Consider the following 288,358-nt stretch of genomic DNA (forward strand, 5'->3'; position numbering starts at 1 on the left):
ACATTTTTTATTTTGGCTGAGTTTGTTTCTTTTCAATCAACATTTATTCAGAAATATCTATCTTGTTTTGTTACAGAAATCTATTTGGACATTTTTTGACTAGTGAAGACCTGTCACCATATGGTGTAACCTAGAGAATTTACTGCTTTTTATTTTGTCATGTGGCTGGGGGGCGGAGGGGGGGTGTCTAAGCTCTTTTTGTTTACTTTGTTTGCAGTTTTATCTAGGTAATTGTTTAAAAAAAACCTGACCCTATAAGAAGAGCATCTGCTGTTAGATTGGGAAAGAAAATAATACAAGATCAGTCATTTCTCATGCATCAAGGCACATGATGAATTAGAAAGAACAGAGGTCAGGAAGAACTCTCCTCCCATAGTTTAGCTTTGAACAATTTGGTTCATTATTAGGCTTTTCACCTCACTGTGAAACATCTGGCAAAGGCTGAGAGGCAGGATACCAGATGAGATTGATAATAATTGTTCTGCTCCAGCATGCTATTCCTTGTGTAGTCAGCTTCACTCTTGACTCCCCTCCCCCACCATCTACCTTATTGGGGAAAATCTTCTCTAAAGATCACATTGTATATCAGTTTGGGATAAGAAACTTTCTAGGAATCAAGAATGAAACACCCTCTCCTTTAGCTCTTGTAGCCATCCATCTTTGCTTTCCTAATGCTAATTGTGGAAAGATAATTTCAGAATGCCACACTGAAGAGTTATACCCTCTAAACTAGATCCTAGTATGACTCAATCTGAAGTTTTAATGTTATTGAGTTAATTTTGAAAGGCGCCTAAGTCACTTGGGAGCTGTTGTGTTTTTTGCTCTTTACACAACTGTAATAGTATGAAAAAAACACATGGACATGATGGGTTCAAATAACTGTGTTTAATATACACAACATACAATTTAATATAGCTGTTCTGGCTAGTTACTAAAACATAGAACATAAGTGCTACTGGAGGACACTCAAACTAGTTACATGGATACTGCCCACTGCCCATGGACTATAGGAGTTAAAGTCCCATTTTCAAAAGTGACTTAGGAACCTGAATCTCACTGAAAGTCTATGAAGTTACTCTGGACTCACATCCATGTGCATGAGAGTAGAATCTGATCCGGTAAGCCTAAGTAACTCACTCATTGGGAATACAACAAATACGTAGTTCTGATGTGGCTGAGATCCTCTACAAAATATTTAAAACATCATGTTTTGACTTAGAAGATTTTGATTTACTTGTTTTAATGAAATTGACAGTGCTATCTTGGTTATTTTTGGTTTTGATGTATAACTATTAAAGAACTTAATAATGGTGTCCTCTTATGATATCATCACACAATCTCCTATTATAGCGACTTTTGCTCCACTGTCTACAGATACTGTTTTTTCATGCTGACTGTGATCTTATTAGGTTTAAAAATGATTACTCAAAGCTAATTATAAAAAATGGCTCTGTGTGCGTGTGTATATATTTTTTATTTCAAATGAGCTCTCTTAATTATTGTCAGAGCCCCATAATCCAATTTTCCTGTTTTATATTATCACCTTTTGAGGCCTTAAACTGTTAATTTTTATGTAGCATCTTATGTTTTCATGGGACTAGAGAAATAAACACACAGGGTGAAAGTCTGACCCTACTGATAGAGCTCTGCGTGGATACAAATTTATATCCGCGGATATAAATTGGTATGCGTGGACCGCAGGGCTCTCCCGGGAACCACAGGGGTGAAAGGAGCAGAATGTGGGGCCACCACTCCCAGGAGCCAGCGCCCCGCACTGGCAACTCCTCTGGCGCTGCTGTACCGTCCCCAGCCCTGGCCCGGTCCCTTGCACACAGCTATCTGCGTCTCCTATCTGGGTGTGTGTGTGCTGCTTGAATACAAGAGTGTGACCAAGGACAGTTGCTGGTGAGACTGGTGCCCGTCCCAGTGGGTGGGGCTGCGGGTAGTACAGCCACGCTGGAGGAGCTGCCGGGCTGGGGCACTGACTCCTGGGAGCAGGGCCACACGTTCTGCTCCTTTCACCGCTGCGGTTCCCCCGAGCCCCCTGCAGTTCCATGGATACCAATTGATATCCGCAGATATAAATTTGTATCTGCGCAGGGCTCTATCTACTGAAGTCAACAGGAGTTTTACTATTGACTTTTATGGGGCCAGGATTTCACCCACAGTCCCTGCCCCAATTCAATCTATATTAGTCTTACGTGGAAAATGTTGAAAGACAGGCAAGAAAGGTGAGAGATGTAACAAAGAGGATGACATGAAACATATGTGAAAGAAGCTTGAAAGTTTGAAAGAAAAGATTATTATAATGTAAAGTAGATACTACCAAAACAGCCATCATCTGTGGGAAATTTGCCAAAAAATATCAGAATGCAAGAAGTGCTTGATCGCATCAGTGATCCATCTAGTCCAGTATACTGTCTCCAACAGCAGCCAAATGAAGATGCAAGAAACCCTGAAGTGAGTAATTATGAAATAAAATGCCCATAAGGAATGCTTCTTCCTAACCTCCCAGGTTGTTTCCTTTTGAAACTATTCTGAGCTATCCAAATACACAAGGGCATACACACGGTATTGAGAAATGTGGTCTAGGCACAGGCCATGAGAACCAAGAACTCAAGTTCCCTTCCCTGTCCTGACACAGATTCGCTGTGTCCTTGGGTAACTCCCTTAACCTCTCTCTCTGTTTTCCCATCTGTCTAATGAAGAGAAAAACACTCACCTACTTCATACGGATGTAGCAGGTGAGTTATTAATTATATAATATTATAAAGTTATTTGAAAAGTTCTTTAATAAAGGCTACATCTACAACAGCAATCTTCAAAGCCATAATTCTCCAATTCTACCAGCAGTGAATTACAAGTGAAAAGTTTGGTAGTGTAACCTAAAGAGAAGGGTGTAAAACATTATTATTTTGTCTCTCTGTTATGTGACATTCAAACAAGTCCCTATGAGCCTTATTATTTTAAAAGGATGTTTAAATTAAGCAACAAGTCATGCGGGGTATTTGCTGATACAGATTTCCACAAGAGAAGGATTAGGCCCAGCATTTCATTGTTCCAGATGTTCACTGTATGTAGCCCTTCCTTTTTTTAATTGTTGTTTTAGCAAGCATATTTGCTAGCTAAGTGCGTGTAAGTACAGCAAAGAAAGAAAGTTTGATATTTTCCAGGTACTTTGTTAGTTTCAAGTGTGCCACATGACAGTGCTGTGAGACTAAAACCAGGGCATTCTTCTTTGACTATAAATTAATTTTTATTTGGTTTCAATTACAACAGTCCATTGTTGTAAAACTTCTGAAAATCTCTGGTGCTCTTCCTTCTGAGACAGTTATAGGCAACAGCAGATTGTTAGCCCATTTCCTTTAGCAATAGTGCTTAGCATCAGAAACCAAGAGTGACCAGAAATCAAAAAGTGGCAGAAATAGCATTAGCAACCACTGCGAATTACTCAAAATCTGAATCGTGTTAAGGGGGATTGGTGAAATTAAGTTTATGTCATGTTAATTCTATCAATTCATAAATATAACATTATTATTTCTTTCGAGAACTTTACTGGGATAGTGTTGCCTGAATTACTGGATGGATCAATGGCTTTTTGGAAGAAGTTTTTCTTGGGATTGAATCATAGAACTTAAAAGTAGAAAAGACTTTTCAGACAATTCTTTCCATCCCTTTACTGATGCAGGATTGTTCTCTAAAGTATTTTGTCCAGTTGAGTTTTAAAATCCCAAGCAATGGAACTTCCAACCCTAATATATTTCACTGTCAGGAAGTTATCTGTATTCATGGAATAACAAACTGCAACAATGTGCAATTATTTGTATTCCAGTAGCTCCGAGAGGCCAACGTGAGAGGAGGGTCCCATTTTGCTAAGCAAAAACACATAGTTTGAGACAGTCCCTGCCCTGAAGAGCTTACACGCTAACTAGACAAGACAAAGGAGGGACAGATGTACAGAAAGATTAAATGATCTGTCCAAGGTCACAGGACTGGTCAGTGGCTGAGCCAGGAAATACAAGGTCTTATCCACTAGAAGACATTACTTCTTATGTAGCATTTCACTAATATGGCAATACTGGTGTTGATGTTAGCATTTTTTTGCAATATGTGATTCACATATTTCAACTACCCCACCTTCACTGACATGACAAGAATGGTGAGATACTCACCATGAGTAAGATACTGAGCCCTGAGGGAGGATATAAAATAAATCATTGAATTTTTTTAATACACAATTATACAGCACTACATATTCAATACACACATTAAATCCTGACAACACCTCTGTAAGCTAGGTATAGTATTCTCAGTTTTACAGATTGAGAGACAGAGAGGCTGAAGCCTATATTTGCAAAAATGGCCACAAATTTTGAATTCCTCAGTTTTGGATACTCTTGATTTTCAGAGGTGCTGCTCCCCTGTAACTCCAAGTGAAGTCAACAGTAGTTGGGTATTAGGAAATTTTGTCTTGGGTTTCAGGAGTTTGGCATCCCAAATTAGGGCTTGATCCTACGCTCATTGAAGTAAATGGCAAAGCTCCCATTGACTGACGATGCAGGATCAGGACTCTAGAGGCCACTTTTGATAAAAAACAATTTTTAGGTTTAAGTTTCTTGCTTAGGCCAACTCAGCAAGACCATATCAGAGCTAGAACTAGACTTCAGAAGTTCTGGCTTCCAAGGAGGTACTCCACTTCATCATGCTCCCATTTAAAATACAGTTATTTCTTCTTAGCAAAAATGGCATCCCTAATACATTTCAGGAAAAAAAAAGCTTTGCTTAAAAATCAGTTACAGTTGCTAAGTGACAATAACATACTTATCACTTCATTTTCAAAACCCAAGCACTTAAAAGCAAGGAAATCAATAGTTGCAAACAAATGGTTCTAATCAAGAATAAAATAATGCATATTCATCACAACATAACCTTAACACTGACCCAAAATGAGAGTTCATTCACTAATAATCTCAAAATGTAAACACAACACAACCTCCTTCTGAAAAGAAACAAACAGTATATATGGTCAAAGTAAAGTCATGTTCAAAGCCCACCTGACAGGACACACACTGCTACTGGCTTTCCAAAGTAATGCCCTCATTTAACAATACATTTCCTTATGGAGAGCTAATGCAGAAACCAGGGACTTCTATGGAGTCTTAATGTTTTCAGAAAAACCAGGGGAAATTATATTTGAATATAAAGCAAGCTATGTACGTGAACAGTAGGCTAGCAACAGCTAAAATCTAGAAAACTGAATCATAAGAACAGCGATGGACTGCTGATTGAATGGTCTGCCTCAAAAATATTTAACAGAAAAGCTCTGGCCGCTCTCAGGTCTCCATATCCAGAAAATTAGAAACAGCTCACTTGGAAAACCGTGTATTATAACTAGCTACTGCAAAGCGTCCTTTGCATATGCAGGACTTAAAATGAGCAATACACTTTCCAATGCTGATAGAACAATTTCTCACTTTGCCTATTTTTCTATAATGGTTATAAAACTTCAAAAAAATGATACTATCCTTGGCTAAACTGGTAAACCTGACATTTTATGTTCTGCTTAAACCTATTAAAATATTGTATGTGTTGTATGTATTCCTGTTTGTGTAGCCTAATCATGTTTGGTAGTACCCTATTGTAGAAAAATGTTAACACTCTATTTTTAAAATAATTTCTCTAGTATTCTAATTCAAAGGCCTCTGAGCACCAAACAAAAAACCCATAACTTCTAAATACAATTGCAAAACAGCATAGCCAAACAACAAAACAGATACCTGAAACAGCATAAAATATACCCTCTAGTAAGTAACCCATGGTCCTGAAGATATCGTTATGCTGGGGGTTAAATTAAATCTCATTGAAGCGGGGGTTGGGGGGCAGGGAAGGATAACCACTGCCATTCATTCAAGTTAAATATAAGAAACAGTCAAACTCCTTTATGGAATATACAGCTGAAACAATAGGAGCCACCACCCAAAACAGATGCCATACAGGGCCAGTTAGAAATTGTGCTATGTGGGGTGGGCTGAGGGGTTTCACTGGGTATTGTTCATTGGAGCTGTGTGTGCAATGATGCAGACAGAAACATGACAGAAGCACACAGAGGAGCAAAGCAGCACTAGGCACTGCCACAAAAGCACTAGTAGTGTGACTTGGAGAAAAAGCTAAGAGAGCTTTGGGCTAAAAGGTATCTGGAAAGGGGCATGGGACTGCGACTCCTTTGACTCGTACAGTGTTTAGGCAAACAGGACTCTATGTGCATTCTTTGACAGTAAACAATAGTGCATCAAAGAAATACCTAATTCCAACATTAATTTCTCCCACCAACAGAAATAATCCACAAGATTCTGAATTTTGGTCACCAGTGGGGCCTAGAGGTGTAGTAGTAGTAAAACTGTGGGCCAGATCCAATGCCCACTGAAGTCAGTGGAGACTCCAATTGACCTGAATGGGTTTTAGGAGAGGCCCTGTTGAGCCACAAACTGAAAGAAAACAAAAAGTGTTAATCCTTGCCCAGAAAGGTACATGACTAATATACTTTGGCTTAGGTTGTGAAAATATTAATAAATGATTAAAATTATTTTTCCAAAAAACCAATAGTTTATGCTTAGAAATATTAAGTGATAACACTCAGGTGATCTCTTCTACCCTTACTCCATGTATTTCCCCCCTTGTTTTCAGTACAGGAAGTCTCTCTGACAAACACACACTCACTCTCTGGGGTCATGAGGTAGGAAAGGTAAGTCTATATAAATCATTATAAATATTCAAATAAAACTAGGATCACTGGGCTGCTGCAGTGAACCCAATCTGAACTAAAATTCTCTAGTTTTGCTATCTGTCTTTTAGTAGCATTCATTAAAGTGGGGGGTGGGGGAAGAGGGCAAGCCTATAGGTGGCTAAACTGCTCTACCCAGCCCCATATATCTAAATGCCACAAATATGAAGGACTGGATAGATAAGCAAAAAGAAAAGGAGTACTTGTGGCACCTTAGAGACTAACCAATTTATTTGAGCATAAGCTTTCGTGAGCTACAGCTCACTTCATCGGATGCATACTGTGGAAAGTGTAGAAGATCTTTTTATATACACACAAAGCATGAAAAAAATATCTCCTCCCCCCACCACTCTCCTGCTGGTAATAGCTTATCTAAAGTGACCACTCTCCTTACAATGTGTATGATAATCAAGGTGGGCCATTTCCAGCACAAATCCAGGATTTAACAAGAACGTGGGGAGGGGCGTAGGAAAAAACAAGGGGAAATAGGTTACCTTGCATAATGACTTAGCCACTCCCAGTCTCTATTCAAGCCTAAGTTAATTGTATCCAATTTACAAATGAATTCCAATTCAACAGTTTCTCGCCGGAGTCTGGATTTGAAGTTTTTTTGTTGTAATATCACAACTTTCATGTCTGTAATCGCGTGACCAGAGAGATTGAAGTGTTCTCCGACTGGTTTATGAATGTTATAATTCTTGACATCTGATTTGTGTCCATTTATTCTTTTACGTAGAGACTGTCCAGTTTGACCAATGTACATTGCAGAGGGGCATTGCTGGCACAGGATGGCATATATCACATTGGTGGATGTGCAGGTGAACGAGCCTCTGATAGTGTGGCTGATGTTATTAGGCCCTGTGATGGTGTCCTCTACAGCAAACAGGGAAAGATTAAGAATGAGCTCTCAAAAATGGATACTCTCATAAAAAACCAACCTTCCACACAAACTTCCTCGTGGCTGGACTTTACTAAAACTAGACAAGCCATTTACAACACACACTTTGCTTCTCTACAAAAGAAAAAGGACACTAAATTTTCTAAACTACTACATGCCACAAGGGGCCACAGCAATGGTTCCCTCAACCCACCCAGCAATATTGTTAACCTATCCAACTATACTCTCAGCCCAGCAGAAACAGCTGTCCTATCTCAGGGCCTCTCCTTCTGCCCCTGCACACCCACGAACATGATACAGTTCTGTGGTGACCTAGAATCCTATTTTCGACGTCTCCGACTCAAGGAATATTTCCAACATACCTCTGAACAACATACTAATCCACAGAGACCCCCCTACCAACACTACAAAAAGAAGGATTCTAGGTGGACTCCTCCTGAAGGTCGAAACAGCAGACTGGACTTCTACATAGAGTGCTTCTGCCGACGTGCACGGGCTGAAATTGTGGAAAAGCAGCATCACTTGCCCCACAACCTCAGCCGTGCGGAACACAATGCCATCCACAGCCTCAGAAACAATTCTGACATCATAATCAAAAAGGCTGACAAAGGAGGTGCTGTTGTCATCATGAATAGGTCGGAATATGAACAAGAGGCTGCTCGGCAGCTCTCCTACATCACTTTCTACAAGCCATTACCCTCTGATCCCACTGAGAGTTACCAAAAGAAACTACAGCATTTGCTCAAGAAACTCCCTGAAAAAGCACAAGATCAAATCCGCACAGACACACCCCTGGAGCCCCGACCTGGGATATTCTATCTACTACCCAAGATCCATAAACCTGGAAATACTGGGCGCCCCATCATCTCAGGCATTGGCACCCTGACAGCAGGATTGTCTGGCTATGTAGACTCCTTCCTCAGGCCCTACGCTACCAGCACTCCCAGCTACCTTCGAGACACCACTGACTTCCTGAGGAAACTACAATCCATCGGTGATCTTCCTGATAACACCATCTTGGCCACTATGGATGTAGAAGCCCTCTACGCCAACATTCCACACAAAGATGGACTACAAGCCGTCAAGAACACTATCCCCGATAATGTCACGGCTAACCTGGTGGCTGAACTTTGTGACTTTGTCCTTACCCATAACTATTTTACATTTGGGGACAATGTATACCTTCAGATCAGCGGCACTGCTATGGGTACCCGCATGGCCCCACAGTATGCCAACATTTTTATGGCTGACTTAGAACAGCGCTTCCTCAGCTCTCGTCCCCTAACGCCCCTACTCTACTTGCGCTATATTGATGACATCTTCATCATCTGGACTCATGGAAAAGAAGCCCTTGAGGAATTCCACCATGATTTCAACAACTTCCATCCCACCATCAACCTCAGCCTGGTCCAGTCCACACAAGAGATCCACTTCTTGGACACTACAGTGCTAATAAAAGATGGTCACATAAAGACCACCCTATACCGGAAACCTACTGACCGCTATTCCTACCTACATGCCTCCAGCTTTCACCCTGACCACACCACACGATCCATCGTCTACAGCCAAGCTCTGCGATACAACCGCATTTGCTCCAACCCCTCAGACAGAGACAAACACCTACAAGATCTCTATCAAGCATTCTTACAACTACAACTACAATACCCACCTGCAGAAGTGAAGAAACAGATTGATAGAGTCAGAAGAGTTCCCAGAAGTCACCTACTACAGGACAGGCCTAATAAAGAAAATAACAGAACGCCACTAGCCGTCACCTTCAGCCCCCAACTAAAACCCCTCCAACGCATTATTAAGGATCTACAACCTATCCTGAAGGATGACCCAACACTCTCACAAATCTTGGGAGACAGGCCAGTCCTTGCCTACAGACAGCCCCCCAACCTGAAGCAAATACTCACCAGCAACCACATACAACACAACAGAACCACTAACCCAGGAACCTATCCTTGCAACAAAGCCCATTGCCAATTGTGCCCACTTATCTATTCGGGGGACACCATCACAGGGCCTAATAACATCAGCCACACTATCAGAGGCTCGTTCACCTGCACATCCACCAATGTGATATATGCCATCATGTGCCAGCAATGCCCCTCTGCCATGTACATTGGTCAAACTGGACAGTCTCTATGTAAAAGAATAAATGGACACAAATCAGATGTCAAGAATTATAACATTCATAAACCAGTCGGAGAACACTTCAATCTCTCTGGTCACGCGATTACAGACATGAAAGTTGTGATATTACAACAAAAAAACGTCAAATCCAGACTCTGGCGAGAAACTGTTGAATTGGAATTCATTTGCAAATTTGATAGAATTAACTTAGGCTTGAATAGATACTGGAAGTGGCTAAGTCATTATGCAAGGTAACCTATTTCCCCTTGTTTTTTCCTACCCCCCAGCCCCCAGACGTTCTTGTTAAACCCTGGATTTGTGCTGGAAATGGCCCACCTTGATTATCATACACATTGTAAGGAGAGTGGTCACTTTAGATAAGCTATTACCAGCAGGAGAGTGGGTTTGTGTGTGTGTTTGCGGGGGGGTGGGGGTGGGGGGGGGTGTGAGAAAACCTGGATTTGTGCTGGAAATGGCCCAACTTGATTATCATACACATTGTAAGGAGAGTGATCACTTTAGATAGGCTATTACCAGCAGGAGAGTGGGGGGGGGAGGTATTTTTTCATGCTTTGTGTGTATATAAAAAGATCTTCTACACTTTCCATAGTATGCATCCGATGAAGTGAGCTGTAGCTCACGAAAGCTTATGCTCAAATAAATTGGTTAGTCTCTAAGGTGCCACAAGTACTCCTTTTCTTTTTGTGAATACAGACTAACACGGCTGTTACTCTGAAACCTGGATAGATAAGCTAAGTGGTAATAGAATACAGAACATCTGGCCTACAGTAGACTCACTACTTCCAGTTTACGCCAGCCTGGTGGTAACTTGAATGTTATAATCGAATGTGGGGAAACTTCCTTTATTCAGAGAATCGTTCTGGGAGCTGATTCAGCTTCAAGGGCTGCATGACACTTTTTTTTTAAAAAAAAAGGACTAAACTCCTTATAAAGAAAAATAATTGCAAAGGCTCACAGATTCTGTGTGCTGCTCACAGGGGGCTGGGCGCGAGTCACAGGCCAGAGCTCTTTGAACTTGCCGGCTGCTGCTAGGACTCCATTGAGCCTCCCAAGCGTTCTGAAGTGCGCGATCAGAGCTTGGGCCTTGTGGGCACAGCGACTGAGGGGAAGCAGGAATAGCGGGGCCACGTTTCCTCGCTAAGCAGAACTTGCTCGCCGCCCCGGTGCTAAGCCTACGCCGGGGCCGCTGTTCGGACGCTGCGAACAGGGACGCGCGTTCTGCGCTCACCCGCTGTTAGCGCCTCTCGCGCTACTAGGTGAGCCGTGCAGGGGGGCCAGTCGGCGTGTTCGCGGATTGCGCTACACGCTGGGGGTGAGCGGCGGGCCCCAGGCCACCTGGAGCGGGAAAGTGGTTGGGGCGGGACTCGCCTGACCTTGTGCCAGGCCGCCCCGCAGCTCGGCGCGTCCTGCCGCTAGGGAAAGGCGAGTTGGGCACGGCAGCTTCTCCCTCTTGGGGTCAGCCACAGGGCGGGCCCAGGGCTGCCGAGGCGAGGGCCCGAGCGGTTGCTCCCTCAGCTCGTGTCTAACGCTGCCCCCCGGCACGAGGGGGTGCTAGTGCCGGAGGGGGCAGGGCTCGCCCCATTCGGCAGCCCCTGGGCCCTGCCAAGGCCTGGCTAGGGGACGCCGGGGCGCAGCCCAAGGGGCCCCTCTGCCGGCCGCCTCCTGATCGCCGGGCTCCTCCTAGCGGTCAGGGGCTGCGCCCCGCCCAAACCTGCGGGCGCGGAGAAGCTGCCAGGGGACATTCACGCACGGTGCCTTGCTGCTCATAACGGCCGCGGGGCGCGGGCGCATGCGCAGCAGGCTGCGTTGGGGTCCCTGGCCTTGCCTCTGTAACCCGTGCCTGAGCCGGGCCGTTCCCATGCGGAGCGGGGGGGGAGGAACCTGCTGAATGTCCCCACCGGAGCCTGGCAGTAGGCGGCGGAGGGGCGCAGCGCTGTCAGCGGTATGTGGCTGTGCGGGTAGTGCTCTGGGAGTGTGCTGCCTCCCCGGTGTCCCGAGAGATCCCTCGCGGAACCCCCTCCCCATGCTGGATTCCGATGCCCTTCACCCAGGATTCCTCCAACCCCCCGGGGCATTTCCTCCACCCCAGGTTTATAAATTGCACCCTGTATACTCCCCATCCTGTGTCTAGATGGAGTCCCGAGAATATTGAGACCCGTTCTTCTGTCTGTGCATTTCCCTTGGTGCCTGCCTGTTTTTGTACCTTGTTGTGTGCAGGGTAATTCCTTTCCTGTGCTTCGAAAGGCTCATCTCCCTTTCCTTCTCCCTTGTATTCTTCTCCCCATCCTAACCACAGTATTTCTCTCCCCTTCCGTTTCTTCCTCTGCCCTAGGTGTTCCTTACCCTATCCTAGGTGTTTACTAAAGCACATAGTTCTATTTAAAATGTTCGTTAGAACTTCAGGATCTTTACATGGCTTTGTACTTATTGCTGTTTTGCATCTTTGATCAAATAGAATGAGAAATTTAGGAATCACTGACATGTTAATCATATATATTTTTCCTTTGCTCTCCTCTTCCCACGTCTATGAAACATATAGTTAAAGGTTTGGTCCATTCACACTGAAAATAATGTGGTTTAAATTATATAAATACATTTGTTATGTGGGGAAAGGGGGAGTTTAGTGATTTAGGGCTAGATCTTGCTAGCTGATGAGCACCTCCTATGAGAAGGTATGGCCATCAGCCCACATTTACTGCCCAGACACAAGGTACATATTTATTTATTTATTTTGTCATTAAATATTTGTATATAGCACCATAGGGGCCCATGATGTCTTACAGAAAGCGTAAAAACACAGAGCCAGATTTTGTGCTACAAGGGGTTGTAAACTGGCCATGTCTCCCCATCTGGCATCTGCACCATCTCCTTAAAACCTCTCCTATAGGTGGGTGGGTAGAGGGTGTGGTTGAATCATGTTGTGTTCTGGCAATCTGCAAGTGGTAGATGGCACTTGTGTGCTATAACCAGCCAGTGTTAATTAAAGTGCATTGAGGAATGCTTTAATCTCTGCTGGGGCAGACACAAAATCTGCTCCCTTGCAGTATCCCTCCTCTGTTACATCCAGCAGAGAATCTATCCCACAGTCTGGTCCCAAGGAATTTATATCAATTTGAAGATTGACTTTATTTCCTAATTTGAGTTACTGTTGTAATATTTAACTTCTTTATAACTTTGTTCAAGCAATGTTGCTCTAGGGCAAAATCCTGGTCCTAGATTTATAGGTTTCAAGGTCAAAAGGGACCATTGTGATAATCCATTCTAAGCTCTAGTATAACTCAGGCCATAGAACTTTCCAAATATAATTCCTAGAGCAGATCTTTTAGAAAAACACCCAACCTTGATTTTAAAATTGTTGGTGATGGAAAATTCACCATGACCCTTGGTAAATTGTTCCAGTGCTGAATTATCCTCACTGTCAAAAACGTATGCCTTATTTCCAGTCTGAATTTGTCTAGCTTCAACGTTCAGCCATTGGATTGTGGTATACCTTTCTCTGCTTAACGGAAGATCCCATTATAAAATATTTGTAACAGATTTATAGACTGTGGTCAAGTCACCTTTTAACCGTCTCTTTGTTAAACTAACTAGGTTGAGCTCTTTGAGTCTATCACTATAAGACAGGTTTTCTAATCCTTTAATTGGTCTCATGGCTCTTTTCTGAATTCTCTCCAATTTATCAACATCTTTCTTGAACTATGAGCACCAGAACTGGACACAGTATTCCAGCAGCGGTCACACTAGTGCCAAATTTAGAGGTAAAGGAACGTTCTAGTCCTATTCAAGATTCCCCAGTTTATGCATGCCAGGATCACATTAGCTTTTGTGGCCATAGTGGCACACTAGGTGCTCATGTCATGTTGAAACCTACAGCAGTTTTACCTTTGACTTCTTTGGGACCAGGATTTGTCCCTTGGGGCCTAGTCCTGCAATGTGTTGTCCTGAGAAGTGCTAAGAATGCTCAACCACTCTTGGTGTTAATGAGAGTTCAGAGCACTCGCATCTCACAGGAGATACTTAGCATTTTGTAGAACTGGGTCCTTTCTTTGGGAAAACCCCCTTATTAAATGTTGAGGGCCTGCCTCTAGAATTTATATGATAGTTTGGTCTCACTAGAACTACTCATATTTGTAAAGTTGCTCATGGGTGGAAGTATGTGCAGGATTCGGATCATATAAGAAGACACAGTCCCTTCCGTAAAGGCTTTACAATCAAAGAAATAAATCTTTATTTTAGTTTAAGAAACAAAAATATTTCTTTAAAATTGTTGATGTACTGGTTATTTTACTGTTGAATTGCTTGTATACCTTATATATTTAAAACCAGTACAAATTATTTTTAGTTTTCGTTACAGCTGCCAATCCTAACGTTCCATTTTCTGTGCAGATGTCACTTAACTTGGATTCTGAAGATGACTTCTGTTTGGAAGAAAATAGATTCAAGCAGTATTGTGCAGAGTTCATTAAACATTCACAGCAAATAGGAGATGATTGGGAGTGGAAAAGTATAAAGGTATGGGTAGTAATTTGATATTTAATAAAAACGTATTGTTGTAAGGTTTTCCCTCATCCTACAGCCTGGTAAACCAACCAAGCCCCAAACGCATGCCCCATTATGCGAGGCATTGTGAAAACACATAATGAGAGACTGTTCTCACCTTGAAGAGTTTGACCTAAATAAACAAGGCAAACGCAAGGTGGGAGGATAAAGAGAGGCACTGAGAGGTGAAGTGACTTCTCCAAAATCACACAGCAGGTTACTGGGATTAGAATCGAGGTCTCCTGAATCCCAGTCTCATACAACCATGTTACCGCTCCAATCCAGTTTTCTTTTTCTGACCTCACACATTTTCCTTGTCTGAAAACTTGCACCTACTTTTAACTTAGTTGTAGACAATATCAAAATGAGACGTTCAGATGTAATTTGCCTTTTTCATTTATAAATCTTTTCCATTAATTACTGAACACACTGGCCCAGATTCTCCTCTCTGGTGTGAACATTTTGTGTCACACTGCTGGACATAGAACCTAAACCTGGGGTAGTTAGGCATGAGTGGATCACTCAAGGGTAACAAGATACATCTGGTGAGGTACAGCATGCATAGCAACTTCTAATCCACCCTCTTCCCAGCTTCTCTGTGCTGGGGCTGCATTATTGACCTTTTGTTGTGTTTGCAGTGAGCATGAGTTAGAGCAGAGGTTCTTAACCTTTTTCTTTCTGAGCCACCTCTTCCCCTTCATCAGAATGCTATAAAAACTCCATGGCACACCTGTGCCTATAAAAGTCAGGACCAGCGTTAGGGGGCCCCATGAAGCTAAGTTGCTCAGGCTTCAGCTTCAGCCCTGGGTGGCTTCGGCTTTCTGCCCTGGGCCCCAGTTAGTTTAATGCCAGCCTTGCTTGGAGGATCTCCTGAAACCTACTCGCAGCACCCCGGAGGGCACCGAACTGCTGGTTGAGAACTGTTGAGTTAGAGCATCTCTCAGGTTGCTCTCGCACACACATCAGAGAGCTTGGCCCTTTACGCAGAACTAGAAAATGCAAAGATGACTGTAGCTGAGAAACTAGACCAGTAATTCTATTTAATGACTTAGTCCCTCGCCATCCTTTTCTAAAACTTTGGGGAAAACCATGTGCAATGTTTAAAGTTATCTTTATAATATTTTAAAATACATTGAAGGCTTGTAGATCTGTGACAATACTTTCCCTATAAACTAGAATTTAAGACTCTCACTGCAAAAAAGGCAGGACTCTGGTAAAAAGGAAGAACCTGGCTTCAGCCACAAAATTGCAACTTCTCTTTAAATCACAGTTTTTTAAAAGAGTGAAAATATTAGCAAAAGAGTTACAATGCACCCTTTCATATAGGCAGCCATTTGAAACCTTAGATTTCAGTCCAAGGCTATGTGTCTGAGGAGTTTATTCAGAACAGAAAGATGCTCTGAGCCTCTATCAGGAATTCAATACTTGGGTCAAAGTTTGAACTTTCTGTGAAATAGAAGCTTGGCTGAAAATAGTGAAATGAGACAGATTTTTTTGTTCTCACATATAAAAAATGGTGAGATTTTTTTTTTTAATGGGCCAAGTTGGCGACTCTGTGATTCCAGATTGTGATAAAAACTTGGCCATGGAGAACATCCATTTATTCAGTGATAATCAGGGGAGGAAATTTCCCTTGAAAGAGATGAGTGTCTCAAAGCAGAATGGGTTATAGACAGGTTTTTTGTTGCCTTTCCCTCTCTCCCCCCCACAGTGTATATATATATATATATGTGTGTGTCATGAACATTTTGGTGTACTCTTAATGTTGCTGATGTCATTTACTTGGAGCCCATTCCTGCATTCCATACTCACATGAATAGCCTCGTTGATGTCAGTGAGGCTACTCATGTAAGTTAGGGTTGTAGAACTGTTAATAGATTTAGTAGAAATTAAGTTAATGATAAAACATCCAACTTTATGTGAATTAGGCTATCATGTCAAACTCACCTGGTCTAAGCAAAACCCTTTATTTATAGATGTGGAGGGTGAGGTCTATATTATGTTATAACCCTCTCTTGTCAAGGGAGAACTACCATGTGCAGTGTAGGAGTGCATCACTTATAGACCTGATGAGGCTGAATTTGGTTAGTAATACTGAACATTGCACAAATTAGGCAATTATATCTACTCTGCTAAAGCCATATATGCATTTGCTTTCATTATAATTTTTTTTCATAGGCAAATAGGTTAATCTCATTCCCGTGTAGCCATGAGTAACCATGTCAAAGGCTATTATGACCCAAATATATTATGATCTACACTTATTTTTAAGCCAATTTAAGTACAGGTGAACTGTCTTCCCTTATTTTAAGGAGAAAAGTCCCTACAAATGTATTGATTCATTTATACATAAATATATGTTGTACTAGAGAAGCTCTGTAACATGGGAGATGCTTATCTTTCTTGGGTGCCCTATGCCCAGTGGTGTCAAGGAGTGCCTTCCCATCACCTTGCTGGTATAAAATAGAGATTACTAACCCCACAGATTCCTGGCTTTCATAGATATATCTTCCAGGGAAAATATAGGCTGTAGAGTTTGGAAGTATGCAGAGACCCCCTCAGGAGAAGCTGGTTCAGGGAAGTGTATATTACATGCCCACCCCTGCTCCAGAGCTCATTGTACACCCCCCCACCCCAGGGCAATTCAACCCTGTGGAGGGCAGGTGGTGTTTCTTCCATTCTTCTTCTCCAAAGATTTTCTACCCGTGTAGGCAGGTTTAATTGCCTAGTGCAGCTCTCTAGGAGGTCCACAAATCGAAAATTATTCAGAAAGCCACTTAAGTGGACTCTCTGGCTATCCAGGTCAGGCCTATGTTTTCAGTCATTTCTGTCCACTTTTTGGATTGCTCTTATGGCACTTCATAACTGAGGCTGCAGCTCTTTCTGCCATCAGGGACATCCCATGTATAAGCACACTCTCGATGAATTTGGCCCACTGAGATTTAGTGGGAAGACAAATATAGCATGGCAGCAAGAGAAGCTAAGAGCAAGGCAATGTCTCAAAACATTATCCGTGTTAAAAAAGTTTACTAACAAAAATATATATATAACCAGCATTATCATATTGTTTCAGGTATGAAACTTGAAAAGAACAAAGTACACAAATAGCCCATAACAGATGCTGCAGTTAAATATATTTTGTAATATAGAAAAGACGAGACAGAATGAGTGTGTCAGAATGGAACACATGTTGATTTAAAGATCAGAATAAACTAACTAAACTGTGTCAGAAATGGTAGATTAACCAAAGAGTTAAATGATAGTTAAATTTGCAGACTTGTCAAGCAATTTAATGCTACGTTAATGAGTTTTGTTCAGAGACTTTTTTGAATGGAATCCTTTTACATCACATGTTGCACATATGCTTTCTGTGTTTGTTTGTCTAAAATAAAATGTAATGAAACAGCTAATAAAACCCCAATTTATTTGTTTCCTTTCAGAAATAAGTCCATAGCATGCAGATACTATTTATTGTTCTCCATGCATTTTTGCTGCCTTTCAGGATATGCTTTTTCCAGCAATCCATTATTAACATGTTCTCCCGTCTCTTATTTCTAATTGACATACTCATTTAAAGGATGTAAATCAGGGTGTGAGGAAACCCACCAAAAGTCTTTCTCCAACCTTGTGCAGTTTTGCAAGGACCCTTCACAATACCTGTGGTAAAAAGGGAATGAAGTCTAGGAAGGGTCATCATGGCCATGTCCATCTTCCCCGAGTCTGAGGCCCAGGCTGTTCTCTCTTAAAGGATGGAGCAGATTGCCTCAGACAAGCACTGTTTCTGCAATTGCACACACTTCTGGTGTGCAGAACAGCAAACTCTCCTCTTGAGTGCCCCTTATGGAGAAGTGCAGCTCTGCAGTAGTCCCTGTACAAGGCAGTGGTGTAAATGCCCATATATTGTAAAGTATATCGTATCATGCTTGTATGTTGTTTAAATGAAAAAAGCTGATCTATAAAAAAAAAAAAAAAAGATGAAAATTGTTAATCATCTGAATGATCAAAATGAGAGCATGTTTAGGGTTAATTTGGTCCCCTCACCCCAGTTCTGACTTTCTGTGTGAGACGTTATGCAATCCAAGAGGGAAAAATCCAAATTAACCCTGGGGGGGTTTGCTGAGATTAGGGAAATTTGTTTTGGTGTGACTACATGGTTGTAGGTATGCAGGTACAAGCCCTTACTACAGATATACTGCACCAGTGCAAAATAGGGCATGAATTGCTGTGACATAACCTGGGAATTCATCCAGGTAGGTGGTACTGGTGTGAGCCCTCTCTTACACCGGTACACCTTATCTAGCCTATGGGTTTGCACGGACTACATCATGTAGCTACACTTGGCAGAAACCTTCAGTAGAGAGAGATGCTAAGTGTCTTGTTTAATTTAACCAGCAACCCCTGTTCTGTTGTCACTGTTTTTATAGATGTTATCTTAATATTGTGAAACTGTCCTTTAACTGCCTTTTTATATGCAAAAGGTTTTAGATTAAAATCTAGATTTTAATGAGCATTCAAGGGCTTTACTGATAGTGGGCTTCAGGCATTCCTCTCTGATGCAGTTTTAAGAACATTAATAGTTAGTGTTTTTTAATGTCATCAACACTCTTAATTCTGAGAAGATTCTATTTTCATCCAATACACATTAGGCCCACCTTGTGCAAATGGGACAATTTCCCTACCTGGAGTTGATTTGTACATAGTTCATGCCATTTTGTTGGAATAGTCTTCTTATGATTCTGTTCCTGGGGGAAAAAAAAGCTTGGTGTCAGATACTAAAAATGACTGAGACTACGTTGCTCTGTCTGTCTCCTACGCACTATTTCCCATCTCCTGAGACCTTCCACCTAGGCCCTCAGCTGCTCAACTCTCTTCCAGACCTCAATACAATGTTTTCCAATAGCTCCCTTGTGCCACCCCTTCTGGTACACAGATATCTAGCACTGATGCATTATCTTAGCAGCTGTATCATATTTTATTTTAATTAGTAGGGCAGTTGGCCTCCTCTAAAGCTGTTAGAATTACTCTGAACTGGCCATGAGGGGATACTGAAGATTAGTGCAGTTAGGACCCTCTACCAGCAGGTTCAGAACTTCATTATGCCAAGCATTGGTGCCAGAATTCTGTGTTTTATTTATTCTGTAGAATGGTGGTAGCAGTTAGAACTTTGCATATTTAAAGGATTACTGAAAATGTTTTTGGTTTGTATTTTCTGAGCACAGGACTTTCCTGATGGTTATATGAGTAAAACACACTTCCAAATGAAAAATGGAAATACCTCATTAATTTTCAAGGACAGCACTAAGGAGAGTGATGAGCAAATACTGACACACGTTGAGGTAAATACACCTTTCTGTATTGATTTGCCTTTAAAACTTTTGTATAAAAAATAAATTATGAGCAGAATGTTTTCTGTTGCTTAGAAAAAACAAAACCCACTTTGGTACCTGGTATACTAGCATGTCGTGAGACTATTCAGGTCTTGAATGATTAGTGAGTTTGAACAGTCTTCATGTAAAATCTTATCCTCTTACTTCCAGTTTATACATGAATTGGGGAGGAAACGGAGTGGCCTCAAGGCTTAATACACACTCACAGCCTCATCATGGAAGGACAGTACTTATTTGTACCATGATATACCAATATTAAGGAAATATTGACTTAAAAAAAATCAAGATTTACTTACCTAAGAGATAAATATTAATCAAGGCAAAATATGAGGTCAGTTACCTTGAGGGACAGTAAATTGATATTTACTGAAATATATGAATTGTGAATATTTTTGAAAATCTTAGAGAGAGAGAGAGAGAAATCACTTCATTGTGGCATCAATTTCTTATGCAGTAAAAACTGTGTTATCTGGCACTTTACCAGCCACACCCAAACTCCCTCCCTCCATATAACTCTTAGTCAAAAATTCCAGTTAACTGGCACCCTCCATTCCCCCCCCAACATGCCGGATAACAAAGCTTTTACTGTGTATAGTGCTTTTTTTTCCTCCTAAATTAACTTTTAAAAAGAAAAAGTAAAGTTGAGACTCATTTCTCACTGAGCTCAGAATGAATTTATTTAAATACGTGATCTGATTTTTGACATTTCTCCAGACTTTAGTATTATTTACCAATCGGGAGATACACAATAGAAACTTATAGTCTTGTTTCATGATTATTTTCAGCCAATCATAAGCCAGGGTTCTTTTTTGAGGCATGCCCCTGTGGGTGCTCCGCTTTAGGTAAATCTGCGCCCCTGAACTTGTACTCCTATTTTTAGTAGTAGTGCCTAGTTGGGTCGCACATGTGCTGTCCCCGTCTCATGCTGCTTCAAGCTGTGCGACCAACCCTCTTAGTTCCTTCTCTACTGCCCCTTGCTTGAGATGGAGCAATTGGCAGCGCTTGTGATCTTTATATTTAGTCTAGCTTTAACTTTAAAGTACTAGTTAATTAATTAGCTAATTGCTCTGTCTCTTCCCCATATATTTATTTCTTTAAAATTTTTTTCTTATCTTAGGAATTTAAGTTTCAGTTATTAGGATACCCGCTACTGTAGTGTAGTTATTTCTCCCATGAGGAAGGGCCCTATTCAAAGGGGCATACCTGGCTCCCTGGATTTTAAATGTTACCTCACTTGCCAGTCGTCAATCCCAGTTTCTGATGGGCATTCAGAGTGTGTCTGCTGCCTTGGTGAGACACGCATTCCACATAAATGCTCCCACTGCCACAATCTGAAGGCCTGTGCCAGGAAAACAAGGGACCTACAGCTAAAATTCCTCATGATGGAAGTTTGTGCCTAGCATCCGATCTGGGATCACAGACCCCCTCCAGGGCACTGGTCTCCAATGGCGGTGTCTGACAGAGGTTCCCCACCATTCTCTTAGAGGAAGGAGCACTCCGACAAAGAAACTGGTTCTGACCTCCTCTTCTTGGGAACCTTTCAAAAAGGGACATTCCCTGATCCATCAGCCCCCATCGGTACTGACCGCACTGAGACAGTCCACCTCTGAGGTAGCGGGACTGTCCAGTACTATGTGAGCCAAAGACCTTATATGAGCTAGCTCAGAAAAAGGCACAAAAGGGAAACCTACCAGCCTTGCCTCCGTACTGCTGGAGCCGCTCAAACATGCGGCCCTGAGCAGTGCAGCAGTGCTATAGTCTGTGGCGCCAACTTCTGCCTCCACAGTGTATAGTGCACGATCATTGGCACCGGCAACCATGGTAAAGGCACTGGTACTACCGACAACACCCTCCTCAGTACCGATGCTCTCGGTACCACAGCAATTTCTCTGACATGAAGACCTTTTAGTCTCCTCAGCACCAGAATCTCCACTCCTCAGTACTGACCTTACTCCAGCATGCTCGATACCATGCCAAATTACCACACTACCCAGATCAGCTCCTCCTTTATCAAGCGACAAGGATGATTAAGGAAGAGGAAATCTACTCCTCCCATCACTCCTTGCCTATCTACACAAGTACCGGACCAGGTCCACTAGAGAAACATGAATACCACCTCAGATCTGAAACTCAATGATGATACATACACCTATGGATGCTGGCACTAATGCCATTCCCACCACAGTGGCCTTACTGAGACCTATGGGCAGTGTATTGCCAACACTATCCTAAGCCTCCCAGTCCACACAAGGAGAGGTCAAGGCATTCTCCATCACCCTCTGAACCTCCGGAAGAGACAGTGGAGGAACTGGAGGAGATTTCAGATCAGGAAGTCACCTCAGCTGCCAATTTTTCAATCTCCTCTCTGGATGAAGCTATCATGCTCCCTTCACCACGATGGGGGATGACTTTAAACAGTTCCAAGAACTATTTAAAAGGATCGCAGATTCACTGAAGATATCACTGGAAAAAGTTGCGGAGTCGCAACATAAGTTGTTGGACATCCTCTAGACTTCAATCTCTTCCAAGATTGCCCTCCCAGTAAACAAAGTGCTTATGGACCCAGCCAAGACCATCTGGCAGACCCCATCAGCAATTTCACCCATCTCTAAAACAGCGTATAAAAAAAAAAGAAAAACTACTGTGTCCCTTCCAAGAGGATGGAATTTCTATTTTTACATCCTATGCCAAACTCTCTGGTGGTAGAGGCTGTGAATGAGCAGAGGAAAAACCACCATTCCAGATCCACCCGATATGACAGGGACTTGAAGAGATTGGATCTTTTTGGTCATAAAGTTTACTCTTCAACGACTGTATAGTTCAGGATTGCAAACTATAAGCATTAGTGGCCAAATACAATCACTCCAGTTACTCAAACATCTGACTTTATTGAGGACATACCTGAGGACAAAGAGGAACAATTTAAAGCTTTCATATACAAGGGTCAACTCCTAGCTTGCACAGCTTTACAAGCTTCACTGGACTCTGCAGACATGGCAGCACACTCCATTGTCATAGCCATAGTAATGCAACAATCTTCCTAGCACTGCCTCTCAGGTTTTCCCCAAAGAGGAAAATGAACTGTTGATGATCTCCCGTTCAAAGGCCCCAAGCTGTTCGCAGCCAAAACAGATGAGTTCCTTCACACATTGAAGGACTCCAGGGCAACTCTGAGATCCTTGGGCATATACACACCTACACAAAAGAAAGAACAGTGGAAGTATTACTTGACACAAAGATCTAGATCCGTGCCCTACACCCAACCTCAGAGGCAATATGGCCTGCAAAGGTGAAGGGAGAGACCTGCAAGGCAGAACCCACTCCCTTCTCAGCCCTCAGTGTCTCAGCAGTCTCCCTCTAAACAGTTTTGAGGGTTTGGTCAAGAAACACAGACACCTTCCACTTTTTCTGTTGCTGGACAATGGGTATTAGAAATCGAGACTGGCTATTCCATCCAATTTACCTCCATTCCCCCCTCCCCACCCTCTATCCCCATTCCTCTTTAGGGGCCCTTCTACTGTGATAGGAGGTAAACCCGTCTCATATGCCTAGGCGTAGTAGAACCAGTACCAACACAACACAGAGGAAGGGTTTCTACTCCCATATTTTCTAACCCACAAAAAAAACCCCAGAGGATGGAATCCCATTCCTGACTTAAGACTCAACAAATTCAGAAAGACATAGCGATTCAGGATGGTCATGCTAGCAACAATAATTCCAGCATTAGAACGAGGGGATTGGTTCTTGGCCCTCGACCTCCAGGATGCATATTTCCACATAAAGATACATCCCTCACATAGGTGGTTTCTCATATTTGCTCTGGGAACAGATCGTTTCCAAAGTACTCCCTGTCAGTTTATCTATGGCTCCAAGGTGATTCTCAAAAGTTCTTGCGGTGGTGGCAGCTCACCACTGCAGACAAGGGGTCATAATATTCCCTGATCTGGATGAGGAGTGCTTACTCAAAGCCTCAATTCAAGAAGGGGCCCTAGCAGCTACTGAAAAGACACAGCTACATCTACAAATAAACGAACACAAAACAAAAAAAACTAAAACACCCCAACGTTCATACCTGTGCAGAGACTGGAGTTCATTGGGGCCTACCTTGACTCTCTGGTAAATCTGGGCGGAGAGGTTGTAGCTTCCACTCTAGTCAACCTAATTGCTATAACGTAAGCCCGCCCACAGACATCGGCCAGGACTTACTCCCAACTGTTAGGCCATATGTCAGAAACAACATTTGTCATCATCACACCAGACTGCATATGTGATGCCTTCAAGGCTGGCTCAGGACAGTATATTCCACACAGACAGTATAAACAAGTGTCTTACGATGCCAACCAAAGTAAAAAATTCTCTACGTTGGTGGACTCAACCACATAACGTTTGCACAGGAGTTTCCTTCACACAGACTACTCCATCGATATTCACAACAATACTTTGTTAGGTTCAGGGGGCACCTGCACAACGACACGATCCAAGGCCTCTGGTCCCCATTGGAATCAACATTACACGTAAATCTGCTGGAGCTGCGGGCAGTTCATAAAGCATGCTCACACTTCCTACCCATGATCAGGGACAAGGCCATAAAGGTGCTGACGGACAAGATCACTGGTATGTTTTATATAAACCACCAAGGAGGGGCATGGTCATACTCCCTGTGCACAGAAGCCATGCTACTATGGAACTGGTGCATCTACCACAACATCATCATCTCAGTCTCCTGCCTACCAGGATGCCAAAACACCACTGCAGATGCACTGAGCAGAAAGCTGTCCCAGCACCATGAGTGGGAAATGAACACCAGGGAACGACAGAACATATTTAGACACTAAAAGAAAAGGAGTACTTGTGGCACCTTAGAGACTAACCAATTTATTTGAGCATAAGCTTTCGTGAGCTACAGCTCACTTCATCGGATGCATACTGTGGAAAGTATAGAAGATTTTTTTATACACACAAAGCATGAAAAAATGGGTGTTTACCACTACAAAAGGTTTTCTCTTCCCCCAGCCCCACTCTCCTGCTGGTAATAGCTTATCTAAAGTGATCACTCTCCTTACAATGTGTATGATAAACACCCATTTTTTCATGCTTTGTGTGTATAAAAAGACCTTCTGTACTTTCCACAGTATGCATCCGATGAAGTGAGCTGTAGCTCACGAAAGCTTATGCTCAAATAAATTGGTTAGTCTCTAAGGTGCCACAAGTACTCCTTTTCTTTTTGCGAATACAGACTAACACGGCTGTTACTCTGAAACCTATTTAGACACTGGGGGTTTCCAAGAATAGACCTCTTTGCGACAGCCCAGAATGCAAAGTGCCCATGTTTCTGCTCCAGAGCAGGACTGGGACCCCATTCTCTAGGTGATACTTTTCTCCTCAAATGGGATGCACATCTACTGTATGCTTTTCTCCCACCCCCTCTCCTAGCCAGGGTTGTACAAGATAAGAACTGACAACTACAGAGTCATCTTGATAGCCCCCATATGGCCCAGAAAAATGTTGGTTTCCTTACCTCTTGAAGATGGCTATGTGCCCACTACCCACTCCTCCACTTCTACCTCATCTCCTGTCTCAGGATGCAGGCCAGGTCTACCTCCTGAACCTGGCAAGACTGCACCTGAAGGCATGGCAACTCCATGGTTCCGAGACGATTAAGTGATCTGTTCAGAGGAAGTAAAGGACATTCTTTTAAACAGCAGAAGGTCTACTACATGATATCTACCTGGGCAAATGGAAGAGGTTCCATACATGGTGCCAGAATAGACAAATAGCAGCAACTACCTCTCCTTTATCAATGTATTGGATTACATGTTGGAACTCAAGAAATCTGGTCTCTCAATGAGCTCAAACAGGGCACACCTCACAGCAATCATGGCGTTCCACCACGAAGTGGACAAGTTTTTGATCTTTGCCCATCCTACCACTAAAAGGGTCTTCGTAACCTTTATCCTGCAATATGAGCCCATACTCTATCATGGGATCTGGTGCTGCAGTGCCTTACGGGGTGGGGGGGGGGAGGGAGGAAGTGGGCTCTTTTGAGCCACAAGCAACATGTTCACTTCTCCATCTTTCAATGAAGGTGGACTTTCTGGTCGCTATCACATCTACCCGATGAATAGAAGAACTGGAGGCCCTCATGGCACATGCCTCATACACATTTTTCAAAATGAAAGTTACGCTACAACCACATCCCAAATTCCTACCTAAAATTGTTTAATCATTCCATTTGAATCAATCCATCCATCTCCCATCATTCTTCCCAAAACCTAATGGGAACAAATGAGAAGCAATGCTTCATACCCTGGATCTCCAAAGGGCTCTAGCTTTTTACATTGAAAGGACAAAGTCTTTCAGAAAGTTACCAAAGTTATTTCTTTCCATCACAGAAAGATCTAAGAAAGACGCCATATTCAAACAAAGGCTGTTAAAATGGGTCTCCAGCTGCATTAACTTTCGTTATCCCCATCAACAGCTACAACCTCCACTGGGCATCTGAGCACTCTGTACATAAATAGCCTTCCTCAACAATGTGCCTATTATGGACATCTGCAAAGCAGCAACCTGGGTGTCAGCCCATACGTTCACACAGCACTATTCCGTAGAGTGGCACTTGTCATCAGATGCTCTTCTGGGACTTGAAGTTTTATTGTTCGCCACGACTGCAACTCTGAAGCCCTTCCCCTTCACCAAGGGCCACTGTTCTACAATCACCTAGAGTGGAGCACCCACAGGGGCACGCCCCTCAAAGAAGTAGTTACTGCACAGGGTGAGTAACTGAGGTTCTTAGAGATGGTTGTCCCTGATGGTGCTCCACTACCCTCCCTCCACCCTTCTACTTCAGAGTTTTTTCGCACCAGAGACTGTGCGGTAGAGAAGGAACCAAGGGAAGGTTGGCCACACAGTGCTATGTAACCGCCTGAGATGGTGCGTGATGGGGACATCGCATGCGTGACCCAATCAGGCACTGCTACTAAAAATCTCTGATTACAAGTGCAGGGGCGCAAATTCACCAAAAGTTGAGCACCCACAGGGACAACCATCTCAAAGAACCTCAGTTACTGCACAGGGTGAGTAACCTTTTCTTTTTCTCATATACAAAGTCATTTATGTATGTTCATTATATTGTATACTGCGTTGGACTGACTGACATACCTTAATATAGTCTGATCTTTTACCTGTATCATAGCTTCAGCTAAGGTGACCAGATGAAACGGACAAAATATTGGGACACATGGGGGTGGGGGGAAGTGGCCGGAGCCGAGTTGCCGAAACAAAAACCAAACAAAAAAAACCCCAAAACCAAACCAAAGCCACAATATCGGGACAAATAGCGTGCATTGGTCAGGAATCGGGACAGTCATCTGGTCACCCTACCTTCAGCCTTTTCACTAGCACATTCGTCTTTTCTCCAGATACTCTGATACAGATACCCAGTCTGAGATGAGGATTTTTTATATTCTGTTATTTTTTCAGTCTATTTAGTGACTGGTATGTGCCCATTGTCATGACATCTAGATTTGGCATAAATTAGTCTCCAACACAGTCAACATTATTGCATTATATACTGCTTGATAGGTCATACCCACAAGCAAATGACATATGATATCTGAATGACAACTGAAGCATTTTAAATTTACTTTTTAGATAAATTTTTGAAAATGAGTGCTAACAGCATTTGCTACCGACTGATATTCTTTAGTTATCTCTCACAATCCTGACCTAAATTAACCCATCACTGTTTATGTACTGAGTTAATTTTTAACAGAAACTGACTATTGTGCCAAATTCTTAGTACTTTTTTATTGCAATAAATTAACTCCCTTTGAGTGAGTGTTTTGAATCAGCACCACTTAAAACTATGGAGTCTAACTCTCAAGAGAAACACCAGTTCTACAGGTATTGACAAGGCGCAAAAAAAAAAAGAGGGGAGGGAGGTTTATAGAGCTAAATTTTTAATGTCCTAAAACATGGACCTAGATATCAAGCAACATATTATTTCAGGATCTTAATATGTAATATTTAAAATGCCTTAAGATTCTGTCTTATTATTACCTGTGTTTAAAAACACTTAATTTGTAACAGTGCTGCTTATATTTAAAAAAATAGTAAACTAAAACATTCCTCAAAATATACCTCATTTACTTTGATTGATGTGAGGGTGAAGTGCCTAAAATCTGTGATGTGAGGTGATTGCTGACTTGGGATCTAGTAAACAGGCTGTGGAGGGATGCTAACATCAGGAATATAAATATCTGGGTTGATTATTGTGAGAGCCATCAGGTCATTTGCTAAAATGCATGTAGGTAATATTTTAATAAGTGTTGGGATGGAGTCTTTGATCATGGTTCATGTTAGTAGCAATGATACAGAAATTCAGAAGAGAGGTTCTCAAAAATGAAATTAAGATTATCAGAAAGAAGGCATAAATTTAGAACCTCTGTAATTCCAGAGGTCTGTACAGGGGAATAGAGACTCCCAATGCATGGAAGAGAAGGGGGTGTAGAGAAGAAAGATTTAAGTTTAGTAGGTTTGGATAACATTTTAGGACAAGAGACCCTTCACAGAATGGGTACTCTCCATCTAAACCAAAAGAAACCAGGTTGCTAACAACCAAATTATATCAAGTAGAAAATGGGGAGAGCAATCAGGTGTTAAACAATGAAATCTGCCATGGACCATTGAAACTATATATATCTAACAGTAAGTGGGAAGGCAGAAATGATGGTTGCAAAGGGAAAAAGGCAGGAGGACAAATCTGCTCTAGTAAACTAATCCACACCCTGGTGCAGTGTTCTATCGTTTCATACCTGAGATGTTGAAGTCACTCACTACTGTTATAGAAGATTTTGTTGCTGCCTTAACTACTCTCAACATTCTTATCACTAAGGCTAGTTGTCACCCTTTTGGTAAAAATGAAAAAGTCAGTCTTAAATGGAAAAATAAGTCATGACTTTTTCAAATGAGGTTTTTTATTTAAAAATTGTGCTAAAATATTAGTCAAATAGGAAAATTCCATAAAATATATAGAATGTTTTCAGTAAATAAGTTATATGGTTTTATAGATCTGTCATCTCTAAACATCTCTTTATAAAGAAATAATTTTTTGCAGAAAAACTATCTGTTGGCAAGACTTAAGGCAGCACTACATTGGTTACATGTTTATGTTTGAAACTTTTTTTTATCATTATAAGGGCTAAAACCTTTTTTATTTGAAAGATAACGGTGCTCCACAGAACTATTCAGCAGTTAGTTTACTTTAAAAATATAAAATAAAAAAATGCAGAATCCATGACAAATTGTGACAGTCTGATAAATGTTTCAGAGGAGCAGCCGTGTTAGTCTGTATTCGCAAAAAGAAAAGGAGTACTTGTGGCACCTTAGAGACTAACAAATTTATTTGAGCATAAGCTTTCATGAGCTACAGCTCACTTCATCGGATGCATTCAGTGGAAAATACAGTGGGGAGATTTATATACATAGAAAACATGAAACAATGGGTGTTCCATACGCACTGTAACCAGAGTGATCACTTAAGGTGAGCTATTACCAGCGGGGTGGGGGGGGACCTTTTGTGGTGATGATCAAGGTGGGCCATTTCCAGCAGTTGACAAGAACGTCTGAGGAACAGATGGGCTGGGGAATAAACATGGGGAAATAGTTTTATTTTGTGTAATGACCCATCCACTCCCAGTCTTTATTCAAGCCTAGGTTAATTGTATCCAGTTTGCAAAGTAATTCCAATTCAGCAGTCTCTTGTTGGAGTCTGTTTTTGAAGTTTTTTTTGTTGAAGAATTGCCACTTTTAGGTCTGTAATCGAGTGACCAAAGAGATTGAAGTGTTCTCCGACTGGTTTTTGAATGTTATTTTTGACGTCTGATTTGTGTCCATTTATTCTTTTACATGTCTTAGCCATTGCTATTCAGATCTAGATTCCTGTACTGGATGTCCACTGTCGTATCTGTACTTTCATGTTGAGGTTTATGTTCATGCAGTTTCTAGTTCCTGATCCTCTCCATCTATTTCTCTTATAGCAACTCTGTACCTGGTCTATTGTCACTTTTCTGTGTAGGTGAATGGACCGGTCCTAGTTGATACATTTAGAGTGTTGAGAAAGATCATAGAGGCAACACAGCTTTCTAGACATTGTTAATAGTAACTTCAAAATCTCAAATATAAACTCATTGAACAATGCCTCAGGAATTAGTTTGTAGAAACAATGTTTTGATAACAGAGTTGCTTCTCGGAGTGGCTCTGTCTGGCTTCTCTGGAGTTAGTCCTGAATAACACACAGGGATTTGTTCAGGAAGTGTGTGTGGTTCAGCCACTAACTACAGTAACCGTGTCCATAATATAATTTAGATGGTCTCATAGGGATTAACTGTAATGCTAAACTTCAACAACATCAACAGCCTGAAAGGAAAAGTCCATAGAATCAACAAGAAGGCTAGCAAATATCTTAGTAGAGGAACAGAAATTATTCATAGCCCAGAACAACAACAACAACAAAAGCAAAAAGGCAACTAACCACTACGGTTACATGGCAGGGTACAAGAGTATATTCAGTCCATAAAGGCATCCTCTAACTAATGGGAATCCAGTGCAAGGGATGCTAATAAAATAGAACTTCACTTTTGGTAGGCAAAATGGAAATTAAGAGGAAATTTGAAGAGCAAATTGCTGATGATAGAAGGAAATGTAATAAAACGTGACCGTTACATGAGTGTAACTTGCATTTAAGTAATTGAATTAAAAAAATTAAAGCACATCAGAAGTAAAAGATGTTGCATGAGTCAATTGGTGTTCTATGATAGGGGAAAATGGTATAAATGAGGCACTCAAAGACAATATTGAAATTGCAGAGAAACTAAACTATTTATTTTCTGCTTGTTTTAATTTGCCCAAACATACTGTACTATAACTGTTTTTACATAAATATAAAATGTATTAATACAAACCACTTTACAAGAATATGCAGTGTATCTGTATTGAATCAGTTATCAGGATGGATACAATTGCCAACATTAACAAAATGTTAAAAAAAAAAGAAAAAGAGAAAGGTGCTAATCTCATTACTCCTATACTAGGAAATAGATCAAATAATTTGATCAACTATTTTAGCTTACTATACAAATAGAAAGTTAACTTTTCAAGTTTGCCAGATTTTTCTGACTGTTATATACGATACCAGTCTAAATGCTTTTGGACAGATCTTGCAGTTGGAGTGGTAAACAATGAAAGGGTCAACTCTACAGAGCAGCCTGGATCATGTGGTAAATTGGTCCCACTTAACAAAATGTGTTTTAATAAAGTAAATGCAAGGAATATATCTAGGAACCAAGGTGAAATTTTGCCCCCATTAAAGTCAATAGTAGTTTTGGTGCTGACTTGACTGGGGTCAGGATTTCACCCCAAGATTATAGGTCACACTTGGAGGATTGAAAACTGTATTTTGGAAAGCAGTGACTCAGAAAACGACTTAGAGGTTGTGGTAGATAACCAGGTGAACATGAGCTCCCAATGTGTTGCAGTGGCTAAGAGAGCAAATGCAATCCTTAGATGTATAAGTGGGGGGATATAAAGTAGAAGTAGGGAGGTGTTTTACCACTGTGTGATGCTCTGTACCTCGGGGGGACACCCAGCACCCCCGTGTTCATCCTTGTAAAATGATTGTGTGGTATCCAGTGCAAAGTTTGTCATGTCCAGTGTTTTCGGAAGGCTGATGATGTACTGAGCATGATTGTTATAGTAATTGTTACAGGTTATAATTTCATGTATATAGTTAGAGGCTAAAAATGTATCCTCATGGCTTAAAGCAAGCCCAGGAAAAACACTCTCCAAGAACAGAGAGGCAAGAACAAAATAGTTCACACCTCATCAGGGCAGGTATGGGACAAATCCAGCCCAGCCTTACAGGAATTAAGGACACTGGTGTAGGCAGCAACAAAAGAATCTTTTCGACTCTCGAGGGAGTCACCCCCTTTCTTTTGGTCAGTTTGGAACTGTGATGAGGTAATGCTCACCTAAAGTGGGGGGCAAAGCCAAGAGGGAAGAAAGGACATGATAAAGGGAAGAAACATTTGCCATGCTCTCTCTTTCTTCCATCTACATCTGCAGACACCACACCAAGCAACTGAAGCGCCGATCAAAGGGGAGAGCCTGGCTAAAGAGCATTCAGCCAGCCTGTGGTGAGAAGCATCGAAGTTTGTAAGGACATTGAAAGCATTAAGATCAGCTTAGAATGTGTTTTGCTTTTATTTCATTTGACCAAATCTGTCCTGTGATCTTTATAGTTAATACATTTTTTTATAATCTATCTTTATAGTTAATACATTTGTTTGTTTATTCTACCTGAAGAGGTGCATTTGGTTTAAAGCATTTCAGAGATTCCCCTTGGGATAACAAGCCTGGTGCATGTCAATTTGTTTGTTAAATTGATGAACTCATATAAGCTTGCAGTATCCAGCGGACATAACTGGACACTGCAAGGTGGAGGTTCCTAGGGTTGTCTGGGACTGGAGATATTGGCTAGTGTTATTCTGTTGCACAATCCAAGGAGCAGCTTACATGCCAGAGGCTGTGCATGAACAGCCCAGGAGTGGAGGCTCTCACAGCAAAGCAGGGTAAGGCTGGCTCCCAGAGTCAAGGATTGGAGTGACCTAGCAGATCACCGGTCCGGATCACACGTTGTATATGGTATTAATTCATGAGACCACTACTGGAATAATAGGTCCAGTTTTGGTGTCCACACAAACTGGAAAGGGTTCAGAAAAGAGCTACAACAAGAGATCTGGAAAACCTGCCTTATGAGAGACTGAAGAAGCTTAACATTCTTTTGGATAAACAAAATAGATTAAGAGTTTACTTGTATAAGTACCTACATAGAGAGATTTCTGATAATTGAGGTCTCTAATCTAGAAGGCAAAGACATAGCAAAATTCAGGAAACAGAAGCTGAAGCTAGATAAATTCAGACTAGAATTAAGGCGGACTTTTTTTTTTTTTTTTTAAACGGTGGGGATAATTAACTGTTGGAACAACTTATCTAGTAATGTGGTGGATTTCCCATCACTTGAAGTCTTTACGATTGGGTGTCTTTCTTAAAGATATGCTCTTTTTTAAAGTTTGACCTTGATATAGGCTTGATGCAGGATTCCCAGGGTGAAGTGCTATGGCCTCTTTTATGTAGGAGGTTAGACTGGATGATTTTAGTAGTCCATTCTAATGTTAAAATTTATTCCCCAGTCTAGCTCCTTTGCACTAGTTGTGATCAGGAAGAAATCCCACATTAAAAAGCACCCACAATCTGCAGTCCTATCAATGTGATCTGTGGTTTCCTCTGAAGCAACCTAGATGGGTCCTGCTGTAGAATACATGGTTTACTGCTCTGTTCTAGTATAGGAATTCCTGTGTTCCCAACGTAATATTAAAGCAACCCAAATGATCATTGGAGAGGCAGTATATAACTGTAGAAAAATATCTCTGTTTAGATTATTCAGGGCATGTTGTCTGTGGGCCACTGTCTTGATCCCATTGAAGTCAATAGGAGTTATGCCCTAGAACTAGGATTTAACTCTTACATGTGTTAGAAGTTCCTGTGCTAGTGTAATCAGTTGCTCTTCTGGTTCTGTAAATATGTTTTTCAGTTTGAAAATGACACAAACTACTAAGATAAGGACTCCCCAGGATTTAGATGCATAATTGTAGTGGTTTAGCTGCAGGGGTTCCTCCCTCTCCAGGTCCATGGGAGGCCACTCCGCCTCACTACGTCTCAGTGCATCACGTACCATGGGGAATTAGCAGGACGACAAGAGTCTATAGTCCGGGTTCATGTTCAAGGGTCGAGTAACAAATGCAATTAGGTAGCCCAGGCTCTTAGTTAGCGCTGGGCAATGAGTCTATCGCTCAGGCCTGTATTCAGGGTCAAGCAGCAAGGGGTTCGGGCATCCTGGCTCCGGCAGATGGCCAACAAGCACTGGCTTCTTGGCCTAGAGAGGGGGAAGGGAACTCCAAGGTTGGGAGGGCAGGGGGAATGCACAGGCCCACACATTCCACTGCACTCCATCCTAGGGTGCAAACAGTGGCAGTGGCATTTGCCACTGGGTCAGTGGGGATCCGGACCGCAACACACTGACTGGGTCGACAGCACTAACGCAGCCAGACTAAGGTCGGCTGTCCCTGGGCTGCTTCCTAACTCCCCCTTGGGGTGCACGTGGGTCTATAGAGGGTTGTCCAGATCATTTGGGTAGAAGGCCTTTGGTAATCCTGGCAATTCTTCTGTGATCTGGCCAGCATATTGGCTCTGGCTGCTCTGGCGAGTCCTCAGCTCCCAAGGAGCCTGCTGCAGCCTTCCAGCTCAGGAACAAGCAGGAGGCATCTGGCTCCTCTGACAGCTGCAGCCCAGCTGAGCGCCCAGATCCCCCTTTTATACTTCCTGTCCCGCACACTGACTTTCAGTGGGAGGGGTGAACATGGCCTAGGGCTTAGTGAGTGGTTCCTCCCCCTCTGGGTCCATGGGAGACCATTCCACCTCACTACAGTGATCTGCTCTTTTTTAATCTAAGTAATTGACAATGGGTAGAATGAGTTTTCTGTCATGAGTAAAACTATTCAGATTATTAATTGTATTACTGTAGCATCTAGGAGCCCCAGTCATGGACCAGGGCCCGCATTGTACTAGGGGCTGTATAAACATAGAACAAAACACAGAACTTGTGTCATTGATCCATAGGATCCGTGCTATACTCCTGCTCTTAAACAGTCCCTTGGAGGTACCTCTTCACTGTGCCTGACCCCAGAGGCATCCGACTCTTCTGCAAATGCAGGCCACACAGCTTCATTGCCTCATAAGAGTGAGCCTCTGTACTCACGCACTTATGTTTCACACCATGAGCTCTGGCTGCCAAGTCCAACTGCAACATACTCTTCGTCAGAGACTTTCTTTCCTGTTCAAAGATCAGTGCACCTTAGCAAGAACTTACAGTGACACCAGGCAGCTTTTTAAAAACCTAGTAGGGTTTAGTAGTCAACTGGAATATAGCATCAGGAAATCCTCAGGTTAGCATAGAGAAGCAAAAGTTAAGATAGAGTTCAGACTGGCCAACATCAGGACTCCACCCAATCAAGCTGCTGTAGAATCCATTTTGACGCTGTCTCTTTGCCTGTCAATCCCAGATGAGAGCCCTGTGTCTCTCCAAAGCGTTTAACACAGCCACCTGACACCCTCCCCTTTGTTCTTCAGATCAGGGCCTTTGCTCTGCTTCATTGCTGAGAGATGGGAGGAAATCTTCTTCTTGGTTGTTGGTTGGTAGGTGTGAATGCCCCAGCCATTGGGATTCCCATCGTCTTTCTGGATCCTCTGTTGATATGGATCGCTTTCAGCCAGCCCTTAACAACCCATTGTAACAGGGCACACTCTCCTCTTGCAAGCGCTCCCTTGGCCAAGTGTGTGTACCTGCATGCTCTCTCTGTGGGGTGTCTTTGGTGATTGAGCCCTCTGGCCTAGTCACACACAGTCTGTCTGTATGATAAAAGCAAAACAGGTTTCAGAGTAACAGCCGTGTTAGTCTGTATTCGCAAAAAGAAAAGGAGTACTTGTGGCACCTTAGAGACTAACCAATTTATTTGAGCATGAGCTTTCGTGAGCTACAGCTCACTTCATCGGATGCATACCGTGGAAACTGTAGCAGACTTTATATATACACAGAGAATATGAAACAATACCTCCTCCCACCCCACTGTCCTGCTGGTAATAGCTTATCTAAAGTGATCATCAGGTTAGGCCATTTCCAGCACAAATCCAGGTTTTCTCACCCTCCACCCCCCCACACAAATTCACTCTCCTGCTGGTGATAGCCCATCCAAAGTGACAACTCTTTACACAATGTGCATAATAATCAAGTTGGGCCATTTCCTGCACAAATCCAGGTTCTCTCACTCCCTCACCCCCCTCCAAAAACCCACCCCCATATACACACAAACTCACTCTCCTGCTGGTAATAGCTCATCCAAACTGACCACTCTCCAAGTTTAAATCCAAGTTAAACCAGAACATCTGGGGGGGGGGTAGGAAAAAACAAGAGGAAATAGATGTTCTGGTTTAACTTGGATTTAAACTTGGAGAGTGGTCAGTTTGGATGAGCTATTACCAGCAGGAGAGTGAGTTTGTGTGTGTATGGGGGTGGGTTTTTGGAGGGGGGTGAGGGAGTGAGAGAACCTGGATTTGTGCAGGAAATGGCCCAACTTGATTATTATGCACATTGTGTAAAGAGTTGTCACTTTGGATGGGCTATCACCAGCAGGAGAGTGAATTTGTGTGGGGGGGTGGAGGGTGAGAAAACCTGGATTTGTGCTGGAAATGGCCTAACCTGATAATCACTTTAGATAAGCTATTACCAGCAGGACAGTGGGGTGGGAGGAGGTATTGTTTCATATTCTCTGTGTATATATAAAGTCTGCTACAGTTTCCACGGTATGCATCCGATGAAGTGAGCTGTAGCTCACGAAAGCTCATGCTCAAATAAATTGGTTAGTCTCTAAGGTGCCACAAGTACTCCTTTTCTTTTTGCAAAAGCAAAACAAAATCCCTTTCGGGGTACAAGTCCAACAGGGGTCTCTCTCAGTGCCTGCTGTAATGTCTCCCTCAAGTTGTCCCTGCTCCAGGGTAGATCAGTGCCCCAGGGCTTCCTTCCTGGCAACAAAGTCTTCACCTGCCTAGGGCCTTTGAGGCCAGAGCTCTCCCGCTGGGCCACTGCAGTTCAGTTCCCCCCCCTGCGGTGCCTCAATGTCCAGGCCACTTCCCCCAGGAGCTAATAGGGGGTGGAGGACCCAGGCCCACCCACTACTCCAGGTCCTAGCCCAGAGACCCTGTAGAGAGCAGCCATCCGCTATGTATGTCTACACTACGAAATTAAGGTCAATTTCATAGAAGTCGATCTTTAGAAAGTGATTTTATACAGTCGATTGTGTATGTCCCCACTAAGCTCAGTAGGTCAGTGGAGTGCGTCCTTAATACTGTGGCTAGCATTGACTCACAGAGTGGTGCAGCGTGGGTAGCTATCCCACAGTCCCCGCTGCCCATTGGAATTCTGGGTTAAGCTCCCAATGCCTGATGGGGCAAAAACATTGTCGTGGATGGTTTTGGGTACGTGTGGTCAGTCTCCCATCCCTCCCTCCCTCCGTGAAAGCAATGGCAAACAATCATTTCTTGCCTTTTTTCCTGGGTTACCCATGCAGACACCATAGCATGGCAAGCATGGAGCCCACTCAGCTCACCGCTGCTGTTGTGAGCATTGTAAACACCTCATGCATTGTCCTACGGTATGTGCAGAACCTGGCTAGGAGATGCCAGCACGAGGATGATTGTGAGGAGGACATGGACACAGACGTTTCTGAAAGCACGGTATGTGGCAGTTGGGACATCATGGCAGCAGTGGGGCAGGTTGATGCAGTGGAAAACTGATTCTGGGCCCGGCAAACAAGCACAGGCTGGTGGGACCACATAGTGTTGCAGGTATGGGATGATTCCCAGTGGCTGCAAAACTTTCGCATGCATAAGGCGACTTCCATGGAACTTTTGAGTTGCTTTCCCCCGTCCTGAAGCACAGGAATACCAAGATGAGAACTGCTCTGACAGTTGAGAAGCGAGTGGCGATAGCCCTGTGGAAGCTTGCAATGCCTGACTGCTACCAGTCTGTTGGGAATCAATTCGGAGTGGGCAAATCTACTGTGGGGGCTGCTGTGATCCAAGTAGCCAGTGCAATCAGTGACCTTCTGCTAACAAGGGTAGTGACCCTGGGAAATGTGTAGGTTATACTGGATGGCTTTGCTGCAATGGGTTTCCCTAACTGTGGTGAGGCGATAGACGGAACGCATATCCCTATCTTGGCACTGGACCACCTTGCCAACCAGTATATAAACCACAAGGGGTACTTCTCAATGGTGCTGCAAGCACTGGTGAATCACAAGGGATGTTTCGCCGACATCAGAGTGGGATGGCCAGGAAAGGTGCATGAGGCTCGCATCTTTAGGAATTCAGGGCTGTTTGAACAGCTGCAAGAAGGGACTTACTTCCCAGACCAGAAAATTACTGTTGGGGATGTTGAATAGTTGCCAATAGTTATCCTTGGGGACCCAGCCTACCCCTTGCTCCTAGGCAGCCTGGACAGTAGTAAGGAGCAGTTCACCTATAGGCTGAGCAAGTGCAGAATGGTGGTAGAATGTGCCTTTGGATGTTTAAAAGCTTGCTGATGTTGTTTGCTGACTAGGTTAGACCTGAGCGCAACCAGTATGCCATTGTTATTGCTGCTTGCTGTGTGCTCCATAATATCTCAGAGAGTAAGGGGGAGACGTTTATGGCGGGGTAGGAGGTTAAGGCAAATCGCCTGGCGACCAATTTTGAGCAGCTAGACACCAGGGCGATTAGAAGAGCAGAGCTAGGCATGCTGCGCATCCGAGGGGCTTTGAAAAACAGTTTCATGACTGGCCAGGCTACAGTGTGACAGTTGTGTGTGTTTCTCCTTGATGCAAAACTACCCGCGTTGTTGAATTTACTTCCCTGTAAGTAATCCCCCTCTCACCTTTGACCACAGGTGGCGAAGGAACTAAAGTCCCTATCGTTTTGAATCCATGCATTATTTATTTATTAAAAAAAAAAAGGGAGATCACTAACAAGGTAGCCCGGATGGGGTGTGGAGGAGGGAAGGACAAGGCCATATTGCTTATTGTAGCCACACTACAAATCAAAGCTGTTTGAATGACAGCCTTCTATTGCTTTGGGCCATCCTCTGGAGTTTGTGGCTGGGTCCCCGGAGCCTTCCCACCCCGAGTTCTTGGGTGTCTGGGTGAGGAGGACATGGAAATTGGCAAGGAGGGCAGGCAGTCATAAAATGGATGCAGTGGCGGTCGTGCTCTTGTTGCCTTTCTTGCAGCTCCACCAGATGCCTGATCATGTCTGTTTGCTCCACCATTAGCCTCAGCATCGCCTCCTGCATGTTCTGATCATGCTCACTGTATGCTTTCCTGGCCTCTGCCACCGAATACCTCCATGCATTCAGCTGTGCCCTATCAGTGCGGGAGGACTGCATGAACTCGGAAAACATGTCATCGCATGTGCATTTTTTTCATCTTCTAATCTGCGATAACCTCAGGGACGGAGATGATACAGGGCGTAGAAACATTTGCACCTGACCGAATGTTGCATGAATGCTTGCCCGAGCTCCTTAACTTTCACACGGCACTGCTGTGTGTCTCTGGTGTAGCCTCTCTTCACCATGCCCTGTGCCATTTTGGCATATATATTAGCATTTCTTCTTTTTGATCGGAGCTCTGCCTGCACAGATTCTTCTCCCAATACAGCAATCAGATCCAGTGTCTCCCGTTAGGTCCATTCTGGAGCTCGTTTGCGATTCTGGAACTGCATGCTCACCTGTGCTGCTGAACTTGCCATGCTGACCAAACAGGAAATGAAATTCAAAAGTTCCCGGGGCTTTTCCTGTGTACCTGGCCAGTGCATCGGAGTCGAAAGCGCTGTCTAGAGCGGTCACATTGGAGCACTCTGGGGTAGCTCCTGGAGGCCAATACCGTCAAATTGCACAATGCTGCGTCTGCACTTTGCAAAATTCGATCCAGGAAGGTCTATTTTAGCACTACTCCCCTCGCCGGGGAGAGTACAGCAGTTGATTTTAAGAGCCCTTTAGGTTGACAGAATGGGGTTAGTTGTGTAGCCGCATTGCTTATAAAATCGACCTAACCTCGTAGTGTAGACCAGGGCTGGATCACACTGCTGCCCTAATTCCCTAGGCCACTTTCCTCTAGCTCCGGAACATCTTTACCCTTACCTCAGGGTCTTGTCCTGATGGAGTCCCAGCAACCAGCTCAGGGCTCCTTCTCGCTCTCTCCGGCTTCTGGAAGCACTACCTTATCCGAGGTCCTGCAGCTCCCTCAGCCAGACACACACCATCCACACTCCTCCAGCTCTAGCAAAGAACTGGCCTTACTCTGGCCCTGCAGCTCTTCTTATACTTAACTCCTGGTCCCTGATTGACTATGTCCCACACAGCCATTCTAGACAGCATGGAGAACACTCTCCACTGCCCTTTTCTGTGGTGGGGTGTGGCAGTACCACGAGGGCTGCCATGCACATCATTTATAAAAATATTACAGAAAATACCCACTTCATCACACCCTGCCCCAGAGAGAATGCCACAAAATCATATTTCACTTATTTTGTTGTGAGGCTGGGTAGCCCAATGAACTTAAATAGTGCCCCTCATTGTAGGCTTCAGTATTTACCATCAACTTAATCCATCCCCAACTTTCATTAAATGCTATGTTAACACCTTTCTTTAGGCGTGAGGGCAGAACTATTATGATTGTCTTATTAAGTACTGACAATGCGATAAGCACTGTACAGGACTCAAAATGAAGACAGTCCTGACCTGAGGAGCTTGCATTCTAAAGGGCAAAAATAGGAAAACCTGGATTTATTTTATAAATTCTTTTTCCTTATTAGTCAAATGGCCCAGCAGAAGCAGTTACTCGGAGTAATAATTCTGTGTGTGGTTTGCCTCAGTTCTTTCAGAAGAAGCGAGTCATTGTGAAACCATTTCTGAACCTTCATTCATTTCTACTTTATAAATCAGCAGACAGGTTGAGAATGCTCAGGGACAGTCCTCTCCTTTAGAAAACGGAGCATTCACTTTACAATTGAACTAGTTAAAGTTATATACTTATTCCAACATGGGGCCCATCCCATATGCCTGTGCAGGCAGAACTCCCATTATAACTAAGGGGAGTTCCGCATGTATGAGAAAATGTGGGCCTGACTCAGACATCTCTCTCGTATTCCAGAATCTGAGTTAATCTAACTGTTCAGCTATGCTGTTTTGTATATAACAACATAAATGTGAAAATCCCAATTCTCTGTAATTATTAATCATTTTTCTCCAAACAAAACCAGTATTTTTAGAATAAAAACAACTCTCTTTTTTGTGCAAAAGTAAATAAGATGAACAAAAATGTAAACATTTGCACAACCACAGTATTTGTTAGATGGTAAAAAATGTGAAGTAAAAGCCTAACAAACAGTACTTAAGGAAAAAAATGTAAATACATGTAATGGAACCCAGCATTGCGTAGGAATAGAAAAAGGGATCTTTATAAAAAGAAAAAAATTCAAGTGTTCTGTACCGATTAAGGACATAATGGAGGTTTTGTCAGGACCCTAGAGTAAGGGGCAACCTGACTTCCCCAGAAGCTGCTCAGAGACTCACAAATCCCACTCTGTTTCCCTGATGACCTGGGGAGGCAGTAAACTGTGATGCATCTGTTAATGGCACAGCATATGTTCCCCAGAACTGCTATGCTGGCTGCCATGTCATGGGATGGGGAAGGAGAGTCAAGACTCTGTTCAGTCTCCTCCTGCCCACCCACATGAGGAATCTAGAATTTGTAGAGCCTGCTTCCCCTTCTGCATTGCTACCTGTGATAAAGTTAGCCAGCATTAGAGGGTAAATTGTCTTGCATCCCTTGATGCCCCTGCACTGCCAAACCAGCTGGGCCCCTAGTTGCCTCCAAATTAGAGTTGATTCTGCATTTTCTTTTCTAGCACATTCCAGGAGTGTCCATTTTCTGTGTGTATGACTCTTTGGAAGTGCCAGGGCCCAGAAATGAACATCAAATTGGGGCAGGAGGATGGAACCCCACACAAAACAAAACAAAATCAAATATAATTTCTGTTTCCTGAGAAGATCCATATACTGAGACTTAAATCTTCTCTGTTATCTTGTGCCCTGCTTACAACACTCAGATACTTGTGATTTTGTTAATGCATTAATCTGAGAATTGATGTAGTCCTTAGCAGTCCACAGAAAAATACATCCTGTGTGAATTTAATTAACTGGTGTATTACTGTGAAAAATGACAAAAGAATAATATTGTTTAAGAAACATCAAACAATATTATTTCCAATATTGTTTCCAGCACAGACTCTTTGTCCTGTACTGGCCTGAAATAATTAGCACTTTGGCCTTGCATTTGTTACAGAATGAAATTCAACAGCATGGAACTGATGTTTATACCTTTTTTGTCTATCTTTATTTCTACTACTACGTAATTCTATCATACTTATATAACTTGGAGGGCAACCCAACAACTTCACTATACCAGGACACAGTCACTTTGTTATCCCTGGCAAGTCTGGTTAACAGCACTCACATGTAGCCCTTGGCAGGTAGATGACATGCTACTGGCTTGATTATCGTTGTGGGTGGTAGGGCTCTGATCTTGTTTCTCCTCTATCTTTAAATATTCTTTGATTTTTCTTCTGTTTTACCCAGTAGAATATGCTTAATAAGTTTCCCACAAACCTTAGGAAGAATATCAAAGAAAATATATAAATTAATTATGAAGCGTTTGGGAGAACTGAAGCACATTGTATGACCTCCAAAAATGATCTCCCTCTAGTTAGCATGTTAGCGTGGAGTGACTTCAACTTTTTATCTGCTATCATAACATTCAAAGCTGTCACTTAATATTAACAAATAAACTCCACATCAAACAATTTTTTTAAAAGTTCTAATTCAAATTTTGTAACTGAATGTGACAGTTCAGTTAGTGTAGTAGAGGTTTGAAGACAGGCATAATCTCAACAGGATACCTGCCTCAACTCCCTTGGTAAATAAACCTCATCCTGTTTATGAAACAAGCATCATTCAGATTGTGCTAAGTGAAGGTAGTTTTCCTAATACTTGAACTTTGAAAGCCGAATACCGTAATGCCCTGATATAACAAAGGTATTTATAATCTGCCTAATCTGGTTTGGTGATCAAGACATTAAAAAAGAAATACAGAGGGTGTAATTTAGTGTCTGTTTAATGTAGATTCTTGTGCTATTTAGAATGTTTACTATATAAAATTAATACTCTAAGATTTTCAAAAATGGGTGCCTAAAGTTAAATATGAACTTAGGTGCCTATTTAGGGGGGACAAATACCACTGTGATGAGTAACCATATCAAACTTAGAGAGACAAACATTTTTGAAAGTCTGGACTGAGATTTTTAAATTGTTGTCTATGTTTAATTCTGCAAGCCATTTAATCTAAGTATTTATCTTTCAAAAAAACCACCCTATGATTTGATTATATCAGTGTATAAAAAGTTGTCTTTTTAAATGAATTCTGTCATTATTCTGAAGTGGTAATTTTTTTTTAAAATCTAGACTAGACTCCATTGCCGGTCTGGTATTCAGCCTATGAAATATTCAGGCAGATTTACCCTAAAATTACATATCATGCCATACAAAAGTTGCAGTGATATGTAGGTCACGTCTTAGATCTCACATGTAAATGATCTGTTTTTCTTTTCCCCTCAATTTTTTTTGGGGGGGAAGTGTCCTTTTATGCAAGACTGGAACGTACTCAGACTCAGATTTTAAATGGGCATACACATGACTTAAGCACGTATAACCTCTGATGTGTGGGCAAAAATTGGAGATTCCAATCCAGGCAGTTATGCCAGTGGAAAAACTTGTGAGAGATCAGAAACTTCCAATTTAAAAATATATACTTATGTAGTGATTTTTGTTGTTATTGTTGTTTTTTAAGGCTGGTCTAAAAACAGATATTTCTTGTCTTTGGCTTTTGATACTTCTTTGTCTGTTGTCAACATTCACCATTAATTAAAAAAACCAACACACATACTCACAACTCACTGATTAGTGGCTCTAGTATAGTTTAACTTTTTTAATGAAAAGAAAAAGTAAAAGTGAGATGCTGCATCTGGGAAAGGTACTGAAAGTGACAGTCATGTTGACACTTCTTTATTTTAAGTCCTGTGGCATCAGAGGCCTATTGTGTATTATTTAAAATGTCACAACTATAATGCATTTGTAACAAATTACTGGTATGCTATTTCATGTGCACTGATATACTGTGGGAAAATATGGAGCCATTCAATAGATTCAGTGCAATTTGAGCTTTGGAATTTACACTATGATCTTTGTATTTTAGTAAAGCTATAAAATATACACTATAATAAAATTATTTTTCATCTTGTGTTGGGAAGGTAGCTGTTGCTACATAGCTTGAAAGATCTGTGTTTGATAGAAACACTGACTAGCCACTGCACCACACAGTAACCCAGTGAAGCTCCAGAACTGGATTGTTCAGGATTTGAAAGAGGCTTCAGACTGTGGAAGCCTAGCAGTGTTTTTATTGAATACAACTCTTAAATGGGGGTAGGCACATGGCTAAAAGCTCAATAAAATACATAAAAGAGCAATGTTACTCTGAATTTTACTCTGACAGTTTGCTTTATCTCCCAGTTGTACAGGCTTGCATAATAAGCCTGAAATGTTTGTTTCTTTTGAATTCTGATCACTGTGTGCTCTCTTTATTCTCTATACTTGCATCATTGCTTTAGGTTATTATTAATAGCTTTGGTTTTAGTAGCATACTTCAATAACATACTTTAGAATTCAGCAGTACATGTGAAAATTATGTTGGTGACAATCTCTCAGAATTGATTAATGTTAATTTCATTGAGATTTACAAAATACAAAAGGAGCGCCCTATAAATACATAAATTAAAACCGACAGAGTGATGTCAAATATGATAAGAATGGGATTAATGTTAAAATATCATCTGCATTCCTAAAAACAATTAGATGTGCTTAGAATTATCTACTCCTGTAAAGTAATGGGTTGTAAAGATCACGGATTTTCTATATTTAATTGAGCAATAAAATATTTGGGAAGAAATTATGTAGGACTAAATTGTGCCCTGACCAGCACAGGGCACAGAGGTGTAAATGAGATACTCGCATCCTGGGTAGCAGCACAGGAGTAGAAGCAGACTTTGCAGAGTGTTACATTTCTCTCTCTCTCTTTCACAAACAGTCTTTTGAGTCAGGGTTGGGGGGCAGTTGGCGGGAAAGAGCTCCACCTCCAAAACATGGAGTGGCATAGCTGCACCAGCATGTCATGCAGTGTACGCTGTGCCAGGTATACACTGCACAGTTATCTCCCCTCTTGGAGCAGCAGGGAAGCCAGGAGGAAGATTGTGACACTCTAATCACAGTCTTACTCCTGGACTGCTGCACAGACACTGCAACAATGCACTGCCCCTTACTCAGGGCAGATTATTATCTCACAATCCAGCCCTTATTGTCGGATGTTTATAGCATGAACTCAGAACCACGAAGTATGTAGTGTTTGCTAATACTGTTTTACCAAAAGTATAATCTAATTAAAGTTAACTGTTTCCTGTTTATAGTGAGACTCAGAATGCCAGGTTTTTTCCAGTCTTACATATACCTTTCTTTGACTCTTCTAAAATAAGTTGTAGTAGTGCAGTAATGTGCTGTAAATATCATATAGGGCAGTGCCTACTGCCAAACACCAATAATGGCATTTTGCTACGTGCCTCTGTTCTGCACACACAGCACTCTGAGATCCATCTGTCAAGTCAACATATTTGTTTTGTGCACCTTTGACTGGCAGGTAATATTGTAGGTTAACGAAGAATATGCAAACATTTTAGTGAACAAGATAAATAGATAGGATGGCCAGACCGCCACACTCTTTGTTCCAGACTTGCAAAGCCAACATCTAATTGTTAATTTGTAAAAACAGTAACATTATTGTCCTATTTATAACTTATAGAATCACAGGACTGGAAGATACCTCAAGAGGTCTTCTAGTCCATTCCCCTGCACTCAAGGTAGGACTAAGTATTATCTAGACCAGGGGTTCTCAAACTTCATTACACAGGGACCCCCTTCTGACAATAAAAATTATTTCATGACCTCAGGAGGGGGGGACCAAAGCCTGAGCCCACCCAAGCCCCAGAATTCTAGGTGTGGGGAGCCAAAGCCCGAGCCCCACAGCTCCGGGAAGGGGAGCCAAAGCTGAGGCTCAGGGACTTCAGCCCCAGGCCAGAGGCCTGCAACCTGAGTCCTGCCACCCAGGCTGAAACCCTCGGGCTTTGGCTTTGTCCCTAGGTAGTGGGGCTCTGGCTTCAGTCTTGGGCCCCAGCAAGTCTAAGCCAGCTCTGGTAACCCCATTCAAAGGGGGCCATGACCCACTTTGGGATCCCAACCCACTGTTTGAGAACCGCTGATCTAGACCATCCCTGACAGGTGTTTGTCTCACCTTCTCTTAAAAACCTCCAGTGACAGAGATTCCACAATCTCTCTCGGCAGTGTATTCCAGTGCTTAACTACCCTGACGGTTAGGAAGTTTCTTAATGTCCAATGTAAACCTCCCTTACTGCAATTTAAGCCCATTACTTCTTGTCCTATCCTCAGAGGTTAAGGAGAATACTTTTTTCTCCCTCCCCTTTGTAACAATCTTTTATCTACTTGAAAATGTATCATGTTCCGACTCAATCTTCTCTTTTCCAGACTAAACAAACCCAATTTTTTCAATCTTCTCTCATAACTCATGCTTTCTAGACCTATAATCATTTTGTCGCTCACCTCTGGACTTTCTCCAATTTGTCCACATCTTTCCTGAAATGTAGCGCCCAGAACTCAACACAAAACTCCAGTTGAGGCCATATCACCAAGGAGAAGAGTGGAAGAATTACTTCTCATGTCTTGCTTACAACACTCCTGCTAATACATCCCAGAATGATGTTTGCTTTTTTTGTAACAGTGTTAACTGTTGACTCATATTTAGCTTGAGATCCACCCCCAGATCCCTTTCTGCAGTACTCCTTCCAAGGCAGTCATTTCCCATTTGTATGTGTGCAATTGGTTGTTCCTTCCTAAGTGAATACTTTGCATTTGTCCTTATTGAATTTCATCGTGTTTACTTCAGACCATTTCTCCAGTTTGTCCAGATCATTTTGAACTTTAATCCTGTCCTCCAAAGCATTTGCAATGCCTCCCAGCTTGGTATTGTCCACAGACTTTATAAGTGTACTCTCTATTCTATTATCTAAATCATTGATGAAAATACTGAACAGAACTGCACCTAGGACCAATCCCTGTGGGAGCCTACTTGATATGTTTTTCCAGTTTGACTGTGAACTACTGATAACTACTCTCTGGGAATGGTTTTCCAACCAGTTATGCACCCACCTTATAGTAGCTCCATCTAGTTTGTGTTTCCCTAGTTTGTTTATGATATAAAACACAACTGATACTGTCTTGTGGCACTCTTCCTCAACAGCATGGGAGTAGAAGTAGACTTTGCAGAGTGTTACATTTCTCACGCGCACACACAGAGCATGATTCGTTACCTTTCTGCCTCAGCAAGAGAAAGCTTTCCTGGGACTTAAACTTTGTGTCTGCTCCATATCACATCAGTCTATCGACCTGACCAGCAAGCTCTTTAAGACACTGTCAGTTTTAACCTTGCCTTGCAAGTAATAATCAGTGAATCCCCCCCTTTCCTGAGTTCCCCAGAGTCATCTCTCTGCAATGTCTAGTCCCTCTCATTGGAAATTCACAGAAATTAACTGTGTTGCTTCCAAAGAGACTGTGTACGCATCAGCCTATTAGGTTAGCTGAGGAATCACTCTTTACTTCAATATACAGAATGGAGATGGTTTTCAGTAAAACTAATGACAGGTTTCAGAGTAACAGCCGTGTTAGTCTGTATTCGCAAAAAGAAAAGGAGTACTTGTGGCACCTTAGAGACTAATCAATTTATTTGAGCATAAGCTTTCATGAGCTGCATCCGATGAAGTGAGCTGTAGCTCACGAAAGCTTATGCTCAAATAAATTGGTTAGTCTCTAAGGTGCCACAAGTACTCCTTTTCTTTTTAGTAAAACTAATAACTTTGTGAATAAAGAACAGAGATTTAAGTGATACTAAGCAAGAATAAAAGAGACAGGTCTGGTTACAAACAAAACAAAACACAGTTTCTAGTGACTAAAACTTAATTTTAGCAAGTTACAGTCTTTGCCTAAGCAGTTTTCTCATTATTTCAAGTTACCAGCATCTCTAGCCCTCCAGGCCAAAAGATCCAATGTTCACAGAATCAGAAGGTGCTGTCCCCTTTGTTCCCTAAGTGATGGATAGCTAGAATGTCTTTTTGCTCCCCTTTTATTTCCCAAAGTCCATTGTCTTTGCCTCAAATTCTGATCTCTGGCATGCTTAATAAGGTGTTTCCTCTGCCAATTATTAGCTTTATTGCTGTGTTTACCTTACATGTAAATGTTCTTTCATTGTCCTCTGCTTGTGATCAAGCCAGTAAGAAAGGTAAATCCACATTCCTTTGTCTAGGGCAGACTTGGCTTATGCACTGCCTCCAAAATACATTTTAAGAACATATTTCCAGCACACACATATAACTCTTTATACACAACCTATACACACATCAGTCAGTGATATTCCTGACCAGCACATCACCAGTTTACATCTGATACCTTACATGATATGTCCTGGATACACATTATGACAACAATGTTTTGGGGGTAGTCAGGATGTCAGGCCTAATACTAGTTACAGTATAATGGGCCCTGTATCATTGGCATTGAAGGGCTCTTAAGGTCACATGTTAGCTTTTGAAAAAGATTTTTTTATTTTAATACATTGTAGCTTTTGGTTTTGCTGCATTATTTGCAGCAATCAAACTTTAAATCTGCTATAGAGAATTGTAAGCAGAGAATGAAGTTCAATTGAAAAGTTTAAAAGAATATGCTTGAAATGTAGACTTTCTTTTTGTCCTTCAGGGTTAAGGCCAGACTCTTGCGATCCCAATTTTTTCTTTAAAAGAAAGATCCCCAAATCATTGTTACTGTCCTTTTAGCTGAGGAAAGCTGTCTGTGGCTCTCTTTGGAGCTCATCATTGTTGCTCTTGAACTGTTGAGAGGTTCACTGCAAAGGTATATGAAGCAATTCCTTGTCCCATCTGGTACAGAGCTTGCTTTTCTACTCAGTATTCCTATTCTGGAAGTGAAGGAGTGAACGCCTGGTAGTGGAAGAGTGAGGTGAGGTCTTGAATTCCCTTTCCTTATAGTGACATCTTGGTCTATCATTAGATCACTCAGCTGGACTCACTGGGTTTTTTTTTTTTTTTTTTGTTTTAAATTCATACCCTCCTGGGCTTGTTTTAATGTTTGGTTCTGTGGCTCTTTTACTTCGGTCAAGAGGTCAGAACATGGAGCCTCTCTCAAGTTTAGTGTCAAATTCACTCCATAGTTTGTATGTGATTTTTGAGGTCTAGTCTCTCTTAGATATATTTAATTTACCTTAGTGTTGATGGAGAGTTAGAAACGTGCATTGATCGGAAAATATGTTCATAAATATAAAAAATGTTGGTCAGTAATACCTGTAATTTACCCTGCTTCATTTGGATGTTCAAATTCATTGTTATCACCATTATGGCAAATCCCAAAGATATGTAGGCTTCTTGTAGATCGACCTTGTAACTATTCTACACTACTTGTCAGGGGTAAGCCAGCTCCCTGGTGCCCCATAATGGCTGTCACGCCCAGCTGCTCTGTCATGCCTTCACACATTCCTTTACTCAGCCAGTCCAAATAGGGTTTTCTTTATTGGGGTACTCCAGGTCTCTCAGGCCCCAAAACACAGGCCAACAGAAAGGCTTTAAAACAAAACAGGAAAACAGTTTCATGTGCTGTGAAGTCCTGGCAATCTTTCTCTCAGGTGCCATACTTTCTGACCTTCTCTCATCCACAGGCACATTCCCCAAAGTCCTCTCCAGTTTGAGCCATTTTACCAGACTGCTCTGATTCCCTTGCAACCTGTTTCCATTTCTTCCGGCCTGGAACCCTTTTGAGACAGGCCTACCTCACGCAGTCCCATTTGGATTGTCACTGCCTAGGTCTCCCTACTCAGGCAGCCTTCCTTTCTCAGCCACAGAGCCTGCAAGTCTCCTGTCTGTATTCACCCCTTTTTCTTTTAACCACCATGCCTAGTTGACCCCAGCGGGGACTAGTAATGACCTAACCAGCTACAGGTGTCTCTCATTGGACTCCGTTAACCCTGTGTTTTGAGAACGCTGTTGGTCACAAGGAACTTGGCCCTGATCCCTCTAAAAGGGACACAGCACAACCTGGATCCGTCTGTAGCTGGGTTGTTAAGACGGTCTGGCTGGAGATTCAGCCTACAGCCATAATTGGCAATTTTATCACCACTGAAGCTTTTGGTGACCACATGATCACCATTTGTGTAGCATGCTTTTTGTAATTTGTTGGTCTTCTATCTTAATGATATATCCATACCTAGGAACCCACTGAAATTGAACCAGTACTGATGGAGGTTGTTGCTAGGTTCGGCTATGAATATGCTCATTGCTGATCTTGCCCTGCCAGTTACCGTGGAAAAGCTGATGAAGGTGAAGGGAGAACTGAAAATGTCAGTCCAATGCTTTTCAGCCTTCCTCAGCCCCACATTTCACTGCCATACAATAGAGTTGGTATAACTGTGGTTCTGAAGATCCCAGGCTTTGTAGCAAGCTTGATGTCACAGTGACTCTACAGGGGCTGTTGAAAGGTCCAAAACATGGTGTCAGCTGCTGCTATACAAGTTTTCACATCTTTTCGATATCCTCCAGCACTGTGTGATGCTTCCCAAGGTGTGGATGTTTATTGTGAGGAGAAAATTTTTGGTTTCTATATAGGGAGCCAGGTCTTGTAATATGTACTCTCTGTAAATGGTGTAGCTATGGTAATCTACAAGTTTGTACTCTTGTACTGCTTTTGAGTTTGATGCACAGCAAAGTGTTTAAAATCCAGAACTAGTGTAAGTGGGTGCAACACCACTAACTCAAGGTTGTTACTACAGTATACAACAAGGATGAATTTGGCTGATGGCATGTGACAGATAGCTGTGCCTGTACATATGAGAAAATATGATTTTAAAATATACCAGCTATCTTTTACTAGACTTCATCTTGTTACTGTTGTGTAATCATCCAGTTCCAGCTAGCCAGGGATTTGCTCAGACGTGTCTTAGACATGTTTATTAACAAGTTAAAATTAAATGTTCACAGTTTAAGTGGACTGTGCATGAGATAGTGGAAGTGGATTCAAAGTAAAGGGAAAATTGCTTGCATGTGTGTTTGAGGCCAGGGAACTACATTGTTTAGCATTAGCTGACATCTATAACTGAAGGTTTTTCGTCTTCCTGAAAGAGCAGATTTCCCGTGCTGATCTCTGGTGGTAGCAAAAGAGCCCAGGTCATTTGAACTGAATTCAAACAGCATTTACTATTGGCCTGAATTTTGGGGAATGACTTCACGTCATATGTTAGATAAGATTTAAGCGTTGTGAGCCAAAAAGGAAGACAATAAAACATAAAGACTGTGCTTGGGACAGAGGAGCTGCGTGTTTCCTTGGGACAGGTGATAAAATGGGATACAGAAAGACAGCCAGCTTTTACGATGGGGGAGAGACACAACTGAAGACTTTCCCAAAGAATAATGGGCAACCTCTGATGAACGAACAAGTGAACAGTTTGCTTAGAGTAATGAATGCCTCTGAAAACAGCAAGTTTGCAGGCACCAGATGGAAGAAGAACATTTACTGCAATTTCTGCATCCCATTGTGCAACAGCCAACAGAGCTGTTAAAGCTTTCGGGTGATTTCTAAGCTTTTTAATGTGCTTTTCTTTGAAGGTGTTTTGCATTTCCCTGTCAGTTTGTGTGCTAGGCTCAGCTGTCATAGAAACAAATTTTACTGGCAAATTATCAGAATAGAGAAAAACATGAAGTATAAACTGAAATAAATACATTTAATCATATATTACATAAGTCACTAGGTGGACAGGAAGCTTAAGTTAAATAATATGGAAATATTTACAGAATGGGAGAAAGGTAGTTTACTGGCTCGTTTTTTGGGGCAAAATTGTGTCCCATGATCAATGTCAAACATGTGAATTAATATTTGAAGAAAAAAAGTCAGTCTGAATCCAAACATCATCAACTTTGAAAGGAACTGTGTGTGTTGTATTTTTTTGCATTGCAGTGTTCAGGTCTAGTTCCAGGAGTGGAGATCTCCAATAACAATACTCAAAGGAATATCTTTCAATATCTATGCCCAACAGGTCTCGCTAGGGCAGAAATTTCAAATTTCATTCTAAATTTCCTGGCTTGTGTTAGCTAATGTCACAGCCTTAACATTACTTTAACTCTGAGAATTACTGGACCTAATTTCAGAGTAGCAGCCGTGTTAGTCTGTATCCGCAAAAAGAAAAGGAGGACTTGTGGCACCTTAGAGACTAACAAATTTATTTGAGCATAAGCTTTCAGCTCACGAAAGTTTATGCTCAGATAAATTTGTTAGTCTCTAAGGTGCCACAAATCCTCCTTTTCTTTTTGTGGACCTAATTTGTAAGTGAGTGACATCTGGACACTGTTAATTTTCTGTGAAGAAAGGAAGGGTTTAATGTAACTAAAAGATGGGGACAGGATTGGATTGTTAGGAAGAGCAGGTCTGTCTATCTGGTCTTTCCCCCCTCCTCCCACCAGTTCCCTCATTTCCTGCCTTGCTTTTCTGATGTACTTTACTCTCCTGTCGCCAATTTCCTCACCTCTCTTCAGGATGAGAACCAGCAGGGGAAAGGCTAGATAGAATTGAAGTGGAGGTTGTGGGTGTGAAAGAGACCAGAGCAGATCAGTGAAAGGACACAGCAATGGTTGTGCTGTGAGGTAGGCAGGGAGCATGATACTCTCTGCTTGCATGATGGGGATTGTATCTTTTGTCGTTATGGGAGGATTAGGGAGTTCTGTTCAGAGAAGGAGAATCAGCTAGGTCTGGGGGAGGGAGGCCGAATTCCTGCGGGGCCGAAAAGGAGAGATAAATTGAGGAACTGCAAAAGTTTGTATTAATCTCTCTGAACAGAACACAGCTAAAAATCTACCATGGATGGTGGATATACCATATTGAAAAGTCTAAAGGATTTCAAATGCATCTATTTTCAACAAGTAGTTGCTAAGGCACAACATATAGATTTCCTCTAATTTACTGTGCCCATAGCTAAGGTTGCCCAACATTTCCCATTATAAGATCCTGTTTTCAGTTATTTATAACTTTGCTAAACTTCAGTTCTTCAGGCTGAAGTTTTCCATGCCAGGTGTCTGCCTCGGGTTAGTTTTTTTGGAAAGTTTCAGCAAAAAAACACTCTGCTGTTTCCAAGAACAAGATTAGGGAAAAATAACTTGTCCAAATTTGGACAAGTTATAAGCCTCTGAAAAATCACAGTTCGCACATGGTCAGCAGAGACTTGTTGGAGTTTGGTAGGTCTCCAAAGATTCTGTTTTCACTGGGCATGCTCCGTCTCAGGGCTGCATGTGCTGAGCAGGGCTTTTGCTGCAATAACTCTTCCTGGCCGCCAGGGACAATTGTGGTGTCAGGCACCAGGACTGAAAACTGAAACAACCTCACCTGTGCTCTCAATGTTTATGCTGCGAAGCCCAGGAGAAGAAGGAAGCCACCTGACTGTAATGAAGAGGTGGTGGGGGATAGAGACCAGCATGAAAGGATAGGGGGAAACAAGGTGTGTGGGTAGGAGGAGTGGTTATAGAATTCCTAGTCTTCCACAGTAGGGAGCTGAATAAATGTAGAAACTTCCTAGTTGCTGCTTAAAGCAGGACTATTTTTGTTTATGTCCTCATGCTACATGACGTCAGAAGTGAGTGGATCTCTCTGAAGGCGTGCCGGAACCTGTGTAGAAGTGGGGGGGCCTTGGGTACCAGAACTGTGGCCAAGCTCCTCCTCTTCCCTTTGGCGCCTCGTCTCCTGGTGAAGCCAGAGCCAGGCAGTGGTAAGAGTTGCCCAGGGAACCTGGGCCACAGTGGGGAGGCCCGCATTCTCCACCTGCCCTGGGTGGGGGGTCGGGGTGCCTGAGAGCAGTCCCTGGCCTATGTCCCCACCTCCTGGGGCATACTGCCGAGGGCAGGTGGAGTGTCCGGGGCTCTCTACAGTGGCCTGGGCACCCTGGGCAGCTCTTACCATGGCTCAGCTCAGGTTTCCAGCCAGCCCATGGGTGGGGGCAGGGCCTCGTGGCAAGGGGGTTAAGGCCCACCTCAGCCCCCCACCAGGAAGAGGCTGGCGCTGCTGGCAGGGTCTGAGCTTTGCGGCAGGGGAGTGGATCTCCTTATTAGCTCCCCTGCTACAAAATGTAGCCTGTACCACCACTGTCTGCCTGCCCGAGTCTATTAAGCCCATGTTAAAAAGTGGGCGGGCATGGCCCCCCCGGCCACCTCCGGTTCTGTCGTCCCTGTCCTTCTCTCTAAAGAAGGAGTAAAGAAAAGAGACCTCCGGAGTGGTAAGTGTTAGGATATAGATATTCAGGCCTGTCTGTAAAGGCCTGTACTCTAAGATTTTAGGTGTATTCTTATCACTTAGCTAGTTATAGAGGTATAAAAGAAAGAATCAAAATCACTGTCTGCCGGTGTAAGGGCCTTCTCTTACTGTGACAGTCTGAGGCCCTGTTCTTAACCTAAGGCTTTTGGCTAAGCAGCAGAGGCAGCCATAAGCTGGGAAGCGAGCGGTCACACCCTTACATTCCAAACTAGTCACATTGAAAGAAGGTGCTTGTGGGCTGTTAGGAATACACTCCTGTCCTGATAATGCTGATCACCTCCAGAGAAAGGGAAGAGCCTAGAAAATGTAAAAGGAAAGTTAGTTTGATAGCATCCTGTCTGGCAAGAACTCACTTATCAATAGCTGGGATGTGAAATCCTCACTTCTGTATTGTTTTGTCATTATAGTTCCCACTTTGCTATTGTTTGTCTGTATAATCTCTGTCTGGTTCTGTGATTGTTTCAATCTGCTGTATAGTTAATTTTGCTGGGTGTAAACTAATTAAGGTGGTGGGATATAATTGGTTACATAATCATGTTACAATATGTTAGGATTGATTAGTTAAATTTCAGGAAAATGATAGGTTAAGGTATAGCTAAGCAGAAGCCAAGTTTTACTATACAGTCTGCAGTCAATCAGGAAGTAAGGGGGCGGGGAATGGGAACAGGGAATGGGGGTGGGGAAATTGGAATCATGTTTTTCTAAGGGCAGGAAGGGGAACAGGGACACAGGTAAGGCTCTGTGGTGTCAGAGCTGGGAAGGGGGACAGTAAGGAAGGAAACTGGAATCATGCTTGCTGGAAGTTCACCCCAATAAATATTGAATTGTTTGCACCTTTGGACTTTGGGTATTTTTGCTCTCTGTTCATGCGAGAAGGACCAGGGAAGTAAGTGGGTGAAGGAATAAGCCCCCTAACAGTAAGTAAGCAGGGAAAGTGGATAATCAGAAAGGAGTCCTGTGAAAGCTGCTACAGGAAGGAGGCAGAGCCCTATCTTAATGCAGCAATGGAGCCCTTAGGACAAAAGGCTCCATTAGAGAAGTTTAATTTTAGCAACTGAAGCAGCTGGCCGTGCTGAATTTATAGATTTTTAGTAATTCTGGGTGGCTTCTGGTCTAACAGGGAAAGCACAAAAATGCCAGGTAAATTCCTGATATTTGCCATGTATGATGCTGATGATTGTATCCTATGTGTCCCACCCCTCACTGATGAGGAAAAGAAAGAATACCCCAAAGTGAAAGAGGCTTTTGATGCCCGTTTAATAGGCAGACAGAATATTATATATGCAAGGGCCAAATTTCATAGGAAGTGTCAGGAACAAAGGGAAACAGCTGAGACTTTTATTACTGAAGTTCATAGTCTTGCTGAACGTTGCAAATATGGAATATTAAAAGAAGAATTAATAAGAGACAGGATAGTTGTTGGAATAACAACCAATTTACCAGCTCAGTTTCAGTTGGACTCAATGATCAGCAAGTTGGATTCAATATGAAGGGCAGCGCCGATCACTATTACTGGTATAACTTGAACTACTCCAGTTTCCAACCTTCTGTTCCTCGCTTCCCAGCTATTAGGTGCAAAGGCAGGGTCCTGGATGCATTACTGTGCACAGCCAACTATCAGGACGGCTTACTTCACAATTTAATCTGAAAACCACATCAAAAATACTGTCAAAAAGTCAAGAAGCTCCTTTTCTGAAATAGTTGAGCCTCTCAGACAGTACATCAGACATGACCTAAAGAACTGTGGCAGCAGGAGATGTCGGATTACATTTTGGATCAGTGGTGCATTTCTTGGAAGATAAACCAATCAGATCTGCATCCTGTAAGACTCTCTGGATCAGCTCTCGCATGCTCCTCCGAACTAAAAGATCCTTCTTCATTACAACAGGATATGTTGTGGTGACAGGTGATTTAACTTACATCTTTACCGTTGGGGCTTCTTAAGCTCCCCAAGCTACCCCTGGGGAGTTCAAGAACAACATGCCATCTGGTTACGGACTGCTCTCTATCATCTTGATGGTGGATGGATGCACTTGACCTCTCTGGATGGTGCTGCCATGCTAGAGTGGCTATGTCATTTACCCGGTGTCTCATTGTTTGTGCCATCAGAAGCGATGCGCCAGAAGAAGTTAGACCCAGATCTCACACTAGCAAAAGCTACAGCAAACTGAGAATTCAAGAAACTATAAAGAATAGCAATGTGATTTATGTACTAGCAGCATAGGGGAGAGTGCATCAAATAATATTGAAACAAAGAGAAATGTTTGTTTGGAGAGCAGATAAAATTTGTAGGATACATCATTAGCAATCATCAGGGAGTTCAGCCAAATTCAAACAAATTGAAGACATTACTCATCTTACCTGAACCTAAAGATGTTTCTGGGCATGACAAATCATTTTGAGAAACTCTTACCAAATTTAGCTCATCTAACAAAACAGTGAAGAGAGCTCCATAATGGTCACAATACTTGGATCTGGGATAGTCTACAACAAAAAGTATTTAATACAATAGTTCAGGGGTCAGCAACCTTTTAGAAGTGGTGTGCCGAGTCTTCATTTATTCACTCTAATTTAAGGTTTCGCGTGCCAGTAATACATGTTAATGTTGTTAGAAGGTCTCTTTCTATAAGTCTATAATATATAACTAAACTATTTATTGTATGTAAAGTAAATAAGGTTTTAAAAATGTTTAAGGAGATTCATTTAAAATTAAATTAAAATGCAGAGCCCCCTGGATCGGTGGCCAGGACCCAGGCAGCGTGAGTGCCACTGAAAATCAGTTCGCGTGCCGTAGGTTGCCTACCCCTGCAATAAGAAAAGGAGGACTTGTGGCACCTTAGAGACTAACCAATTTATTTGAACATAAGCTTTCGTGAGCTACAGCTCACTTCATCGGATGCATACTGTGAAAAATACAGAAGATGTCTTTATACACACAAACTATGAAAAAATGGGTGTTCATCACTACAAAAGGTTTTCTCTCCCCCCACCCCACTCACCTGCTGGTAATAGCTTATGTAAAATGATCACTCTCCTTACAATGTGTATGATAATCAAGGTGGGCCATTTTCAGCACAAATCCAGGTTTTCTCCCACCCCCAAACAAACCCACTCTCCTGGGGTAATAGTTTTTTCTCTACCAGCAGGAGAGTGGGGTGGGGGGAGAGAAAACCTTTTGTAGTGGTAAACACCCATTTTTTCATGATTTGTGTGTATAAAAACATCTTCTGTATTTTCCACAGTATGCATCCGATGAAGTGAGCTGTAGCTCATAAAAGCTTATGCTCAAATAAATTGGTTAGTCTCTAAGGTGCCACAAGTCCTCCTTTTCTTTTTGCGAATACAAACTAACACAGCTGTTACTCTGAAACCTACCCCTGCAATAGTTTATTGAATATTGTGTTTTGGTACAATATTTAGTAAACTATTCAACAACAGTCACAGTGGACACACCTCCATATGGTTTAGGATCAGTGCTTACACAAATGCACCCAGGAGACCAGAGACCTGTTACATTGATATCAAAAAGCCTCACAGAAACCAAGCAGCAATGTGCTCAAGTGGAAAAGGAAGCTCTAGCAGTCACTTGGTTCTGTGAACAGCTCATTGCATATCTGTTTAGCTTGAATTTTAATATAGAAACAGACGACAAGCTCTTAGTGGGATTATTGGGTTCAAAACCACATGGTGACTTTCCACTTAGTATTGAAAGATTTTGGCTATGGCTGATGCTATTTTCTTTTAACATTGAAAACACACCAGGGAAAGCACTCATAGTAGAAGGCACTCTATCTAGAGTCCCACTTTAGTAGCCACCTATGGAAGAAGAAAAGGCTTTTAGAGAAATATGTCAAAGTACACTTTGACCTAGTTCTGGCAGCAATTCCAGCATCTGCCAGCTGACTTCAGCAAATTAAAGATGAACAACTAAAAGATGACTCAACTCTGCCAAAGAGGGTGACGTTGAAGAAGGCAGCTTCTAACAGACCTATACCATATTGGGAGGACCGAAATGACCTTCACGTGACTGATGGCCTTCTTCTGAAAGGACAGCACATTCTTATCCCTGTAGTACTTTAGAAAGCGGTGCTCTTCAAAATCCATGAAGGGCACCAAAGTATAAACCAAGGTATAAGTACCAAAGTATAAGTGCAGTGCCGTAACTAGGGCACTCTAGCGCCTGGGGCGAGCAAGCATATTTGCACCGCACACTTTTTTTCCTCTTCATTTCTCCACGTCATTTCTCCGCCCCTCAGTTTTGCGCCCTGGACAGCTGCCCCACTCACCCTGCCCTGGTTATGGCCCTGGGCAGAAGCACAACTATCTGTATAGTGACCCAGTCCAAGTAGGTAATTTCAGGTCTTAGTAGAGGGCTGCAAGATATGTAACGGAGGGGTGGGGGAAGACATTTGCCAGAACCATTACTCTCTGCAAAGCTTCCTGACAGACCTTGGCATTGGGTAGCCACATATTTGTTTTTCTGGAAAGCGTACACATACATTACTATAGTTGATAACTTCTCCAGATATATTGACTTACACAGACCACATTGGCTCAAGTCATCCAGAAACTAATTGATGTTTACAGGACATGGAATTCGTGAAGTTCTCATATCTGATAATGGGACTCTATTTACCTCTGAATTATTCTTAGCATTTGCATGGGACTTTGATTTTGAACATCAGACTAGTAGTCCACATTATCCCTAAAGCAACTGGGGGGTTGGTGGGAGGGAGGGGCCTCTAAAAGACTTCTGCAAAAATCATTGGACACATATAAAGCACTCCTGACATAGTGATCAACACCACTTGCATCTGGACTATCTCTAGCAGATCTTCTGATGAGAAGACGGTGAAGGATGGCTTTGCCTGTGGCATGGATACAACTTAAACGTAAGTGCCCGATGACAGAATTTTGAAAATGGAATGCTGAAATAAAAATCCAGCAGCAACAAAACTTCAATGTCGAGCAAAGAAGAAAAGCACCACCTGAACTGAAACCAGGGAACAATATTTGGCTTAGTAGCCTCCAGACATTTGGAACAATTCAGAACTTGGCTGAAACTCTAGATCCTATTTAGTGGAGATTCTAAAAATACTTCTCTGGAGGAATTGTGTTCATCTTCAGTATTTCCCAACACAACAAAGAGAGGATCTGGGATCTGCAAGCACTATATCAGGAAGTGAGTCCTCTCCACAGGGAACTCCACACATAAACTCAACAGAGATGAGAACATGGTCTGGAAGACCTCACAGATTTGATCTTTAGAATACTGCTGAGGATTATTTTTAAATGCAAGTGATAAGGGGATATAGTAATGTAAAGAGTTTTAAGGAATTTTGAGTTTATTTTGAATTGTTGTGCATGTATACATTGTCTTATTATTTGTTTTAATCTTTTATTATAAAGAAAAGGAGATGTGGAGTGGTTATAGAGGTTCTGGTTCTCCACAGTTACGAGCAAGGTCCAGGATGTGTTGCAGCAGGGAACTTAATAAACATAGCAACTTCCTGTTTAGGAAGTTCTCTAGTTGCTGCTTAAAGCATGGCTCTTCAGTTTATGTTCTCACACTACAGTGATCAGGTCAGGGGGAGAGGTTGAGGGAGTTGAGATGTAGGGAGAGAATAGGGGCAGGCTCAGAAGGATGAAAGGGGCAAGCTGTGTGGGTGGGGTGGCAGGAGAGAAGTAGGCAGTGACAGGCTGCAGAGGAGGTATGCGCAGTGACAGGGTGTGAGGGGCAGAATGGGGCAGAGAAGGTTTGCAGTTGGGGATGGTGGGAGTGACAAAGACAGGCTTTGGGGGCTGATGCTAGGGACACAAAAGGTAGGTGGTGATGGTGGTAGGGGTGATAAGGAAAGATTGTAACCACTAGATTACAGTTCCTTCCAGAACCTAGAATAGAACCAAGGATTCTTTGAGTCTCAGGTTCCTCTGCTGTCTAACTAATATCTTTAAAATCAACTGTCAAGTATGTTTCTCATCCCCTCTAGAGCTGATCCACAAAAAGGGTAACAGTCTGCTATTACTATCCGTTACTCCCTTAGCTCAAGTGATAGAACTCTGTGCTGATGAAGCACGTGGGGAGTTCAGTGTGGTTCTACAGTATGGAATTTCTGTTTTTGTTTGCTTTTAAAAAAAACCTAGGTAATTACATGCAACCCACCTCCCCCCCCCACACACTCATGTTAGAAAATTAAGGCTCCCAAAGTCAGAAAATACCAGAGTTAAGGTGTCTCAGGTGACCTTAATTTGGCCCCCTTATACATGTATATTATGATTAGGGCTCCATGTCTGTCACAGATGTCATGGAAGTCACAGATTCTGTGACTTTCTATGACCTCTGTGACTTCTGCAGCGGCCAGTGTGGTTGACCCCAGGGCCACATATGAAGTGGAATAAAAATGCTAAGTACTGTGAACAGTCAGATCCCAGGTGTCTCAAAATGGGTACCTAAAATTAGTGGACAATTTTGGCCTTAGACTCTCTCAGCCCCAGTTCCTAAGCTATAAAATGGGGCTAATTATACCTCCCTTCCTCACATACGTGTTGTGAAGATTAGTTCATGAATGTTTGTGAAGCACTCAAATATTATGGTGATAAATACCACCAAAAAGCCCAGGAGGAAATAAATCAATTGTAGTCAGTGCATGGTTTGGGCAGTGTGCAATAATATGGCATGGGCCACACACTGAATGATGTGTATAGAAATCAATATTTAATATCTACCCATTCAGTGAGTACTGGCCATCCTGTGCACTAAATGAGGCAGGAAAAAATAGTATGGGATCATGTAATTAAAGATCAGGTAACAGTATGTGATCATGTAAGTAATATGGTCATGTAATTATAATGCATATACATATGAGGGCCAAATTTAGGTTGCATAGACAACCTTCATTCTGGCATTTCCAAACTTTTGAGTACTTGACTTTGCAACCTTTACTTTCTTTTACCATAATTTTTGGGGGATAAAATTGTAAATAAATTCATGTTGATTCCTTATGATAGTACATACATACCAGTTTTTTTACAGTAAATCACATAGTACATTGTGTGGGCTTTTTAATAAACTATATCCTGCTGTCGAAATGGTCTAATAATAAGATGTATATGACTGAAATCTTGAAGGGTAGGATCTCCAATTTGGGATACTTGTCATGTGAGGCCAGTTTTGAGGTCTTACACCCTGATGGTATCCCTTTAAATATTGCTTCATTTATTTGTGGAGTTCTTGTCCTTTTTCAAATAAAATAAAATAAAATGAATATTTCAAAGAAAGCAAGAGAGACTGAGTTAGCTGAAACACATCATGTCTTATCGATAATTAGGGAGGTTTTAAAAAACTAGCTATGTACCTTGTGGACTGGAAATGCTGCAGAGGAGCTTTGGAATTATACAACCAGCATACAGTACAGTGCTTTATGCAGTAAATGCCCTATAAAAACTTATTTTAAAACGTATTGCGTGCTTGCAGTACAGTTTTAAAACTATAACATCTTGGCCACTTATGATTCAGTATTATAATAGGCTAATCACTTGCACACTTTCAATTTTAAACCTCTAGCTATTGCATTATAAGATTTCAAAATAATTATCAAACTTGTAAATGTCTGTACAATATATGGATTGTTTTGTTGAAAAAGCAGCAAAGTTCATGCTAAGATCTTGTATGGAAAGTTTCAGCAGCCAGAAAATGTGGTTTATAATGGAAGTGTGGATCCATATGGGCAATAATATCAGAGAATTACCCTCTGATCCCACTGAGGGTTACCAAAAGGAACTACACCATTTGCTGAAGAAACTCCCTGAAAAAGCACAAGAACAAATCCGCACAGACACACCCCTGGAACCTCGACCTGGGGTATTCTATCTGCTACCCAAGATCCATAAACCTGGAAATCCTGGACGCTCCATCATCTCAGGCATTGGCACCCTGACAGCAGGATTGTCTGGCTATGTAGACTCCCTCCTCAGGCCCTACGCTACCAGCACTCCCAGCTACTTCAAGACACCACTGACTTCCTGAGGAAACTACAATCCATCGGTGATCTTCCTGAAAACACCATCCTGGCCACTATGGATGTAGAAGCCCTCTACACCAACATTCCACACAAAGATGGACGACAAGCCGTTAGGAACAGTATCCCTGATAATGTCATGACAAACCTTGGTGGCTGAACTTTGTGACTTTGTCCTTACCCATAACTATTTCACATTTGGGGACAGTGTACACCTTCAAATCAGCGGCACTGCTATGGGTACCCGCATGGCCCCACAGTATGCCAACATGCCGGCCCCATGGACTTGTGCTCGTCCAGCTTTTCTGAATAGTCCTGAACTACTACTTTCTCCACAGAGGGCTGGTCTCCTCCTCCCATTGCTGTGCTGCCCAGTGCAGTAGTCTGGGAGTTGACCTTGTTCATGAAGACAGAGGCAAAAAAAGCACTGAGTACATTAGCTTTTTCTACATCCTCTGTCCCTCTTGGGACAATAGCAAACAGTAGTGATCCTCCAGGAGATAGGGTGATCTGAAAAGTATTGGGTAAGTGACTGAATGCAAGATTATCATCCCAGTCTAGGCCATGATTTTCAAAAATAGATGCCTACTATGCTTACTTATTCCTAAGTAAGTGGTCTGATTTCCAAAATTACTGAGCATTCAGGAGATCCCATTGATATCAGTGGAAACTTCTGAGTGCCCAGCACTTTTGAAAATCAGGCCACTTTGCCACTTTAATTTAGGGTACTAAATCCATATTTAAGTGCTCATTATTGAAAATCTTGGCCGAGATTTAGAAGCCAAGTTGAGGAAACTAATGCTGCATTTCTGTGTGTCAAATAAGAGTAAAACGTAGCAGAAGATCAAGCACAGATGTCCTAAATGGTGCAGTAAGCATGGAATAAGTTTAAATGTCCCTCACCCAGAGTCTTTCTGCTCCACTTGTGTAGCAGCATCACACTTCACCTGTGTTGGAGATATTTTTGAGCTGTTATGTGATTTAAGCCATTATTTAAGCCAGTGGTTAAGCAGTTAAAGAACTATTGACAAGTTTAGAAGGCATTAGTTAAAAATATTTTTGGTCATATGAACCTGTCTTAGCTTAGCTGGATTGTTTGGAGTTCCAAAGGTCATGGCATTGACAGCTCAAGTGTTAAAAAATAATGAGATTTAAAAAATAATGCATGTTTAGTTCTTTTTATTTGTCTTCTGGTGTTGGAATCTTTAGGATTCATATTTTCCACTTTTTCCTTCACAACCCTGAGGGCTAGAGATTTACTTTTCATTTACATGAAAATCTCATGTTTTATTTTTAATCAGGACCTGAAGCTTTAAGAAAAATGCCAAATAATTGGTACCATTGAGGGGTATAATATACCAAATGTAAGCAAGGTAGCTATCACTGTACTAAAAGAAATTTCCTTATTCTCTTGTGACTGTGCTAAAAAATTGTTTTTAAATGTTATAGGCAGAGTCTCATTAAATTATGTTGACATTCTTTTGTCTTGTGAATTTATGTGCATAAAATAGCAGCTAGAGTCCATGTGAATACGGAACTATGACAATTTTACATGTTTGGGGTTGACTAATGACTTAATAATTCGTAAGGCAAGTTCAGTAAAGCTCTGTGGCTCAGCCACATGCAAATCTTCCATTCACATGGGTAGGGAAATGGCTTTTAAAGGTTTGCTGATTGTTCTGAAGAGTGCAAAGTCTAAGTGACAATATGCATACCATATGTGGAGAGAGTCACAGAGCTGACTGTTCGGACATACGTTTTTTTGCTCATAAATGGGTAATTAAATCTGTTCTGTCAGCTAATGTAAAGGTAATTGGGGGAAGAAAAAACCTGTATAGTAGGGTAGAGCAGTGGTTCCTCCCTTCTAGCGTCAGAGGGAGGCCACTCCGCCTCGCAGCGCCACCTAGTGGCTGAGAGCCGATCAACAGGGGATTAGCACAGTAAGGCAGTAAAGAGTCTAGGGCCCAGATGCCTGGCTGCGCAGACAGCAGTCAGGCTCAAACGCTCTGGCTGGGGCACAGCAAAAGCAGTCTGTGGCCCAGATCCCTGGCTGGGCGGACAGCAAGCAAACATAGGCTTTCCAGCCGAAGCTGGGTAGGCTGCCACTGCAGGGGTGGTGTTGGCAGTAGGGGGTCCAGGCCCACCCTACTCCACCGGCTCCCAGCCCAGGGCCCTAAGAGCGGCAGGGAATCCTGCCACTGAATCAGCAGGGATCCTGCCGAAACACGATGCCCATGGTTTCAGCAACACAATTGGATTAACGTCTGGTGTCCCTGGGCTACTATCTACCCCTACCTGTTTGTAGGGCTTCATCGTTCACAGACCTTCAGGCTCTTCAGGGTTCTTGATAGCTGGTAGTTCCAGCAGCTCCTCCAGGTATTTCTCCAGAGGCAGGAGTTGGTACAGCTTGGTACAGGGGCCAGCAGCATCTGACTCCTTCCCTAGCTCTCCCTCAACTGAGCTGGAGGCCCCGCATCTTATACTTCCTGTTCTGCCCCTCTGCTTCTGGCCCAGTGGGTGGAGAGTGGTTCCTCCCTTTCAGCATCAGAGGGAGGCCACTCCGCCTTGCTACAAGTAGTAGGGCTACAGTTAATCTGGGTTTAGCTTTTAAAGCATTTTATTTGTTCCCTTTTCATATCACAGCAAGTCCGCACCTTCAAGGCACTTCCCCTCCCTACTGACCTGCTTTTGCTTCCTATCACATCACCCCTTGCCCCATCTGCTCCATCATCAATGCAAGCCTTTACTGCCTGCTTGCCACTCTTCCCACTAAAATTCCAATGCTGCCCCTTATGCATGGAATGCCCTTCCCTGAACTGATCCTTTAGAAGGCCTTCAAATCCTTCCTCCAGATCCTCATTTGCTGTGATGCCTGTAAGAAATCAGCCAATCAAGAAGGTTAAGGTGGAGAGCATTCATATATTTAAAAAAAAATCAAATGTATATATTGACTGTATCCTTCTCTCTCTTCTTTTATATGTAGCTTGTCTTCTTAGATTATACACATTTGAAGGTTTGGACTGCCTCTCTTCATGTGTTTGTATATTGGCTAGTACACTAGGACCACATCCTGTTTAGGGTGTCTGCACACTACTGGAATATAAATATTAAATAATAATGAAGAAAGCCATGCTAACCTATCAAAGTAGAAAATTTTAAAAGCTGCTGCTTTGATAAGATTATAGGCTTAACTCTGCTATTAAACTATCAAGGCAGGACTCATAGCCATTCATCACTGCTAGTGCTGGATTGGAAATTATGAGTTTCTGAAGAGGAGAGGTATGAATAACTCTGAGGGGTATCTTCTAAAGCAGAACACACTGGAATAATACTCCTCCTGTGTTTAAATACAAGGAAAAAATCTTAAAATGAAAGGATTTGTTGCTTCTTTTGGACAGGCCTTTTTATGTTTCAAAGTGTTTTTTTCCTTGTTTTCATAATTATGCAGCTGTAGTACTACATGAAGCACTGCTAACCATTGGAAGGTTTCAAAAAAAGTGAATATGAAGTATCTGATCAATAGAAAGACTCATTTTGATTTCATTGGGAACTAAATCTGGCCCTAACTGGGCTCTGATCTGATAGTAGCATGTTTGGTTCTTAGGCCTAGGCTCAGTGGTAATCGTCTTTCTTAAAATGAAACTGGAAAATGTCTGTGTGATGATGTAAAAATACTTCTGCTCCTTGCTTTTGTATATAGAGTTTCCTGGGTTTGTAGAATATCCTTGGTATCCATTGCCACTAAGATTCTAATCTTTGCCATCAGTAATCAAATTTTTTATGTTTGGACTTTATAGTTTATTCGTTGATCCATTTAGACCTCCCAGATTTTCATCTGGAATAGTAATTTCATTTATTATTCCCATTGCCATGGATCAAGAGAAGAGGCTGAAGGTCAGAAGACACTCTGCTGCCACAGTAGACTCAATACTTAATTACTAAATGTTGGTTCATGCCTATCTCTATAAGCAGGTCTCCTTGTTTTATCTGAAAAATCTGCTATCTTAATGGACACCCTATAAAAACAGAGTAGAATAGGAAATCATCTAGGAGATGGGGGTTGTGATTGGTTTCTTTCAATTAACGTACTTGATTATCCTCTTGTCTTATGGGTAGCTTTATTTGAAAACCCTGTTGAGATCCTTAATGCTTAATTTTCTGGAAGCTCTCTTCAGTATCTTACTTAGCTAGGGTCCCTTGAGAGTATTTGAACTTCTACCTGTTGGCTTTCAAAAACAGCAAATTATTATAGATTTCTTGACTTTCTGTAAATACAGTAGTATTATAAGAGACAGCAGCCTGTACTATTGGTAACAGCTGGTTATGTTGTGGATCTCCAGATGAAGGTATTTTTTATTTTTCACATATAAGGAACTGAAAATATTGTAATTAGGGCTGTCAAGCCATTAAAAAACTTAATCGCAATTAATTGCACTGTTAAACAATAATAGAATACCATTTATTTAAATACTTCTTGATGTTTTGTACATTTTCAAATATATTGATTTCAATTGCAACACAAAATACAAACTGTACAGTGTTCACTTTATATTTATCTTTATTACAAGTATTTACACTGTAAAAAACCAAAAAAAATAGTATTTTTCAATTCACCTAATACAAGTACTGTAATGCAATCTCTTTATCATGAAAGTTGAACTTACAAATGTAGAATTATGTTAAAAGAAAACTGCATTCAAAAATTAAACAATGTAAAATTTTAGAGCCTGCAAGTCCACTCAGTCCTACTTCTTGTTCAGCCAATCACTCAGACAAACAAGTTTATTTATATTTGCAGGAGATAATGCTGCCCGCTTCTTGTTTATGTCACCTGAAAGTGAGACCAGGTGTTCTCATGGCACTGTTGTAGCCGGCGTCGCAAGATCTTTATGTGCCAGATGTGCTAAAGATTCATATGTCCCTTCATGCTTAATCCACCATTCCAGAGGACATGCATCCATGTTGATGATGGGTTCTGCTTGATAACAGTCCAAACCAGTGTGGACCGATGCATGTTCATTTACATTATCTGAGTCAGATGCCACCAGCAGAAGGTTCTTTTTTTTTTTTTTTTTGTGGTTCGGGTTCTGTAGTTTCCGCATCGGAGTGTTGCTCTTTTAAGACTTCTGAAAGCATGCTCCACACCTCATCCCTCTCAGATTTTGGACAGCACTTCAGATTCTTAAACCTGGGGTCAAGTGCTGTAGCTATCTTTAGAAATCTCACATTGGTACCTTCTTTGCATTTTTTCAGATCTGCCGTGAAAGTGTTCTTAAAATGAACAACATGTGCTGGGTCCTCATCTGAGATTGCTATAGCATAAAATATATGGCAGAATGTGGGTAAAACAGAGCAGGGGACATACAATTCTCCCTCAAGGAGTTCAGTCAGAAATTTTAATTAACACATTATTTTTTAATGAGCGTCATCAGCATGGAAGCATGTCCTCTGGAATGGTGGCCAAAGCATGAAGAGGCATACAAATGTTTAGCATATCTGGCACGTAAATACCTTGCAATGCCAGCTACAAAAGTGCTATGCAAATGCCTGTTCTCACTTTCTGGTGACATTCTAAATGAGAAGAGGGTAGCATTATCTCCCTTAAATGTAAACAAACGTGTTTGTCTTAGAGATTGTCTGAACAAGAAGTAGGACTGAGTGGACTTGTAGGGGCTGAAGTTTTACATTGTTTTGTTTTTGAGTGCAGTTATGTAACAAAAAATATCTACATTTGTAAGTTGCACTTTCATGACAAACAGATAGTACTTGTATTAGGTGAGTCGAAAAATACTATTTCTTTTGCTTATCATTTTTACAGTGCAAATATTTGTAAGCAAAAATAATATACACTTTGATCTGAATTATAACACGGAATACAATATATATGAAAATGTAGAAAAACATCCGACATATTTAATACATCTCAATTGGTATTCTATTATTTAATAGTGTCATTAAAACTGCGATTAATTGCAATTAATTTTTTTAATTGTGATAAGTTTTTTTTTTTAGTTAATCGCATGAGTTAACTGTGATTAATTGACAGCCCTAATGGATAGTTATTCGGTAGAATAAGTGCAAGGTCCTTCAGAAACGATAACATTCTTTAACAGCATAAATAATATGCAATTAAAAAAAATAAAACATAGTCTTTTGCTGACCAAAGCACATTTAATAGCTGTACATGGAAGAAATTAATGCCACATGAGTAATGCAGCTAATTGCTCAAGGAAATCAAATCAAAATTGTGGGTCCAGCAAACTCTTGATGTTTAATAATAATAATGATGATAGAATATAAAAAATTGAGTTTTACACCTGGAATTGAACTAGGTAATAGTATGTTGAGGTATTTACAAAAAAAAAGGATGGGCAAGGAGGAACGAGTGCAATGAGGTGAATGGGGGGTGGAGCTGCCGCATAATGCAATCCAGTGATTTTTTTGCAAAGAAGCAAGAAGGAACCACTCTCTAGCTAGTTGGAGACTAATTTTAGAGCAGCTGTAGGGGTGCTGTAAATTGCTCTGAAGGCCATTTCAGCTTCAGGATCAAGAGAGTGGAAAGGTGGCTTAAAGCCCTATGCCATCCCCTTTCTGGTCCTGCTCTGATCACAGATCGAGCCCTTGAAAATACCTTTTCTATCTATCATCCTATGGTAAATTAATTTTATAGTTGTAAATAGGTTCTGAATTAAATAATACTTAAAAATATTTAAATAAAACTATGACTCCCGAACAGTAAAGTGCAACCCTCCAGTAATCTGGAAGTCTTAATCAGAAACAGTGTTGAATTCAATAACATGTCAGTTTGATAACAGGAAAAAGCCTTCTTTACCTTCCCTGCTGCACTGGTATGTTTGATACAGGTTTTACAAAATCCAAGTATTGTACAATAGAAGAGAAGAAAAAAGAAACACTTCCAGACATTTCAAACAATGTTTTATTTTAGTTAAAAACAGGAAATAATCACATGCCTTTGAATGACAGTCAGTAAATCAATTAATAATAATGTAATAAAATGAGAGCCAGATTCTGCCACCCTTGCTCATATTGAGTAGTACCTTACTCTGGGCCATACTGTAGGACTCTTATTCATATTTAGTAGTATGTTACTCCACGAATAGTCCGACTGAAATCAATAGAAATACTCATGGAGTAAGGTACCACTCTACATAAGGGTGGCAGAAGCTGACCTTTAGTTAATAAGAAATGAAAAGTTTTCAGTAAAGTTAGTGAAATAGCAAATAACATTATAGTAGAAAATATAGATAAGTAAACCCCAAAAGAAAAAGGAACAAAGATAATTATCTCCCTCATGGTACTGGGCTTCAGAACAAATGCTAATGCCCCCACCCCATTTCCCTTCTCTCCTTGTGTGTACTATTTATATGCAACATTTCTCTTGAGTATTTTTAGTCATGATAGATAAATAGTAATCCTATCCCTGGGTATTTGGAAGAATGCAGAAAGCCTCCACAGCCCATCCCTTCAAAAATAGGTTAGGAAATAGTATTCATTAAAGGAACTAGAAATCAGTTCTGGAGGATTTGCAGCTTTTTAGGTTACAATAACATTTGAAATAAGAAATGTCTACTATATCCATAGTCGCAACCTCTGAAAAACTGTTTTGTAAAATTCTAGTCACCCACTTGTCCACAGCAAGTAACTTTTCGGATGGATGAGTAAAATATCATTAGTTTTCATCATCAGTAGCCATAGTAAAGGTTTGGTGACTAAATTTTTTGCCTAAGTTGGTACATTAAGTTTTGCAAAGCTGCTTTAAGGGTCAGATCAGTAAATGAGACAAGAAGTTCCATACACATTTTTTTTATTTAATGCTGTAATGCTTATATGGCCCTCATCTCTGTAATACCTGAAGGTGAGAGTCTCACCCCTGCTCTGGGAAAAGGGGCTACAAAATCCATGGATCTGGCTGGGAGAGAATTCCCCGAGGAGTCATCTAAGTTATGCCATGGGACACTACAGCCCCCAGAACAGCCCCAAATCAGAAGCACACAAAGGTGGTTTATAGCCATTTTAGCCTGCCCTCTCCCCAAGTCTGTGAGTTCTGCATTGTGTTTCAGCAGCACAGAATATGAATCTGACTGCCTGCATATGCTGCAATTACTGTAATTTTGGGTGAAATAGCCATGTATGTGTGCTAATACCCTACATTAATGTGCAATTATGGTAACTGTGTATGCAAATGTAAACTAAAATATACTTTTTGCATGGGCTTCGGGCCTCACTGTCTGAAAATCTGACTCCCAAGTTTCTCATACTTTCAGAATGAATGAATGAGATCTCCCATTGATGTTTACAGTGTTGTTGTGGCTGTGTTGGTCCCAGGACATTAGAAAAACAGGGTGGGTGAGGTAGTATCTTTTATTCAGAGCTGCAGAAGAGCTCTGCGTAGCTTCATAGCTTATCTCTTTCACTAACAGAAGTTCCTCCAATAAAAGATATTACCTCACCCACCTTGTCTCTCTGAAGTAGATTTAGGAATTCCTTTTCTCTTTTTATATCACCAGATATCCTAAAAACAGATGTAACGGAATAGAGAGCCATTTATCTTTGCAGTTAGAGAAGAGGGAGCTATAATAAAAACTGTGGATCATGTAAGTAGACAAGGAAGACCTAGCAAGACTTAGCAAACCCACAACTCACGGTTATGCTTCTGTATTCCAATTTTTTCTCCTCAGTGCTTGGGAGCTCTGAGCAATCATATGCCAGCTTTTCTTTGTCCGAAGACAAAGCAATGGAACCCCTTTTGTTGCGAAGACAGTCACTATGAAGTAGATTTATCCCACCCAGGGAAGGTTCTATAGCCTTTGTTTGTTTATTCTGGACTTCATTAGCTATCTTTCTGCCTTTTGGGCTGTAGAAGCCAGAATCACTTCAGAACAATTAAAACTCAACTTTATTTTAACCAGCATATTTCCTGCAATGGGTATCCCATGACATTTTACACAACTAAACATTTGCAGAGATAAATAGTAGCAGAGGTTAAGAAACTAAGATATATGCAAGGGAGACTAATTTAGTTATTTTTTGGCTGAGATTAAAAATTCAGTGAAGATTCAGTGAAGCCAAGAGTTACAGAAATGTTCTACGGAACTTAAGAAGACTCTTTTCCCTCACATCAGCAGTGGTTGTATAATGTGAATCTATATGTATATGTATAATGTGAATATAATCTAGATGATCAGTTAGACATCTGCTTGTACCGAGCACTGTACAGATATTTAGTAGCTAGTAGCTGAAGGCAATACTAGGTGTAATTCAGAGTTGTGTGTGTAAAAAAAAAAAAAAAAGAAAAATGCAAAAATGGATGATAACAGACTGTGAATCCCAGTGATGATTGAAACTGGTGATATTCTGAACAAAAAAGAGCTCTCAAGCACGCTTATAAATATTTCCATTGTTTCACACCAACTCAGCAGACCTTCTAGGATTCGGAGTGATGTTTGTGGTTATTGTGTGTGCTGATTGTATTGTTGTGTGGTGTTGTGTTGCATTGATTTACTTGTGGGTCATGTTGTTCTGGGAGGGTTGTGTGGATGGTGAATGAGGGGTGTGTGCTGTGATCAGTGTGTGCTATGATCAGTGTATGTTTGGGAATATTGTGTATGCTGGTCTGTTATGATGTGAGTGGTTGTTAAGTACTCTGGCAGTTGGACTAAGCAATCCATGATCTAAGGTCCAGAAGGAGCTGAGAGGCAGACCAGTTGCTAATCTCTGGGCAAAGATAAAAGGGGGGAAAAAAACGGATGATGTCTACCAACTCAGGAGGAGGTGGTGGATGAGATATTTCCAGAACAAATAACAGAAGTACCGAAAACACAAGATTTGGTAGTAATGGGAGACTTTAATTACCCAGACATCTGTTGAAAAAATAAAATGGCAAAACACAAAATGTCCAATACATCCAATACATTTTTGGAATGCCTACGGGACAACGTCTTGCTTAAGAATATGGAGTGGGGGGGACGACAGCCATTTTAGACTTGATTCTGACCAACAAGGAGGAATTAGTTGTGAATCTGAAGGGAATTTGAGAGCAACAGAATAAGAACAGACTTCAAAAAAGCAGCCTTAAAAAAAAAAACCTTCAGAAATGGTAGATAAGGTCCCATGGGAAGAAAATCTAAGGAATAAAGGAGTTCAGGAAAGCTGGACAATATTAAAGGCACAACAGCAAACTATCCCAATGAGAATGAAACATAGGAAAAATAGTGAGGGGCCAACATGGCTCCATCAGGAGCTCTTTAATGACATGAAAATCAAAAAGGAATCCTGCAAAAAGTGGAAACATGGACTGACTGCTGAGGAGGAGTACAAAAGAATAGCACAAGCATGTAATAATAAAATTGCCTTTTATGTTCCTTGCTAGGTATAACAAAATTAGTTACACCTAGCAAGGAACATAAAAGGCAATAAGGGGTTTTATAAATGTATTTGGAAGAAGAGAAAGACCAAGAAAAGGGTAGGTCCTCTACTTAGTGAGAAAGGAGAACTTATAACATCAAGAAGGCTGTGGTGGTTAATGCCTATTTTTGCCTCACTCTTCATTAAAAAGGGAAATTGTGACAAGATTCTTAACACAATTAATATTAACAGCAAGGGAGAGGGAATGCCAAAATAGAGAAAGAACAGATTAAAAAATATTTAAATAAGTTGGATGTATTGAAGTTGGCAGGATCTGATGAAATTCATCCTAGGATACGTAAGGAACTAGCTCAGGCAATCTCGTAACTGCTAACGATTATCTTTGAGAAGACATGGAGGATGAGTGAGGTCTGAGAGGACTGGAGAAGGGAAACCATAGTGCCTATCTTTAAAAAGGGACAGAGAGGACTTGGGGAATTGTAGACCATTCAGCTTAGTGTCAGTACCTCAAAATATAATGGAACAAATTATCAATCAATCAATTTGTATGCACCTAGAGGACAATATGGTTATAAGTAATAGCCAATCTGGGTTTGTCAAAAATAAATCATGACAGACGAACCTAAAAGCCTTCTTTGACAGGCTACTGGCCTAGTGGATGGGAGGAAGCTGTCAACATGATATATGTTGATTTTGGCACAGTTCCACATGACAGTCTCATAAGGAAACTAGGGAAATGTGATCAAGATGAAATTTCTACAAGATGGGTGCACAAGTGCTTGAAAGACATACCCAAAGAATAGTTATCAATGGTTTTCTGTCAAAGTCTGAGGGCATATTTAATGGAGTTGCACAGGGTCAATCCTGGATCAAGTACTGTTCAATATTTTAATTTGTGACTTGGATAATGGAGTGAAGAGCATGCTTATAAAATTTGCAGATGACACCAGGCAGGGAGGGTTTACAAACACTTTCAAGGACAAGATTAGAATTCAAAATGACCTTGACAGATTGGAGAATTGGACTCAAGTCAACAGTTGAAATTAAATAAAGACAAGTGTAAAGTACTTTACTGAGGAAGGAAAAATAAATTCACATACACAAAATGGGGAATAGCTGGCTAAGGTGATAGTACTGCTGAAAAGGCTGTGGGGATTATAGTGGAACACAAATTGAATATGAGTCAGCAATGTAATACAGGTGCAAAAAAGGCTAATATCATTCTGGAGTATATTAATAGGGGTGTCATATATAAGACCTAGGAGCTAATTGTCCCACTGTATCGGCAATGGTCGGGCCTCAGCTCGAGAATGGTGTCCATTTCTGGGCTCCACACTTTAGGAAAGATGACAAATTGGAGGGAGTCCAGAGGAGAGCAACAAAAATGGTAAAAGGTTTAGAAAATCTGACCTCTGAGGAAAGGTTAAAAAACCTGACATGTTTAGTCTTGAAAAAAGACAACTGAGCAGGGACCTGATAAGTCTTCAAATATTATTACAAAGAGGACAGTTCTCCATGTCCACTGAATGTAGGACAAGAAGTAGTGGGCATAATCTGCATCAAGGGAGATTTAGGTTAGATATTAATAAAAACTTTCTAACTATAAGGATAGTTAAGCACTGGTATAGGCTGTCAGGAGGTTGTGGGGTTCTTGTCATTGGAGGATTTTAAGAACATGTTGGACAAAGACCTAGGAGGGATGGTCTAGGTATGTTTGGCTCTGCTTCAGTGCAAAGAGATGGACTAAAGGACCTCTTGAGGTCCCTTCCAGCCCTATGTTTCTGATTGTCTGTGCAGTCTCCCTCATACAACCAATTAAATTATCGCATGCAAATTAGCTGTAGAGTGAGGATGGTGATTGAGTTTCTCATAGGTGTAACTAGTAAAGTCAAAGTGGCTGATAAGTTAAAAATTGGATGATAACAAACGGAATCCGAGAGGTGACTGAACCTGGTAATATTCTGAACCAAAAAAAGCTCTGAACCATGCTTATTGCTGTTTTCATCACTTCACACTGATGCAACAGACATTCTAGGCTTCATAGTGACCCAGAATGACAATCCTGGAATCTTCTTATATAGATGGACAGTCCCTTCCCCCAAATGCTTACCGAATAATTAAATTCACTAGCCTTTTTGTTCTCTCTAATATAGCATAACATATCCTAGGTTCTAGCTTCACAAACGGCACTTCTTAATAACACTAAAATTAACTGGTAGTTAAGAATAGCTTTACAAGGTAAAGAACATATGCTATTAAAATGTCTGTATTACCCGCCTTCTACTGGCTGAAGGTTCAGTCATTTGGAAAACGAACAAATGTTTTTAAACATGCCATTTTATACATCAGTGCTGAAAGCCAGACAGACTGAAATAAATGAATCTGAATATTAACATGGCTCTTAACATCCCTTGCCCTTGCCACCACCCCACACATCTGCATGTCATTTATTCAAGCTTATTATTTTACTTTTATGTTGTAAAAATGAGCGGGTAGATTGTAAAGGATTTGAGGGGAATACGTTTTTGATAAAGATAAAATGAAGATTGAATAAAAGCTTTCTGCAAATATATTTAATTTTCGTTTCCCTTCTTTAAATGAGAGGAGCACCTTCAATATTTTTTCAGAAATACTACACTGAGTTCTATTTCCTTTCCAAAAACCAGCTTCTCCTCATCCCCTGCACCACATGTCAGGCATTTGGTCAGTGGATTTGGATCTGCACAGTCGTTGATCCACTGGCCCACACCAATCCTCCACGCCTATGTATACCCCCATTCCCAGGGAGCCCTTGGGCAACATAGCTGTGGGGCAAACAGCGGGTGTGGGCATCCTGCAGGAGCTCTTAGGAGCCTGTTGTCTGTCTGCGTTGGTGCTCTGGTTCTGCTGTATTAAAGATCATCCACAGTCACAAGTGGAGGGAGAGGTTGTTCAAGATACACCCATATATTAATTGTTTTAGTGGAAATTTGTGTTGCAAAATAATTCATTATCTTGATTATAGAATTATGGTTAACGTTTCTTAAGTTAGTTTTGTCTGATACAGATTGCTAATTACAATGGGAACTATCAATAGCAATAATATGAACACAGTCCTATTTCTTCATCAAAATGACAAGCTTTAATGCAGATGATACAATTGTTTGTTTTTCTGCACAGATAGACGATTTCCTCAAGACTGAGTTCAAGAGGGTTTTACAAATTAAAGTATAAAGCACCTGAGAGGCAAAAGTCTTGTATAAAAAGGTGAATGTTAAATATGAAACCAAGTTACATTACAGAAAGTCAGACTGAACATTCACAGCTAATGGCAGACATTTTTTAAATTCATGTCAAATTTGAAACAGCATAGAGCAATTCAATATGTTGCTTCTCTGGAAGGCTTGTTACATGGAACTAAAACACCGTTATGCATTTATTATTTTTGCATCAAACATGTTCTGTACATATGTATATTCTCTTTTAAGGAGATGAAGCAGGGATTTTAGAGATATACAAGGAGAATAATTTACATAATTGGTAGTTCTCAAAAAAATCTATATCAGGGATGAACTTGTCTCTAAAACTTAAAACCAAAATAAAAATCTCTAAAATTCCAAGCAGGGGATTGGATATACATTTTCTTGAGTCTTACACTGAATCCTCCCTTATGCAGATGTTTCCTTTTATTCTCAGTCAGCAATGGTATACCGAAGGATTTCAATCTAGTAATACAGAAGAGCTTACGCTCTTTTTTCTGTTTTAGAATAGTATATAGCAGTTGACTCAAGCATACACATTATTTAAAAGCTTCCATAGTACTAGTAGTTCCTTCAATTTCTATGTGATTAAGAAACTAGCCAGATGAAATTAGTTATTTTGGTGGCACCCATATACTAATGTGATGAGGACTGTAAAACTACATAGGTAGGTTGGTTGATTTTAGGTACTATTAGACTTTATTTTGATCTACTACACATTCATCGCGCAAGACCTGAATGTCAGTAAAGCCCAAAATGTAACCTGCTCCATTTATTATATCCTTTCCTTCCCACTCAAAATTTTTGAAACGATCTCTTGTGAAAGATATCCATGAAATAACATTTGTTTACAGGCAATTTAATAATCAAGGGAAATGGATTTGTGTAATGCTCTTTTGTGCATCAGGTAAGGTTGCTCAAGTACAACCATCAACCCAAACATTAAAAAAAATAGGAAATCCACAGTTAAGTTCTGTAAAGCACATACACAGTAATCAGTCAACAACATTTAGAAAGCATGGTCTTTATCTGGGCCCATTTGACACATACGCATCATCCATCACAATCATAGGCTAACACTCTTTTAGAAACAAACAGCCTTGAAAAGTTAGAAAATTTGGGTTTCTGTCCTTTATTGCTGCTTTTGACGTATAAGGAAGCTTTGAAAGGGTTTTTCTGGGGGAAAAAAAATTAAATTAAAAACTGGTGTTGTCTGCTTCTCTTTTACATTAGAAATTGAGGTTCTTTCTTGTCTGGAAGATTCCATGACTAGAGACCTAATTTGTAAATGACATCACAAGAAACAAAGAGAATTTTTAGTCAATGTTTAAAATCCTTTGGTTTTTTTTTAATGCTTATTAACTAGTGGATACTAATAATTTTGAATAAAATAATCCTTTGCTAAAGTGTCAATGTCCTCACCCTTTCAGTTACAGTGTTAAGAGCTCATAAACATATCTGATACCACCCACAGTCCTCCAGCATCATCAGGGTAGATCAGTCTCTGTAGCCAGGATTTCACTGGTAACCTTTGCTAGTATAATAAATTTGATTAGGGAAATAATTTTATCCAGTTAGTCCTAGTAATATCCTTGTACCAACCTAAACAATTCTCCATCTTTGGGGATTTCACCCTTCAGATATTTTCAGGCTTGTGTTTCCCTCCACTATTGAAGATTACATTTTCTCTTGGCTAACCAAGTGGCAGTTAGCTTTCTAGAGCAGATTGCCTAGTTTATGTAACAATTTGGCAGTCCTTTTTAAATCTTAAAATTAGATATTTGATACAAAGTCATTATTTTTGTTATAGTGATTTGTTTTAATCCCCCCACCCCCAATAAATTCAACTGTGTAAAGTTGTAAAGATTCTAAGATCTATTTTAAGGTCTTCTGAGACTTGTGTAAATATAGTACTGTAATTAAAGATGGTTAAAACCTTCTGATAAACCTTTAAGTATGGTTTGTAAGTCACTTTAATTTTAAATTAAACAATTATGAAAAGGACTTTCTAAACACATTGATATTTTACCACTGAATGATCACAGCTTGACAGTATTTGATTTTGATTCTGGAATGTTTGGTTTTGAGAACCATAATGTATCTCTAAAGCCTATTTTACTAACATCCTTTGGTTTGAAGGTCACTGATGTCCATAAATGCTTTTATCTGTTAAAACTTCAGAACAGGTTTAAAGTTACTTTGTTAAGTATAAATTTTGAAATCAGGTGTTTATAATTGTTTTGTACGTTTGGAGGTGCAATGCAATCAAGTGGGTAAATGTAGAGAGCTGGGAGTCAGAAGAAATAGATTCAAGTGCCAGCTGTTTTCCTGACTTGCTGTGTAAGCTTGGTTAAGTCATTTCACCTTTCTAAGTTCTCACAGACCCAGGTTGTGTTTGCAAAGCTAGAAGTTAAGGGAATAAAGCTATCTTTTTATCTGTAAAGCTACTTAATTATTCTGGATCAAAGTTGAGACACAATAAACATGGCAAGTTTCAGAGTACCAACCATGTTAGTCTGTATCCTCAAAAAGAAAAGGATTACTTGTGGCACCTTAGAGACTAACAAATTTATCTGAGCATAAGCTTTAGTGAGCTACAGCTCACTTCATCGGACGCACCTCACAATGCCATTTGGCATAGAAATCCTTCCCCATACAACCCATAAAGCTGTTAAGAAGCATAATTCTCTGCATTTCAAGTGGCTAAAGTGGGACACAGCACCACTCAGGTTTGGTCTATTTTCCCTTCCAGAGAAGGGGCTGACAGACCAACACTGATTGGTGTTGCAACCTAGCACGTCAAGTTGCAATTCCACTCAAATTTGGCCTTGTCACCACTCCATAGACAGAGAAGTAGTAGTGGCTAGACCAAACCTGAGTGGTGCTGTGACCCCATGTAGCATTGCAACCTGGCACTCAGTTTGGGTGCCCTCAGAAATGGGGGGGCCTGGGGCAAACTGCCCTTCAACTGGGACTGAGGGGTTTAAAGTTCAAAGCAGAACAGTCCCACAAAACCTGGGACTGTTGGAAGGTATGAAGACGGGAACTCTACACTGCACAAACACGTAGTTGTTGTAGGTCCAGTTTACTGTTGACACATTCCTGGTTAAAGCATTTGGTTATCACATTTAGGAGTCTCTCTCTCTTTATTTTTTTTTTTAAGATTTGCACATTTACCTTCTATCTAGAGTTAGGCTATAGAATGAATGATCATTGCAAAAGTAACAAGCCCTTACTCTCAAAGTCAATATGACTTCCCAAGTAAGGACTACTTGTGCACATAAGATTTTCGGGATCAAGATCTGTATGATAATTATGCCATGTTGAATCACACTAAGCTTTAACTCAAGATAAAATATAGATACACAATATTCTATAGTAAAATGGGATGTAAGCCAAACGTTTACATTAATCCTTCATTGAAGCCGGTGGAGTTACATCAGGGATAAATTTCTCCCCTTGTTTCATTCCAACTTTAAAATCTTATCTGAACAATAGAAAGGAAACATTAGATTGTCCTAGTGAAGTATGTATGTTTATAAGGAATTCCTGCTGCATGTTTTGTGGTAATGAGATCATGTATATCATTATGGATTCTCCTGCTGCATCTTGAATAGTAACCACATTTTCTGTTTGAGTGGTAACATATTGCATTGTAAGTAGTTGCACATTTCTCTGGTGACCCATACCTCTGAGCATTTGGAGGACACATTCACAGACACACACAAAAACAACACATTAGAATAGGGCTGGAGGGATGGCTTAACCCCCAGTATTCAGGAAATTCAGAATTTAGTTTGAAATATAACTTCCTGTTGTGGCTTGGCAGTGCAGTAGATCTCCAAAGGGTGGATAGTTTTCCTTACCAGATGTGTTGTAATTGGTAAGCCCAATGGGGTAGGTAAGTATGTATTTTTGTACTTGAGAAAAATAGGGATATTTTTAACATTCCATTGAAATGCAGTACACTTTGAGAGCTTTTTGGAGGAAAATACTGGGAAACTGGAGATATCTTGTGACTTGAAAGTTGCTCAAAAATAGGTAGAGTGAGCATGTATACTTCAAACTCTACATCTGAAGTAGAATTTTTTCCCCCACGAAAGCTTATGCCCAAATAAATCTGTTAGTCTTTAAGGTTCCACCCAACTCTTCGTTACTTTAAACTCTAGACTTTCTGGATTTTGGCTATTTAAAGTTACACCTTTGATTTTATTTTAAGGTAGGGGTTTTTTTAAACAAAGAAAAAATGTGACATAAGAGTAGGCCTGTCCCTGATGATTGTAATAAATTGGTTTTGTTCTTACAGTCTATGTAAATGCATGTTGTGCATTTACATGTGGTGGATGTGATATATCTAGACTTTAGCAAAGCTTTTGATATGGTCTCACAGTATTCTTGCCAGTAAGTTATAGAAGTATGGATTGGATGAAGGGACTATAAGGTGGATAGAAAGCTGGCTAGATTGTCGTGCTCAACGGGTAGTGATCAATGACTCCATGTCTAGTTGGCAGCCGGTATCGAGTAGAGTGGCCCAGGGTCAGTTCTGGGGCCGGTTTTGTTCAACATCTTTATTAATGATCTGGATGATGGGATGAATTGCACCCTCAGCAAGTTCGCAGATGACACTAAGCTGGAGGGAGAGGTAGATATGCTGGAGGATAGGGATAGGGTCCAGAGTGACCTAGACAAATCGGAGGATTGGGCCAAAAGAAATCTGATGAGGTTCAACAAGGACAAGTGCAGAGTCCTGCACTTAGGAAGGAAGAATCCCATGCACTGCAACAGGCTGGGGACCAACTGGCTAAGCAGCAGTTCTGCAGAAAAGGACCTGGGGATTACAGTGGATGAGAAGCTGGATATGAGTCAGCAGCGTGCCCTTGTTGCCAAGAAGGCCAATGGCATATTGTGCTGTATTAGTAGGAGCATTGCCAGCAGATGAAGGAAAGTGATTATTCCCGTCTATTCAGCACTGGGGAGGCCTCATCTGGAGTAGTGTGTCCTGTTTTGGTCCCCCCACTGCAGAAGGGATGTGGACAAATTGGAAAGAGTTCAGCGGAGGGCAACAAAAATGATTAGGGGGCTGGGGCACATGACTTACAAGGAGAGGCTGAGGGAACTGAGGTTATTTAGTCAGCAGAAGAGAAGAGTGAGGTGGGATTTGATAGCAGCCTTCAACTACCTGAAGGGGGAGGTTCCACAGAGGATGGAACTAGGCTGTTCTCAGTGGTGGCAGATGACAGAACAAGAAGCAATGGTCTCAAGTTGCAGTGGGGGAGGTCTAGGTTGGATATTAGGAAACACTATTTCACTAGAAGAGTGGAGAAGCACTGGAATGGGTTACCTAGGGAGGTGGTGGAATCTCCATCCTTAGAGGTTTTTTAAGGCCCGGCTTGACAAAGCCCTGGCTGGGATGATTTAGTTGGGGTTGGTCCTGCTATGAGCAGGGGGTTGGACTAGGTGACCTCTTGAGGTATCTTCCAATCCTAATATTCTATGATTCTATGTTTTTGCACATGAGGCATACTTTCAGTATGCTTAGTAACTTCACATAATGAAAATCCTGAAGTTGATTTAAAAAATACTTACTGTCCATATGAAATACACAAGTTTCACTTGGAAATAATGTAGGCTGCCTTATTTTTTAATTTCATCTTTTAATTTCAACCAGTTTTAAAAACATATAGTGTTGCTTCAGTCAGTGCTACCAAACCAGAGCTACAGATGGCTGGGAATTTTCTGTTGGAATAATCATTCAGAGGAAAATGCAGTTTCCACAAAATTGAAATTTTCCATAGGAAAATTTTGACATTGCCAAAACTCTTTTAATTTGTGGGGAAGGGGGGGAGAGCCAATACAAAACATTTTGTTTAGGGTCAGTTTGTCCCAAATCAAAATCTTTTAGTGTCTTGAATTGACCTGAAAAGTTTCATTTAGAGGCAATTCAGCATTAAATAGCATTGACCCATTGTGGCATACTGTCTTGTGGGAAGTGTAGTTCAGAGTGCCTAATGTCCTCATTCTCCTATTAGCTGGATTCTCCTGTGATGGAACACATTCTCTCCTGACTGAGGCATGCGGTATATTATAGGAGTCATATTGCTATGGATGCATCAAGGGAGACATTGTCCAGCCAGCTATCCTGGTCCACAGATCAGACCCATCAGACCCACACTACAGCTCCCCTGAAGGAATGCACCACAATAGGGAAATGCAGCTTAATGTGGATTAACTCTAAATGAGACATTTCAAGTCAGTTCAATAAACCAAAATGAAACATTTTGCTTTGGTAATATTGAAATGTTTTGTTTAGAAAATGCTAACCCAAAACATTTCACCATTTCAGAATGGACATTTTTCTGAATGTTTAGTTCCATGAAATATTTTAATATTTCATTTTTTGTCCTGATTAGGGGAAAAATAAATGTTAAAATATCAGAATTTTCCAGAGGATGGACATTTCAGTTTTTGCTTGAGCCTCTCATAGTTCCTAGTGCTGACCAGACTGCACATGTTCCATCCCCACAGAGCGATTATCTGTGGGCCATCCTCTTGCAGCTCCCACGTGTGGCAGGACTGTTCATGTGCCATCCCCAGAGAGCAACTGAGCACACTCCTTCCTTCCCAGAATTACAGGGGCAAAGCCAGATTTTCCCTGTAATTGCTACGCCCAGATTCTTCAGACTGGGGCCAGATACTGGAAATGAGAGCAGGGAGCTTGTCTCCCCTGTTTTATCAATGCCCCCTGCAGTTTGGATAAGGAAGCTGTCTGATTTGCATGCAGAAGGGACAAAAGCTGAACTAGGGGGAGGGAAAGTAGTAGATTGTGACAAGGAATCTAGCAGGACAGGGACTGGAGTGGGGATAGAAAGACTGCCTGGGAGTAGGTGCGGTTACTGGTTAAGCAGGAAGGCTGGAACTGGGAGCCAGTTAGGGAACACAGAGTGGATCAGGAGCTGGAGGAAAGTGGGGAGATTGGGACCGGTTGGGGAAGGAGCCTGTGGGTGGTGATGAGTAGAAATGTGGGTGGTGGTGGTGGGAATTGAGAAGACAGATTGTCCAGGACCAGAGGTGTGAGGGGAGAACTAGGATAGGCTGGGCAAAGAAACTGTAACAGGGAGCGGATGGGAGAGAAGACTGAGATTGAAAAAGGAGTTTGTGGAGGAAGACATGGAGAGAGATGGGGTAAGAAGCTGAGGGGAAGATGGGGAGAGACTGGATGAGGAGCGGGGCGGAGCGGGGAGGAGGGAAAGACTAGTACTGGCTGGGAAAGGAGACTGGGACTGGCTGTGGGAGGGATTGAGAGTTGAGGGAGACTGGGACTTGGACAGCAATCCTGGAGGAGGAAACTAGGACTAGCTGAGCAAAGGGACTGGGATGAGAGGCCTGAGAAGTAGAGTCTGGGACTGTAGGCAATGAGAATGGAACTGAGTGAAGGAGCCAGATGCAGGGAGGAGTCTGGACTGGGACAAGGACACATTGTAGGTGTCAGGGGAGAAGTCTGTGCCCATTAGAGAACATTGCCTTCTGCAGCCTGTAATGGAACCAAAGGCTCCAGAATCTCACCATTCCTCTCCTCTCAGCAAATATCTGTGAAACCCACTGGCAGAGTATGTTTTTCATCTCCCCCAGTGCTGGTCAACATAGAAGATCACCACCTGCTACTGGTATTGGTTACTCTGTTAGCTCAAGTGGCAGAGATCTGTTCTATGAATCTAGTTTCCAACCCTACTGATGAATCATGTGGGAATCAGTTTGATGCCACATGATGGAATTTGTTTGCTTTTCTAAAAATCTAGGAAATTACACACAAAAAGCTACATTAAAAGAACCTTAAGGTTGCAAAGTCAAGCACTCAAAGATTAGGGGTCCTAGGGAAAAAATAGTACATGATCAGTACATGATAAAGACTGTATCATTATGAGTACTGTGACAAAGCTCTGTCCTTGCCTCCATGGGTCCCACGTTTCCTGGCGGATTTCACTAGCCTCAGAGGCTCACTGTGACCCTCCACGTAACCCTTCTTTCTCTAGAGACAAGGGTCACAGTTTACTGAGCCATTTTCATCATAAGCCAGCTAGGGAGGTGAGGAGAAGTTATCCTTCCTTGCACAGTCTCTGATGTCTCCCAGTCTCAGTGATTAATCAGGGGGCAAAGGGGTGCAGGAAGCCCAGGGACCCTAATAGTATCAGCTATAGTAGCTGACCTTTTAGAAACATGACGTACAATTCCCTGGGCTACTTCCCCCACAGCAGCCCTCACGTCCTCAAGCTCCACTTCACCCTTACCTCAGGGCCTCCTTCCTTGTGCCTGATATGGTGTGTACTACTCAGCCTCTCCAACAGTGCAACTTCCTCCCACAGCTCCTGACATGCACACCCACCTGACTGACTGGGAGGCTTTTAACTAGTTTCAGCCAGCCCCTAATGGGCTTCAGGTGTCCCAATCAACCTAGCATTCTCCCTGCCTTCTGGAAAGTTCTTAATTGGCCCCAGGTGTCTTAATTGACCTGGAGCAGCTTCCATTTCACTTAACTTGGTACCAGGGATTTGTTTAGCCTGGAGCTAATATATCTATCTCCCACTACTTTTCTATAGCCATCTGGCCTTGCCCCGTCACAGTACATACAACAGGGCTGAATTAAAGTTGCATAGGAATCCTTAATTCTGGCATTCCTTAACTTTTGACAGGTTTGAGTGTTTAACTTTGCAACCTTAAAAATACTCCTTTAAAATAGTTTGTGTGTAATATGTGTACACACCAGTGATGACCCATGGCTTTGCCATTCAAGTTTATGGTGAGTGTGAGGTTGTGTGTGTGTTGTGCTGGGAGATTTTTGTGTTTTGTGTGGGTAGCAAATGAGGGATGTGTGCTGTGATGAGGGGCTATCTGTTTGGGATTATTGTGTGTGCTGATTGTGGTGTGCTGAAAGATGTGTATGTGCTGGTTATGTTGATTTGTGTCTGGAGGTTATACTGGGAGATTTGTGTTGAGGTTTGTGCGTTATGATATACTGGAAGTTTCATGTTGACTTTTGCAGGTGACACTGACAGGTGTCAGTCCTGCAGTCTTCTTATATACATACCTATTGTACCTTACATACACATTTATGTACATACAGGCATATGTAAATATGTTTGCACTTCTATAAATTAAATGGCTACACCTGATTTTTGTTTGTATAATAATCATAATATATTACATTTATATTTTGAAAAGTCTGTATAACCATTCACTAAGGCCCAGATCCTGCAGTGTGTAGCTTGGGGAAGATCATTGGGTCCACTTGTGTCTCAGTGAAGCCAATGGGAATCTGACTGGGAGCACCCAACACATTATGGGCGCAGGACCTAAGTAATTCATTTTTAAAATATCATATGTGTGCTAAGCCCTTATTCTAAAATTACACCAGAGAGAATTTTACAACTGCATTATAAACGACTTTTTTGCAGCGTTTTATAATAAAACATCAGATTTGGCCTTTAGTTTCGTAGCAGTAGCAGACAGCCTCAGCGGCAGATTTTTCTGTTTGTGGAGAGTTGTATGTGGGTTTTTTTTTTAAATCGCGTATTAATCTTAAACTATTTTTCTTCCCACTGAATTATTTGTTTGGCAAATGATTACGGTTTAAGAAAATATAGGGAGAGAAGGAATTTTGATACTGGGTACTAGGTTGTTTCCTTTACATAACCAAGAGTAATTTAAATAGTAAATGTGTTGAGATTTCTGCAGGTCCTCATTTTGGGTACGTGTAGTAGCATGCAGTACAAGAAAAGATTCTTTCAGCAAATGTTTAGGAAAATACTTTCCAAAAGATCTGTACAAGATTAGAGTAACTGAGTGTTCTTCTTACTGGCTTCCTGTTTTGAAATTAAATGTCTTCAGGGTACTTAGAATATCTCATTTTAGAAAAACAAGAACAGTTTAACCAATTAAATACTTCATCCTTTTAGATATGATTCCAGTTAGTTGAAAAAAGAAAGGAGTACATAAAGTAGTCCCTGAGAGTCCTTAAGTAACCTAGGAGTGGCTACATTAATTCCCAAAGCCACAAATTAGCTTTTGAAGGAAGTTATAGGAGACAAAGTGTAACCAAACATGTTTAGGTCTAGATTATGGCTTCCTCTGTGTATCATGATCAGTGGAACTGGACTCAAAGGGGCCATGTTTTCTTGAGGGATTGTTAGAAAGGAGATACCAAGGGAACCAGGAATGCAGGGACTTAGGCTGGAAGCAACTCAGCTGTATGGACAGAGTAGTCTACAGGGTTCGGTAAAGTTCCAGTTGTTCAACTTAACCTGCATTCAGCATCTCTCTTTGCAAATCAAATCCTCTGCATATGCCTATCCCATTACTAGCCAAAATTTTGCTGATTTTTCTCTGTGGTTTCAATTTTATGAGGTCCTGAACACATCAACTTCCACTAAAGCCAAAGGAACTTGGGAGCACTTAGTATGTTACAGATTCCACCCTTTGAACATGAGGCTTGTATGGCAAGGTTAGTGTTACCAAGGGGTCATGGCTAGTGGTGAGGGCTGGCAGTGATGGGAGGGTGTAGCAGTTGCTGCTACGACTGCATTCTTTCTCCAGTACCTTTAGAGACATTACATTTTTCACATACGGAACACTTTCAAGAACTTTAATACTCTTTGCATTTCCTCTAATGTTGTAGGGGCCTTAAAAGCCACATAACAAGTCTTAGTGCTCACTGAAGACTATGAGCAATAGTCAGAGATCACTGTTCAGAACACTTATAAATTAAACCCCCCTTATAAATTAAAAACACATTTTATATATATATATAAACACCATTATAAACAATGGAGGCAATGCGGGGTTTGGGGTGGAGGCTGACAGCTCGTGACCCCCTGAGGGACCCCCAGTTTGAGAACCCCTGTCCTAGAATAAGGTTAATTAATTAATTGCTACTACAGAGCGAGGAGAGGAGCAGCTAACGTATTTAACTAGGTTACAGCTGAAGAGTCAATTATACTTTATTTTAGCTTTTTTAATTTTCTCAGATTTCAGATTTTTAATATTCTTTGATTATTGAAAATTCAACTCCATCTAGACCAGTGGTTCTCAAACTTTTGTACTGGTGACCCCTTTCACATAGCAAGCCTCTGAGTGTGACCCCCCCATATAAATTAAAAACACTTTTTTATATATTTAACACCATTGTAAACACTGGAGGCAAAGCAGGGTTTGGAGTGGAGGCTGACAGATTGTGACCCCCCCATGTAATAACCTTGTGACCCCCTGAGGGGTCCTGACCCCCAGTTTGAGAACCCCTGATCTAGACATTTGTGATTTTTTCATTGTGAAGTTTTCAGTTTTCTAACTGTTTTTCAATTATTTCTTGGGTTACAAGACTTAAAGAGAGCTTTTGGATATGTGTATGCTATTAAGATGACTGCACTCATACACCGAATAAACTTTCAAGGCCTACCACTGAGCAATTACTTCAACTTGCAAAAGAGTGTCATGTTACTAAGATGAATTCATGTAGTTAATGATTCACAGACTATTTTGATTTTGCATGTCTGTGTAAAATATCCATGGCAACACTACTCTACATAATAATTTCCCCTAGTTGTACCTTTTTCCTGGTATCCCCACTTCTTGCATATACTTTCTTGTATCCTTCCTCTGTGATGGTACTGATAGGCCATTGTTGTTTCAATGTCATTTAATTTAGGCAGTGCTGTCCACCATTAGAGCACTGTTCAGTCACATACTCTTGTTTGACTACTTAACCTGAAAGGGAATTAGGAAGGTTTTTCTTGTCATATGAAAAAAATTCTCCCCAAGAGGGAGAATTTTAATGATTCGTTGTGACCTGGAATATTGTTCAAAATCTAAATGCAGTGTTTGCTTGACCTTGAGTCAGTGAAAAGCAAATCCTAATCTTTGGAGCACAGCAAGTTTCAGGGTGTAATTGTGTTAGGTTGACATAAAGTAAATATGCATACAGTTTATGTTGTAACTGAACCTTTTCTAGTTATACATTTTGTCTTTACATCCCTATATAGATATTCCAGGGATCTGTATTTTTTTCCTGCAACAGTTGACCTAACACAGGGTAAGGAGAGATGTATTGCATTGGATGTTAGTAATGCAATAACTTGTGCAGGGCCAGCAAAACTTGAACTCTAGTAACAGGACCCAATCTAGTTCCATACAAAATTAATAGGAATATTGCTGTTGACTTCCAAGGGAAATAGCATTCGGGTCTTAGAAAGAAAATAAAGGAGGGAATGTTTTTCAGCTATATTTTTATATATTTAGAAATTTGGTATCTGGAACAGTTGAATTTTTTTTTTTTTTAAGTTTTCCATTCACCTTTAAGGACAAAAATAAATTAAATTCATAGGAGATAGTACCAGCTAGTTCAAGTACTGTATTTCTGGTTTTGCAAAGATAATGTGAAAAATCACAGAATGGAGTTTACTAATAAATTGCAGTCTATCAAGGAAGATGGCTATCATATATTGTCCGCCCAAAATATTTATTTTTATATTGTGCTTTGCTAATTGTGTTTATGGCTTACAAAAGAACACATATATACATGTGTTGGAGACACTTGCTATGACTCCATAGTTAAGATTGAGTTCTGTTTGGACTTAAAGCAGGAATTCAACTGGTTTGTTATGCGTGATGATTGTTCTGAAGTCCAGAAGGTGGCAAGGGCAGACCAGTTGAAAGTCTCTGCGTAAAATGGAAAAAAAAATAGGGGTAACATCTTGGTATGGAAGAGGAGGTGGATGAGACATTTCCTGAACAAATAACAGAAATATGCTGGTAGTAATGGGAGACTTTAACTACCCAGACATCTGTTGAAGAAGTTAAAAAGGAAAAACACAAAATGTCCAGTAAGTTCTTGTAATATATTGAGGACAACTTCTCATTTAAGAATGTGGGGAAATAACCAGAGGGACAGCCATTTTAGACTTGATTCTGTCCAACAAGAAGGAATTAGTTGTGAATCTGAAGGATGAAGGCAATTTGGATTAAAGTGATCCTGAAATGGATTTCCTTATTTCAAGGAAAGGAAGGAATGAGAGTAACAGAATAAGAACAATACACTTCAAAAAAACAGACTTTAACGGACTCAGAGAACTGGTAGGTAAGGTCCCTGGGGCAAAAAATCTAAGGGATAAAGGAGTTCAGGAGAGCTGGCAGTTTCTCAAAGAGACAATACGAAAGGCACAACTGAAAACTATCCCAATATGAAGGAAAGATAGGAAACTCTTTTAATGACCTGAAAAATGAAAAAGGAATCCTACAAAAAGTGGAAACATGGACAGATCGCTAAGGAGGAGTACAAAAGAATACAAACAAAAGTACAAAGATGTAGGGACAAAATCTGAAAGGCTAAGGCACAAAATATGTTACACTTAGCAAGGAACATAAAAGACAAAAAGAAGAGGTTCTTTAAATACATTAGGAACAGGAGAAAGACAAAGGAAAGTCTAGGTCCTCTACTTAGTGGGGAAGGAGAGCTAATAACTGAGGACATCAAGAACGCTGAGGTGTTTAATGCCTGTTTTGCTTCAGTCTTCAGTAAAAGGTTAATGGTGTCCAGATACTCAACACAATTAATAACAACAGCGAGGAGGAAGGAACCAAGCCAAAACAAGGAAAGAACAGATTAAAGAATAGTTTAATAAGTTAGATATATTGAAGTTGGTGGGGCCTGTTGAAAATCACCTTAGAGTATTTAAGGAACTAGCTGAAGCAATCTCAAAACTGTTAACACTTAGCTTTGAGAACTCAGAGGACGAGTGAGATCCAAGAGGACTGAAGAATGGCAAACATAATACCTATCTTTAAAATAGGGTATGAAGAGGAACCAGAGAATTATAGACCGTTCAGCCTAACTTTCATACTTGGAAGAATACTAAAACAAATAATTAAACAATTAAGCACTTAGAGAATAATAGGGTTATAAGGAATAACCACCATGGATTTGCCAAGAATAAATAATGCCAAATCAACTTAATTTTTTTAATAACAGGTTGGACAAATATCTATCAGGGATGATTTAGGTTTACTTTGTCCTGCCTCAGCACAAGGGACTGGACTTGACTGGATTCTTCCAATCCTACATTTCTATGATTCTGTGAAAAGTACAATATATCCCCCCTACACTTAGAGCACTTACCCAAAGAGTACAGAATGAATTTTCTGAGAATTTATAAGTAAATATTTAGTTTATTAGTTAAAATAATTACAATGGAGTCCTTTAAGAAACTGAGCATCTGTTTTGGTCCCTTGTTTGTCCCAAATGATCTAAATAAGGGATTAACACACACATTTCAAACTTTCCATATAGTTAGAATTAATTGAAATCTTATGCATAGGCTGTATTTGAATAAATTAGATTAGCTTAATTACAAAGTGTTAAGGTTTTTTTTCTTCTAATTGCTGTGATTATATAGGCTACCAACAAGCTCAGATCAACAGCACAGCTAACTCATAAATGGGGCCACTGTGACATGAGAAGTAACTCAACCAGTCACCACTCTTCCTCTACAGAGAATTAGCGTGCAACAATTTTGTTGATTGTAATGAGTCAAAGGTATGAAAGACTGTTGGTCTCACTGGTAGTTTGGCCCAACTCTCACTGTTCCTTAAAGATTCCAAGGCTGCGTACTAGGTTGGGCATCAATACTTGAAAGGCATCTCATATCAGTGCTGCCTGTGCTCCACTGCATGTTGTGGGAGCGCTGACAGAAGAGTGCAGAGGGACTCTATAGCTCAAAGATATTAGGACTGGGCTCTACCTGCCTCTCCTCCTCTTAGCATCAATTTCTTTAACTCCGAATTTCCTGGATTTGTAATTTACATCAACCCTGTGATGCTTTTTCCCCTTAAGTTACTGATACATACTCTCAGTCTTAACTCCATCTTAACACAGCTTTTTGCCTGAGAAGTTAAAGAGGATCTGCGTTTTTCTGCATAAAATGAAAGGAGTCTAAGGGCCAATCCTACTCCCTCTGATTTCAGTGTGAATTTTCCCATTGAATTCAGTGGGACCAGAATTGGTTCGCTGCTGAGATTCTCAATGCAAGGATAATAATTCTTGTTCTTCGACTGATGGTCCCTATATGGATTCCAAATATGGGTGTGCATGTGTGCCATGTGCTGGGGCCAGAACAGTTCTGTAGCAGCGTCTGTTGACCCGCAGATGCATTGTGAGTAGCTTTTGTGTGCGCAGCAGAGACTATAAGAGGCCGTGCGGGTCAGTGCTACCCCAGTTCTCTCTTACTGCTACATGCCCTGGGTAGGAACTCCTGTTCCTCCCTGTTCTTAGCCTTGTCCATTCTTTCTTGTGTATATCTCTGTAGATAGTAATTTTTTTCTTGTTTTTTGTAGTTTTAGTGTTCTATGTAAATAGGTTTCCTTTTGGACTTCTTCCTCTGTTAGTGAGATCTCCCAGCCTGAGGATTATGTCCTGACAAGTCAGCTTAAAAAAACCTCACACCTGTGCTTCATGTCCACACTCCTCCTCTGTGAGCGACAAACACCAGTGGTGCCTTTACTGCCCATGTTGTTGCCCCTTGCACAATCTGCCATTCCTTCCTGCCCTCATTCCAGATAGACACTCAGATCCTTGGGCATTTATACTGCAGCACTAGTAATGCAAGCCCTTCAAGTACCAGTCACCTCAGAGACAGAGAATACCATCTTTTTCCCACAGTTGCTGGCCTGAGTATTCACCCAGAAGGCAACTCTGCTATTTGTGGAGGCATCCATTCTCCTCTTCCTCTGTTGTGCACCAACCTCCCTGCCAGAAGCAGTAAGGTTTAACAAGATGGTTGAGAGCCATGCTAAAACCACCACAGAGTTGACCTTTGGAAACCACCTCACTCCCTTCCATTTGGTCTGGGTGGACATTACAGCTGACAAATGGGTCTTGGACATTGCTGCCTCTGGCTGCACCATTTAATTCACTTCACTGCCCTCTTCATGGACCCTTCTCATGAAAACAGAAGTAACCTAAATACTTTGTCTAGGAACCATAGAAGAGTACCACAAGAGTACAGGGTCAGAAGAGGTTTCTAATCCCAATATTTCCTCACTCTGAAGAAAGAGGTCTTTGTCTTTTCCTAGATCTGAGGAGACAAAACAAATACATACATCATCTCAGATTCAGAATGGTAGTGTTTGCCTCTATTATTCCATACCTCCAAGCTCAGGACTGGTTTGTGGCTCTCAACTGACAGGACATGTACTTCTTGTGGGCCAGGACGATGGTGATATGGAAGTATCTGAGATGCACATTGGGCACAAGTCACTGTCAGTACAAAGTGCTGCCTTTTGAATTTTCCAAGGCACTGAGTCTTTTTGAAATGCCTCACTGTGGTGGAGGTGCACGTGAGGAAGAAGGGCATCCACATCTACCTGTATCTTGATGACTGGCTGACAGGAGGCAAATCACATCAGGCCGCTGCTTCACTTTCTGTGTTCTCTTGGTTGGGCTTCCTGGTGAACTACAAGAAACAGTCTCTCAGCCCTTCACAGATGATAAGAGTTTATAACAGGATAGATTCCACCACTGCAAGGGCTTAGTTATCTCAAGACAGATCCCTCACTCTCTAGTCATTACTGAATGCAGTGATTTCATACCCAATGATGAGCCCAGAATCTTTGCCAGATGCCTTCTACAGTAAAATCAGGGCCATCTTTACGCCTTCCTCATGATTCCCAGTATGATTGCCAAAGACAGAGGAGATCAGGGGGACTCAGTCTCACAGCTTCCTACTGGCCAAAAGAGTTCTGGATGGTGGACTTGCTGCAGATGTCCATGCAACCATTGATCAAGTTCCCAGAGCTGTTGAATGATCATGGTCAAGTATTCCATCCAAACCCAAGGTTGCTGCAGTTGATGGCCTGGATGTTGGCTTGCTGTGTGCCATGAAAAGGTTCTGTAAACTGTCCATGAGGAAAACTTGCTCTTCCTAAATTGAACAGGTTCTTGATCTGGGTAGCCCAACATGGTCTAGGCCCAGTGAAGACCCTGATACCAAAGATTCTGGACTGCGTGCTACACTTAATGCATTCTGGGCTCTCATTCAGTTTGATTAAGATCCATCTGCATATTGGATATTATCCACCAATACTCACTTTTGATCTTCTGTTATCCAATGGTATCCAAATTTCCTCAGAGTCTTATGTATATTTACCCACTGTTTAGAGACCCTGAGTCAGCAGAGGACCTCAGTGTCATCTTTCACAGACTTATGGGTCCTGATTGGGTTACTCCATCTACCATCTTACTCTCAAAATGGTATTTTTGGTCACCCTCACTTCAACCAGAAGAGTCAGCAAGGTCCAGGTAATCATGGCAGACCCTCTGTATACCTTGTTTCATAGAGATTAAGTGGTACTGCAATCTCATGGAAAATTCCTTCCCAAGGTGGTTTTGCAATTCCATTTGAATCAATCCACTTACCTGAGTTTTTCCCAAAGCCATATTCTATGCAAGGGAAGAAGAAGCTGTACACTTTGGACATATTCAGAGCTCTTCAATACCATATTGAGAGGACCAAATCTTTCAGATAGTCCTCACATCTATTTGTAACTGGTCTCTACAAACATCAAGCCATTTAATCCTAAATACTTTCAAAATGGATGACACGTTTTATCTCACTGTGCTGCCACTGGCTGATGTTCCTTTCCCACCAGAGCTCCAGTAGCATCCTCAGCGTGGTGCCAAATGTCAGTGTCCAAAATCTGCAAGTTTGCTATGATGAGCAGCCTCTTAATGTTTGTCAAGCATTGTGTACTGGGCTTGGCTGCTAGATCAGATGCAAAGTTTGGGAGAGTTGTACTGCATACTCTGTTGAACTGATGCTGGTGATACACCTCATGACCACCATCCTGAAGAGGATACTACCTGCCAGTCTTCTGCACTGGGATCCATACTGACACATACTTGCAGAAGAAACAACAATTGCTTACCCTACAGTAATTATGGTTCTTTGTGATGTAGTCAGTGTGGATCCACAATTCATCCTCCATCTATTCTTTCAAAATCCTCAGCTAACACAGGCTTTAAATTGTGAGGGAACTGTGGGCGGGTCAGGGTCACTGCCTTTTATATGAATATGAGGACACATACAGAGCCCTGATGCATGCTGTGTTCAAAAAAGATTTTGAGGTTGAACACATGAGGCGCATATGCACCTAGAATACGATCCACACTGACTACAACATCTCAAAGAACCACTGTTCCTGCAGTGTAATTAACTACTCTTTTTTCCTCCCACTTGCTTCCATTTTCAGTAAATTGCTGACATTTCTGAAAAATATTGCATATGTCAGTGTGTATTACCTGGTTTATGTTTGTTTGTTCATGAGAGAAAATCAGTAAGTCAGAATTTAACACATACTCTTGTGCTGTTTTATTTTAATTTTAATTAAATCATCACTGGAACTAACTGCGGTTATAACTACAGTGTATGTTATATATTTGGTATGTTTTTATGAACCTTGAATAACCGTGCTGAATCTTTATCTCTAGATCTGCAACTTGTCCTGATATGTTGTTAAATCTTTGGATGATGCTTTCATATTGCTGATGATTATCGTGTTTTGTATGTACCATTTATAAAAAAAATGAAAAATTGCTAACATTCCAAAATATTAAATACAGTATTCTCATTGTATTCCTAAAATGGTAAAGTTCATATATCTAAGGCACTAAGTGGAATTTTGTATATTTTTTAAAGAAAAGTTTTATTTCAGCTTTTGAAAAAAAAAATCCAACAAATTCTAGACATTTGTAATTCTGCCTCAGTATAACAGTACAAAAAGAATAAAGAGATTTGGAAAGAAATCTCTTCGTTTAGATGTAGAGCAAATTTTCATGGTCTGTTGCTTCTTTCACTTGAATAGATTCTGCTTTTCACTTGTGATAACAGTTTTAGAGCAATCAAAAGACAAATCTAATTTCCAACCATTAGAAATGATTGTTAATACATGAGAAACTATTATAACTTTATGTCTGGCATTCTTTGGGGGTGGAATGCTTGGATTTTGCCTATTGGTGTGCTGTGAATGGGGAAAAAAAAGGTGCATTCTCTATTTTCCCATTTATCTTTTTCTAGGGAAGTGAATCATTTTTATAATGACTAGATTCTTTTACAAGCGTATAGCAAGAGTACTGACAGGCAATAAAAGGATGTTCCTTTGGGAGCTGAACTATGAAGAATCTATATGACCACAGGTATCCACTGGATGTCTACATTAGTTCACATTTGAATTGTGGCAACTTCGTAACTTTCCAAGGAAACTGTTGAGTTCAAAAGGGCTCATCCATTTCTAGCTGTGATCATTCTGAGAACTTAGCAGTTAGTGACAATGCTTAAGAAACTGTTTTTAAGGGGCAATTTTTTGCTCATGTTAAGTAACAGTTAGGGGTATAGTAGCATCTTATAAATGTTTAACCAGGTCTGCAGCAGGCCAACAGATTTTGAAGATATATAAGCTTGGTACAGAAATAGAAGTGGTGATCCATAGCCACCCAAACGCTTTCAGAGAATGGATCTGCTCCATGAATGTAATCCATAAAACCACTATACTTTCCTCCTTCAGATCTCTTCACATCACCAACCTCTGCCACAAAGCTTATAAGAAATCATTCAATTAATGATGGCTATGTTGGAAAGCATATGGGGATAGTTGACATTTCCTTTATCTATTTCCAATAAAGAACATTTGCAATGTGTATATGTATGTAAAAATGGATGTATGTGGTAATCACATTTGTACATCAGTCATCTTAGATTGTAAGTTCTTCGGGGTAGTGACAACATTTGTGTGTGTGTTTGCGTGGCACCTGGCATAAAGGGAGCCCCAAGTCTGATTAGGGCCACTGGGTATTATAATAGACATATTTAATAGAGGTTGGGGACAGTGACCTCATGCAGATGTGCAGTCCTCTGAAGAACCTGGGCCTATCTTCTTGTGTGTGGCTGTCATGGAATTTCTAAAGCTGAAGTCCTGTTACTGTGTTAAAATAAAAATAACTTACCCTGGGTGTGTGCTGGAGGCCCTGGGAAGTCTTGGTCTTTTTCTCACTATTCATTATTGTGGTGAACGATCTTCAGTTTGATGGTCCCCTTGTCACTTCTTAAACAACAACTGAAATTCAGATTTGTGCTCTGCAAACTGCACAGATCATTCAGTTTGTCTAGCTTTCATGGTATCATCCAGCCTGGGAAGAACTCCTGATCAGATGTCAGGAGTCACACTCTCTCCTGATGTCATCTGGTGTATCTTTCAGGCCATAAATGTTTGTTGGGGTTTTGGGGAGGCTGCTATCACGTGGTTGGATTCTGATCTCACTACTGTTGTGCACAGTGTTACTCCATTGATTTCCCCCCCACCCCAGTTTTACTCTTGATTTACACCACAATAAGTGAGGGGAGAATCAGGCCCAGAAATTTGGTGTCTGTGATGGGTTAGCCTTGAGATTCTGCATAGAGCAGTAAACATACAGAGGGGCAAAACCAAACTGCAAAGTGAGCTGGGGAGATTAGAACAGATGGGATTACAGTCAACAAGGGGAGACTCAGTACTAGTAAATGTAAAAAACATGCAGGGGGAAGAAATCAAGATCCCTGATACAATCTATCTAAGCAACTGCACCTTTCATGTTAAAGTTTATTTAATCTTATCCGATTAATACTGTCTGAATGTTAGTTGTACATGTTTGTGAGACCAAGCACTGTACTTATCAAAGGGAAAGCATGGAGTTGGGAGGCTGGGTGGGGAGTTGCTCCATGAGAGCATTTCTGTTTCACTATAGTAAACTTGAAAAAACGAGAACCACGGAGTTGGAGAACCATTAAGAAGCACAAACATTATTCATTTGTTTTCAGAGTTAGAGCATAAAACAGTAAGATATCAAGAGCAAACATATTACGAGCAACTGAAAAAAACCTATGTTACTGGTACTGGAAGCATCTCATCTTTCGTTTCATGACTAAACTAACAATACCAGTAACTCTGTATGTGTCACATTTTCCCCTGCTTCCTCCCAAGTGGCTAACCTACAGCAGGAGGGCATGGGGGTCATGGCACTAGTGGGAGATGATAAACCTGGGAATTAGGAGGATAGGCAACCGTAATTTCATCACAAGGAGAAATGTGCCTGCTCTTGGTGGAATCACTGCACTTTCTCCCCTTTCTCCTCCCAAAAATGTCCTGATCCTGCATTTCAGAGGGAATATTGGTGGGACAAGGATTGCAGGCTCACACTCTTTTTGTGTTTGTGTGTGGGAGAGAGGAAGACAGATCCCTTTTGATCGTGTAACTCTTGTCTCCCTCCCAGTTCATGCTGTCAACTTCTGTACCCTACCCATCCCATTGAGGCCTATCCTCCCAACATGACCTGCCTTTCCTCTCATGGATACAGTTCTTATTAAATACTGTCAAAAACAAGTTAATTCTTCACCCCCCAGGATCTTTAACTTGTCTTCTGCCTCACAAAGGGATAAAATAGTATCTTTTGTTAGAGTAGAAATGTGTTATTTTGCCTTTGGAATGATGTGCAACATCAATTCTTATCTATTGATATAAATATTTTATAATTTAAAAGGAACTGAACATATATATTGGGTAGAAGAGGGAACTAAATGTCAAAGACAACTTTTGATCAATTAAAATTACTAAGAATGCATTTATAAAGGAACCAATATCATTAATTAGGCTGTAGCTGCTTATCTTTTTTATTATACATACATTGCTGTGGGTATAGTGCTTTAAAGCATCTGCTCAATAGTCCGTTATGATAGTACAAGAATGCTTTTTCGTGAGAGTAATAAAGTAACAGATGCTTCCTGATGACAACTTCCCAATTTGTTTAGGAAACAGTCAGTCAGTCCTGGATTCAGTTTTCCTTTGCAGTGCAGCAGCCATGCAAGCAAATTCTTGTGGAGAAAAAAGAACTGAGAAATCAAGTGGCTGTGTAATTTTTCTAGGAATTACAATTTAGCCAGAAATCCCTATTTAATAACACTTTAATAAAATTCTCATTCTATCCACTGTGCAGATAAATCTTTTTGCCATAGTGAGTATCTAAACAAAATCCATCAATTCAACAACAGAGCTAACTCACCCTCTTTATATTTATATTTCCAGGAATATTTTTGGAGCAATGGTACTGTACACGTTATGACCTATCAATGCTCAAGAGTAAATTATTTATGTTGCGTCGTAGCGGTCATAATACCGTAGTACATAAAGTACTGTTAACAGCTCAAAGGGTGCAGGACAGCAGTATATATAGCGAGGAAAGAAACAAATTAAAAATTAAAAAAAACAACCTATAAATAAGCTATCACATGGCTTATGTGAAAATAACTGGATTTTATTTTTATGTATTAGTTATACCTTCTATTATTTATGGCTCTGTTAGCGATTATGCAAAAAGCTATGGCCATTTGTTTAAAAACCCCTCAGACTTACCTTCTGTTGGGAGACAGGAATTTTCTCTTAGTCTTTGTGAGTTTTATTCAGTCACAAAAAGGGTCTTAAATGCTCCAAAGATCATCTTAAAGAGACCCAGTTCATTTTATTCTAGAACATGACTTTAACAAAAGCTCAACTCACCAGCTAAAGAGACACTCTCAGTGGTTGTAGGCGCCAAAATTTACTTTACCATGTTAAATTCTATGCATCATCCTTACAGAGACTATAAAGTACAGGATTACATGTTGGTACTGTATCTTTTTATGTAACAAGTCCTGCCACTGCTGTTTACCAAAATTAAAAGGGATTAGAAATAGCTCTAAGAAGGAGTCAAGTGTCCGTGCATCTATACAGACTACAACAGTGCTTCCACTTGTCACAATATATACAGCATGCAAAGAGATCTGAACGATCAAAAATCATATTTTGAATAACAGAAGCTTCGTATACTAGACCAAATTCCAGCTTGTTACATGAGAGAGGAGGGAGAATTTTTGTCTTCCAAAGCTTCCTTAAGCTTTGCATTCTTTTGAATTCCCTGTTTCAGACACAGCCTAAACTATCATTTAAAAGCAAAAAACAGGTTAATACAAAATGAAAATGGTGAATCTCCAGCTCCCTAAAACATGAATGGAAATGGTCAACCTCCAGCTCCCTAAAACACCAGGCTTTTCGGGAGAAGACTGCTTGCACAATGTGCTCTTCCCTATTCTTAACCTTCTCCAGAGGTGTACCGACTCTTCTGGGGATGCCACTGATGGATGAAATAGCTCTTGTCTCTTGAGAAGTAGGATCTTTAGAGAGGCATATTGTAATCTAATTTCCCTCCAGTAACACCAGAAGTCCTCAAGGGAGATTTTTTATAGTCCATCTCCTCCCTCTTGAGGAACAGGGTCATCAGAGCTTCTGACTCCTTCACTGTTCTATTCCCTAATCCAGTTCATCTCCAGAAAATTAAGGTTTTTCTGCAGAGGTTGCTCAAACCCTGAACTCCCTGTAATCCCAAAAAGCAGAATTTTTTAGCAACAGACTGCTCATATCTTAACCCACCACTTCCAAGATAGCAGGACGTTCATGAGGCCTGTTCTGCTGAATTCACATTGAGGAAGGTAGCTCTTTGGTAAAGATGTTACTTATTTCTCCATTTGCTTTTGGGTGAAAGAGAGGGTGACTTTTTTTTTATTCTAGTTTAAAAATAATTCCAAATTAGAAATCAATATAATGTTAATGACTAAAATGTTGTTAGTTGTTTTTCCATATACACACGCATGAGAGTGTACATGCATGTACTGCACTGTTTTGGTGGAAGAATAATATTTAAAAACTTGTATCAGCACTGGACCTATCATTGGTACAGTACTGCACAGACAACAAAAGAAAGTGACTCAGCAAGTACTTCACTATATGTCAAATTATCCAGTCCTGTTTCAGAGCAAGATCATCTAATGGCCAAAATAGTACATAAACCCATAATATAAAAACCTACTCAACATTAATATCTTCACAAAGAATCATTTTAAGTTTTTCTTCAAGAAGAGATTGTCTTAAGTCATATAGTTTGGGTCTGGGTTCAGATTTGAATCCAAAGGTCCTCAAAATTTGAGGGGATTTGGGCTGATCCCTAGTTGCTGTTTTTAATTTCTGACACTACCCTCCCTTCTCTTCTTCACTTTTTCCATTTATGCTCTTCACCAAAGCACTGTCCCAAAAGATATATCCAGTTTAAAGAATTATCAGTTTACTAGGCAAAAGATCTTTTACATAGTATTGACTCCCAATATCATATCTGATCAGTGGGATTGCTATTGTATGTGAACTGGGTAAAGCATACAGATCTGTATCTGGTTGGTGACGTCAAAAACAGTAATCAGTGTTGTCCCTTCTGGCATATGGTCTTTAATATCTCATTGCCTAAGATTTTAAAAGCTGGGTCCACAGAGAGAGTTCCCTTTAACGTTCAGTCTCAGTGCTTTCGGTATCTGTTTTTTGGTAAACTAAGATCAAGCTTTCTGCAATTGGCCATTATAATTCAGTTGTTCTTTGAGCTGGTGTGATTGTCTAAATACCTTAATTTAATGTTTAAAATTGTGTTATCATTATTTCCAACTACAGTGGTATGTGGCTATCCAGAATCTGGGACCTCTAGTCACAGTCTTGTACACTTGTTTATCAGCAACACCTGATTGTCTAAAATACTATTTGGATGAAATCAACTTACATAGGCTTTCCAAAAAGTCATAGTATGTTCTCTATGGTTACCCTTATAGTTTGTCAGTTCTTGCATCTCCCTCATGGATTGAGTCATGGCAGAGGAAGCATTAAGGTGAGTTAAGGATCTAAGAAAAAATACAAAATAGCATTAACTGTCTTATATGTTGTAACAACTTGAGGGTTAAAGAATGCTGTTTCTTCATTGTTCCCTTTCAGTCTTTGGCATTATGCTTGGGCAGAGAACTAAATATTCACAGTTAGTTGGTACTAGTGCACCCACAAAGCCCATATTTGTGCATCTATACTTACCCTTTGGGGCATACAGTTGGTTTGTGTATGCAAATTCAGGGTTTTGAAGGCTCAGCAAGTGCATGTGCATTCTTGGAAAATTTGTTCCAGTATATCTACTTAGCTTATTTAGTAGGGTTAAAAAGTTAATGGCCTAAATTTCAGAGTGATAAGCTTTCGCAATTGGTTGTAAAGTCAATAGGAACTATGGGTGCTCAGCACCTTTTGAAAATTATGTCTTATGTTCATACGTTGGTAAAAGAAGATACAAAAAGTAAGCTGGTAATTGGGAGCTCCTGGAAATGTATCGGAATGTTTCTGCTTATAAACAAATAGAAGAGGTGGAGCCCAATCTATAGTTGAAGTTGAATTTAGCACCATATAGTAAGAGGAGGGGAAGAAAATTGTCTCAACTTCAGAAATGTTATTAACCAACACAACCTCTTGCAAAATAGCTCTTATTAAAAATGTAACTTAGAATTTATAGCATACAATGAATTATCCTTTGGAAAAGAAGAACATAAGAACAGCCATACTGGATCAGACCAAAGGTCCTTCTAGCCCAGTATCCTGTTTTCCGACAGGTTTCAGAGTGGTAGCCATGTTAGTCTGTATCAGCAAAAACAATAAGGAGTTCTTGTGGCACCTTATAGACTAACAAATTTATTTGGGCATAAGCTTTCGTGGGCTAGAACCCACTTCATGCATGGAGTGGAAAATACAGGAGCCGGTATAAATACATGAAAAGATGTGAATTGCCTTACCAAGTGTGAGGTTAGTCTAACGAGACAATTCAATTGACAGCAGCATACCAAGGGAGGAAAAATAACTTTTGAAGTGGTAATGAGATTGGCCCATTTCATACAGTTGACAAGAGTAACAATAGGGGGGAATTAGTACTGGGGAAATTAGATTTAGGTTTTATAATGACCCAGCCACTCCCAGTCTTTATTCAGGCCTAATCTGATGGTGTCCAGTTTGCAAATTAATTCCAGTTTTGCAGTTTCACATTGGAGTCTGTTTTTGAAGTTTTTTTGTTGAAGAATTGCCACTTTTATTTATTGAGTGACCAGGGAGAGGTTGAAGTGTTCTCCTACTGGTTTTTGAATGTTATGATTCCTGATGTCAGATTTGTGTCCATTTATTCTTTTGCGTAGAGACTCTCCGGTTTGGCCAATGTACATGGCAGAGGGGCATTGCTGGCACATGATGGCATATATCACATTGGTTAGATAGGTAGTGGTTAGGTCCTATGATGGTGTCCCTTGAATAGATATGTGGACAGAGTTGGCACCGGGGTTTGTTGCAGGGTTTGGTTCCTGGGTTGGTGTTTTTGTTGTGTAGTTGCTGGTGAGTATTTGCTTCAGGTTGGGGGGCTGTCTGTAAGCGAGGACTGGCCTGTCCCCCAAGGTCTGTGAGAGTGAGGGATCATCCTTCAGGGTAGGTTGTAGATCCTTGATGATGCACTGGAGAGGTTTTAGTTGGGGGCTGTAGGTGACGGCTAGTGGCGTTCTGTTACTTTCTTTGTTGAGCCTGTCTTGTTGTAGGTGACTTCTGGGTACCCTTCTGGCTCTGTCAATCTGTTTTTTTACTTCAGCAGGTGGGTATTGTCATTGTAAGAACGCTTGATAGAGATCCTGTAGGTGTTTGTCTCTGTCTGAGGGATCGGAGCAAATGCGGTTGTAGCTTAGAGCTTGGCTGTAGACAATGGATCGTTACCACTTCAGAAGTTATTTTTCCTCCCTTGGTATCTTGTTGTCAATTGAATTGTCTTGTTAAACTAACCTCACCCTTGGTAAGGCAATTCACATCTTTTCATGTATTTATACCTGCTCCTGTATTTTCCACTCCATGCGTCTGATGAAGTGGGTTCTAGCCCACGAAAGCTTATGCCCAAATAAATTTGTTAGTCTCTAAGGTGCCACAAGGACTCCTCATTGTTTTTGTTTTCCGACAGTTGCCAATGTCAGGTGCCCCAGAGGGAACGAACAAAACAGGTAATCATCAAGTGTTCCATCCCCGTCACCCATTCCCAGCTTCTGGCAAACAAACAGAGGCTAGGGCAGGGATCTCAAACTCAAATCACCACAAGGGCCACATGAGGACTAGTACATTAGCCCGAGGGCCGCATCACTTGAACCTTTTCATACAACGATGCAAAAGTATAGTCAAAAATGAAAAAAATGAAGAGTAATAGTATGCTATTAAAAGTCAATGTATTAACTTTTTAAAAACTGTCATGTGAAGAGGGGTTTAATAAAATATAAACACCTGTAACTATTCCTTGTGGTCAGAGGGGAGCTTGGCTCCTATGGCGAGCCGCAGGAAATAACTCGGCCCGCAGGCCGCGTGTTTGAGACCCCTGGACTAGGGACACCATCCCTGTCCATCCTCGCTAATAGCCATTGATAGACCTACCCTCCATGAATTTATCTATGAATTTTTGAACCCTGTTATAGTCTTGGCCTTCACAACATCCTCTGGCAAAAAGTTCCATAGGTTGACTGTGTGTTGTGTGAAGAAATACTTCCTTTTGTTTGTTTTAAACCTCCACATTCTTTAGGGATCTATTATAACCTCACCTTCAGTGGGTAGGACGATCTTCAACAGCAACAGGTAACGAAGGGAGTAGCTGCTGTAGCCAACATATTGCTAAAAGTATTGTGATAAAGATTTTCCACAGTTGCTTTTTTGTCTGATTCTCTGTCTCACAAAAGCAATCTGGATTAATTAAGGCCACAATCCTGCAAAGACTAACACATGGGTTTAACTATATACATATTCCTCATGATGTGTGAAGTGAAGCATGTAGGTAAATCTTTGCAGAATTGGGGCTTTCGTGTTTTCCTTTCTGGTCTTACTATTTCCTCAGGACTCAACTGATGAGTGTTCAGTAAGGGACAGTCCCTCTCATGTCTGCTCCTTATATTTATGAAATTAACTATTATAATGGTAATCCTTATTTTCTCCTCATGGGTAAGCCTACAATTTACTGAAGTACTGTGTTAATGTTTGTTGTTTTAGGAAGCCCTGGATGATTCTCAAGTAGCTGGAATCTGTGCAACATCAGAAGTGATTCGTTATGAGTATCATGTCTTGTATTCCAGCAGCTACCAAGTACCAGTGCTTTACTTTAGGGCATGCTTTTTAGGTAAGACTTGTTATATATTAAACACATAGTAAAAGAAAAAAAATGCAGGGATGAAGTGGAATCTTTGAAACAGATTTTGTACTCTTTGTCAGTATAATAATCATGTTTAACATAAAAAATATGATGTGGGGTGTTCACTAGTAAATTTTCTGATATTCCAGACACTGTCAGCCCTAGGACCTTGGAGTAGATGATATCATCTCAGCCTGGAGGAGTCTGATCTTTAGACTCCTGGCATCATGCCCATGGTTGACGAAACCTGCTGGCCATTTTTCTTTTTTGATTTCTTTAAATGAATACAAAGAACTTAAAGCTACAGCATCAAATTCAGCCATGGAATAAGTAGGCTCTACTGCAGTGACTTCAGCTGAGTTGCGCCTCCTTATTTCAGAGGTGAATTTGATCCACAATGATTAGGTCAAAATTTACATTTAAAACAGTCAGTATGTTGTCTTTCTTTCTAATTTAAACAGTTTTTAAAAGATATCAAATCTTTTCAACATAAAACCAACATAAAATCAGTTTGCACTGGAAGTAACAGTTTTAAAACATTGCGTAAAATGACTGAAATCAATAAAATAGTTTATTTTCTCCCTAATCTATACATCTTGTCACCCATTGCCCAGTGACTACTGCCACTGTGATTTCAGTCTCTCTCCTGTCAGGAAAGTGGAACACACTGTCTCCCTTCAAAGCCACTGTTAGTCATGCTTATTTAATCAAGAAGCATAGAGTGATCATACTGCAGCACTGTCTGTGCTCCTCTCCTCTTCCCAAAGACAATGCACTTGGGGCTGAGGAGTTGGAATCTTGAGGTCATTTCTAAACTTGGTCTCCTGCATGGCAGCATGGGCAGATTTTGTGTTTTGGATGATCTCCTAATTTTATCCTGATGAAGACATCTGAATGTTGCCTGTGATATTTTTCTTTTTAGTTAAATAGTCGCTTAAGCTGCTTTGACTCTGTTTGATAGATTTAATCACTCGTGGCCTTATATTGTTTAATTGCTTCTAATTTTGCAATGTTAGCATTTTAACAAGCACTTTAGATTTAAAATTGAAAACAAATTCTCAGACTCACTGGTGAAAAGATTTTAGTCTGAGGTGCAATTTCTAAGAACTGATAATTTGGGGTAAATGTTCAAATTGGGGAATTGGGGATACAGCTCAGTCTCCATAACCACCAACAGATCACAAATTCTCACACGCTTCATGTTGCAAATTTATTCCTAGGACTGTTACAAGCATTTACAAATGTGCAATAATCTGTCATTAAACTTGTTTTGCAGGCAGAAGGATAAAGAAACTCTTGCTAGTCAGTAACTTTTGCTGTCTCGAAATAACATAGTAAGAGGCTGATTAATTTATTTGTGGTGCTGAAAAATGTCATCTTGTTGGTTTTAGTTGAATTAACAGTATACCTTCTCTGTGCAAGAGAATGGTGATGCTGCAGGTAGAGGAAACAGTATTTCTATAGTACTGTACTTTCATATAATTAGTATTCACTATAAGCAGTTAATCACCAGAGAAGAGCTCCCAGAGACAAAACAAGTTGTTTAGCTTGTCAGCATCAGGGAATCGGAGGTGTTGAAACATGACTCCTTATAGCTGGAAGTGGATGTTACAGAAGCTGGTGGATGAGCTAATGCACAATCCTAGTATTATGTACCAACAGCTCCCCTTGCAGTACAGAACTGTAATTGTTCCTACAAGTATAATTAGGTTTTTAACACACTTCTTGGGAATCTTTCACAGTGGAAACTTATGGGTTTTTTTGAGAATTTCTGGAGTCATCTGGAGTCTCTTTAGATCCTTATTAACATTTTTCTTTTGGTGTCTGGCTTGAAGAGAGGAGGATACAAATACTGGCATCCAACTCTTTTTTTCCAGAAGCGTATTCAATTAGTACTACATCTCTTATTTTCATTCTGTATAGCATAGTTTTTTTAATATTGGAAATCCTTCCTTTGATACAGATTATCTACTTACTGCCTGGTTAGTGCTATCCAAAACCCCCAATGTGACGTTTTTCAGAATATACAGATCACTATTTATGACAGACATCTGAGCAAGCTTTCTGCTTTGCCTTGTCTGGTCCCCACCTGAAAACAAGCCCAGACAATGTACTGAGATTTTTGCCTTTTCATTATGATGCTACTATTCTTCCCTTGATAACCCTTTGCCCCTTTTTCTTCTGAGAGCCACTATTGTTCAGCTCTTCTGTTTGCTGAGTGGGTGGGAGAACACCCCACACTCAGACCTACATCAGCGTCACTCTGTAAATTATTATTGCGTCTAGATTAGGTGGTGGGAGCAGTTCTTTCCCACTCTCTCTCTCCCCTGTGTGGTCCAAAGTTCTCCATACCCAGGGCTACAGGGACCCTAAATCTGGAAACAGGATCATGTTATTAGGCCAGTTCACTTTTTTTTAATTTAATTTTTAACTTGCAAAAATTTAAATGTAAATTTTTTCTTAACAAACCTAAAATCTTGGAGTTTGAAATATTTTGGAACTTCCCTTGTGTTAGAATCATTGTTAGAAAATTATTTTCTCTCCTCTGGGGTTCCCCGGGAGACTTCATTTCTCCCCTTTTTGGTATAGTACATCCCAAATATCCTGCATTGCTAGGATTCTCTGGAGTAGGTGGGCTGTGCATGGTTTCCATTGAAGCCTGCCTGTATCTCCCTTTACATTAATGAGGGTGGGTTGCAAGAGATAAATGTGAGCTGAATCCCTTCTAGGGGCTTTGATCATTATGCTCCCACAGCAAAAGGCTAAACTAAAATCCCAAACTCGGATTCCACACTGCAATGTGTAAAGCGGCCATTAGACCTGTAGGCCAGCCTAGGAAATAATAATTCCTCTGTTCAACCAGACTAAATAGCTTTGTATATTTTACAATATTCATGAGCACTTCCTTACATTGTCTGTTATAAAAATGATTGGTGCCAACACACCCAAGTCTGCACCCTTCCAGGCACACTATTTAAAAAAACTGTTCTAGAACAATTAAATCCTTCATTTCTCCTGTTGTATAAGAGTCCAGCTTGAGTGGAGTTACTCAGTCAGTCTTTGGCTGCACACTTAAGGGAAAAAAAGGCTCCCCAAGAGATTGCTCCTGGTACTTTTCCACTAAGATGCTCAGTTGTTCTTGGATGGCAACTTTGAGAGCCCCATGGTCAGTGGCAACATCTTTGTCAGGCTTTAATTCGCATGTACAAGAAGAGCGAATGAGCAGCAGACATTAATGGCTGATTCTCCCTTCAGTGTATTCCACAGGGTCATAGTTGTTCTGAATCCTCTTCCAAACTTTATAACTACCAGAAACTGACTGTCTCTTGGAATTCTTCCTGAAACCTCCTCCTTACCCAGGGAAAATTAAACTACATTACCCTACATGTCAGAAGGACTTTGAACTTGAATTTTCATAGAATGAAAACATTTAGGGAAGATATGTATACTTTTTGTAGACTTTGAGGGTCAATTTACAGGAAAGACCTCTATGCCTTAGTGAGGGCAAAGACTTCATCTGCGAATAATGACTAAATGTGATGCCTGATGCCCTTGTTCTAACAGATATGTTAGAAGCATCGTATAGCACAAGGAGAAAGTTCTTAGGCATCACATTTAGTCATTAGTCCCTCTGAAACAGTCCTTCAGTGACTCCTGTTGCTCCTCAGGCAAAAGGTCCAGCAGTGAAAGCGTCCGTTCCCAAGTATGAAACTGTTATAGAACCATTTCAGCTTCTTAGCAGGAGACATCCCTGGAGTCCCAGAGGAATATACTATCCTCCCTCCAAATTCAACCTTCTTCATGCCTTTTTCCAAAGTCCTTCATCTTTTCCCTAGCAGCTGAGACTACCAAAGATCCAAGAATAGGATAGCTGAAGAAATACAGGAATCCTTGTTGAAGTATTTGATGTAGCCTATTAGATTTCATTGAGACAGCTGGTGTAAGCAATCAGCCTTCTTCGATGCTGGCATGAACCAGAAGTCCTGGGCTGGGTCTAGTAACCCTGCATTAATCAGAAGAGTAACTTTCCATTACCTTTAGCCTTCAAGATGCCAAAGAGGTGATGTATTTTTATGGACTGTAATGGTCTCTGTCTCCAAGGAATCTTCTATACATTTCAACAGCTCCTGAAGCTGTTCATAATCTTGTGGTAATACAGATGTAGTGTGTGGACATGGTTATCACTCCTGATCTTCAGGAAAAGAATGATGCAAGTCACCCACCACCTCTTCCTCCTCACAACCAGAGGAGGAGTCAAAAATGCTGGCTAGAGGTGAAAAAGGAGAACTGATGGAGATGTGATAGATATGGCTGTGTTCTGCCACATTCTTGGGAGACCTTATTGAATTAAGTTTAAGTATCTTTTGGGTCCATTGTACTAAATGAATAGCTTATGTATTATTGTGGGCTGGGACTGTATGTAATCTCTCCTGGCGGAAGATGTGATGTGAGGCATGGTAGTTCAAAGGCCTATATTGAAAATGTGCCAGACAAGAATGGACATTTTGGACAATAAGTGTGAAGTGGATTTCCTGGGGAACACCAGGGAGAGGTTAATGCAAATTCCTCACCTCTAGTTATGCAAAAATCCAGCCTTCCGAAACTATGCCCTGCGGAGAGTGTTTTTGTCTGCTGATTACCTGATCCTGGAGATTGGAAATCAAAGGCCCAAGCCATATAGAGAAATGGCTGAACTGCCCACCCTGAGTTCTAGTTCTGAATCTAAGGCAGTTATGAACTTCTAATCGTGAGGAGAACCCAGTTGTAGGTTTTGAAAGACTGACCCCTACCAGAACCCTGGGTTGGAGTCAAGGTGACCTCTGATAAGCTTTTTAGAATTCATGTAGGTTCTTTTATTGTTTTTAATATGTTTTCTTGGTAATGCTTTCACCTTTAGAATAAATATGCTTACTTATAAAGAGCTGCATGGTAACTTATAATTGCTGGCATTTATGTTGTTCATAGCCTTTGAAGAGAAAGCAAAGCGCAAATGCTGGCCTCTTCAAGCAGCCTGGCTTGCTAAGAATATCACATTATAAGGCAGGGAGCTGCGCAGCCTTTAAAACTTCAGTCAGGAGGGAGATTTACGCAAGTCTCCGCCCAAGAGAGGGGACAGCTGGGAGCCAGAAGCCTTTAAGTAGGTGCCCTGAAGGGACCATGAAGGGGGATTACAGGTGCATCTATCCTGAAACTCTGACAGTAATGTAGTGGAAATTGCACTCTAACTCTCTTAGGAACTTCTGGTTTGTAAGGCCACTATCATAAGGCAAGCTTAGAACTGTAGAACTAGAAGGGACATCGAGAGGTCTTTGAGTCCAGTCCCCAGCACACAAGGCAGGATTAAGTATTATCTAGACCATCCCTGAAAGGTGTTTGTCTAACCTGCTCTTAAAAATTTCCAGTGATGGAGATTCCACAACCTCCCTAGGCAATTTATTCCAGTGCTTAACCACCCTGACAGGAAGTTTTTCCTAATGTCCAACCTGGTGCTGACTGTGGGCCTGAGGTGTAAAATACTTGGGGCACTGAACACCAGTCAGGTAGTGAGCCTTCCTGAGACAACACACATCAGTTCTGAGAACAGGGCCTTGTTCTCTGGTTCTTTAAGAGACAACTTAGCCATGATGCTCCTGGTGCCAAGCGTGCGGTCAAACTAAGCCAAACGAGAAAACAAAACTTTAACTAGAAGTCTAATAAATTAAAACCCTCAATTAACTAAACTACAAGAAAAAAACATATGATAGAAACTTGGGAGAACCCCAGTACAGCTCTCTGGGAATGGAGCCAAGATTTTTATATCTGCAGCAACCTTTCTAACTGTAGAAAGGAAGAAACTAAAGCAGTTGGAACTGTACAGCCCTTACATAATCTTGGCTCCAAACATTTGGTGCCAAGGAAGGGTGCTCTCTACTGCTTTCTGGATGTTCCTGAATCTTTCTGGCATCGGGGTGCATAACCTACTTTGGAATATGGAAAAACATTTCTCAGAGAAATTTGATCATACCCATTTCACAGAGAGGTAAAACGTGAAGGTCTGAGGCTCTGATTAATAAGGCCTCCATCCTAAGAAAAGTTTGGTGCCAATTGCTGCTGCTTGTGTCTATCTAGATTCGTATACCTGGTCTGGTGAATTGACTTGTCCAAGGCCATATACTGTCATAAGTTAGTGGCAGTGACAGGAGTAGTATTCAGGAGTTCCTGACTCCCACCTCTTTGCTCATTCCTCTTTTAGACCGCTAAAAAAAAAATCAAACATTTCCTGGTTGGGCATTTCCCTAGACAACTTTCCCATTTTCCTCTGGGTAGGTGTCAGAGTCTACATTCAGTCTCCATTGTTGCGCATGTATTGGTTCGTGCTTCTTTAGCAGTAACTCTCATGTGCTCCAGGTTCTGAACCAAAATCTTGGAGTTTTTTAAAACTCTAAATTCATGATATATCATGTGCTGGCTTTTTGACTTTAATGGCACCTATGTTTTGTCAAGGCACAGTAAATCTTGTATGACGCACAGGAGAAGTAATGATGTATGAAACACTTTTCATTTCACTATGTGACATTGTATGCAGATTATTTAATGAACTAATTCACAAATAATTTATATATAAACTACAAATTTCTACTTGTGGTCAATGCACCCTGCTCAAACCAAAGGTGGGGATAGGACATGGAGCTGCACAAAACTTGGCAGCAGTGGCAGGGCTGGATAGGTGGGTGCATGCTGGAGGACCCTAAGGCCAACTCTGGGCCCTTCACCTTCTCTCCCTTCCACTTCCCTGTGTTTGCTGCTCTGGCTGCCATCACCTCCTCTTTATGGCTACACCTCCCCTGCTCCGATCCAGCAGTAGGAATAGGGACACAAGAGGCAAAGGTGCCACACTGTCCCTTGTGGTTAGCAGCAACAATTACAGACTACTTCCGCTGCCCAGTTGGCTGTGTGAGAGCTAGCTAGGCAGCAGGAATGTGTGATAAGGCTGCTAAATGTATGAACGTCAGCAGCCATAGGGCCTGGGGGACTTGGAGCGTCCACATAATATAGATGTGTGTTTTGTACAAAATTGTGTGCATTTGCTTTAGGTAAAAGGCATGTAAAGCTAGTATAGCAAAAACAAGCAAATAAAAATAACTCGAAACAATTGACCAAGTGCACGCAAACTAGTGAACTTCCCAACACAAAACACTCCTCTAGCCAAATGTATTGCTAGGAGTTGATTTCTGCTATTTACCACTCTTACCACCGTCACTGAAAAAATAAGCCTTGGTCTACACTAGGAGTTGAGGTCGAATTTAGCAGCATTAAATCGATTTAACCCTGCACCCGTCCACACGACGAAGCCCTTTTTTTCGACTTAAAGGGCTCTTAAAATCGATTTCCTTACTCCACCCCGACAAGGGGATTAGCACTGAAATCGGCCTTGCCGGGTCGAATTTGGGGTACTGTGGACACAATTCGACGGTATTGGCCTCCGGGAGCTATCCCAGAGTGCTCATTGTGACTGCTCTGGACAGCAATCTCAACTCAGATGCACTGGCCAGGTAGACAGGAAAAGGCCCACGAACTTTTGAATTTCAATTTCCTATTTGGCCAGCATGGCAAGCTGCAGGTGAGTGGAGAGCTCATCAGCAGAGGTGACCATGCAGAGCTCATCAGCAGAGGTGACCATGATGGAGTCCCAGAATCGCAAAAGAGCTCCAGCATGGACTGTACGGGATCTGATCGCTGTATGGGGAGAGAAATCCGTGCTATCAGAACTACGTTCCAGTTTTCGAAATGCCAAAACATTGTCAAAATCTCCCAGGGCATGAAGGACAGAGGCCATAACAGGGACCCGAAGCAGTGCCGTGTGAAACTTAAGGATCTGAGGCAAGCCTACCAGAAAACCAGAGAGGCAAACGGCCGCTCCGGGTCAGAGCCCCAAACATGCCGCTTCTATGATGAGCTGCATGCCATTTTAGGGGGTTCAGCCACCACTACCCCAGCCGTGTTGTTTGACTCCTTCAATGGAGATGGAGGCAACACAGAAGCAGGTTTTGGGGACGAGGAAGATGATGATGATGGTGAAGTTGTAGATAGCTCACAGCAAGCAAGCGGAGAAACTGGTTTTCCCGACAGCCAGGAACTGTTTCTCACCCTGGACCTGGAGCCACTACTCCCTGAACCCACCCAAGGCTGCCTCCCAGATCTGCCAGGCAGAGAAGGGACGTCTGGTGAGTGTACCTTTTAAAATACTATACAAAAAAAAACCAAGCATGTTTAATGATTAATTTGCCCTGGCATTCGTGGCTCTCCTGGATGTACTCACAAAGCCTTTGCAAAAGGTTTCTGGGGAGGGCAGCCTTATTCCATCCACCATGGTAGGACACTTTACCACTCCAGGCCAGTAGCACGTACTCGGGAATCACTGTAGAACAAAGCATGGCAGTGTGTGTTTGCTGGCATTCAAACAACATCCGTTCTTTATCTCTCTGTGTTATCCTCAGGAGAGTGATATCATTCATGGTCACCTGGTTGAAATAGGGTGCTTTTCTTCAGGGGACATTCAGAGGTGCACGTTCCTGCTGGGCTGTTTTCCTGTAGCTGAACAGAAATGTTCCCCGCTGTTAGCCACGGGGAGAGGGGAGGGATGAGGGGCTAGCCACACAGCGTGGGGAGGCAAAATGCGACCTTGTAACGAAAGCACATGTGCTATGTATGTAATGTTAACAGCAAGGTTTACCGTGAAAGAGTGTAGCCATTGTTCTATAAAATGTGTCTTTTTAAAATACCACTGTCCCTTTTTTTTTCTCCACCAGCTGCATGTGTTTCAAGGATCACAGGATCTTCTCCTTCCCAGAGGCTAGCGAAGATTAGAAGGCGAAAAAAACGCACTCGCGATTAAATGTTCTCTGAGCTCATGCTGTCCTCCCACACTGACAGAGCACAGACGAATGCATCGAGGCAGACAATGTCAGAGTGCAGGAAAGCACAAAATGACCGGGAGGAGAGATGGTGGGATGAAGAGAGGGCTGAAACTGAAAGGTGGTGGCAGCGTGATGAGAGGAGGCAGGATTCAATACTGAGGCTGCTGGAGGATCAAACTAATATGCTCCAGCATATGGTTGAGCTGCAGGAAAGGCAGCTGGAGCACAGACCGCTGCTACAGCCCCTGTGTAACCAACCGTCCTCCTCCCCAAGTTCCATAGCCTCTTCACCCAGACGCCCAAGAACGCGGTGGGGGGCCTCCAGCCACCCAGCCACTCCATCCCAGAGGATTGCCCAAGCAACAGAAGGCTGGCATTCAATAAGTTTTAAAGTTTTAAACTTTTAAAGTGCTGTGTGGCCTTGTCCTTCCCTCCTCCACCACCCCTCCTGGGCTACCTTCGTAGTTATCCTCCTATTTATGTGATGAATTAATAAAGAATGCATGAATGTGAAGCAACAATGACTTAATTGCCTCTGCAAGCGGTGATCGAAGGGAGGAGAGGAGGGTGGTTAGCTTACAGGGAAGTAGAGTGAACCAAGGGGCGGGGGGTTTCATCAAGGAGAAACAAACAGAACTTTCACACCGTAGCCTGTCCAGTCATGATTTTCAAAGCTTCTCTGATGTACACTGCGCCCTCCTGTGCTCTTCTGACTGCCCTGGTGTCTGGCCAGGTGATTTGCCTCAACCTCCCACCCTGCCATAAACGTCTCCCCCTTACTCTCACAGATATTGTGGAGCGCACAGCAAGCAGTAATAACAGTGGGAATATTGGTTTCGGTGAGGTCTACCCGAGTCAGTAAATTGCACCAGCGCGCTTTTAAACATCCAAATGCACATTCTACCACCATTCTGCACTTGCTCAGCCTGTAGTTGAACAGCTCCTGACTACTGTCCAGGCTGCCTGTGTACGGCTTCATGAGCCATGGCATTAAGGGGTAGGCTGGGTCCCCAAGGATAACTATAGGCATTTCAACATCCCCAATGGTTATTTTCTGGCCTGGGAATAAAGTCCCTTCCTGCAGCTTTTGAAACAGACCGGAGTTCCTGAAAATGTGAGCGTCATGTACCTTTCCCGGCCATCCCAGGTAAATGTTGGTGAAACATCCCTTGTGATCCACCAGTGCTTGCAGCGCTATTGAAAAGTACCCCTTGCGGTTTATGTACTTGCCGGCTTGGTGCTCCGGTGCCAAGACAGGGATATGGGTTCCGTCTATGGCCCCACCACAGTTAGGGAATCCCATTGCAGCAAAGCCATCCACTATGACCTGCACATTTCCCAGGGTCACTACCCTTGATATTAGCAGATCTTTGATTGCATTGGCTACTTGCATCACAGCAGCCCCCACAGTAGATTTGCCCACTCCAAATTGATTCCCGATTGACCGGTAGCTGTCTGGCGTTGCAAGCTTCCACAGGGCTATTGCCACTCGCTTCTGAACTGTGAGGGCTGCTCTCATCTTGGTATTCTTGCGCCTCAGGGCAGGGGAAAGCAAGTGTCAAAGTTCCATGAAAGTGCCCTTATGCATGCAAAAGTTTCGCAGCCACTGGGAATTGTCCCAGACCTGCAACACTATGCGGTCCCACCAATCTGTGCTTGTTTCCCAAGCCCAGAATCAGTATTCCACTGCATGAACCTGCCCCATTAGCACCATGATGCCCACATTGCCAGGGCCCGTGCTTTGAGAGAAGTCTGTGTCCATGTCCTCATCACTCTCGTCACCGCGCTGACATCGCCTAACTTGCCCAGTTTCGCTTTGCCAGGTTCTGGTGCTGCATATACCGCTGGATAATGCGTGATGTTTAATGTGCTCCTAATTGCCAAAGTGATCTGAGCGGGCTCCATGCTTGCCATGGTATGGCGTCTGCACAGAAAAAAGGCGCGGAACGATTGTCTGCCATTGCTCTGACGGAGGGAGGGGCGACTGACGACATGGCTCACAGGGTTGGCTTACAGGGAATTAAAATCAACAAAAGGGATGGCTTTGCAAGAAACAGAATGGCCTCCTCAAGGATAGAACTCCAAACCTCAAGGATAGAACTCAAAACTGGGTTTAGCAGGCCGTTGATTTCACGGAGGGAGGGAGGAGAAAATTAATAGAAAACAGATCTGGTCTATTTCTTGTTTTGATCCACTTCATCTATCTTTATACATCTTGCTGGCAGCAGACTGTGCAGTACAACCGCTAGCCATTGTCATCTCCTGGGTGCTCGGCAGAAGACGGTGCAGTATGACTGCTGGCCATCGTCTTCTGCTGGCTGCAGATTAAAAGACTGAATCGCCATGAAACAAAACTTAAAAGGGAAATGACTTGGCTGAATCACTTCCATGTTTGCCCAGGCGCCCCTGACCTCATCGAGGTCGTTTAAAAGAGCACCGTGGACTACATCGATGACGGCTACCAGTCATACTGCAGTGTCTGCTGCCAAAAGGCAATAAACTGTTGCTGTGTAGCAATGCAGTACCGCGTCTGCCAGCACCCAGGAGACATACAGTGACGGTTAGCTGAGCGGGCTCCATGCTTGCCGTGGTGTGGCGTCTGCACAGGTAACTCAAGAAAAAAGGCGCAAAACGATTGTCTGCCCTTGCTTTCATGGAGGGAGGGAGGGAAGGGGGACATAACGATATGTACCCAGAACCACCCGCGACAAAGTTTTAGCCCCATCAGGCACTGGGATTTCTACCCAGAATTCAAATGGGTGGCGGAGACTGCGGGAATTGTGGGATAGCTACCCACAGTGCAATGCTCTGGAAGTCGATGGTTGCCTCGGTACTGTGGACACACTCCCCCGACTACATGCACTTAGAGCATTTGTGTGGGGACACACACAATCAACTGTATAAAAACGCTTTCTACAAAACTGACTTCTATAAATTCGACCTAATTTCGTAGTGTAGATATACCCTGATACTATAAACACCTTCCTCTGTCCCAAATTACGTTCTACCAGAACAATTCTCTGGTCAGTCATGCTGCATCCTCCCATAGTTTAGATATTTATGAGAGAAGATTGCCAGACTTTCAGGCACTAATTCTTCCCACTGACACAGCTGGTCCTCATATCCATTAAATGCTTGATAACCTGTTCCTTCTGACTGCCAGATCAAACAAGGGGAATCACCTGGCTGATTTAGGGCACCATTGAGAAGATGCCCTATCATTCAGCAGACCTTGACTGGTAAATTAAGGTAGGAGCTTATGGGGAAAACAATGGCTAGCTGCAGCTATGCCATCTTTATCAATTCCCAGACGAACTATATTAAAATGGAGTTAACGTTAAGAGTAATTTAGTGTAAAATACGTTACGGGGATGGTGTAATTGTTACAAAACAATGCAGGAAATTCAGACAAGGTTAAATGTAAATCAAAATATGTTAAGGTACAGAAATGCACAGTTTGGGCATTCAAATAGCCTTCACTCTGCCCAGTAGTGGTACCATGAAACAACCATATATGTTTATGATTGAAGTATTTTAGTGTTTGTTGTCCCAGAATAAACTTGGTGCTATGGGTAGTTTTTGAAAACAAATATTTAGAATTAATGGTAATTTTTACCATTAGTCTTCATTACTGAAAGTTTCTCCTTCCACATGTCCACTGTCTCTCTTATTATCAGTGGGACTGAGGCCACAGGCTTCCCTCAGTTAAGATGTCCTCTTTCAAAATAGCTACTGCCTCCAATTGTTCCTAGTGGTAATTCAGACAAAGTGGGGAAGACAATGGCCCCCTGCACTGTCAGCAGGCAGAGAGGAATATGGTAAGTGGAGGAAAATGGAGGAAGTGGCCATCTGTGCCCAAGGACAGCCTCTGGCTTCAGTCCCAGCAATAGGAGATGGCAGCTGTTTGAAAGAGAACAATTCTTGGCGGAATTATCTGAAGTAGAATGAAAAGGAGTACTTGTGGCATCTTAGAGACATGCCCCTCTGCCATGTACATTGGCCAAACTGGACAGTCTCTACGTAAAAGAATAAATGGACACAAATCAGACGTCAAGAACTATAATATTCAAAAAACAGTCCGAGTACACTTCAATCTCTCTGGTCACTCAATTACAGACCTAAAAGTCGCAATATTACAACAAAAAAACTTCAAAAACAGACTCCAGTGAGAGACTGCTGAATTGGAATTAATTTGCAAACTGGACACCATTGAATTAGGCTTGAATAAAGACTGGGAGTGGATGTGTCATTACACAAAGTAAAACTATTTCCGCAGGTTTATTTTTCCCCCTACTGTTCCTCACACGTTCTTGTCAACTTCTGGAAATGGCCCACCTTGATTATCACTACAAAAGGTTTTTTTTCTCTCCTGCTGGTAAAGCTTACCTTACCTGATCACTCTCATTACAGTGTATATGGTAACACCCATTGTTTCATGTTCTCTGTGTATATAAAATCCCCCTACTGTATTTTCCACTGCATGCATCCAATGAAGTGAGCTGTAGCTCACGAAAGCTTAAGCTCAGATAAATGTATTAGTCTCTAAGGTGCCACAAGTACTCCTTTTCTTTTTGTGGATACAGACTAACACAGCTGCTACTCTGAAACCTGAAGTAGAATGTTATTCTTTAGTCTCTGCTGAAGGAAAAACTTTCAGTTATGTAGAATAATGGCAAAGTATGACCATTAATCCTAAAAAATATTTTTCAAATGTGGTCTATACACAAGACTTCAGTGAGTTAATTATATGGGAAGCTTGAAGAGTCTGTTTTTTCATTACTGAGTTCTTTCAGGCTAAACCATGACTGACATCAGCTGCTAAATTTTTAAAAGGACACATTTTAAAATTAATTTTAATTCAGTTTAATTAATGGATTTGTAATTTGTCAAAAATGTATTCTGTAACTCAAAGATTAAGTGCTATAATTTTGGGAGGATATGCTGCATTTTTTTTATACATAAAGTGTTTGGCATCTTGCTTTAAGTGCAAAATTCAGCTAATTCTTAACTATGGATATTCGACTAGTGTTTCCATAATACTAAAGCAGAGTAAATCCATTTAGAATCAGAGTAATCTATTCAGTGATTTTGGGATCTCAAGGTGCTCAAGTATCACATTGAAGATTCACAGATACCAGGGTGGGAGTATAATATAGAAACCTAGATGTGCATTAAAGTCCTACACTAGTGTGTCACAAATCTAGGATATCCTAGATTTTGCATTTGTACCTTCAATTTGGCTGAAAGATGTGGAAAATAAGTTGCTATGGAGCCTTGTAATAGCTGCATAGAGGATGCGATTTAAGAGCATACATTAATCCTTCCAAAGTTAGAACAAATTTAAGAAGCATATATTAACAAACTTCTCTTTAATGTCAACTGTTGACCAACCTCACTGTAGTCTAATGCTCTGTCATCACAAGACAGAGGGTATGTTGGTCTGACAAGCCACATGTTCTTGAGGATGGCAAAGTATACTTACTGGATATGGTTAGCTCCTCAAATGATTAATTTGCCACATGTTTTGATGCTACTGGTGTATAGTGCGTATGTCAGAGTAGAATTTAGTACTGTTTTCTAAATATGTGCAGAAAATAAGATAAAAGAGAGGCTGTAAGTAGCTGGATTTTTACTTGTATCTAAACATGGCATTCAAATGTTAATTGGATGAATAAATCTTGTTCATTTTACAGACACGAAAATGTCAGTGGATTAGCACTATTTATCACAGGATAATGGTCTTCTGACTCCTGATAAATGCCAAGATGAAGCTACTTATTGGAAATAGATCAAAATATTCTATTGCTATTTGTCAAAAACAAATATTGAGATAAAATTGACATGCTTATTTTCAAAGTGGTTGACACTAATCTTATATCATAATTCTATTTTAACTCCACAAGTAACATACAGGACATAACAGTAAATACTGTATGAATACAGTAGGGAAAAAAGTCTGCAGAACACTAAGAAGTATTAACCTTTTGTTTATGTAATTTTGTTTCTCATTCATGATTTATTTGTATTTGTGAAATATTTGATAATAAAAATATTTTGCTCTTATATATCATTGGTTCAAGGAGCTCAGCTTTACAAAACATAATTTAGCCTCACAACTATCTTATAGTGTGTTAGCTAAATTATTCTCTCCATTTTACATGTAGGGAAACTGAGCAGCAGATAGTTTAAGGCATAATTTTAAGTGCACATACAGATCAGGATTTGAGCTGTGCTACTTGGGAATTACTGGCACAGAATTTGACCAGTTGTTTTTGCTGTTGTCATGTCTGTTTTGATCTTCAGATAATCAGTATTTTTCAGGTTTATATGAAGCATTCTATATATTTAATACAAGATCACCGTGAGAGTATTGTGTGTCTTTTTACAGATGGAAGACCTTTAACTCTAGATGAAATTTGGGAAGGTGTTCATGAATGCTACCGGGCTCGTCTACTGGAGGGGCCCTGGGACACCATTACACAACAGGTTAGATGCTACTGTTCTTTTACAGTATGGAATTCATTTACCAAGAGACTAGATAGCATTAGATTCACCGATTAAAATAGAAGAGGCTTTGTGTGTATTGTGCAGTGATTCACAGGTTGGCTACTAATTATGTTATCAAGAAGACTGAAGTGTAACTTTCTATTCAAAATAAACTAATAATTTGTAAAATTGAAGGACAAAGTTAGTTTGTTAGTCAAATAATCTGTTATTGCTGACTAATGTGTTTAAAAGTCAGTACTTAATTGAAGTCAGTGTTTTAAAAGAAAAAGTAGCTCAATACTATACGTGTTACTTGTTTTACTATCCTCTGTTAAAGGTGATCAAACCGCCTATATTTTAAATGGCATTAAAAGTCATTAGAATTAGTATTGTTCCAATACAGTTATGGTCTTTTCTCGAGAATCCAATAATTGCCCTCTAGAAAATGGTCTAGATTGTGCATGACAAGGATGGGCCTTGTGGTAAGGCTCTAAGCAGGACTCAGGAGATCTGGATTCAGTTTCTGGCTTTGCCACAGGCCTCCTATATAACCTTCAACATGTTATTTAGTGTCTGTATTATTGTAGAATCTCCATGTCTCAGTTCGCCACTGTAGAATTAGGAGAATACTACTTGCTACCTCATCCCCACCTCCGCCCCATCCTTTTGTCTATCTTGTCTATTTAAGTATAAACTCTTGAGGGCAAGGACTCTCTCTTACTCTGTGTTTGTACAGTGCCTAGCTCAGTGAAGCCCTGATCTCAGCTGGGGCCTCTAGATGCTATCATAATACAAGTAAAAAACAATAATGAATCACATTCATAAAAGATGCACAGGCATGGGAATTTGAACTATGTTCATGTTTGCACAGTCCCAAACTATTCTGATTCTTTGTATCACAGCAGTGCTTGGGAGACCCCAACTGAGATTGTATGTATGCTGTTTGTTGTGCACTTCTAGGTATTGCCTGTGAGTTTGCAAAATACAGCTGTTAATAAGTACCTGTAGTCAATGCATTAGTTAGTGGGACCTGTCCACTGCAGACTAAGGATGAGCAAATCAGAATTTAATAAAATCTGGTAGCAGATAACCTGGTCTTCTCCTGTGGATATCACAGTTCAAGCTGTAAATTCTCCTCATTTAAAGCTGGATAGTGACTAGTTCTGCATTGGGTGAGAACAGTGCAATTTGCCTTCCCTTACGCTTATTTGACAGAGCTAGGATCACCCTCAGTCCTTGCATTCCCAGTGCACAAGGACCTGAGGCTCTAATGCCAGCAACAGTGCTAGGAACCCCTTAGGGCTAGGCGTGGAACAGGCCCTTTCCTGTACTTTCCAACAGAGCTGTCCTGGCGTGTAGAATGAGTGCATGCTATAACCTGTATAAATGCGTAGCAGAAGCCTCTGCTGTGTGCACTCCATAAGCAATGTGCCTTCCTAGGTGCTGCACCTCTACACTTCCCCTACCCGTGGGCTGTTGCTTAAAGCCACAATCAAATCTTTTGTGAAAAGAACAGTGTATGCCACACCTACGGCTATATAGGAGGAGTAAATTGTAATAGAAATGTTTCTGAGAATAAAGGAAGTTTCAGTGATAGAATATGTATGTACTGTGTAAAATTAGAATAATGGAAGCCGTGACGGAGTAGGGAGTGGGGAGTATTGACCTGGGAATGTTGCGTGGGAGTTTTACTGGTACTGTCTGCATTGGTGCTGGATGGTGGTGGGATATCTGGTTGTGACTTCACCTGAGGGATGATATGTGAGCACGTAATCTGAGCCCAGGAGGGGGTCGGGGTCGGGGCCAGGGCCAGGTGACACCTTCTGCCCGGGAAACTGGACAAAGGCTGGAGGAGGAACCAGGGTGTGTGGCTGGGTGAGACTGCTGGAGGGGGTTGCAGTTTGGAGCTGGCTGGGGAAACGGAGGTAGGTCCAGCACCGGGGTCTGAGCTCCCTACCCCACAAGATGGATCAGACTGAGGGGTCCCGTTTTCTATATCTACAAGTTCTGTTTTGGACTGTGTTCCTGTCTAATAAACCTTCTGTTTTATTGGCTGGCTGAGAGTCAGGATGAATTGCAGGAAGTGGGAGGTGCAGGGCCCTGATTCCCTCACACTCTGTGACAGAAGCCAAAAGCAAAGATGATTTTTACCTGTAAAGGAGCAATGAAATAAAACTGCCTGGAGATATAGAACACCAAATGTTGTGCATGAAACATGCACATACACACAGGCTTGTGGTAACAGGCTTTTTGGCTGGTAAAATATGCTATGCATTGAAGCTAATGTCTTTGTGGCATCTTTCCAGGAATAATACACTACATCTTAGTCCAATGTCAAGAGCCAACTTAAATATCAGGGGAAACCATTTTGCAAAACAGAGACAGTTATAGCAGCAAGATATTAATTGAATATAATACTAAGGTGATTTCCTATGAAATAGGGAAATTGCAGAATGAGTTTAACTCTCTTTTCAGGAATAATACAGACTATGGGCCTCAAGGTGATGGCTCAAGGGAATTCAGACATCAGTGTGATACCGGGATTGCTGGCAATTAGGGGCTAAGCCCCACCAATAAGACTATTAATTGTTTTGGATATATATTTTAATAGTTTTATACTTCCATTAATTTTCTGTGCAATATGTTCTCCCTAAGGCTGAGTTTGCCACTGGTTTAAGACTGGAATTCCATTGAATTCAGCATGGTTGCACCACTTCACAGAAGTAATGAACTTGGTTCAAAGTCTCCAGCTGCACCCTGGTTGTGAAATGGGGTACTGATCCTGCTGAGTCCCTCCTTTCTGTGTATGGCTATGAGTGAGAGCCTGCAGGAAGAGCAGATTTCTATGTGTGGTGGTGTTAATTTTAGATTAATCCAGAGAGAAGCTGAGTGTTGAGGGCTCATTAACACATTATTCAACCTCCTTTGGTCTGATTGAAAAACAATGGGAGTCAAGTGGGAGGGAAGGAACCAGGGCAGTTAGTGGTGTTGCCAACACTATCACATCTTTTTAGTGCCAGCTACCTCCGCTGTAACAAACATTTCCCCTTGTAAAACTGGGAGATAGGTATGCCAGACCAAATATAAAAAACTACCATACAAATAAGACTATTCACAAAGGAATTGCAGAAGGTAATAAACATACTAAGCAATTGCCTGCTAGTCTTAACACCAAAACAAGAGCTAGGACTACAAGAAAGTCTTTTCTGGATCTGAGAGTTGAACCGACATGCACCCTTCCCTGTCTCCTGTCTGCTTATCTGGGCTGACACACTTGGTCACATGAGATAGATTTAACTAGTTAGGGACACAGTTCACTTGGTGGATGTCATATGCTATCTCACCAAATCAAACTCAAAACTCTCAATATGCCATGAACAGCAATCAGAGAAAGTTCATGGTACTTAGATAAATCAGAACAAGTTCTATGAACCATTCACCATTCCAACATGAACAAAATTTGAGCAAATCACAGCTGGTTCACAATGCTATTTGAATTCAAACTAGGGCTAATTTTGATATTTTGGATTCAGTAGTTGATATACTACTAGTAGTAGGAAGTCATATCAAGCTTCATTTGTTTTACATATTTAGGATTCAGCTCCATTTTAAGAAACTGGGGCTTGTATTCTAGGAGTCTTAAAAAATCTTGCTGCTATACTTTGCACATATGTGATGCAATGTCAGTGATTTACAAGCTGTGTGATTAAATGCAGGCATATATCTGAAACCAGCACCCGAGATATGAATCAGGCCTGTAAGAGTATAGCTGTAATGACTAGGATGTTGGAGCATATGGTTAAGGTAACCTTTAAACTAATTTCAGTTACTTTAGATTCATTATGGGAAGTCATGTTCACTTGCTGAGGAATTATCTTGAAATATTTTTATTGACTAGCCTGTTTTTTATTGCATATTCATAAATAAATTAGCTCGATAAGTTGCATCGTGGTTTATAATGATAGTTGATAAACTGTGATGATTTAATTGCACTTCCTCTCGTAATAATCTTTAAATCTGCCATCTGAAGTTCCAGTGATTGGCTTTCTTCCGTACTAAATCTCCCTGGAATTTTCAGTCATCCCTTTTCTACATCACCCGATAAGTTGCTTTAACTGCTCCCGTTTTAAATAATACAAATCAATTATACAAACACACAGCTGTTTAACGAAACTTCTAAATGTTGCTACAGGTCTCTGTGGGTATTTCCTGATGGCTCATAATGACATCAATTTAGCACACCTGGTAAGATCTGTGTGAATTGGAAGTGACTTAATGTGGCAATGACAAGAAAATTAAGTAGTATTTATGGATTACTGATGCTTTTTCAGAATTGTTGCCAACTCTAATTTTGGCTTCTGTTAAAGTCAGTAATGGAGGTGCAGACATCACATGATTACGTCCTAAAAAGTTTAGTGTTAATTTGTTGAGTGTTTTCACGGGTATCTTATACCAGTATTTCCCACCAGTTCTTATATTTCAGGAAATAGTCCCTTCTCATCTTTATTAGAATTAGTGGATTCTTGAAATCCATTCCTTCCTGGAAGCTCAGCGTCTCCAAACATAATTCCATTGTACTTATCTTGAGCTGTAAGCAAACAAAGCTTTCCTCAGCTCTATCGCAACTGAATTCTCTTTCTGAGTTTAAACCAGAACAGAATCCCAGACCTGCTTTCTGATGTGTAACCATTCTTGACAATGTTACAGCGTCATCCTTCGGAATCCCAAATCTGCAGATTTTCATTCCATCACAGAGGAATGTTCCTTTGTCCTACATTTTGTTTCTTCTAGCATTATTGTTGTTTAAAATGAATTGTTAAATCCGTTAGTTATATTCCCAGTTTGAGAGGTACCATGGGGATTAATACTAAATCAGTCTTACTTAACATCTTTATTGATAAAGTGGAAGAGAATAAACAGTATGTCTGTGACACTGACGGATATGCTAACTTGGGAGGAGCTGTAAATATAGCAAGAACAGAGAAATAATACAAAGGGTCCTGGAGAGATTAGAAATATTAGCAGAAGGTAACAAAATGAGACTCAACCTGAAAAAATGCAAGCTAATACAACTGGGGGGAAAATAATCTAAAAAACATTTTCAATGGAGCTTAAAAACAGTGATAAAGAAAAAAGACCATAATGGTGATAGATGGCTGGAAAAGACACACCCATTTGACATTGCGATATTCAATAAAAAAAGCCAGTGCAGTTTTGGGTAGATACACAGAGACTAGGGCTGTCAAACAATTAAGAAAATTAATCCCAATTAATCATGAGATTAAAAAAATAATTGTGATTAATCACAGTTTTAATCACACTGTTAAACAATAATTAGAATACCTTGTATTTAAATATTTGTGGATGTTTTCAAGTACAACACGCAATACAAAATGTACAGTGCACCCTTTATTTTTATTACAAATATTTGCACTGTAAAAAAAGACAAGAAAATAGTATTCAATTCACCCCATACAAGTACTGCAGTGCAGTCTCTTTATTGTGAAAGTGCAACTTACAAATGTAGAATTTTTTTTCATAACTGCACTCAAAAATAAAACAATATAAAACTACAAGTCCAGTCAGTCCTACTTCTTGTTCAGCCAATCGCTAAGACAAACAAGTTTATTTACATGTATGGGAAATAATGCTGCCCGCTTCATAGAATCATAGAGTCTCAGGGTTGGAAGGGACCTCAGGAAGTCATCTAGTCCAACCCCCTGCTCAAAGCAGGACCAATCCCCAACTAAATCATCCCAGCCAGGGCTTTGTCAAGCCTGACCTTGAAAACTTCTAAGGAAGGAGATTCCACCACCTCCCTAGTTAACCCATTCCAGTGCTTCACTACACTCCTAGTGAAAAAGTTTTTCCTAACAGCCAACCTAAACCTCCCCCACTGCAGCTTGAGACCATTACTCCTTGTTCTGTCATCTGCTACCACTGAGAACAGTCTAGATACATCCCCCTTCAGGTAGTCGAAAGCAGCTATCAAATCCCCCCTCATTCTTCTCTTCTGCAGACTAAACAATCCAGTTCTTATTTACAGTGTCACCTGAAAGTTCAGAGTGGTAGCCATGTTAGTCTGTATCAGCAAAAAACAATGAGGAGTCCTTGTGGCACCTTAGAGACTAACAAATGTATTTGGGCATAACCTTTCGTGGGCTAAAACCCACTTCATCAGATGCATGGAGTGAAAAATACAGTAAGCAGTATAAATATTACAGCACATGAAAAGATGGGAGTTGCCTTACCAAGTGGGGGAGGGGGGTCACTCAAATTAATTAATTGACCTCGTGTCATAAATGTGAAGGGAAGGGTAAACCCCTTTAAAATCCCTCCTGGCCAGAGGAAAAATCCTCTCACCTGTAAAGGGTTAAGAAGCTAAAGGTAACCTCGCTGGCACCTGACCAAAATGACCAATGAGGAGACAAGATACTTTCAAAAGCTGGGAGGAGGGAGAAAAACAAAGGGTCTGTGTCTGTTGGTATGCTGCTTTGCCAGGGATAGAACAGGAATAGAGTCTTAGAACTTTTAGTAAGTAATCTAGCTAGGTATGCGTTAGATTATGATTTCTTTAAATGGCTGAGAAAAGAATTGTGAATAGAATGACTATTTCTGTCTGTGTGTCTTTTTTGTAACTTAAGGTTTTGCCTAGGGGGATTCTCTATGTTTTGAATCTAATTACCCTGTAAGGTACCTACCATCCTGATTTTACAGGGGTGATTCCTTTACTTCTATTTCTATTAAAAGTCTTCTTGTAAGAAAACTGAATGCTTTTTCATTGTTCTCAGATCCAAGGGTTTGGGTCTGTGGTCACCTATGCAAATTGGTGAGGATTTTTACCAAACCTTTCCCAGGAAGTTGGGTGCAAGGGTTGGGAGGATTTTTGGGGGAAAGACTGTGTCCAAACTGCGTTTCCCAGTAAATCCAGTTAGAGTTTGGTGGTGGCAGTGGTTATTCCAAGGACAAAAGATAAAATTAATTTTTACCTTGGGGAAGTTGTAACCTAAGCTGGTAAAAGTAAGCTTAGGAGTTTTCATGCAGGTCCCCACATCTGTACCCTAGAGTTCAGAGTGGGGGAGGAACCATGACACCTCGTTAGCAGTGACCCCCCCCCTTGGTAAGGCAACTCCCATCTTTTCATGTGCTGTAATATTTATACTGCTTACTGTATTTTTCACTCTGTGCATCTGATGAATTGGGTTTTAGCCCACAAAAGGTTATGCCCAAATACATTTGTTAGTCTCTAAGGTGCAACAAGGACTCCTTGTTGTTCATTCTGTAGAGAGGACCAAATCACATTTTAGTTTGAAGTCTGTGTGTCTGGTTGTAAATTTGACTACATATTACCTGTTATGGTTCAGGGCAACTGCACCTGTATTTCTCTGCAGTGATTCTGCAAGGTCACCATTTCGCAGGCTTTCAAGCTTCCACACCATTGCTTTTCTTGTTTTATTTCTTTCTGACCGGGGTATTTCCAGGCCACAAAATGCCCTGTTTTTACTGTGTTATTCTGGTATAGACAGGCTGTTGAAGTACACCGGCTTGCTTTTTCTTTAGAAACTTAACAGTGTGAATCCCCACAGTTATAGATACCACACATCGTTCTTTCTGCAAGCCAACTTTATTTTTAAAGTAAAAAGCATTACAGAGAAGATATAATACAAACAATAAAAGAATCTACATGCCTGCTGTCAAGGTTCCTCCCCCACTCTGAACTCTAGGGTACAGATGTGGGGACCTGCATGAAAAACCTCCTAAGCTTATCTTTACCAGCTTAGGTCAAAACTTCCCCAAGGTACAAAATATTCCACCCGTTGTCCTTGGACTGGCCGCTACCACCACCAAACTAATACTGGTTACCGGGGAAGAGCTGTTTGGACGCGTCTTTCCCCCCAAAATACTTCCCAAAACCTTGCACCCCACTTCCTGGACAAGGTTTGGTAAAAAGCCTCACCAATTTGCCTAGGTGACTACAGACCCAGACCCTTGGATCTTAAGAACAATGAACAATCCTCCCAACACTTGCACCCCCCCTTTCCTGGGAAATGTTGGATAAAAAGCCTCACCAATTTGCATAGGTGACCACAAACCCAAACCCTTGGATCTGAGAACAATGAAAAAGCATTCAGTTTTTTACAAGAAGACTTTTAATAAAAAATAGAAGTAAATAGAAATAAAGAAATCCCCCCTGTAAAATCAGGATGGTAGATATCTTACAGGGTAATTAGATTCAAAAACAGAGAACCCCTCTAGGCAAAACCTTAAGTTACAAAAAAGATACACAGACAGAAATAGTTATTCTATTCAGCACAATTCTTTTCTCAGCCATTTAAAGAAATCATAATCTAACACGTACCTAGGTAGATTACTTACTAGAAGTTCTAAGACTCCATTCCTGGTCTATCTCTGGCAAAGACCAGCATACAGACAGACACAGACCCTTTGTTTCTCTCCCTCCTCCCAGCTTTTGAAAGTATCTTGTCTCCTCATTGGTCATTTTGGTCAGGTGCCAGCGAGGTTACCTTTAGCTTCTTAACCCTTTACAGGTGAGAGGAGCTTTCCCCTGGCCAGGAGGAATTTCAAAGGGGTTTACCCTTCCCTTTATATTTATGACACCTGCTATAAGCTTACCAGAGATCACCCCAACTCTCACATGGGCTCTGGCAGAAGCAGTTCTTTAACACCTCACACAAGGTATTACCATTCAGATGATACAGAAATATTTAGAAATTGCTTAGTCTTTAAAACTGGAAATAAATTTTCCGAACTCTAGAAATATATTTTTTGTTGAAGGGACAATATGGGTGATTTTGTTTGCCGTGTGGTCTGGTTTAAAATCCACCCCTCATTCCCATTTTAAAACAAACAAGAAACAAATTCTGATGAAGAAGCATGCTGATAGCAATCAGTAGCAAATGTGTCACCAGTAACCAAGTGGTTTTTGTTTTAAGAGTATGACATTGTAATAAACCCTGACCTTCCCTTGAAAAACATAAAGTCATAAGCACAAGAAAGTTTATGCATTAAGACTTAATCAATGTTTAGTGATGATGGAATGTAAAATCAAACATCCAAGGATAGAAATAAATTTGCCTTGTTGTCAAAGGGGGCTCAAACAGTTGAAAAACTGCCCTATAAAACTGGAACAACACTGGATGATTTGAAGGTCCTACAGAAATTGTCTAAAAATCTTAGAACTGACTCATGAATATGAAGGTGTGGGGGGGGGGTTGTGGAATTTATTGATTTTTTTTATGATTAATAAAGCTGTTCAGACCCCTCTGCTCCTACCCTCTCTATGCCCCATCAGAAAATACACTAAAGCAGCATTGTGCTAGGCACTCCTTCCCACCAACAGGACAAGCAACAAAAGAACATGTGGGTATATGACAAATTCCCCTGATTGCAGCCTTTTGCTTAGCATCCCAGAATCTAATTAGGTGCACCAGCTGCTGTCACCACAGTGCTGACATTCAGGGCATTGTGGTGTCCACAGTCATTACAATAGTTTACCAAAACAGAGCAAATCTAAACCATGTAACTCCATGGTGGCTCCTCTGCTCTGAGTTTAGATTTTCTTCCATCAATGTTTCCCTTCCAGAAGTTTTTAAAACACTTCGAGATCCTTAAAACTGAAATGTGTCCAACAATTGTATTTTCCCCCCCTTTATTCTGCCGCTCTCACAAAGCTGCTTTTTCCTGGGCCCCTCTTTCAAAGCCATGCAGAAAAGATAAACTCATTACTTCCATAATGCCCAAGTAATTAATTATCTCTCCCATGCCTGGTTTTCCCCAAAATGTATTCTCCCTTTCATCTGAATCAATAGATTTTCTTTACTAATCTCTTCTAAGAAAGTCCATTGGAGCTCTAGGGGCCTTGTAATTTTGTTTACATGGAACTAAGAACTTGTGATCTTGTTCATCTTATTTGAAAGTTCAAGAGAAAGCACCCTGTGTCCATGGAACAAGTCATGTCCACCAGGCTGAGGGCATCCCTTGCACATTAATCATGGAAGCTCACTGTGGCTATAGGAACTACAAGTGGACAACACCTCTCAAGATTTAGCCCATTTTGTTCCACTTTTGACTTATTTTGGGGAAAGTGCCTCACTGGCTTAACTTTTTATTTCTGGTGCAGTAGGAGGAAAGTGGAACTTTCATCTGAAAGAACTGGCAGCACCAAAATTAAATTATTATTTGTATTATGATTGCACCCTGGAGCCCCAGTCATTAATTAGAGCCCCATTGTGCTTGGCACTGTACAAACCAAACAAAAAGATGAACCGTGCCTGAAAAGTTTACAATCCAAGAAACAATAGTTGTTAGTAGTAAAAAAGTATGTCCTAATAAGTCCTGGTCTATTTTATAACAGCGCATTGAGCAGAAACCCTAGTTCCGAATAGATAAATTTAACTAATGGAAACCCAATATATGAGTAAAGACTAAAGGCTTGATCCAAAGCTCACTGAAGCCAATTGAGAGTCTCCCTTTGACTTCAGTAGGCTTTGTATCAGGCCCTAAATATCTTCACTGTGTATTTTAAATTGAGATTTCTTATTGGTATTTGATTTTAATTAATCAAAATAATAATATAAAAATGCATGTGAGATTAGGGGAAAAGAAGTCTAAACTATGTGAGATAAAAATAGAAAGTGGGATTTTCAAAGAGCTCAGTGTTAATCTGACAGCTCCTACTGACTTCAGTGGGAACATAGATGGACCAATGCTGAATGTTTAAGAAAATCCTCCTCAGAATCACCATTTCCCTGCTTACGTCTTTTACACAGTTGTGGTAGTACAAGGAAGACAAAAGTTACATTTATTTTGATTGTAAGCTCTTTGGGGCAGGGACTATCTTCTTCTTGTTGTTGCAGCATCAAATGCTATTGAGGCCCGATCTTCTTTGAGACACCTGGATGCTGCTGTTATTCAAATAATAATAAGAATAATTAATAATAATAATTAGGGAACTTAATTTGTTTTGTAGTATTTCTTTGCACTGATATTAGAAGGGTTGTGATGTCCTGATATGTAAGGGTTGTAACTTGGTACCTAGCATGTGGCTGTGGTAACCACCCAGTTATATGCTTTATTCTGTCATATATAAAAGTCTCTATCCACACTCATCTCCGAAATAGCAGCACAGAACTTGCCTATTTTTACATTAATCCACAATCTGCACTTTTTCAATATGTAGTTAAGAATCTGAAAGACAGGTTCTTTATAGTACAATAATTCTGTCCATTACATCACTTAGTTTATGGCAGTGTTAACACAAAAATCAATAAACATTATTTCTAAAGTGTCAGGGATGTTAATGGTGTGATTTTTTTAAAAAGATTCTAAACTTTTTTTAACAGAACACTCGTAGTGTTATAGAAGCACATCTAGCTGAAACTGTAGTTGGGAAGATTTAAAACATTATGGCTCAGGCATCTTGAAAAATGTGTGTAGGTAGCTATTTTTAGACATACAAATCTTTCTTGCCATATTGTGGGATTCTGCTAAGTGGGGGAGGCTTCATACAATGTATCTTAACAGAAGGCTGCTAAGATTGCCTTTTAAATCGTTTTGAGTCATATCAACAGTTGCTATGGGTCCCCTGCTAATATTTTTGGGAAATTATTTGAATTACTACTTCCTGAGAGAAGGGAGATATCAGTCATACCAGCAGAGATTGGAAAGTAGTTACAGAAAATAAAGCCTAAGAAAGGGCAGTTTAGCTGAATATTTATTTCAAGCTAAAATGTTCTGTGATAAATTGAAGTTGATGGGAAAAGTCCCTTTGACATCAGCGGTAGCATGTACCCATTCTTCAGAAAACTGCATAAATATTACAAAATGCAATGTACACATACGTGATCGAGTAATGTTTTATACATAAGGAAAGGGGTGGAGGGTTCCTTGCATATTTCTGTAGCTCAGTTTCAGAATGGAGGTTCAAGTCATAGCTGTATGGTCTGGAAACAACATATCTACAGATGACACCTTCCAGCTATATATATTTGGGCCACATTCCCACCTGCCAATGCCTGGGGTGTTTGTCCCATCTATTCACCCCTGGGGATATAGCTGCACTGGAGATGGTGTTTGTCCTATGGAAGGCAATTCTAACTACTGGTTAGGGCTCCACAGGAACGACACCTCTGATGCTAAATCAACACATCCCTTTCCCAGTCTTGGCCTGCTCATTTTATGGGCAAAACTGGGTGGCTCCACCACCCTCCTGTCATCTCTCCAGCACTATACAGGTTGCAGATCGCTTGCATTGCTGTGCCCGTTCCCTCAGGGGACCTGCAATCCAGGAAATGAATGGAGACCATTCATCCTCACTTACAGCATGTATGTATTCCCATGAAAAAGTTGAGAGAACTTGCTAGCACAATCTGAGGGAAGTGAGAATGGTTGAGAAACGCTGAGCTACAGGCAACGGGTCACAATCCCCCAGATGGAAGGGGCACAAAAAGCAATGAGGAAGGGGGTTTTGTGGTGTTGAAAATTGTATTGCAATCTAATGCTAAGGAAATCTCTTTCCTCCACTCGCTGCACACCCTTACTTTTCAAGGTCAAGTATTCTCTGTCAACCTCTCAAAGCACACACAAGTTACATAGACTTATTTTTACCACTGATACTTTTGTTGTAAATGGAAGGGGTGGTCAAAAAAAATTTTTTTTTTTTTTACTTCAAACAAGGGGGTCACTAGGCTGAAAATGTTGAGATGCACTGCCACAGCTGATGAAAGGTCGCCTCTTAACCTTCATTCTGGCAATGGTGTTTTCATTACTGGCCATTTAGGTATCAGTGCTCACTGTAGATCTCTTTCCACAGAGATCCAGTTTCTGTAATACCTGCAAAGGACTGTTCTCTCCTAAATGTCTCCTCTCCAGAAAAAGATTTCAGTTGACAGACTACAGCCATCCAGATGATGGATTGTTCTCTGAAATTTTCTAGAACTTTTCATCACCTATCTTACTTGATTTTGGAAAGTTTACTATAAGAGGTAGCTTTGACGGAGATTCTAATAAAAGAAAGAACATCATCTCTTAATTTTATTCTATCAAACAAAAACAAAAAAAAGAGCTACCATGAGTAATATCAACATCCTCTTTCTCTACATAGGAACATAAGATTTGCCAAACCACCTCTGACCATTGGTCCAGCAAGTGCTATTTCCGCTAGTAGCCAATTCATGGTGCTTTAGAAGGAGAAAGAGAATGCAGCTCTGTAATGCACATAGCCAGTCAGATAGTGCTAGACATGATGAAAGGATGGGGGAATTTTTTTCTAGGTAAACTCAGCATAGACCAGCCTCTGTTGATGAGAGAGTCGAGCTTTCAAGCTTAGAGAACATGTTTTCAGGTCTGGAAAATGTCAGTGGGTATGTCTACACTGATATTAGACAGCCATAGCTGTGCCAGCTGACTTGGGCTAAAAGGCTCATGCTGAGGGATTGTTTAATTGCAGTGCAGATATTTGGGTTCAGGCTGGAGCCCAGGCACTAGGATCCTGTGAGGTGGGAGAGTCCCAGAGCTCTGGCTACAGCCAGAGCTCAAACATCTACATCACAATTAAACAGCCCCTGAGTCTGAGTGAGCTGGCATGGGCCAGCTATGGATGCCTAACTGCAGTGTAGACATAACCAGAGTGTCATAGCTAAATACAACGTGGAATAGATTGTTTAGCATAAATAGTTAACACATATTTCAAGGGGCCGTTCAAGGTGAAGTTGCCTGTTAACACCTCGTCAGTCATAGGGGGAGAAAAGGAAGGGAGGAAGAAAAAAAGGTAGCTGAGGGGGGGGCGGTTAGTGCCAGTGTCTAACTTCAGTGTCAGTGTCTGTCTTCAGTCCATGATTTTTAATGCCTAGCCATGGTATGAATTTAAGCTCCCAGGCTCGTTGTCTGAAGGTGTTGTGCAGGTTTCCTTTGAGGACAAGGACTGGAAGGGTAGATAGAGAGCGATATGGTGTTTTTCGTCTGTTATTTTGCTGTGTTCATTTGAGAGCGGCTACAACACAGCATACATGAAGGTTCAGTGATACCTTTATTCATACTTCAGTGCTATATGTATTTGACAGAGATAAATGGGTCATCCTGTTATTGATCACTGCAGCAAAGATTTTGCTTCACCAGGTTATGATACTCATTTGTGCTTCTACTCTGTTATATTAAATGGTCTCTTTGCCTTCTTTGTAAACGGCAAAACTTAGATAGAAATGCACACCATTCTTCTTTTGTTGGTTGTAATACTTCTAGTTAATAAATCTTGTGAGACGTGTGCTTGTCATCTCCTTTCCTGAGATCCCTTTGTTCAACCTTAGTTTTATCAGATTCCAAGATTTCATAGGATTATAAAATGAACTTTTTTAAGACATATTTGTCAGATGCTGGTGGGAGAGATTTTAAAATCATTTCCCCCCCTAACTCCTCATTACTTAATCAGGGTAGTAAATCTGGCTCATATCTCATCTCATCCATACTTCCACAGCTTGTTGAATCTTCAAATTGTACACATTAGAAGAATCTCTTAACTTCAGAACAGATTTTAAATAGTAATTAATTAAGACTTCATGCAAGATTACTAAAATGTTGACAACTAAATCTTATTTTGGCAAGTATGCAACGAGTCATCTGTTTATTTTCTTGAAAGAATGACTGAGGTGCCAATTGTGACAATATAATTGAATACCAGTTTTCCCACTGTAAAGCCCTCTTTTGAAAACTTTTACAACTGAGTTACAAACTTATGAGATGTGTTTATTTCTATAAGGAAAAAATGCTTTAGCCTTTTAAGCCTAATTTTGCAGTCACACCACTTATTGCTGTGAGCTCATCAGATCAAGCTTCACAAGGCTGGGCTGGTTTGATTTTCTCTGGATCTTCTAGGGAAATACTAATGTGCTACAGAAATGGGGTTGGCAATTAAATAGGTACCATTCTTCCCTCTCGGTCAATGTTGTTATTAGTGTTGCAATAGCTCCTAGAAGACCCAATCAGGAATTGTGATGCATTGTCTTAGGCACTGTGAAGAACAAAACAATTGTCCTGTCCTAAAGAGCAGAGTTTACAAACATTCCATCATGTACTATGGGGAAAATTGTCATTTGGATAAAAAAACTAAACAGGTCTTGACCATCTGTGTCCTTTAAAGTCTGTCTGTCTATCCACTCATCACAGTTTGTGGAATATCTATATTTAATTCCGCACCACCACCACCACATGATTCCAGCTGAGCTGGGAGTGTCCTAAAGATGGTGAAACTCCAGATTAGACTAATCTCCTTCAGATGTGTCATCCACACCTATATCCTCTCAACTAAAAACACTTTATTTTCTGTCTGACATGCTTAGTCCTTGACTTTGTAAAAACTATATTAAGCATTGTACCAGAAGAGCACAACTGTTTTCAGATGTCATGGATGGAGGTATGGTTGGCTGGTGTAGCTGGGTCCTGATATTTTAATGGCTTTGAAATACAAACCCAAGATTGACCAGGGAAGTGAATTAGCAGCTAGTTAAGGGTGTGGAAAATCGGGGTCATGTACTCATGACATGCCATTACACTGAGAAGATGAGCTCCCTCACTCTGCACAGGCTGAAGCTTTTATATTGTTTCCACCTTCATCAGCAAGTACAATAAATTACTGTAACCTAGGCTGGAGATGAAGAGTGTATCGAACACTGATCTTTGTCCAGGCAGAAGGGGAACTCGGAGCTCGGGCCCCAGCCAAGCACAAGCATCTATATTACAATTTTGTAGCCTGAAGCCTGAGCCCCACAAACCAAAGTCAGCTGATTCAGGCCAGCTACAGGTGTTTTATTGCAGTGTAGACATACCCTAAGATGTTACACCTGCCATAGGCGCTGACTCCATGGGTGCTCCAGGGCTGGAGCACCCGAGGAGAAAAATTAGCAGGTGCTCAGAACCCACCGGCAGCCAAGCTCCCCACTCTCCCCCCACACACGCTCAGCGCCTCTCCCCTGCTAGCAGCCCCGCTGATCACTCCTCCCCCTCCCTCCCAGTGCCTCCTGCCCACTGTGAAACAGCTGTTTTGCAGCGTTCAGGTCAGCTCCGGGAGGGAGGAGGAGGAGTGGGGACATGGCATGCTCAGGGGAGGGGGTGGAAAGAGGTGGGGAAGAGGTGGGTGGAGGCAGAGCAGGAGCGAGGGCTTGGGGGCGGAGGCGGGGCATGGGCAGAGCGGCATGGAGTTGAGCACCCCTTGGCTAGAGGGGAAGTCAGCACCTATGACACCCGTTTTGATTAATGGGGGGCAGACTCCCATGGAAGAGGATGGTGTGTCAGCTTGTGCTTTGAAATATTTACTCCTTCAGACAATCATCACCCTGTTCTTACCCAGGGTTTATTTGATCCATATGTTTTTTGTGCCGGCACTGAGCTCTTTTAGAAATGGTACCCTTTTTGTGGTGCGTTTCTTTTCATAATCATTCACTAACATTTTTAGTTTAAAGTGCAGCTCTTCTCTGGAAAAAGTGGCAGGAAAAATGTCATTCGGGGGTTCAATATTCATCATCTTAATAATTTCCAAATCAAGTGTGCTCACTTCAGAAGTAAGATGTTTATAATTGCCAGTCCTGCAAACTCACCCTGGGATCTGAAAGTCAAACTAAAAATATCTTTCCTTCTCATGCATCACTGGTAATGAAGATTCCATAGACCAAACTGTATCTACTGTTACAAGTGTGTTGTACAACCCTATTGACTTCTTAATTTGTCTTAGTCACACGTATGCAACCCTACTCTCTTCAGTGGAATTGGTGGTGTGTAATTGTTCCTGCAATTGGAATTTAATTTACAATTCTATTGAATCTATGGTCTGACTGTGAATACACATGGAGAATATATGCAGGAGAGAGGGAGGGATAGCTCAGTGGTTTGAGCATTGACCTGCTAAACACAGGGTTGTGAGTTCAATCCTCAAGGGTGACATTTAGGGATCTGGACCCAAAATTGGGGATTGGTCCTGCTTTGAGCAGGGGGTTGGACTAGATGACCTCCTGAGGTCCCTTCCAACCGTGATATTCTATGATTCTAATATATCTATTGAGTAGTAAGGGGCCACTGTAACAGTTTCTTTTCAAAGTACAATCTGACTTTAAATCAAAACATCTCTGCCTTTTGCTGTACACCTGCACAGGTGTTCAGCAGTGGGAAAAGATTGCGTCCCTCTGTAATTTTCCCATTATTTCTCATCTGATTTCCCCCTCCAAAATCCCACCTTTGCTGAGCATCAATGCAATATTATTTTGATTATTTAAGAAAATGGAGTGCGGCGTCTCTTCCAAGACAGCAGCAGTTGTGCTTCAGTGGCTATTGAAGAATGACTACTACAGACAGATACATGTAACTCCTCCACTCTATTGTTTGATTTGTCAGAGCTTTTAGGTAGTGGGCGTGGCTTTTGAAAACAATGTTCCAGTGCTCACTACATCACTAAATTGGCTGGGCTTCTCTTTGTAAATAGAAAACAGGACAACTAGAATCCATGGCCTAAGACAGCCTGTTATGAACCACAGCTCATAAGATAGGTGGAGCTTTTTTAGTCTTTGTTGGAGTATGTAGCCTTTACATCAAACCTCTTCCATTAGTCATTTTGCCATCTGAAGCATTTTCTTCTTCTTATCACGTCTGCATAGCCAGTACCAAACCTATTACTAAAACATTTTTATGAAATTGCTGCTTTAATAGACATGTTACAATCTCCATCAGTACGCAAAACAGAGTACTGTACAATTAGTATTATAATGGATCTGTAGCTTCTATCAGAATGATAAAAGTTCCTTACATAATTGCAATTCTATAAAAATGCTGCTTCTGCAACATAGCAATTCCATAGTAATGGACAAGTTTCAGAGTAGCAGCCGTGTTAGTCTGTGTCCGCAAAAAGAAAAGGAGGACTTGTGGCACCTTAGAGACTAACCAATTTATTTGAGGATAAGCTTTCGTGAGCTACAGCTCACTTCATCGGATGCATTCCTTTTCTTTCATAGTAATAGAGTTTCTGTTGTAGCAACTCCATTACTAGGGCAACATTTTCTGCAGAAGTGCTGAGTGAGCAAGAGAATTTGGAATATTTTTTATGGGACTGCTGTTGCTGTCCTGTTGCCTTCTCAGGGAATGTGACTGATCATTATAAACCCACTGTGAATATGCTGACTTCACTTCAGTATTTCAAGCTGCATTGTAATGTTTGAAATCCCACCCCCTAGTTCATAAAAAAAAAAATCACTTCCCTTTTAGGGCATGACCAAAACAGCGCCTAAACTGGTGTGTAACTTTAAGCATGCAAATAATCCCAGTTATTTCAAGTTCAACATGCCTAAAATTGCACACTGGCTTATGCAGCATGCTGAATCAAGGAAATGTCTGATTTTGTTTTTAAATGAGAAGTGTTCCATTTTCCTCACAGAAGGAAAGAGTTTATCAGCTCTGAGTAGCAGCCGTGTTAGTCTGTATTCGCAAAAAGAAAAGGAGTACTTGTGGCACCTTAGAGACTAACCAATTTATTTGAGCATGAGCTTCCGTGAGCTACAGCTCACTTCATCGGATGCATACCGTGGAAACTGCAGAAGACATTATATACACAGAGACCATGAAACAATACCTCCTCCCACCCCACTCTCCTGCTGGTAATAGCTTATCTAAAGTGATCATCAAGTTGGGCCATTTCCAGCACAAATCCAGGTTTTCTCACCCTCCCCCACACACAAACTCACTCTCCTGCTGGTAATAGCTCATCCAAACTGACCACTCTCCTTACAATGTGCATGATAATCAAGGTGGGCCATTTCCAGCATAAATCCAAGTTTAACCAGAATGTCGGGGGCGGGGGAGTAGGGTAGAAAAAAACAAGGGGAAATAGGCTACCTTGCATAATGACTTAGCCACTCCCAGTCTCTATTTAAGCCTAAATTAATAGTATCCAATTTGCAAATGAATTCCAATTCAGCAGTTTCTCGCTGGAGTCTGGATTTGAAGTTTTTTTGTTGTAAGATAGCGACCTTCATGTCTGTGATTGCGTGACCAGAGAGATTGAAGTGTTCTCTGACTGGTTTATGAATGTTATAATTCTTGACATCTGATTTGTGTCCATTTATTCTTTTATGTAGAGACTGTCCAGTTTGACCAATGTACATGGCAGAGGGGCATTGCGGGCACATGATGGCATATATCACATTGGTGGATGTGCAGGTGAACGAGCCTCTGATAGTGTGGCTGATGTTATTAGGCCCTTTGATGGTGTCCCCTGAATAGATATGTGGGCACAGTTGGCAATGGGCTTTGTTGCAAGGATAAGTTCCTGGGTTAGTGGTTCTGTTGTGTGGTATGTGGTTGTTGGTGAGTATTTGCTTCAGGTTGGGGGGCTGTCTGTAGGCAAGGACTGGCCTGTCTCCCAAGATTTGTGAGAGTGTTGGGTCATCCTTCAGGATAGGTTGTAGATCCTTAATAATGCGTTGGAGGGGTTTTAGGTGGGGGCTCAAGGTGACGGCTAGTGGCGTTCTGTTATTTTCTTTGTTAGGCCTGTCCTGTAGTAGGTGACTTCTGGGAACTCTTCTGGCTCTATCAATCTGTTTCTTCACTTCCACAGGTGGGTATTGTAGTTGTAAGCATGCTTGATAGAGATCTTGTAGGTGTTTGTCTCTGTCTGAGGGGTTGGAGCAAATGCGGTTGTATCGCAGAGCTTGGCTGTAGACGATGGATCGTGTGGTGTGGTTAGGGTGAAAGCTGGAGGCATGTAGGTAGGAATAGCGGTCAGTAGGTTTCCGGTATAGGGTGGTGTTTATGTGACCATTGTTTATTAGCACTGTAGTGTCCAGGAAGTGGATCTCTTGTGTGGACTGGACCAGGCTGAGGTTGATGGTGGGATGGAAATTGTTGAAATCATGGTGGAATTCCTCAAGGCTTCTTTTCCATGGGTCCAGATGATGAAGATGTCATCAATATAGCGCAAGTAGAGTAGGGGCGTTAGGGGACGAGAGCTGAGGAAGCGTTGTTCTAAGTCAGCCATAAAAATGTTGGCATACTGTGGGGCCATGCGGGTACCCATAGCAGTGCCGCTGATCTGAAGGTATACATTGTCCCCAAATGTAAAATAGTTATGGGTAAGGACAAAGTCACAAAGTTCAGCCACCAGGTTAGCCGTGACATTATCGGGGATAGTGTTCTTGACGGCTTGTAGTCCATCTTTGTGTGGAATGTTGGTGTAGGGGGCTTCTACATCCATAGTGGCCAAGATGGTGTTATCAGGAAGATCACCGATGGATTGTAGTTTCCTCAGGAAGTCAGTGGTGTCTCGAAGGTAGCTGGGAGTGCTGGTAGCGTAGGGCCTGAGGAGGGAGTCTACATAGACAGACAATCCTGCTGTCAGGGTGCCAATGCCTGAGATGATGGGGCGCCCAGGATTTCCAGGTTTATGGATCTTGGGTAGTAGATAGAATATCCCAGGTCGGGGTTCCAGGGGTGTGTCTTTGCGGATTTGATCTTGTGCTTTTTCAGGAAGTTTCTTGAGCAAATGCTGTAGTTGCTTTTGGTAACTCTCAGTGGGATCATAGGGTAATGGCTTGTAGAAAGTGGTGTTGGAGAGCTGCCAAGCAGCCTCTTGTTCATATTCTGACCTATTCATGATGACAACAGCACCTCCTTTGTCAGCCTTTTTGATTATGATGTCAGAGTTGTTTCTGAGGCTGTGGATGGCATTGTGTTCCGCACGGCTGAGGTTATGAGGCAAGTGATGCTGCTTTTCCACAATTTCAGCCCGTGCACATCGGCGGAAGCAGTCTATGTAGAAGTCCAGTCTGCTGTTTCGACCTTCAGGAGGAGTCCACCTAGAATCCTTCTTTTTGTAATGTTGGTAGGAGGCCTCTGTGGATTAGTATGTTGTTCAGAGGTATTTTGGAAATATTCCTTGAGTTGGAGACATCGAAAATAGGATTCTAGGTCACCACAGAACTGTATCATGTTCGTGGGGGTGGAGGGGCAGAAGGAGAGGCCCCGAGATAGCCCAGCAGAAGCAGCTGTCCTGAGAGTATAGTTGGATAGGTTAACAATATTGCTGGGTGGGTTGAGGGAACCATTGCTGTGGCCCCTTGTAGCATGTAGTAGTTTAGAAAATTTAGTGTCCTTTTTCTTTTGTAGAGAAGCAAAGTGTGCGTTGTAAATGGCTTGTCTAGTTTTAGTAAAATCCAGCCAAGAGGAAGTTTGTGTGGAAGGTTGTTTTTTTATGAGAGTATCCATTTTTGAGAGCTCATTCTTAATCTTTCCCTGTAAGAAAACCTGGATTTGTGCTGGAAATGGCCCATCTTGATTATCATACACATTGTGAGGAGAGTGGTCACTTTGGATGGGCTATTACCAGCAGGAGAGTGAGTTTGTGTGTGTGGGGGGGGGGGCGGGGGGCGGAGGGTGAGAAAACCTGGATTTGTGCTGGAAATGGCCCAACTTGATGATCATATAATGTCTTCTGCAGTTTCCACGGTATGCATCTGATGAAGTGAGCTGTAGCTCACGAAAGCTCATGCTCAAATAAATTGGTTAGTCTCTAAGGTGCGACAAGTACTCCTTTTCTTTTTATCAGCTCTGTAATATTGGTAAGGCTGACCAGTACAGCAGAGAGGGAGAGAGATTGGATCATTCCATAAACTTAAATTATAAAAAAATAAAATAAAGATTCTAGTGACAATAAACTTAGTAACATAAAATACTTGTGTAAGCATAAGCTTCGGATGTAGGAGTTAAAGATGGGCATTGATTTAATTGGCAAATACCGTTTAAAACTGATGGCACGATATGACCATAACTCTCTACAGATGTTAAGTGAGGAAGCTGCGTATCTTAATTTAATGCAACAATGTTTCTATTGCCCCAAATGGAAAAGATTATGTGGAAAAAAAGTTTTATTATTTCTACCTTCTTCTGCTGGACAGAAGACTGACTTGAGTTTGCAGGTAGTGTTGGAAAAATGTTCCAGCACAAACAGTGCCTGCTACAGCACTCAGTAGTAGCGCCCTTTATAAAAGGCTTGACATCCCTCCGTGAATGATTTTTATCAAAGCAACATCATGGAAACTGGATGTGGCAGAAGCTGTTTTGGACATGAATCCCTTGCACTGTGATATAAATAGAGAGGCCATAAATGTTATGATGGATGTTCCAAGGCAGTTTAATGTAGCACTGGAGAAAATAGAAGCCATTACTATTGGAGGTGCTCCAGTTATGACAGAGAAAATAAATGGTGCTGTTACAGGAGATGTCCAGACAACAAAATACCTGCTGGCTGCAGGAGCAAGACTAGCTGCCTACAGCTAATTAGCCATTGCCTGGAGTGATGTTTATTGTTAATTCCCTAAATTACTTTGGGCTGCACAGAGGCAGGGCTAGCCCATTGGGGCCCTAAGCAGGAATATTTTGGGGACTGCCCCCACACACAGACTGAAAAAGTGAACAGGGGGCCCCCTTGAGCTGCTTGGGACCCTAAGCAATTGCTTAGTCTGCTTATTTCTAGGGCCAGCTCTGAGGTTGCATCTCTATATGTGCAGCCAGAGAAAATGACATAACCCGACTGGATGGAAGTTTTGCGTTTAATTATACTCGTGCTTTGGAAATACTCAAGTTTTTGTCACTGTTCAGATTGATCCCTGGCATTTCAGTACATAGCAGGCTGTTAAGCTGCGGATGATAGAAAAGGAGCAAAGTTTTATATTTATATTTTAACTCTTTGCAACCTTGTGATGGATGTTACAGTTTAATTAGTAACTGTTGACAGGGGAGTGATAAAAGAGAGCAAATAAAGCCCTGACACATTGATGAAAAATGGTGGTCATTAATTATAATGTTTGAGCCCCTTAAGTAAAGGGTAGGATTTAGGGGCAGGGGACCACCTGGGGTGCCTGGCTTGTGGGGGGAGGGTGCAGGGTGCTGTTTTTGTTTTTAGTGACAAAAAAGAAAATAGAATGTTTGAAGTAAAATGTTTTGGTATTCCATATGTGGATTCATTTTTCATTAACCTGCATGGAAGAAAGGTTTGGACAAAAGACCTGGGTTTTTTTTGTATGGCCTTAGTAAGCTGCTGCCAGACAGCAAAACTCTTGAACAATTGCATGGACCTTCGCCAGACGCTGACACATTGGGAATGTTCAAATGTTAGTGATAAAGACATTTATGTCCAATTGGACAACATCTGTCATATTTTGCCACATGGGAAGTACTCTCCATTTCAAGTTCTCCAATTAATTCACAATGCAGAGCTGAAGGACACTTTTCCTAATGTGTGGGTAGCTTTGAGGATTCTGCTTACACTCCTGGTCACAGTCACGAGTGGTAAACGCAGCTCATTAAAACATATCTTCGATTCACGATGGTTGCCGAGAGATTTACATAGCTTGCTATTTTATCATTTGAAAATGCCATTGACCAGTCTTTGGATCTATCGTGCATGCAAATCATGCATAAAAGTCATGAAATGTGCTACTAATGAAATAAAAAATAAGGTATTAAAAAGTTTAACAAACTTTGGGGGGGCGGCACATGCCAAAGATGCTCCTCGCATGGGCGCCATTTGATCTAGGGCCGGCCCTACTCAAGTAGCTTATGGTTTGCATTTCTTTTTGCTGTAACTAAGAAAAACTGAGTTTAGTTTCAAATACCATACCAAAAAAACCCTCTTCTCCTGTGTCACATCTTTTGCCCATCAGCCTTCTCTGCATGTTCCATGCCAGAAGCTGAGGTAACAGCTGCATAAATGGATTCGGACCATCCTTAAAAATCTTTCTTGATGTCACCTAATAAAGAGCTCTTTCCAAAGAACGTAAATTAAACAACAGTTTGAGCTGAAAAATTCACAGGAGCTGCTGCTTGCAAAAATTCAATTTCCCATGAAAGTTGGGGAAGACTCAGAGAAGAGATATGCAGATATGATGGATTCCAACTTATGCTACTGAACAGATTGTATTATGAGTCTGTGTGGGGTTATATAGAGGAAAATAATGCAGCAGATTTCAAATAAACTGACTCACTGTCTGGCATTCCATTACTGTCCAGAAGAGTTGTGTGCAACCCATAAATGTAAGATTCCATTCTGTACAACTGCAGATAGCAATTGTGGGAATCGATTTGTACCTCCTGCACATTACTCTGCAAATTTACCACTACATGAGTTACATTGCAACAAGATTAATTTCTAGCTAAAAATAAGTAGATTTTCCCCTTCCCATTTAAATTAGGTTTGCGCTTGAAAATCCCAATGTGACTCATGTTTTTCGTCTGTCTGATACACAGCTCTGACCAGCTAAAGCAGTGGTCCTTAACCTTACCAAACTACTGTATCCCTTTCAGGAGGCTAGATTGTCTTCCGTACTCCAAGTTGCACCTCACTTAAAAACTACTGGTTTACAAAATCAAACATAAAACTACAAGTGTCACAGCACACTATTACTGAAAAAGTGCTTTCTTGTTTTTACCATATAATTATAAAATAAATGGTGACCGCTTCCGCCCCCCCTGCCCCCTGGTTGAAAAACACTGATATAGGATATAGGGCAGTATAAACAAATCATTGTCTGTATGAAATTTTAGTTTGTGTTGACTTCACTAGTGCTTTTCATGTAGCCTGTTGTAAAACTAGGCAAATATCTAGAAGACATCTGTGTATCCCCAAGGATACATGTACCCCGGTTGAGAACTACTGAGTTAATGTATAGTATTGCTTCCTTAGGATATAGTTCACCATCCACTTCACTGCATATGGCATATCACCATTCTATCACATAGGTGCAGCAGATAATAAATATATGTATGAAATGCACTCTCAGGCGGCTCTTGTTCACTCTCGCTCAGAACATTTTTGTAGTGCTTCTGAAGGATTCTGGATTGACTGTGCTAGAGACTAAAGCCCATTTTTAATCCACAGAATGAGTTATTCCTGGTGGAATTCTGCAACAAAAGTAAAAATTCTGCGCACAATATTTTAAAATTCTGCGAAAGTTTGCATATTTTATTTGTCAAAATAACGCAATATAATCACACCAGTTTCAATTATTTTTGGTTATTTTTTTTCAAAATACCTGTCAGCAAGTATGTCTGTAACAATACAACAAAAAAGATTCAGGCAATGTTTTTTGACAAATAGATTCCTTACTAAGCATATTAATACAGAACTCCAAGTAATAATTCATTTAAACTACAACACAGAACCGTATTTCCCACACCCCTCAGAAGCAGTGCAAAGGCTTGGGGGAGTCAGGGGTAATGGAGGAGCTGAGGGAGAGGGAAGTAAATTGCTGGGAAGGAGCCTGGGTATGAACTGGGAGGGCTGTTGGGTGTGGGTGGGAAGAGTAAGGAACAGATTTTTTGGGGGGGAGGCAGGGAGGGATTGTTAGGGAGCTTCCCCCATACAGACTCTGCCTCTCCCATTCAGTCAGGCACATCTGCCCCTGTCCCCATGTGTCTCTGTGCCCTCGCCCAGCCACTCCCCTGTCCCCAGGTGTCTCTGTGCCTCCACTCCCATTCAGCCCCTGCCCCAGTCTGTCCCCCCGCACTAGCCCTTATGAGTCCTTGTCTGACCCCCTACCCCCCTACACCCAACAGCCCGTCTCCTGACCTGGTCTGACAAGCACTGCAAAGGCAGCTCTCTCCCTCACTGCGGGGAGCTGCAACTTTGTTCTATTGCCACAGCACTCTCTGGTGGGCAAGAGGTGGAACTGCAGCAACATTTTGGCAGAAGCTTTTCCTTCACAAAGAATTAGAAATCTGCGGGGCTTATTAAATATGCGCACACGCAGTAGCGCAGAATTCCCCAGAAGTAATCGGTGCACCACAGACAGCAGTAGTGCAAGAGTCCCATGCTGCCCTGCCAATGTGCTTCAACACTGACCTGGAGGGACCACCTCTAGGGTCAAGAAGTTAATTCATTCTCCATGGCTGATTCAGTCGTTGGCTCCTCTGCTATAACTATCAACAAAGGCACTAATTAATGCCAGTTTTGATTATATAAAACCTGGCAGTTAATTTCATAAAGGCCATCATACAATGATCTTTTTCAGCTCCTACCAACCTGGGGCGGATTTGAACTGGTGACTTGGCAATAAAAGGTTCTATCTCCCATTATCAATTTCCTGTGCCATAAGAATGGCCATACTGGATCAGACCAAAGGTCCATCTAGCCCAGTATCCAGTCTTCTGACAGTGGCCAATGCCAGGTGCCCCAGAGGAATGAACAGAACAAGTAATCAAGTGAGCCATCCTGTCGCCCATTCCCCATGTTGACACCATCCCCGTCCATCCTGGCTAATAACCACTGATGGACCTATCCTCCATAAACTTATCTAGTTCTTTTTTGAACCCTGTTATAATCTTGGCCTTCACAATATCCTCTGGCAAGGCATTCCACAGGTGCTATTCATTCCTATGATAATGCTTACATATGTATTGGCAACTGTCCATCACTTCTTTCTCAGAGGTGCAGATTCAGTGATTTAACCTTGAATTTACATTAAGCATGATAACAACTGGCTAACACAAGAATGGGGACATGATTGTGTACAGAACTTGGAATTCAGGATTTAGACAGACGTCCCAGCTTCAACAGGCCGCTTCACTTTCTCTCACTGATCCCTCAGCAGCCTTTTTCTTTGCCTCAGCCTGACCTTTCTGGAGGCTTTTGTGGTATGGTGCTTGGTGGACCTTGGCTAATGATGTGTTGTGATTTCCTGTGCTTCTGTGGCTTTTACACGAAAACATGCAGTACATTCAGTATGACACATATCCTTGACCTTCAGGTTTTGAACATTTCCAAGCAGCACAGCATTCATGTTATCTGATGTTTCTTATTTAGGACTGAGTACATCCTTGCACAATAGTGAATACATTTAAATTTCCGACTTTAGACACAGCTATTTGCTTGATGGGATTCCCTCCTACTCTCGCTGGTAAAGAAGGTCTTTAAAGTAAATATCTGTAATGTACTCCAATTTCCTGGATTAGAGCTGAACAAATAATTCACAGAGATTAGCTTGTGACGACACCCTTCTAAATATGGACCAAAGTGACACTGTCTTTTTCAGTGTGTCTTTCCTCATTCCCAGCAATGATGGCCTTTGCAGTAATGGAGTGGCAAGCTGTTTGCATGCCAGAAAGAGAATATTAAAAATAATACATGATTAAACCCACCTATGGAGAAATTCAGAGATATTCAATTAAAAGCTCAATGATCAACATGAGGGAAGAGCAGCTACAAACTATTGTAACAACCCACTTGCTTTTGTGTTGGCACTCTTGTTTCCCAGCAGCCAGGACAGGAAGAAGAGGTAAAGTGCTCCATTCCATTCCAGCAGATAAAAGGATGGCAGTTATCAGACACCCACGATGTAGATGTAGAGCCGTATATGAAAGTTGGAGGGACTAAGGAAGGACAGTAGTAGGCTTGTAAAAATCCCTGCTGCAATCTTATCAGCCGGGTGGGACAGGAATGTTCCTCCTGCTGGGTGCAGATGCACCCAGCTCTTTCATATGTACATCTGGCTCAGAGGTATCTGGGAAATGTTTCAGGCTCCAGGCATCATTAAGTTACAAAGCAAGGAGGTACTTGAAGAGAAAAGATGTAGAACAATGAATTAATACGATGTTACATAAAACAATAGGTCTGCATTCCTGACTCAGCTTAAGGATGTTTTGCCCAGCTCAGTGCAGTATCAAGCCAAATATGGACTGCAAGACACTGAGGAGAAAATGTGAATATTCAGCTAGTGAAATTATTTTTGTGCCCTGTATAAGCAAGCAAAATCAAGAACTAAATGAATCACCTTTGTTAATTTGGGAGGTGAACATATCTCTTTGCACTATTCGTTATATTTAAGGGTGCTGGGACTAATTGCTTATTTGCTGTGCAATTATTTTTTTTTGTGCGAGAGGGGTGTAATAGTATGTAAACAGCATTAAATATCTTTTTAATACCTCCAAGGAATACCACTTTCCTGAACTCTGTCTTTTAGAGACAGACTGATTCAGACTAGCAGCTGAATGGCAGAGATACTTAATTCACACAGGCACTTGTTTCTCAGTGCAGAATGGCATCAGTTCACTATTACTGACAGCAGATGGTAGCAGTCTTGCATGAATTAACTTTTTGCACTGAAGAGGTAAAACAAAGAGGTCTGAAAATATTTTCAGCCTCTGAATGTTACGTTAAAGAAAATGCTGGCTACCCCAATCTGCATGTTTTTAGCACTAGAACAAAGTGTCCTGCCACTGTCAGAGGGCCCTCAGTTATTATATGAATATTTAAAATGCTGTGGGGCAAATCCTGATCTCAATAAAGGCAATGGAAGAACATCCCCTGATTTCAGTAGGACCAGGATTTGTCCCTGATATAGGCTGGGGAATGGAGGAAATAGGAGTTTTTCCATTACACTGCAGGGAGACTAAGTCTATGAGCATTTTGCTGGTGAGTGTAGGCAAAGACGTAGATCTTTCAATAAAATACAGCCAAACCACTGCTGAAATCTGGCCCCAGAGCTGGTGTATCTAGCCGCATGGAGTAAGGGCCTCCCCAAGTAGTGTAAAACCAGTATTGTGGCTTCTGTACTGCCACTTTTCCCTGTTGCCGGTACAGAGTGCATTTAAGGGCCTACAGCCAGGATGCCTCCATCACGCCAATCCCCAGCTACAGTTTCAAGCCCTGCACAGAGACAAGCTTGGACTGGGAGAGTACAAAGATGAACTTTTTGCTCACTTTATATACATGCTCACATCCCCTGTTCTTCGCCCCACTGAGTTGCAGTACGAGGTTCTTGGCCCTAAAGATCTGGCTCAGTAGCATCTAAACTAAGTACAGGTATTGTGTAAAAACAACAGGGTACCTGTTCCTGTTTTGGGTGTTCCTATTTCGATATTTTACTTTTCTGGAATCACTTTCAGATTGCTCCTGTCTGTGACATACTAGATGCTTACGTCCCTTGCTGAGTGCGGAGATGAAGTAGGATTCTGTTTGTTTTGGTGCAGTGGTACCTTAGCAGTGTTAAAGCAAATTAATTTCCCCAGTGTGAGAGTCAGACGTGCTAATCTGTTGATACAATTACAGATGAGGTCATTGTTAAAGTTTTGCATTAGAGTGCCAGTTTGAGTGAGTCGGGGCGTGTATTGCTTGTGTGATGACTGTGAAAGCCTTATGAAACATTGCACTGTTATCAACAGTGTTGTAAGTGATATCAAGGTGGAATGGAACACACAGAACCTTCCCCTTCACTTCTTAATTCATGAGGCGGGATTTGATAGCAGCCTTCAACTACATGAACAGGAGTTCCAAAGAATCATAGAATCATAGAATATCAGGGTTGGAAGGGACCCCAGAAGGTCATCTAGTCCAACCCCCTGCTCGAAGCAGGACCAATTCCCAGTTAAATCATCCCAGCCAGGGCTTTGTCAAGCCTGACCTTAAAAACCTCTAAGGAAGGAGATTCTACCACCTCCCTAGGTAACGCATTCCAGTGTTTCACCACCCTCTTAGTGAAAAAGTTTTTCCTAATATCCAATCTAAACCTCCCCCACTGCAACTTGAGACCATTACTCCTCATTCTCCCATCTGTTATCACTGAGAACAGTCTAGATCCATCCTCTTTGGAACCCCCTTTCAGGTAGTTGAAAGCAGCTATCAAATCCCCCCTCATTCTTCTCTTCTGCAGGCTAAACAATCCCAGCTCCCTCAGCCTCTCCTCATAAGATGGATGGAACAAAGCTGTTTCCAGTGGTGGCAGATGACAGAACAAGAAGCGATGGTCTCAAGTTGCAGTGGGGGAGGTCTAGTTTGGATATTTGGAAAAAACTATTTCACTAGCAGGGTGGTGAAGCACTGGAATGGGTTACCTAAGAAGGTGGTGGAATCTCCATCCTTAGAAGTTTTTAAGACCCAGCTTGACAAAGCCCTGGCTGGGATGATTTAGTTGGGGTTGGTCCTGCTTTGAGCAGGGGGTTGGACTAGACGACCTCCTGAGGTCTCTTCCAACCCTAATTTTCTATGATTCCATGCTTTTAATACTTGTGGTGGATGAGGTATGTCCTGCCACATAGTTAACTGTCACTAAACATGTTTTTGGTTTGTTAATATGCTGTGTTTTTTGTGAAGAAAACTGCAGTTCTCTGTTTGTATGGACTGGAAAATAACCTCTGTTCATATGGACTAGAGCTCAGGGCCGTTACCAGTTGGAGGAAGTTAGCCCTGAGACCCCCCCACTCCCAGTCTGATCCCCAGATAAAACCATCTTTGCCCTTCAACTTGGCAAGACCCAAGGATCAGGATTAGAGGGCTTGTCTACACATACAGCAGCGCAGCTGCGCTGTTGTAGCACTTTAGTAAAGATGCTACTATGCCAACAGGAAAGAGCCTCCTGTCGGGATAATCAATCCACCCTCATGAGAGGCGGTAGCTATGCTGACAGAGAAGTGCTCCCGTCGACATAGCACTGTCTACACCGGGCATTAGGTTTGTATTACTAGGTTGCTCAGGGGTGTGGATTTTTCAGACCCCTGAGCGATGTAGTTATGTCAACATACGTTTGTAGTATAGAGCTGGCCTAAGATTGTCAAGGAACTATTCAGTGGAGGCTCCTCTGCCGGGGTAGGCATTACATTGTGTCAGAACACACTTTTAAATGGCAACTTTGCCCACTTGCTTTCAGCTGTTAACTTTTTCGCTGCTGTTACAAGTAACCTGAGCTGCTTTTGAAAATCTTTGCATCATAATTAAAATGATAGCATAACCTACACGGTACACTTATTTCTATTTCAGAATTAGAAACTGTACACTTGAATATTGATTGCTTAAATGCCTTTAGTGTTATTAAAAACAGGAGTCAAATTACATTTTGTGTAACTTCACTGAAGTGAGCTGTTGAATTACGCTATGAAGGAATTGGCCCTTTTTTTTTTTTTTTTTTTTGGTTCAAATAGCATGTTGTATCTTTTCCTAAAGCCATTTTGATAATAAAGCCAACTGATGGATTCTTTCAGGAGCACCCATTACTTGGTCAACCATTCTTTGTCCTTCATCCCTGCCGGACTAATGAATTCATGGCTCCTGTATTGGCTAATTCACGAAGAGAGAACAGGTGAGGAATACCAGTGCAGTTTGTGAGGCGATAATAAGATGTTTAATATATGTAAATCAATTGTCTACACTTGCAAGGTCAGAACAGTCAAGAAATTGTCATCCCCAATCTGTGTGTAGTAAAACTCTGTGTTTTCACTTAAATCCCGTAAGTTAAAATAGACTCAAAGTGTGTAAAGCATTAGTAACTTCATATTAAAGAAAGTTGTCTGGTATAAGGTGACTTTCAGGCACAAATCTGAACATCAGTAAAGATTTTTGTAATACATGCATGTTTTCTTTGTTTTTTAGGAATATAAACTACATTACATCATGGCTGAGTATTGTAGGCCCAGTTGTGGGGCTAAATCTACCTCTGAGTTATGCAAAACTAGTGTCTGAACAGAATACAAAAGCAGATTAAATCTAACGGTAAGAGGGGAATGGCATTTTTTTAGTCTCATATAAAATCAGATTCTAGTTTGTAAGCATTTCAGCTTTTACTTCTGACCTTTCAACTCAGGAGTACCTAGGATTTTCCATCTGACAATTTACACACAGTCACTCCCTGTGTCATTGCCATTTTGCTTTGCACAGGAGAGCTGAGCTGAGGTCCCTCTGGCACTCTGCCAACACCCTTCTTAATAGCCAGGAAGGATCTCCATTGAAAGTCACAGTGTTGATGCTCTGTGTACTGGGACTGCTGTTTCAGCAATATCAGAGCTTCTTGGCTTAACTCCTCCAGTGCGCATTTAATGGTGTGATCTAATGTACTTGCCCTGCAGTGATTTTTATTTTGCCTCCTCCACTGCTTCTAATTCCTTGTTCAATGTCTCCACTTCAGGGCCCCAAGTTGAAGCACAGGTATTTGAGAATTGTAAAGCGATTGCAGCCTTGTCTGCGACAGACCTGACACAAACTACCCAGTTCCCTGACAGTCAGCAGAGCTCAGTAAGGCTTGCCATTCGGGGCTCTTCCCCCCTGGCAGCAACATGCTTGATGACCGCGGAACACCTAAGAGCTGGCTGCAAAAGTGACACCTCACATTCCACCCGGACACAAGCTCCATTCCATGTGGCAACGCTGACTCTTTAGGATTCACTTGCTCATTTCCTACCTCAGATTCTCCCTCCTTTTTTCTCTGGGTTTGGTCTTTACTGAGACTGTATCAGAACACCTATAAAAGGCTGAGTTTTCTGGCATGGGATTGAAACAGTGGATTTAATTCTACTCTGAAAGGTATCAGACAGCACCACTGTGTATCTAGAGAAGTATGCTATCAGTCTGCAGACGTTCCACAGTGATGCAGTTATATATGTGAACGTGGGCTTGATTCCATTTTAGGGTTAGTATGTTACCTGGAGAGGATAGGGACACTTAATTGCCAAAACTCTGATCATCAGATACCTCAGGGTGTATTGGAGAATGTATTGTATACGTATTGCTTAATTGAATGAATGGGTCAGAACTGTAGATGAATAGTACTAATAGTCTATGTATTGGTTAAAATTATACAATTCTACAATTCAGGGTGCCTCAGTACAATCATGTGAGCATGCCACTTCTTCCTTCTTCACTACTTCTAAAGGGTTTTGTCTCCAAGGGAAGGTACTGTTGTAGTAAATTAGCATTTCTGGTTGAGCTAGTCATTATTCAGGAGTAAAGGCCTGATCCTGCAATCCTTACTTAAGCTAAACTCCCACTCATATCAATGGAGTTTTGAGAAAGTAGAGATTGCATAATAGGGCGCCAAGATCAGCAAAAAAACAGGTTAGAAATAACTTTAGTGTGACAGTCAGTTTTGATTCCTTCTGAATCATGTTTTGTTCCAAGTGTTCTGCATTTATTTTGTACAGTTTCTCAGTAGATAAGAATTACAGATTTTGCCTTTACATGTTCAATGAAGATGACACTTACATGGGGAGTCAAATATTAGAATATGTTGGATCAAAACTGCAAATGTAAAATTTATGGGATTTAAAAATCTGTGGTCTGAGAAGTTTTATCATCATGTTTTTAATTTAGTTCCATCATGTGTGTGATGTAAAACATAATACAATCCTTAAAATGCTATTGACAAAGTAAAATTGTTTTGCCAGGCCATTTGGAATTTATAGTAAATGATACTAAAACACATTATTTATCCTATACTGGATTCTAATAATCTGTGATACCTTTGTTCCCTCCATGACTTGTAAAATGTAGTTCTTTGTTGACTTCTCATGACAGCAGTCAGATTGCCTTCTTTTCAAAACATTTGGTTATGTATGTTTTATTGTAAACAATATCTGTATCCTATTTCACACATTGAAAGAAGAATTATTTCTCTTTATACACGAGGAGAAACAAATTACAGGAAAATAATATGATTTTAAATCTGTGTTTAGAAGCCCAGATGCTCAGCCCTGCTTCATGCCCTTTGTGCTGCTTCAGTGAAGCAAAGGGGCTCAAACAACCAGCTGAAGATTCCCAGCTGGTCAGTCTAGCCAACTTTGCACCAACTGCTTCTTCCTCCATCCCAGCATAGGATGAGGCATGGCCAGAGCAAATTTTGCTTTGGCAATCCTGGGACACTGGAATGGCTGCTAGTCCCAATGCAAATTATAGAAGACTGCTCTCCTTGCCCCGAGGGTTGAATTATCTTCCACTGTCCTCGGAATCAGGCAGGGGAGGAACACAAAAAATACACAGTTCCATATACTTGCATGCACAGGTATGCACACATATGCACTAGGTGCACTGACTGCTGCATGGCCCTATTGGAGGATCTAGCTCATGGTTATCTTTCTGTAGCATCACAGATGTTACCCAGCATTGACCTATGGGTCAAATGTACAGAATAAACAAGTCCTTGCCCCCAAGAAATCCAATTTTTAAGATACAGGGCCAGTAAAATATGACACAGAATGCAGAGTAGGATTTAATGTATATAGCTGGAGTGCTTGTTTTAAAATATTCTTCCTAGGCTTAGTGTGGAGGATTCCTTGATAAAGAACCAACAGATACTCTTTTTCACTTTCAAGTCTTATTTATTGGACTAGTTTTTGGCCACCTGTCAGAAAATAGAAGTAACAAAATGGTTTGGAGTAAAATGTATTTGCATAGTTTCCTAGATATTTCTAGGAGACTAACACTTTCTGTTTTCCAGGCATAGCAGACTTGTTGATAATACCCCTTCCAGTCATGACTATTCTATACTATTGACCTGAGATAATCATTGTTCATAAGATTACAAGTTCCACAAAACACTGCCCTGGAGCGTTACTGTGAGTACGGTCTTTCTGTCCATGTGACAGCATTAGATAAATTAACTCATGGAATATAATTATAGACAAAGGAAGTTCAATTTGTATAATTTATTAATGCAGTTACTCATATGAGGCCACACCTCACCAGTCTCAAGTTATGCTAGCTAAGTATGAAGTTAGTCCAACAGAATGGACCCCCACCACCCTTCTGTTCAGTCAACGTTCCTTTACAGACCTGATTTTTTCTGTTTCATCCAAGCGTTACAAAGAAATGGGGTTGTCATGTGGACTGAGAAATCGACATTCAGTTTCTTTTATACGCAACAGTCCCCATTGTACAACATGGTTTTTCCTCTTTCATTTATCATTGTAAAGAAGACCCAGGATGATTTGGAAAAAGCATGGCACATTGTCTTTGATTTCAGATCTGTCCTTGAAGGGGTAAGCCCAGGCACATGCCACATGGGTAGCTGCACTGGTGACTTTTTTTTTTCAGTACATTCTTCCCACTATACCTCCAGGAGCACCCTTTGCCAATAACACCCTATGCCTGCTTTGAAAGGCAAACTGTTTCCAGTTTCTGAAGCCCATTCATCTCCAGCTGATAAACCCCTTCTAAATCCCAGCAGAGTAATAATGAGCACCTTGGTGCTGCCCTCACAGTTGTTTAGATACTATGATAATAGATACAAAATGTTAAGATAAATAGGTGGGTTACAGCAACTGGGAGAGTTGGACACATAGATGAGTGATCTGGCAAAACGCATCATACATCTCTTAACTTTGTTTATTTAGCACTAATAAACAACTAAAAATTCAGATCATTAAGATGGTTAGTTCAAAAATCCTCTGTATTTTGGCTAAGATGTCATCAGTAATAAAAAACATTTCGTATACGTAATCTAGTGACCTTCTAAAACATTTAACACGTTTACTCACAAAAATCGTATCTAATTTCAAAATTAGATCAATCACCAGTGCTATATTTTATTTTATTTGGCAAGTCCAAAACACCTAAATTTTTGGCAGCATAGGTTATTCTTTAAGTTTTGCAAAACTGCTACAGAAGAATTTTCAATTATAAAGCAGTTTTAAATCTCCTTAAGTTTCTTGTCTGAAATCTGGAAAGAAATATTGAGAAGCCTACTACTGGAGACTCTTTCTTAAAGGAAGCCACCAATACTTGCCTTTGATTACAAGAATCAGAGAATGTAACCAGCCACATGTGCTCAATTGCAGTTTGCCTTTGGTTTCCTGTAGGAGGCAGGAACACTGTTCTATATATGTATGCTTCTTTTTTGCATTCAGGCATAATCTGCTCCAGTAGAAAGTTTGGTTTTGCTTTGGTTATGGAAGAAATATTCTTTGAGTCAAATTATGTTCTCATTTTCATCAGTAGTGACTGCACTGATTTCAGTTTACACTGGACAACATTAGAGCAAGTCAAGTAACCTAAATTAATCCCTGTTCTGACTCCGTTGATTTCATTGACATTTTTCCAGGAACGAATTTGGGGCAATAGTTCTTTCCCAGTTAGCACAGCTGTGATTCAAAGAGTTATTGTAGACTCTTACATTTCAATGTATATTACACAGAATTTCAGTCCCAACCAAAAATATTGAGTAACTTCTATTCCATTATAACACAATCTGAAATGTGAAGTTCCTACTGGCTCCTATCATAGAATATCAGGGTTGTAAGGGACCTCAGGAGGTCATCTAGTCCAACCCCTTGCACCAAGCAGGACCAATCCCAATTTTTGCCCCAAATCCCTAAATGGGCCCCTCAAGGATTGAACTCACAACCCTGGGTTTAGCAGGCCAATGCTCAAACCACTGAGCTATCCCTACCCCCATTCAGTCATCTAAAAAGTCTAGCTTTTATGGTAATGTGTTATGTATCTTGTAAAAGACAGTTTTTAAAAATGTTTTTGTGATTCACCCCCTTAGCAATAAGAAAGGGAAGTCATAACAAGTGCTTACCAGCTGGAAGAGAAAGATACAGCTAGAAGTTCCTACTGCCCACTTTAGGGCTGCAGCTGCTTGACTGCTAAATTTAAAAGACCAGCTTGAGAACAGCATTCTGGGAAAGTACTGCTGGGGAGTGTTAGTGGGAATAGGAAAGTGCTGTGCTTACCACTGTTAGGCCCTATTTTTCATTAGGCTGTTACCAAGTTTTGTTTTTTTAAACTCCAATGAAACTTTCACTTAAGCATTCAAGGGACTGATAAAACTGTGACTTACTAGGGAGAATTTTTAACTGAAGGTTAGAGAGCCATTCACTTGTTTGATAAGAGGATGATGTTTATAGAAGATCTTATTGAACACCTTTCCCTATTCTCAAGCCTGTCAGAACACAACCTCCCTTTCTGCAGCACCAGTGGATTTTTAACTTGTGGTAACTTTGCTAGAGCAACATCCTGCGCTTAATTCACCCTGGAGGGTCATGTCTGGAGGAGAGCAGGCAGTTCGCTCCTCTGTGGTTGCTCTCCCTAAACCACACCAGCAGGCACTAGATAGGCACTAGATTCAGTGCCTCATTTGCCCATGTCTCCTTTTCCTAGTCGTTGCTGGCCAGCTTCAGGCTCATTGGCAGAGCAGAGTCTGTGCCAGTGGTGTAGCTAGGAGTGGAAATTTGGGTAGGTCCCAATTTATGGTGGATGGGCAATGACCAAAGTTCTGAGATCACAGCAAATCATTTATTTTGCATATTACTATACTAGATATATATTATTATTGTATATTATATTTATTTTAATTCTGGGGGGCCAAGATTGTAGGATGCAGAGAAGGATTTTGAGTGCATGGAGCCCAGGGACTGAGCTTGCCAGTGGAGACAGGCAATCCCCACAGCCTTTGGGTTGTCAGGGCTGGGGGTGCTGGTTAGCGCCTGTGCAGAGCCAGGCTCACTGACGGGCTGCAGGGCTCCTTGGTGTGCATGGGGTGGTACCGTCGGCGGCGAAGGCAGGCAGGCAGGCATGTGGATGCCCTGGCTATGCTGGAAGAGTGCCCATTAACAGTTCTGCCCTTGGGCCCAGAATTGCTGTCGGCAGGCCTGGACTCGGCTGACACCAAAGTTGTTTGGAATCCGGAGAAGTTTGCAGCCCTGGGTGGAGGCAGGGATGGGGCCAGCTATGGTGTTCTGCAGATGGACCAAGAGCCAACTTCTCTTAGCCAAGTCTCCCTGAACCTCAACCACATGGACATTGGCTTCTGCATTCACACTGGCTCAGATTTGGGTGGGCTTGGGTGCTAATTGGGTAGGCCGTGTGGTCCACCCATGCCCACCCCTTGTGAGAAAATTTTCACCACCAGTGATCTGCATCGCTGGGTTACACCGCTGGAAGCTGGCTGAATCAACCTCCCATCTCCTCAACTTCAACATGACACCTTTAGTGTACAGCACCTTGAAATGCAGAGGGAAAAGCTCATGTTGCTGGCTATGCTCCATATTTGATGCTTCCTCCACCTCCAGAGCCAACAAGAGCCCACACTGGCTGAGCATGTGTGGTAAAAGATTTGGCAAACTGTAGAAATGAGCTAATCCTTTTTCTCTTTGCACCTGATCCAAAATAAAATCCTGAACTGTTACTAGTAGATCATAGCCAAGCTTTACTTGGCCCGGATAAGACTGAGCCAGATGCTGGAGATACTGTTCTCCAAGCATCATAAGGTTTATTCTCTCACATCCTAAAGTTAGCTGTCACTTGCCTACTGTGGTCAACCATCTGCTTTAATATTTATATATGCCCTGCTTTATGAAGCAGGAACATTGACTAGTGTTGATGAAAGAATCACACAGCAAAGCGGAACTAGTTCTTTCTTCTCCAGGCTCCTCTCTGCTGTATTTCTATTGATTTCTGTTTTGGGGGATTTGGCTTTTATAGCGGGTGGTTGTCAAGATTTATAAAGTGTAAAGCCATTTGTATAGGAAGGTCAAATATCTGAGTTACTCTTTAATTTATTTGGGCTTTGACTTCCTTTCCGGAGCATCTTTTATTCCAAATAACACAAGTCAGAGCTCCTCCAAGCTGGTAGAATACACAAATGTGTTCTCTGGACAAATCCTGACGCCATTTGCTAACTCACCCGTTTGACGTGTCGGTTTAGTCTGTATAACCTAATAGCATGGGTTCATTAAACAAATTAAAATTCAACTTGAAACAAAGTACTAGCCTTGATGCTTCTTTGTGCCATTCTCCCATTTCCATGGCCGCCTTCCGCACCACCCGTGCCAAACCCTCACTGAAATCCTTCCTCCCAATTCACTCCTGCTGAATTGCCTGCAAGGAGTTGAAAAGATATCTGACGTAAGGAAAAAAAACAAAAAAAGGTAGATGTGCATATGCCTGAGTCTCCACCTGATTTTATTGTTGGCACCCGTGTTCTTCCTCTCTGTGCCCCCCCCCCCTTTTTTTTCTTTGTTTGTGTATGGCCTTTTACATGTTGAATTGAGATGGTGAGTTCTTCAGGACAGGGAGAATGTCTGTTTCTCTGTAGCACCAGATGCTTTCAGGTCCCCAAAGGCTGTAAGGGGAATGGAATACTTAGCCCTTCAAAACTTTGATCCTATTAAAAGTTAGATTCAACACTCTGAACAGCTTTCTAGTTTTCAGCCTCCCCTCCCTTTTTTAAAAACTTTCTCCCTCATCATACCAATAGCAGCCCCTAGTGGCAGAAGTAGCTCATGACAACTCTGCATTAGGAAACTGCATTTAACCAGCTTGAACACTTACCAGCCTGAACACTTCTACCACTTCATTTTAATACTTCCCTTTGACATCTTTCTTGCTTGATGATGTTGAAATAGTTTTCCTCAATATTTCTGGAAGCTGCTCTAATTCCTAGTGGCTTTTTCTGAACCAGAGTAGTGAGTTTAAAAAACCCAACTGATATTCCATGAATGAATAGTAGGGACTGAGCTTCAGGTTCCTGATGAGCTAACTACAGCCTCACACTAGCCCGAATCCCACCACCAGCAATTGTTTACAATAGTGTTTGTAAGTGAAGGCCAACATTTTCAGACATGCTCCCTAACTGTGCAATCAACAATGATATAGGCCCATTACCAAAGACAGATGGTAAAATTAATAATGGTGCAAAAAAGGAATAAGTGTTAAACAAATACTTCTGTTCTGTATTTGGAAAGATACAGGATGATGCACTAATATCACATGACAACAAAGTCCTTTCCAATCTCTCAGCAACTAAAGAGAATGTGATAAACAAATTGGCATGCCTGGATAACTTGTATCCAAAAGTCCTAAAAGAGTTGGCTGAGATAATCTCTGGCCTGATTGTTATTTTTTAATAAATATTGGCAATCTAGAAGACTTGAAGAATGTTAATGTCAAGCCAATAGTCTAAAAAGATGACACAGGTAATTATAGGCTGGTTAGCCTGACAACAGTTCTGGACAAATAATGGGAAAAGCTGATATAGATTCAACCAATAAAGAATTAAAAAGCTAGAAATATGAATGGTGCCAGTCAATATGGGTTCTACAGAAAATAGGTTTTGTCTCATAGTTTCTTAAAGACAGAAAGGATCATCATGATCATAGGTTGACCTCCTGCACATCACAGGCTACAGAATCTCACCCATCCACTCCTGTAATAGACCCTAACCTCTGGCTGAGTTACTGAAGTCCTCAAATCTTGATCTAGAGACTTCAAGTTACAGAGAGTCCACCGTTTACTCTAATGCAAAGCACCAAGTGGCCTGTGTTCCATGCTGGAGAGGAAGGTGAAAAATCCCAGGGATTCTGCCACTATGACCAAGGGCAAATTCTTTTCCAACCCCAAATAAGGCGATCAGTTAGACCTTGAGCACGTGGGCAACTCACAAGCCAGACACCTGGGAAAGGGTTTTATTAACTCACCATCCCCTCCATAAAGTTATCAAGCTCAGTCTTAAGTTTTTTTGCCTCCACTACTCCCCTTAGAAGGCTGTTCCAGAACTTCACACCTCTGATCGTTAGAAACCTTTGTCTAATTTCAAGTCTAAACTTGTTGATGGCCATTTAACATCCATTTGTTCTTGTGTGAACATTGCCACTTAAATAACTCCTCTCCTTTCCTGGTGTTTATTCCTCTGATGTATTTAGAGAACAACCATATCTCCCCTCAGCCTTTGTTGTTAAGCTGAACAAGCCTCACTCTTTATGTCTCCTCTCATAAGAGAGGTTCCTCTGATCATCCTAATAGCCCTTCTCTGCACCTGTTCCAGTTTGAATTCATCATTCTTAAACAGAATTGCACATAGTATTCTAGATGAGGGCTCACCAGTGCCTTGTAGAATGGTACTGACACTTCCCAGTCTACTTGAACGACCTCACTTGATGCACCCTAGGATTGTATTAGCCTCTTGCACAGCCACATCACATTGGTGGCTCATCATCATCCTGTGATCAACAACTAATCCAGGCCTTTCTCCTCCTCTGGCATTTCCCATTGATAAGTCCCCAGCTTATAGCAAAGATTATTATTAGTCCGTTAAGTGCATGACCTGCACCGTTGACTATTAAATTTCCTCCTATTTCTATTACTCCAATTTTCAACGTCATCCATATTTTCTTGTATGATATTCTAGTCTGCCTCTGTATATGTGTCATCCACAAATTTTATTAACACACGCCCATTTTTTGTGGCAAGGTCACTAATGAAAATGTTACATAAGATTGGGCCCAAGACTGATCCTTGAGGAACTCCACTAGTAACCTCCCTCCAGCCTGATAGTTCACCTTTCAGTATGACCCCTTGTAGTCTCCCCTTTAATCAGATCCTTACCCACCTTTTACTCTTGTATTAATCGCCATCTTCTCCTGCTAACTTATAACTTCCCATGTGGAACAGTATCAAATGCTTTATTGAAATCCATGTTGATTAGATCTACTGCATTTCCTCTATCTAAAAAAAATCAAGTTATCTTCTCAAAGAAAGAGATCAGGTTGGTCTGGCATGATCTACCTTTAGTAAAAGCATGTTGTACTTTATCCCAATTACTGTTTACCTCTGTGTTTTTAGTTATTCTCCCTCAAAATTTGTTCTAGGGCCTTGCATACAATTGAGGTCAAGCTAAGGGGTCTGTAGTTTTCCAGATCACTTCTCCCCTCCCCATTTTAAATATAAGTACTATATTTGCAATTGTCCAGTCATATGGTATGCCCCTTGAGTTTATGGATTCATTAAAAATCCTTGCTAATGGATTGCAATGTCATGTGCCTGTTCCTTTAATACTCTCCATCCAAGAATATCTCCCCTCCCTCCTTCCCCTGTTTTGGTCCCATTAAGGTGTTTAAGTTTAGCTTCCACCTCACAGTGTAATTTTACTTCCATATCCTTGTTAGCCACCCTGCTACTGCCCTAAAGCTCATTATTTTTATTAAAAACTGAGGCAAAGTATTCCTTTAGGTGTGGGGCCAAGCCTAGATTATCTAATCTCCACCCCATCCTCAGTGCTTAGCAGTCCCACTTCTTTCCTTGTTTTCTTTATTTATATGGCTAAATAACATTTTAATATTGGTTTTAATTTCCTTTGCAAGGTCCAACTCTGGTTGGATTGTGGCAGTTCTTCTTCCCTATACTTTCTGACCTCCGAGAGGTAGATTTCCTTGCTGATCCATCCCTTGCAGACTTTGTGCTTTCTTTTAATCACCTGTTTGAGATGCTTGTTCATTCAGTTTCACCTGCAACCTTTCCTTATAATTTTTCTCCTTGCTTAGGATCCAGGCTCCAGCTACTTGAAGTCAAAGCTGATTAAACTAATTCCAAGCCTCCTCCACATTCAGTGCCTTGAGTTCTTCAGTCCAGTCCACTTTCCTAACTCCCTTTTTATTTACCTTTCAAAATCAAGGTCCCTAGTTACAGACCTTTTTTTTTTATTTATTCTTTCATTTAGTTTAAACTGAATTAACTTGTGATCACTTGAACCCTTATCCTCTACAACCAGTTACTCTATTTTTTTCACCAAATAGTCTCTGAACCAACAAGAGGTGATGCCATTTTAGATTTAGCATTGGTAAGTAGCAATCACATCCAGGAAAATCTGGGCCCACCTTTATCAGGTAGCATTTGTCCTCCAATCTATATCTGGGAAATTAAAGCCTTCCACAATTTGTCAAGCATATGTGATTTCATTTTTTGATTTGATTACAAGTTTGATTGATAAAGATAATGGCATGTAACTTTTGTAAGGTGTTTGACTTGTGGTACTAAGACATTTTGATTAAAAAAATTATACAGTTAAATAAAACACATTATATGGGTTAAGAACAGGCTAACAGATCTCAGAAAGTAGTTGTCAATGATACTGTGGCAAAAAGGACTAATGAGATCTGTTCAACAGGAGTAGGGTGGTGATTTTACCTATGTATACACAACTGAGACAAACACTAGAATGTCTAGTTCTGGTGTCCATATTTTAAAAATACTGAAAAACTGGAGTTGGTGCAGAAAGAATGCCACAAGTGATTCAAGGGCTGAAGAAAATGCATAACACAGTGAGAGACTTAAAGAGCTCAACCTGTTCACTTATCAGAAAGACAGAGAGATGACTTGATTATGGTGTAAAAGTAGATTCCTGAAGAAAAAAATACGAGGTATTAAAGGGTTCTTCAACCTAGCAAAAAAGGGTATAAAAAAGAAGCATAAAGCTAGAGAGATTTTAAATCAGAAATAAGGCACAGTTTTTTTTAAAAAAAGTGATGGTGATAAACCACTGAAACAAACTACAAAGGGATGTGGTAGACTCCCCTTCCTTTGGTGTTTTCAAACACTGGATGCCTTTTTGAAAGATATGCTTTAGTCAGAGTATTGGGCTCAATATACGAGCAGTTGAGTGAAATTTGATGGTCTGTCTGATATGTAGAAAACTAGATGATCTAATGGTCCCTCTGGCCTTAAAATCTCCAAGTTACGGGCCTCAGTTTTTGCATACTTAGACACCATGTATTTGGTTGTCAGGGGCAGTTCTGCCAAGCACTCCCAAGTTTACCTCAGCAAGCACTTACTAGTTAGAAGGAAATCTTACATTTCAATAACGTATTCTTAGCTGCACTTTAACTGGGTCTGGTTGAATATTTATCAAAACTGCTTAATGGATGTTTTGTTCTTCCCTGACAAAAACATTTCTTGGGAATTGAGAGTTTTTGGGCTAATTTTCCAAGGAAAGCAAAAACATTGCTTCTGAAGTACTGCTATAGTGCCTCTTGTTTCCTGTTCTATGGAACAGGCTCCCCATTGGACTTCACAATGTACCTCCTCCCCACATCAAAGGGGAAAACTATGATTCATCATGGGAGAAATAGTCCAACCAGGGAATGGGAGCATGAAGCACCCATACTATAGACTCCGTGAGGCATCATTTTAGAATTGAAAAAGTCTGGATTTAGTTTTGCCAAAACCTTGAAATTTTCCACAAGAAAAAAGAGCTAGTTTTCCAACCAGCTCCACTCTTAACTTAAACTCAAAGAGATCCAATACTATTTGTATGCTAAAATCTGGTTTTAGAGTATCTTTACAAATATCTTGTAAGCCTCCAGCTAAGTAAAACCGATATAACAAATGCTACAGTAGTGCACAGCAGTACTGATGGAATTAAGAAACTTGAACACCTTTATCCTGATCACTTGTAAGGCATTTCTTATTACAAGAAAAAGAAGTTAGTGGCAAACAAGGCACTACAGATGTTGGAACACAGTTACACACGTTATTTACAAACAATTCATTTAGAAAATCAACACTATTCTCATAAAAAAATTTTTAAAAATACAAGAGGTTTCTTTAAATGAAAATTTTTATTGACATCCTTAACAGAGTAACAAAAGTTTATGATCTTGGTCTCTCCTTCTTGCCTTTGTACAAGGCTAAGAGGGAAACATTGGCTACTTTGACAACCTTGAAGCGAACTCCAGGAATATCACCAACAGCGTGACCTTTCCGACCAAAGCCAGCAACCAGAACTTCATCGTTTTCCTAGAATTAGAACAGGAAACACTGCAGTTGCACAGCAATCAACATCAGATTTATGCATGTGTCTGAAACACAATGTATCTTTTGGCTACTCTGAGAAATCAGAGCATTCCAAATTTGACCCAAGAGCTTTAAGCATATCACAACCCCTCCCAGGAAAGGCCAGCCAAAACAAAAAGAAGTGTTGTGGTCAGATATAAAAAGACTTGGAACTTTAGTCCCTTCAACGTTTTGGTAGGAACAAATATTAGCTAAGACACTCCTTTGCTTTGTAACAGCACAGCTGAGGCATGATGTGGCAGATGGAAGGTGAAAGAGCACTTCTAATGTCTGTCTTCTGCCCATCATCTTGTCTAAGTGCAGCAAGCATGGCCCCTGCTTGTGCCATCCCCCAGTTCAGCCAAATACATTTGGGAGAAGTTTTTGCTTTTAACATACAACTAGTTTTCTGTAGTTCATTTTCTGATAAATTATTCACCTCAATGAAATTCAAGCAACCATCATTAGGAACAAAGGCTGTTATTTTCTTGCCATTCTTGATCAGCTGGACTCGGACACATTTCCTGATGGCTGAATTGGGCTGTTTAGCCTCTACACCACTGAAACGGAAATACATGAAAAAGCATCACTGACATTCTGCTTGACTATTTTAGCACGTCTATTAGAACATCAAGAACTGCTACATTAAACATGCTGGATCACTTTGTACACCTCCATTCTATGGAGAAAGTACTATAAAACCCAACATTTAATGGACAATTACTGAAACACAGCTTGTCTAGTACCTTGGTACAAGAAAGAATAATACCCCAAATGGTCCCTTCGCTTCCTAAATATTTGAGCCAATACTTTGGGGTTGGGGGTGGAGAGGGAAAAGTTCCATGGGGACAAATGCTAACTTAATGAAACTGCAAATTAGAAACACTACAATGGCACCCTGGAGGCTTGAGCAGCTACTAGGATAGTCTAGCCTCCTAAATAAGATGCTTAAAAATGCTGACAGGAACGCAGGCATAAAGTCTTTATGTTCTGATTTTTATTTGGGAAGAGAGAAGGGGACTTTAGAGGCGGGTGGTAATTGCAGACAAATACAGATTGAAACAAAAAATCAAGTCCAGGTATTAGTGGCTGAATAAAATATGGTAAGCATTTAAATTTAAACCAGAATTGTAGACATCAAATGGCATGATGGCAAACATCTTTCAGTCCTGATAACAAACAAGAAATAGCTCCAGTGCTGTTAATTTAATGCATAATAGCCATTTGTCCAAAAAACACCATGTAAATCTGTAGATTGATGGGCTTTATTCAAAAAATGCCCAGCACTAAATTAGTACAAACATCGTAGTGAATTTTTCCACTGGACCTGATTTTCAAAAATTCAGAATTTCTATAGCTCCAACAGTTTTCAATGGGATCTGAGAGGACTCAGGACTTCTGAAAGCCACGCCCACTCCCTTTTTCAGCAGTATATCTCTTTAACCTTCAAATTTAAGAAGCCTTCCACTCTGAAGATAAATAGTTTTATTTTGAAAGTCATTTAATAAGGTTAACAGTATGTTGCACAAATCAAGCACAAAGACCTCTGAACTTCAACAGAACCTAACTAAAAATGTATGTAGTAATCGTACATACTGCAGAAAGCAACATAGCCCTCCAGATTCAAGTGCTGATGCAGAAACAATGCCTGTTAACCACATATAATGTGTGATAAACGACTTATAGAGCTGGACACAGTTACAATGAAGTTAAACAGCATTTACTTTAGCACTCAGTAGAGTTGCTGCAAACTACTCACAGTAGCTGGAGTGTATTTCTCCAGCTACCCGCCACAAGCAGTTCAGTTGTACTTACACTTTTTCCAGGACAATTCCCTTCGCATGGGAAGCTCCTCCAAAGGGGTTAGCTTTCAGGGCAGTACCCAAGTGGGCCTTCTTGTATTGCTTGTCATGCCATTTCTGATCCCGTCGGTGGCTGCGCAGCTTTCTAGCGGTGCGAAGCCCACGGCACTTACCTAAACAACAAAATTTTGCGGGATACAGAAAAACAATCCATCAATGCCGCACGCTACAAACACGAGGCAGCAGCGCCCAGCTAAACCGGATGCAGAATCTAAGCGACCGGGTCAACCTGGGACCCAGAGGCAGATTGTTCAAGTCTCAGGAACGCCCGGAGCTGCTACCCGCCTAACGCCCCTGAGCACCCCCGATGCCCGCCCGCCCCGCAGCGCTGCGATCCCGGGGGTGGGGTGGGGGAGGCGGACGGGGAGAGGGGACCGCCGGGCTCGGACCGCCGCGCGTTAAGGGGGATTCGTTTCCTTTAGCAGTTCGGAAAACCGAGCCACCCACTGAGCGCGGCGGCGGCGGCTCCGTTCTCGGAGGCCCGACCTCACTCCCGGCCCCGGGCGCTCACCCATTGCGCTGCCGCTGGCCCAAGCCGCAGAGAGAGAGACCCGGCATGCACCGCGGCTTCTACACGCCGCTGCGAGGACCCCGCGCGAGGTGGCGTGGCCGCGCCTGATGGAAAACAGAGAGGAAAAGTAAGCGGCACACCCGGAAATGGGAGTTGTAGAGAAAACTACAATTCCCAGAATGCATCACGCTTCCAGGCGTCAAGCCTGTCCAGCTCTTCCCCTCCCTGGGACATGCCGTGGCCCTTGGCTGCGTGCCCCAGCCTCACCACCCCCTGGGCGGCTGCCCCCATCTGAGCTGGGTAGGCACGATATGGGCAAGGGACCTGCTCCATTTCTGCAGGCAAATGTGTGTCCTCGCAGCCTCCCTCCCAGGGCCTGGTGCCTGCCCCTGGCACAGTTCTGCACCCATTGGCATCAGTGTGCATGGTTTGGTCTCACATTGCAGCATTGCCAACCCTGAGATTCTCCTGAATTCAGGAGCTGAGTGTACCAGAAAAACACCAATATTATAAGACTTACGATAACATCACAAAAGTTACAATACTGATCCCATGAAGGACAGTTAAAGAAAAAACCCCTAAGCCATCTCCCTCTGTTATAGCTGAGGGAATTAATTTTGCCCTTGCATATTTTATTCATTCAGCTTCTCCTCTCTTTGCTTCTTTAAATTGGTCAATTGAGTTCATATTTGTTCTGCAACTATATACATTCTAGGCCGTGTTCAGATCAAGGTGAGTTGCAGTGAGCCACGCCCTTGTTGCCTGCGGCCAGCACCCTCCTGTTGCTGTAATGTGGGTGAAAGGCCTCCACGAGCCACATGCTCAGAGCAGACAACAAAGGTGCAGATGCCCTCAACGGGCTGTTACAGTTAGAGACTGAGGCATTCAGGGTTGCAGCAACCACGAACCCTCTGCATCGTACCTCAGGACCCCACTTTAGTCCTGTAGCTTTACCTTAGAGGACAATGGGCATCCTCACCCTGCGCATACAGTGATCACAATCCTACAAACATCCATGCTGTTAGACTAGGTGGATGGAGGAAGGACACTGGTGCAGCTGTTACATCCCAGATACCGCCAAGGAAGTTCAAGCAGAAATAATTAAATCATATCATCTTAAAGAAGCTAGCGACCCTATAAAGATATCCTGATCTGTTATTCGTTTGCCATCTCTAGATTCTTCGGCTTCTTTTTTGTGAGTGTAAAATTCATGGGGAGGGAAAGCAGGTGAATGTATTAATTTAACAGAATTTGTGGAAGTGTCTCAACCTAAATCTGGCTCCTGCCACTGTAAGTGCCTCTCTCCTCTGATTTAGTAACAGCAAGTGGAGTAGTCATGGTAGATGTAATTCGATCGACATAGTGTCAGTGGAAATACTACACTGCTTATGTTGACTGTTACTGGCTTTCAAGAGCTTTCCCACAATGCCCCACACTGATAATACAATTGATGCAAGTGCACCACCTGTGCACACACTAGCAATTTTATAACTGTGGTGGCTGTATACAGACGTAAGTTAGGTCAACATAATTTTGTAGTGTAGACATGGCTTTAGAAAAGATACTAGATCTAACTGCACGTTAAATTAGGAACATCCACTTTTCTGCATTTATACAGGGAATTTTTAATTTAGTTTAGAGTAAATAAAACCAAATTTCATTTAAAAAATAGTTTCATGTTTTCAGGTACTAGCACAATATTTTAAGTGTCTCAAAAAGCAACAGTACACTCAAAAAATGTTCATCAGAACATGTGCCCCAATATTTCATTGCATGAAGGACTTGAAAAACCACACCATTTATCAAACTGAAGTTTATTAGTAGCCTAGATGGCTCGACAGGAATTTATGATCGTGGTCTCTCTTTCTTGCCTTTGTACAAGGCTAAGAGAGAAACATTGGCTACTTTGACAACCTTGAAGCGGACACCAGGAATGTCACCAACAGCATGACCCTTCCGACCAAAGCCAGCAACCAGAACTTCATCATTTTCCTACAGTGAAAGAAAGGAAGATTAATTGACTGAAAATTGTTTGTTACTAAGTACAAACGAGAACCCAAATATAAAGTTTAAGAATATTTAGAAAAGCAAATTGCACTGGTTGAACAAACCCTTTACATGTAAATGTACTGTAACTGCTCATGTTTTGATTAAGATACTTGAAATTTAAAAATAATATTACTAAGCAGACAGTAATAATTTCCTTCAGATGACCAAGTGCCACTGGACAGATAGGGCCAATAAGGTAACTTTGAGCTGTATTACATGGAGCCAATTCACAACAAAAAGTTTTAGGGATTCATTGTTCACCTCAATGAAGTTCAAGCAACCATCATTAGGAACAAAGGCTGTTATTTTCTTGCCGTTCTTGATCAGCTGGACTCGGACACATTTCCTGATGGCTGAATTGGGCTGCTTAGCCTCTACACCACTGAAATGAAAAAAAGTAATTGCTGTAACTGAAAGTAGCCATCGGCTGGCATCAATTGTATAATGTACATAGTAATCACTAAACTAAAAAATAAATCTCTCAACGTCCTTGCAGCATTTGAAATTGGAGCAGAATGGTATAAAAGAAGCAGTTTCTTTAATAAATGCAACAGAGCTGTAATAAAGAGTCGGCTCTTCAAATTAATACCCGCAGCTCTTTAGAGTGTATCAGCTCTTCTCTTCAGGATCAGCTTCAGAATCCTTCTACCTCTTTCCCTCTATGTCCATACTATACACCCAACTCTAATTCAGTTTCCACATTCAGGAATAATCATAAAGGAAACTGCCACGTATAATTTTTAAAGGGTTTTGTTTGGTAAAATAATTTAACATTTTTTTAACCAAAATTGTTAATTTCTGTTTTAATACATCTCATGAAGCCAAATGTCCCTCATCAAAGTAAAAAAACAAAAAAAAAACCAAACCACTGCATCATTAACTGACAGCATGGCCGAAGAGTCTAAGAAGCTGCATTAAGCCTCCCAATTCTTGGACAATGCAGAGGAGAGCAACAAAAATGATAAAAGATTTAGAAAACTTGACCTATGAGGAAAAGTGAAAAAACTGGGAATCTTTAGTATTGAGAAAAGAGATGCAGGAGGAACCTGGTAACAATCTTTATATCTGAAGAGTGATCAATTGCTCTCCATGTCCACTGAAAGTGACACTAGAAATAGCGGGCTTAATCTACAACAAGAGAGATTTAGGTTAGCAATTAGGAAAAAACTAACCATAAGGATAATTAAGCACAGGAATAGACTTCTAAGATGGGTTGTAGCATCTGCATCACTGGAATTGTTAAGAACGGATTAGACAAACACCAGTCAGCAATGGTGTTGGTATACTTGGTCTTGCCTCAGCACAGGGGACTGGACTAGATGATCTCTCCAGGTCCCTTCCCCGCCTTATATGTCTATGTTCCTATTAAAATGGCAGTCACAACCAAAATATACAACTTTTGAATGGACTCAAACTGATGTTACTAACAGCTCCTTTGAAATTCACTCATCACTAAAGATTTTCTTTAACAGCATTTTCTTCTCCTACTAACCTAAGAAGTTCATATTTTCTTTCTGGAGAGCAGCTACTCATGTTGGAGAAATGATACCCCCTTTTTGAAGGGTCAGATACAAAGCATAGCTACTTCCCAGACCAAGCAGATATATTGATTCATATTCTTGGGGAGAAGGAAGTTAGGGAAAAAAGGTAGCAACAACTGCAAACATAGTTCATATTTGTTAAGCACAAGGGAAAACTATGTTAAAACACAGGATTCACAAACAATCCTCTAAATCCCAAATATGGCTATCTAAGAACCACTGGTCTTTCAGGTGTTATGTACAATAATGTTGCGAGGGTACAGTGTGTAAAGTAGACAGACATTTGATGACCCGGACCTAACTGTTAAGTTCAACTATAAAAATGAAGAGAAACCCTGAAACTCTGCCTTTTGTAAAATCATTCAGGGCAAGGGATAGTGAAGAAATTAGGGTTACTTTTTTGCAATCAGTAGAGATGCAGCTAAAATTAACAAAGTCTGCAAATATATTATGATCATATGTTACTAGGTGGAGCAAAACAACCCTACCAGACGATATGCAAATAAACAGTACAAGTTCGCAGCTTGTCTCATCAATATACACTTGGATTTCACGTACACTTTTTCCAGGACAATTCCCTTCGCATGGGAAGCTCCTCCAAAGGGGTTAGCTTTTAGGGCAGTACCCAAGTGGGCCTTCTTGTACTGCTTGTCATGCCATTTCTGATCCCGTCGGTGGCTGCGCAGCTTTCTAGCGGTGCGAAGCCCACGGCACTTACCTAAACAACAAAATGTTGCGGGATACAGAAAAACAATCCATCAATGCCGCACGCTACAAACACGAGGCAGCAGCGCCCAGCTAAACCGGATGCAGAATCTAAGCGACCGGGTCAACCTGGGACCCAGAGGCAGATTGTTCAAGTCTCAGGAACGCCCGGAGCTGCTACCCGCCTAACGCCCCTGAGCACCCCCGATGCCCGCCCGCCCCGCAGCGCTGCGATCCCGGGGGTGGGGTGGGGGAGGCGGACGGGGAGAGGGGACCGCCGAGCTCGGACCGCCGCGCGTTAAGGGGGATTCGTTTCCTTTAGCAGTTCAGAAAACCGAGCCACCCACTGAGCGCGGCGGCGGCGGCTCCGTTCTCGGAGGCCCGACCTCACTCCCGGCCCCGGGCGCTCACCCATTGCGCTACCGCTGGCCCAAGCCGCAGAGAGAGAGACCCGGCATGCACCGCGGCTTCTACACGCCGCTGCGAGGACCCCGCGCGAGGCGGCCTGGCCGCGCCTGATGGAAAACGCCGCTCCGGCGCGGAGACAGTCGCAAAATCAATGACGGCGCCGCCGGCAGCAAGAAGGGGCACACCCAGAAGTGGGAGCCGTTGTCAGGGAAACTGCAACTCCCAGAATGCATCGCGCAGCCGCCACCTGCTGTTTTCGGCCTTCCCGTGTGGCATGCCGTTGGCTGTGTGCCCTGCTCCCCATGCTACGGCTGCCCCGGCCTCTCTTCCCTTCCTCTTGGCGGAGCCGCAGTCTCCCCGCACCGAGGTGGCTGACCCCAGCTGAGACCCGCCCTGGTGCTGGAGTTGCCAATTTTGTTTGGACCTATTCCTGGAGGTTTCGTCACATGACATCTTTAATTAATGATGAATCTTTAATTCCTGGAGACTCCAGGCCAATGCTGGAGGTTTGGCAACCATACCTGGTGCTACTGGGCAGGTGCGATACAGGCAAGGGGCCTGCTCCATTTCAGCGGGCGAATGTGTGTCCTTGCACCCTCCCTCCCGAATTCTGGTGCCTACCCCGGGCTCCGTTCTGCGCCCATTGGTGTCAGCGGGAGGCAGCATGTGTGCAGGGTTTCACAGAACCAGGACTGGAAGGGACCTCAAGAGGTCTTCTAGTCCAGTCCCCTGCACTCATGGCAGGACGAAGTATTATCTAGATCCGGGTTCTCAAACTTCATTGCACCATGACCGCTTTCTGACAACAAAAATTACTACACGATTCCAGGAGGGGGGGGGACTGAAGCCTGAGCCCACTCAAGCCCCACCGCCCCAGGCAGGGGGGCTAAAGCAAAGCTCAAGGGCTTCAGCCCTGGGCAGGGAGCCTGTAACCTGAGCCCCGCTTTCACATAGCAAGCCTTTGAGTGTGACCCCCCCTTATTAATTAATTTGTTTTATATATTTAACACCATTATAAATGCTGGAGGCAAAGCAGGGTTTGGGGTGGAGGCTGACAACTCGTGACATCCCAAGTAATAATCTCGTGATCTGTTCAGGGATCCTGACCCCTAGTTTGAGAACCCCTGATCTAAATCATTGATGAAGATATTGAACAGAACTAGACCCAGAACTGATCTCTGCGGGACCCCACTTGTTATGCTCTTCCAGCATGACTGTGAACCACTGATAACTACTCTCTGGAAATGATTTTCCAACCAGTTATGCACCCACCTTATAGTAGCTCCATCTAGGTTGCATTTCGGTAGTTTGTATATGAGAATGTCATGCGAGACAGTATCAAAAGTTTTACTAAAGTCATGATACACCACATCTACTGCTTCCCCCCATCCACAAGGCTTGTTACCTTGTCAAAGCAGCTAACAGGTTGGTTTGACACGATTTGTTCTTGACAAATCCATGCTGACTTACTTATCACCTTATTATCTTCTAGTTTGGTCTCATATTGCAGCATTGCCAACCCCAAGCATTCAGAAAGCATGAGCCAAGGACCCCCAGAATCACGAGGTTGGCTTACAAAGCACACAGTCTCACCAGATAACAACACTCAGATGTCTATTCACCTTCTCATGTTTGTGCCTTTGGGGGGTCACGTTTTCCAGGTTTTCCAGGTTTTCTCCACAACCATAAGGGAAAGAAAGTTACATTTTTTAGGTACAGCTGAGATTCTCACATACCCACTGTCATAATCATACAGCTAAGGGTAGCATAAAATCCCTCCTTTGCCTGTAAAGGGTTAAGAAGCTCAGATAACCTGGTTGTCACCTGACCAAAAGGACCAATAAGGAGGGAAGATACTTTCAAATCTGTGGGGGAAGGTTTTTGTTTTGTGCTTCTTTTTTTTCCTCTCTGGGACAGTGAGGAACCAGGGCAGGGAAAATACATCTCCTAAAGCCATACCTGAACTAAGCATCTAAGATTACTAATTGTAAGTAATAGGAAGGAAATGCGTTAGATTATCTTTTGGTTTAGCTTGTGAATTTTCCCTAGGCTAAGAGGGAAGTTTATTCCTGTTTTTTTTGTAACTTTAAAGTTTTGCCTAGAGGGGAATCCTCTGTGTTTTGAATCTGATCACCCTGTAAAATTATCTTCCATCCTGATTTTACAGAGGTGCTTCTTTTACTTTTTCTTTATAATAAAGTTCTGGTTTTGAGAACCTGATTGGTTTTTAGTGTCCTAAAAACCAAGGGGCTGGTCTGTGCTCACCTTGTTTACTCTCAAGCCTCCCCAGGAAAGGGGGTGAAGGGGCTTGGGGGGATATTTTGAAGAAATAGGAACTCCAAGTGGTCCTTTTCCTAAATCCTTGTCTAACTCACTTGGTGGTGGCAGCGATACTGTTCCAAGAACAAGGAAGAATTTGTGCCTTGGGGAAGTTTTTAACCTAAGCTGGTAGAGATAAGCTTAGGGGGTCTTTCATGTGGGTCCCCACATCTGTACCCTAGAGTTCAGAATGGAGAGGGAACCCTGACACTCACGGGTCCAGGAGTTGAGTCTACCAGAAAAACACCGATATTATAAGACTTACAATAACATCACAAAAGTTAGCGATACTGAGCCCATGAAGGATGGTTAAAGAAAAACAGCCCAAGCCATCTCCATCTGTTATAGCTGAGGGAATTAATTTTGCCCTGCATAATTTATTCATTCAGCTTCTCCTCTCTTTGCTTCTTTAAACTGGTCAATGAGTTCTTATATGCTCTGCATCTAGATACATTCATCAAGTTAATGTCCCATGTTTGTCCATTCTCAGTGGATGACGCTAATTAACATTGCTGGATTGTTTTCTTTTAAACTTCACTCTGGGGATCAGTTTTTTTTCAAAAGGAGGCCAAGGAACCTAACTAGCCATTTATACATGTAATCATTCCACTTAGAGCAATCTTTTCGTCAGCCTCCTCACCATGCTCTTCATAAGACGAGAGGAGTTCTCGTTGGCTTGCCATCTCTGTGGATCCTTGTCTCCCACATTAGATTTTTGTTGAGTTGCCGTTGAAAGGATGGGTTTATATTTCATTTGCTTCTTTTTAGGGATTGGACTTGGGCTGTAGACAAGCCCAAGGTTTCACACTTGGTAATAATGGGCCATTTCTCTTCTCTGGTGCTAGCTCGTGCCCATGATGTGGGATGTTTCTCCTTTTCAAAGTACTGGTGGATGGGAAATAGAACCACAGATCTGGATTACCTCCACTTTTGTGTGTTTTAGGGAGCAGTGGGGTGCAAATTTGGGTGCCTGCCTTTTCAGTTGTGGTTCCAGTGTGAAACATAGGTTGCCTTTGGTTTATTTCTGATTCGGAAATCAGCTCCTTCAATTTCTGCAAGCCTGAGAGTCCCCATCCTGTGGAGGCCTGTTAGCAAGGAACAGGGGCCAGTCTGTGTGGCGAATACTAAGGGTGGGCTGTGCTATATGTGCATGTTAGAGAGGGTGCTGGCAGAGGGAGGTCCATGGGTGACTGAGCCTCTCCAAACAGCCCAAATGGCCCCGTCCATGCTCCACCCCCAGGGACTCTCCTGATTCCCAATGGCACTCTTCCCCTGTGGCCGAGCCGGGGCTAGCGGGAGCCAGCCTATGGCCAGGGACTCCAGGTGGCTCCAGGGCTGGTGGTGCTGGGGGCTGCACTGCCTGCCCAGTGCTCAGGGCCACACTGCCTGCCCTGCACGGGGTGTAAGTGTGTGGGAAACAAGCTGCTGAGGGAATGAAGCTGATTTGTGGAGCAATGAATTGACACAGAATCCCAGTTTATGGTGGGAGCGAGAGTTAGGCAGCATGTGCGTAGAATGGTTGGTCAAAAGGAGCCTTTTCCTAGAATTTGTATTAATTTTTGCTACTGTACATTCGGACCAGGTTCTTACATGCTCTTATGTAGCATTTCTGGAGCCGGTTCATTATGTGTAGCAAAACCAGACCTCCTTGGCCCAATACTTATTAATGGAATATAAATAAATTAAGAGCACGCACCTTTTTACAGTAGTCTGTCATCGACTTTGGTTGTAGCATCCTGTTTTATAAACTGTTTGGCTCCCAGCAACCTATTCCCTGGTGTGCCATCTGAGCTGTGTGTCAGGTAATAAATAATCACTTCTAAAGTCTGCAGCCTTGTCAGTAATAGACTGATATGAATAGGGAGAATATGTTAAGGGCTGTTATAATGAGGAAGGTGATTAATAGTTCTCATGTCCACTGAAGGCAGGACAAGAAATAATGGGCTTAATCTGCAGCAAAGGAGATTTAGGTTAGATATTAGGGAAAATTTTCTAACTATAAGGGTAGTTAAGCTCTGGAACAGACTACCCAAGAGGGTTGTGGAATCCCCATCATTGAAGGTTTTTAAGAACAGGCTGGACAAACATGTGTCAGGGATGGTGTGTTTCCAGTGGAGTTCAGCCCTCTCTGGTATTGTTCATTCAGCCCTTCCGGAAATTACTTATTACTGAAGCTCATAAAAATACTTCTAAGAGCATTTTTTTCTTTGTGTGGATTGTGCAATTTGCATTGAATGCCAGATATTATCAAAAAATTTCCCAGAGGAGGAGGAAATGCCCAGTATTTGCTCTGGAAGGTATTAATCACGACCCGTACTTCAGATTAGTACAGCACAGTGTTAAAGGTAGGTATCATCATCGTATGTCTTAACTGTATAGCCAGTGTAAAAGTCAGTACTGTATACTTTTCAGGAACAAAGTGAAGCTTAATATAAATGAGGTGGAATTGCCTTTCTTCTTGGCTGTGGTTATGCCAAAGCATTTTTATCAAGCAAATGAATACGCAGCCCTCTCTCTACAATCACATGCACCCTTGTAACACAGGGTTCATCATATGCTAAGAAGGCCATTTTCTGTGGCAGTCCAGCTAAAATGTTGGCAGCATATGACTCAGGAAATATAAGGACTAGAAATGTAATTTTTGGCGGGGTGGGGGTGGGGGGAAATCTCACATTTTGGAAACTAAAAGGGCAAGAAGATAAGTTATTGGTTCAGTGAGTACTGACTTAGCCCTGGCTTATCTACTGTTGTTTAGGAATCATTCTCCCACCAAATGCTTCTCCAAAGTCTTGTCTTTATACAAAAGAACAAACTGCTGTAATAGGATACCCAATCTAGTGATTTATATCATACTGGTTTTCAGTTTAGCATTTTTCTTTCACAGCTCCCCCTCCCAAGCCATATGTTGCAGAGCAGTTAGAAAATAGCAGTCCGTGTGTGAAATCTCTGAAAGGTACAAGGGTGAAACCTAGCAGTGTCTTATTTTTTGCTTGAAATAGTTTTGTAAAGAAGGCAGGAGATAGATAGAGATTATGGGTCCTAGAAAGTTTGACAAGTCTATAACTTTAACGGCTGTTCTTATTAATTTTTAATACATATGTGGCCCCTCCTTGTTCCCTCAGTATAATTTAAAACCAAAATCTGGCCCTGCATTTCTTTGCTGCAATGTTTCTTTTATATTTGGGCCCACAAACATCTGTGTGCTTCAAAGAAAACATATATTGTTTTCAGCCAGGCCTTGCATATTAATTTATATCTGCACTTCCTTCTCTCTTTTTTTTTTTTTTTTCCATGCTGGGATTCTCACAAAAGAAGTATCTGGGGTTCCCCTAATTGGTAGTAGTAGCTGTACTGAACACAAGCTGGTGGGAGATTTTAAGATTAGTGTACATTCTTTGTATCACTCTAGGAAAAAATAATTAAAGACGGTAAATCCTTGAGCTTAATGGTTGCAGATGCTAAAGCCCCCGGCATAATCTTATATCTAGAATGCATCAGACTGGAGCCCTTAATCAGTCAAGTAGGACTTACTTCTGTGATCACATCAGCAGATATCCGATATTAGCCGCCAAGTAATATGGGATAGTATATATATTCAGCAGATTGGGCCTCATCTGAGGTGGCTTGTGATTGGCCCCCAGTGTGAGTGTGTAAGTGGGGAAGGCCACAAAGAGTCTCTACCTTTTGCTCTGTGCCCAGGGATGGATTGCAGTTTCTGTCTGGAACATGAAGGATAGAGGAAGGGGGAACCTAACCTCCTCCCAGGGGCATCAGCTCCCTAAGTAGGAGAAGATAGAGGCATGGGGGATTGAGCAAGGGGGAGCCTGGACTTCCCTCAGTCATCAGCAACAGTGGTAGCCTCTTTGGGATGAAAAGGAAGAAACTCTGAGGAGGGAAAGGAGAAGCCCTGTGAGGAGAAGAGAGTGGAGGCACTTTGAGAGGGATTGTGGGTGGGGGGGTCAACTCAAAGCTGGAAAAGAGGGCAAAGATTTCTGGGGGAAAGGAGAGAGTGTCCCAAGGAGGTGGGATGGGGAGAGAAGAACAGAGAAAGGTGGGGGCTCCAGGGTCAGAGATGAAGAAATGGGGGAATGGAGAGAGAATATTGAATAGAGAGGAGAGCAGAGAAGAAGGGGAGCAAGGAGGAAGAAACAACATGGAATGAGAGAGAGCAACAGTTGTGGAGAATAAGAACTGGAAAAAATATGAAAGTGATAAAGAATTGGGATCAGCCTTATGATTTGAGGGGTGCTAGACAAAAGTGGGACTCGTAAATTCCTGTAAAAGAGGTTGAGAGAGGGACTACTGAGTTGCCTCTCTGTCTGGTCCTGCAACTGTAGAGGGAGACAGGGTTATCCCTTGCTTTGCAGACGTTGCATAGGACGCAGAGTGTGTAAAAGAGTGGGTTGCCAATTGACCACTTGCTTTGCTTGCACCAGATCATCCCCCACATCATTCCAAAAGATGGCAAGGTTTGAATCCCCGTGGATAAGGCCGCAGGTCCTGCTATCAACCCTGGCAAATTCCCAAGGATCCAAAGGAACTTAGGCATCTCAAATTGGCAACCTCCAAAATGCATCTAAAAATCAATTGACAATTCTGTAAATTTTAAAATTAATTATGATTATAAAACCTAGTAAAATAGAAAGTAGAGCACCCACAAATTGATGCCATTTCCCCCAAAAAGAGGTCTTTATCCTCTCTTTATCTTACTTTCCACATCCGTAAATTTGGGATATTTAACTGTTTCTCAAGGGTGTTATGAGGCTTAATTAATTAAAATGTGACCTTCTCAGCTGAGTGTGATTACAGACAGTAAAGTCACATTGTTATTTGAAATCACAGTTTTCATGGCATTTTCAAGGGAGAGGTCAACTAGAACAATGAGTAACCTGTGACTGGGTCTGTTGAGCTTTGAGGTTTTTTGTTTTTTTTTTTAAATATTATTTATTTTCTTAAAAGACAGCTCACTTCCTAGCTCATTAGGACCCAAGCACTCAGTTCTTTTCTAATCATTCATTAACATGAATAATAGAGTATGTCAGGGAGAGTAGCTTAGGAAAGGCTTTTTATGTTTACATAGTACATGCCAACTGATGCAGTAGGAAATGTTGCTTCCTATTGGCTGGAGGTGCTATCCATCACATGATATCTGAGAATACAGGCTCTGATCTCTTTGCTAGAACAGATGTGCTTGGTCAGGAGAGGTAGATTCCTTTCTCCATGGAAAAAAACATCACTTTTAGCTTTTTACTCCTCTTTTTATGTGGAGGATTTTCAGTCTCTGTGGACCAAATGTTTGTAAGACTGGATGGAAGGTCAGTAATTTGATACATTTCAACAAACTACTTTGGTGAAGCTGAATGTATGTTTTAAATGTTGTAGTTTTGTAATTTTACTTTGTGTCTTATGCAACTAGATTTGATCACAGTTCAGTATGGTAGCACAGGATTAGAATATTTTTAGTTTTAAAACATCTAGAACTCATGCAGAAATGAACCTTTTCAACTCTAAGATATGAAATGTTACCTCTTTCAAATTATTTTATACATACGTCTAAAAGGGCATATGCCCTAGTGATCTCTCTCTTATACTTGGTTACATTGTAATGCTTTTCTCACTTTTTCATTCCAAACCAGTTGTTAAAACAGAATTATAAATAAAATAGCAGCAGAGGTGCCAAGAATCAAGGGTGCTAAAATATTCCATTATGGGGTAAAGTGAATATTATTGAAATCTAGGTTCAACATTTCAAGAAATATTAAACTGACAAAATTGTTCCTAATCCTAAGTATTTGTATTTGCCATTGTCTTTGAGTGCATTCTATTTTTTTTATATAGTATAAATAGAGGGCACAGAAAATGACAAGAAAGAGAGAGTCCTTTCTAAAGCCAAGCATTATAAAAGTGAAAATAGCCAAATTTAATTATTTGCATAATGTCTCACTGTCACTAATAACATTCAGATCAAATATGCTGATGATCACAGCTGGTAATAAAGTCTGAATATTTTGGGCAACAGAGCATGTGGTGATTTGCTTAAGCTTGTATTAAGAGATCTGTGAGTCAGTTATAAATACTACAATATGTTTTCATTGAAATAGTTTATTTTCTGTTCTCATCTGGCAATTTCCAAATTAGTTAGTGCCTCCCTAACAGTTTCACTTGTCTTTGATCCGTAAGATGTTCTAACAGAATGGAACTAATTGAGTTTTCACACAAATTTTATAAGAAAAATTAATGAATTAAGGCCCAGTCCTGTTCCCACTGAAGTTAATGTAAGTTTTTTCTTTGACTAAAGCAGAATTATACCCTTCGTGTGTTAAGTCACCAAGAGTAATACTGAACTCAGTTTCTTTTTTTTAAAAAAAACAAAGCTCTACATTTTTGTCACTTCCTAGGTTCTGGTCCTAGAGTCCTTATTCAGGCGTAAACCATTAAAGTCAGTGGGAGTTTTGCCTGAGTTGGAACTGCAGAACCAAGTCCTTAATTGTGAAATTTCAATAAAATAGAAAATAATTATTTAAATGTGGGTCTCTGAAAGGTATGTTTCCTCCTGTGAAATTACTACAAAAATAATACAGTATAATTTGAAAGGCATGATTGCTTCCCTCTGTAAAACTAACTATCTTTGTAGGGATTTGTTTGTTAATGATAAATAAAAAAAACCCTCTAATAAAATATTTTTCAGTAGGAGGGTTCCATTAAAGAAACCTACATTTTGGGCCTGATTCTGATCTCACTTACACCGGTGTAAGTTAATTAACTTCAGTCAAGTTACTTGTGGTTGGTGTAACTAAGGTACGTCTACACTGCAAACAAAGGTGTGATTGCGGCATGAGTAGGCCAGGGACCCTTGATACATACTTAGGTTGCTAGCCTGGGTTGAAGTCCATCTTCACTACTATTTTTACCCATGCTAGCTGGATTAAAGTTAGGAAAGGTATGTCTACCACTCTACAATCACATCTTAACTTGTGGTGTATTTGTACCCTAAGATTAGAATCCGGCCCGTGGCTGTATGGTCCACTAGCAAACTTTTTTCTTTTACGCATTACGTTTGATTTACCTGTGGCTGAAATGTTATTTTCTAGTAAAATATTGTGTAAATAATTGAAACTAGTGCACTAGGTCAGCAATAGTGAGACAGTTTGAAGTTGGATAACATTAGTCGGCTGCACTGCTTTTTGATATGTTTTTAAGGAATAATGAAGATACTACAGGAGTGTATTTTATTTTGAACATTGTGTTATCCAATATAATCTGCACTTCCAAGTGATAGTATTTGGTAGTAATACTATATAGATTGTATTTTGTTTTAATAATATAGTTCCCTTAAACTGCCTTATCTGCTGAAATGAAAACTACACATGGCAAACTCTTCCTCACTTGATCATTCCTAATTCTTTTTGCAATCAATAGGCTTACATATGTGAATAAGGGCCACTCACATAAAGGTTTTCAGTAGTAGGCCCGAAACTTTTACATGAGCTTTTTCAGACGGAAAAAAGACTTCATTACCTTATTGACTGATAATGTCGTCTGATAAGTAGGAATTTGCACTTCTTTATTCATATAATCTTATTTAGTTGGGTATTACATAGTGATTAGTCATTCCAATGCTTTGTATTAGGGCTAAGCCAATTTCAGTTGGGTTCCTGACAAACTTAGAATGGTAATTTCAGCATACAATACAGACATATATTGTGGACATGGAGCAGTTATTTCAGATTTGCAATTCTAAAGAAGGGCCAATGTTTTTAACACATGAACTGTATTTTATACTGAAGTTGAAGTATTTAGTTTAAAATAGGTGGAAAAGTGACCATAAATTCAGGGGTTATTTCATTATACTTTTAAAAATTGCTCCAAATGTGTTGCAGGTCTATTCACTCTTTGTGGAGTTTCTTATAGTTTAATTTCTAGCTCGTGATCCTTTCAGCCACTAGTAGAGCTCCAGCAGCAATAGTCTCAGCTAGTTGCTGTCTGTCATATTTACATTCACAATGTTATTACTCAGAATGTTGTTATGCACAAGTCTAGTGTGAGCCCTGAGAATGATTAAAGGCATTTTCATTTGTGTTTGCACACCGTTTTCCCCATGATATTTCTGACCTACAGTTTGGCAGCAAGTTTAAAAAGCAGCAGAAGAGCCATGAAATGTGCTCCAAATGGTCCATCATGGCCAAAATCTTCCACACATTGAGATCTACCCATCAATATTATGAGGATAGCCTTGCTCCAGCAGATCTCCTTTGAGTTCCCCAACTTGTCCTTTGAATTTGAATGCTGCCGATCTGATGGTGGTAGGGTTTTGGAGAGCCACACCTGCCTGACTCAGAGACAGCATTCAGATAGTGCACATTCCAAGCTGTGAGTGCCTTTACAAAATATTTATTTACAATAACCAGTAGAATTGCTTATATCCCCTTACATTTACAGTCAGAGCAAATCCTGCCATAAACTTAATCTTGCTATAAACCATTCAACATCCCCTCCCAACCTGTATCCTCCCTGCTCCCTCCTCAGATGTCTATGGAAAAAGATGAGCTTTGGAAGGATAACAAACTGGGCTCTCGGAAACCACGGGGATGCCCTGCCAGCAGCTCCCTTTCTTTTACACTGAGGTGGCTTCAACTCTGCCTCCTCCATTGATCACAGTAGTGTAGCATGAGGAGAGATCTGAGGTAACTCAGGCCCAAACCATTCAGGACTTAGTTGGGCAAAACCAGCACTTTGAACTCTACCTGAATAATCTCTCCAGCCTATGAACGTCAGCCTTGTCCAGATTGAGTCTCACACCAGCTAGCCTGTATTCAAGTCCCAATCTGCTGCAGACACAGAGTTGTTCTGTTCTAGATGTGGATGTGATATAATGGAGATACCCAGTTGGGTATCATCAACGTATTGCAAACACCACAGACCATGTCTATTTACTAATTCTCCCAGAAGCCTCATCATATACACTAAGCAGAGCAGAATCCTGTGGTGTCCTGTACAAGAGAGTCCTTGGTGTGGAGGAATAATTGCCTATACTTACCCTCTAGGTCCTTCTGTATAAGAAGCAGCAATGCCACATCCAAGTGGTTCCATCCCCTCCTGGCAGGGACCTCACACATGCCAATGATACTTCATGATCAACTGCATCAAAAGCAGCTGACCGATCTAATAAAATCAGCATAAACATGCTGGGAGGAGATCATCAACCAATGTCACCGGTGCACTTTCTGTCCCATACACAGGCCTAAAACCAGACTGACCAGGGTCAAGGGAAACTGAAGAGTGCAGGTATTGCCATAACTACTATCTTCTCAAGTATGTTTCTCAGAAAAAGAGAGAAATTTACATAGCACTTGCCTGCATGTAAGCAGTAATGAGAAGTAATAGATAATGAAGAAATCTCAGACTCCTAGTTGCTATGGTGACTGGCACTCTATAAATGCCTAAGATGCACACACCTTAATATATACTGAAGGTCACTTCACTGACATGCCTGCCATGTTGCTACCTACCTCCCAACTGGAAATGGTCATGTGACTGATGGTATTTGTCATAGTATGGTATTCAGCAGTGTCTCACACATCACTCTTGCCAATGAATTCCTCGCTGGGGTACAACTGTTCCATTAGCTGTGCACATTCATCTATTTTTGAGTGTCTTTCTGCTGAGAGAAGAATCTTGACATGTCTGCATGAGCAGCTTTGGTACATTTTTGCATGAGACATAAGGGCGTTAAATTGTACTTGTCACAAGCTTCCAACCTGAAATCATGGGCCTTGAGGAGTCCAATTTCAGACCGTTCTGTTAGGGACATAACATATGCATGGCTCCACATGTGAGTATGTCCCTTATCCTGCCTGTTTTCTGACATGGGGGTTGGTGTTGCATATTGTTAGTCTTCCTCAGAGACGTATTCATTTTTTACTTGACACAGTCTTCATTTTAGCCCCATTTGGGATGGGAGACTTCCGGGTGGTGGAGAGGCAGATGATATTTTACTAGCCCATAAAAAGCCCGCTCCCACTATGTGAGGGAATTAATTGAATTTTGCAACCTTGCATTAAAGTGTTCTAACATGAACATTTAGTCTGAGTGGAAATACTGGGCCTAGAACTTTAAATTTTATATTCAGTAAAATAACTGTATGGTAAGTCATTTGCCTTTAAGTTTTTGGCATGCCTATTTTGGGGCTTTCTCCTCTCCCCTCGTTTTTATATACATTACCATGAAAAATGTCAATAACTCTTGCATTGCTGTTGCTTGCCACAGGATACAATGTTAGAATACTAGAAAAGAAAAATATGTCAAATCCTCAAGTCCATGTTCTGCTCCTTTATTGACTTGAGTGGCAGTTTTACCTTAGTAACCACTAACTAAAAAGAGAGGAAACAATCTAGGATTTGGCCCACCCCAGTCTCTTCTCATGACAAACCAACAATGTGTGAGATTTAGGGCTATTTTCTTTCATTAAACCGAACTTTTAGAAAAGTTGGAGCCTGGTGTGTGGGACTGATAAATGCAGCAGGGCCAGACCATCACCAGCCTTTGTGTAGGCCAATGTAAGAAATTTCCCCTATCCTTGTGTAGCTCTGCAAGAGTCTCCCACAATAGCAGTCTCTGCACTCTGGAGAGTACAGCAAGATGCTTGTTCCTGCTCCTCTGTGTGGACCAAGATGCCAAAAGAGGGGGCAGAGTGGGGTCATGCTTGGTGCCCATTACTTTCAAGGGATCTGACCAACCTTTGGTTAATTAGGAGACAAGAATAATTTCACTAACTACTGAAATATGCTCACCTCTGGTGTGAAACATGGACATTGTTTAATACTGCTCAACAACATTAACCCAGAGTATAGAATAGCAAGTGAAGAATAGTGGGCCAAATTGTGCTCTTTCTTGAAAGTGTGCAACCCTACTGAAGTCAGTGGGATTGGACATGTGTGACTAAGAGCAGAATTTGGGTCATTGTATCTAATTAAAACTATCTAGGGTGGATTTTAAGTAGGTTCTTCCAGCCCTAATTAGAGTCACAGGCTTGGAGCGGAAGCTTAGCTGGCTTTTGTACTTGGTTTATTACAGTTTCTGAGAAGAATGGCTGCTGTTTTCTTGCTTCCTCCTATTGCAGCAGAGCGCAGTTGGCACAGTGGTTGGAGCAAAGCTGTTCACCAGTCCTTGTAGTTAGGGTCAAAGTGACAAGCTGGAATACAGAATCCACTCTAGTTTGTTCAGTTTTCCCTTCGGGTTTGAGGATTTTGGAGCTGAACACAATGGTTCTATTCCATGTTACACTGAGTATGCCTGAAAATACACACACTTATTGGGGAGGAACAGGTATAAAGACAAAGCCTCCTTAATAAACATTAAGGATGAAATTCTGGCTCCACTGAGGTGAATAGTTAGGCACCCTAGAAGTTTTACCACTGAATGTAGCTGGATTCTCTGATCTGCCTGAGCTGGGCTTGGCACAAGAGCAGGAGGGGAGGTGTTGCAAAGGTGGCTTAAAGACACCTTTATGCTCCTCCAGACCTGGAGGTAGCCCTCAGCGTAAGTTAGAATATATTGTTTGTTTTAGTTTAGGCCTTGCTGCCATTAGCCCCAAGTGATTGTTCTGGCAGCCAGGGAACGCCAGGGCATAGGGATACCCTAGACATGCCTCCTTTTCCTTGGGAACACCCCTGCTCTGAATGGGGGTAAGGCATGATCTACAGTTGCTATGCCCAGAGATCCCCCCCTTACACAGGAGGAATCCTCAGAGGGCTGGATCCACCAAATGGCCAGCCATCATGCAGCTAAGACACTGGCCTGCCATGCTTATTTTAATACATTCAAGAAACTAGCCTTTAGAAATGTCTTATTTGTAACTTGCTTGCATGGTGGATTTAAATCTAATAAACACAAGGAAAAAAAAAAAACAACCCATGGACACATGCTCTCAGATGAAGTGGCTAAGGAGAAACTCCTTTGCTCTGCCCCTCCCCAGTCACATGTGGAGTGAACTGAGGTGGTTTCACGTCACAGGAAACTAGAAGGACAGGCTGTGGAGAGTCAGTGCAAAGGGGATCATCACCCCTTGCATGCAGTGGAACTGTACACCATTTGGTTCCACCCACAAAGGAATATTTTTGCAGTGGGCCTCAGGAGAAATGGGCACATAGCCAGTGGATCAGCATCTAAGCAGATCGACCAATCAATCCACCACAGGGAGGCACAATTGCTGAGGAGGCTACCAGAGGACTGAGAGTGTAGGAGTGTCTACACTTGTGTCCATGGGATTGGGAGGGATGATTCCACTCCATACGCTATGAAGCAAACCTGCACAAAGCCTGTTTGCTTGGACTTTGACCACTATAAAACATTTGATCCTACAGGCCAAATCATCAGCTGGTATAAATTGACACAGATTCACTGACCACAATAAAGCTGTACCAATCAAACGCACTCAGTGTCTGGGCCTAAATGTTTTAGGAGACTAATGACAGGTTGTAAATTTCAGGAGACTGACAATAGTTTTAGGCAGGCATTCACTCAATGTTTTCTTGAGCTTTATTAACAAGAACCTTGCCTATTGACTTCAGTGGGAGGATGTTTGGCACCATGAAGGATTGTTCCTTTGTATAGCCGTATATCTGGGGGATTATGTTTGCTCTTTCCTGAAGTAGGAAAAAGTATTTTAGGGTTTGTATATTTTCCTAAATGTGCTGATGCTGAGGAATGCACAGTGCTGGCTTTGTTCCCCCTTGATCTTGGGCTGGCTGTGAACCAGTCAGTCCCCCACTGTAATTTGGAGGAATCTGAAGATTGGTCTAAATTAAAATAGCTGACAGTGTCCCCAGTGGGCTGATACAGAAAGCTAGGGTCATTGGGGAGGATTGAGGTGGGGGGGAACCCTAACCTTTCCTTGGCCACAGCTTCCGTTCTGTCAGTAGGGATGGGATGGTTTAGGAGCTCACGCTACATCAAAAGAGCCTCCGATATTGGGATGACTGTCTTCCTGGGTATGCTGGCTTTTGGCTGTTTTGCATGTGAGTGCACAACTGTTGAATGAAACATTACAAAGTGGAACTCTCCTCAGGAAACTTGGTTCAAATGTTAAATACAGATATTGTACACTAAAGATTTTTCTCTGTCTCCTCTGTTTCAGTTCACATGCATTTTCAGACCAAGAGCTGCCCCAAAGAAATGGTAAGGCTTTTAATTGAATTGGCATGGACTGATATTGTCTCTGTGAGCTGCAAAGTATGCCCTTGAATCCCACACGCAATTTCCATTGAAGTCATTGAGAGCTCTGGCAAGGAATAAGAGTATTATGCACACTTCACAGTAAAATCCTCCTTAAATATTCCCAGTTAAACAATTAGCCCTGTTAAAATAAAAAATGTATGGATTTCCCCAGAGCAATGGGTGTGAACTTGATAAAAACGAAATAAAATATTACATTTTTGGCATCAATTGAAAACATACAGGCCAAATATTCAAAGGATGCTACAATGAGAGTGTACACACAAACTAACATCATTGTGTTGTCCCCACAAAACCTTGCATTTGTGCAAATCTGTCAAGTAATTGCTCACTCGTCTACAGTTCATGTGTATCTTTATCCAACACAGGCTTGAAAATCCCCATTTGTGCATGCAGGCTCACGCATGTTCCTTGAGTGCACCTTCCTTTGAAAATGTGGTCCAAAGCATGAAGAAACAAGGAACCCCTTTTAAATGGATGTAAGGTGGATGAATTTATAGCACCACGGGTTAAACCCTAAAGTTCTTTTCCATTGGCATTTTACCTGAATAAGGGCTGCCAGATGTCTCTAAGAGGAAAAAAAAAAAAAAAAAAGATGTACAGCAATGGTAAATTTGCTAGAAAATTGATTTGTGATGGGCAAAGATGAGCTCAGTGTATGAGTATTTTTTTGCCCCAAACTGAAATATATTTCATAAATCTATAGAGCCCTCAAAAAGGTGCATTGGCTGAAAGTCCATCTTTGTTTGGAAGAAAACATGGAGCATCGTGCATTCTTAACGTATCACTCGTTTACCATTTATACTCATAACTCTCTTTCTTCTGCAGACCGACGTTATGAGGGTGGTGTGAAGCCAAAACATAACTTAAAACAAGTAGCAATTACACAGGTATGGAGTATCAGGAAACTGATTGTAAGTTCTTTCATGGCATAATTAGTTGAAATTTAATTATTATTTTCATGAGATAACAATCAACCTGGTCTAATTATTGTGGTACAATACTGATTTCCCACACTGTAGTCAGATATTCCTCATAATGACTTGATCCTGCTAGTTGCTGATTAGTTCCTGGCAGGTGCTGAGTCACCTCGACATCCACTGGAAGTTAATGAGAGTTCAGCGTATTGACCCCTATGTAGAGGGACTGAGCATGGGATGCAGGATTTTGCCTGTATGACTTGGTGCTGAATATCAAACGGAGGGAAAAACTGTTGGTTTATTAAATTCAATGGGCCTTTTGCCTGAGTAAGGACCATAGGACTTGTCCCAATACACAACTAAGAAAATAAGGTTTACATTTCAGGAATTCTGCAAATGTTGCAATTTAATCTAAGCAAGCTAATGAGTAAATGTAAATGTTCTGCACTATAACAGGGAAGGTGGACAGGTTTATCTTTTCCTCAAGATACTATCATAATAATATAGTAATCAATGATATTTGTTGGTGATTGTTTTGTAAGTTCTCTCCCCATCTTCTGCAAACATCTTCTTGTTTTAAATCACAACACTCAGGCCGTCTTGTTGTGCCATATGTCAGACCAAGTAGCACAGGAGTCTTTTAGGCTTAAGCTAGGAGAGTTGGTATGCTAAATTTACTAGCCAAGACAAGACTTTCTTGCTTAACTGTAGCTATCCAGTCTGATAAAATGGTATGTGTGATTGGGACACAGAATACTTGTCTCATATGAACAAGACCTAGTGGGTAAATTCCATTCTCAGTTACACAGATGCAGCTCCATGGAAATTACAGCTATATTATCATATTCAGATATGGCAGGTCTGCACACTGGAAAAAATTCTCATTGTCTAAGAGTTAGAGCTAAATACTGAAATCTTTACTCACTGACATTTTTATTTGTTTATAGTCATTTCCATGGGAGCTTTGCTTGACTGTGGAAGTTGACCATGAGGGTTCCGTATCTTTATACTACCTGTAGTCAATGTCCTGACTTTGAGACAAAATGCAACACTCCCTATTTTTAAACATATAAACTAATAATTTTACAAGGGAGTCCTAACTCTGACCAGGGTCCTATGTAGATGCTATCTAAAAATTTGCATTTGTTTAAAAACAATATTGGGCCAGATTCTGCTCCATTACACACATGCAGCCTCATTTGCTTCCCTTGCTAAACTGGCTAATGTCTGTACAGTACTTTCAGCATGTAGAGCCTGATCCTTGGCCCAAGCTAAGTCCCTTTTGCAGTGCTCCAGCAGAACAAAGGGGACTTTAAAACTGCCCTAACTGCCATGGGAAGTCTCCTGTTGTAGAGGAATCCCCTTTCGGTGTACAACTGGCTATGCCAGCTTTGCTACACGCCTTCATGTAGGGGGTGTTCTGTGCTGGGTTGGAGATGGATAGGAGGGGCTGGGGTGGGAACGTCCAGTCTCTAGGAGGCTGTTACAGTCAATGTAAGTTACATCAGCTTTCTTGCTATGCTTGTGTATGTGTGTGGACCTTTGCCATCACCAGGAATGGAGGAGATGGAAATGGTGTGTAGAACCATCTTTGTCTCCCCAGCTGAGTAGCACTGAGCACGAGCTCATTGCAGCTGAGAACTGGACCCATTGGGTGCTATCCCAATGCTATTGTTCATTATGTGATGTGGAGAGTAATTCCTGCAATAACAATCTTTTATGTGGTTTATTAGGTGGTCAGTTACAACTTGAGCAGAAAAGGACAATCCGAAAGAGACTCTTGGAGGACATTGCCGCACAGCCCTGTGAATGTCACCATTAATGGAAGTCCCTGCATTCTTTTCTGGGCCAGGAGAATAATGATTAAATTTAAAAATCACACAAAGCTGGACTTGACAGAGAAGACATTTGGCGTTCATGCAACCGTGGATGTTGGAGATTCCAACTGCAGTGAAGACAGTGCAATGTAAGACTACATCCTACTCCGTGATGGCGTCAGGCACTGGCGGGGTTGCTAGTTAATTCTGGGGGCACAGCCTATTGTAATATGGAATGGAGCTACAATGCTCCAGCGGCACAATGCCTCCTAAGAATTCCCTCTGTTACACTGCAGGAAAAGACAAATTTTCTTTAATCCTTTAACGGGGTGGCTGGCATCCTTTTTCCTGTGTGGCCGGCCAGCTCTGCTTGTGGGGGTTGAGCCCTCACCCCATATGCTCTGTGCTCTCCCCATGCCCTTTTTGGAAAGTGGCTAGCCAGGGTGGAGAGCAGCCTCTGCGCTGCCCTGAGTGCAGGGACTGTGATTCTCAGCAGCCTTTATACTGGCTGTGCAAGGGTGGTAGAGGGTGATTATGTAAGGTCTGGCCATAATTCAACCCTTAACCTGCGACATTTACTCACATGGAGTAGTCCCTTAGTCCACACATGGCCCTATTGAAATCTACGGGATTGCACCATTGCGTAAGATGCTATTCAGCATAAGGGTGGACGAATCACACCTTTAATAAGCAAAGGCAAGTAAAGCTGTATGTGGCTATATAATGCCACACAGCAGTAATATTACTAGTTAGCTGCTATATAGCACTTTCCAGCTGTAGATCTCAAAGCACTTTACAAAGAAGGTAAGAATAATTGTCCCCATTTTACAAATGGAAAACTGAGGCACAGAGAGGTGACATGGAGTCACCCAGCAGGCCAATGGCAGAACAAGGAATCGAACCCACATTTCCTGAGTGCCCTCACCGCTGGGCCATGGTAGCTGAAATAATTAACTTTTCAACAAGTGCCAAATTAACACAGCAAAATCCATCTATGCTACGAGTAGAGGACGGATAACTGTGCTGAAAACCAGTTGCTGTTCTAAATAATCGGAGTCTGACTCATGAATGAGCTGTGTTGTGGAAGGCATAGAGAGAAATGAGGAAGAAATAATGTTAGTTTTCAAAATAAAAAAAGTGATACATTTCAAAACAATAAGCCTGTCTGCCAGTGGAGAGCCAGCAACCTCCTAATGTACATGGACCATTTCAATAAATTCCGTATCCCAGTAGAAAACTGCACAAATGTGAAATGGTTTGAAAGGCAATGCACAGTTTGAAAAAAATCAGTGATTTAAAATAATTCATCTATTCAGCATTTTCAAATGGAATCAAAATAGCTGGTCTCACTTTACAGTAAATAAGGAGATAAATACAAAACAAAATCCTGTAACTTTCTGTCAATCTTAGGTAGTTACATGGATCCTCTTGCCTTAGTGCCTGGGTGCTTCACTGTTGTTAGTGTATGTATTCTCACAACAAACCTGGACTGTAAGGGCAGTTTAAAGTCATTTGTTGTTATAAAATAAAAATATTTGGGAAAATTTACTGGTCAACAAACAAAATAACAATAGGCTACTAGAATATAGAGCCTTCTGCCTCAGCTCCCATGGAAAAACCTGCTGGAAAGGGGCAGGAGATAAATTTTACAAGATGTGTATCCTGTTAGTGTGGGCTATTGTCTAAGTCAAGAAAAAAATATCACTTTATTCTAGTCAGCATTAGGAGATGTATGTCAGAGCATTATGTAAACTTTCTGACCAAATCCTTGGAATCTCTGCTAGAGTCCTGCTATATATTAACAGAAAGCCTTTTTGGTCCGTGTGCTTCTGTCAGCCTTTAAGTATTAACTGAATTCCCTGCGTGTGGAAATCTGTGCTGTGCAGATAGGAAAATAGATAATCAGGCTCCTGAATCCAGGATTAGCCTCACAGGAATTGCCAAATAGAAACCTTGGGCCAGATTCTGAGATGCATTGTTTCCATTTGCTGCTGCTGAGGAGAGCAGTGGGAAGGGTGGAAGCTCCCTTTCTGCTCCTCTGATTTTGGGCCTAAGGGCTGCTCTAAATTTTGCAGGCTGCAGATAAAGCAGAATTCTGTGTATTCCACCTCATCCCCTCCCACTTCTAGCAAGGCTCTTACATCCCTACTTTGTTAAGGGAATCCTCTGCTCTGCCTTTAGATCAGCACAAAGCATCTGGACCTATAACCAAGGATTTGGCCTCTTATGTGTTTGGACTTACTATATGTGTAACACAAACACAGAGGTAGATTATTGTATGCACAGAGTCCTGTCCCAGGCACTGAATTTAATGTGAGGTTCAACTGTGTGGTATAATCAGATTGGCACAATTTATGTCTGATTTTGTTATAATTTAAGCAAGTGAGGGTCTGAAATCCTCCTCCTTGCTCACTGGACCCAATTTTGGGATAGTGAGTTAAGTGACCTTTGAAGAAATTAGTTCTGCACTTGAAACCCATCCAGTCTTGAGCCAGTATTAAATTGTCTGACTAATCATGCTTTTAATTTCCCTCCACCTTAAGTTCTAAAGTGATGTATGTATATGCATGGTAATTCACAGTGTAACAATCAGGGCTGGCTCTACCATTTTTGCCGTCCCAAGCAGCGGAAAAAAACCCAACCTGTCACTGCCGAATTGCCACCGCAGCGGAAACACTGCCGCCCCAGTCACCTGCATGGAACGCTGGTGCCTGGAGCCAGCCCTGGTAACAATATCTAATCTTAGATAAAGAAAAGCACAACGTTATGTCAACAATAAAAGTCAATTACACAAATGGTTTCTAAGATGCAAAATGGCATCGTTAAATAAAAAATCTGTATGCCACAGAGTAATGAAATGTTGTATCTGTTAGCTTGTGAGAAAGTAGAAAGATGGTACTTGGAGCAATATTTACATAATCATACGGCTTTTAAGGTGCTATTTTAAATTTGACCTAACAATGCTTCTTACTGTGGTAAGCCACAGCTGTCCTCACTGACTGGACAATAAGCTGGATAGAGCTCTGCTACAATCAACATCTTTAATCTGATTCAGTGATGTTGTATAAATGCAACACTTTGAACTCAGCCATCATATGGATTTGTAATACTCTAGCAGGGTCTATGAGACAAAGAATGGGTTATATTATTGCATTAATGAAATACTTGTATCTGAGATACCAAGGTGATAAATGCCTTCTAAAATATATAGATCTGGGAAGGAACACATATATCTCATCTGACTATGCTCTAGGTACACTGATGTTGAAGTCAATAGGATTTAACTACACTCTTAAAGTTAAGCATGTGGTTAAGTGCTTTCCTAATGTGAAATCCAGACCCCACTCAAGGCAACAGCAAAATCCCCATTTACTTCACTGGGACCAGGATTTCATTCCTGAAGTTTTTTCATTGACTGCAGTGGGATTTGAATAAACCCTCAAAATACTGTCTGTTGTAACCATGTTTTGATCTTTTGATGAATGTCAGTTTGGTTTTTTCCCTTTAGATTTGCATTTCAACTTGACATTGTTTTCTTTTTGATCTAGGCTTTCACTTAAGTTTGGTGACATGGACAACCTCAAGGGGCTTGTTATTAGGTAGGTTTACAAGATAAGGATAAAGACACTTATTAGAGTATCAAACCTTAATGTCTACTGAATGACTTGTAATGCAAGCTGTCTGGGAAATTAACTGTGAGAAGGATTATGTATCAGCAAGGGTTGTGAGTCAGATTTGCTAATTATATAATGAAGTATAAAGCAGACAATTATATTTTATGGAGTTTGCCTATTTAAATAAATTTTCTTTTTGTTTTATTTTTTCCCCTATTTTTTTTTTTTTTTTAAGATAAGTGGCCTCACTGCTGCACTGCAGGCTCCCCTCATCTAGCTGGGCCTGCTGATGGTCCACTGCTTCTTGTGACTCGGCCCTCCAGCCAGGTCATCTACAGCCTCAACCCTTCCAGAGTATCGGTGTCCCCAAAATAGACAGTGTTCAGCAAATCCTACTCATCCATACAATGTCTTCAGCCCCTCCTGGGCTCCTCTTCAATCCTATTCTTCTTTCAGAATAGCAGTTTTCTCCCCAGTTTACACAGCAGAACTCAAATACCCTCAAACAAAACCAAACACGTTAACTTACTGGTGCCCAACCTGGGCTTGAGCTTTTCATCCAGCTGGCTTCTCCCCAGCTCCCATTTCCTCTTCCAAACCACTAATCCACGGTGCTACCTCCCTGGAGCCTGGCCCCTATTTCAGAGCTCACCTACATGTGATTTGGAAAACTATATTTACACGGGAGCGCAAGCTAGTGGCAATATGATGTTTTCTAATTTACTCATTGCTTGGCTGAGTTAAGTTTTTTAACCAGTGGAATTTCTTCCATCTATTTTTACTTTGTTTTCCTTTGTCAGTTTGCCTCTCATCAGTCAGCTATCTGGGCAGCATATGATCTGTAACAGCAGGGAGGGAAGCAGAATGGATGATATTCCCCTAGTGCTGTTCCATAATTAGGCAGTCAGAAGATGCTCAGGATTTTTGTGACTCCCTTGCTCAGCCTGGGACCAGTCCTGATGACCAATGATTTTCTTCAGCTGCAGCAACAAGGAATCAAAAATTATTTTCCAGACTCAGGTCTCCCATATAGCAGCAGAAAGAGCCAGATCCTTCTCTAGTGTAAATTGGCATAGATCTGTCGACTTCAATGAGTCCTGTAAGGCTTTTCTACATGCTGGATTCAACAATATATGTCCTCACTTTTGCAACTTTACTAATTCTCTCTTTTTTTAAAAAATTATTTTCAGATTTTTATTGACAAGCAGTTATTACAAGCTGTCTGTTCAGAACTGGTTTAGTTTATACAGAATACAGCTGCTTTACAACCATTCTGTGCAAGCGACATTTAATGCAACCAGAATATATGCTCCAGCAAGTTATTCCTATCACTGTGAACATGTGAGCAGCTTGCAGAGGTATGATGCACTCCTGATTCCCAGCTCCGCAAATGATGTGTCCAGGCTCTGGGAAGTCACTTTTATCGATTTCCAGGTAATAAGATGAAGTTAAGCCAAGAAAATGTCACAGGTGTGCTGACTGGCACCTCTAGGCTTTGGTGCCAAGAAAACAATGACATACTCCAGAGATGGATGAAGGAGTAGAAATTGAACAGAAAAGAAGATTTAAAGTCTCATACTTAACTTCATGTTAAGTGAGATGAAGGGCTGCACTGGTTTGGTATCTAATTTCTTCTTAGGGATATACTTCAGCACAACACATAGGAGTGTCACCTTCTGCTCTACATCTCTGTACCTTTGTTGACAAATGGTTCTTTGTGTATTTAGCAATTGGGCTCGTAAGACCAGCTTCAGTAGAGCCTTCATTGAGCACTGTCAGCAAGTCTCCAACTGTCCTTGCATAGGACCTGCTGCTCCAGCTGACTGTCAATCAGCTGGGAAAGAAAGTTAAGTGTTCCATAGTTCAGCATTCTGTGAACAGATCACACCTGGGTCAGTTTCTGAGGTCAGTTCAAGGAGGATTTTTTACAACAGTCATTGACCCCATCTCCTTATCGGAATTAGGGGATAAGCTCACCCAGGAATGGACCCTTCAGCTAGGGAGGAGCAAAATAAATAAATAGAGGATGGGTAAGAAGGGGAAGATGAGGGTAGCTACAAAAGAGGGGAAGGTCTTTAAAACCCCATAGTAATCTGAGACAGGCAGCCAATCCCATCTGTCTTCTCTATGCATGACTGCACAGCAGATTTACTTCACCCTAGAGTTAAAGTAACGCTCACTTGTTTGCAGGTGAAATTTATAGTCTGTGGGCCAAATTCAGATCAGATGTGAATGCAAAACTGCTTATTTCAGTGGAGTTGCATCCACATACACAAGGACTGAATCAGGTCCCACTATCTAATAATTAGATGTAGGCAAGTGTTTTCTTGGTCATTTTTTGGATACCTGTGTCCATGTTTGTATAATCAGACTCCTACCAAACAATGTAAACCAGAGTTATCAAGCTTAAAGTTAAATTTGACTTAGCTCTCAAAAGATTTTGTTTAAAATCAAACTGCAAATCATTTGGGCCCCAAAGCCAAGGGGATTAGAATAACTGGCTGTTTCTAAAACACTGACATGAATAAATTGAATGAATCAAATCCAGCCAGTGCTGCTAGATAAAAATTTTTTATATACAACCATTAGCTTAAAAATTCTTACATAGTAATAGGAACAAAATCATGAAGTGCCCCCTAACCAGGAAAGTGAGGATTTTTAATATAAATCCTTTTACTCTCTTAACAGATTCAAGGCTTTAACATTGAAGGAGGACAGTTTGCTTATGCCAAAGATTGTGCATCCTTTTTCTCACCAGCAATTTTGATGGGCTTGATTATGTCACTGATTCTGCTTCTAGTCCTGGCCTATGCTCTCCATATGTTGATCCACCTGAAGTCTCTTGATAGCCATTGTGAATGCAAAGCCTCTCCTGCCTATTTTGTACAAGTGAAAGACAGTGACATGGCAGATGAAAAAGAACCACTGAGAAGCAATGGAAATGAGTCCTATGAACTTAGAAGTCAACAGTTCTGTAAAGTCTATATTTAGAAGAGTGTTGTTTGTCTCATTCAGGCTATTGGTATTTTCTTTCAGCAATTCTGTCCTGTTTAGTTGTACAGTAGCTAAAAGTATTCACCAAATGATTTATTTGATCAAAGAAAAAATATAATCAGACTGCTTGTTTAGCCATTCTCTGGCTTATTTCTTGAGACCCAGTCAAAAGATGTCTTGGAAATCAGAAAAATAGAAAAATCTCCCATGGGAGTGAGGGAATGAACGTGGTGAGAGTCTGCTCTCATATTACAAAAACAATTCATTACAACCACCTTACAAACACTGAACGAGGAACTGGTAACAGAACCTTAGGGTTAAATAAAGATTAATATCTCCTAGCTCATCCCCTCAAAGGGTGATATTTTTCCTTACACTGTATTTTCTGTTGGTCTATTCAGTCTGTATTAAGTGTCCCTGGCAAAACAGCTCCCATCCGTTCCTTAGAAAGTATGTGCAACAGTATAAATAGATTCCACAATTAGAAGTCTTTGCTGATTCTCATCTTAAATTTTCCTTGTCTTAATTTTATTCAGTTATTCCTAGTTTTATTCCCCTTGTGCCATCATAAAAATCCTTCTCCTCTTTGTTTATACTCTCCACATACATAAAGACCATTTTAATATCATCCCCCACCCCAGTGAAATGGTGATGGATCTTTGGAACTGTGGCATCTCAAATGTTTTTCTATGTTTTGACATGAGACTTACTTTGTTGAGGTGGTGGTGGAGCTGTAGACATCTGGCCATAGGCTTTCCCATACTTCACCTGCTGAGCTTTAAGCTAAAAGAGAGGTTATGGGTTTAATTCTAGGCTAATTTCTTTACAACTAAATCCTGTCCGTCTCCCATACAAGACATGGAAGTCACAGCTACCTGGTGGTTCTATACCTGAAAATACATATAAATTATGTTGGCTGGAAGCCACCCAACAGTGCAAGGGGTATTTAGAAACGAGACATAATTTTCACTTCTCCCTCCTGTAGGAGATTAAGGTTTCATCTTGTCAACAATCCTATCAATTGTCAGTGCCAGGGTTAGAGGACCCAAAATTAGTTTTAATTTTGCTCTTGCTCCCAGCAAGAAGGAAGGTGGTAGTGAGCTACCCATGTTGCTACTGGGCCAAAGTCAATCCTGAAAGAATATTTTGGCAAATCTTTTGCAAACCCAGATTTAGTAATCAACCCTCTTTTTAATTTTAGAGAAAAGAAGCTAATCAATAGAATATGTTCTTTCCAAACTCTAGTTAAAGATGGACCTATTTTAGGGTTACTTGCACTCACAGAGATATGTCCTAAACTCCTGTTGGGAGAGCATTGCCGTCAGACGATACATCAGGCCCAACAACACACAGACATGCTGGTGAAGTCATTCTGGAGCAAGTGGCTCACTGAGTGAGGCACTTCAAAAAGATCCTTGTTGAACAATAAGCAGGAGTAAGCAACAAGCTGCAGGGCACATGATAAAGCTGTCCTCTAGGCTATGACAGCCAAAGCACACTCTCATAGATGAAGATGATCACGTCCTGTAAGACAAAAATGTGGATTTGCACAGTCAGTCTCAGTGTTGCAGTCAGAGCATTTTGAGGGTGTCATACAAACAACATTTTAGAAGAATTAGGACATTCACAGCTCTGGTTCTAAAACAAGAAAACTTGATCAAAATTAATTGGTTGCTTAAAAATGGGCTGAACTGGCACAAAATGCCAGTCTGCCCGTCCAACATTTGCTTAAGATCAGGTTTTAGTACCATGAAGAACCAATTTATATTTGTTACAACTAGGGAGACCAGATGTCCCGATTTTATAGGGACAGTCCCGATATCTGGGGCGTTTCCTTATATGGGCTCCTATTACCCCCCCACCACCTCTCCCGATTTTTCACACTTGCTATCTGGTCAGCCTAGTTACAACAAATACATGTTAATACTACCATTCTTTGTTTTGTTTCAAACATGAACTGCAGAACATATCAGGCGTATTACTTGGTACAGAGCAGTAAACATAAAAACGTGTTACTTTTCTGTAAGTTTATTTCATCCCTTCAGCAGAAGAAAGGGTCAAATGTAGAAACTGACCCAACTCACTTTGAAGTCAATGGAAAGGCTTTCATTGTCTTCAGTGGATGTGGGATAAGGCCCACAGTTAGTACATTCAGTTGTTACTCTCTGAGTCAATGGTTACACTGAATTAAATGGATCAGCAAATCAATATCAGTCATATGTTTTATCTACTCTAGTTTAACCTTTACATAATTGCATCCACAAATCTAGAAGGATTCCCTTATGCAGGAGTCTAAGGGAGTTCAGGTAATGTGTAAGCTATTGTTATTTGTGGAAAATTCATCGTCTACTGTCATCGGAATTTTATATAGATACCTAAAGGAATAATCAAAGAGGAGATAATCAAGGTCAGGGATATATAGATATGGGTCCATTAATTAGACATAGCACCCAAAGGTTGTAGACTGCAAAGTTTTGACCTGTAGCATTCACTTTTTAGATTCCATGCACAATGATCAGATAAGAAGCTTTGTATTCAAGAAAGTAATAGACATCAGTATTTATTGGAATGTATTGGCCCTTCAGATCTGCAACCAACTCTGTTCCGTGCCTGATTTTGTAAAGAGTGGTTTTAGTCATAAACCCAGCATATTTATTTAGATGTATAGAGAATATTTCAGAAGCATCTATCTCAAGCACCTTAGCCCAAATTAAAAAAATAACCAACAAACTACCACCAGATAAACAGTTTCTTCTAACCACACAACCAGACGATACCAGCCAGAGATGAAATCATATCCAGCCAATGCTCCTGGACTCACAAATGCCAATTCTTATCAGGCCTCTCACTACAAAAGTATTGGTAAATAGATGGGCCTCACAGCATGCTTTGAAGGTCAACAGATTAGGATTGTTTTGGAACTAAGGTGGGGAGGAAGTTCCAAAACTGAGGACTCATCAAGGAAAATGCCCTAGCTAGCATTTCCTTCACTCTTAAAACCACTGGGGCTCCAGTGAAACTACATCAGCCACACCTGTGGGAATATTGCCCAGTGAAAAGGCAGTCTCTCAAGTGGACAAAACCCCTAAACGGCTTGGGGTTTACGTTAATAATAGTGTTTTGTGGAGCTGTGTTCAAGTGCACGTTACAGGGAAGGATCCATTTGGTCTCAGTGGGTCACTGGTAAAAAGTGTCCTGATGAGCCACTTTTCATTAACAAAATCAATCTTAGTTCTTCTGTCTTGGGTTCCAGATGACTACTTTGCTTTGTTTAGATTCAGCATCATATTGGTGTGAGGAGTGTAGTCTTATTATGGGGAACTGGTCAGCCTTTAAGATGACTGCTCATATCCTCCACCCCAGGCCCTCAAAGGTTCTGGAACCTATGTTACTTGTTAAAAGAAATAATCAATACAGAAGTCAACTTTCCTTCAAAAACCATTAGCACTCCTATTTGGGCACCAGTTATTGGAAGACTATAGGGCAGTTCTATGGACCACCGTTAGGTGGCTCACAGTGTTCCTTCTTATATTTACCCTGAGAACTTCTTAGGTTCTGAACCCTAATGTCTGGGAAAGAAACATCTAAACACACAGGATTCCAATTCCTCTGCTTTACACTGGCAGTGTTGGTCCTGTGAAGGAGGGTATCATACTTGAATTGCTGACAGCCGCTTCAGATCCTTTCCTTTTCCTTCATGAGCCTGATCAGAGCTGTACAGCAGCTCTTGATTTTTTCTATTGTTTTATCTATAGTGTTTCTCTCAGGATTTAGGTGACCTACCATAATTGCCTGCACTATCGGGTTGCCAGCCAGTCCCTTAAAGAAATCATGTTTAAAAAGCTAATTTTCATGGTAGGTTTGGTTTTTAAAGGTACACATTTCAAGTTTCTAGGGTTGCCAGTTTTGGTTGGACGTATTCCTGGAGGTTTTATCACATGACACGATCTTTAATTAAAGCTTAATTTTAATTCCTGGAGATACCAGGACAATCCAGGAGGGTTGACAACCCCAATTTCAACAGTATTAGTGCAGGTTTGGCATACTCTGCTTAAAGCTCTGTCTAGTCTCACAAAGGAGATTGTGAGATTCGCACAAAGCTGTCCTTTTGTCAGAAACAAGGAGCCACATCTTCAGGAGATGTAAAACGGCAAAGCTCCCAATGACCTTTAAAGTGATTCTACTCGCTTTGCAAAGGTACAAATAGCTCCTTAAAAACACATCACTCTGAATTGCACGGAGCCAGTTATCACTTTCTCTGGATCTTGTGCTTCACTGATTGTGTGTTATCATTGAGTATCCTGCAGGAAAGTGGGGTGCATGGAGTTCTTGGAAAGCACTGATGGAAACCCAATCTTGATTTGGTAATTTGAATTAATCTCTCTTAATTAACACTGGTTATTTTACTAGTTTACCTGAAGAGATATTACAGCAATTCATCATTGCCAGCAACCAGCTGGTATCAGCATTAGAGAAATTACTTTCAGGAGAGAGTGCAGGGCAAGGTAGAAACCATCCATTCACAAATGCCTGGGATAGAATTTTAGGATGGAAATTCATGGCACAGTAGAGAATTAAGTGGAGAAACAGAATGTGTAGGGGCCTTGTATGCTATCGGCATCTAAACCAACATGACCTCCTCCTGAGCTGGTCAGCATTCAAGATCCTCCAAAAGCCTGACACACTGGAAATTCAACCCTTCCAGGTACTGCCTCCTGTGAAGCCCTGAATCCCCTTACCGTGCCACTGACTTAGGTTTGCCACTTGGCCGGTTTTTGTTCAGCCTTGCTGGTTGCCGGTAAAAAGATGTACTGTGCCATTTTTTCCACCACTTGGAACCAGTGTTCAGTGTAAGCTGTGCACACATGTGGCTATGCAGTGATCTTGTTACTACTGTACACATCACACGGCTGAGAGCATGTTTGGTACTTGGGGCCTGCTCTGCATGCCGGGCCCTCACCCTTCTGCAAGCATGGTGGCTTCTTTTGGTGCAGAGGACTGAAAGTGGGATAGACTCTCACTGGCAGGGATAAGAAGCGGGGTCGGAGAGGCAGGGACTCCTGGGAGGGGACAATTGAGGGGGGTCCCTCGAGGGAGGAGACTCCTGGGAGGGTGCTGGGGTGTAGAGGCTCCTGGGGGAAAGTTAGCGATAGTTGGCACTCGGACCCTATTTGCTGGAGAGAGGGACTGGTTTCTGTGCATCTCAGAGATGTCAACTCTAATGATGTCAATGGGAAATAAGGGAGACCAGCACCTTGCAGGAGGCATCCAGCCTCTACAATACTGGATACTAGTTTGCCGTCAGTTCTGATCTCACGAAGCTCATTGCAATAGCAGTGTTACCAGCTCTTGGGATTTAACCCTGACACTCATGATATCAGAGGTTTTTCTTAGATCCTCAACTGCTGAAATCAAGCAAGTGCTTGAAAATCTCAGCCTTCGTTAAAGGAAAAAACTAGTTTACAGTCTCTGTGGTTGCAGAGGAAAGGTTGAAAATGTGACCTGAGAGCACATTAAAGACTCAGAAACCTGAAAATCCTTAAGCCAATCTCATGGTTTTTGGGGGTCTGACATGATTTTCCAACGGCAAGGGTTGGCAATGCTGCGCAGGCCCTCCACAGGGTTTTGTGCTCCTCCTGTTGGATTGTTGCCCTATGAACATTTCCAACAGCCACCCCATCTCCTTTATACATTATTGTAAAATATGTAAAGAAAAATACAGACTCTGTGTTCCTATCCCTGTTACTCTCATCCTCCATCCATTTGTTGCACAGATTGAGAGGCAACTTGATTATAACAGCAGTACTTTCACAGGGAGAAAACTCCAGCTACTAGTGGGCTCTTCAGTCTAGTGAGAAAAGTGTTGGCTGGAAGATGAAACCAGACAAATATTCCACTTAGAAATAAGGCACACCCTTTTAGCAGTGAGGGTGATTAACCACCGGAACAAACTACCACTGGAAGTGATCTATTTATGCGCCATCTCTTGATGTCTTCATGTCAAGACTAGATTTCTTTGTGGAAGATACGCTTTAGCCAAATACAAGTTGTTTGGCTCAATATAGGGGTAACTGGGTGAAATTCTATGGCTTGTGCTACACAAGAGGTCATGCTAGATGGCCTTGTGGCCTTGCAAATCTCTGAATTATTTTTAGATTTTAAATGCCGAGCTCTTTGGAGCAAAGATCACCCTTTACTCTGTGTTTGTTCAGCATCTAGTACAATGCAGACCAATCCTGATGAGACCTTGAGGTGCTACTGTAATACAAATAATGAATAATAATTCAAACAAACACCCACCTCAAATTACTTGCAGTAAATTATTACCTCCTGTCAGCAGTATTATTTTATCACATTACTGTTAGTAATACAGTTGCTCCTAGAGGCCCCAACTTATATGGGGGCCTCTTTGTTCTAGGTGCTGTATAAACAGAGTAGGAGACAGTCCTTGCCCCCAAAATGCTTACAATGTAAACAGATCTGATGGAAGGTGGGAGAGAAAACAGAGACAGATGTGAAGCCCAAGAGCCTATACCAAGTCATTGGCAGAGGTAGGCATAGGACCTAAGTCTCCTGAATCTCAGTCTAATGCCCTATCCACTGATTGAACAGATTAAATATGCATATGTAATTACACAAAAATTAATGCTCTTCAAATGTCACTTGAGATCCAGATTAATAACTCTGGCCTCAGTATGATCTAGGCTTCCTCCTTAAGTTCTACATAAGTCCTTCATAAGTTTTACAGTGGCAATTAAATAGATACATATATCTGTAAGTACAATCTGTCTAAAATCAGAGAGATTAATGGGTCAGCATGCATGGGGAAGCGATCGTGTAAAGCTCATGGAAGGCAGATTTTTCCTGTAATAAAAGGGGAACTCCTGTTCTGCTGGAAGTCTGCTTAGTGAGTTACATAATATTCCTATAGTAATTTATGTGGAAGTAATTGAAGAATTGTATTTGTTTATGTAGTGACTTCATGTTTGTTTGTTCACGTTTGCCTGTCTCTTGTAAGCCCCTAGAAGGATAAACACTGCTTAAAGGTTATGAGAACTGTATACAAAAAAAACAACAACAAATACTGAGTTTGTAGGTATCTTACAGTGAAATTATGTCTGTACTGTAACAGTATTATTTTTGTTCATTCAGAACATGACAGCCCTCTAGTGGTCACTTTTGACAGTTGCATCTAGAAATTAAAAAGGTCTTACATTCAATAATTTTATAGAATGCAGAACTAATTTTCAGCACATATGAAGACTGTCACATATTCCAAGCAACAGTTACTATGCATTTTTACTCCTTAGATAATTAGGCCACATTATACAGAAGTCAAGTTATAATGTACTGTTTGTTTTACTTCTTTATTTATTGTCTAGCAAAACACTGACCTGAAGAAAAACTCTGTTCACTTGAAGAAAAGGAGTACTTGTGGCACCTTAGAGACTAACCAATTTATCCGATGAAGTGAGCTGTAGCTCACGAAAGCTTATGCTCAAATAAATTGGTTAGTCTCTAAGGTGCCACAAGTACTCCTTTTCATTTTGCGAATACAGACTAACACGGCTGTTACTTTGAAATCTGTTCACTTGAAAGCTTGTCTTTTTCACCAACAGAAGATGGTCCAATACTGCCTCACCCACTTGACTCTCTAATAGTGGAAACACTGTGAGATATGGCATACATTTTAATTTTGCTTAAATCCAATTGTGTCCATTCCAAATCACCTGTACATAAACACTGTGCCCGTAATCTGCAGGTACAGTTAACATCTAAGTGTGCTAGGTAGAAAATGTACCACTTCAGAGGACATTCTGCATAGTAATGAGCTGCTAACCCAGGCTCCAACCTTTCAAGCTGCTCCAGGCAGACAGACCCCAGCACTGCTGCAGAGTCCCTCTGAAATCAGAAAGTGGCAGGGCCCTGATATTGAAAACACTTAATGCACGTGCTTAATTTCATGTAGGTGACTGTGGCAAGTATCCCTGGCTTCAGTGATGTCTGACTTCAGTGGGACTATTTACGTGCGTAAAATGTGTGCAGGACTGGGGCTTGAGGGTGTGACTAGCCTAGATTTTCTTCCCTAAAATTTCTTTATTAACTAAATCTCTCTAAATGTGCACCTTGAGAAACAAGTTATTGATCACTGTGAATGCTGGACAGCCTGTTGTCAGTCCCATTGTTTGATTTGCTTTGCTTTCAGATAGCAAAGCTTGCTGTGCAGGGAAGACATACTGCAGAGAGAGAGATTGTGAATTCGCAGATGAAACCCGGAGTATTCCTGGGTTTGGTCATGAGAGTGTGCAAACTATATAACAGTACAGTCTTGTACATGTCACAGCAACATTCACCAGAGATGTTCACAATGACTTACACAGCAAGTCTCACAATACCATGTGGTAATTATTATCACACCCATTTTATTGGCAGATTAAGTACAGCAGTTTGGTGACCTTGCAAATGTCACATGATTCAGTGGCAGAGAATGGAATCCAGTCTCCTTTTCTAACTGCTAGATGTACTATCTTTTAGGCAGTTCTCATGTTTCCTCCTCTTTCCCCTTGGGAGACGAATGTTTTCCTTTTCCTAACTGTATTCAATGAGAGAGATTAGGGTTAATCTGTACAAAGTCTGATTAGTCCTATTTAACCTCCCTAAGATTCTTATGGTTCAACAGCACCCCATTCCTTAAGTTAAACAAAATGGATTTGAAATTTCTTTTTGGATAAAAATTTATTACTCACCCCAAGCATCCCATAACTAAAATAAAAGCACAAGAGACATCACTGTGCATCTGCCTCTACACCCAGCAGAGGTTTTCTTCTATGGTCAACAACAGAGCAATCTGAAATTCATTCTAGCAGACTAATTTCAAATAAAGGAATGATCTTAATATCCATTCTACCCATCTAATAACTTGGAAAGGTGGTCTCCATTTGTTGAACTAAAAGTCTGCAAATAAAACAAGTTTATTAATGCAAGTTAGTGCTATACCTACATACTGGCCAAAAGGATCCAGTAGCGTACAGGAAGGTGGAGGGGAGAAATCAATCCCATGTTCAAGGCCATTAATATTCAGACTACTACTCCAGCACCAATTCATCCAGGCCTCCTTCCCAGATTGCATCTGTCATATGGTGGCTAATCCCCCACAACATACATCACCAGCACAATTTCTAATAAATCCCTAATAACTGAGACTAATATAGACTCTTAAGTAATTTCTCAAGTCTTTATACACTCAGGGCCAAATCAACAAAGCTCCACTGAAGTCAACCCATACCATATACATACACTTTCATAACCCTCTTGACCCATCCAGTACCATCTTTGTGTTCAGTGTGTTTGCACAGTGCCTATTACGATAGGGCCCTGGTCCATCACAGGGGATCCTAGGAATGACTGAAATAAAAATATAAATTCTAATTAATTTATGTATAATACCTGCCTGGCTCAAGGCTCCCTTCAGCAAATTGAAGGACTCTCCCTTGTGGCACCATTGTGGTATGGGTTCCATAACTGTCTAAAAAGCATACCCAGGTGCTATTGGTTATCAGTCAGGAACCTACCTGTCTTTTTAGGAAGTGATCCTATTACAGGCAGTAATATATAGCATCATAACTGAGCCTGAGCAATCAGGCTCCCTTCAAATGGGAGGCGTTTGTATGCTTGTATGCACCAAGTCTTCAGTGTTGCTTGATTCCCTTTCATGGCCAGTCTCTGGACCCCAGAACATCAATGTCCCCTTTAAATGTTGTTGGCAGTGCAGGCAGCAAGGCTCTGATGTTTTCAGGCAGTTCTTGAACCCTTTGAAGATTTCTGTTCCTCCTCATGGCCCCATCTAAATAAATAGAATTCAGTTTTGTATCACTTGACACAATCCAACCAGCCCTTCCCTAAAATCATGACCCCTCTGCGATTAGAAATGCAGAGGAGGATTGCTAAATATTTTCCAAACCGTCAGCATTCCTAAATATTCTGGAACCAGATGATGCCTTAATCTTCCCAACCACGTATCCTGATTATTTATAAATGGCCATTAACCAAATGAACCTTACATCTAACATAACACTACTGTTGTCTGGGTCAGCATACATCCCCATAAGCATCACACAGATAAAGTATATTTAAAAAAAGCAGACTCTCTTTAATGATTTCACCTCCCCCCTAATTCATTTACAACCACGTCCAGCAACCCAAAATGTAGATACTTTGGTTTAAAGGTTCTGTATAAACAAAACAAAATTACCTGGAAAAACTAGCTTTGTGTTCTTGCTTCCCACTCTGTTGCTGGTATATTGGAAGCAGCATTCTGAATAGTCGTATTGAGTGTAGCTTCTGGTTTTGAGAAAAAAGCATGATATTTAAAATTACGTTGAACATTTTATTGATTCTCTCTCTATGTTCAGTCAACTCAAGTTAAGCACCGGTTCATGTGCACCTTTTGGGATAGATCACTTCACAATTACCTGTTCTGTTCATTCCCTCTGGGGCACCTGGTATTGGCCACTGTCAGAAGACAGGATACTGGGCTAGATGGACCTTTGGTCTGACCCAGTACAGCCATTCTTACGTTCCCTGTTCTAAAGCTAGATCACTTCTCTTTTAGTTTACACTGTTGCTGTCCCAAAACTAAGTAAAAAAATCACATATTCTATCTCAGTAATATAACGAAGGCCTCAAACTTTCAACAATAACAGGTGTTTGTTTATTTAACACCCTTTGGCTCTCACTAATGAGTACTTATGCAGATGCCTTCAGGGGAGGGCAGGCAGGATGTTCTGCTGACTCATCATGGCAGTTTCCCTTTACAACCAGTATCATCCTAGTCTTGGCTGGGGTGAGTTCACCTTGAGAAGTGTGGTCCAGTGGTTTGGATGCTAGCCTAGAGATTGGGCTACTTCTGGGTTCAAGTCCCTACTCCACTGCAGACTTCCCATGTGACCTTGAGCGAGTCACTTGACCTTTCTGAGCTTTAGGTCCCCTAGCTGTAAAATGAGGAAAATAGTACTTCCCTACCTCTGAACAGGATAAATACACTGACGATTATGAGGTGCTCGGATACTACAGCAAATGGAGCCATATAAAAGAGCTAAGTTTGAGCCACTTCTTCACCCAGGACCTGGTCCCTTATACCTAGTGGGACAAATTTGTGATAGGGTTGACTACTGTGCCTGTGGAAAGTGAAATAGAATCCAACAAACTTTATTCAGCTAGAGCCCTCACAAAACAGCACCTGCCTTCTCTAGATCTGGTGACAGGCTGCCACATCCACCACAATAAACACTTTTCTTTCAACCCTATTTCCCCAGCTGCTCTCTCAGATTCACCTACAACAAGGTTAATGGAGGAGGGGTAGCCTGTTACAATATCTATTTGCATATAATCAATGTTTGTACAGTGTGTTGAACATGTAAAGAACTTCACAAGTGCCAAGTCGTATTTATTAGTGTATTAGTAATGAGAGATGTACAGTTTGTTTCCACATGTTCAGAGGTCCATATTTGTTACAAAGGAGGAACGGAAGCTGGGGGAGGGGAGAGAGGGAGGAAGGCTACCATACTTTTCCTTGCCAAAATGACTTATAAAGAATAGGATCCCTTATTAAATTGCAGTGGTTGTGTCTCCAGCTTTTGTTCAGCTGTTCTCCTTCCATCCTAGCATATAGGATCTTGTTAGTAAGAAAAAGCTCTTCAAAGGATCCCAAAGTTTGTAGTAATAAGCCTTTAGTGGTCTCCTTAAGACCAGGCAATTTCTCAGCAAAGTCCAGTTTTTTCTTTCCGATAAGGAAATGGATAAATAATTGGTAAGCCACAGTTCTTTATTTTGGTTTATAAGAACAATCATCCAAAACTTGGATTATTTCCATATTTTTTATTCCAGCCAGGCCATGACATGTTTTTTTTTTACCTTATAACAATACATACAATAGTCACTTATTAGCAGAAGTCACCAGTGGGTCCTGAGCCCAGCTTTCCTGTTGCCCACAAGGGACTGCTCTCAAAACAAAGGAAAGAAATTAGTGGAAACCAGGATAGGCATCTGCAGGCATCTGAGCTGGTTCAGTCCTCAAGAAGCCAGTATTTTAACTGAATGTATGGGCTATGTATAAAAACAGAAGGGGCCTCCTGGAATTTGTGCCTATGTAATTCATCATTTCTCTGACCCTCCTCAAGGCCAGAGTTCTCATGCTCCAGTATAACAAGTTGCCCTGTAAAGCGGTTGACATCTCGTGAAAGCTTTTAGAAATATTCTGCAAAGAAACCAAACTGTGATGCTCTTCTTTTATTCTTTGTTACTGCGACACCTCACATTCACCACTTTTTTATATGGCTATGATATATTTTGTACGAAGTATGCCTTGTGAGGTATCATTTGGAAACCCATAATCTACAGAACACCACTGTCCTGTTAAAATGTGTGTATCAACATTGTATATGGAGCTACGAGATCTTGTTATATGATTGTTACTGAAAATATGTTGTAGTTCTGGGTCACGCCCTCAGACCATTTTCTCAAAAACAAAGGCACACTGTATCAGAGGGGTAGCTGTGTTCGTCTGTACCCCAAAAACAACGAGGAGTCCGGTGGCACCTAAAAGACTAACAGATTTATATGGGCATAAACTTTCGTGGGTAAAAAACCCACTTCTTCAGATGCATGGTGTGAAAATTACAGATGCCTGCATAAATATATATTGTCACATGAAGAGAAGGGAGTTACCTTACAAGTGGAGAACCAATGTAGAAGGCCAATTCAGTCAGGGTGGGTGTAGTCCACTCCCAATAATTGATGAGGAGGTGTCAATACCAAGAGAGGAAAAATTGCTTTTGTAGTGAGCCTGCCTCTCCCAGTCCCCATTCAAGCCCAAATTAATGGTGTTAAGTTTGCAAATGAACAGTAGCTCTGCAGTTTCTCTTTGAAGTCTGTTTTTGAAGTTTTTTTGTTGAAGGATGGCTACTTTTAAATCTGTTATTGTGTGCCCAGGGAGATTGACATGTTCTCCTACTAGGTTTTGTATGTTACCATTCCTGATGTCTGATTTGTGTTCATTTATCTTTTACGTAGAGACTGTCTGGTTTGGCCAATGTACATGGCAGAGGGGCATTGCTGGCACATCATGGCATATACCACAGTAGTAGATGTGCAGGTGAATGAGCCTCTGATGGTGTGGCTGGTGTGGTTGGGTCCTATGATAGTGTCGCTAGAGTAGATATGGGGACAGAGAAGGCGACGGGGTTTGTTACAGGGATTGGTTCCTGGGTTAGTGTTTTTGTGGTGTGGTGTGTAGTTGCTGGTGAGTATTTGCTTCAGGTTGGGGGGCTGTCTGTAAGTGAGGATCGGCCTGCCTCCCAAGGCCTGTGGGAGTGGGGGATCATTTTCCAGGATAGGTTGTAGATCACTGATTATGCGCTGGAGAGGTTTTATCTGGGGGCTGTACGTGATGGCCAGTGACATTCTCTTATTTTCCTTGTTGGGCCTGTCCTGTAGTAGGTGACTTCTGGGTACCCGTCTCACTCTGTCAATCTGTTTCCTCACTTCCCCAGGTGGGTACTGTAGTTTTAAGAATTCTTGATAGAGATCTTGTTGGTGTTTGTCTCTGTCTGAGGGATTGGAGCAAATGCGGTTGGATCTTAGGGCTTGGCTGTAGACAATGGATCACGTGATGTGTCCTGGATGGAAGCTGGAGGCATGTAGGTAAGTATAGTGGTCAGTAGGTTTCCAGTATAGGGTGGTGTTTATGTGACCATCACTTATTTGCATTGTAGTGTCCAGGAAGTAGCACACTAGCAAAGTGCTAAAAGGCCATTACCTGCTTAATTGGAAATTCATCAGCAGGGAAGTTGTAAACAAGAAGTTTATAATTTGGGAGGACAGTTGGCAACTCATGTACACCATGGAACTGCCTGACCCCATGACCACGCAAAGACTTTTCCAGTACAAAGGATCAGAATATGAGAAGGGGGAAAAATGCCTCTAGATTCCTCTCCTCCCCCATCTTTGCTCATGGCAGCAAGATTGCTTGAAAAACAATGGTACATCATTGAACTGGGGACAGTGGTCCTGGCTTGGTTATTTTTCCATCCAGTACAGATTGTGGAAAGCTTGTGGGTGAGAGAAACCTTTTTGCTTTTAAACTTATTGGTCTTGGTAAAGTTTAGGAATTAGCTTGTGTGTTTATCTTTTTATTTCTTTTGTAAGCAACTCTGACTTTTCTGCCTTATCACTTGTAAATCACTTAAAATCTATCTTTCTCTAGTTAATAAACTTATTTCACTGTTTTATATAAACCAGTTTATTTGATTACAATGTGTGGGAAATCTCTACTTAGGTCAACTGCGCTGGTGCATATTTATTACCCTCTGCTGGAATGATTGACTAATTATGAACTTGTACTGTTGAGTAGCTCACTAGACAATACAAGATGCACATTTCTGGGAGGCAAGGCTGGGACAGAGGGATATGCAGGTGTTGCACTGTATCTATTCATGGACGGCTAGGCATAGCATTTGTGTATTCAGCTGGGTGTGACTTTACATGTTGGTGGCTGTGAGTGAACAGAGCCTAGCGGGGTTTGCTGTTCACTAGCCAAGCAATGTAAAAGCATCCCAGGCTAGAGAGTTCAGTAGTTTTATTTCTTCAGCTCCCATCCACTGTGGCTGCTTATTCCATATTTTGCATCAGAAACAGAATTTGTGGATGAGGAAATTGTTACTATGTCACTAGCACAGGATGATGGAGCAGATCTCACAGTGCTAAAGTTTTCCCATTGTCTTTTACAGGAGCAGGACAAGGAAACATGGGGGGAGGAAGGAAACAAAACTGATAGAACATGGTATACACTACGATAGATTTAGACTTCTTAAAATTTTCCAAACAACATCAGTTGATCTTGTAGAAAATTGGTGTGGTAAAAAAAAAAGCTAGTTCCTATCTCAGCTCCCCCAACCATTTTTCATCCATAACATTATTTTTTAGGTAAAAGCTCATGAAGCCACTGCATCAGCACTGGACATGCAAACACATGGAACTGTGCTACAAACTGCTCTCTAAGGACTTGCATTTCGTTATTTTAAGGAATCATTTCCCTTTTTGTATTTTTACTTTGAATTTAAAAACTAAAGCAAAGAAAAAACTCCATGCTCTAGAAATGAAACTGTTGAGTTGAAGTGCTCTCTTTTTATTAGTAAAATCTGAAGCAGGAAGGGCAACTGGTCCTGGACCTGATGTTTGCAAAAACTGAGATTTGGTATTAGTAGTTTGTGTTCCAGTCGTACTTAGTAGCGGCATTGTGCTATGCATTGTATAAACACAAAGGGAAAGATGGCCTGCGTTATGCAGGTCAGACTAGATCATAATGGTCCCTTCTGGCTTTATAATCTATGAACCTCTGAGCCCTGCCTTGAAGAGCTCATATTAAATTAGTTTGTTCTCATCCACAGTCAATGATAGGGGTAGGTAAGAGTCACATCCACTTCCTTTGGTGGTCCAGATTGCAGGACCCCAGCAGGAAACTCCACCTAGAAAGGGAGCAAAGTGCAGCAAGGTACCTGTAAGCCCTTCTCTGCCAAGGAAGGGTTGGAGCCAGCTGATACAACCACCAAAATGGACAGTGCTGTTTGGGGAGGGGGCATGGCCAGGTTAGCTAAGAGCTGTGCTGCTCCAGCACATCTTCTGGTTAATCTCTGACAGATTTTAAAGCTCCTCCCCTCTGCAGAATCACCTGGAGAGGTTGTGAGCAGCTCTTCCACCCACCCTCCAAATCAGTGAGTTCTCCCTCAAACACAGAGGGGGTGAAGTCTGTCCCTATCCCTCTGCATGTTTGCAGGGGGTGTATCTGGTCCATTGTCAAAATACACCCAAACCCTACCTGTCAAACTCTGCTTGTGTGCTATTAGGGCTTACACAGCGAGGGATAGGGGGAAATTAGTCAGTGTTTGAAGATGTGAATAGATGTTGGAATTTTTAATCAACTAATTTCCAGTCCATGCTTTTTAATGCAGAGCCCTTGAAAACTTTTGCTCAGAAGTTGAAATGGTAGTTGAAAAATGATTGATCCATAAGCTACATTGCAGCTACTATCTTTTTGTAGATTTATAGATTCCAAAGCCTGAGGGGACCATTGTGATCATCTAGTCTGACCTCCTGTATAACAGGCCATAGAACTTCCCCACAGTAATTCTTAGGGCATATCTTGATTTAAAAACTGTCAGTGATGAGGAATCCACCACAACCCCTGATCAATTGTTCCAGTGGTTACTTACTCTCACCATTAACAATTTACACTTTATTTCCAGTCTGAATTTGTCTATCTTCAACTTCCAGCCATTGGATCATGTTATGCCTTTCTCTATTATATTGAAGAGCCCATTATTAAATATTTGTTCCCCATGTAATGCACATTTGCTAATCCTGTCATCATTCTTGTAGCTCTTCTCTGAACCATCTCCAATTTATCAACAACCTTCTTGAGTTGCAGACAACAGAACTGGACACAGGATTCCAGCAGTGGTTGCAGCCGTGCCAAATACAAAGGTGAAATAACCTCTCTATTCCTACTCGGGATTCCCCTGTTTATGCATTCCAGGATTGCATTTGCTCTTTTGACCCGTGTCACACTGGGAGCTCACGTTCAGCTGATTATCCACTACCATCACATCTTTTTCAAAATCACTGCTTCTCAGGCTAGAGTCCCCCATCATGTAACTATAGCCTTCTTTGTTCCTAGGTGCATACATTTCCTATTAGCCGTACTAAAACACATATTGTTTGCTTGTGCCCAGTTTACCAAGTGATCCAGGTTACACTGTACCAGTGACTTGTCCTCTTCATTTACCACTCCCCCAATTTTTGTGTCACCTGAAAACTTTTACATTTTTATCAATGACCTGATGACTAATAAATAGCACTTAGAGGTCTCATTGTTGATGTGTGCAGCCAGCAGGATTTAACTTTTCTCATTAGTTTTAACATATCAACCTCTTCACCCTCTAAGGCCTTGGCTACACTGGGTGGTGGCGGGGGTGGGGTGGGGGGGCGGATTTCAAACTAAGGTATGCAATCCGGCGGGTAGTGAAGACATGCCCTATGATACACCAGATGAAATGTTAGCAGATAGATATCCATGCTAACAGTCATTTATACCTGCCTAAGCAGGTTCTATAGGCCTAAAGGTCTAGTTACTCTGAAAAGGTGCATAAAGCTCCTATTGAAATTAATGGGATTTATATATGTACTTCCCTTATTAGACAGGAAATTAGATGCGCTTAATATGTGATTTGGTTGTGTGGGGTGATGGTTTGTTCCCCCCCCCCACGGAATTATGAGCTGCATACACAAAGGTGTTCAGGAGGTAATAGTCACTCTAGATAGAACTGATGAGACCACACCTGAAATACTGTGTTCAGTTTCTAGGTCTCTTGCTACCAGAAAAATGCTGACAAATGAGAAGAAATTCAGAGGAAAGCAACAAAAGTGATTGCAAGTCTGAAAACTCATATTCATATATAATCCCTGCTCTGACATTTCCCATTGCCACCCCACTCCTATCCTGCCATAGGCAGGCTGTGCACCTTGTCCTGCTGCATTAGGATTGCATGCCTGCTCTGCTAGCGCTCTTGTTTTGACAGTCCTTGTTGGGTCTATCAAAAAAAAAAAGAAGATATCTTCTAGGATGGTGGAACACAGATCTATACTACCATATAAAGATCTGACAGCTAAGAAAGCTGTACTCATTTTCATGGTTCTTTACTGGACTTTGTTAGCACTTGTGCAATGAGACAAATAACAAATGAAACAAGTTTTAGATGACAGGCGTATTGGTCTGTCTAACCTGTCTTGTAAGCACTCATTTGAAATACAGAGTTTTGATCCAAAACCCAATGAAGTCAATGTGCTTTGGATCAGGCACTAGTAAGTCAGGCTGTTGGTCAGTTATCCGGGCTCCAGCAGTTGTCAGCACCACATGCGTCAGGGATTAGAAGACACCTACATGAACCTAGCTATTTATGTTATCTTGTACGCGTTGGGAAAATCCTTCTCGACCTCCCACAGGTGAACAGTCTATGCCCTGCAGCAAGAGCCACTTGTTCAGCATAGCATTTATTGAGTTCTTTCTCTCATATCCTCTGTTTCCCACTTCAGCTTTACTTCTCACATTTTGATTGACAGCCAGGGGGAGATAATTAAGAAGAAGACAGACATTAGTCTGTACAAAGAAAGTGCTGCTATTTCCTTAATTAGCCCCAAGAGCATCCAGCTTCTGATCTTTTCTCTTCCTGCATCATGCCACTCAGATCATCTGTGGGAATCTTCCTTCTATTGATTTCTACTTGTGCCCATGTCATACAATTCCTTCTTGTAGTTTTTTGCCCTTCAGCAGTTCTACTTGAGCCTTTGATTGTCCACCTAACAGAACCATGAAGGAGATGCAGCAGGAAGACAAAACCAAAACCAACAGCCTTGTCTCATCTTTCTCTGCTCCTTTATTTCCTTGCTTCCTTTTGTATGAGAGCTCTTAGCCTTAACAAGCATGAACGCCATTGGCGTCTGTACGCCTGTAGCTCCTTTCCTTAGGGTTAGCTCTTCCCCTGTTCATTCCTTCTTGTCGCATGTGATTTCCCATGATCTCTTTAAGAGACTTACGCTGGGGAATGCTCAACAAGCTTCAGGTGCCTTTCTTCTTCAGAAGAGGATCGGGTCAGGTCAGGGCTGCCTGTGATGAAGCTCTCTGGTCCAATGAAGGCATATTGCTTAGTAAGGGGATGCAGATACATAGGAAGAAAATAGCTTCTTTACAATTGCAACCTGATACCATTAGAGACATGAAAAGTCTTTTCCCTCTTTATACCCTGAATAGCTTATGACAGATTACTAGCTGTCACCTGAGAAGAGATGAAAGAAGGATAAAGTATAAGAAAAGCAGTACAGAATAAAGCAATGGAAATTGTTCAATGTCCAGAAAGGGGAATCCACAGGAGGAGAACTTTAAGAAGACTGGAACTATTTAGCTTGGAAAGGAGAAGAGGAAATATGATATATTAATGGCCAAAGTCAATCAAGTAACCTTATCTCCTTTTGCTCTTGATCTAAGAACAAAGGATCACAACATTTAAAGGCAACACATTGAAATTAATAGCCTGATGCAGATAGCCAATTAAGATTACACATAATGTATAGACATTTAAATAAGAAGAGCAACTGCTGTTATATGAGGTAGGTTAAAATTAGCCGGGTCCTCAATCCTCATATTTCATGGCATAAACAGTTCACTAGCTGGGAGCAGAAAGGATTGTTTCCCTCCCTCATGGCCTAGCAATCCAGGTGTAATATGGTGTTGTTACTTCCTCTGAACTCGGGAGTACAGGGAACACTGGGACTATGAGTTGCTGGTGAATTCCAGGATGGCAACATCAAATGGGCAGATTTGATAGCTTTCTTGAAAGCGTGAAGTGGTTGACTTTTCTAAAGCAGTTTTACAGAAAGCAGGCCCCACTATCTGAATAGATATGGGTCAAAGAGCCAAAAGGGAGACAGATTGAACTCACCCTAGGTGGGAACTTGGAGGTCTCTGCTGCCTCTTCCAGCGAAGATCTATTTTGTTTTTAAGTTTAACAATGCAACCACAGTTCTGAAAAGTAATTCTTCTCCCAAGTATTTTGGTAGGTTCCTACATTATGATGAATGTCAGTGCCATAGAATGAACATTTCATGTGTCATTTTATCACCCACCTGTATGAACCTAATGATTTCAACAATCTCCAAGAACCCATCATATTTTGAAAACATTAAATTAAGACTGGAGGATGCTAGTTTAATTGCGCAAGCTTGAGTCACTATTTAATCTGGCACTGTGGATCTCGCTCTGGTTACCTGGCTTCTTTTCACAGCTGCAGAGGTTTTATGAGGGCTCCTTCGTCAAAATCTGAGATGCGGTCTGATGATTTGGAAACAAGTAGCCCCATTGTGTAGAGCCACTGCTTTCAACCCTGTGGGACTGGGTTAGGAGTAGTTGGACAGGGATCTGGAGCGGGCAGGGCATTGTCACCCTTTCCCCCAGTGTGCTAGCCAGAGCAGCTTCATTGGTGTGGAAGGGGAAATAATCTGTTCCAGGTACAGGGCTGATGCAAATTACTTGATCCCTGCAGCAAAGCGGGAGCCATGTACTTCTCTTGGTCTGGGCCAGTAAAATATCCCATCACCTCTTACTCAGGGCAGATTGTAAAAAAGACAATCTTGCCCTGAAGGTGCTAAAGCATATATTTCTATGTGCTAGTCCCAAGATGTTTTGAATTGTTTCCCATGCCTGATTTATTGAGTGAACCTTATCACAGTGTCACCAAACACTGTCTTTCTTGATGAGAGCAGCTGTTCAGAGAGGCTTTAAGAGGGGATGTAGTCAGGTTCAGAGTCAGGAAACAGCCACTCATGATCCTCAAGTAGGCTGTAAATGCCTTGTTCAAAAGAGGTGTGGCAGGGCAGGGGTAAAACCCCCTTTAAAGCCCTGCCAAAATGCTGGCTGCAGATGGCTCTCTGGTCAAAAGGCCAGGTAGAGAGACACGGATATGCAGCAGGAAGCCCAGCTCTAAGCCCTAATGAGGGCTAGCTCAGAGCAACAAGCTGGGCTGAGTGGGAACAGCTAGGCTAAAGACTTGGAGGGCTATAAAAGCCCTGGGAAACCCTCAGTGAAGGGGTGGCCTGGGAGGAGACAGGAGGGTGGTTTCTTTGTCTCCTTACCTACTAGAAGGACCCTCAAGGGCCAGAAGACCCTGGGAGGGGTTTGTGGCGTGATTGTTGTTGGGGGAATTGGGACTGCACAGGAACACTGTAAATAAAGACACAAAGGTGAAACCAATGAAGAAGGTGGTAGGACTCTTTATTACACCAGCCTAAACACAGGGTGCAGGCACAAAAGTGGGAATGCCGACATAGACCCTATGACAAGGGGGATTCATTAATGTGGCCTGGAGAAGCACAACCTCCCACTCTGTGCTCTGGGACCCCCTCCCTGAAGGCATCGCACAGCACAGCTGAGATGACTTGTGCCTTTCCATACTGCAGGGCACAATCTAAAGGGAGGACATGTGACTGCCCCACATGTCTCCTCTGCCCAGCGACCCTGCCCTGCCCCCAGCTGGCGGCTGCTGTGCTCTCCTCGCAGAGCCAGAAACATACGAGGGGGAAAAGGGGACTCCGGCTCACCGTGCCCCTGTCCCCAGAAGCTGGGCCCGGGCGGGCAGTGGAGAGGGCGGGCCACCACCACCTCCCCAGCGAGGCTCTCTCAGGCAGCTGGTGTATTGCCCAGAGCAGCGACCCTGAGCAGCCAGTGTGAGAAGTGGCTGGTCCTGCCCCTTCTATTCCCCGCCAGGACTAGGCTGCCATGGGACCGAGCGTGCCGGGGGCAGGTGCAGCGGGAGAAGGACAGAGCCCCTCTCCCTCCCCACCCCAGCAGGCCAAGCAGCAATGGGGGAGGGGGCATTTGACCCCACATTGCCACAGGGGGCATTTGACCCCATGCATTGCCTATGGCAGGGTGGCATCTGACATTACCATGTTGCAAGTACTGGTGGCAGGAGGGCAGAAAAACATGGAGGAAAAAAACACTACCTGGTGTCTAACTGGAGCTCTGTGGGATTTCCTGTTTTGCAACCCTTGGATTCTGCTCATTTTTGAGGCCATGTGCAAATCCCAGCCTCTTCAGGCCAATGGGACTATGGCAAGGTATTCAGCCTCCTGCACCTTTTTATGCAGGAAGGGAACATTGCCTTCTATGTTATCCATATTTCAAAATAGCCATCAGTTTTGTCTGTCCTCACTGTTCAATCCTTCATTACGGACTGCTGAACTAAGCTTACAGGGGCTTCAGGCCTACACCTTCCCACTAGCATTAATCCCTGTGCATTGGTTCAAACATACATACCACCTAAATGATCAAAGCAATTTGGGGACCCAATCCTGTGAGGATCTCAGTTTGAATAGGAACTTCAACTGAGTAGGAGGAGTTGAAGATGCTCAGCTCCTAGCAGGAAGGTGTCCCAAAAGAGGAATATAGAAAATCCTCACTGTTTGTTAACAGGATTTGGCTGCATAGTTCCTACAGACTGCGTTGAAAACAGACCTTTAAGGGTTTCAAGTATGAGCAGTTTTACTGAGAAAGATAAAAAGATGCATAAACTCTGGCAAGTGCAAAAGTATAATTAGGCAGCCTAAAAAGAATTTGGAGAGCAACTAGGAAGAATTTTATTTTATTTATTTTAATTTTTTTTTTTAGTACATCTGAAGCAGGAAGCCTGCCAAACAATCAGTGGGGCCACGGGATGATTGAGGATGGTGAAGGAGCACTCAAGGAAGACACGGCCATTGTGGAGAAGCTAAATGAATTCTGTGCATCAGTTTTCACTGCAGAGGATGGGAGGGTGTTTCCCATACCCCAGCTATTCTCTTTAGGTTACAAAGCTGAGGAACTGTCCCAGATTAAGGTATCAGTGGAGGAGATTTTGGAACAAATTGGCAAATTTAACAGTAATAAGTCACCAGGATCAGATGGTATTCACCCAAGAGTTCTGAAGGAACTGAAATTGAAGACCTACTAACTGTGGTATGTAACCTATGATTTAAATCAGCTTCGAAACCAGATGACTGGAGAATAGCTAATGTAACACCATTTTTTTTCAAAAAAAGTTCCATAGGCAATCCTGGCAGTTGCAGGCCTGTAAGCCTAAGTACAGTACCAGGCAGATTGGCTGAAACTATAGTAAAGAACAGAATTATCAGACACATAGATGAACACAGTTTGTTGGGGAAGAGTCTCCATGGCGTCTGTAAAGAGAAATCATGCCTCACTAATCTATTAGAATTCTTTGAGGGGGTCAAACATGTGGATACAGTGGATGTCGTATACTTGGACTTTCAGAAAGGTCCCTCATCAAAGACTCTTAATCAAAGTAAGCAGTCTTGGGATAAGAGGGGAAGTCCTCTTATGGATCAGTAACTGGTTAAAAGGCATGAAACAAACGGTAGGAATAAATAGTCAGTTTTTACAGTGGAGAGAGGTAAATAGCAGAGTCACCCAGGGATCTGTACCGGGACCAGTGCTGGTAGGGAAAAAGGGTTAGGTGGCAAAGTTTGTGGATGATAAAAATTACTCAAGATAGTTAAGTCCAAAGCAAACTGCGAAGAGTTACAGAGGGATCTCACAAAACTGAGTTACTGGGCAACAAAATGGCAGATGAAATTCAATGTTGCTAAATGCAAAGTAATGCACTTTGGAAAGCATAATCCCAACCGTACATACAAAATGATGGGGTCTAAATTAGCTGTTAGCACTCAAGGAAGATCTTAGAGTCATTGTGGATAGTTCTCTGAAAACATTTGGTCAATAAGAACATAAGATCAACCATACTGGGTCAGACCAAAGGTCCATCTTGCTCAGTATCCTGTCTTCTGACAGTGGCCAATGCCAGGTGCTTCAGAAGGAATTAACAGAATAGGTGATCATCAAGTCATCCATGCCCTATCACCTATTCCCAGCTTCTGGCAAACAGAGGCTAGGGACACCATTCCTGCCCATCCTGGCTAATAGCCACTGATTGACCTATCTTCCATGAATGTGCAATGGAAGTCAAAAAAGAGCCTCTTGTGGAGTACATACCCCATCATGCCTCCCCACTACTCTTTGTTTCACTTGTATTTTTAGGTTGTAAGCTCTTTGGGGCAGGGACCATGATTTTGTGTTTGTACAGTGCTTAGCACAATAGGCTCCCATCTTGAATAGGGCCTCTGGGCACTGCTATAATATGTGTGAAAATATGCATTTACTTTAAATAGCTGTGTATGCCACTTCAAGGCGGATTAAAACTCATGACTCTGGATTAAAAAACCCAAGATTTTAAAATAATACATGGTCTCTTCCTTCTGTCAAACTCATTCCTCCACTCCCCATCCCCCCTGAACTGCTGCATTCCACTCTACAGTAGACTTAGGGGTTAGATTAATAACAGACTTGTGTCAGTACAAAGCCTGATAACAATAGATAGCACTCCTATATACATGCAGGTGCTGAAAGTTCCACTGTACATATGCTCGAGGTCAAGAGGACCTGAGTTCCCTTTGAAATCTGTGAACATAATAGGGGATAAAGGCAGAGCACTAGTTCAGGTAAGGATTATAGTTGACTTGGCTTAAAGCCACCCTACATTCTTGCTAATACAATGCATCTGTGTTCTGTAACTGACATATTAGATAATTGTTTTGAAGTCAGGAGGGATTAACAAAACCTACTTAGGCTATAAGCAACTGAATCCCAAGAAGACTTTCCCTGTATTTGCTGAACACCAGAAGGTGGAAAGGGAAGTAGAAAATGGAGAGAAAACCGTATAGGATAAAATCCTCCCCCCCACGACCACCACTCTGTGGATCTGTTATCTCTGTTGAATATTCTATGCTTCAGCCACTCATAAAACTCCCATAGAGACTGATTGAAGTTCAGTGCATGAATGAGTGCAATATATGCAATCATGATCTAGAGAAGAAATTCACTTTGTGGCTTGTACCACAGGAACATTAGGGAAGAAGTCAGACTCTCAGGCAAAGGGACTAGAGATAAGGAAATGTTACTATTACAGTTGGAGTAGAACCGTTTTAACCTGTTAGAACAGCAAGCTTCAGAGTCAGATCATAATAGTCAAACTTTAAACTTACCATAGGTAAGGAAGAAACAAAAAAGAGACAGCATAGACTGATATTCTATCTGCTAGGCAGTCAGGCTGATAGAGGCTCTGAAGTCTGGTAGTGCAATACATTCCCACTGAGGAAGTCTGGGTTTAGACATGATTTTTGGACTTGCTCAGAGACTGTGTAGCAGAGCTCTCTCCCTCAGTCTCCTTGGGGGCGGGAAGCTCCTAGATGCCAACACAGAAACACTTAATGCAGAGGAGAACTTTAGAAAAAGCATGGACAAAGGTGGCCCAAAATGAATTAATGGGCAAAAACTTGACTACTTGAGCAACCCATTATCTGAACAAGATAAGACTCCTTTAGGCCATACACATTTGTATGGGTGAGATGTGTCTACAGTCAGAGTCTATGGCTTCCAGTGGTAGAGAAAATTTCAAAGAAAGAAAGAACTTTTTAGTTAGACATGAGGTTGTATCTAGTTTTGTTGTGAGCCACTGACATCTGCAGGCAGACCCCTCCGCCACTCTCATGAACCCAACCATACCCAAGGCAAAAAGAACAGGAGGACTTGTGGCACCTTAGAGACTAACAAATTTATTTGAGCATAAGCTTTCATGGGCTACAGCCCACTTCATCAGATGCATAGAATGGAACATATAGTAAGAAGATATATATACATACAGATAACATGAAAAGGTGGAAGTTGCCAAACCAACTCTAAGAGGCTAATTAATTAAGATGAGCTGTTATCAGCAGGAGAATGGCTGGGTCATTACACAAAATGAATCTATTTCCCCATGTTAAATATACTCACACCTTCTTGTCAACTGTCTGAAATGGGCTATCTTGATTATCACTATAAAAGTTTTTTTTCTCCTGCTGATAATAGCTCATCTTAATTAATTAGCCTCTTAGAGTTGGAATATTCAGACCAGTTATATAATTATTTGCAATTGACTACTGCTGGAATCTGGACAACAACTTTCCAAACTAGTGTTTTGGAGGACTGGTCTAGAAGAGCATTGCTTTAGTCTTCTCTTTTTACCACCTTCCAATGGAGGGATTTTCTTGTCTTTTCCCTTAAAAAATAAAAATAAAAATCCACAGACAACCAAAAAAAATCCACAAACCCCAGTGTTTTCTCTGCTAGTGGGTTCCTTCTTCCTGCTGTACAGTACGGGCTGGATTTTCAAAAACTCTCAGTGTTAGTCTCTCTGCGCTTCCACTGATGTGAATGGTAAAGCTCCCATCGATTTCAGTGGTACCACAGTTAAGCCCATGCAGAGAGTTTCTGAAAATCCCCACACTATGTAAATAAACAGGAGAATATAATTCAGTTTTATACTAGATAAAATTCCTTTGGTGAACAGCACTGAATCCTTTATTTTATGTCTCTACTATGCAATAAGACTCCAGAGCAGGAGAAACTGCAAACGTTACCTTAATTTGCTTTGTAACCTTTGGGGTATTCATCACCCATCCAGCTGTCATGATGATATATATAACTTTGACCTCTGGGTTCTGACTGAACCAGTGTAGTCAAGTAGAAAAAGATTTGTCTTTGTATTATGCTGATATTGTAGAATCTCATACCACTCACTGATGTACAGCTTTGGACATCTTAAAGAGATTATGATAATGGCAGTTACTGGTTCTCCTCTATCTAATCTAAACTAAAGCCATCATTATAGAAATGGGCCTTTTTTCCTTTCTTTGATCATGGCTTCCCTTAACTAGGAATTGTTTAGGCTGAAATGGAGTTTCTACAACCTCCCATACTATTTGAAAATATGGAGCATTTCTCTGTTTAAACTTGATGGTTAGGACCAGATTTCCTGTTGTGAGCCTACTCTATTGCATCCACAAACTGTTGGTGCGTAATTATACCTGCGATTTTTATCACATCACAATTGTTATTTGGGTACCCTGATTTCTGGGAGCGGTCAGGAATTTAAAAGTCTAATTGATAAGTCCACAAATAATTGCTGTTGGTCTCATCTCTGCTCTGGGGAGTGCAGGGATTTTCATGGCTGGCAGTGCAGCTGGGTCCAACCAGATCTGATGTGTCCTTATCCCTGTGGCTCAGGCCAACACACATCTTTGGAGAAGGGGAGAGAGGGCAGTAGACCAGCCCAGTCAAAGCTGGGAGTAGGTGACATCTGCTTTACAACCAGAGTAGAGACTGGATTGGCTGCTGAGCCCTTTATCTACTTCCCTTGACTCTGCCCATGAGTGTCCCATTATGTCCCTATTGCATTTACAGATGTTAATTAAAAATAAAAGTTTAGTAATAGCAGCAGTGGATCCCCCCTGATGGGGGTGCCTAAGGCCACAACTGCTGTATATTTGATTTTTTTGCTCTCTATCTGCTTTTCAATCCTACTATTTCATTTCAGTATTTTCTCTTTTAGCTTTCTGCTCCTTTCCTGCAGCACTGTCTTTGCTAAGCAGAATGCCAGCCTGGTCATGTCTCAGTTCAAAGCAAGCTTTCAAACCGACACTGTTTGAGTGGATTAGAAACTAGGCAGGTACTGTATCTTGTCGCCAATTCCCATCCACATAATCAAGGGCTGTTTTCTTCTTGATGTTTTTATTAATAGGGTAAAGAGACAATGTTAATCCACAAAAAACCTATTACAGCCATAAGGTGAACTTTCAAAGAGTTGTGGGGTTTCAGTCATGTGATTCATGTTGACTTTAATGGCTCTAGAACTATGGATAACTTTTTGAAAGTTTAGTTAGTGTCTGACTTAAAACACAGTCTATCGTACTTTGCTAGCTTAGGCATTTCTCAGAGGTTCTGGTTGTTGACAAATTAATGGTTAGGGCTTGAAGCTCTAACTCTTAATTTTGCACACAAGTTTGCAAACTCTGAATGCGCTATGTTAACAAATGGCTAGCAAAATCTAGGCACAACAGAGAAACTTAGGCTCACATTTTCAGCTTGAACTCTGAATACCTTGCTTTCAAAAAGATTTTAGGCTCTTTACGTTATTGGAATGTGGTTTTTGTGGAAAAGCTTGACAGATCTACAAACCCAACAAGCCTTTGTTTTTAAGGCAGATAATGTAATAATAGTGCTTTCCATCCCAAAGTGCTTTACAACACATGGACCGAATCTTGGCGTTCTGACCCAGATAAGATCCTTACTGACCTCATTGTGAGCTTTGCCTTTGTCAGGAGAGAAGGCTAAGGCCTGAAATAATGTACTGTTCTGGAGCTGCTTGAAAAATAAGGGACTCCCCCCCCCCCCCCAAAAAAAAAAAATTAACAAAAATTGCCCTTTATTGAAATATTTCAAATTTTGAAATATTTTGACCAGATGTATATAGTACTGCACAAACAGTATTACAAACAAGATACAGCTGGCTAGGAGGGCAGTTCAGGCAGACAGATTGGACAGTCAGAAAGATGAGAAATGTTGGTCTTTGAAAGTGAGCAAACCTCTTCATGAAACGACAACAAGATTTCAGTTTAAGGTGTCGTCTGATTGACATTCACTCCCTAAACAAATGGGGGCTCAGCTTATTTGCATTTGAAAAATTAAAGGCAGAGCAAACTCAGCCAAGATTCAGGCTTTTGGTTCTGATTGCTGAGAACACTAAGAAATCCCTGTTTGTTGGAACTTGTCCTCTTTTGTGTATCCAGTTTCTACTTGCCATGTAAAGAACATTTTACTTACCACAAAAAAGTTTGACTCAATATCAGCTGTATTTTTACTGTGACTGACTTTGCAACCACTGGGCTTCTTATTCATGGAAACACTTCATCTACACTTTTTCCTTTGGGTTAGTTTGACGAAGAATTTGAACTAATCTGGGACTAAGAACATGCATTACACTGTTACATCCAGCCTATGCAATTGCACTCAACCTGTGGAGAGTTATTTACATATTTTGCTCTCCTGCTGATATTTTCCCTACAAAGCAAATGTTCTCGTCATGGTTGTTAAGATGACTCAGCATTCCATTCTTAGACTCTGGAGTTTACAGGCTGGAATCTTGAAATAAGGCGATAACATGTAAAAATTAAAAAATACCCTTGTTAGGAGCATTGTATTTGCATTGCTAAATAGAATAGATGTTCCTGGCCACAACCCTCAAGATATAAGGATGCTGTTTTTTTTTAATACACCAGACATTTTGAAACATAGGTTATTTGCTAATAACCATTGCTTAGCTTTACAAATATTCCTGTCACTTGTATTAATACTTCTGTCTATCTAAAATAGTGACATCTGCACCATGTTCATTTCAAAAAATGTTTTTGGGACAAATCCTGCTCACTTTCCACAAGGAATTCTACTGAACATTTTCATGAAGCAATAGGACCTATTCCTACATGCTGAGGTGAATTTCACCTTATGTGTATATTTTCTCAGTGTTCTTCTAGATGTTTTCTGTTTAATACTAATTTATTTGTAATTGAGGGCCTAATATTCAAAATTTGGTGTGTTTGATTACCTGTGCAATATTGTACAGTTAATAATTGTGTAAATTAATTGTGAAAGCAAATCAGGTAGTTGTGTGGGCAAAGAGCATGTTACACAGCTCACTGCCATTTAGTGTGCAATTGCCAGAGGTGTGTGAGCAATCACAGCAACTACTTACCCTTCTTAGCATGTGTAATTGCATGTACCTAATCACAAAAGTTAGGCTTGTAATGTCTAATGACAATATTTATAACCCCCCCCTAGAACTAGCACTGAATTATAAAAGATACAATAATGGGTCTGTTCATGCAGTTGTTACACACACAAAAGTCCCATTGACTTCAATGAGAATTACATGTGTGTAAGTGCTGGAGAATCAAGCCCGAAGGCCCTGATTCAGCACTGCACTTATGCAGGTGCTTAATTTTAAATACAGGCTTATGTGCCTTTGAAGTTAAAGTTATGCACATGCTTCAAGTGCTGTGCTGAAGCGGGGCCTAAATTAGTGCAAAAGTGGAGCATGCATCTCTGATTTGAATGAAGGCAAATAACACATATGTTGAATGATGTAGGACTGGTCATGAACAAGCATTCTTTCTGTTCTCAGTATTTCTGACCAATTTTAAAGCAACTTATATCATTTGCTGTGAATTAGGAAAAAATCAGATAAGATCTCTGACTCACATTCAAGTTCAACTGAGGATTTAAAAAGAATAGTCATGCACCTATTCCATTTTCGGTTGCAGAGGCAAATTCCAAATTAAATGCAGAAAATTGTTAACTTTGGTTACCGGCTTAGTTATGATACAATGTGAATCAAGAATATTCAATTTCACAATTAAGCTTCTTTCTCAAGGTGCTTAAAAATCGAAAAAAATCCCCAAACCCTAGGTATTTTGTATTTATCAGCAGACCTGTATTTGGTTCCCAATGGCAGATTGTGTCTCGTCTCTCTAACTGTGACCCCAGTGATACCTGCATCTGAGCTTATTATTTGGCCTAGAATAACTGATAATTAAAACCAGCCTTACTGTTTGAAAAGTAGATATATTAATACTGCTTGTTTCTTCATCGGATATTTAAGTGGATTCATTCAAATATAAACAAATTTAAAAGGACTCTAATTCTTACTACACTTAACAACAACAACTAGTATCTCTGCTCTCCGCAGGCTGCTCTGAATTAATGCTGAACATATTCTGGAACTCTGGAGCCACATTTAGCCTCTACGCTGCCAGTTAGCCACCCCTGATTAGGGACCTGATCCAAAGCCCATTGACGTCAATGGAAAGATTCCCACTGACATCAGTAGGCTTTGAGTTAGGCCCTCAGCCCTTACAGCTGAGTTGAGAAATACTTTGCTGACCTTTGTAAGGGCCTGATTCTCCTAATAAAGAGATGGGACTGTTGTCTGTTTAAGGGCTGCAGGATCAAACCTTTAATGCATAATTTTCCAGCACAGCTCAGGCAACCCCAGGGTGCCTCTGTGAAGTAAGTAGACTAATCTAGAACAAACAGTTTTCCCAAACATGCAACAGAAGCTCCATAAAGATGGTCCTGTGTTATTAGCAAATCCACAAAAATTCACATGGATCTTGGGGGATCCAACGTTTTCTGTGAGCCGAAACCTCCCTACTAATTCTGTAAAGAGAATAAGTGTAAACCTGCCTGCCCTATGGAGCAATCTGGGGAAGACTCAATGGGAGGGAGTGATCTGTCTCTTAAATATTATTTGAAAGACAACCTCTCGCTCCATGGTCGTGCCTATGGCTCTATGACATGGAGCTCAGCTCTGCTGAATATACCAGGTTGGGAATTCCCAGTTTGTCCTCTCCACAGCTCACAATCCCATATGTAGAAGGACAACAGCAGTTCTCTTCATGGGGGGGGCGGGGGGTTCCTCTGCAGCTGGGTGAATCTGGGTGAATAAATTCATGAGCAACAGCAGTGAACAAGAGCTACAGCTTAACAAAGGCTCTTATTTTGTTTAACTCATCAGCCAATTGTTTCCAGATACTAAGTGCACAGGCAAATTTGAAGGAGCTAAGTTTTCCAACAACGCAAGCACGGTAGTGATTTTTTTTTTTTAAAGATAAATTAAACCCCCATATTTAATTGTTTGTGCTACTAAGAAAAATCCACTTGTTTGGTATTGTTTTAGTTAGCCCCAGTGAAACACATAATGCTTGCAAAACTGCTGTGCTTGAAAATGAATCTTCTTAGTGGCAACAAAATAATTCCCCGCTGATTTCTAAGGGCTAGAATCAGGGTGGCCAAAGTTCAGTCCACAAACAAATGAGGCCAGCCATTTCCTATGGCCTGTCTTCCTGGTTAATAGGGAGATGCAGCCCATGGAAACAATAGATCCCAGCATATAATGCGGCTTCTCATAGCCTGTTCTGACAGGGTCCTCTTTGTGGCTTACTTGTAAGTTGTGCAATCCTTAGATCCATTAGAACAATAAATTCTACACAAGACTGGGATTTTCAAAGGGGCCTTAGGCACCTTCCTCACAGCCAAAGAAACCAATGGGCATTGGGCACCTAACTCTTAGTTCTCTTTGAGAGTCCTAGTCAAAATCCTAGTGTAAACTGGGATGTACTATACTGTAGCTGCTGTTGCTAACCCCAGACAGGCCAACAATCCATCCACTATTCTTTAACAATGGAAAGACTAAATAATGCCAATAAGTAATATTAATAAGTAATAGAGGTTGCCCAGTAACGGATGATGCTAATGGAAAGCACCTGGAAGGCTCTCAGTCAATATCAGTTCATCCTGAGAGACCTGTTTGACAAAAGATGTGTCAACACCTGCTTGAAGTCTCATTCTTCTCAGTGATAAGGAGCTATTCTCAGTGATAAGGAGAGGGTGCTTGACTGAAATGCCTGTCAAACTTAATCTGAAAAATAGCTCTACATGAACTCAGTTAATGAGATAGGTTGACAGCTATGTATTACATGAAGAACATAGGTGCATTTAGACATGAAAGAGTGACTGGTAGCTCCCAGCTGAGGGTGGAATAAAGGAAAAAGATACCTCCTTAAAAACTTCATATGATGGGATGACCTACAGTGTAAAGAACCTTCCCTGTTGTCTATTTTATCTTGTTCTTTGTATTCATAATCATGATTCCACCTATATATCTTACTTATATGGCCCTCATTGCCATAATATCCACAGTACTGTAGACAATCATTTAATGTAGTGATGCTCAGACCTCAGTGGTTCAGGAGCCAAATTAGCGATCAACATTACCCAAAAGAGCCACAGCAGTGTGAACTCATTGTTTCCTTTACTATAGTACTATATAGCCATATTTAAACAGTATGACAGGGCAATATTCAGTTATATATAATTCTCACAGCAAAATGACTAAGTATTATTATTTTATCAACTACAGTTGGTTAATAATATAGTAAAAGCATCTGAGTGGTTAGTAACCTAGATTGGTTAATAATTAAATCACACAGTGTTTTAATATACATGAGCTGCAAAGAGCCACAGCAGACACATTAAACAGCCACTTGCAGCTTGTGAGCCTCAGTCTGAGTATTACCGATTTGATGCATTTATCCTTACGACATTCCTGTGAGTTAAGGAGGTATAAATATCCCCATTTTACAGATGGGGAACCCAGGCACAGAGAGGTTATGTGACTTGCCCAAGGTCACAGAGGAAGTATAGAGCAGAGCAGGAAACTGAACCTTGATCTCCTAAGTCTCCGACCTTGTCTCCTCCTCAGCTTATCACTCTTTACCTCTTGACTTGGTGTCCTGTTCCCCTTCTCTCCTCCAATACTAGTCTACTCTGCCTTACTCCTATTGCCATGTGTTCTGGGCTTTAATTCTACCATTCCTATATTTACCGTTTGGCTTGCTTAGGAACATAAGACTTCCCATTGGTTTATTATGTCTGTCTGGAGCCCAACAAGAGTAGTCAGGACCAAGGAGCAAACCTGAGGCTGAGAGTGGCAGGGAAGTTCACAGTCAGGTTCCAGGCCAGGGCTGATACCAAGGGTCAGAGTCCAAGTCACGAGGCAAAATCCAAATCAAGCCAAGGTCAAAGCCAAGCATTCAGGAACAAGGAGCCAAAATGATCATAGCATGTACAGGAGAGACACACTGTTGACTGAAAACTTCCTGAAACACCCCTTAGGTTTATATAGGGCAGGAAACCAACCAGGAGCCATGAGGCTGCTGCTGTCAAACCCCTTGAGGCAGGCCTGACCATGGTCTGTGTCCACAGTTGTCATGGGCAGTGGAGCACAACCTGATTACAGCTGCCACTGGGTGGCAGTATGGAAATGCCAGCTGCTTTTACCTGTTCTGTAGGCCTGTGTTCTGGACCTCTGGGGCCTTCAAAGGTCCAGTATCTCACCTCTAGGAGCTGGAAAAACTTAATGCCTCCTGGGGAAAGCAGAAAACAAAAACTCACAATGTCCCTAGCCAATTGTGTAAAGTTTTACATGAAATAATATCTTCCTAAACTGTGCTTGATAACTTTGCAGCTTGAATCATGAGATTTACATAGCTGCATCACAGTGGGTCATAAAATTTTCTGGCTGCTTTTATAATCCAGCTACAGTGATTTATCTCCATGCTCTCCTGCAACAGTGAGTTCAACAGACTGTCTACAGATTGTGTGTGAAGAATATTTCTTTATATTTGTTTTGAATTACCTGTCTTCCATTTAATCAAGTTATTAGTTAAATTAGGAAAAACGAGGATCAGTACAAGAATTGTAAGGTAGATAAAGAGCTGGCTAATGGGCAGAAGGCAATCGGTTGTACTAAAAGGCAAATTATCAGACCGGAGTGAAGTTATTAGTTGAGTTCCTCAAGGATTGATCTTGGCACCAATCTTTTTCAATATTTTTATGAATGACGTTGGCACAAAAAGCAGGAGTCTTCTAAAGAAATTTGCTGATGATGCAAAGTTGGGAGGCATCGTCAATACGGAGGAGGATCTGAATATTATACAGGAAGATCTGAATGACCTTGAAGACTGGAATGACAGATGGGATGAAATTCAATAGTACAAAGTGCAGCATCATGCACTTAGGTTTAATAATAAGAATTTCTGCTACAAGCTGCAGAATTCCATGTGTATTTAACAAAGAAGCCACTAATAATACCTGATCATTCATGGAGGAAGGTAGACATGGATTTATGTGCAGTCGGAAATCAAATATACCTTGTGATGGTTGCTTACTATTTGGATTATTGAGAAAATAGATCCCTTACCTACATTAACAGCAGCCTTTATTATTGAACACTGCAAAGCTCAGTTTGCCTGACATGGAATTCAAGAGACTGTTATTATTGATAATGAACCTCAGTTTTCCTGTTGGGAATTTGCAGTTTGCAGCATGAGCAGAATTCAGATATATCACAGCCTCGGTGCACACTGCGGATACGAATGGCAAATCAGAAGCAGCTGTCAAGATTGCCAAGAAACTATTTAAAAGGGCATACTGGGATAATAAAGACACACGGGCAGTGTTACTGGACTGAAGAAATACACCAAAAGAAGCCCAGTACACAGTTTTATATCACATTGCACACAGATTCTACTGCCTAAAGCAAATAACCTTTAAAGCCAGCAGGAGTAGGGGAAGGTGGCAAAAACAAATTAAACAGTGGCAACAGCAAGACAAATACTGCTGTCAGGGAGGTACTAAAGAGCCCCTGAACTCTAGGCAGGACCATCAGTAAGACTGTGGCAGCAGCTAATGACAGTGTCAAGAGACGGAGCGCAGGAACATGTATGCAAACAGTAGCATTGAAGTCATACATGGTAGAATTACAAGGATAACTATTGCGACACAACTGTCATTTGTGAGCAACCAGAGACCAGTTTTCCTCAGACGATGACGTGGGTGACTGATCCCACATGTCTGAGGATGCAGGAGAAAATGTCAATGACTATGAATGGAGTTCACCTCTGGGGTGACCCTTAGGAGCTGGCAAAGGTGATGGCAGAAAATCTAGCTGCACAGAGATTTTATGAGAGCAAAGAGCAAGAGAAGGAGGGGACTCAAAGCGGGACCGTGTGAAGTGGGAGCTGTGAAGATGCCAAGTAGTTTCAGATTATAGAGTGAATTAAATTTACTCAGTTGCCTTCATAGGAAGAGACGTTACAAGAGGGCTTTATGTCTGTATACAGGTAAGTAGTTAATAGACAAGGTGCCAATAGATGGATGTCAAGAGTGTGTAGCATTGTTCCTGGGTTTTGTGGGACCAGTAATAAAACTTGTCATGCACTGTAAATAGAGTCCTCTGTGCATCTCTTAACATACTCCTTTTCTTACATGATGGGCCAAGGCAAAAAAGGAGGGGTTGGTGAGTTTTTACTTTGTCCTTCATAATCTTAAATGCCTCATCTAAGTCTGCTTCCAGCCCCTTAGCTTATCTCAAAGCTTTTAAAAAATCTCTCTTTAACTGCAGGCTTCCTTCTTACATTGGCACTTAGCCACAAGTGGTGCCTGCTCTGCCCTCCCTCTCCTGTTTTCCACTTGTGAACTGGGTCATGCACTGTTTATGTCAGTCCTTGTCAGCAGCATTTCTTCAACAATCTTTCATTGTTCAAATGTAGTTGGCAGAAGTAGGTGGGTCTGTTTCTTTAGTCTGACCTATTATCATGACAGGTACTCAAAAGATATAGCTCTGAATTGCTCTGGTCACTCTCCACTTTCATCTTTTGCACTGTCAAATTGTAAACACCCAGGATGGCCCTTGTCCATCAAACATACCTTATCACTACCCTCTGGGAACTAGAAGAGACCCCCCCCTCAACTGTCTTCAGATGGCTTATGAGCCCAATGAATCAACAGTGGTGAATAGTGTGCAGAACTAGGGGAAGGTACATCTGTTTTACTTTGATTTAAGTTTTATGAGGGGATGCTACTAGGGTAGAACCACCCCTGAAACTCATCTTTAAGCGTCTCTCTTTGCCTGGATCTCATCTTAGTTTATCATTTCTTAGCAAGAGGAAATCTGTACTACACGGGTGTAGGACTGACATGAAATTGTCCTTCAGTGGTTCCAGGAGACTACTAAAATACATACTACAATGTAATCCCATAAAGCTAGATACCCTCGGGTCATGCCCCTTTCCTGCTCAGTGTCCTTCGTGTTTCAGGAACCGCTAGTCCTATGGGGAAAGAGAGATTACAGCTGCCTTAGGGCTGTGACAATCTACTCTAGTGGACTTTTTTCCAATGGATGACCTGTGCCGGACAGCAGAAGATTGAATAAACAAAGAGAAAATCTGGCCTAAAGAGCACAGCCTGGATTGCTCCTGCTGCTATTAAAGGCAATCGGAATAGGATCAGGTGATGGGTAGTATATGTAAGGTTTTTGCCATATATTTGCCTCAGTGAATTTTCAAATAATTTTTGATCAAATGTAAATAATGTGTGTCAAGGCAATAATCCAACAAAAAACAAGTTTCTGCAGAGTACAGTGGGGTTACAAGATTTAATGCCTGTCATTTTTATTATAATTTCCTTCTGTCTTGTACAGTGACACCATCTGAATGTAATCAATATTGACATGGTAAGGTTTAAATAGAAAAAGAAAGAGGTTATAGTTTAGAATGAAAAAGAAGACACTGAAATTAACAGTATGCTCTTTTGCATGTTTGTAACAGACTTTTTGGTGGAAGGCTATTTACAGTAGCTTGTTGACAAGGCACAGATGTTTATTAGGAGTGAAAATTATACCAACTAGCTCAGTATCTCTTCTTTCTCTCTCTGCAGAAACAGAAGAAACTGCCATGAATCAGCAGAGGGCGTCAGCAGCCTGTGTTTCAAAATGGTTATAATGGAGGAACACATCAGTAAATTTGCTAACAGAGTTTAATAGGCCAATGCATGAGTGGTAGCTTTTAACTACCACATGGAGACTCTTAAAGTGTCTATATAACAGTGACAATTTACTGTGCGGAAGCCATTTAGATTGCAATTAAAAATATATATAAATAAAGAAAACAATGACCCAGCACTAGAATACAGCAGACAATATCTAATGACTGTGACTGAGATCATTTTTGAAGGTTGCCTGCTTCTACTCTAGGCTGTGGCTCTTTCTGATGCCAATGGATACACGCTGGATGAAATGAAGCCATCGACAATTTACAATGTGGTTTGAGTATGTGCTCTCTTCGAATATAGTGCCCTGATGGAGCAATAACTCACTGAAGAGGACAAATGTAGAACAGCGTACAAACACTGAACAAGCAATAATAGATAGCTGGGATGTTTTAATTTTTATCCCAAATTTAACTCAATTGGTGTCTTAAGGAAAATGAAAAACTTATGAAGCTTCTGGTATGTTGTAACCAGGCAAGCAATATTTAGTGTCCTGGAAATTGAATTCAGATTTTTGGGAAGCTTCCTAGATTAGTAGGTTTCACAAAACTGGATTTTGCCAGGCATTTCTCACATGGTGGCCATTGCCATTTACTTTAAAGGATCCTGTTAGAAAAGGAGAATTCTAAAGTGACTGCAATATGAGCTATTCCCAGAGCTCCTCTAAAACCCACTTTCCAGATCTAGTTTGGGATAAAAAGTTTGGGGAGGGAGGAAAGGAAAGCTAGGGGTTTTTTTTGGACATGAGCTCCTTTTCTTGCTTTTCATATCTTCTGAATTAGATTAGAGAACCATTTCAGAATCCCAGCAATATTTCCGCAGTGAAATTGCAATGGCCCTGCAGCCCGAGGGCAGGTCTTGTCATTACTAGAAAGAATAAGAGCCTTGACTTGTATTTGAAAGGCAATGAAATTCTCTTTGAAAACAATGACCTTGGGCCTTGGTTGTGATAGATTTACTGTACTCCTATTGATGGATTATGGTTAGTTTTTCTCCTTTCTCCTGCCTTTCAGGGAGGCAGAGAGGAGAGGGAAACTACGTGGTTGCTAAAATAGTGACTCTCCCCCAGCTAATGGACTATATTTCTTAACTTTCTAGAGGTAGCGGTAGATGAGCCACCATTGGGCTCATCACCCATGTGTTTTGAATTCTAGGGTAATGGTCAATGCGGGTGTGTGAATGAAGGCATAATCCAAAGGGCAAGTTAAATAAAAAAAAAAAAGGTCCTTCAAATAACTAAGTATCTTCAGAGTCCAAGAGGTGCTTGCTCAGACACATGTGGATTTCCTTCTTGTTCCTGTGCCACGATCTCACTCAGTCACAAATTGATTTCCTCCTATAGCATTGTGCTAAAGTTCTCAATAACTCTTGGGTCAGATCTAGGAGGCAAAGAAGGGATGGTCAGTTTACCCTTGCCCTGTCTTGTATCTGCTGCCTCAATTTCCCACATTCATGGTCTCCCCAATAAATTCACAACTGACATGGTACAAGTACTTGGGGTCTGGTTTATTAACAAAATATAACAGTTCAATGTGAACTCAAATACAAACCTTGCAGCCTAGGCTGTACAGTTCATTCCTGAAATTGTTTCTTTTCCATCTGAAACTTTCTCTCCTGCTCCCTGCCTCCCACTTGATTAGGGCAGAGAGCCCTCTCCCAGGTCCTTCCCCTGACCCTCTCTATCTGAACAGGCTGCCTCTTGAAGTTCCACCTCTGGGCTACCAGCATGTGACCCATGGTCATCTGACTCACCCTCAGGCCAGAGCCTGGAAACAGGGTGCTGGGATACATGCACTAGTCCAAGGACTTCAGCACTCTGTTACACACTGATACTTGTGTATTCCCTCAGGAAGAGACAAAAGGCAGAGATATAATAACCAGATGAGAGGGAAAGAGACTATGTTGAGATTTGTTTCTAAGTTCCAGTAAACAGTAGTCACTGTACATATCCATTGCAAAAAGGTCAAAGCATGGGCTAATGCCGCACTTGATTACTATTCATACGTGCATGGAGATATTCATTTTCCGAATGCATGGGAGAGACTGCTGACAGTTTGAAAACATGGGCCTCTCTGAATCACGGACAGGAAATAAAGCCTAGCATATTTTTCAAAGGTGTGGATAAGCAAAAAAGATTTGAAAGAGTTCATATCAGTCACTACCTTTTATCTGTGCTGGCAAATGAAGCACCACTAAGACGGATGCGGCTAAATTTAAATGCTTTTCCAGCAAGTTTATCCCAAGAGGTTTTTTGGGAAACAATTCTTAATAATAACTCCTTGGATGTGTTCCATGGCTTTCTTTTATCATAATCGAGCCTTCCCTCCTTTTCCTTGTCATTAGCTTCCCCCAAAAGGCTTTCTCTTTGAAAACACCTTTAAAAGGATCTCCAGGTGGAACTAAAAAAAGAGATTTGCCATAGCTAGCTCCAAGTTGATTTTTACAGTAGTTATGTCAGTCTGATTTTATTCCTTCTTCTGTACAGTAAGTTGCTGACAAGAAGAAACCACTTTTTGACTAAGGCTAATAAAAGTACAAGTCAAGCAAAATCATGTCCCATATTGCCAGGATGTGAACAGGGATGTTGTCCTCAAAGTCACTTCGCTGCTCTACTTGAATGTAGGTGGCAGTACTAGGGGGCTGCACTTTTGTTTTGCTCTCTTTTGATGGAGTGCTTTTGAGAGGTGCTGGGATTCACAGCCGTAAGACTGAAATCCACAGAGCAGGTGGTGCACAGGCCACAGTACTCTCAGTGCACCTCAGCCCATAGCTGGAGAAGGTAGTTTAGTCTCCACGGCCCATTCATTTGTTCGACTCTCTGCTAAGAATGCCCACAAAAGTGCCGGTTGGTGTCAATTGCCACATTGGCTTTTGTGATATACAGACCTGTTCTCTAGAAACTGGACTTAGACGGCAAAGCATTCATCAGATGGTAACGACTTTTGTTCACTGCCACCCTGGATGAGAGTAGAAAAGGCTGATTTGGAAGGGAACAAACCTTGGACCCAATTATCAATTCTCTGTGCCGGCTGCTTTCTTAACAGAAGAAATACCGTGACTTTGTTTTGAACTATTGGCGTTCTTTTATTTAGTCTGACGTCCCATGCTGAGGGGGTAATGGGAGTCTTCTTGAACTACCAGGAAAGAATCCAGGTGAGCCCATAAATATATTTTTTTTTAAAAGAGGAAAACTATGAAGAAAAATAAAGCCAGAGAAGTTGTTGCTGTAGCTTTTGCATTGTGCTGACCTACTAATATTCCCAGAAACAACCCTTTGGATACCAATGGATTAGCACATAATTTTGAAATATTGTGGATTCACTGTCTTCGTATTGTTTTGCTCAGGAAGTGGTTTGTCATTGTTAAAAAAATGTGACATGACTAAATTCAGTCAGTTGCAGGGATTTTTTAAATTTAAAGTGAATTCGTTAGTTTGGGGGATGTTTCAATAAGCAAGAAGAGCCACTGGGGAAATCTGTACATAATAGCAACAGCGTCCCATACAACAGAGGCAAAAACAGCAATAAAGATGGTGGGTATTCATGTAGAGCATGAGATTAATGGGAGGCATTGGCGGGGCTGTGCCAAAAGGAATCAGTAATTGTGCTGAAGTTGATATCAAAAACCTTTTTAAAATCTGTAATATAATAAAAAATAAGATAGCAACTTTGATCTTTTTGTCATTCAGAAACACTGGTCACTTGTAGAGCTGATTGACTCATTCCGTGTGAATGAATTATCGGAGACATGTGGCTCTTATTTCTATTTGTGAGTTTTTCAGAACTGATCCCACTTCTGTGAATATGTTTGTTATTTATATGTCTTTACTGTAGAGGTTCAACAACTGCCTTTCAGCTTGTGAGATGTTTGAGAACTGTGGTGGGTATCACCGGGCCCCAAAGGCCTTGTCTACAAACAGGTTATACTGATTTAATTAGAACAGTTTAGGAAGTGATGTGGTTAAATTGGTGCAACCACCTTGTGTGGACACTCTTCAGTTGGTTTAAGAGTGCCTTATATCAAAGTAGCTGAAGTCAGTAAGAAATCGAAATCAACATAAGGCTCTTTGGGGCAGGGTCTGTCTCTTTGTTTTATATGCTTGCACAGTGCCCACCACTGGTGCCCTGATCTTTAGGTGCAACCATAATACAAACAATACTTTAATACTGTCCACACAGACGTGTTGGAATGATTTATCTACATCAGTTTCTAAGATGATATAGTTAAATGAGCACCACTTGCTTGTGTAGACAGGCCTAAATCACATGGTGTTGTTTCTGCTCCCTGTTTCGGGCACTGACATTTTTCAAACGATAGAATAAGCAATAACAAATAGAAAATAGTGAACACATGAGTATTCATATTCATGAACAAATGCCTTTGTTTGCTTGTGACTGTGAGGATTTGTATGAAGAACAGTCACTTGTGTGAAAAAAATCACAAATAATAAGAAATCTGAACATGCTCAGATCAAACAACCACTGGAATCCAAACAAATGCCCACAATCACTGTTTTTGCCATGTTAGACAACTTCTAGTAATTGCTTAAGTTAATCCCAGCAAACATTGAAGTTGGAGGTACAATTAAAAAAAATAATTGGAACATAATGACACTTAACAAACTTTGCTTTTTGAGACAATTTTTGCTCTTAATTACCGTGGAGTTGAATGAGATCAGAATAATTTCACTGACTTCAGATTGACACCAATGTAACTGACATCAGAATTTCACCCTTTGTAATCAAAGTGTATTAGAAACATTAACTAATTCCAATACTCATAATACCCCTCTAAATTAGGTAAATATTAGTATTCCCATTTAGGCTGCAGAAGGAGTCAGTGACAGAGTGCAATTAGGATTATGTTTGGCAAAAAGAGAAACAATTTTTGTAGAAAAAATATCTGAAGACTAAGGAGTGAGGGAATAGTTTTATTGAAAACCAGATATATGGATGAGACTGATATTCCTCTGAGGTCTTTAGCTCTGCTTTCTGAAGAGTTGGAGCAAGATGATTGAATTTCTGAATGAAAAGACCTAGTTATCTGGATTCTTTCAATCCTTTGTATTTTTAAAGTATTTTATGGTCTTGGTTCTTATCCCGTTTATTACAGTGTAAATGAGAAATAATGGCATTGAAGTCAATAGTGTCACTCAGATGTAAAATGGATTTGAGACCGAATGAGGCCCTATGTTTTTCTTTGGTGGGTAGGAATATTAAAGGCAGTTTCTTGAATAACATATCTAAACATTTTCTTTTGTAGTTGACTTTCTTGCAAAAGCAATAAAAAGAAATTAATAAAAGAAGATGACAATCTTTTCTTCAGTGGAGTGTTATTTTGCTGATGAAGTAAACCTAGCTGACATCCAGAATAGCTTATGCCTGCCAACTACAGGCTGATATTGGCTGGCTGCTCTTTTCCCTCAGCTCTCACTGTAATGGAGAGAGCCTTAAGTCCTGCTCTGTCTTTTATGATCATGCATGGGGATGTATCTAAGAGGAAGGGTATGAAATTCAGAATATGAAAGTGTAGGGTGAATAGCAGGAAAAAATCCTGCCAAGGAGACCTATTAGACTGTGGACTAGACTCACGAGGAAAGTGATGAATGCTCCATCACTTGGGATATTTAAAACTAAACTTGACACAATACCAGAGTGTGACTGGAGTGTTGCTGTCTGGGGTCAGAGCTGTTTGACCAGACTACAGCTGTACACAGACGCTCGGGGTGTGACTTGCATGCTGGTAGGCTATTTGTGAGTGGCCCGGATTGTGAGCTGCAACAGCAAAGCATTGTGAGGCCCCCAAGCTTGTGGGGCAGGTGGTCACACAACCCCTCAGCAGTCTTGATTGCACCCCAAAATGCGAGATAGGAGATGGACTAGGGGTCAAATGACCCTGTGCGGAGGGCCAGTGCAAGGCCTGTGCTTCACTTAAATCCTCAAAATAGGGCACTGTGCCAGAGAGGCTTTCTGAGTCAGTAATAGTCACTGCCAATATGGCATGCCTAGACTGCAATCCAGGGGTGTGATTGCAGCTTGAATAGACATACCCGAGCTAGCTTTGACCTGTCTAGCTCGGGACCCTGAGCAGGGAAGCTGCGGCCGTACATACTTTAGCACAGGCTGTACAAGGCTGCCCAGAACCCTAGGTAAGTCCTTTTGGGGCTAGCCTGTGCTGAAGGATGCACTGCTGTAGCTTCACTACCCTGGGACCTGGCTAGCCAAATTAAAGCTAGGTCAGGTAAGTCAACTCAAGCTGCAGTCGCACTCTGTGGTTGCAATCTAGTCGCACTGCAGTCTAGACATGCCCACTGATGGCTTTGAAGCACACGACCAAGGCTTTGAATTGGCAACAGAAGCAAACTAGGAGCAACCCTGGTTTTTCTGCTGGAACAGGCACACATTTACTAAACCAAGTAGATGAAGTCTGGGTTTTGTTTCTCTCTTGAAAAATGAAGGTTATTAAAGAGGTGTGATCTAGGAGCTGGTCTCACTGCAGGGAGCAAGAGATGTATGGACATTGCTAAATTCAGGCTGTAGAAGTGATAGGCAATTTTGTGTATGTCAGAGATTGATTTGGCTGTTTAAGCTGAATCTATAGTAAAACCTAATCATGGCTACCCATAGGTTTCTTCAGAGCTTCAGAGTTTACTCTAGTTGTGAAGTCTGTCTCAAAACATTTTCACAGGGTTGAATACTGTGGAAATTAATTGTAATCTGAAAAGGAAAAAAAGACTCACATGAATTTTCTTCCAAGTCCTTTTCCAGATTTATTTTCTGCTCCAGTTTTCATGGGAAAATCCCTCTCTGCGGTTATGCATCTATTTTAGTGCTGAAATAATGCTTTTCTTGTCAGCATTTTGTTTTTGTAGCTGCACTGAATCTATAACTTAGAAATTATTATGTATTTGTTGAGGAAAAATTAATGTTGGAAATTACAATGATGTAAAATTTTGTGACACTGCAAGTTAGGGGCCCAGATTGTCCCATCTCCACTGGGCCTATTGAGGGTGGGGACTTTTCAGGGATATGGATATGACTCCTGATCCAGAGGTTGGCTTTATGCCAGACCCAGCTTTGATCTTAAGGGGGCAGCTTTTAATGGTCCTGTCAGGTCCCTAGGAGATATCTGCCAGCTGGGGTTGGCCAGAGCCACAGAAAGATCATGGAATAAGGGCCAGAACTGGCCCAAAGTTTCCAAATAATTAGCAGAAAGTCTGCATATAAATGGGATTGCAGCAATCCAAGCCACCTATACTCCCATTTTCCACTGGCAGGTTTGTACCAGGCCAAAAGTGAATGCCACTAGTTGCCTTGGGGGTGTGGCCAGGGCACAGGGGAATCCTCAATGGCACAGCTGTCCTCCTTGGCAGAGAGAGCGTCAAACAAACAGTCCCAAGCAAGGGTGAATTAATCTCTTCATCTTCAAGTTAGAGAAATGGCATTTCAGACAATTCACTCAGGCTTGGCTCTATGAGCCAGCATTTGAGGGTTACAGACAACTGGCACCAGAAAGACTAAGAGAGACAACCAAAGCAGCATTTGATTGTAATGAAAACAGAGAGGATGTGGGAGAAAGTGTATTTATAAGTATGTAAATGGATAAATCTTTTCCAAAATGACTTTCCAAAATTACCTCCCAAACAAATTATCTTTAAATGGAACTCTTTCTGTTTAATGTCTTTTTTATCCCCAGTGTGAAATATTTATGATCAGTTTTCCCTTTTCACTTTGAGAAAAAAAGTAGAATTAATTGATCTGTAAATGTATTGATGGCAAAAGTTCAACAGGAATTTTAACTGAACCAAATCACCAAAGTACAAGATGGGAAATATTAGGATTCAAATCAGGTACTAGATAGAGCCCATAAACGCTCTTAAATCAGCGCAGCAGAAAAACTCATACAGACATTGAGAAAGAAAAGAAGAGAAATTAAGTTTTCTATAGAATCCAAAATAATTGTTGGCGTGGAGGCATGCCAGCCTAGGTATTCAGCTGAGATGGCTATATTAAAACACATATTGGCTTGCGCCCAGCTTACCCAGTGATCCAGATTGTTCTGTATCAGTGACCTGTCCTCTTCATTATTTGCCACTCTTCCAATCTTTGTGTCATCTGCAACCTTTATCAGTAATGATTTTATGTTTTCTTCCAGGTCACTGGTAACAATGTTAAATAGCCAAGTAGGGCCAAGAACTGAACCCCACTAGAAACACATCTGATGATGATTCCCCATTTCCGTTTTGAGACTGATCATTTAGCCAGTTTCTAATGTGTTCTAATGTGTTCTAATTTTGTATCATTCAAGTTTTTAAATTAATTACACCATATGAAGTCAAATGTTTACAGACCTCTAAATATGTTAATCAACCCTATTACCCTTACCAATGAAACCTGTTATCTGATTAAAAAAAGATATCAAGTTAGTTTGACAGGATCTATTTTCCATAAGCCCATGTTGATTGGCATTGGCATTAATTACATTACCCTCCTTTAATTCTTTATTAATTGAGTCCTGTGTCAGCCACTCCACTATGCTGCTCATGATCGATGTCAGGCTGCCAGGCCTATAATTACCTGGGTTGTCCCATTTACCCTTTTAAAATATTGGCAGAACATTAATTTTCTTCCAGTCTTCAGGAACTTCCCTAGTGTTCCAAGACATAGTGAAAAATCAGCATTAATTGTCTGAGTAGCTCCTTGACCAGCTCTTTTAAAACTCTTGGATAGAAGTTATCCAGACTTGCTGATTTAGAAACGTCTAACTTTAGTAGCTACTGTTTAACAGACTCCTGAGTAATTATGGGTCTGTAAGATATTTCATCATCATCATATGATGAATATATAATATTATATTATGAAAAATTTGTTTTTGAAAAATGCTATTTTCTAATGAAAAACAAGTTTTGTTGAAAATAATTTGACCAGCTCTAGAAATAAGTGTCTTTTACACATAAGCTGTCGATATACATAATTTCATGAAAGTCAGAGTTAGCCCTGGGGATGCTCCAGATATTTTAAATTATTCACCCTTCCAAGAATTAATATGGCAGGCAGAGAGGCAGATAGCAGTGTTCAAAGGGCCATCGCTGGCTATCACTATTTACTGAAAGTTTTCTGTAAAAGTTTTGCGTAGAGGACGAGGCACACCTTTTAAGTACGGCAGGCTGATGTGATACTGACAATGTGAGCTCTGCATGGCTGGGTGCTGACCAATTCTAAGACGTGAAGTGGGTGGGAGGACTTCTCCTCCATAGGCTGTGGATTAACAACAGAACCACTGCATGGCTACTACTCCAGCCTGATGGTTAAAAGTGCTTGTATTTACCCATTGCATGGGGCTGTAGCAAAGGAACTATGCAGTGTTGGGTATTCTGGCTCTTGCCTCCAGTAAAGTATAACAGTGCAGAAGGAGTCCCTGTAGTGTTGTACACCCATACAGGGAGCACAAACCTGCCACCTCTTGTGGACCAGAACCAAATCATGTGTTGCAATCTCCTTTTGATTATTCTGGCCCACATCCTCCATTTGGCTGCTAAAGTGGTAATGCTTTCAGCAGGGACAGTTCAGCTGCGTAAGAGAATGAATGGATCGGTAGTAGAGGAACAACAAGGTTCATTCTTTTTTTAACTCCTTTGTAAGTTTGCAAAAACCGGTTCAGTAGAAGACCGTTTTCACACTGAAATTTCTACGGTCAAACACTGTCAATGGGATGGAGGTCAGTGAATAAGACTTGACTGACAGGTTTATAATTCAGTTGTGTTAACACATAGCATTGTCAGTTCTGGTAGTCAAAAGCAAATCCTGAATTTGGCTTAGAAAATGAAGATTTTTTTAAGTTGAAATGTTGGTGTCTGAGAAAACAGGTAAGATGTACAAATCAACATGTCCTGCTGTATTAAAGATTCTTGCATCAAGGAATTCCAATGTAATATTTCTAAACTGGAGCTTTTTCAACAAAGCAATATTTCAGGTAATCATGGATGTCATCTTTTGCTCTCCAGTCTCAAATGGGCATGCACAAGGGGGGGCAAGCAGGGGCACGGCTTCCCCCAATAATCACTGGGGGGCACAGGACTTCTCTAGCCCCAGGGCCATGGAGGCAGGGAAGAGTGAGCTTCTGCTTGGGTGGGGTGAATAGCGAGCTCCTCCCAGGGCCAGGGCTACGGGAGAAGGTAGAGCAAGTTCCTGCCAGGGCCAAGGTGGTGAGCAAGGGAAGAATGAGCTCCTGCCAGGGGTGGGGAAAGAGCAAATTCCTTCTGGGGCTGTGGCAGTGGGGGGCAGCGAACTCCTCCCGTGGAGGGGGGCGGGAATTAAAATTCCTGTGCATGCCTCTGAAGGGAGAGGAAGGGTTAGTATAATTCTTGGGCTTAGCCCTGAAAACCCTTACCACCCACGTGAGTAGTCTTTGCTCAGATAAGAGTGTCTGTGGAATATGTGGGACTATTTGTGTAGGTAAAGGTTTGTGAGGGTGGGCTCCTGGTAGGTGGCGTGCTAATCAAAGAGAATTGGGGTGTCCTTGAAAAGCTTTCAGATAAAAAGCATTTGAACTGCATCCTGTCCAAAGCTGATGAAAGCAGAAAAACTAGTTTACCATTGAACACAGTGCTGTAAATCACGGTGAGTCCACTGACTTCTATGGATACCAGCTTAACAGAGATCAGAATTTGGCCTTTGGTGTACATGGGTGTTACAGTTTCAGGGCTTCTGCACCTGTATTCCCCCTCCATGGCCCCTTACGGGCACCCACTCTGGGCTCCTGGCTCTTCAGCTGTTACATCTCCAGGGTAGAGACTTGTGTCTCTCTCCCTCCTGACTGGGGTTTCTCCAGGCTGCACAGTTCCCTGCCTACACAGAGATGTAGTCAACCCATCTCAAAAAAGATATATTGGAATTGGAAAAGATTCAGAGAAGGGCAACAAAATAATTATGGGTATGGAACGGCTTCTGTATGAGGAGAGATTAATAAGTCTGGGACTTTTCAGCTTGGAAAAGAGATGACTAAGGAGGGGGGATATGATAGAGGTCTATAAAATCATGACTGGTGTGGAGAAAATAAATAAGGAAGTGTTATTTACTCCTTCTCATAACACAAGAACTAGGGGTCACCAAATGAAATTAATAGGCAGCAGGTTTAAGAAAAAAAAGGAAGTATACACAGTCAACCTGTGGAACTCCTTGGCAGAAGATGTTGTGAAGGCCAGACTATAACAGTGTTCAAAAAAGAACTAGGTACGTTCATGGAGGATAGCTCCATCAATGGCTATTAGCCAGGATGGGCAGGGATGGTGTCCCTAGCTTCTGTTTGCCAGAAGCTGGGAATGGGCGACACTTGATGATTACCTGTTCTGTTCATTCCCTCTGGGGCACCTGGTGTTGGCCACTGTTGGAAGACAGGATACTGGGCTAGATGGGCTTTTGGTCTGACCCAGTATGGCCGTTCTTATGTTCTTACACTGTGAGTTCCCCAGCAAGCCAGACTGCCTAAGTAGACCTGTGTCTGTTCTTTGCTTTCTCCTCAGAAGCTGAACAGCATAATTGCCCACAGTTATAAATTACCACACAGCTTTTTCAAATGAAACACATTTATTCTTAGGCTGAAAGCAATACAGAGGAAACATAAAAACAATAAAAGAACCTCCACCCATGCCAATCAGCTTACCAGAGATCACTCCCTACCAACTCCAACAAGGACTCTGGTAGGTGTCAGTTCTTCAAACCCCACAAATGAGTTTTTCTGTGGGTTACAAGTTCATAACAGCTTTTGCTCAGAACAAGAATAACTATGAATAGTTCATCCTTTCCTTTATATAGTTTGGGCCTTTGGTCCTGTAACAGGTGATCAGCACACAAAGGTCCCTTCCTCAGGGCATAATTTCAAATGGCTGGGTTTTTGCATAAATACAGTCTGATAAATGTGTATACACCTTCCGCTAGAGATTCTCACTTAACTCTGTTTGTACCATCATTCAATATTGTCCTTTGACACTCATGACACTTCCCAAGGTTTATACTGGCCACATCCTTCCCCTAGAAAATTTCCATACAATCCCACAATAATACATAAAGTTTGCATTTTTTAATACAATGGACTCTGAAGAAACTTAAACTTAAATCAATAAGGTTTTCAAGGATATTGCCATATCTGGCACATCAACGTCAATGGAGCTGCACCCACTAACGCCAGGCCTATATTTGGCCCTTTCTGCTTAGGCAGTCCTGAATACTTAGGCATCTTGAGAAAGCACTGTTTCTATCACATATATAGACTGACTCTGTTTCCCTACTTACTCAGCATTATGGCATTAGGACCACTTCATTTTAATGATCCTGGCACTGGGAAAATAATGTTTAAAATGATTGTAGAAGAGCTATTGAATCCAGCAGGCCCTGAGACATTGCTTTAACACAGTATATGTGGCGCATCAAATGGTCTCTGGAGACATGCAGACTAATACACCAAACAGAACAGTCATATCATATTTATGATTACACAGATTCCCCAAGGAAGTAACACTGCACAGGCATGGTTGGAGGCAGACAGTTATCAGCTGGAAACAGCTGTGGGACTGAAATACCGGGGGGCAAGCTATGTAAATACCCCAAACTCAGCTGTGTCTTTGTATTTATATATGTTTTGTTGACAGCTGAGGGGGTTGTCAAGAAGGCTTCGTTTGGAGAAATAGATGAGAGGCAGGGATCTCGGAGGTAGAAGACTTTCTATTAATTTTGTTGACCCCTGGTTTGTAAAAATGTGTACTGAAGAGAACCATCAGGCACACACGACCACATACTGTGGAAAGCCACTTACGGTGTCACAAGTTCATTTTTAAAATGGTGCTTTATAAAGCAGACCCATCAATTTTATGGCAGAATGATTCTGCGCAGATGTTACTCCAGAGAAGCTCTTCATTTACGAAGCTCTGGCTACTCTGAATATCACAAAAATACACTTCTGTCTGCAATGACAAGCACAGAGAAATGCCAAACTCCAAGGGCCTGATTCTCCTTTGCTTATACGGGCGTAAATCAGAAGTAACGCCACTGAAGTTAGGGAGGTCACATCTGCATAAAACTATAGCTGCTGGAACTAGAGGTGCCGGGGCTGCTGCTGCTTGAAGTGGTTTCCATCATATACAGAATTCACAGTTTGGTTCAACAGCTCTTAGCACCTCCACTATACAAATTGGTCCAGCGCCCCTGCATCAAACTGGTAGGAGAAGAGAATCAGACCCCCAATGTTTTGATAGCTGTTCCAGTATTGTACATAGAAACAAGTTCCCCCATCCTTGGCTATACAGGCGTTTCCAGACTAAAATAAGAATAAGAAAACAATATTCCTGGCTTGAATTCATGCATACTTACCAATGCTTACTGATAGGGAAGGCGAGGGGAGGAGGCAAGAAAACTTCCAGCAATGACTGAATATAACCAGGGGAGGGAAAATTCACAGAATCATTGTAAACATAGTTTCAGTTCAAGACCTACACTTGTTAAAATGTATTCTCTCTGAGGACTAATTATGCAAGATCATTTTTTTATGCTTCACAATTTTACAAGTGCATTAAGGCCCTTTCTAGTTTTTTGGCAATGAGGAGATACACTTACAGTGCAGATCCACCACTGTCCCCTATCCTTCCAAAAGACTCACAACCACTAGAGCTATGTGGAGGATAAGGGTTGCCAGGCGTCCGGTTTTGACTGGAATGGCTGGTCAAAAAGGGACCCTGGTGCCTCCATTAAAAGTCCAGTTGGCGGCGCAGCAGACAACACTTACCCCAGTGGCCACTATTCAGGTTTCAATTTATCCACCATTGATACGTGTTTCTTCTCAGTGCTATACCATGCCATGCCAACATCTTCCTTTGTAGAAACTATATAGTGAACTGTGTATAATTAGAATAAGAGAGATGCTCTTAACCTATTTACTTACACTGTAAAATATTCATCACCTCATGTCTTTGCCTACCTCTTGGTCTTTTAAAATAAATAACTATCACAAGTTACCAGTTAACAATATAGGGCCTGCTCCTGCTCCCATTGAAATTGGTGTCAAAAGTCCCATGAACTTGATGCAATTAGAACAGATGCTTCATCTGGCAAGTACGTTCTTTCCTGCTGAGTATGGGAGATCAGCCAATGCCCGGTTTGCCATGCATTAGCCTGTGTGTGTGTGAAAGACTCCCCACAATATAAAGTAGCCCCATATAGTAGATGCGGCCTTTTAAGGATATTTTTAAAAATAAAAAATTCTCCAAAAGTCATGTGGGATTTGTCCCAGGTATCAGAGGGAAAGATTGGGTTCCAAACAATTAGGTTGCAGAGCTGCTGGAAACATTTTCTTGTTTGGCTCGCTAACTCTAGAAGAGCTATATGCAAATGCTTCACTTTCAGTTGTCCCATGTGGTTAAAATGGAGCACATGCTTTAGTGCTTTGTGGGATCACAGCCTAAAGAATCTCAGAAGGTGTGTTTCTTCCTTCCCCATTTCATTTATAAAAAGGAGTATATTGAAAATTGGGCAAAATAGTTCTGCATGGTAGTTCTGACCCGGGAACTATCTAACACTACATGGAGGTCAATTGTCAGCAAGGTGTACTCAGTGGTGTTAAAGCAGAGTGCATTAGTCAGGCTGTATGTATAAAGCAGCCAGGAGTATTTCAAGAGATAGCAAGATGTGTTTAATCGCCATTGACTCTTTTTGGCGATACTCATCAATCACCCACTATCTCTAATGGGCATATTATGTTGAGTATGAAGAACTAAATCCCATGATATTGGGTATCCTAGGAACTAAAATGCTCAAAATACATTGTTCGGTGCATCTGTGTACCTCTAGGCACACAAAGGACATGTCTACACTGTCTCACAGTTCCCACCTTTGAAGATCAGTGTGCCTCAAAGTGCTGCGCTCTACTGCCCCCATGTGGATCCTGCAGAAACAAACGAAATGTTTCCTAGTTCACATTAATAGCATCCTGTTTAAGGACTATATATACTTCACGCCCACAGCATGCACATGGGGAACCACAGCACAGCAGTTTGGTGCAGACTGCTATTTTCACCCCTGTAGTCTGTATTGTGCGGCCTGAAGACTGATGCTTTCCCTAGTAAAGCCCACAGTAAATCCAAAGCTTACAATGTAAACGAGTGGTGCCCAAACTTTTCCTATTGTACCCCCTCTTACCAGTAATGGAATCTGTTCGCGCCTCCCCGCCCCTCCATTACAGCACAGTTGGCTCAGCAGAGGAGATTGGGCTGAAGGTGGACCTGGTGGCAGCACTGGTGATGAGGGAGGACCTGGGGCTTGAGGTGGAGCTGGACTGGAGTGGAGAGGGAATGAGGGCCTCTCTCACTATGTGTTTGTACAGCGCAACGGGGCTCTGATCTTGGCTGAGGCATCTCGTTACTACTGTAATAGAAATACTTAGTAATAACTATAATAGTGAGAGCTCTAGAGAATAGCTTTGATGTGCTCTAAATGCCTGACTGCTTAACAGGTAAAATTGTTTGGCCATGTTACATTTAAACAATGCCAAATACTGATGATTCTGAAAAGACATTATACAGGACATTAGTGATGCCAGGTACTGGGAGGTGATATTTTTGCTCTTGCCTTTTTTTATTCGTCTGAGTAGTTCGTTCTGTCAGGGCTGTCAAAAAGAAATAGAACAAATTCATGTGATAAATGAGCACATTTAGTTGTCATTAATGATCTGTGTAAAAATAAACAATAATAATGTACTGCATCAAGAGGAATAGATCTGGGAAGCGTACTCCAACAGCATCTGTGTATCATCTCTGATGCCATGCCATTGATTATCTTTGGTGATAGTCATCAATCACCCAGAATCTCAGGCTGGCCACTGAGAACAGGATTTGAGGGAAAGTGCATCTTATATATAACGCTGCTAACATCTATACAAAATACCTGGGATCATCAGCCTAACTCTCTAAAGACTCTCTACACCTCTGAAAAATGTTGGAAAGACTTACTGCTGAAAGCAGATGTTTAGGTAGTGGAACATTGCAGGAGATTAATCTCCATACCAGGACCAAGTACTGGGCTCAGGTATTAGATGAAGCCAAGGACTATTGATACTGAACTTCTAATTTCAGATATGTTGTTGGCTTGCTACTTTTCCTTTTGATATCTTCATTATTTCTCTGACACTCTTTCTTTCTTGGTGCTGGTTAACATTAAGATTATACAGATGTCTGGTATTTTTAAATGCTCAGTCCATGGAATATAGTCCTTCCTGTGATACTACTGTATAATTACTGTTTCAAGTATCTGCATTGACAGTAATTAATGGCAATGTTAGTGTGAACTTGGGCAATGACTGTATCTATCCCAATCACAATCTTCAGCTCTTACCTAATTCTGGAAAAGGGAGTTGGCACTTTTGGGTCTGTCTAGACATGTCTTGCCTGTCTGATCACATGGGTCACTCACTCCAGTAATATTAGTAGATGGGAGTGAGCCAAATAAAAGACAGTCCAATTAAATTCTCTGAGCTTGCAGGGTGGTTATAAAGGCAACACGCTGTGCTATGTTAACATCTGACCAGTGAAATAGTTGTTTCCTGATCTGAGCTTTGGCTCTCAGCCACAAAAAACACAAGACAGATGTTATGCTTTATTAGGGTCAGGGTTATCAAAGAGATGTGATTAATAGCCAGTTGCTTTACTTATTGACATTTTGTTTTGTTGATTACTCAGGACACAAAAATATTTTTAACTGATTTGGTGGGCAATACAACTGGATGGGCAGAAGGCAGGACCATTCAGAATAAAAAACGTTTCCTAAAAATAATTTTCAGTATCTCAGTTTGGGCTGATGCTTTCCTTTGAACTTGTTTGATCTGGATACTACTGATACCAATATCTAATAGGGCAGAGAGGTTAATGCTTTCTCATAAAGATAACAATAGTAAATGGAAACAAGGTGTTCTCTACTATTTAATGATTTCCTATCATATGATCAAGGCAAAAATGTTACAGAATTGAAAACACTGATGTTCAAAATGCATCAAAGTAATTTGTTAGTTTTTGAAGTAGGAAGTTATTTATAACCAAGACTGTTCTCCGATGGAATGACAGGTTTGCAGTGTACATGAGTAATTTGAATCAGAACAGGGTTTCTATGGGAAATCAGGAAGGGAGAATTTGATGATTATAACTGGTACATTTAAATCACACTTTCTTTTAAATGTTATGTTTTGTGATGGTTTAAAATAAATGCACAGAGTCTAAGGGATATTTGTCGTTTTTAAGGCAAAGTCCCACCTTAGGGACAGAGTGGGAGGTTCTGGAGGCATATGGGAAGGGATGAGAAGTACCCATGGGGAGGGGGGCAGCATCACTTTGTGCAGGTAGATGTACTAGGATCATGTAATTTTTGTGCTCAGATTGTACTAGAGCCACATTGTGCTCAGCACCTACATGGCTTCACAAAGGGAGCAGAGGCTGCTTACATCTTCTCTCCTCTTGTTCATCCATACAAAGTTGAACACAAACTTTGCCCAAGTTCCATCAACCACTGAAGAATTCTTTTACTAAACCAATCATTCCTGAACCTACAGGACAAGAAGCAAATGAGCTAGAGTCTAGACGCATCAGAGCCAATTTCAGCTGACGGAGTGGCAGCCGCTTTACACAAGGTCTGAATTTGCTGATCAGTCTTCATTACCAATATTAAAATAGTCAAGACTTCTGGATCATACACTTTTCCAACACTATAATTTCCTTGTCAAAACTATTGATATTCTGCTTCCATTCCTAAACCAAGTCTTTAACATCTCATTTTAAAAATGGTGCCCTATCACCAGCTGTGATTTCGCTGATGTGTCAGTGACAAATTCAAAACAAAATCCTAAGTGGCACTCCACTTCCAATCTTATATCATCCATTAATACAGTTGATAACCCTCAGGGCGGAATGCTTATTAAAAACTCTATTCACTTGAATCAAGCACCATCTCTCATCCAGAGATTTGTGTCACTTGTGTAAGAATCTTTTAACACTTCCACACTGATGCTCAAGACAGTGCTCGATCCTAAAGTCCTGTTTCATATTGACTGGAGAAAATGGCAGGCCAAGTGCTTTAAGACTTTGTCCTCTCAAATCTGTAATTTGTCAGCAGGGTTGTTTCCTTTCATCCATGTTTTACTTCCCTTGTCTTATATGTTAATACTAGAAAATAGTCTATTCATTAATGTTTTTGGAGGGCCATTCAAAATATTTTAGATTATTAATGGGGTAGATTATGCCCTTGTCTTTGTCAGCAAAGGTGCATACCACCTCATTGCTCTGCCTGCCTGGATATTGGGTACCATCCTAGCCGAGAGCAGCCACTGCTCTCCAGATAATCCTCCTGTCAGCAGGTGGACTGGGAATGTATGGAACCTCGACTCTGTTGTTCCCTCGACCTGCATATTCACTGAGCACAGTAGCACAAGGTCAAGGGAAATAAGCTGAAAATGTTCAAAGGCATCAATATCTTACTTCCCCTTCCACCAACCCTGACAACAAGAAGGCAGAAAGGGAGGAACTGTGACACCTTGAGTCTCCATTCCTTCTCTGGATTGCTCCTGGGCTGGAGAAATTATCTATTTTCTCCTTACTCAGGGCTGAGCTAAAGGTACAGTTGAGTCCAATGTGAATGGCATTGAATTTTATAGAATTTCCTTTGTTTTAATGAAAATAATACTTGATATTTCTCACTGGGCATGTGAATGGTGAAAAATACAATAGTAAATAATAATCATAATAATCTGCACCTGTGGAAGAGTTTCCATTTAAATGTTTACCTTCTGCCTAATTTATGTTACCATGGTAGTGCTGCCTAACCTTCATTCCTGGGTCTTTGCTCCTTCCACCTTCAAATTTCCCACTATCCTGTTCAGTACTTTTTTGTCACCTATGGTTCATATTAATATCATAAGTCATTATTCCAATAACTAGTAGAGTTTCCCCTGAGAGGGAGAATAATATAGATATTGCAGTCACATTAATTACTTGCAATTGGTAACTGTAAAAATTTTAATGGTGACCACTATGTGATTTTTTTAATAGGCTGGAATTTTCAAAAGGAAAGTCAATGGGGTTGGGGCATCTAGTCCCTCTGGCTCTTAGAAAATCCCAGTCTCAGTGTTTTAAAAGCTCGTCATTTGGAATGTTAGTTCCTGTATTTTGTTTTTCATTAAGAGAGATGATTAGGGAAGTTTTTCAATTCCAAAGAAAACGATGTCTTCTTGTGTAACTGTCTGATCACCACTGGCCTCCTTGAGGCAGGTCAGTGCCTTTTCAGTCCAACTGGCTCAAGAATGAATCAGAGCATTAACAAGAGATAACATCATTGTGATGCCATTTAGAAAGAACCACCATCCATAATAATGCTTTGCCTTTCTCATGCTCTTTTCCATGGCTTAAATAAGATAAAATTCCAACTGTTACCACAGGAGAAGTTGAGTAACAGGTTCACTGGGATGTCAGGAGGAGTAGCTTAACAAGCGTCCTGGATCTAACCTTTCACTATCTAATCTGTTGATCCTTCTGGTTTCAGAAATGTCATGCAAGAAAATTTAATTCCAGTAGTTGACTGTAGGCTGAGTTAGTTTCATTCACCATGAATGTTAGACTGGAAAAGAATCTAAGTCATTTTAAAAAAGAAATGAAGTTACTGTAGATTTACTGCACACAACATAATAATAAAGGAGAAAAGGAAAAAAATAGGAAAGAAAGGTAAGAAATAAATGGTGAAAAGTTGAAGAAAGTAATGAAACCCTATCAAATGTTGCTTAAAAGGAACACTGTATTACAGTAGTATGATTAACTACTTAACACAAAAGATACAGAAAGAGGCGTAGTATCATTGAGAGAGTGTAGGTTGGCTTGGCAGAAGGCTGGAATCAAATTTTATGTGATTGCAACAGCATTAAGAGACCACAGTATTCAAATAATGTGCTGACTGACATCTCTGTATATGCAATCTTAAACCTGACATTGTTTGTCCTGCCCCTCAGACCAAAGTAAAGTTGAAAAATGTGCAGCTCTTAGAAGCTGTTCAGAGATTTGGAAGGATAGAATAAATCTGGTTTCAGAGGAGCAGCCGTGTTAGTCTGTATTCGCAAAAAGAAAAGGAGTCCTTGTGGCACCTTAGAGACTAACCAGTTTATTTGAGCATGAGCTTTCGTGAGCTACAGCTCACTTGAAGTGAGCTGTAGCTCACGAAAGCTCATGCTCAAATAAACTGGTTAGTCTCTAAGGTGCCACAAGTACTCCTTTTCTTTTTGAGAATAAATCTGGTACGGCCTTGGGTTGGTGAGAAGAGGGCAAAGGAGGCGGTCAAAGGTGCATGATAAATTCAATGTAATATTTAGCTCTGCAATTTATCACAAGTATCACTATCACATTGTGGTGCATGTGTAGACGCACACAGACAGCCTGACAAGCATTTGTTCAATTTAAAGTTTTGCAACCCAGACTGTGTCAACAGGCCAGATTTAGGCCCTGTGTAAGATTCAGGCCCAGATTCAAGCTCTGCGTAAGAGCAAGCAATGAACTGAGGTGTAGTAATTCTGCGTGGTGGGTGAACAATGAGCTTAGAGGCAAGCTCTGGAGGTGCTCCACACGCTAGGTCCCAGACCTCAACGGGTTCCCAGGAACATTTGGACATTTTGAATAAGTACAAGGATTCTACAGGAGGGCTGCCAGAAATAGAAGGTGTAAATACCTTAGGCACACTTGCTTTGACAGTTACAACTATCAAAAGATAAATCCAACACTTCACAACCCATCTCAAGGAGGCAGTCCAGTCCAAAGGTATGACTGTAACAGAGCCCTGGTGTAACCCCTTGCAATGTCCTCTTGCATGCAGATTGCAGCCTTCTGTTCACCTGCTGAGGGTACTGCTGGCCCCCTGTCAGTAACCACATACGTCTATGTGCAGCCTTCTTCTCTGACTCCCTGGTTGCCTTCTGCCCAGCCTTGCCTCTGCAGCCAGATCCCAGGCAACTGCCTCCAGCCTGCTGCTCCTGCTTACCTGCAGCCTCTGGCTCCCTCTAGAGCCAGGCTTCTGGTTTTATTGCCCTGTCCTGTACTCCAGATTCTGCAGCTCTCTACTGGCTGGAGGTTGAAGTGGGTCGGGGGTTAACACAGTGCCCAGTAGTGGGGCAGCAGGTTCATTACAATGGAAGTCAATTTTGAGATAACCTGGTTGACAGAGAGCGGCAGTGAAGTAAAGATATGATCAAGCTTAAGAAAAGCACAGCAAATGGAACCTCAATAAAGCCCCCAAAGAGAATTCTCTATCAGTGAATTTAGAGAAGAGAAAGAGCCAGGAGTGTGTTTTTCAATTTATCTGATAGTATTTGTTCAGTAGATGTATTCCCATGACACATCATTTGTCCTATCATTTGGCACCCTAAGTCCTGTGACTTTCCAGATAAGCATTTCTCATCTCTACATAATAGTGGATTTATCCACATGATTTTTGTCTTCATGGTTTTTGTTTTTGTTTGTAAAGACTTTAAATCCAGATAACTGGATTTAAAGCAGCATCACTAGGATTATTTCTGTTGCACATAACATTGGCTGAGTCTCTGCTTTACTACCTGCAGCTTCATACTCACTGGAAATACCAGAATTCTTCAAAAGAATGCTTAGTTCAGAAAATTATGATGTTGTTGTTTACTTGCTTATTTCCCCAGTATAAATGAACATCATGGAACTCCTAGAGGAAAACTTGGCTGTGCCTGGGTTATGGAGGCATTAAAAGAGCTCCAGAGTTGCAGCTGAGTTTGCATTTAAATCAGGGATTTCTGGGAGGTCATTGTCTCTGAAAATCAGCCATTTTTATTCGGATGCCTAAATATGGATTTAGGTGCCTAATTTAGAAACCTGAGTTAGAAAAATTTGGCTATAGGAGGGTTGGTTTGCTTCCCCTCTCTAACAACATGTAAAGAATAATTTTTTTCAGGAACTGTGAAAAAGCTCACTGCAAATTCTTGAAGATACAACATTCTTTTTATTTAATATCAGAATGATTCTGTGATGGGTTTGGGACCTTTGGGGTGTCACCTGATGTGCTGGGATGCCACTGAGTCAGCCTGTTCTGCCAACCTGTTCCCCTTTACCTGGCCTTGCTGGGCTAGGCTCACAAGCCTCTTCCAGTCAGGGCCACACCCAGCTGCACAGAGAGAGACAGAGATCTGCTCTGGAAATATTCAACCTTAGGGGCTTGCCCCAACACTCTGGTGTCCACTCCCTTTAAGGGGTACAAACCCAAAGGTTTTTATGAAATCTGCCCCCCTCCCTCAATGTGGAAGGAGATATGCACAACTTCTTGCCCGCCCCCCATAGAAATTACATAAACTGTGTTATATTATAAACAAGAAATACACTTATTAACTACAAAAGGTGAATTTTAAGCCAATATAAGAGATAACAGACAGAACAAAGCAGATTACTGACCAAATAAAACAAAATACGTAAACTGGGCTCAATATACTTAAGAAACAGGTTACAAAATGAAAAGGAGGACTTGTGGCACCTTAGAGACGAACAAATTTATTTGAGCATAAGTTTTCGTGAACTACAGCTCACTTCATCGGATGCATTCAGTGGAAAATACAGTGGGAAGATTTATATACACAGAGAACATGAAACAATGGGTGTTATCATACACACTGTAAGGAGAGTGATCAGGTAAGGTGAGCTATTACTAGCAGGAGAGCCGGGGGGGGGGGGCGGGGGGAAACCTTTTGTAGTGATAATCAAGGTGGGCCATTTCCAGCAGTTGACAAGAACGTCTGAGGAACAATGGGAGGTGTGGGGGGGAATAAACATGGGGAAATAGTTTTACTTTGTGTAATGACCCATCCACTCCCAGTCTTTATTCAAGCCTAAGTTAATTGTATCCAGTTTGCAAATTAATTCCAATTCAGCAGTCTCTCATTGGAGTCTGTTTTTGAAGTTTTTTTGTTGAAGAATTGCCACTTTTAGGTCTGTAATCGAGTGACCAAAGAGATTGAAGTGTTCTCCAACTGGTTTTTGAATGTTATAATTCTTGACATCTGATTTGTGTCCATTTATTCTTTTACGTAGAGACTGTCCAGTTTGGCCAATGTACATGGCAGAGGGGCATTGCTGGCACATGATGGCATATATCACATTGGTAGATGTGCAGGTGAACGAGCCTTGGAAATGGCCCACCTTGATTATCACTACAAAAGGTTTTTTCCCCCCACTCTCCTGCTGGTAATAGCTCACCTTACCTGATCACTCTCCTTACAGTGTATATGGTAACACCCAGTGTTTCATGTTCTCTGTGTATATAAATTTCCCCACTGTATTTTCCACTGAATGCATCCGATGAAGTGAGCTGTAGCTCACAAAAACTTATTCTCAAATAAATTTGTTAGTCTCTAAGGTGACACAAGTCCTCCTTTTCTTTTTGTGGATACAGACTAACATGGCTGCTACTCTGAAACCTATCAGGTTACAAAATGTAATTTCTCACCCTAAATGTTATTTTAGGCAGGTTGCAAAGTTTCTGTGGTTCAGAGTTCCAGTTATATTCCTTTTCAGACTGGACCCCTGTCTCAGTCTGGACTCCCGCCTGGCCTTCCCTTCAGGTGCAATCTTTCTTCTTGGGCAGACAAGCCATGGAGAGGAGTCCAGTTTGCCTTCCTTCCCACCCTTAAATAGGATTTACATAAGGTGAGAATCCTTTGTTTCCCAAATTTGACCCCCCTTCCCTTCCTGTGGAAAGTTACAAGAAGTCCCAGTAATGTTTAGTATCAGGTGACAAAACCACCTGACTCTATAGGATCACAGTGTCCATGAGTCAGGGGCAGTGTGGAGCGTACACAGGAAGGCCAAGCTTTTCACAGTCCATTGTCCTTGCTGATGGGCCATCCGCCCTGTCTGACTTTTCCATTGTTGTACCTGAAGTGTTAGCAGTGGGCATCACCCAAAGTAGCATAGCTGAAATACAGATACATAGTCAATATTCCTAACTTCAGATAAAGATATGATACAAGCATACAAATTGGATAATCACATTCAGAAAATCATAACCTTTTCCATGATATCTCACATGAGCCAGCTTGCATAAAGTATATCTCAGTTATGTCGTATTCATATCATAAGCATATTTTCATAAAGAATATGGAGTGAAACATTACAGATTCCATTGCTGCAATTTTCAAGTTCTATAGTAAGTGAATTGTAACATTATGTGCCATGATTGCCTACAGCAGAGAACAAAATGGAAAACTATAGATGTAATAGGAAGATAGGATTTTCCATACTGGATTTGATCACTGCTCTATCAAGTCATATATACTGCCTCTGGCGATAATTCAAAACCATGATCTACTCAACCAATTGTGCAATGCTGTACATTAAGGGAAAAACTCCTTTCCTGACCCAAGGGAAATCAGTTTACATCCTGAAGAAAGATATGATTACTCTTATCATTATTTTACCTGGCATGGCTACAAGTAGCTATTAGAAATGATCCAGCATCTTAAAAAATCTAACCTGTCTCAAGATCTCCTGCACTAATATATCCTATAAGGTGACTATTCTGTATATCTTGCTGTCAAGGCTGCTTCCCCACTCTGGCACTTTGAGTGCAGAAGGTGGAGGCCAGCAAGGATTCTAAAAATAAATACTGGCCACTCCGGTCTTATATTAAACTCCCAAGGTTACAGCTTTTCTCTGACCTTAGATGGGTAGATGCTGCCACCACCCAAGTGCAAAAAACCCTTTGAAAACCCAGGAAGGTGCATTTGGGAATTCCTTCCTGTGGGGTACCCTCAAGCCCTTTCAAACACCCCCCCTTCCCCCCCCAGGGAAGAACTGAGAAGAAAACAAATGAAATCAGCTGTTGCCACTAGCTAATTAAACAACGTGCACAAACATGATACAAAAATCTAATCTTATTCTTCAAAAAAGGTAAATTTTATTAAAAACAAAAAGAAAGAAAATACATCTGGAAACTTAGGCTATTGCTAGATTTAAAAAGAGCAAATACAATAATTAAGCATCAAGAATGGTTTTCTTGAGGTCCAGCTTAATGGTTACAAGCATTTGGGGTTAACACAGAGGAGTCCACAAGCCATAAAGAAATAAAAAGAGACAAACCTAATTGCGTCTTCGTAGACATTTCCTGATTTACTTACATATCTGGGGCTTCAAATGAGTAGTTTCTAGGTATGATCTGATGATTTTATACCTTTACAGCATAGTTCTGCCCTGTTTCCTCTTTCCCTGAGAACAACACAGACAGACAAAGGGGAAGTTTTTTCCCAATTTTTGAAAGTTCTAGCCTTCACATTGTCTCTTTTGGTCAGGTGCCTTTTACCTATGCAGGGAGACTTTTTAAGCCTTTACAGGTAAAGCAAGTAGAGAACAACTACTAAAAGGGATTTTATAGCTAACTGGCTGGCTGGGTGTCCATAAAAGGGAGCTACCCGCCTTTCATTTATCACATGTGCAAATCAACTGAATATTTTTTTTGGTTCTACATTTACTGTCCAGTAATTTCATGAGGTGTTCCACTTCTAAGTCACTGTATAAGGTTAAAGGAATGATTGAAATTCTTTCACAATGCAATTTATAATTTTGAATGCCTCAGTCAATGCTTCTCTTTTCCTACCTAAATAATGCTGTGGTTTCCACTCTCTCGGTTTATCACTGTGTTAAATTTATCATCAGCCTCTAGACAATCACCTGTTACAGGAAAATCCCCTATTACTTCTATAGTAAGAGTTCTCTGTCTCCATGATGGTTTAATAGACTTTATTATTTCCCATATTTTACTGAACCTTCGCCCAGCACATCCTGCACTAGGCATGATGATGTCATTGCATTTGTTTTCTCACAGTAATGAATAATACTTGTGTTTATTGTTGTATCCACTGATTAGTTTTATTATCTCATAGTAATAATACCCATAGTTCATTTCCTTACGCTTCTTTGACAGGCAACCGTTTTCCTGTTTTATTTGTTTTGGTGACGAGCTATGCCCTGAGCTGGATGCCATCCACAGAAGCATGGCTGATTATGCCCCTCCTTTTGGAACATCACCCCTCATGACGTTTTTCATCTTCTTGATGAATCTCTGGCTTGGCGTAGCTCTTCTCTTCATTTCTTCCATCTGGTTTCTTTCAGATCTGAACAGCTGTCTGAGACATACTTTTCTTGATCAATGACATTATTGTCCATGGTGATCATTTCCTTTTCATGACTGAATTGAGCTTCTGTATTCACTTTTATAGGTCATGGCATGTTAGCTATGAAGACAACACCATCTTGCAAATGTGAGTTGGTTCAGCCACTTCCTTCCAGTTGGTGTTCAATGCTTTCTCCTCTCCATTCTCTCTTTGCAGGCAGAGGCCTGGGTGATATATCTTGTTTCTCTATCTCTTGTTTCTGCTCTTCTTATTGCATATGCAGTGAAGACCAAGTTACGTTTTGGTAGAAACTAAATGTATCAGCCATATCTGTACTTCAGTTCTGAAGAACTGCCAATGAAAGAGGTTTCTTTTCCATTAATAGGTCACAAGATTTTCCTGTTGTCAATAAGTGGTTTACACAGAGAGGTCAGGATGGCTCAGGTAATCAAATGATACGGTGGTGGGAGAGGTGAAGTGGGACATAGCTTTGCACGTCCAGGCTTTTGGTTCAATTCTGACAAAAGTTGGGAGTGTGTGGAAGTCCCTACCATATACTCACTGTTTGGTGACCATTGTATTAGTGGTTTCAGTCCAGTTCTTAGGTTCCAAAACCATTTTACGAAAACCGCCACTGCTACAGTTGGCATGAATTAACTTTACGGCAGTCCCAGCAGAGAAACTCTTCACTGAATCCTCTTCCCAACCCCTCCAAAGGTGCTCCAGCCAGAGCTGGGATGTAACTTATTGGCTGGGTTGCATGTGGAAGCTTTGCCTGTGCCTATTCTATGGAAAAACAAAAGACTTCAGTCTTTTGGGCTATCAATCTGGCACCTTTCGTGAGCACTACATTCACTTTAAAAAGAAGGAAAAAAGGAAAAATGGCCTGCATGGTGATAGATTATATTTGTGCATCTTTGTCAGTATTTCATTCAGCATTATTAGTGTGCAGGGTGTGCTTGAAAGCCTGCTCGTTCCTTTATTTGGTTGGAATCTAATTTGCAGTAAGTCACTTGCTCACTGCCAAGGTTAACAATTTGTAGAGACAGGAGGCTAATGGGACTTAGTCCTCCAGTTGTCTCTGCACTTTCCTTTTAAGACTAGCATTATCTCCCTTCTTTGTTTTTTTTCTCTCTCTCTAAAGCATTGTGAACATAATTTCCAGCTATTCTGGTTCTGCTCTCCCCATTGTCTTTTACAATATTGATTACACCTTATATATTTTCCAAAAAAAATGCCTCTTATGGTTTTGTTTTCGCTGCTTTTGAAAATGCAGGTTAGTAAAAGATTGTTGGCTATTCAAATGCACTTTTGAAGTGTTAAAGCTAAGCTTTATGGACTCCCTGCTAGGTTAAAGATCACAGTCATTAAACTATCTTATAAAAACTAATGAGATTAAATGAAGCTGGTGGTACAATGTAAGACTTCTTTGTAAATTGATTTAGGAAAGATCAGAAGGAGAAAATGCTCATTGTTACCCTTTAACAATCTTTGAATTTTATGAAGCATTCTAGCCATGACATGCTCCCCACTGTAGACAATTGTCTTGAGAAAGAAAGCCTTGTTGTTTGTTGTGCACAGTTCAGCTGCTGAGCAGCACTGTGAGCCCTGACTGTACTGTGGTTAGTAAATAATAATAGCTCTAGAACTATATTGATTGGATTTCATTTCTGTGTTAGTCCTTTTGATACACTGCACTGCATTATATCATTGAGTTGCGAGGGGCCAGTTTGGCCTCATGTACGTTAGAGAAGCCCCAATGTAGCTCTAACTTTCAGTCACCTGCAACAGCTGCTAAGGGGCTGTTCCAGAAGCTAGGGGTTGCCAGAATGCAGTATGTCTCAGCTATGCACCCTCTTCAGTGCACCCCCAGCATGCTATGATGAAGGCTGACCAGGGAGCTGGCAGAGGCCTGGCTATGCCAGCTCTGTACTGCACTGGGATTCACCTACATAAGGAGAATCCCCACCTGGCCACTTAGGACACCCTTAAGGCTGCTTTTTGTCACTCCAGTGAGTGGCACAAAGCAGCATGATTGGGCCAGAAAATGCGGCCCACACTATTCTCTCTCTCTCTCTCTCTCTCTCTCTAGTGTGTGTGTGTGTGTGTGTGATGCAGGCAACTTTAAGGAGTAGAAATTCAATGTGGGTTTTATTGTGCATTTACACTCAAAATGTTAATGCTGTTCACATATACTTTTCATAGACTATACCTTACTGTAATTTAAATTAAAACCTTTAGTTATAAATTAATTGTTTAGTGTGAAATAAGAGGAAGTTATTTATTATTTTTAGTTAAAAATGGTACTACACAACTGTTGAACTCTCTTACATACAAAAGATGGTATCTCTTGACAACACAATAATTTGGTTTAATAGTTATGCATCAGTGTACAGAGACAGATGTGTGCCTAACCTGGCAAAATACTGAAAAAGAGGAACCAAATTCCAGGTTTAAAGTTTAAATAAGAAAATGCTACTCTACATCACCTTTTCTGACAATTCAGGAAATGCAGAGCATAAATGGGGTCAGAAAAGGGCTCATGACTGAACTTCTTTGCAGCTACGTCCCCAGTTACTTTTGCTGTGTTTTAACCTCCCTGACATCATTTCCTCCCCCCTCCCCCCCCCGGGATCATCTTTACAGGAATCCCCACCAGGTCAGTACTGGTTTCAAAGAAACTCACATGCACAGACGTGTTGGCCCATGTGCTGCTGTCTCCACAAACATGCCCTCACATGTTGCCACCCATTAAACGTCCCCCTTAGTGTCTCCTGTCCTTCCATGTTAGATTTCTTGGGAGGGCATGGTTACAGCTACCTTTGTAGTGCTGGCATTAGAGCTTAGTGTTTGTATCAGGAGCTGGCTCATTCCAGTCCTCGCTTGGGGCAGACTTTTTAAAAAAAGTAAATTCTTGTTCATGAGAACTAGGTGCAGCACTGAGCTATTGTTACTTTAAGCAACACTGACTCTTTCCTGAAGGGTTTCAGCACCATGATGCACATTGGCTACCCGGCTAATTGCTTTACGTTGCAATCTATTTTCATAGGCAAATGGTGCCCAAGGGTGAAATAACAAAAATACTGAGGCAAATTTTCCAACATGTGTTCTTTAAAATTCCCCCCTGAGTTGGAAGAGTGACCTTTGGTGAACAAATGTTCTTTCACCTTCAGCGTTCAAAACTATTCATGTTTTTGTATGCTTACATGATTAATTCACAGGCTCTCTTTTCATCAGATTGATTTCTAAACTCTGCTTTTCTTGCTCCCTCAGATTTAAGGCAATTTGTTTTATAAGACTGGAAATACTTTATTCTGTAAGACTATGTTTGATTACATGTTTAATGGATCCTGAGTAAGTGCTGCATTCAGTTACCTTGGCTTTAGTTTGAATAGCCTTTAAAGAGAGAGGTCTTCAGGCAGATTATTCTGTAACTCTGATCCTCTGCAGCTGACATGTCTCAGTGCAGATTTTGCAAGCTGGAGAGTTCCATTTGAAACATATCCAATTTCCCAGTAGTGTTGCTTGTTTGCAGTTCTGCATGGCAGTCTAACGTAAGAGTGAGTCATTCTCTAGGCTTTTTACTATATTTTGGGTATCTTAAATAAACCTTTTACCAGGAAAGCCCCAGACATTTTTCAAAAATGATTTGAATATAAAAGAATATAACTGCCACTGGCACAGCTCAGATTGAGACTGGGGGGCAAAGGACCAAGTCAACACTATCCACATATTGTGGTGATAACCCCATCTCCTGTTCTGACCTAGCTGAGTCCATACAATTAAAAGGTATCTTAGCTTACCCAAACATTGCTTTCCAGTAATGAATTCAGTTTGAACTTTCTTTACCTCACCATTTGCTGTTCAGTGTCAAGGACCAGTTCAGAGACTGGTGAAAGGAAGTGGGTCCATCCACAGTGTTCCACCTCCTTGTGAGGCTGGGTGACTCAGAGCTGTTGCATCTTTGAAAGTTAAAATCTGAACACAGATATTTTCCTGATTTTAAACAGTTGTTAACTCATTCCCCCTCTTTGACGAAGGTGACCTCAATGAGGTTTTTTTCCTTGGACGACAGAATAATTCCTCCTCTTTCATTTTGTTGCTTTCCTCAGGTGTTTATAAACCATGTTGTTCTCTCATTTCTATTCACTCTGCTTGTGTTCATGAGGAGTCCCATCCCATCTCCAGGTCCTTTTATAGTTTCACCCTAGTCTCCTCTGTGCTTACAACAAATTTGGAATCATCGGCAAATTGAGATGTATTGTACTGAATGACCTGCATTATTAGGGTCTGACTGAATAAGTCTTCCATTTTTTATTTTCATGAACTAAGTAAAATGTCATTTAACACCTTTTTGAGGATTCTACTAAAATGTAGGAAACTCCTTGCTTCATTTGCCACTTAACCACCTTTCCTCATTCAGTGCCCAATCATGTCTGTTGACTTATTCTCACTCCTTTTCCCTCAGCACCAATTATCTCCCCAATCAGCAGCACTGCTCAGAGGACAATACAAGCAAGACTTACATAAATACATTGGGCTAGGCTGTGTGACTCAGATTACATGCTGTTCAAATGAGGAAGGGGAAGTAAGAACTCCCTTTACAACTCCCTCCCTGTCGGTAGGGTAGGACTAAGTGGATGATGGGCATTTACTTTCTCTATCCCTGAAGCAGGTGGGTGGGGATGGGTGAGGAATGGGCAGAGCCTGTCTCTCACTCGTTGGCCAGTGCAGCTGAATGTAGCATGATGTAATTTGCTATTAATATAGGCCAGCAGCAAATTACTACACCTTTTCACAAGAAGGGGGAGTCATTTTGAATGCTAGGTGTGTCTCCAAGCCACAGTGGCTCTTGAAGTGGTGCAGTTTATGCATCACCTCTCATTCAGAACTGTGCTTAAAGTCATAATCTAGCCTAAAAAAACAAACAGACCTTCCCTGAGGTTCGCTGCTCCAGGCTAATGGGGGCTGCGGGAAGCAGCACGGGCCGAAGGATGTGCTGGCTGCTGCTTCCCTCAGTGCCCATTGGCCTGGAGCAGCGAATCATGGCCAGTGGAAGCTGTGATCGGCCGAACCTGCGGACGCGGCAGGTAAACAAACCGGCCTGGCCTGCCAGGGGGCTTACCCTGGCAGGCCAAAGGTTGCCGATCCCTGGGTTATAATATTGCACTCTTCCTTTCTACGCAAAATAACCCTTACATACCTCTTATTGATAATGGAGTTTGGAGTTGAGGGTATTCAGCTGTAAGGGGTGTGTGTGTGTCTTCAGACTATCTGAACTTTATTGATGTCATATTAATTTTACAAAGTTGTATTATAGGACTTGATTCAGACCTTGCTAGTGAACAATATACTGAATTTAAGAAAAGTGAACACACATTTATTGAAAAGAATTCTAAATACTGTATATTACTTTTCATTGCTTTAGTTAATGCATTCGCTGGCTTATGCAAGAAGTGTCAGACACAAACCAATTACAAATAAGGGCAATGATGATTGTTCCCTTTCTGTCCTTTCTTGCATAACTTGCTTGCATCCTAGTATCTTTACTGCTCCTCATGTCCCAGTCTGCACCCATCTCTCCTCTCAGATGGTTTGAGTGGCCAGTGTTTGGTTACTGGTCCTCTTGAGTGGATTGTAAAAGTGTTTTGAGACGCCCCTTCCATTTACTACTAAGGAAGGTCACATGCACAGTGACCACCTATTTTCTTTGTAGACACCTCTCTTCTAGTATTTACAATTCATAGGACTTTATGGTCTTCTGCAGAAACGGATCTATTTATTGGAACATGTTTGGAGCAGAACATTTGTCTCCATGGGCGTCTTAGAAATCTACAGAACAAGGTGTTTTATGAACAGCATTTTCCAGTGCTGCAAAAGCAGCAGCAGAAGCACTTCATTATTACGGTTGTCTTTGTGGCTAACATCTGAAGTATTCCAGGTTTTCTATCCTTTAGTGAGGTGACTCCTAGATTTAGAGTGACCAAACATTTTTCCCCAGTGTGTTTTACAGTTATCTTAAAGAATGAAAACATGGTATCACCTTTGAACACACTGTACATGTAATCCATGGCAACTGTGGCAACGGACGGTTGGGCCTTTGGAGGTTGAGATGGGCACCATTTGTGTTTATAAATTGAAAAAACACATAGCTTCCTAGATTTTAATGCCAGAGGGGCCTTATGGGGTTCAAGTGGTAATCAAGTGTTGCATAGGTCTTGTGCTGGCCCTCTGCCTGGGGATGAATTTCACCCGCTGTGACTACAATGGATGAATAAGGGAAACAGAATTTGGACCATCGTTCATGTTGGGTAAGTAGATGTAGTGACAGATTTTCCTTTTCTAGTCTGTCACTGTGTAAGCAGTACCTAAGATTCCAGGTACAGAAGGTGATATCTATGCATTCAGCCAGTTCAGATATGAGTTGGAGAAGGCAAAGCAGGAAGAATAAATTGTTTGACATTTTAGTCTTAGAAAACTGAGGAGAGATTCTTTCAGTCCCCTGCTCCAAACCCTGTACACTACTGCAGTGGCAGACAGGGGCTGGAAAGGCACCAATAGGTTAGTGTAAGCTCACCTTTGGACCTTCTTCCTTTGGGGTGTGCATTCTCCCGGGAGGCATAGCATTAAATTGGAACACTGGTTTACTTTAAACTCTAAAAAAGTAATTCTTACTCTCTGTTTTGTGTTTCTTTCTTCTCTAGGGCTTCCCCCTCATATATGGTTGATGGCTTGGGGCCATTGACTCTGACTAAAAGGGTATCCATGTGATTCCCTAGGTATCTCAATGTGGAGCTTTGTTGATTTAGAGATCAGCTGCTAGGAAAAGTTGATAGAACTAAACAGTAAACAGCTCTCTCCTCCCACCCCTTATAGACTATTCTCTTGACATCTGTAACAATACAGGTCTCCTTCGCAGTGCAAAACTGCTGTCGTTGATATTAATGATTCCTCTCCATCTGGCTGACAAAGGAGTTTGAACCTGCCCTCGTTTTTGAATCCAAACTTTTGGACTTGACTGTGTATTCTCTCTTCTGAAAGGCACAGTTCCATGGGAAAACTTTGCCCATTCCATCTATACAGCACAATCCCTGCAGAGAAAAATCTGCAAAGCAGCCAGCTGGTTAAAAAGTCAAACCGTAAGTGTTCTTTATATTAAAATTCAAGACTACTCAGCACATCCAGGAATGAAGTTCTCAAAGCAGCCCCTAACCATCATGAGACAATAGCCATATCCCATAGTATATGGGAAGTGCTTTTGTTATACTGAGATTTGTTTTTTGCCAGGAGGAATCGCAGGGATGAGAAAATGCAGAACACTTATACAAAGGCCAGGCCTTATTATACAGATTGGGCTCTGGAAGGATGTTGTGTAGGTCACATCTTTATGGACAGTGATGCAAGTGGAATCCCTTTGGTACCGGTATGGGGGAGCCCACGGGGGACGTGTGACCTCCTCACGTGACCCTCCACATGACTCCTCCCTGCCCTACCCCCAGCCTGGGGCCCCCATTCTCTCCCTGTCCCTTCCCCATGATCTCCCCCCTTACTTGGGGGTGTGTGTGTCTGTCCTCCTCCTTCTGCGCCTTCAGAACTGCAGCAGTGAAAGGAGCAGAACGTGGGGCCACCAGGCAGCCCCACGCCTGCAGCTCCTCCAGCATGGCTGTTCCGCCCCCAGCCCCACGGCGGGGCTGCTGTACAGACAGAGGAGACCCTGCGTGGAAGGGCGGGGGGTGGTACAGCTGCGCCGGAGAAGCTGCCAGTGTGGGGGCGCCCAGTGACCCCACGTTCTGCTGCTCCTCTTTGTGGTATGCCGTACCAGCTAGAAATATCTTGCTGGCATAGAGTACTGTACCACCCTGCTTGCACTGCTATTTATGGATCATCTGCTGCAGGAGGAGTTAATGTTATTCCCACATCTTTTGTAGTGAATTGCAGGGGTAGAGGTTAAAAAGCATTGAACTGGGCATAAATTCATATTCTTCATAAAGCACTATTATTTATACCGTTTTCTTCATGCTTAACAACACTTGTGCTCAGACCCTCAGCTATGCCTGGGAAGTGCATGGCCCAGGTCTCCTCTGATCCTAGGATTGTGGTGAGGTGGGACAATCCCCTGGTATAATTTAGGGCACCCTGGAAGCTGCTGTAAATTACTTCAGCTGCCAATCATCCTAAATTGCCAGTATGGCAACCAGGCATCATTGGAGTATAGGGAAACCCCGAACACCACCTTCTTCTCAGCCATGTCCTCTTATGCTGGCATCAGGGAGAGAGTGGCAAAGAAGCCAGTCTGGTGGCTCTATGACATCCTAGGATCCATCTACACTGGGGCGGTCTTCCTGGGGCTGGCTTTACAGTTAAAATCCACCAGTACTGCAATACAAAGAGGCCACAGTGCATTAGTGAATCTAGTCTTTATATGGATTATTATGTAATAATTCATGCCTTGCTATGCTTTACACCTTATTTAATCTAATAAAAGGCATTGACTAAATTGCCAAATCAACTTGTTTTACTAAGTTTTATACAGAAAAAATGTTTAATGTTAATAGATTTCTGTGAAATTATACATTTATACATGGAATACTTAGGGGGGGCTGTATCCTTGAACAGATAACCTATCTCTCAGAGTCAGTTTCTGTGTACAAAATGGGAATCCATTCTTCCTTATTTACCTATCTTATTGGTGTAGTTAGGATTAACAATTTAGTGTGTGCCGAGTAATTTGAAGTTGGAGGCAAACATTTTCAAAGTGACGTGATTTTTGGTGCCTCAATTTTCAGATGGCCAATGTGAAACATATTGAAAAGGGGCCTGATTGAGAAGGCAGCTGCTGTGAAACAGACAGGATAGTCCAGTGTTTAGGGCCTATGCTAGGATTAGAGAGACCTGGGTTCAATTCCTTGTTTTACCACTGTCTTCATTTGAGACCTTGGGCAAGTCACTAAACCTCTGTGTGCATCAGTTCCCCATACTACCGCGCTACCTCTCACAGGGGTCTGTGAGGATAAATACACAGACGATTGTGAGGTGTACAGTAATGGAAGCCATATAAGTACCTAAAATAGCTAACACTTTCTAAATATCTGGTCCTTGAAAGATATAGAAGGCTGGGGCAAAATCACTAGCCACTTTCAAAAATGTAGGCCATGAAGTACTACAGAAGAGCTAATTATTCTTTTTAATAAATGCTTGGTAGGTGGAGTCCCACTAAAAGGACCAGAGAGCCCTGTGGTGGATTAGATTGGGAACCAGTTCCTCTTTATATAGCATGGATTTGTACTTCCAATTCAAAACTTGAAGTGTGAAAGTGTATAGTATAGAAATAAGAAGAGGAGGGGGCCTTGTTCACATTTACACTAAGGCTCTTTATGTCACTGCCAGGATAAAAATGGCCTTAACGTGGGTGTAAATGTAATTCACTCCAGTATAAAACTCCTTTACATTGCTGGAATGGTGTAAAGTGACCTTTGTGTAAACGAGACTCAGGCCCAGTAGCTTTAGTTTCCTGGTTAGTTTTGTTTCCCAGAATATGATATTCCCCTGTTTTCTGTACGCCTTCTATGGATCCAGAGGTGGCAGTTTCAATGAAGTGTTAGAGGATGCAGCCTCAATTTGGTGAGTTTAGATGTTTATTTTAATTGTAGAGAGAAGAGCAGGACTGTTTTTCCTCCTTGTTTCCTCAATGTACCACTCCACCCCTCCACCTTATTACTTTCCACAGGCTCATTCAGGTGGATATCACTTTGCATTTCCCTGCTGGGCCTCGGCAATAACATATTCTGGGCGTGACTCCCGAGACATTATGGGCTGAGCGTGGGGTGTTTTGGCACTCACCCTCCTTTAATCTTTTTTTTACATCTAAGGGCTTGTCTACGTGTAAAATGTTACAGTGGCACAGCTGTGCTGCAGTAGCAGTTCAGCGTAGACGCTACCTACGCAGATGAGAGGGATTCTTTTGGCAGCATAGGTAATCCGTGTGCCTGAGAGGTGATAGGTAAGTCAGCTGGTGGAAGAATTCTTCCCATTTTTCCATTGACCTAATGCTGTCTACACGGCTGGCTTAACAATACCGTTCAGGGTGTGGACTACCCGAGTGATGTAGTGTGGCCGATCTAATATTCTCATGCAGACCAAGCCTCAGGGTGCCTGTACATTACTTCCTTGGGTCCCTTTTGCTTCAACAGCTGGATGATTTCAGACCGTAGTAACTGTACGTTCCGGTTGGATTTTCCTAGAGCAACCTATATATTGATTTGTTTCAGCACAAACTTTATTGCTTAGAATTAACAGCACTTTCTGGCTATCTAATCATGAGATCATAATGTTCCACACAATATGTGTGAGAAACAAAATGTAAATGAAAACTTAGAAACTGTATGTTTAAAATAAACAGTAAAAATATTTACTCTATTATTACTTAATTATCTATTAATCTTTGTTTCAGTTTTCACAGATGAGAGGAAGAAAATGTTACTATTTCAGCTCTAAGCTGTCTTCAAAAAACTTTGAGTGAATGTGGTCCACAGGATGTGATAAATAAAATCCAACACAGTTAGGCCAATATAAACTTCGCAAAAATGAAACCTTTCATATTATTGGAATCATCCCTTAAGCAGCTTTCCAAAAGTGCCAGGGAACAGTATTATGTATGTCTGATTAACCCTCGAAGGGGCAGCAAGAGCTCTGTAAACTGAGCAGATGTGTTGCTGCTAATGTCTCTATAGTGCTCTAATTTTTAATTTTTATTCTGTTTTAAAATCTGTGTTATAAAGCCTTAAAAAGAAAATAAATGCAGCATAAATGTAGACACCCTCCTCCCCTGAGTTAAAAAGTTTGAGTCTGCATCCAGATCCAAACTTCCCCTATATCTGCCCATCTTAGCACACCTCATTACTCAGAGTAGCATCTGATTGCCTCCAGAATATCTGAGCACCTGATTTCGTTAGGGGGACAAGTAGGAATGGAATTTTAATCTCTTTTGGAGAAGTGAGTTGCTTTGAAGTTCAGATCTGAACTTTTCCAAAGATTGGGTATGATGAAATACAGGATTTTGGTTTGGGTTTACATTAGTAAGTAATAAACATAGAAACTAAAACGCTTCTGCAAAATAGAAAACATTATTTCACTCAGTTTCAATGAAAGTGACATATACCTTAAGGAAATCAAGATGTGAGGTGCCTTACTTGTTTAAAACAACCTCGTATTTGAAATATTGAGAAATCAATTGAAGATATCAGTGAAATGAGACTATGTCATACTAAACATGCTATACTCATTTTATCTGAAATGATAATGGGTCACATTTATTCCTGATGGTTACTCCACTGAAGTAAACTATAGAATGAATTTGACCCTTTCTTCCTGAAGCTGCAAAAACATTCCTTTCATTTCTTTGGCCTGTTTTTTTATCATAGGAACAGTTGGAGCTTTCCATTTTTGGAAGAGTTAACTTTTTGGCAATCAGTATAGGTCTTCAGAGCCAGCCTTTATAAAAGTTCAAATTACTCAGGAGTGAAAAATAAGTAGAGTGTATAAAGGAGGATCGTACTGGAGAAGGAAACTCAGCATTAAATGAATCCTACTGATGGTTCCATCCCCAAAAGGACGGATTCTATCATACTGCCAGACCATATGTGCTAATGTTTTAGGAACAGTGTTGAATCACCAGCATTAGCTTTAGCACCAGGACTAAACATTTTTCAATAGTCTCAGAAGATTATTTTCTGCTGGACTAGCTGTAACCTTAGATTTTTTTTTTTAATGCTAGAAAAATGTTATTCTACTGTGGTTGAAAAATAGTGTAATTAAAATCGTTGTTCCAAAGCCTTCATAGGAAAATAAGAACGTAAACTACTTCTGACTATAGGTGGGAATAGATATCAGAAACTCTCCCACTTAGCTAATGTGAACATATGTTTACTTTTCTGTGTACTTCTCTCTTAGAAGCAGTTTGGCTAGTGGGATAAAGCTTCCTTCTTTGTGGTTAAGAGTATGGGAGTGGAGGCTTTAATTTGACAATTATGTATCTTTTCCCAAAGGGCATTTTGCTGAGTTTTGAAGTTTTCCCCCACTTGGTAATTTAGTGACTGAACTGACATCATTGTTAGTTTATTGGCCTGAAGCAAAAGACATCAATAAGAGAATGAGCTATCTTCTCTTGACATTTGTAATTTTCTCTCCATCCATGCAAATGGTGGATGGACTATAGTGCATGGTAGTGTTTAAAACTAAGCCTGTGGTTTAATATCACTGTGTGGGAATATTGTCTGTTGTATGTGATATGTTGCAGAATATACTGAACATACAACTCAATTGATTTGTTTTTTGAAATGTTAAAACTGGGCAGGCGATTTTAAAAAATATGAACAAATTATTCATGGAGCAGAGTATCTTTTAACAAAGTTTTAGAGGGATTGATCTGAACACACTGCATATTCTTTTACTTCATGACAGTCATAATATGAGCTACATTACTTAAAAAACGAGTAATAAACCAGGGAGACAAGCAATCAATCTCCCAAATTTCGGATGATTGCATAGAAAGGCTCAAGCTAGGTATCTCTCTTCCAAGCACACAATTAATGATTAAAGTGCTGATCATCATGACAACTACAACCCACACTCTTTGCCAACATAGAATTTACTGGACGAGGTTCTGTGGCCTGTGTTATGCAGGAGGTCAGATTAGATCATCATAATGGGCCCTTCTGGCTTTATAATCTATAAAACATCTCTTTGAAAACACAGCTATCCAACACAATCTATTTCAGTGCCTACCAGTTAGGTCCATCAATCATTGCCTTTGGTTACCACCTCTTCCTTGTACAAATCCTATCAAATTGTTCCTCTGCCTTCCCAAGAAATCCTATTACTTTTACAAAGAAAATGGAAAAAGAAAAGGAGTACTTGTGGCACCTTAGAGACTAACCAATTTATTTGAGCATAAGCTTTCACGAAAGCTTATGCTCAAATAAATTGGTTAGTCTCTAAGGTGCCACAAGTACTCCTTTTCTTTTTGCGAATACAGACTAACACGGCTGTTACTCTGAAAGAAAATGGAGAAATTAACCTATGGGTAAATCTACATAGTAGCAGAGAGGGTGACTCCCAGCGCAGACAGATACATGGGTGTGTACTCGGGTGGCTAGCCTGAGCTGCCACCTGTGCCACAGTGGCCACACTGCTATTTTTAGCATGCAAGCTGAAGCAGAGCTAGTGTGTGTCTATCCACTCTGGGAAGCAACCTCCCAGTTGCTCTGTGGACACATCCCAGGTGGCCTCCAACAAATTCACAAAGGATCTCCAGTGTGAAAATAGTGGAACCACAGCCATCCTGTATATCTTTTGTCTCTCAGCTCCATTTTGCAGAACACTTTAGCTTTTGTAACCTGGAAGAAGAAAGCTTCTCAGACCTCAGTGAGCACGGTCTCATATTTATGAGACTCAGAAGATGAGGATGAAGATGTGTCTGAAACTTTCTGCTCCTCTTATGTATGAACAGAATATGTGCAAGAGCAAACAGCAATCAAGAGAATTACAAGTAGGACAAAGACAACAGAAATATCTCACAAAAAGAGCTCAACAAATCCTGTAGGAAAAAGATTTGTAACTTTTTCTCAGCTGTGACTCATGTTCACAGTGTGGTCCTGTACTGAAATACAAGCTGTTGTGTATTGCAATCCTGCTAAGTTGGGAACCATAATAGTGCAGATCCAAAAAAATATTCTTCAAACTTATTACTCATTGTTATTATTATTGTTACTGCAAAAAAAAAATCTGCAAAAGTAGAAAAGAACAGTACACACATTGAGCGCCAAATTTTGCCCTGGATGGAAACATCGGATTCACATTAAAGAATAGTGGAGTAAAATATGTACACCTGAGGGAAGAATTTGGTCCCCAAAGAGAAAGAGGTTGTTTATATATTGAATATATCCCTTTGGCATAAATATGATGTGAAATAGACCATAGCCAGGAATACAAAAATTTGCTGGGCCCAAGAAGTAAGAAGGGATATTGGTAACTGCTCTTCCTCACACCAACAGGAGCCAAGATACAAAAATGTAAATTATAAGAAATTTTATAAGCAGGTACAAATTGCTTTCAGCACATATGGAAAGAAAAGTAATATTACATATTTTAATGAGGGTAGCTCTTGACCTCAGCATTTATGCAATGCTGAAGACACTGGATCAGACTTTGCCCTCAGTTAAACTGGTGTAAAGCTGGAGTAGCTCCATTGATTTTTGGCAGATTTCTGGGGAATTTAAGTCAAATGGAGCATTCAGCCTTGAACTGTTCATTGTCTTGTAATCCCCATTATGCATGAGGATGTCAAAGTTGACATCTGGGCAATTTTGAAGCAGGTTGGAAGAGAATAATTTTATTACAAACAAAAGGACCAGCCCAACCCAGGTCAGAAAAAAAAATCAATATTTCCAAAGTCTCATTGGCCCTCTGGCTGACAAAAATCAAGCACAGCAATTTGGAGTAACTACAACTATGCATGGATGACTGAGCTGAAGTGGGTGGATTTTGGTGAAGGCATGGTCAAGGTGAGGGCATATTGGGGATGAGGGATAGCTCAGTGGTTTGAGCATTGGCTTGCTTAAACCCAGGGTTGTGAGCTCAATCCTTGAGGGGGCCATTTAGGGATCTGGGGCAAAAATTGGGGATTGGTCCCCCTTTGAGCAAGGGGTTGGACTAGATGCCCTCCTGAGGTCCCTTCCAACCCTGATTTTCTATGCTATTTTGACAATGGTCTGGAGATGGTGAAAGGTAAATTTACCGATGAGGAAGGTGCAAGAAATTTAGGAAGGAGAGAACATTTCAGGAACAAGGATGACTCCAAAAAAATCTGTTCCTTGGATTAAAGTAATGGTCTCATATAAGGAAGGTGTGACATTCTAATCAAGAGATGTGGGATAAAGTAAATGACAACAACAGCAGAGACATTTATTCTTTAAACCATTTTATATTGGAGATAGCCAGGAGCCCACAGAGTCAAGAGAGAGAAACAGATGGGTGTAGAAAGATCAGAGTCTGAGATGAGAGAGAAAGAAAACATATATTTGGACATTTTTAATAATGAAAGAATTGTTGGACTTTGTCAGCATAAAAAGGGATGTGGTGCAAACGACTGTTCTTGCAATAAGCTGGTTTCATTGTACTGCAGAAATGTAGTAGATTTTTTATATTTTAAATAATATATTTTTTCTTTTAAAGAGAGTTTATTTCATTGTATGGGAGCAATTGTGCAACTGAAATGTGTTACCAAAAAACCAAAGAATTTGAAATTCCATATGGAAAGTAAATCAAGGAGAGCCTTTTTGAAATAGAAACATGGGACCATAGGACTATTTAAAAGAAAGGAATCGTATTGAGGCTAGTCCTTATGGGCCTGAGAACTTAAAATCAAGCTATTTTACTTTTAATTTTACCACATTAACTTGAGAAATCCATTGACAGGATGCACTGTGATTATGTTTCTGTTGAGCTTTTTCTGGTATTGCTGAATTTTAACCACCCCTTTTCTTTAAGCATTTCTGACCAAATTGTTTTCCTCTTCCTTAACTTCAATCCACAATATCCTGTTTTAAAATTAGCTAAGATTTCAAACAGCTGATTGGCAACAGTCTCCTCCTTTCCTTCCAGGATCATATAGGCCTCTAAGATATTCTTTCAATGTCATTTTTTCTAAACTATAGTGCATAAGCTAAGTCCAGCTTATGATTTCAAACAACATACACATCTTCCCTATATTTTTATAGTTGTCTTTGCAATATCCTTGTTAAATGAGTGACCGCCATCTCATGCAATATTCCAAATTACTATTCACCTGTGCTTTACTGAGTGCCAGACTAATTTCCCATATGCACACACTGCAAGTAGACTGTATTCACCGTTGGCTAAAAAACAGTTTCCTTTCATATAATAATCACCATCATTTTGTGGTCTTTACCGTCTGTCCTAGCTGTACTCTTTGGCACATTGTGTTTATTATAGGGGCGTCCTTGGCCAGTACTTTAAGCCACTCACACCATTTTGGATTTGCAAAATCAGCTCCACCCTGTGTGCCTGAAGGTCATTTTCCACAATGTTTGAGTCATCAGAAAATATAACCACCTGTGAATTTATACCTCTCCTAGGTCATGCAAGGTGAAAAATATTGGGGGGATAGTATTGTTCCATGTTCCTTCATCAATGCATTTATTTAGTTATTTATTTATTTATCTATCTGCGACTAAGGGTCTAATCCCGTAAGGTGCCTTGAGAAGTGCTAAATGTCCTTCACTTTGGGAGATTTAAGAGCACTCAGGGTCAAATTGTCAATGGTGGGTGCTGAAAGTGAGGCACTTAGGGACATAGAATTGCCATACAAGAGCAGACCCAATGATTCTTATGATTCAGTAGGCCAGTTTAGGGCATGGCTACATTAGAGAGTTTACTGATGCAACTGTGCTGCTGTAAGCTCTCTAATGTAGCCCCTCTAAGCAGATGGGAGACAGCTCTCTCCCATTGGCTTAACTACTTCAGCCCCCATGAGTGGCAGAAGCTATGTCGGTGAGACTGGCACTTATGTCGGTGTAACTTGTCACTCAGGAGGGGTGATTTATTCCCCCCCCATTTCCCCTGAGTGACATAAATTATGCCAACATAAACTGTAGTGTAGACATAGCCTTAGTCCCTAATTCAGGGAAATAGCACGAACCAGGAAAGCCCTTAAGGACATGCACTTCATACAATCAATTGAATTTAAGCACATTCTAAAGTTAAGCACATGCGTTCCTAAAGTGCTTTCCTAAATCGGGGCCTCTGAAAATGGCAGATACCAGATACTTCACAGGACCATGCAAGAAACCTCACAGTGGACAATTTTGTAATAACCTGCCCATTGGGGAAGTTTCTTTCCAACCTCAAATACTTAGGAGGTTGTTTATGCCTGAGGCATGAGACTTTATACCGCTTATGAAAACTGATCCTATCTTGTGTAATCAGAACATCCACACTTAAATATCTTTTCTGAATGCTTCTCAGCTTGGAGCCCTGGTCTACACTACAAACTTAGTCAGGGGTATAGAAAATCCACACCTGAGTTACGCAGTTATAATGACTGAACTCCTGGTGTAGACAGCACTGTTGATGGGAGGTGGAGTACCTATGCTGACAGGAGAATCTTTCCCATCAGCTTACGTAGCATCTTCAGTAGGTGCGACAGCACCGCAGGTGCACCGCTGGAAGTGTAGACAAGCCCTTAGTCTGTCATAACTTTGAGCAATGAAATTCACAAGTTAATAAGAAATACTTTTTAAACTATGCATTTTCAGTTAATAACTCATTGCTTTTCAGATGCATTGGCTAGCCTCTTATTCTGATTTGAGAATCTTTATTCTATAAATCTTAAATCTGTTACAAATTAGGCATTGTTTTGGGGGCATTTATATTCACATTTAGGTGCTCTAATGTGAAGCTAGGTGAGCAGTTTTAGGCACCCAAGTTTGAAATGTGGATCCCTGAACCTCTTAGGGTATGTCTACAATACTAAACAAACATCCCCCGCTCTTCCCGCCAAAACCCCAACAAACAAAAAACAGTGAACCCATGGCAGCAAATCTCAGAGCTTGAGTCAACTGACTTGGTCTCATCCTACAGGGCTAAAAATAGTAGCGCAAATGTTCCCACTTGGGCTGGAGTCCGGGCTTTGAAACCCTGCCCCCTCACAGGCTCCAGCCCAATCAAGAATACCTACACTACTATTTTTATCCCTGCAGCGCAAGCTCAAGTCAATTGACTCCAGGTCTGAGACTCGCTGCCGCAGTGTTTTTTTTTTTTTTTTTTGTTTGCAGTGTAGACGTACCCTTAGAATGCTCCCTGCACCTGGCAGTTCAGAATCACCACCCTGTTTGGCCCTGCACTGCACAATACTGATGCCAATGTTACATATTTATGAACATTTGAACATCAGTGAGTCACAAGAATAAACAGTCATTAAAAGTTAATCAGTATGAACATTAATATTTTTCTTGAGTTACTCAATATTTAGACTTGAATTCATGACAATGTCAATTAAATATAAAGGCTACGCTTTGTTTTCACATTACTGAAATAGTTCTAGCTCCTGGCAGAGAGCTGGTAAGGGCATAAGGCCTTGATATGGCTAAAACCAGTCCCAGGCAAAAGAAAGGGGGTGATTTATTGGGTTTGGTCCCAGTTCCCCAATTGATGTCAATGGCAAATCTCCTACTAACTTCAATGGAAGCTCAGACTTACATTTAAGTTGAAGAAGGCCCCATGAAGACAGAGCCCAGTGAAGCCAGGACTGGGTTTTAATGGATATCAGTGAGTTAAACTGCCACAGTGATGGTGGTGATTAACTCTTTTATGCAGCAAATATCACATCTTGCCAGATTCTGAATAAGAGAGGCTGTGGTAGGTAACCACATAGTAAGTCCATCCTGACTATGTAAATGGAGTTGAGGATGAAAGAAAAGAGCTAATTACAAGACAACTCATATTTTCATTTGGTTTCAGTTTAGCAAGACCTTTACAGTGGTGAAATTCTGCTTCCTACATGTCTTTCCATGTCGTACTGTCCATCTGTCCTGTATTAGAAAGAACACCATATAGTCCCAGCAGCTTGCTCAGGAAAGGTTTCAACAAAGAATGGAGATTTTAACAACAGACATATGTATACACATACATATATAAATCCTTCTCCCTGCATAAACCGTCTGCCAAATATTATAAATAAGTGTCATATTTCTAGCTTTGTTTTATGACTGGAAGTAAGAGGATTTGATTTACATTGGGACATGACCTACTCTAATAAAGTATCCCCTTACTGTCAGAAACTAGGTAGTTCCTGCTTCAAATTGGGATTGTGAGGATTATTTCATTGAAGTTTGCAAATCACTTCAAGACCCTTGGAGGAAAGAGTGTTAGAAATATAGAAAAGCAAAGTACTCACTGTGAGCTTATGCCACTGTTTGTGAAATAACCAAGGTGATACAGAAGTGTAACATGACTAAATAAGGGTGTGTTCATTTAATAGAGTGATATGTATCACTTTAATGACTCCACTTGCTCTGAGTGTCAATCTTTGGAATAGAATGGTGGGCTAGAATATCCGTAAGTGAAAACTAAATCATCAAAACATACAGCGGAGAGTTTAAGGAACTGCAGGAGTTGAGATGTATCTCTCAAAAGTAGATAATTTTGGCTAGGATACTGTTATGTACAGCATGAGATACACAAATGCTGCTGGAAACAAAAAGAGATCAACATTACTAAAACAGGCAAAAAGAGAGTGAAGAATCAGCATATGATTATATCTGTATGGGTTGGAACTAGCTGACAACTGAAACCACTTTCTGAAATCCAAACTGGCCTTTTCTTTCTCTCTCTCTCTCTCTTTTTTTTTTTAGGTTCAGAAATGTTTGGTTTATTGTGTCACTTATTATGTTGCCTGAGATTTGCAGTTACCTCCTGTTTGATAACAGATGGTAAGGAGCTTTTATCTAATTTTAAAGATACCTATGCACATGAAATGAAAGTATTTCAGACAAGGTTTCATGCAGATGGAAATCAACTTGGGACTCTCAGTATTAGATTCTAGAATCACTAGATGTGCTGCTAATCCAGGGAAAGCACTTACAGCTTTAAATGGAGAGAATTCACTTTTTAGTTTGGAGAAAAATGACCTTTCTTTCCACTTCTCTTGCTTCCTCTTTCACCCTGGTTTTACCCTCATGTAACTTTACTTCAGTGGAGTTACTCCGGTTTACATGCGCCTAAGGAAAAGGAGAATCAGACTCAGCATCTCAGTTAAAAATATGAAAAGCAAATTTATGTCAGGGATTCCACTTAGAAAAGCCTGAGAGATGTGGACATGATTGAATGATTGACCTTGCTGAAGAGGGGATTGGGCTTTGGCTGGGGCTCTTGCAGGCTAGACCACTGACAGCAGGGGCAAAAAGAAAAGACAGGAAGTTAGAAGAAAGAGGAACCAACTGTCTCAAATTGCTGATTCCCCAGGAAAGGCAAACAGGATGGTTGGTTCCCCTTCCTCCTAATCTGTTAAGTGTTTTTTCCTCCCCTCCTCATTCAATACTCAGCAGTCTAGTCTGCATTGCAGGGCAGGTTCATTGTTTCAGTGGCCTGAATGGGAGTCAACCATTCAGGAACAGGGAGAGGAAAAGGCCCTCAAGAATTCAGAAGAAAAGTATTCTTCCCCAACTTCCTACCAGTTTCTTAAATTCCTGAGGGTTTTCCCTCTTCCCTACTTCTCAATGGTTTCGTCCCCACCATGGGGCAGACAGGATCTATCTCCTCAGCTTGCCCATGAGGAACTGGTTCTGTGGGCAGACAGATTTTAAAATGACAGTTACTGCACAGAGTGTAAAATGGCAAGCTAGAGAAAAGTAGATGCAAACCAGGGAATATTTCTGCCAAATGTTTGCAGCATATAAACGGAATATGACCTGTCTGGTGATGTTACGCTTTTCACTATGTACAACATTTTAGTTGATGATAAAAGAATACCACCAGGTAGAAGCCTCATCTCAGACAGAGGAGGAGAGACAGCTTGATTCTGCTGCACCCTGCTCATGAGAAAAATAGATGATCGTGCAGGAATTGTTTGGTGTAAAAACAATACAATAAGGAACAAGATAAATAGTTTATTTTAATTTGGTGGAAGTGTTCATATCTATACCAACCACTCCACTGGAAAACCCTGTTCTATCTTCCTACCTACTTGCTTACTGTAGAAGTTCAAGAATGTTTGTTGTTATACACTAGTCAACCAATGATTCTTGGAATTTTCCAGAGTCAGATTATAACAAGTTTAAAAGTGAGTGAAAGTTCTTTGCATCTTTCTTCAGGTATTCAATGAAACATTTTCTAGATCTTTATATGATGTTGTTTGGTTGGTGCAGACCACTAAAATATATATTTATGGAATTTGATGGTGCTGTTTTGAATAAATAAAACTTTAGGCCCAAATTTTGCCCTCAAATATTCCTGTGCAACTCCCCATGGCTCTTACTGATGTCCCAAAGGAGAAAAATATTGCCTTCTCAAACAGACTTGCTTGTTCTTAAAATCAAAGTTAATCTGTTAAGAACTAGTGCATCAAAGGATGTAAATGAAAGCACTTCTCTATGCCTTTGTTTAGCAGTTCAGCCTTTTGGAAATCTTTGCAATCGCGTTTGTTTCAAGGTAGGGTGATGAAAAGCAGAAGTGCACTAGAAGCAGTGAAAAAGATCTGCTGACCTGGAACCAATCAAATTTGCAGAAGTATTTAGACAGAGAACTTAGTAGGTCAGGAGTACTACTTAAAAAAAACATCAATTAAAGTGTCAGGAAACATCAATTTATCAAATGACAAGCTCTGCATTGAGCACCTGTCATTTATGAATGCTTAAGCATTCATAAATGTGAGGCATTTTACTCCAAACCAAGGTCTAATGGCTTTTTAAAATTCATACATTTCAGTCACAAACCTTTGTGTGTGACTGATCAATTTATGCTGTAGAAGTAGAGATTGCAGAGTTCAGTTCTGAAATAGATCATAGGAAATTACTGTCTATTATTCTGGAGCTAATTTACTCAAGCTCTTACAGATCACAACTTGAGACTTTGTAGTGCATAAGTCACTTTTGAAAATGGGATTTAGATTCTTAAGTCATTTCCTTACAGAAAGAAACTCTTATTTCCATTTATAGTGCTCTAGTCACAGTGGCTAAAGCTTGAGCCTAGGATGCCTCAAGGCTTGAAGGGCAAAGATTTCATTCTGGCCCCCACTGAGAACCTTGCATAAAGACTGTCTACTTGCAGTTTGCCCAGGGGTGATGTGTTACTTTGTTATCACTAATTTAGACTCTCTGTTCTTAGTTGGGCCTACGTGTAATGCTTTATGTACAGTAGCGTATGTGTGTGGCAATGACAATTCATTGACTTCAATGCTACTCGAATAGGGGCTCCTGGGCAGCTCATTGGCGGTTCACCACACCACCCTTTTGTGTTAGCTTAGTCACAGCGGGCACAAAGCACAGCTGACCAGCAGGCAACATGAGCAGTGGCTGCCTGGCACAAGGATACTGCAAGAAAAGAGTGGGGTGGAGGCGCTTGTATGGGCACTCTGCAAAGCGAATAAACCACAGGCCACGTTTAATAGAGGTCCTCTACTTGAGCTTCACTTTTGAATACAGTACTGAGCACTGCTGTGAAGGTTTGAGACCAAATCAGGCATTGTGAAAAAGGTGATGCTGTACTAAAATGTAAATTAGATGTGAAATTTGCCTAAATGAGTTAGGAACCTGAGTGCCATTTTCAAAAGTGATTTAGGCACCCTGGGGGTACAGCTATGCAAGTTTTTTTTAGCAAATAGTAAATCCGCAGAAAATGAAATGGGGGGTGGTGGTTCTGAAACTATTCACCAATTTGGATTCAATTTGGTGAATAATTTCAGCCAAAATCCCCCCCCACCCATGTCACAATGGTTCATTTCCATGTTTTTGAAGTGAATTATTTTGGCATTTCTTTTAGAATTGACACTTGAAATGTGTTCTTTGACTGGAACATATTTGGGGGGGGCACTTTGGTGAGAAACAAGAAGAAAAAAAATCAGTTTGGGTTCAAAACTACCCCCTCCCTCGATTTTTCAGTCCTCCCCTCCCCCCCACAAAAGTCAGTTATTTGCTTAGCTCTACTAGGCAGCTCCTCAGGCGTAGGCTTCTAGATCAATAAGATGCTTTTGAAAGTTTTGCCCGAGGCATCTAAAGCAGAACAGATACTTTGCCTTTTAAAAGCCTTTCAAACATCTGAACTCCTGCATGTAATGCAGCAGAGTCTATTAGATCAAATATCAGGCAATGAGAGGCAAGAACACCTTAATATTAACTCTTCCACTGGCTCTTTTGTTTCTGTAGCCTCCCTTTCTCCACGTATAAAATGGGTGCCACAATACCTCCCTTACAGCAGTATTGTGAGGACTGATTAGTTAATATTTGTTTTGGACGTTGAAAAATCTGACAACCATATACTTGTTTCTGTCAGACATCTGAAGGCCATTTAAGCTGAATCTCAAAGGCTATAGAAGTGTATACAAATGATTCTCTTCTCACAGTGTTTAGAATAAACATCAGAGACTTTACATTTCACAGTTCCTGAAGATTGGTATTTTTATTATTCTAGGCATTTGTACAGCGTTTATCACTGTAGCATCTTCATTTGACCCAAGCTTTGTTATTAAATATTAACCACTGGGTTCAATTGATGTTGGGGAAAAGAGATGTTTGATATAGTAAAACTAAACCAGGACTTTTTCCATTATAAAGAGTTTGACAACTACTGGAAGACCTGGCTAAAAAGGACAGACTTTGGTTTTGGTCTTTAAAAAAGGAACATTTTCTTTATATATGAAATAGATAAATGTACTGGATTTTTATGCTAATACATTTAAAGAATAATCAATATAGCTAATGGGCCAGATTCTGCACTAATTTACCCTGGTGCAAACCCACTGAAATCAATAGGGCCTGATACACAATGTTTCCACTGCACTGAGAAGAGAAACTCCATTGGCATCAGTGGAATTACACTGGTGTAAAAGAAAGGAGAGTCAGGTCCAGTATATCACCAGTACCACTTGAAACTCACATCGAAATCCATGTGTAATTGAGAGCATATTTCCATCAGATATCTGTTGTGATGCTGACAGACCAGCTCAGACCAAAGCCATAGGCCAATTCACCTGTGTGTGAATAGAAATGAAATGAGATGTTAATTGTACTGTTTTTGCCTGTCTATATCCTGTTTGCTATTATATTACACTAACATTATACATGCTTGGTAATTAAATAATTCTAGATCAAAGTGTGTGTGTTAATATAAATGTGTAGTCAGGTGTTAGAACTTCTTGAAAACTAATGGAATGCTACTTGTATTGATTTCACTTATCTATTCCTATTATAATGTAATAGCAGGCATTTATGTTATGTATATCTCTGTGACCAAATAACTCAAATGCAAATGAAGAAAGGTGCTAACTTCAAAGTGAGGGCCATTGTGTTCAACAATGGGAATTCACAGATTCACCGTCAAAGGGAAAGCCCATGTGGGTAAAGACACTGTTCAGATTGTTTTCTGGAGAAGCTATAAATATGGATTCAAGGAATGGTCCTGTATATCTGTACTGTTTGGATTCTAACAGAATAGAATAACTGAACAAGAAGATGGAGCTCCCCAGAGTTATTCTCGGTAGCCCTGAAAAGGTTTTTGGGAAACTGGCAGATTACTACATCTCTCCTATTATTTGGACTTACAAACTTTGACTCACCTGTTAATGCATATTACCTGATTTCACCTCTCAGTAACTCATTTCTTTTTCTTAGCTAATAAATCTTTAGTTAGTTTAGACAATTGGCTGCCAGTACTGTCTTTGATGTGAGATCTGGAGCTTCAGTTAATCTGGGGTAAGTGACTGGTTTGGTGAAATCTAATTGTAGAATATCCCATGAGCTTGGGGTCTCTGTACTGTTTTCTGACAGTCTGACCTAAGATGGGCAGTCATATTTGTGAGCCGCTCCAGACAGCATGGCACCTTGAATCTGGATCTAATATATTACAATTACTGATTCAGGGTCAAAGAAATATGTCCTGATCTATCTTTTGCTCTGTAGTAACTGATAATTGACAAGAATACCAGCTTGTTTTCATATTTGGCAAAAAAGTGATTTTTTTTTTCATACAACCAGTCAGCTAGACATTATATGTTACCAGAAATGGATAGCAAGCTCCTTGAAACACTTTTGAGCCAAGCCAGGAGGAGTCTGTGAGGATTTTCTTTTACATCCCTGAAGAGAAACTGACAATAGGGCCTGTTTTGCTTTGACAAATTGGGAAGGGATTATTTTGATGGAATTGGGTGGAATATTCTTATTCAATAGCCATTGCAGTAAAATTGTTTATTTCCACAACAGCTGGGGAAATATGAATTGGAAAAACTGTGCTGGAAAATTAGTTAATTTTCCAATAAATAAAATGCAATTTTTTTTGGTTAACTTCATTACATATCCCAGTAAATGCAAAATAATACTGGATAAAGATTTCCTTTCTCCTGTAGTCACAGTCCCTTAAAAACTTGACTTGGATAATGAAATAATTTTACTTCACTATTTATACACCTATTGCTTAAAGGAAAACTGGCAAATTTTGAAGAGTAACCACTGTAGACTCATAGTTTCTAAGGCCAGAAGAGACTACTGTGATCATCTAGCCTGAACTCCACAGGCCATGGAATTCTTTATTTCTGGGAAGTTTTATTTTTCAAATCAGAGATAGAGAATTTTTCCTGTGACTAAAGGGAATGTAAATAGCCCATTCAACCTTGTCTAGAGTACTAAATGAAATGTCAACAATAGGCTTTATGACAGCTAGCTGAACCATTACTGAACCTGGCTTGTCCTTGTCTACATTTACAGTTAAACCATATTCAACATTGCCGTCTTTGTGACAACCATTGTTGACAATGGTTCCATTTGGTAGTGGAGGCCTTAATTCTGTTGGACCTTTTGTAAAGGCTGATGAATTGGTGCTCAAGAGGTAAACAAGTAGGCAGGCATTTAGAAGACTTGGCTAACAATGGTTTGTATTTAGCTGATTTCTACCAAGTAAACTTGTTGAGTGTGCTAATGTTTTCAGCCAGAGATGTCAGAAACCATTGTTTCTTTATTCATCAAATATGAATGGACTGGGCATATTCTCTAATGGCAGGAAACCATTAAAGCTGGGCTGTTCTGGAAGAGAGGAAGAACAGGCTTCCCGGTATCCAGCTATAAAAGGGGAATAACAATATCTACCTCACGGGGTATAGCGTGACTTAATTGGTTATTTTGGAAAGTTGCTATAGGAGTGAAAGTGGGAACAATGCCACCTCAGTACTGTCTACGCTCAAAAGTTAGTCAAGGAGCTAAGTCTTTACAATTGGTCATCATAAAGGTTTGTTGGCCCCAGGGCAATCCTGCTTCTAGTGCTTCATGTTAATATGTTTACTTTATGGTAGTTTACACCTACAGTACAAATGACAAATTAGTGAGTGAACAGAGTAAAAGCCACTTGCAAGGTACCCTTTATATGATGTGTGCACATAGACAATCAATCATTCCATGTGAACTGAGGAAATCACACAGAGAAGGTGCAGTTGCAGAAACAGGAAATGGGACATTTAAAAGATCTTTGTTGTGCTAGGGCAGTTGTGGGGGTCAATATAGCTGGAGAAGGCTTACTATATTAATAACTCAGGAAACAGTAAATAAATAAAATGTGAGACAGCTAAGCTACATTTAAGTTCCAGGGCTTGAATCCAGGTTTGGAGGATAACACAGGAAACTTCACAACGTGAAGTGCTTTATGAAATGAAAGTTTAATCTCAATATTACTGTTTCGCAGTAAAGCATGAGAGGCCACAATGCTAACAGTGTGTACTATCCCAGAAGCAGAGATGGATTAAGTTCTCAGCGGAGATAAGACAGCATAGCTCCATTAACTATAAAAGATCACTTTTACACCAGCTGAGGATCTGGTCCAAGAGGTACAGAAGAATTATTTCTTGGGAAAGCGTAACAGCTCTTGTGAGGGGAAGCAGAATTTCCTTTAGAAGATCCAGTACTTATCCGTGGTGGAAGCTTAAAGGGAAGAAAAAAAATCTGCTTCAGTGAGATGCAATGCATATTTTTGCTGGCAGCAGCTTTGATTCTTAAATTAAGTTACTGCATGGACATTTTTGCTTAATTAGCTAAAACTAACATCAAATATACTTTTAAGGTCAGTAGTAAAGATATACCAGAGAAAGTTTAGTACATGCAGTGAGGCAAAGAGTTATCAGTGCCTAACATAATGGCTCAGAAGATTACACATACCACACACCAGTTTCTACAGACAATGCCATTTTAGTGAAACTCTTTGAGATGAACACCAAACACAGAATAAATCCATTACATACAACCCCCACATAACACCCAGTGAGAATGAATGCTACCTGCAGATATAATTAACACCTTTTAAAGTAATAGCTCACCAAGGAATAAGCCCCTTTAAAAAGAAAAGCAATTTTATATCACATGTTCCCATTTAAGAGGTCTCACGTGTGTTTTATACATTGCTTTTGGATGGGGTTTTAAGCCTTTTTAGGCCCAATGGATCTTAGTAATTTGGTAGTGTCCAAATGGCTGCCCACTTTTTAAATCTTTAGCTGACATCCATTTTCACAACATGGAAAATGGCACTTTGTTTGTGGACCCTCAAATGATTTCTAATACTGAGTCTGAGAGGGCTGTTTCATCTGGTTTATTTTGGTGTGGCCAGCTGCAGTCACTTGAGAATTAAGACAATAATGAGGTTCCTGAAAATACTAAGAGTCACATGCTAAATCTGAATACGTATAAAAGCAGAGGCCAGAATGGCTCCACTGGGATAAAAGTATGTGTATTTTAGCAATAATACCTTAAAATGTAATCAGACTAAATGAGTTTAAAATGAGAAGCAAATATATTAGATTTTGGAGACTTAATTTTTATCTGAACTTTTGGATATTTCAAAATGTTTTGACAGTTCTTCAGCCTGCGATTTAATTAACTTAATTCTATCTGTGCCCTTTAAGTCATCTGACGTCTTTATTTTAATTATTTCAATTTTTATGCAAACGGCAAAAAAACTCTTCTTAGTCAAAACTCTCTTTGGGACCAAAATTATTCTCTGAGTTACCTCAGCATCACTCTTCCAGGTGTGGTTGGTATAATTAATTATAGAATATGGGATAGTGAGAGATTTCGTTGAGTAAGGACTTCAATATTTGGCCCATGAAGATCCCACAGACATATCATTTGTACTGTGGTGCTCAGTGTTTAATTGTGATGCTTTCTTATTTTTTAATCACTATCACACCAGCTTGCTCATTCTACATTCTTTCAACATTGTTCTTTAGGATAAAGGATAAAGAAGGATAAAGGAGTTTGAGGCGCAAGTGGTCTTCTCGTCCATCCTCCCCGTGGAAGGAAAAGGCCTGGGTAGGGACCGTCGAATCGTGGAAGTCAACGAATGGCTATGCAGGTGGTGTCGGAGAGAAGGCTTTGGATTCTTTGACCATGGGATGGTGTTCCATGAAGGAGGAGTGCTGGGCAGAGACGGGCTCCATCTTACGAAGAGAGGGAAGAGCATCTTTGCCAGCAGGCTGGCTAACCTAGTGAGGAGGGCTTTAAACTAGGTTCACCGGGGGAAGGAGACCAAAGCCCTGAGGTAAGTGGGAAAGAGGGATACCGGGAGGAAGCACAGGCAGAAATGTCTGTGAGGGGAGGGCTCCTGCCTCATACTGGGAATGAGGGGCGATCAACTGGTTATCTCAAGTGCTTATATACGAATGCACAAAGCCTTGGAAACAAGCAGGGAGAACTGGAGGTCCTAGTAATGTCAAGGAACTATGATGTGATTGGAATCACAGAGACTTGGTGGGATAACTCACATGACTGGAGTACTGTCATGGATGGTTATAAACTGTTCAGGAAGGACAGGCAGGGCAGAAAAGGTGGGGGAGTAGCACTGTATGTAAGGGAGCAGTATGACTGCTCAGAGCTCCGGTACGAAACTGTAGAAAAACCTGAGTGTCTCTGGATTAAGTTTAGAAGTGTGTGCAACAAGAGTGATGTAGTGGTGGGAGTCTGCTATAGACCACCGGACCAGGGGGATGAGGTAGATGAGGCTTTCTTCTGGCAGCTCACGGAAGCTACTAGATCGCATGCCCTGATTCTCATGGGTGACTTTAATTTTCCTGATATCTGCTGGGAGAGCAATACTGCAGTGCATAGACAATCCAGGAAGTTTTTGGAAAGCGTAGGGGACAATTTCCTGGTGCAAGTGCTAGAGGAGCCAACTAGGGGGGGCGCTTTTCTTGACCTGCTGCTCACAAACCAGGTAGAATTAGTGGGGGAAGCAAAAGTGGATGGGAATCTGGGAGGCAGTGACCATGAGTTGGTTGAGTTCAGGATCCTGACGCAGGGAAGAAAGGTAAGCAGCAGGATACGGACCCTGGACTTCAGGAAAGCAGACTTCGACTCCCTCAGGGAACGGATGGCCAGGATCCCCTGGGGGACTAACTTGAAGGGGAAAGGAGTCCAGGAGAGCTGGCTGTATTTCAAGGAATCCCTGTTGAGGTTACAGGGACAAACCATCCCGATGAGTCGAAAGAATAGTAAATATGGCAGGCGACCGGCTTGGCTTAACGGTGAAATCCTAGCGGATCTTAAACATAAAAAAGAAGCTTACAAGAAGTGGAAGGTTGGACATATGACCAGGGAAGAGTATAAAAATATTGCTCGGGCATGTAGGAATGAAATCAGGAGGGCCAAATCGCACCTGGAGCTGCAGCTAGCGAGAGATGTCAAGAGTAACAAGAAGGGTTTCTTCAGGTATGTTGGCAACAAGAAGAAAGCCAAGGAAAGTGTGGGACCCTTACTGAATGAGGGAGGCAACCTAGTGACAGAGGATGTGGAAAAAGCTAATGTACTCAATGCTTTTTTTGCCTCTGTTTTCACTAACAAGGACAGCTCCCAGACTGCTACGCTGGGCATCACAAAATGGGGAAGAGATGGCCAG

The 288,358-nt window shown here is 41.2% G+C and overlaps 5 protein-coding genes and 1 long non-coding RNA gene across 8 annotated transcripts; 3 read left to right on the forward strand and 3 right to left on the reverse strand.

The window, feature by feature from the left end:
- Positions 1–4,203: 4,203 nt before the first annotated feature.
- Positions 4,204–10,907, reverse strand: LOC144265023 (uncharacterized). Its single transcript, XR_013346154.1, has 3 exons — positions 10,795–10,907; positions 6,302–6,485; positions 4,204–4,751 (listed from the first exon to the last, which is right to left on the reverse strand). It is a non-coding gene; the product is annotated as an uncharacterized LOC144265023 (long non-coding RNA).
- A 73-nt stretch (positions 10,908–10,980) lies between these two features.
- ATG10 (autophagy related 10) lies at positions 10,981–157,724 on the forward strand. 3 transcript variants are annotated; one of them, XM_077817143.1, is made up of 8 exons: positions 10,981–11,095; positions 14,226–14,351; positions 19,598–19,714; positions 103,693–103,819; positions 119,117–119,214; positions 150,232–150,329; positions 150,620–150,739; positions 151,152–157,724. In XM_077817143.1, the coding sequence occupies exons 2-7, from the start codon at positions 14,226–14,228 to the stop codon at positions 150,729–150,731; spliced, it is 678 nt and encodes a 225-aa protein (XP_077673269.1). In that variant the 5' UTR covers positions 10,981–11,095; the 3' UTR covers positions 150,732–150,739; positions 151,152–157,724. The 3 variants fall into 3 exon arrangements, with proteins under 3 accessions (XP_077673269.1, XP_077673267.1, XP_077673268.1); XM_077817141.1 differs by lacking the exon at positions 10,981–11,095 and adding an exon at positions 11,655–11,781; XM_077817142.1 differs by lacking the exon at positions 10,981–11,095 and adding an exon at positions 12,474–12,549.
- LOC144265020 (zinc finger and SCAN domain-containing protein 32-like) lies at positions 106,850–113,216 on the forward strand. Its single transcript, XM_077817140.1, has 2 exons — positions 106,850–112,035; positions 112,621–113,216. The coding sequence occupies exons 1-2, from the start codon at positions 111,351–111,353 to the stop codon at positions 112,704–112,706; spliced, it is 771 nt and encodes a 256-aa protein (XP_077673266.1). The 5' UTR covers positions 106,850–111,350; the 3' UTR covers positions 112,707–113,216.
- Positions 157,725–163,331: 5,607 nt separating the features above from the next.
- LOC144265025 (small ribosomal subunit protein uS12) lies at positions 163,332–166,085 on the reverse strand. Its single transcript, XM_077817146.1, has 4 exons — positions 165,938–166,085; positions 165,380–165,539; positions 164,004–164,124; positions 163,332–163,528 (listed from the first exon to the last, which is right to left on the reverse strand). Exons 1-4 carry the CDS (start codon positions 165,939–165,941, stop codon positions 163,382–163,384), a joined length of 432 nt encoding a protein of 143 aa, XP_077673272.1. The 5' UTR covers positions 165,942–166,085; the 3' UTR covers positions 163,332–163,381.
- A 1,650-nt stretch (positions 166,086–167,735) lies between these two features.
- LOC144265024 (small ribosomal subunit protein uS12) lies at positions 167,736–170,785 on the reverse strand. The gene is made up of 4 exons (XM_077817145.1): positions 170,644–170,785; positions 170,086–170,245; positions 168,248–168,368; positions 167,736–167,929 (listed from the first exon to the last, which is right to left on the reverse strand). The coding sequence occupies exons 1-4, from the start codon at positions 170,645–170,647 to the stop codon at positions 167,783–167,785; spliced, it is 432 nt and encodes a 143-aa protein (XP_077673271.1). The 5' UTR covers positions 170,648–170,785; the 3' UTR covers positions 167,736–167,782.
- Positions 170,786–186,950: 16,165 nt separating this feature from the next.
- LOC144264566 (V-type proton ATPase subunit S1-like protein) lies at positions 186,951–195,534 on the forward strand. Its single transcript, XM_077816325.1, has 5 exons — positions 186,951–187,082; positions 188,846–189,078; positions 192,478–192,528; positions 193,734–193,977; positions 195,232–195,534. The coding sequence occupies exons 1-5, from the start codon at positions 186,951–186,953 to the stop codon at positions 195,532–195,534; spliced, it is 963 nt and encodes a 320-aa protein (XP_077672451.1).
- The last annotated feature ends 92,824 nt before the right edge of the window (positions 195,535–288,358 follow it).

This window comes from Eretmochelys imbricata, chromosome 5, assembly GCF_965152235.1.
Source record: "Eretmochelys imbricata isolate rEreImb1 chromosome 5, rEreImb1.hap1, whole genome shotgun sequence".
Lineage (NCBI taxonomy): Eukaryota > Metazoa > Chordata > Testudines > Cheloniidae > Eretmochelys > Eretmochelys imbricata.

What these genes read in the sequence shown, in the direction of transcription:
- ATG10 (XM_077817141.1), top strand. Translation starts at nt 11,728, where the DNA reads ATGTCCCCACCGGAGCCTGGCAGTAGGCGGCGGAGGGGCGCAGCGCTG. An exon ending in GGGGCGCAGCGCTGTCAGCG is followed by an intron (nt 11,782 to 14,225) that starts GTATGTGGCTGT and finishes TTTTCTGTGCAG; the next exon opens with ATGTCACTTAACTTGGATTC. An exon ending in GGGAGTGGAAAAGTATAAAG is followed by an intron (nt 14,352 to 19,597) that starts GTATGGGTAGTA and finishes TTCTGAGCACAG; the next exon opens with GACTTTCCTGATGGTTATAT.
- LOC144265020 (XM_077817140.1), top strand. Translation starts at nt 111,351, where the DNA reads ATGCACTGGCCAGGTAGACAGGAAAAGGCCCACGAACTTTTGAATTTC. An exon ending in AGGCAGAGAAGGGACGTCTG is followed by an intron (nt 112,036 to 112,620) that starts GTGAGTGTACCT and finishes TTTCTCCACCAG; the next exon opens with CTGCATGTGTTTCAAGGATC.
- LOC144264566 (XM_077816325.1), top strand. Translation starts at nt 186,951, where the DNA reads ATGGAGCATCGTGCATTCTTAACGTATCACTCGTTTACCATTTATACT. An exon ending in AACAAGTAGCAATTACACAG is followed by an intron (nt 187,083 to 188,845) that starts GTATGGAGTATC and finishes GTGGTTTATTAG; the next exon opens with GTGGTCAGTTACAACTTGAG. An exon ending in CTCAAGGGGCTTGTTATTAG is followed by an intron (nt 192,529 to 193,733) that starts GTAGGTTTACAA and finishes AATTATTTTCAG; the next exon opens with ATTTTTATTGACAAGCAGTT.
- LOC144265024 (XM_077817145.1), bottom strand. An exon ending in GGAATTGTCCTGGAAAAAGT is followed by an intron (nt 168,369 to 170,085) that starts GTACGTGAAATC and finishes TTTTCATTTCAG; the next exon opens with TGGTGTAGAGGCTAAGCAGC. An exon ending in GTTGCTTGAACTTCATTGAG is followed by an intron (nt 167,930 to 168,247) that starts GTGAACAATGAA and finishes CTTTCACTGTAG; the next exon opens with GAAAATGATGAAGTTCTGGT.
- LOC144265025 (XM_077817146.1), bottom strand. An exon ending in GGAATTGTCCTGGAAAAAGT is followed by an intron (nt 164,125 to 165,379) that starts GTAAGTACAACT and finishes TTTCCGTTTCAG; the next exon opens with TGGTGTAGAGGCTAAACAGC. An exon ending in GTTGCTTGAATTTCATTGAG is followed by an intron (nt 163,529 to 164,003) that starts GTGAATAATTTA and finishes TTCTAATTCTAG; the next exon opens with GAAAACGATGAAGTTCTGGT.